A 288,358-nucleotide genomic window follows, 5' to 3' on the forward strand; every position below is an offset into this window, starting at 1 on the left:
TCTGGTCTTCATCAGCATAATCTTTTGTTCTGCTTGTTCTGCCATTATATATACATACATACACACATACACACGACAGTTTCTCAGTTGCTGTGAAAAAACGATCCTATTTTTTTAACTGATCCTTTGCTGTCCTTTGCAGAACTCAAGAAGTAAGTTTAGGATGTTTTGAGTATAATAAACAGGGGAAGGTAAGAATACCTACAGTGGCCACAGTGTGTTCAGGAATGAGAAGTTAGTGGGAGTTTTCAACTGATTTAAAAGCTGGTAACTACACTGAACCTCTGATATCAGTGCCAGTGCTGGGCTGTTACTCAAACATTTATCACTCACACTCATATCCATGTTCTTGCCATTTACAAAATCTTGCTTAAGATTTTGTAAGCAAAATGTAGAAGTACACTGTGTGCTGTTTCCTTCCGCGTTTTGCAGTTTTTGATCAAAACTGTTCTTGTGTTCCAAAGGACATGTGTATGTACATTACTTATACTAAACGCCACCCAGATGATATACATATACATATTATACACATATACAAATCCTACATACATACTTCTATGATGAATAGTAGTAGTACACTGTATCTACTACTTCAGTATAAAGTATTAAACATAATAGAATTGATCATCAACTTCAGGAGGTCTGGAGTGATGAGAGAGCTCTTGAATCTCCTTAGAAAGTCCAACAGCTGCTGTGATGTCTTCACCAGGGACACCCAGCTCAGCTTAAAGAGCTCTCTCTTCACTCCAGACCTCCTGAAGTTGACGATCAATTCTATTATGTTTAATACTTTATATTGAAGTAGTAGGTACAGTGTACTACTATTCATCATAGAAGTATGTATGTAGGATTTGTATATGTGTATCATATACCAGCACCCAGAAAACGCACTGGAACCCGACTAGTAGCCCTGAAGACCATCTTTAATTCACACCTACAGGATCCTTGGTTGGATCCTGAACTTATAGGGATAATGTCTATGTAGAGTTTATTGTGTTCTTCTCATGTCCATATGGGTTTCCTCCAGGTTCTCTGGTTTCCTCCCAACGCTCAACAACATGCTAGTAGGTGGATTGGTGACTTTAAATTTCCCCTAGGTGTGAATGAATGAGTGAAGGTGTTGTGCATGGTGGCCTGTGATGGACTGGTGTCCCACTCAGTGTGAATCTGTTCTGAGTTTTTACAGGATAGGCTCCGAATGAATGAATGAATGAATGAATGAATGAATGAATGGTGTTTGTGGTGGTTACTATTGGGAAGTCATGAGTTCAGGGTTAACAGGGCATTTGGGTAAGACTAGAGGTGTGCATCGGGACTGGAATCCCACAGGACACAACAAAGAAGTTACATGAGTGGAAGATTTTGCCTTCTATACTTTCATACTTTATACATGCTAAGGGCAGAAGAATGAAGCTCACAAGACAAAGACAATATTCATTTTACTAAGAGGAGGTACATTCTAAGAGGACGTGCGATAATTTTTTTTGCCTATCATCAGTGACTTGCTCCAGTAGCCCGCCCTAAACCATATTAACCTCAGTCATTGTTAACTGCACATGCTTTTCATTGTTTTTGAAAAACAAATTTCTCCATTGTTATGAAAAGAAAATCCTCCTGGAAAATCATACGGGTATTATAATGCTTAAAGGATCCCAGTTTGACTTGTTGCAACACTGCGTCCCAACTTGTCCCATGGACGATACTTATCACATGTTCAGCGTACATTTCTGATCTTCCTGGAATGTAACAAACCCCAAAAAATTAAATATAGACAGATAAATTATTATAAAGTATTACTGTGAGCTATAAACAGCATTTTATAGTTGGTAGCTGATTGCTTACTCAGTTACATTATATAGAAATCTTGCCAGAAAGTTCCAATTATTAATTCTAGCTGAGGAACTGTAGAAGTTCAGGATTTCTTCTGAAAATTGTTATTTGTTGTTATAATTTGTGATTGAAAAAAATTACTTCTTATTCCCAGCAGCCCTGGGTGTTTCATGCATATAATTTTCTTTCTTTTTTTTTTTTTTTTTTACAATTTATTAAAATTATTTTTTAATATTTTTATTTAAAAAAAATATATATTTTCGTATGTTCATACGTATAGACTCAAGGAACTGAAATTCAGTTGCTCTGTTCTTGTACTTGGCCATGAATCTACTCTGTATTTATTTTCATTTGCTGTAATGAGGAACTGCCAGCAGGCGGCGCACAATACAGCTGCAAGACTCATTAATACCACAGACGAAGAAAGAGGACCCGGAAGTGTTAATCAGATGATCGTTGGCCCCGCCCACTGTTTACTGTCAGCGTGTTATGATTGAATCTTTTTTTTTTAACAATTAAAAAAATAACATATTTATTTTCGTAACAAACGCTTTGGCAGCTTGACGAGCACATTTAACAGTTATTTAATTCGGATTAAATGACGGATTCGGATTAAGCAGTTTAAAGCAGTTTTAATGGCGTCTTCAGCGGTGAGATTTAACACTTCAACTTGCACTTAGACTTTCAGTCTGAGTTTCATGTTCCAGTGTTTAGACAGACTACATTAACATAGTGAAATGTTAAATACTTCCTTCCACAGAGCTGAATAAGTGTATAAAAAGATATTAGCCAGTAACTTGGTGACTACATGCTTAACTTTAGTTGTTGTAGAAAACTCATGTTATTTGTCTGAGTCGTAAACTCAACCGGAAGCTCTGAATAAGTCCTGCACATTAATACACATTTTCTATACAGTGGTTTAAAACAGTTTCCGGTTCTGTGCTTCAGAGAAAATCCCCTAAATCTCCATGAACGTTACTGTCCGTTACATGTCTATAAATGATTTACTTTAAACCAGTATTTTTTTTTCAACCTTTAAAAAAATTGGTATCTGCAATTCTTTACTGATGAAGTGACTGATTTGAATCTGTAAAACATATCTAAAAAAGAATCCAGGATTTTCACTGCAGTGTACCTCAGTAATAATGGTGGCAATAATATAGTAAACAAAGTTACCAGAGATACAGGATGTTTCAGACAAAGGTCCTTCATCAGATGTGCAACTAGTGGAACTAGTAGATATTGGTGGTGGAAGCATGGTGGTGGTAGCACAGTGGTTACGACATCGGATCAGAAGGTTATGAGTTCAAGTCCCAGCACCACTAAAGTGCCACTGCTGGGCCCCTGAGTAAGGCCCTTGAGCAGGGCCCTTAACCCTCAACTGCTTAGTTGCATAAATGTAAGTCGTTCTGGATAAGGGTGTCTGCCAAATGCCATAAATGTACATTCCAAATCAAAGATGTTCAAAATGGTTGGGGATGTTGTCAAAATATCATTCATTCCATGGGGTTGCAGAATTCAGAGAGTGTATAAGATGAGCTCTTTTTCCTTACAATTGCTCACTTCAAGGACTGCGTTCATCTCCTTCAGCTTTAGAAACACTTAGTTTGCACAGCTAATGAAGGACTTTGATCTGAAACATCCTGTTTCTCTGGAAACATTGTTTACACTGTGATTAATTTTTAATACATCCAGTCTATCTATATTGTGTACTGTTTTTCCTGGAAGTTTTTTTTTTTTTTTTTTTGGAAAAACCTATATTTTGTGATACATGTCTTGTAGCATAAAAATGCCATCAAGAATTGTTTGTATATATGTACATTCATGTCCTTTTTGGGGAAGATTGAGAAGGTATAATGGCCTGTCTCTCTCGTGTGTGTGTGTGTATGTGGTTGTGTGGTTGTGTGTGTGCGCGCATGTGTAGACGCTCGGTGAGTTCATGCGCTGTCTCAGTGAAATGGGTTTCACTGAGCATCAGATTCAGGCTGCAGTTCAGGCTGGCTGTTTCTCTGTACCAGAAGCAGCTGAATGGTAAGACTTCGTAAAAGTCTCTGAATAATATCACACTCTTTGCTTTATTACTATTTATACCAAAGCAGATAAACAGATTTAAAAATGTTTGAGGGAGATAAGAGGAAATAAAAATAAGTAAAAATGTTTCGTTTTGGAAAATTTCTGTGGTATAAGAGGAATAAAGCATTTTAAGATGACTGTCCTAGGAAAATAATCAACTTAGAAAGCACGAATCAAAATGTTTTAATCCCTAATGAATTAACACTTTAAGTTAATATCACAAAATATTCAATCTTTATAGTGTAGTAACATGTTAGTACAGATTTTTAAGCATGAATGGTTGTGGTGAGTGGAAATAAATCTGTGTTAATACTATATGTGCAATAACCACAGTCCCAGAGTGACTCAGCTAGGCAGAGAATGTACACTTTTAGAAATCTTGTTGGCTTAATCTTTTTGGTTTCAGTGTAAAATTTATGTTCTTACACTATATGGTCTGGTTGACATAAGTTGTTTACTCAGACTATATTTGAAAGTGATTGTCAGCAAACAAATTGGGTTAAAAAAAAAGCTTGAATCATACATTGTATGAAAAATGTATTTATTCATTCATCTTCAGTAAGTGCTTTATCCTAGTCAGTGTGGTGGTGGGTCTGGAGCCTATCCCAGGAACACTGGGTGTGAGACAGGAATACACCCTGGACGGGATGCCAGTGCATTGCAGGGTGCCATGTATACACACATTCACACACACATTCACACCTAGTGGCAATTTAGCAAAGCAAATCCACCTACCCGCTTTTTTTTGGGTTGTGAGAAGAAATTGGAGAACCTGGAAAAATATTTGATTTTAAATATTTTTTTTTATATTCAGCATAAATTGTTAGAACTCTCTGTTCTTGGTTGTTACGCCAGTTAAGCAGAACTGTTTTATGCGTAAGGAGATAATTCAGAAAAAGATAAAGCACAGGTTTATTTTCATTCCCCCAACTACCCCATTGGCCCATGCATTAATTTTGCCCTTTTTTATTTTAAAGTTTTCTATCAGAACAGTATCTTAAAGGATTGAACATTGTGTTTCTTTCTCCAACGCCGTGTGTGCAGGATTGTGCGGGCTGGCAGTCCGAGACACACACTAATGCCACGTTCCGGACCAGTTACAAGTGCTATTGCTGCATTTAACCCTCCTAAAGATGCTCAAGGAGCTCAGACGGAGGGAAAAGGTACAAACCTCACACTAATAAAGCTTTAGACTTTAAACCTCACACTAACAAACTTCACGCCAAGAAACCTTGCACTCAAAAATCTCAACCTAATGAACCTCAGACTAACCACCCTTGTGTTAATGAATCTCACACTAACAAACTTTACATTAACAAACCTCACACTAACAAACTTTACACTAACAAACCTCACACTAACAAACTTTACACTAACAAACTTTACATTAACAAACCTCACACTAACAAACTTTACACTAACAAACCTCACACTAACAAACTTTACACTAACAAACTTTACACTAACAAACCTCACACTAACAAACTTTACACTAACAAACCTCACATTAGTAAACCTCATGCTAATAAACCTCAAACTAATAAACATCACAATAATAAACCTCACACTAATAAACATCACAATAATAAACCTCACACTAATAAACCTCAAACTAATAAACATCACAATAATAAATCTCACACTAACAAATCTCACACTAACAAATCTCACACTAATAAACCTCACACTAATAAACCTCACACTAACAAACATCAAACTAACAAACCTCACACTAATAAACCTCACACTAATAAACCTCACAGTAGTAAACCTCACGCTAATAAACCTCACACTAACAAACCTCACACTAATAAACCTCAAACTAATAAACATCACAATAATAAACCTCACACTAACAAACCTCACACTAATAAACCTCACACTAATAAACCTCAAACTAATAAACATCACAATAATAAACCTCACACTAATAAACCTCACACTAATAAACCTCACACTAACAAACATCAAACTAACAAACCTCAGACTAATAAACCTCACACTAATAAACCTCACAGTAGTAAACCTCACGCTAATAAACCTCACACTAACAAACCTCACACTAATAAACCTCACACTAACAAACCTCACACTAATAAACCTCACACTAACAAACATCAAACTAACAAACCTCACACTAATAAACCTCACACTAATAAACCTCACAGTAGTAAACCTCACGCTAACAAACCTCACACTAATAAACCTCACACCAGTGAACCTCACACTAAAGAATCTCACACCAATAAACCGCACTCTGTGTGTGTGTGTTGAAGGTGCTGATTTGGTGCTGCATCATCCTGCAGCAGAAACCGAACCTGTAAAGTCTCGAATAAAGCAAAACAATGACTTTCTCGCTCAGGAGAGACAGAGAGCAGCAGAACATGCCCGGGCCGAGAAGAGACAAAACACACAGGTACACACGCTTTTTTTTATTTAAGCCATTATGGTATATACTACTATTAAGACCATTAGGGGTTTATGAAAACCTTTCTTCTTCTTTGGTGTGTGTTGACTAAATCAGTTCTGCAGTGGCCACAACAGCAGCAGCAGATCATTCATCAGGAATGTATCAGGATTGTGACCCAGCAGGACGCAACATAAAAGTTGCGTGAGTGGAAGGTCTTTACTCTCATGCGGGCACGAGCGAGCAGCCATATACGAAGCTTGTGGGGAAAAGGAAAGACCATTAACATGAGCGTGCAGTGCTCAATTTTGTTACACCCCTACCAGACATGATTAAAATGATCAGATCAGTATCAAGTTCATCAGAAAAAGAAAATCGGGTGGAAATTTACACCACATGGAGGGAGAGAAACATCAACATTACTCCCCATGTAAAATTAATGCCATCTGAAGAAAGCCTTAACAGAGATTACCTGATACCTGACTGGTTGCGTTTCCCTGTTTATTCGTCCTGGAGTTCACCTCTCACTTTAATTAACTAGAATATTGTTGTCAGCTGTGTGCCACTTTGTTTTGTTGGTTTGTTGGTTTAGAGACAGTCCCTCCCTCTGGCATGCCTCATGTAAATGTGTGTGTGTTCTCAGGAGCGAGAGTTAATCTTGAAAAGAATAGCAGAAGATCGCCGTGCTCAGCAGGAGAAACACACCATCACTCCAACTGTCAGTGAACGAGAGAAACCGAGTGAACGAGTGCAGAGCGGCGCAGACAGCAATTGCATTCTAATGGTAAGAATGCAAACACACACACACACACACACACACACACACACACACAGACAGACAGACATGATTTCATTAAGTGGTAAGATTTTATCACGCTGAATTATGGAGTTTATAAATCAAGATCTGTGATTAGAATGAGATATTTAATATTTAAGGAGTAAAAATAAATCTTACCGAGATGTGCAGTTGTAGGAAAATAATCGTCAACAGGGTGGTGTGAAGAAGCTACTGAAACCCAGAACGCATCCAGAAGTGGTTTCATTCCTCTCGCACCACAGCAATTTGCCAGTGACTACATTTTTATTTAATGTAGATTTTATCTATTTATGGTAACTTTTGTGGAACGTCCATGAAACAAGTTACTTCCTGTTATCGCTTACGTTATAGCAGCTGTCAAAGCTATAATCTCTTTTTTCTCTTTCTTGAAAGTACTAAGACAAAAAACGCACTTCATTATGTCACTGCGAAATCCCAAAGTTCTCCAAAGATAAACAACTTACAGTTGTTTTACCTCTTTACAGCTTAACCTCTGACTGCACTGACACTGGAGACTCTTTCCAAAATGCTAAATAAACTTTTAATCACCATGTTAACAATTAATTCAGTTTATGTGGGGCATCTGCCGTACAAGTCCCTGTGAAAGTTGTTACTATAGAAACGATAACGTATTAGGTCGAGCACATTAATATAAACCTTCCATTATAGACAATTAATCAACACCAATCAGAATTGAGAATTGAACAGTACTGTGGTATAATTCACACTATTCAGCCTGCACAATTGTTATAATTTTTTAATATTATTTCTGCTCTTTTTTAACTGTAAGTGCCAAAATTTCAGCATAATTTTTTCTTAGTTTTTGATTGTATTAACATTTAGTATTAATATTAGCTCTTATCTGTGTGTGTGTGTGTGTGTGTGTGTGTTGTAGATCCGTCTCCCCTCCGGCGAGTCTTTGCGTGTGTGTTTTCCAGCAGATGCTCCTCTCCGGGATGTCGTTGACCATGTCACTTCCCTCCAGCCGTCTCTTCCCTCATTCACACTTTTTCATGGTTTTCCTCGTCGGCGCTTCAGTGATGATGACATGTCACTGTCACTGCGCTGTCTCGGTTTAACACCGAACGCTGCACTCGTCCTTCAGGCCATCACTCCTCCTGATCCCTCCATCCCCGCTGCTGTCCATGATCCTGAGCCACCTCGCATTGACCCTCCTGCCCAGCAGGGGGCAGATGTTTTACCACAACCTGTAGCTCCACCCCAGTTTCAACAACTACGCTGGGAAGACATGGTGCATGCTGGGATTGCTGAACCTCGTCACCGCTGGGGTACAAACACACACACACACACACACACACACACACACATATATATATAAAATGCATGCACGTTTTTGTTTTTTCAGTGGTGCAGTGACATAAATTTGGGCGAATTCCTGGAACAATGGGAGCGTAATACAAAGCCTAGTGGACTGTTCTGCTGACTATTTCAAGCTTTGTCCACATGCATCCACACCTAGCCTTAAGTGAACTAACTAGGGTAGCTTGCTAATTAACCATTGGAAAGGTATTTGACAAGTGATAACCATGACTACGATAACCACGACTACCATCACTACTTCTACATTACTCTAGATAGGTTGAGTCGAGGTGTCTTGCTGACGTGTGCAACGTAATATAAATTGTTTGAAAAAATTTTTTTCTTCCCCCCAGTTGCCAACACTAGTTATTTGCAGTAGGGTTCAAAACATGATGCTATCATTATGGCAATGTTAATATGGCTTCCCTCACTCATGTGTTGTCACTGTTACACTGAATCCAGAGTGAAGCAATGGAAATGAAGTCCATCATGAGATCAGCCTGTTGTGCGTTGTGAGATGCTTTTCTGCTCACCATGGTTATAAAGAGTGGTTATTTGAATTACTTTTTAGACTTTGTGTCAGCTCCAACCAGAACTGCCACTCACTGTATATGTTTTTCAGTTTTTTTTCGCACCATTTTGTGTAAACTCTAGATTTTCTTATGTGTGAAAATCCCAGGAGATCAGCAGATTCTGAAATACACGAATCAGCCTTCATGGCACTAAAATCTATGCCACAGTCACAATCCCTGAAATCACATTTTTTCCCAGTTTGTCCTGATGTTTGATGTGTGCATGAACCAAAGCTCTTGACTTGTATCTGCTTGATTTTATGCATTGTGCTGCTGCCACATGTTTGACTGATTGGATAATTGCATGAATGTACAGGTGTTCCTAATAAAGTGGCTGGTGATTTTATATAGGAATGTGTCTGCAGGTCAAATCTTTTTTACTTTGCTTTGATTTACATTTTAATATTAGTTAAGGGAATTGTCATTAAGGACATTTCTTATTGACAGGCCGTGGACAGAGACTGGTGCCAGGAGAAGAAGGTGATGATGATGATGCTGGTGCTGATGAAGAACAGCCACTGGTAGATATTAATGGTACTGAACTTTTATACTGTAGAAGTGGTATTTGTTGGCCTGTGATAAATAGCTTCACTGTAGCTCAAGTCCATCTCTTAGTATAAATTTGTCTGTGTTTATCCCAGCTGTACCTCGCCTTCCTTTCTTTAATGAGCTCAGAGATCAGGATCAGCATTACTGGCCGAACCAGGGAAACAGACTCGGGTATACACACACACGCACGCATGCACACATCTTTTTACTGTTTGAAGAATATTTATACTGGCTTTATATTACTGGAACTATTTTAATCATATTACCTATAAATTTAACTGTAGTTTTACATTACGAGTCAATGATCAGTATTTAGGCACATAGCATATTATTAAGTGTGTGTGTGTGTGTGTGTGTGTGTAGTGATCCAGATGCCTCAGTAGATCCAGCAGAGGGCAGAGTTTTACCCGGTGAGGCAGCATTACAGCGTTTACAGAGAAATGATCAACAGCAACATCACCACACCGAGTCTCTGGCTCCCCACAAGAAACCCTGCAGTGTGCCCAAACTTGTTACCATGGCAACACGCGCTGCCATCTCCCTCACCAGCGGTCAGAAACATAGAGACATTATAAACACACGCATGCTCCTTGTTCTTTTTATTATTTTTACAGTGTGGTGAATTGTATCATCTGCTAAAATACACAGTAATGACAGTTTTGTCTTTCTGTCTCTCTCAGCTCCTTATATGCAGTTCGTCAGCAGTTTTTCATGTTTGACCCCAGAGCTGGCTGAGCGTCTGTTGGGTCACATGACCTCAGATCGCCTGCTGAACCCTCGAACTCTTCAGCTCTTCATTGGCTGCTCGCTTCGGAAGCTAACTTTAAACAGCTACCCATACACCACCAACACACTGCTGCAGCAACTCAGCACATTTACACACCTCACACACCTCAGCTTGGTCAACTCCCCACTAATCACTGGTACATCTGAGAGAGTGTGTGTGTGTGTGTGTGTTTGTGTGTGTACCTTAAAGTAAAAAAGTAAAACTTTCTGCCATTGTTGTAACACCCTCATTCTAATAGGGTATCATTTCTATGGCAACAACTTGCACAGGAATTTGTATTTAGGGCATTCCACATAATTTAATCGTCAGTGTGGCGAAGCTTTCACTAAAGAGACATTTATTTTAGCATTCATGGAAGGAGTCTCCAGTGTCAATGCTTTTAGTAACATTTAGTACGTTTTCTAGAATAGTGGATATGTATGCGATTTGAAACTGCTGAAGTTTGTTTAATCTGTTGCCAGCATTGTGCCACATCACACCTCATCCCTTCCACTATTTATGCTGGTACTGCACCATGCGCACATGGTGTGTAATTTATTTACCAGACATGCGCGATCATCAGGCTGAATAAACACAGGAAACAGACATCAGATATTTGCATATATATAAATTTTGCATATATATAAAATTAACAGCAAATATAAACCTGGCCACTAGGTTAACTCCGTGATAGTGTGTTGTTATGTAGCTGTAAAAGACGTTTGTTTTTATTTTGTCTCTGGCAGATTGTGGGCTGTCTGTGCTGTGTAAATTGGTGAAGCTGCAGTATCTGAATCTCTCGGCCTGCTCTAAACTTACTGACGGCTGTTTACACCACATGACACGTAAGTTATACTACATCTGTTATAGTCCTCCGACATAACCACATTCAGTCAGTATTAACATGCAGCATCAGCTCATTTAAAGTGTTCTCTTATCCAGCTCTAATGTGTGTGTGTGTGTGTGTGTGTGTGTGTGTGTGTGTGCACGTGTGGGTGTGTTTAGCTCTCAGATCCTTGTGTGTGTTGATTCTGGATCACACTAAAGTGAGTGATGCCGGTCTGCTGGTCTTCCTTCAGTCATCTCCTCCTGCACTTGTTCACCTGAGTTTAAACCAAACAGCTGTTACGGAGGAAACGCTAACTGCACTGCGTGTGTGTGTACCACAGCTGCGTCTGCTCAGCATCACACACACCAGGGTAACATACACACACTCACACACACACACATCCTGGCTACTCTCTTTTCTAGCTCTGGGGCTAACTGAGAATGAAAGCTTAAAAGACTGAGATTAATAAAGAAGGGAAAACATTAGTCTGTGACCAACCCAAATCTATAAAGACTGGAACAAATCAACTAGGTCAAATGTTAAAGACCTGACTAACCAAAAAGTTAAAGCATCTAAGACCTGTAACAAACCAGAAGGGAAACCCATAAAGACTGGGACCAACCAAGACTTAGAGATCCTTAAAAATGTAGAATGAATATTCTGGTTTTTTTAAATGCCTCATTAAACACATAACTGATATCGATTTTTATTATTATTGTGACATTTCTTCTTTGGTTGTGTTTCTCTCAGGTGTGTGACGTGTCTGCTCTGGCCAGTCTGCACGATCTACAGACTCTTCACCTTGACTTCACTCAGGTTAAAGAAGAATCCTTGCAGTGTCTTTCAGCGCACCGCAATCTATCATCACTCAGTCTTCACGGTGTTCCTGTCAGTAGCGGTGATCACACACTCGAGATCATCTCAGGTCAGTCCTCTCACTGTGTGTGTTAGTCTGTAACTTTTCCAGCACTTTCTATCAAGAGCAGATTTTAAACCATTCACACTGCAACTGATCACATATTTGTGTTAATATGTTTTTAGCATTCCCTGTATTAATGCATAAATGATTTTCCATTTATTTTTATTGCAGGGCTGAATCTGACTCAATTAACACTTCCTGGTCGTCACTCAGTGACTGATGCTGGACTTTTCTTCCTCTGCGCACACACTCTGCTGTCTGAACTCGACCTTAGCGACTATACACACATTACTGACCAGGGCATCACACACTTGGGAAAACTGCCTCGGTACGTGTAGAGTGTAATATATAAAGTACCATGCCCCTGATTTACTAAAATCCCAAATACAGAGGTGTTACAGTTTTTTGACCCCTTGCCATGGCAGTACTGGAGATACCTGAAAATACCGTAAAAGCTTTTCTGCCTTTTCCGCTAATGCAGTGGTCAGACAAAAGGAGAATAAAATTCACCAGGCAGAAAGTCAATCTACTGAAGGGAAAAGGATGCAAAATGTGAAAGACTTGCATTGCTTCTGGTATTGGTTACTTTCCCTTCATATTGACTTATTTCACATTATTATTTAGGTGAAATCTGACCTGTGAATTTGATTTAAAAAAAAAAGGAAACAGGGTTATGGTCTCTCGGGTCAGTAAAATCAGAGGGTATAAAGTGCTGTTTATTAGTTTTGCTGTTAGCACAGAGCCATCCCGGTTGTGTATGTTGACAAAGGAATAGTTGCATAAAATGAGGTTCTTGCTGTTTTGTGCAGTTTGTTTTTGATCGCCATTGGTAACAGTTGAGATATACTATATGGCTAAAAGTTTCTGGACACCTGACCATTACACCCATATGAGTACTTTTCCCGAAACTGTTGCCACACAATTTTATAGGATATTTGTATGCTGTGGCATTATAATTTCCCTTCACTGGAACTAAGAGGCCCAAACCTGTTCCAGCATGACAATGCCCCTGTGCATAAAGCGAGTTCCATGAAGACATGGTTTACCAATGTTGGGGTGGAAGAACTCGAGTGTCCTGCACAGAGCCCTGACCTCAACCCCACTGAACACCTTTGGGCTGAACTGGAACACCGACTGAACCCCAGACCTCCTCACCTAACAATCAGTGCCTGACCTCACTAATGCTCTTGTGGCTGAATGAACACAAATCCCCATAACCACGCTCCAAATTCTAGTGGAAAGCCTTCTCCTAGAAGAGTGGAGGTTATTACAACAGCAAAGGGGTGGAACAGCAAAAATCTGGAATGGGATGTTCTAAAAACACATAGGTGTACTGTTCAGGTTTCCACAAACTTTTGGCCATATAGTGTATTTAAGAGAATCTCAGAAGAGTGCAACTGATACTAAACCTAACCCTCCATGCATAATTGCACTTCTAATATAATGTGGATTAAGGGCTGTGAGTTGTGTTGATAAAATATACAAAATACATAAAAAAATATAAAAGATAAAAGTATATGTTCTGTTTATCGGTTGACAAATTTTCTTTTTGTCATCAGAGGTGTGAACTAGCTGAGACTATATTATATGAAACCAACATTCGTGCTAATATTAAGTTATTTTATGAAATGATTTGCTCCTCTTTTCGAAATATAATCATGATCAACCTTGTTATTATTAAAGCCTAATAAATAGCATAATAACAGACTTCGTCACATTTAATACATGCCCTCCAGGTATATTTATTTGCACACTCAGTCACCATTTGTGAAGTGACTTTCAGGTTTAGTTAATCACACTGCATCTGTAATATTAATATGAATAATTGTACAATATTAAATTTGCAGTGCCTGAACTCTATATATTTTCACTTTAGTTAGAAACACCCCGAACTACATATTCGTAAAGGCCAACGCACAAAACCGGATTTTACTATTTTGCTTATTTGAATGATGCAATCCTTTGCAGACTGTCTTAGTAAATAAGCTTTCTTTTTGCAGGTGTTATTAAGTTTGCATGTTTTTTTTTTTTTACACAGACCTTTAGTAAATCGGGGCCAACATGTTTATCAAATCTGTTTTGAACAGGAAGGTTATTGTGCGATACGCAGTTCTGGTGAGTTTTAGTCAGGTGTAAGATGCCTGAACATATTATGGTTTATGGATTAAGTCTATATGTGAATTGGTCCAGCAGATATGAACGATAGAAATGATGTACTTTTTAATCCCTATTTAAAGTACTCTCTCTGGCTGTCTGTCTCCAGGCTGAAGAAGCTTTCATTGAGTAACACTCCCCTCACTGATGCGGGCTTATCAGCTCTGTCCACTCTCACTCTGCTGATGGATGTGTGTCTAAACCGAACAGCCGTGACGAGCCGTGGAGTCACTGAGTTCATCACACGCCTGCCTTACCTACAGGTACACACACCTGCGCACACACACACATACATGTATATATATGAAATATGGCAATTTTAAAATTGTGAAATAAAATGTAAAAAATGAGTGATTTTCATTATTCTTGTGTTGAGAGTGTTTGTGTGTCTTTTTGTGTTTGTGTAGGTTCTTGGTTTGTCTTGCACGCAGGTGGGAGATTCGGTACTGAAAGCTTTAATTCGTTGCACTGAACTGATCAAACTGAACCTGAGCAATACGCGCATCACCGATCGGGGTAAAGCAAAAAAAATAAAATAAAATTATAGTTTATACATCATAGATTATAGATTGTAGATTACAGACTGTATATTACATGTAAAAGATAAATTACTGATTACAACTTTTGTGGATTACACACACACACACACACATATATATATTTCAGATTGTAGACTCTACGTTATAAATATACATTGTAGATGTAGTAATGTCAGATTAGAGATTACTGACTAATGATTTTACTTGCATTATAAAAGACTAAATCGAGTGTCAAGCTGTTTTTTTTTTTTAAACATAAATGATGCTGGCCAGAGCGACTTTTGTGCTGATATTAAAAAAGTGATTCACAGGATGCGTACACAGTAACCATAGCAATGCTACTACAGCTTTCTCCCTATTGATTGTACTAGCTATTTAACTGTCTTATCTGTCTAGATTTACCAACAGCAAAGATTTCATGTATTTTTAAATATTTACTCAGTTTAGCTCAGATGCCATAAAGCTCCTAATATTCGCTCGCTAACAAGACAAACTGTTCTCCCAGCACTCTGTCTTCCAAGATGTTTTTTTTTTTCCTTTTTTTTTTTCTTCCAATCTGCCACCTGATTGGTCAGCGGTTTTCTAAATTGCATAACTGTTTTTCAATTTGGAAGCTTTCTGTTGTGACGACAAAAAAAAATCTCTTTCAAAGCGCCACTTCCCATAAGTTTACTTGTAAAATGTGTGCTGTCAGTTGTGGAGGAAAAAAAACAAACACCTAATGTTAAAGCAGCTTAAAGTGTGTCTCGTATACTGTGTAATAAAACACCCTTCATCTTATTGTATCATTTCCAGGATTAAAGTTTCTTCACGGTATGAAACTGAGTCAGGTAAATCTGGACAGTACCGGTGTGACTGCAGGGGGCGTGGCCAACCTGATCTCCGCCTCTCCTCACCTGATCAACATCCGTGCCAATAACACGCGGCCGCTCCCTGCTGAACAACAAAGCGATGATGATGGTGGTACTGATGAAGATCGGCCATTACATTGAGACAGCACTGAACAGGCTATTATGCACACACACATTTCCTAGAGATTTTCATTACAAGCAAAGCCATTATTCAGTTGCTCTTTCTTGCTTCTGCAATTATCACATCTTAATCTTGTACTTAATAACATAGTAATAGTTTCAATAGTTTCAATCAAGATAGCTTTACAAATAAAAAACAAATAAATGCAATAATGTAATAATGCTTTTATTAATTAAACCAGTTAGCTTTGGTTAGCTTTGGTCTGGTTTTGGTTTTGGCTAGGAGGCTTTGGCTGAAAGTAAGGGTTTCATCACCCAAGAAATTCAAACCCAGGTTGATTTACCTTTTTTTTTTATAAATTTTTTGCATTAATAATGCTATTTTTGCAAAAGCAAATTAAAGAAAATAAACTGTAGGGGATAATGTAAGCAGTTGTACTGATAAAATACTGGAAACATACTTATTTGCAAATTTACCAAAAGTAGTTACATATAACATTTTACTAAATAAAGTGTGTAACTACAGCGTTTATCAATCAGACATTATTATTATTATTATTAGTAACAATATTATTATGTATAAGTTGTGCCATATCATTCAGAATTACAAAATTAGGTAAATCAGAACAATTTTCAAGAATCAGACCAAGAATCAGTGTTTTTATGCAGTACTAAATTATTTAAGACTGTTAAGCTTGACACTGCAAAATATAACTCAATAAAAATATATATTTTTAGATATTGTTTGTATTTTGTAATAGTTTTGTATGAGATCATTAAAAAGATAACAAGTTATTACAAATTGTAACTGTTGCTTACTGTACAGTACAAATGAATGATTTTTTTTTTTTTTAAATAACGGGCATATCTCCTGAGTGATGTAGCCATCTATTCATCTAGTTTTAATCCTGCTGGGAGTACAGACACTTTAGTAAATTGAGCCTCGAGCTCAATGAAAGCAAAAGAGGCAGATTTGCACTTAAGCAGAATTTTTGATTTGTAGCTCTTTCATGTCATGCTCATGAACAATAAACTAATGTGTTCCCCCAAATGCCCCAGTTTTCGTTTATGCAGACATTTTTGCAGCTTCTGAAGAACTGAGCAGTTAACGGAAGATCATTTGTTTCTCTGAAGAGGAAGACAAAAAGGATGTTGGCCATGTAAAGATTACCCAGCATAATACCACAGTAGGAGTGTTAATGAACATGTACAGCATGATATGTTTCATAACCACATGTTGTGGTCAGAAACTGACACTAATCAAGAGTAGAAGATGATTAACACACGCTGTGGATGGAAAAACAACTTTTAGTCTCTAACCGTACACTTAGAAGCTGCACCAACAAGTCAGATGAGTCTAATGTAGTGTAAACAGTGTTTGCTGGTTTTAATATATCTAATGAATGACATGTAATACTTTTTAACAATTTCTAGTTACATTTCTGCCACAGGACAGAAGACTGCGCTTTCTGGTTTCTCTGTAACATGACAAGCTGCACTTCTTTCTCTTATGAACTAAACGAGAGAGGCTAGCGAGGGAATGACTGTTAAGTGATAACAGGAACTAATCTGTCTTGCAGATGTTCCACTGTATTAAATGTAACTATAAATGTTGAAAAGTACTATGTGTCGTTACTTAATAAATGAAAAAAGATGTAATTATTGGCAAATGTGGTATAAAGAGGAATAAAATACTTCAGGACATGCTGCTACTGGAAAATAATCAACTTCACTGTGGTAACAGTAATTCCTTTGTAATTCCAGTTTTATTCATTTTATTATTCTTTGACAAAAATATTCAAATTTTTTTTGTTGGACGGTGACATCTGAAACTTCAAGGATGACACCATGAAAATATGAAATTAAAAAGTGGTTTTATTCAAACTAATCTGTAAGTGTTTGTGCACGGAGGTCTAAGTTTTGTGTCTGCCACTAACCTCACTGCAGGAATATTTCACATTGAGGCGTGCCCTAAAGGTGGGGAAGTCGGGGATGATACCATCATGACTGGGGATGATTGCAGGGGCATCCTAGAGAGCAAAAATGTTATCCAGTCTAACTAAAACTAGATCTGGAAATAAACATGTTGAAAATAACGTTTGAAAGCACAGAATTAAATTTTCTGTGATCTGAATTTTGCTGTACTGTAAAACCCACGCATGCTTCGATTTTCTTTTGTAAATAAAACCAGGACACCTCCTACCCCACCCCCCGCCCGAAAAAAAACCCCTGACATGACAGTTTATGATGGTCACAAAGAAATTTAATCCATTTACACTCTGCATAGAAGTGAACCTAATGGATAAAAAATATCAGTAGTGCAATTGTACCCATTATAAAAATATTTTTGGACCAGTTGAAAATTTGAAGGCACATGTGGCCAAGTAGGTCTCCTGAGAAGTGTGTCAAGTCTTAAATCTTTCAGTACAGTACTTACATTGTGGATGTTCCACTCATTGCACGATACACTACACTGATAACTATTTCTTCAGTACATAATGTCTTATAATGTAACTAGTCTCTGCTATAAAGAAGAAAAGCCTAATAAAAAAGTGCTAAATGTACAGTGTCACTTGTAAAAAAAAACTATTAAAAACTAAATAAAACTTAATAAATAGAACTTCACAGGTAGTGGTTAAGTGAAAACCATCCTCTGCTGAGTTAATGGAGCCAGAAGGCGGGCGTGATGGTGAGCAGTATTTGGCAAAACCACTGCAGAAACACAATGCCTGAAAAAGGAGAAAATCTGTTGGTGGATCTCAGGAAATAGCAAAAATAGATATTTTTAATGTAATGCACACTCAGAAAAAAGGTACCAAACTATTTTTCATTGTTGTTGTGGTGATATCATCAAGGGGCCTTGCTTTGTAGCTCTATCTATCTATCTATCTATCTAAATGTATGTATGTATATATGTTTCCCCCGGAAATGTGAATATAGTCTAACTGAAGCTATTTGCAGGGGACGGTTGCAACAGAAACGCAGGAGATCTCCTTGTCAGGAGATCGAATCCCAACGATGCCACAGACATCGGTGGCTGGGAGCCAAGGCCATGTGCAAAATTGGTCATGTTCTCTGGGGTGGAAGGGTTGGCATTACTCTGTCTCCACTGTCAGTTGAGCGTGTCGCCTTGTAACATCAGTCTGAAAAGATGCAGTTGGCTGGCATCACATGTCCGGATGGTTGCCGGATAGAAGAGAACTGGCTCATGGTGGGACTTGGCAGGTGACCAAATTGGAGGGTGGGGGTGGGAGGAGGGAATGTAAAGATGTACCCTTGATGGTGACACCCCAACAACAAAGAAAAGTGCACTTTGGTACCTTTATTTCTTAAAGTGTTTACAACTGAGCCTTACCATTTGTCCAAGCTTTGGATTTTGCAGCTGCATTAGGAAAAAAACAGTTTTGATTAAAACATATTCATAAAGTGACAAATGACTTTCTTTTCAGTTTCCTAAAAAAGAAACCTCTCAATTCTTGTCTCTAGGCTCTAACGATTCTGTGTATATAACCCTTCTCCAGTCTGACTCGTAGCATAAATACAACCAGGCTAATACTGTTTATTTTATATAATGCACATTTCTCAAGACAGTGTTTCTGTTGCAGATTTATGTTAGTATGTGAAAGTACGCCTCATTTCAGTATACGTGTAATCTAGAAAGGAATGATATTGGCATTGAAAATCCTCAATCCAACATTAAAAACCATTCTGATTCTAACCTTCGATGGTGAAGGTTGTCTCCATGCCGGCGTCGATGTGGTCTGACACATGGCAATGGATGAGCCATGTTCCTGGAGCTCCTGCTTGTAATTCAACAGTCTTAAAGGTTCCAGGGAACAAGGTATACACATCAGCTCTATGGGGCTGATCCGTCTGAAAGAGGGATACAGTAGATACATAAGTCAGCGTTAATGTCCGTGTCTATGTGTACATATCTACATGACTGAATAATCATGTACCTTGTATATGAAGCTCTGACTGTGAAAGTGTACTGTGTGCATATCTTCTTCATTCCCCAGTGCCATTAAATACCACTCAGTCCGATCTCCCTCCTGCATCTTCAAACCATGCAGGTTAGCATACAGCTTTCCATTAATACCTGATCAGCACATGGAGAAAGCATTACAGTGAAAAACAGGGCAGATCTTACTTTATGTATTATCAATATGATATTATATTTATTATTGTCTCAAAACCTACTCGATAGATTGCTTTAATGTTTATTATTTTTGACTATTAATGTTCCACAGATCTGCATTGGTGGAAATCGCACTGATAAGGCACTGATAACGTGTCCTTAAATATTCTCTGAAAAATACATCCAATTACATACACTTTCTTTGACCAATCACAAAATATAATGTATAGTTTTGTTCAATGTCAGTGAGTCAAGTTTATTTGTAAAGCTCTCTCGGATGGCTATGTGAAGATTAAAACTTCCAACAAAACCAATTAGCCTAAAGATTATCAGTAAGTGGTAGAGCAAGCATCATATTCTCTCTCTACCTAAAATTGCTAGCTCCTTATAATATTTAACGCAACTTAGTATTATTGGGTTTATAACTTTTTATGCTTACTATGCATCATGTTACTCTCCAGAAAATGGTGATCATTCGTGTCAAAAGTATTAGGGTCTTTGTTCAGGTAAATTTTTATATTTTCCTGCAGATACCACGATTCATTCTCATCAAACACCATGAAGAGCAGAGCAAATTCTTTATCCACGTCATTTCGCCGTCTGCTTTCATTCAGAGTCCCCTTACGACACACCACCAATGGCCCGACCAAGCCACTCGCCAAATCCTGCAACCGGAAACAGATACAATAGATTAATAGATTAGACATGTACAAAGTATAGAAGTGTAAGTGATATCATGTGAAAAGTAGGAGGAGAAAACAATGTTTAAAGGAGAGTTCTGAGTGCGCTAAAGATTCTTTACTGCCATGGAAAGTGCTACAATGCATGTATGTAGACACCTGACCCATGTGCATGTTGAAAATCCCATTCCAAAATCATGGGCATTAATATGGATTTAGTTCAGTTACTTTTGCTGCTCTAATAGCCTCCACTCTTCTGGAAAGGTTTCCAGTAGATTTTGGAAGTCACTGTGGGGATTTGTGTTCATTCAGCCACCAGAGCATTAGTGAGATTGGGCAGTGATTTATTAGTCAGCATTCCAGTTCATCCCAAAGTTGTTCAGTGGGGTTGAGGTCAGGGCTCTGTGCAGACCACTCAAGTTCTTCCACTCCAACCTTGGCAAACCATGTCTTTATGGACCTTGCTTTGTGCACGGGGCATTGTCATGCTGGAACAGAAAAGGGCTTTCCCCAAACTGTTGCCACAAAGCTGAAAGGACACAATTGTCTAGGATGTCTTTGTATGCTGTAGCATTAAATGTTCTGCTCACTGGAACAAAGGAGCCTAGCCTAAACCAGGATCAACAGCCACAGACCATTATTCAGTTATTCAGTCATCATTCACAGACCACTGAACAGTTCTTGAGATTGCAGTTTGGAACTTGGTAATGAGTGTTATAACCAAGGACATGCATTTTTTCCTTCTCCACTGGATATTCCTGTTCTGTCAGCTTGTGTAGTCCACCACCTCATGCCTGACCTGTTGTTGTTCCGAAATGCTTCCACTTCAGACTAACAGCACTTACAGTTGACCAGGGCAGCACTAGCAGGGCAAAAACATTGACGAACTCACTGGTTGGCATCCTATTACAGTGTCATGTTGAACGTCACTGAGCTCTTCAATACGACCCTTTCTACTGCCAGTGTTTGTCTATGGAGAGTGAATGGCTGTATGCTTGATTCTATGCACCTGTTAGCAACAGGTGTGGCTCAAATAGCCAAATGATCCCACTAATCAGCAGGTGTGTCCACATACTTTTGTTGTTCAAAGTATAAATATTTACGTGTGTATCCATGCGCCATACAAAAAAAATGTTACACAAAAAAAATGTATGGGCCAGCCTTGTTTTTAGAACATCAACACTGGGTAAAAGTTAGCAAAAAACTACAGGCATATGTAGATGTAGATGTATAAATCTGCTGTGAATATTAAATATAAAACCTGTCATAATTTGGATAACACTTTCTATATTATGAGGTACTAAATCTCAGTAAATGGTTTTATATTATATATATATATATATATATATATATATATATATATATATATATATATATATATATATATATATATATATATCCCCAAAGGTGTGCTAAATAACATTTTAGGTGCTAAATTACATAAGTGTGCTATTTTAAGACTCAATCCTCTCTGTGCAGACCCTTTTAGAAAATGAGCTTTCATGTTTTTATACACACACAAACCATAAATCAAAGGTGCTATCAATGTTGAATGCAAGTGTTTTACCTTCAGAAAGTTCACTGATGAGTAATAGGCATAGGTTTTGCAATTTGACTCAGTGGGTCCAGGACCTGAACTGATAGTCCAGTTATACGTTGTTGTGTTACCTAACACACACAAATAGAAGTACATTCTTTTTTCATGTATAACACATTGCCTGTACCTACAAGCACAGGTATCAGAGAATGTTATCAGAGCTGTAGTTGGCTGCACTATACCTGGAGAAACAGGTTGAGCATTACTGGTCTTCACTCCATGAGCGTGAACTGAATAGGGGATAGTGGCATTGTTCTTAAACACAACCTGGACCTTCTCACCAACTTGCACCCTGAGAATGGGACCTGTGCACAGAAAAATGTTATAATTTTATTTCTTGTTGTATGGTTTTAGGGAAGACTAGGGCATTGTCTAATAGTTGTCTATCAAGGAAGCTAGAAATTCCAAGTAGAAAATCATATAGCAAGAAATAAGAGGTTGTAAGTTACAGCAAAACTTCTCAAACTTTTTGCAGAAAAGGGAATCCTTTGACTGGACTCCCCTCTTATTACAGATTTATATGACAAACATAATCCAGCTATTCAGAAATTAGGCTCATTATTGAAATGTGTCAATATTATTTTAGCTATTTACTGGAGCATTAGAGCTTTTTATTCCTCAACTTTCAACTCACAGAACACATTTTTAATAAAATGGTCATTAGATTCAGATTGATATTATTTATAGACCTACATGTTTTTAGGTTATTGAGGTTTGGATTAAACCCATTCAACTCAAATGACCAGTCAAACACATACCAACTCACTAATAAATATAATAACATTCATAATGGTGGGCTGTGATTTCCATTGTAATAAAATAAACCAGAAAAAAAAATCACAGACTGCCTGGCTATGGCTCACAGACCCTACTTTACAAAACTTGGGATTGGAATAAGTGTTTTACCCAGAATGCCTAAATGCTCTTCATCAGAACCACTGACATCCTGTTCTGTGAAGGTCGCATCCTTGTATTTGCGGTAGACCACCTTTCTGTATACAGACCCAATAGATTTCTCTGATTTTGTGAGGTAAACACTTCCAGAGCTGAGAGACAAAAAAAAGAAAAAAGAGAAGAATGGCAAACTATAAAGTAACCATAAATTTACTATTAAATCTTTCAGGGGAAGCTGTTTTAATGTACAGCATAGCAAAGGTGCAAAAACTGTCAGGAGTTAGGACTGCGCACAACAGGCAATTGTTAATGTGAAACAATTTGATTGTCAATTTGAAACACTACATTAAACCACAGGATTATTCAATATATTTTTTAAATATGGCCTTCAGTTTATGGTTGACTTTCAGAACAGAAATTCCTGTATTTCCTGTGTGAAAGTGTTTCCACACTAGTGACCAACCTTTTGTTGAGCGTAGTGTTAAGTTTCTCCAACTCCCATGTTCGGTTTGGGGCATAATTCCACTCCATTTCTTCAGCAGCCAAGTAGAAATACACGTCGGGCTGAAAGGTCGTAACTTCTGAACCAGGGTTCTGACTCGATGTGCAGCGTTTGACAGTGTACAGCTGCCACATGCCACCACGGTAGTAGGAAGCTGTCAGACAGCTCAGCTCAAAAAGACCTGAAGAAAGAGCAGAAGTCATTCCTTTAACAGTGGAAGTAAAAGAAAATAAAAGAAAATTGCAATAAAAAAATTTGCATTAATAAATGTCATTATCCCCTTTTATGGCTGTCTGAGGAAGATGCTCTGTTATAAAGTCACCTTTACATAATGCTTACATTAGATAATATCATATAATATAACAAGATTTAAATCCAGAGTCAGAATGTACCCATTTAACCTTGCTAACTTTGCCTATTTATCCATTTTTAGTATTTTATTTTATTTTCATGGTCTGTAGTAATATTCATTAACAGTTTATTTAATTAATTAATTTGTTAATTCAATGGGTACTTCAGTTTCTACTAAAGGATTGATATAGTATTATTAAATGGTAAATGAGAATTTTATTGCTGCATCCACTTAATTTAATATCGACTAACTTTTAGTTGAATTTAAAATCCCTTCTTTATTCCTTTTGACCAGTTTAGGTAAGTTGGCTTTTAAATCGCTAGCTGTTTTATAGCTCTGATATCCATATTGTCAATGCCTAGCAAAAACAGTTTGGCAAGTAAAATCTGTTTGTTCTATCCCTAAATTGCGTCATGAGTTTCTAGACAAGACAAGACAAGACATGACAAGACAAGACAAAAGGGCAAAAATGTGTATGGTTAAAACTAGAACTCAACTGTCCAAGGAGAGAACAAATAAACTACATTGCTAGTGCAAAAAGAATTTAAATTAAGCAGCTAGACTCTTACTATAAACACATAAAAACAATAAAAAATGTGTGTCATGCTGTTAAATTTGACATAAAACCCTCCATTGTTCTTCATACTTTAACTCCATGCATTAGATAGTTCAGCTTACAGACCAATGGATACATGTACAAGCCACACACACACACACACACACACACACACACACACACACACACACACATATACACATACAAGCACTTAAGTGTTTTCTTACTGACACTTAATATTTATGTTTCATTTCATTCCAGTTTTATGTATTCATTTTGAATTGTACACTCATATTCTATTACCATCATTATCAGGTGTCATGGAGACGGTGACACTGGAGTGAGGGAAGAGAGTGAGTGTGTCACGTGTAGTGGTATCCAGCTGAAACGTGTTGCCCTGGAAGTAAACGCCAAAGAGATTCACTGAGCCCAACCCCAGCAAGTGCCACACAACATGGTCCCCCTCACACAAATCAAGGTCAGGAAGGTTTCCATACATGAAGCCATTCACCGCTGAGAGGGAACACACACACACACACACGGATTGAAGAGAGTGCTGTAAAATATCTGTATATTCACCTATGAGGTGTAATTAATAAGGTGCAGTTGTAGTTAGTGCTTACAGCTCATTTTATTGCTCTCCTGAAATCCTGAGTCTTCTGGGTCTGACTCATCACTACCAAACGCTTCAATATTCTTCTGCAGATACCAGCTTTTGTTTTCATCCATCACAGTGAAAAGAAGGAAAAACTCTTTCTGCACCTCCGACCCTATATGCTACACACAGACACACACACACACAAAATCAGACTATTGCCATAAACAAATGCATGAGTGTTACAACAACAAATACAATCCATGCTTGGATTTCGTGCTTGGTACCAAGTCAGACTAGAAAACTATAATAGGTATAGTGTATAGTAGGGTATAATCAGTAATTCTAGCTGTTTTGAAATTCACACGAATATTTAGTCTCTTTAGTCTTCCTCAAACCCTCTCTTTAGCATTCCTCCCCAAAACGTCCTTAGGACCCCAGGTGCACTTCCTAGGCTAAAACACCTGATTGGTTGTGCACTGTGAACTCACTGACCATAGCAATCCGCCATGTCTGATTCAACCAAAGTGAATGTTCTTTCTCACTACCCTGAATTTGAAAAGCATATCATCAGTGGAGATGGCTTTTAATTGCAAACTCAGGGCCAAGTTTATAAAGATGAGAGCAAAATCATCCTAAATATGGATGTATAATGAGTTAAGTTCCTGTGAACAGTTTAGAAAATGTTAAAGGTAGATACAATTAGAGAAAATATGATGACACAAATTTTTCACTGCGAGTGTTGGACCATTTTGGCCTCCATCAGAAAACAAACTGAAGATGAATCTTTCCCCCTTCATGACAGGAGTCATGTGACTGGAAACTCTGGCCTGGACTGGAGCGCAATTTTAACACAGTGTCTGTTGTCTGTTAAAGTATTTTTCTCATTAAAATCAATGCTGCAAATAATATTCACAAATAATATGACGTCTGTGTGAATGTAGATCAATGAGATTAATCAATGTGGATGGTACCACTTAAAAACCACGAAGAACGGTTTTGCTATGATGGCTTAGGACTACTAAGTAACTGCTATAACAGCTTTAGGACTGCAGTTGCCATGAACAGATTGGCACTCAAGTCTCCTTCAGTGAACAGTTGATAACTTCAACAAAATAGGCTTCATATGAAAACTATAATGAATTTCCTGTATAGACAAGTGCACTTTTTGACCATGTAGTACACAGTTATAGAAGGGAATTATTTATAATTGCACTATTCGTTGTCACCCAGATAAGGATGGGTTCCCCGTTGATTCTGGTTAAAAGCGCTATGCAAATAAAATTGAAGCCAATTTTCACTATCCAGTGCTACTCAGTAAAATTTTCATTGCTGAACTTTGGCTCTATCTCTGCTTCTCAAGTGTCACCTGATAGTGACTTGCTGTTTACTGGTATTTCACTAAAGCCACTTGTTGCCATTTTCTATTAAAAACAAGTTCTGTACAGATAAATGAGTGTGTGGGAGAGTACCTGTCGACCACTCTCATCCAGAACTCCTTTCCTGCACACCTGTAACGGTCCCACCAAACCAGAGCTGGTGTCAGGAACAGGATCTGTACCGGAGTAATACAAATATGACAGGCAGGGTGGGTCACTGGGCGAGGGGCCTTCTGTCACCCGCCAACGATATGGAAACGTCTGACCTGGCGCCACACTGGCCCCTGCTTTCTGAGAACCTGAGGAGGACAAAGTGTGTTTTTCAGCGATGTTTGTTCATCGTTACAAGTAGCAGAAATGGTCAAATATGGTAGTGTAGGTTGAGATATTGATATTGCAAAAAATGGAAAGTATATTAGTTTATAGGTTTGCATCCCCATTTCCAAACATGACATAAATATTTAAATAAATAAGTTGTATGCCCTGTCCTCTTTTATATGAAATGGCACTTTTACTCCTCTCAGTTGTAATATTTGGCCCTCTGTTGTCACTGCTTCCTGATATTTGTTCTAATTCATGCCTAACTGCATTGTCATACACTGCATTCTTTAAATCAAGTAAGGCTTTGTATGTCTTACCATCCTGATATATGACTCCTTCGTAAGCTTTGTCATATGACACGCCATGAGGTTGCATACTGAAGTTACGACGTGCCTTATTTCGAAATGTCACCTCAATGACATCACCAGGTTCTCCCCTAATGACAGGACCTGTGAGCACACACAATACACCTGTCGTGTGTTATATAGCTCACTACTGGAAAGTGAAAGCACAACCATCCTGTTACAGTTTAACAGAATAAATCCACTTATTAAACACCCTGAAAGTTCTACTGAAGCACATATTAATCTAATTAAATTATACTGGCATGGCCAAAGCAAAAATTAGCAACAGTCTTACAATATTTTAGGCAATACTTTATTGTATGATACTGACCACAGAGGAAAAATCACAAAATGTGATTCCTTATCAGGAATTATATTACGAATGATAATATTACAACAAAACAGAAATAAGGAAAAGGGTAGAATGTTAAATTAAAATATAAAATCATTAAAATATTAGTATTTTCAGCAATTGCTTCAAACTTGAATGCTTGGGATATACAGGACTGCAATTTAGTGGCATCCATGCTAGCAGAAAAATGGTAGAGTCCAGTCTTAGCCTCATACACTCTGCCCAAGGCTCATAGAATTTCACATGCTTCCTGTACACTTTTCTGACTCAACTGTGAACAAGATATAGTCACACTGTGTGTACGTGTATATATATATATATATATATATATATATATATATATATATATATATATATATATATATATATATATATATATATGTACATGTGTACACACACACACATGTATATATATATATGATACAGACAAAAAAACACTGCATATATTTACCCAGAATGCCTAGGTGTTTTTCTGAACCACTTTGCTCGATTTTGGAAGTAAAGGTGTCATCGTGGTACTCAGTGTATCTGACCTTCCAGTACTTTCCTCCCAGCTTTCCATCATCTGTACTGAAGAATTCTTCAGAGTCACTGCAAAGAGAGGAACAATAATCTGCATTTATACACATTTGTTCGAAAGTGTAACGTGTGTTTTTTAATGCTAAATACCTTTTCCAAAAACTGTGTTATTGATCAGGCTGGCTAGGCAGCATTCGGTGATCACGACAATGCTGTTCTGCCAGTAACAAGCAATCTTGCACTAAATGTTTATAAGGAATAATTGTGTTCCTGGTTCCTGCACTAGATACTAGCATATTATAATTATTATTATTAGTAGTAGTAGTAGTATTCTTACTATTTGTTTTTAAATTATTTTTTATTATTTTGCAGGTTAAATATTATTATTAATTTGAATATTATTAATAAATAGTACTAGTACTATTTGTTACTATTTATATATATTGTCATTACTATATATCATTGCTATTATTTACTATATATCATAATTGTTCCCTCCATTTGATGCACCTGAACTACATCCAGCTGCTATTTCTATTTCCACTGTCATGCAAATTACAGCTGAGCCTACCAGCTTAAAGTGTAATATTTGTATATTAGATTCAATATTTGAATATTAGAATGGTAGGTGTGGTGTCTGTGATGTGTGTGTTGAATGAATCATGTTGTGACCAAACACCAAGAAAAATTCCTAATACATGTAGAAGTATATGGTGAATAAAATGATTGTGATATTCTGTCACAGAATATGTTTTTGTATGTACAGTCACCTGTCTTTTTCATTTAGTGGTCTGTTGGTCAGTCTGTTTTTCCCTGAGGGGGCGTATTCCCAAAGTATCTCCTCTGCAGCAATGTAGTAACGCCTGACATGCCCAGCACTGGGCACTGTGGGTGCAGTATTTCCACATGAAGAGACCTCATAAAAGCCCTGCATACCTGCTGCTCATGACACATGGACACAAGGGAGAAAAAAAAACAGCATAAGACAGATAAGTGCTGGGAGTTTATGCAATCTGCATAATATAATGCAGAAACAGGTCAAGAGCTTCAGTTAAACTTCACATCAAGTATCAGAATGGGAAAAATGTGGTGTTGGTTTCTTTGACCATGGTATGGTTGCTGGGGCTGGGAGGGCTGGAGGGCTAATGTTTCAGAATCTGCTGATCTACTGGGATTTTCACACAACAACAGTCTTTAGAGTTTACACAGAATGGTGCAAAAACCCACACAAAAATCACACAGCGAGCGTTAGATCTGCAGTCTTATTGATGAGCAACATCAGAGGAGATTAGGTTGAGCTGTGGTAACTCAAATAACTACTCTTTACAACAGTGGTGAGCAGAAATGCATCAACGTGAACCTTGAAGTCAATAGGCTACAACAGCAGAACATCAGGTTTCACTCCTTTAGTTGCCAAGTTGCAAAATTTGGAACTGGAAGAAACCAGTCAGTTGGTAATTTACATTATTTAGTTTCAATGATTAGAAAAGGAGTTCTTTCTAGGGAATTTTCAGTGATTTATAAATGTACTCACAGAAAGTACCTGTTACCTGGCAATAAGCAAGAAAACTAGATTCTGAATGTGTCCCACCATGAAAACCTAGCTTTAGAAATGAATTATTTTAAAACATTTAAGCTTCTTTAGAAACCCTGATTAACTCCTTAAACTCAGAGGACTCACAGTCCTCATTCTTTTAACTGCATCCATTTCCTATCAGCAGTTATTGATAGGAATATGGTTTAAAAGGAATAACTGAAATGAATAACAAAAGTTCAGGGTTTAGGAATTAAATGGTTTTATATATCTCCAGAAAAAAGAACAGAAGGAGAGATTACCATGCATGTGATCATCAACTTGACACCCGAACAACCACTTCCCAGTTGTCATGGGATCCATTTTGGCAGTGACTGACGTGGCAGGAAATACACTGAGGACATCAGTACGGTGACCTTGGTTGAGCAGGGTGTGGCCATGGAAGTGAATGGAGTGAAGATCTATCTCATTCCCAATACCAAAAAGATGCCAGAACACAGGGCTTCTGAGACATACTTCCAGTGTTGGCAAGTTGCCATAAGCAAAACCGTTTATTGCTGGGGAAAAGAGAAAAACCATCAGAGAAGTGAAACTGAGGAACTGATAGTGATGCCATTATCTATCTACTATATAGTGAGATACATTTAATACAATACACACTATTATGCCATTAGATTATTATGTCCTGACTAAAAGAGGATTCTGTATTGAGATTATAAAATTGTACAGGCCCACCCAAAAACTCCCGGCCAAAATTATACAATTCCAGATAGTACAATGTTAAAAAAAAAATGTTGCCCTGGATGTCTGAAACAAAACAGCTTACAGTGCATCTGGTTTGAATGGTGAAACTCTGTATCTTCTCTCAGATGAGTAGCTTCAGGGCAGAATTTGTTAATGTTTTCTTCAAGATACCAACTAAGATTTTCATCCACTGCACTGAACATCAAGAAAAACTCATGAGGCATGCCCGATTGGTGAAGTCCAGTTGGGTCCAGAGCTCCTGAGAGTGAAAATACACACAACATATGCTGCTGTGCATGTTGCATATGAGCTTCTTTAATTTCTTAAAACATCCATTACCATAAATACATAATTACTTAAAATATAAATATTAACACTGTGTAATATTACCACATACAGATCAAAAATTATGGATATGTCAATATTATGAAAGTAATAATGTTACCCTTCTTGCAGATGAGCAGCACTCCAATGAGTCCTGCTGCTATGTCTTTCGGTGCGTTTACATGAGAGTGATACATTGATGTAAGACATTTAGAGTCAGACTCCGTAGGAGCAAACATTTCTGTCACCTTCCATCTGTATGTGTAGACTTGTCCTGTATCCACAGCATCATCACTCTTATTCCCACCAGATGTACCATCCGGATACCATGCACCTGTTAAACAGACAGTCATGTCACAACGTGAAGTGATAATCAAAGCTATCTGAGTTTTAACCAATGATCAGCATTTTACAGGAGTCTACCACCCTGAGGGTTATATCGCTAAACAAGCCTATATATATGTATGTGTGTGTGTGTGTGTGTGTGTATATATATATATATATATATATATATATATATATATATATATATATATATATATATATATATATATATATATACACACACACACACTTCTCTATTTCTATTTCTGACCACTGTTGCCTCCAGCTTCCTCGACCTTGTGTGTGCTGCTCTATATTCTGTATATTTATATTTCTTTATATTCATAGTAGCTGACTGAGTTACATACAACTACTTTAAAGTGAACGAAAGTAAAACAGAATAAAACCCATCCTACCTTCAGCGTCCTTCTTGTAGAGGATTCCATGTGGATGGATTGAATAAGGCCGAGATGCAAAGTTCTTCATGTGCACCTCAATGTCATCACCCACTTCTGCACGGATCACAGGTCCAAGGAATCCCAGCCATTCCGGTTTAGGCACCTCGATGGTGAAAGTCCTATCTGTGTACTGTTTATACACAGCTTTTTTATACACACTACCAATCCGGTTTGGACTATTGGACAGATAAGTAGAAGCATGCCTTATAGCAGAAATTATGAACAAACAGAGAAAGAAGTCACAAATGTCTTCCCTATTAGTAACCTACTTCCTTTGCCTACAAATATGAAAGAAAGTCACTGGAACACACGAGAAAACATATGGACTACTTACATGAAGATCCAGGTTATTTCATGTAAGTAGTCCATACGTTTTCTCGTGTGTGTATATATACACACATTTCCACAGGTTTACTCTTTATAATTCTTGATGTGTGAATGGGAAATGATATACACACTTTATGAGACCTGATTTGTGCATATGAAAAGTTTATAAATTAGTCCTCTGCACATGCTACTTTACAAAATTATGTTAGTAAGTGAAGAAAATGGGAAAATTCTAGTGTCATATATTCAAGGAATACACTACCCAAATCACCTACATAACCTGACTGGTGTTGCATATGACTTCTGACATCACAGTTCCAGTTAAATAGCAAGACTAAGTTGGGAAAGATCTTTTTTATTAGTATTTATACACGTATAGTTAATGTTACAATTTAGGAAGTGGTATGGCCTATCTTCCTCTGACAGGTCTGGACAAAAGTTTTAGCGTTAACTTTAAAAATGAATTATTACACGTTATATTTAATAAGAGTCTCACTTATGGGGTTCAGTCCCTCCACCTGCTCTTGTAGCTATCGAACAACCTAGTCGTTTGCTAGCTAGCAAAATAAGTTATAACTAGTTAACTGGTTAATGCTTGTGTCATGTTTTGAAGTAATACTCGACACAAACCACAAATGAATTCAGACATCACAGATCCATTTAAAAATTAAATGTATATCACTTTTATATTTAATGTAAACAGTATATTTAGTTTCAGAACTTTAGAAATGGTACGTCCCATTGTAGGGGTGTTTGAAAGTTTGAACATGTAATTTACATGTTTCTTTGACACTTCTGGACAAACTTTTTTCAATTGTTAACTATTAAAATTATTTATTTATACATTATATTTGATAAGGGGGTCATTTAAGGGGGTCAGTCCCCCCACATGCTTTTGTGCCTAGTTCATAGCAAATAACTTAGATTCAATTATTCAAGTAACACTCTAAACAAACAAATAAAAAATTCAGTTTCAACAAATTAATTCAGACATCGCGGTTCCATTTAATAAGCAAGACTAAGCTGTGAAAGGTTTATTTTTTTTATTGATTTAATAATTAATAACATTCAAATATTGTCAGAACATTAGGAATGGTATGACCCATTGTAGGGGTGTTTTTTAAAGTGTCATTATCCTATTTCTCGTCTGGACAAACATTTTTAGTGTCAACTATTAAAAATTATTTATTGACACGTTATATTTAATAAGGGGGTCATTTCTATCTAGCAGCCTAGTATTTAACTAGCTTGCAAAAGAAGTTATAACCAGTTAACTAGTTAACGTTATTGTAAAGCAAATATCATATATTCAAGTAACCCTGAAGAAACATAAAACATAAATTAACTCAGACGTCCTCCTTTTGGAAAACATTTGAAACTTAAAAAAAATATATGAATTTTTTTTAAAATAGACATTCAGTTAGTGTAAGACACTCAGTTAAGTGACTTGAGAAATGGTATGGTCCATCGTAGGGGTGCAGGAAGTGTAATTTAGATCTCTTCCTGACACTTGTGAACGAATTTTCACAGGGAAGTATCAATTATTAACCTTACTTCTTATATTTTGTATTTATTAACTTAACGCTTTGGATTTACTTTATTTTATGTCAGTTAAATGCTTATTTAGAGGAGTTTAGAGAAGTTAGACCCCCCCGGCTCCCGCACTGCAGTCGCGCCCCAGCGCATGCGTCAATTTACTACCGTATGTATAATAAATAATGTGTAATGGCTGATTATATAGGCTATTATTCTCTCATAAAACGATTAGACCATGTTTAACTTACTTGTCATGCTTGATAGCAACGTCAGTGATTAGATTCCTCTCACTGGGAGCGTAATTCCAGTATTGCTCTCGAATCCCGATGTAATAGGTCCTGGTGGCGGACTGGCTCAGCCCTAACACAGTCAGAACCGTGGAGCAAAAAGTCAAAACTCTTGCCATTTGTACAAGAACCGCTCTGTCTGTGGTGTCCCTGAGTTAAATACTCAAATACACTCAAACTGAAACCGAAAGCAAAGATATTCCCTTTAGATACTTCTAGGAATTTGGGTGGGACTAAAATTAAATTCCTCCGCGTCAAACACGGCTAAAGTAAAGGTTCCTGCTGCATCACTAATTTAAAGATTATCCCAAAGTATTACTGAGTCTTCTCTGTATGGATTTGCAAACCCGGAATGTAAACACAGAAAAGATAAGTAACAAAAGCAGCACTTGCATTTTGATTATATTATATTATTTTAATTATCTTATGCCAAGCCCCTCCCATTTTTCTAGTAATTGCACATACACTAACAACACAGAAGACAGAAATTAGATCAGAGATTATTTTTCTTTGAATAAATACTGGTTGATCATGGGCTTTTTAGGAGTCAGAACAGAAGCAGTTTGGCCATAGGTGAGCTTTATTGTATTTTAGTACTAAACATAATGTGGCTGTAGTGCTTTCTGTGATGGTACTGATTAAATGGCTTTCAAAATCTATTCAGTGCTTTTTTTTTTTTTTTTGTAGGTTTTCTTCTCAGTTATAGGCCATATATATGATGATCTCTGTGGTTAGTTAGACAACTTCCTTCTGTGACACATGATATGGTACTTCTAATACAAACACACCCACCCACACACACACACAAAAACAGTCCTATCTCTGAACATAAGGAAGTGGTTTATATCTTCCCCAATAGAAAGAAAGTTTTAGGTAGAGTCAACTTTATCATAATTGGGTAGAGTACGAGAACAGAGTAGAAGAAATGCAGTCCACTCCCCCCCCATCCCAGAGCCAGCACCCCTGGAGTAGGTGTGGTTAAGGGCCTTGCTCAAGAGCCCAACAGCAGCACCAGCAGTTTAACAGTGCTGGGGCTTAAACCCCCAACCTTCTGATCACAATCCCAGAGCCTTAACCATTCAGCCACCGTAAGAATATAAAAGATGGTTAACTTTTCCCCTTTTCCATGCAAAGAATGTGGTTATATGGAACATGCTTTTATTTTCAGTTCTGTTAAAGCGTTAAAACATTGAAGGCTGTGCCCTTGTTCACTGATGCGGGAGTCACATGGCATTGTGTGAGGCCTCTGTAAAAAAAAAAAACAACTGCGTGCTCAATGGACAGATACATTCACCTTATTTTTCTGAGCCTTTCAGCTTGTCCATCTTTGTGTTATCATGGAATCATATTATCATGTTATTAGTTTAACATGTTTTCATGAATCTATAATTTGTCTTCACTAAAGGAACTATGGATAAACAATGAATTGTCCAATTGAATGCACCCACTTCCTTGTTTCATGTTTAGCTGCAGTCATATGGCTTCAAGATCTTCAATAAATGTAAATCCAGCCAGGTAAGAGATACCATATGCACTTGCAGCTAGCTTTTTATAAACTTAAAGCATGACATAAATTATCCCCCTACTTTATTAGGATAAGTAAGACTGATTTTGCTTGACTAACTCACATGGAACAAGATTTGTTAGACTGTGTACTACTAAGTAGCCAGCTTAAAGGCAACCACTGAACATTAGCTTATAGACAGCTAGGCAGCTAAACATTACGTAAGAGAAATAACGGAAAATATTCAGTGAAGGATGGAAGTCACTAGAGAGTTCCTCAAAACTGGAGAACTAACAAGCTAAAATTGTTATTTTGCTAACAGTGTTGAATGTAACAAATAGCAAATACACGAAATGTTTGTTAATGGTATGAGGACATAAAATGCGGGTTTTTTAAATTAATAATTTACTTAGAATCTATCATTTGTATGTCCCTGGAGGACTAGTAGTTAGACCCCGGCCAGTGCCTAATGCCAGGAAGGGCATCTGGCGTGAAAACTGTGCCAAATCAAATACGTGGACCAGTGATCCACTGTGGCAACCCCTAACGGGAGCACCCGAAAGAGGAACAACAACGTAGAATCTATAATATATATAAAGTACTTTTCCTTTCCCATAATCTTCTAGAATTTTGGATGATGCGATTTCCTGTTGAGCATGATATTCCAAATATTTCAAAGATTGAATGTGTTCCCTTATCAAGCTTGAGTAAATGTTATGGGACACTAAAAGTTTCATTACTTATAATGGATGACTCATGGAAAGAGATGTTTCAAGCATGAGATGTTAAATGGATTCACGCATTAATTTAAAAAAAAGATTGCGAAGTATTTTTAATGAGTAAATTCTAAGGTAAAACATCATTAAAGTGGGCTGGGAAGGGCAGAATACTGTTTTAGGGTATATTAGTGTTTTAAGTAATTTATCTAAATCATGCACACAAATTGTTGTGAAAGACACTTTACCTGCACTGTAAAAAAAAATTACTGTAGATTTTACAGTAATTTACTGGCAACCTGGGTTGTAAAATAATGTGCTGTACAATTGATAGTAAACAACTGTAAAACATATTTACAGTAAAGTACTGTAATATCATACATAGTATAAAATAACACATAACCCAGTATGTTGCTGCGGGATACAGCTGAGCTGATGGGTCTTGCTCAAGGATCCAATCAAGGCAGTTTGGTGGTGCTGGGATTTGAACACGTGACCTTATCCACGACTCAAAGCCATACGCAATGAGCCACCTCAGCTGTGTGTTAAAAGCTTGTTTACTTCACATACATATTCAAACGTAATATCAGTGGCACACAAATGGCACCCCATGGAATCAGCCACCTTGCTTTTTTCACGCTAGCATTCTGGATACACACTTTTAAAAGAGGAAAAATACTAATCTAGGACCATCTACTACAATTAAGAGTACACCAAATGATGGACAGGTCTTCTGTCCGCTGTGACTGGGGTGCTTTGTTTGCTAATGAGGACCTCATGCTGGTCAGTCATAACATCTCGTTTTGAGACAAAATAATAATGTCATTTGTTGCTTTTTGTATCGCAATTCAATGATAAGCTAAATGCAAAACCTATTCTTGTGGTAAAACGTATACTAGCTGTTAGGCACTGCCATAGTTACATGTTTAGTACTGATCCAGAAAAGAGTTTGAGGTCTTACTTCAGATTGTATATACAGGTCATCCTGAAACAGAAAAAAGTCCACTTGCTTCATACAAATACTTTATTTCCAGTCATGGATGGTTCTGTTTCAGCTCATTATATGTATTCATTCTATACAGAAGTGCAATCAATGTCCATGGCTACAGCATTTATTTGAGTAATTTAGGATAGTCTGTTAGTGGCCAATTATGCCAAATTAACAACAAATTAACAAAGCCACTTAGTATTCCCTGATCAAAAAAGGTGCTTGATATAAAATACATGTTAAAAAAAATGCAGAAAAAAAGCAAACTATCCCAGATCGTACCCCTGCTCCACATTTACAGAGTCTCTCGGAGCCATCCATCATGTGATCTCTCAGCAAGCCATTGTGTACTCTTTTGCCTTTAAAAAATGTCTACAATAAGAGACAGAGATGACAGGCAACACATTTGTTCCCATTGGTGCACATTCTTCTTTCTTTTGACCTGCTTTGGCTGCCTGTCCCACTAAGTCACTCTATTTATTCATCTACAAATTGTACAGTCTGGGCCAGTGCAAAAACAGACATAAATCCTCATACCAGCATATACCTGTATCATTACAGCATTTTACATTTTGTTCTGATCCTCAATGAGTCTGAAAGAGTGTGTACAGTCCCCATGTTAGATAAACCACTCCTTCTTGTTTTCTTCAATGGTCTCTGTGAAATTGGGCTCCGCGCTGATGATGGCTGTATCAGCTGATTCAGAGCGTTCGGCCCCTTTGGACTCGTTGGTGTGGTACGTTCCCTTGTGGCGGAACATGTAGCGAATCAAGAACACCAGAGTGCACAGGATGGTGAAGATCACCACGGCAATGATGCCTAAATCGAGAAGGGAGAATTTTACAGAAAATTCCTTAGAGGACATGTAAAGGCTCTAACAATCCAAAACAAAAGACGTTTTAACACTTTTTACCTCCGATTATTGTCGAATTCCTGTTCAACCCATCTGGTACGACTCTCTCCTCATTGAAGGGGAAATCAGCACCTACAGGAAGCATTGTGTGCTATGAATGGTTATTGCTGGTTGTGAGATTAGAAGGGAGGGCTAAAATCTAATACCTTTCAACATCTCAGTAATGAAACTATTAGGGTTGAGCAATGCATTATATCACAAGGTCTCATTGATGGCATAATAAGAATAATGTGTGATGCATTAAGAATTCAGAAGAACAAACCGTTCATCAATCGGCCACTTAAGTAACTATTTGGAAGGCCTTTCTGACAGCCATGAGTTTCTGATTTAAAAGTCTGCTTACTTGCATTACTTCATCACTAACAACCAGTAGGTCAATACTGAGGTGTTTTCTCACAGCAACCTTTATGACAGCAATGCTTAATACTGTATCATTATTACTATTCCTTTTTTTTAACATAGGATGCTGTTGGCTTGTTCTTTACCTCCCTCCAGGTGCCAGGGGTCAGTGTTAGCGGACATTGGTGAGACAGTGAGGGGGGATGCACCGCAGTTGGACTCAACCAGTTTGCCCTGATGCGAGACGGACACAGCAAGCTGTGAACGAAGAGCCGTCTTCAGAGGAGCGATGCTGTTAAACTGCACTCGGGACAGACAGCCTACAAAGCCAGGAGTGTTATACTTTTCTATCAGCACTGGGTCGATGGGACCGGTTTCTGCAGGAAACATAGAAACATACAGAGGGGATCACAACTTTAGTGCTTATTGTACTTATAGTAAATATAATACAGAATTTTTGTACTCATAAATTTCAGTACTACCTGAAAAGTCAGCCTATTATTAGTTGTGTTTATAATGTAACTAATAAATCACACAATATTCTTACAAGGCCAGTGAGGCCCTGATAAGGACTTAGGTAGGAGTTGCAAAAAAGTGACCACCATATCTCATTTTCAATCAAATATCAGTTAAAAACACATACTAGTATATTATTAGCTATTTATTTATAGAATTTATAATAATTAAAATAACTAGTAATGTGTGTAGTACAATATTAGCCTGAACAATTTTTTATCAGAAGCCTGACAGAAGCCTGACTAGCCTTATCCTCTCTGCTTTAAAAAAAAAACAAAACAATAAAATAATGCTAACATCCCAACCTGAATATCCTCTTTCTTGGTTGTCTTATTCCATATTAAATTTCTCCATAAACTTTTGGACTATATTATAGAATTACCTGCTACCGTATACCGCTTTCTAAATGGAGAATGCAATAGATCAGGCCTAATGACTCTATAAAAACAATAAAAATCATACCGAGAAAACTAGAAGCATACGTGAAATACAGCTTATTATAGATCAATGTTTTTGTGCTCAAAAATGTCACAAACCATCTTTACCCACTCAACAATGTCTAAGATACATTTATTAATACAGCGGCCCACTATTTAATCTGTGTAATTGAACTACATTGTAGTTCTGCAGGACACAGTTAGAATTTCATTTCCCTCTTATTGATTCAGCTGACTCGAGAATGATGAATGTTTAATAGCTCTGCATCCCTGAGCTGCTCTCTCGGAGGTAATCGTGCCTATCAGGATCAAACTACATACACAGCAAAACGTTTAGTATCATCTCGCCCAGTTCCAGGAAATATACTGCCTATCCAAAAACCACTGCAGAATTCAGTGTCCTACATATATCAGATTCAGAGGCGGATGGATTGCTGGACTGGATTAGAGACATCGGGTTTTGTGTGAAATAAGACCCAAGTGAACATTACAGTGGTGGTCGGAGGCACTAAAAATAAAGCGTACTGTATAATGTTTGCTGGGAAATAATCTTTCTTTATTTGTCTTAGGCCTGTCTAATTAAAACATAACAGTAAAGTGATTCAGATCTGAATTTATTCCAACTATTTGCTTTGCGATTCAATGTGTATTAGCAATATTAGCCTGCCCAAATACTGCTCAAATCCACTTAAATCTACTTTTTTATTTTAATAACAAAGTAGTACATATAGTACATTCTAGCTTTATTTTAAAACTTGAACTTAGACAACTGCTTTTTGAATGGATGGATGGATGGATGGATGGATGGATGGATGGATGGAAGGTGTAGACTTTTTTGTGCCAAAAGCTAGAGTGTGATGAAGAGTCTGAGCTGGTCTATGACATGCATAAAAACGTCTCACCATTTCTGACCCAACACTCCTGACACAGTGGCAATCCATCCATCCATCCCTTCATCAATCCATCTTGGTCTGTGTGCATACATACTGTCCTATTTAATGGCTATCCTTACTGGCCTGTTCACTATTCCCCCATCCATACATACTGGCAGGTTCACTTTTCCTTCATCCATCCATCTTTCCATCCATCCATCATGTCCTACTCACTATTCCTATATTCATCCATCCTTACTGGCATGTTCTATGTGCTTCGATCCATCTCTCCATACTGGCACTATTCCTCCATAATTGCCTGCCTACCATCCCTCATTCAACCATCTTTCCCTAATCACCTGCTCACAATTCCTCCAACCTCCACCATTCACCAGCCTGCTCACTATCCCTCCACCCAACTTCCATCATTCAATAGTCTGCTCACTATTCCTCCATGCAATCTCCTCCATTCACTACCCTGTTCACTGTTCCTCCACCTAACCTCCTCCATTCACTTGTCTGCTCACTATTCCTCCACTCAACCTTCACCATTCACCAGTCTTTTCATTATTTCTCCATCCAACCTTCACCATTCACCACCTTGTTCACTATTCCTCCACCCAACCACTGTCATTCACCAATCTGTTCACTATTCCTCCACTTAAACATCCACTCACGATTTCTCCACCTAACCTCCACCATGGATCAGCCTGCTTCCAATTCGTCCACCCAACCTCCACCATTCACTACCCTGCTCACTATTCCTCCACCTAACTTCTGCCATTCACCTGCCTGCTCACTATCCCTCCACCTAACCTCCCTAGCTTTGGTCGCATTCTCGGTAAGAGCTCATCTTTGGATGACATTGCCTATAACAGTCAGGCATGAACTATTTTCAAAATTCATGTCAAAACATACTGTATCTATTTTCCCAAAGCAAAGAAGCATCCAATCCACTGTAGTGACCTGCTTATTTATATCCATGCATGTGTGTGGTTATTTCAGAAAAACCTAAAAGGAATTAATGGGTAAAATATTACAATATAAGGCATGTGTTATGTGTAATATTTCACCCAATAAATAAAATGGATAAATATTACTGCATTTGAGTATCTCTCTTTGCTGATGGAAATGCTGGGAGTTAAGCTGCTGATTGAGGCTGACCTCCATTCATCAACACTGTTGTGTGTGTGTGTGTGTGTGTGTGTGTGTGTGAGTGTGTGGAGAGGAGCAAAGTTAAAACTGAGACAAAGGCATTTGCAGTTCTGCACTACTATGGGTGAACATTTATGAGTTTTTCCGATCAAATGTACATCGCTCTTTATTAATAAGACGATTTATGTTGTTACTTCTTAACACATCAAGTATTGAGGCTAACAAAAAAGCTGTTTCACTCAAGCAAGAACTAATGCTTTTGTCTGAGAGCACAATGATTATTTTGTAATTATATTTTGGGTGAATGTACAGAGCTGACTAATCTGTAGTATATCTGTCTGAGTGTCACCAGGTCACCAGTGAAGGACAAACAAGTTTGCAAATCAGAAGGTTAATCATCATATCCTCCTGCTCCATTATCATGAAAAACAAAAAGATCATGTGGGAAAGAAGAAAATCGGAGAGAGGTTTAAATGGAAGGAGGCGAGAAGGAGATACAGTGCGATATAGATGGCATGTCCTTCCAGTAACCTTCTGACTGGCTTTAGTCTCCACTGCAAGTAACAAACAAACACAGAGACACACGCACACACACACACACACAGAGGGTCCCAGTACTGCAGAACAATCTTATACACCTGCAACACCAACTGCAAGTGCTCAGCCTCGAGCCTCAGACTCAGATGCACAAAGACCCAAAATCCAGATTTAGTTCTGGAATCAGCCATTAATAACAAAGAATATACAGCAATAAATGACATAAAGCAACACAATCATTTTCATAATTCATGACTATAATATAATTATAGCATGCAGCTACAGTATTAGTCCTGGTTGTTACACAGAATGAGAACATCAGTATTACCTGAAAAGCAGGCAGGATACAGTGTAAACTCTCTCTCCCTCTGTCTCTCTCTCTCTTTCTCTCTCTCTCTGTCCTATCTCCAAGAAATCTCCCTCCTTCCCTTCTCTCCTCCTTTATAGCAACTCTGTGAACCTCTTATCTCTCTGTGAGTGTGTGTATCCACAGCTTCCAATCAGAGTGAGCTAGAGGAAAACATGGATAATGCAAGTACCTACTGGATGGATCTGGAGTCTAACCTTGTCCTCCGATGATGCCAAAGAGGTGTAATGCAATCAAGAGGGACCATGACTAAGACCACATACACACACACACACACACACACTGAGCTGAAGCACAATCGCACAGCAGCAGATGACATCATCCAGCTGTCAAAGCTCTGAGATGGACCAGACAAATAGAATCAAAAGCAGAATCAATGAGGATCTACACCCTGTAATGCACTAGATGCAATGTTTTTATACTGAAATAATACAGATACGGATTATAAGACAGTTTTTAAGCATGAGTACCAGATGCTGCTGAATTACACTACATTTACATAAATAAATCTTGATTCTATCAGGAAACAATTATTTAACATTTCTTGGAAGGAGTCTTCAGTGTCAGCACTTAACAGTCAGGTGTAAAGATGTAAATGTATGTTTTCACACAGGAACATCTTCAGGACAGAAGGGTTTATGGTTTTCATGTTAGATGATCTTAGGAGATGATTTGGATCACTTTGGATCAGTTTTCAGGCATTCAGTTCAGAGATGGATGAAGGTACTATTTCCTTTAAAAACTTTTTTTTGGATATTTCTCCACAATTTGGTCACCTGCCAATTCCCACCCACCAGCCGGCTATCCCCATGACACAACAGTCACCAACCGAGGAACCGTGTGGCTATCACATGCTTCCCTTTTCAATTGCGTCACAGGGCAGTATAACACACTCGGATGAAAGTGCTATCTGCCCTCTTCCACATACGGACACCAATGTCCCCGTGATTGACGTAGGGAAGAGACTATGACAACTCTCTCTTTGGCATCATCAGGAATTGAACTTGTGACGATTCTTCCAATGATAGGGCGAATGCTATTCTGTTGCACCACAGAATTGTCAAGTCCAAAGACAGAAAAAGAAAAAACACAAAAGGACAAGCAGCTCCCTTCCCAATTATCTTTACAGACTCAGAGCACAATAGAGTATTACATTTTTGTCAGCAAACAATTTTATATTAATCAGGACACACACCGACATAGACACACACACACACACACACACACACACACACAGTCAGTGGACCAGAATAACTATAAATCTATTGATGACTTCTTCACTGCAGAGGGCTTAAATGAATCATCTACCTTATCACCTCTCTGTATGAGCGTGGAATGGGTGATGAGTCCTTTCCGCTCTCTGCATAAACTACAGCACATAAACTTTATGGAAAGGTCCAAGAGTTATAAATCACACACACTTTCCTTCCTGTGAGCTGCTACACAGGTTTTATGTGCATGGAATTTTATTAGTCCCATGAAATCATCTCCAGATTTTGTTTGCTAAAAGGCATCAATATCCTGCTAACCGGAATCTACAAGACCCTGAACAGGGTAAATAAATAAATAGATAGAGAAATATTTAATAAATAAATTAATTAATTAACAGAGTGTGAATCTACATGTAATTCATGTTAGAATTTGTAAAAAAAAAATAAAAAATGAGGGGACATGGTGTTATACCTGCAAGCTAGTTCCTGTTATCATGCTATAGTAGCAATAAACAGTCATTCCCTTACCAGCCTTCTTTCTTTTTCTTTTTGGACAAATGATGCCAAATGGATGTTATGAATTTTCTGTGACCCCTAGACTTGAACTACTGTAACATTTAAGCATTTTATTAAGCTAGTAACATACTAACATGTAAAATAAGTGACTAAAAAATGAATACTCCCTGCACTGCTCTACCAGTCTCGTGTGAGTGATCTGTTGTTATACTGTAGGCAAATAATCCACGCCGGGGTGGTGTGATGTGGCCCAACGCAGACCGGTTTATACTTGACCCATGATTTTGCATGTGTGTGTTCAAGTAGCGACAATGAGTGTGACAGTGAGCAGCTTTATTCACATACTTGCTACATATTTTATGTGTCTTATGTACACCTGGAAGATTTCAAAGCAACATTCACTAGATGGCATGCCAGAGCCAAAATATCCCAGTCCTTCAAGCGTTTAAGTTGAATTGTATAAAATGTTTAGGGATTTCATGCACAGAGATGTTAAACACAATGAGGAGCTCTATTTCTCTGTTTTAAAATGTTCTGATTGTCGTCGTCATGATTGTTGTCATGGGCTGGTCTCATATCAAAAACTCTGAAAGTATTTACTAATCTAGAAAATCCAGAAGACAGGTATGCAAAACAAAACCAAGTGGTGCTGCGACCCCTATTGAAACACTGAGTTAATATGACCAAAAAAAAAAAAAAAAAAAAACGCAGCTTTTCGTGTTACTGAGAAACTGCAAAATGCAAAACCTGTGCAAAACCTAAAATCAACTCTGACCTCAAAGTGTTTCAAAATGTTTCAGAGTGCTGACACTAGAGACTCCTTCCATCAATGTTAAATAAACGTCTCCTTACTGAAAACTTCACCATATCAATGATCTTTGTTTAATAACAACAGGTTTCTAAAATCTTATTATTAATATTTTTAGATTATGTGCAGTGTTCATCATACAAGACTCGTTGAAATACCTGTTACTATGGAAACAATAATATATTAGAACAGGTACACTAATATATATGTCACAGCTGCTGTTATAGAAAACTAATCAACACCTTCTCACCAATAAGATTCAAGAGTTCAACAGTGTTGTGGAATATTACTAATAAATAAAATAAAGGATTGCTAGTACCTTGTGATAAAATGAGCAGAAGTAAATATATTAAAAGGATAAAACAGTGGTATTTTGAGCTTACATTAAACAATTTCTCGAGTTTTTGGCAAAACACTTGATTACTGATTAAAATTATTGACAGATCTACAAATAAGTTGTAAGTTAAACTTTCCATGTAGAGTATAACAGCACTGAATGTCTTCGTGTAACATCAAGCATAGTTGGGAATGTGTTCATACATTGGCAATGTGTTAATATTACCACAAATACTTTGTATTAGGGCCCTAATTGTGCTAAATGTCATTTTATACTGCTCCTGTATTTTTATTTATTTATTTATTATTATTATATATATTTTTTTTACATTAATTACTGAACTTGTGCAGGTTAACAACCATCTGCCTCTTTTGCATTAAAAACTCTTTGGCTTTCCACATAGTGTTGGATTACACAGATATTTAAAAAAAAAAACATGAATCACTGTGTATAATATTTAGAATATACAATAATTTTCCCCTATTCTTCTGCAGGATGCCAATAATTCTGAAGTTGACTGTAATTAAATTTGCAATTATACCATTAATAATACCATTCTACAGCATGCACATAATAGGTCTCTGTTTGTAAGTGTTCTTTTTAAACATATATATTTTAATAGTTGTCTCAAAGACAAGTATCAATAAAATCCCCTTTTATTACTTGTATCAGTATAAATTTCATCCCTAAAGTAAATATTATAATATATATTATAATATGATTATGTTACATATTTTACACAACATTGAATTACTATATGCAATCCTGAACTCACATATGGATTTTGTATATAATGCTTCATATCATATCATGTGTAGGATAATGAATTAGGAAACAATAAATCTCATCACCAACAAAAGCATGAAGTGCTGAGGTATGAAAGCCAGCCCAAGTGGATATGAGCACACAGCAGTGTCCTAACATCATCTAGTGGCAAACATAATGTATTACAACAAGAAGTGATTAAATCTGGGCAAATATGAGATGTAGAGCCTTTTCAGATAAAATGCAAATTCCTTCGGCAAAAAGCACCTCATGATAAAAATGTCTCATATAATATCCGCTGCAAAAGAAAGATCTATACAAATGTGATAGCAAGTGGAAGATATCATGATAGGATAGTACATGTTTGTGTTTCAATGCCATTATTGTCCCACTGATATTACATTTACAAATACGTAATGTAAAAGTAAAATTGAAAACATTTTGAATAAAGATAGTTTCCTTCACAACAACCTGTGTGCATGTTTCAGTAAATGACTTAAAACAATAAAACTGCCTGTTCCACCAAACTACACTTTACCTTCAAATATAATCATTAAAATGCTTCATGAAGCATATGATTTTTGCATTAATGTGTAAATCATTAACATCTCATGTCTGAAATATCTTTTTCCATGAATCATCCTTTATAGATTATGAAAAAATAATGTAACATTTACTCAACCCTCTAAAACTGAGCACATTCCCTTCTATAAAATATTTGGAAAATGTCTAAATTATTGAAGACCATGGGAAAAAGAAAAGTTCTCTCTCTCTCTCTCTCTCTCTCTCTCTCTCTCTCTCTTTTTAATTTTTTTTTTAATTTTCAATGATATTGTGATATGGACTGATGAGTTTACTTTGAAACCCTGTACAATAAAGTTACCCAAATTATAGACTGAAAGTAAATTATTGAATGAAATAAAAAAAAGTAAATTATTAGAATTCTGAATGCTATGCTATATAAAATGTTAGATAAAAGAATGAATGCTAGATAAAAAAAAATCATTCTGTAACACAGTTGAGAGCAAATTTCTTTTGTAAAAAAAAAAAAAACAGTGAGAAATACATTTTTTGGAATGGTGAAATTAATATTTTTGTAGAATCTATGTTGAAAAAATAATTAAAAAAAAAAAAAAACATTTTAATTTTTAAGAATTATGGTTGGGGTTGAATGGACCAATTGTGGAATCACCCATTCCACAACTAGTCTATTAACTATTACACTGTAAATCTAAGAAGCTGATGGCATTAACCCAGTAACCCATCTACAATATTCACTACTAACAAGTACTATTATTTTATTAGTTATTAACACTAAATTGTACTCAGATGATCCTTATTATTTTTTTTCCCTAAGAAATCATTGAATGTGACATGAAACATATGTCTGAATATCCTGTTCATTCAACACTCATATAATTCTGATCCTAACTCAGTGGTAATTATTATCTTGCCTCAATTAAAGAGTCCTATGTGTTATCCGTTATCACCCTTCCCACTTTCTATCAATTAGGACCCATTATTTGGGGCTTATGTTAGTAAAGAATGACATCATCCTGCTGCAGAAATAAGTGATCGTGCAGAAAGAGTGATAGTGCTGAGGACGGGGCTTACCGAAGACTTTTCCTAGGAAGAGAGTCTTGACCAGGTTGAACTGAGTGTCTGAGGCTTCAGGCAGAGTGTAGCTGACCGAAGGATAGTGGTCCAGCTATGGGAAAGACACACACACACACACACACACACACACACACACACACACACACACACACACAAAGAAAATATGCTCAGAATATCTTTCTTTTATCTGAACAGTGATAACTGGACAATCTGAAAAATACTCCAGTCCAAAGTAAGCAATTTGTAAAATTAAAAATCGCACACACTTAAAAGAACTGAGGCTTTCTATTATAGCATAAAGACGAATGCAGATATTGGCATGGATATTTGACAAGAATACAACCTATCTTTACTGCTTAGACCACACTGCAAATAAAATATCATCATGACATCATCAGAAAATGAAAACACATTCAGCACATTAATAAAAGTTTTTGAAGGGACATGATCATGTTCTCAGAGAAAGTTTATTCACCTTTAATACATGGAGTGCAACAAGAAACAGAGAAAAGCACAATGTTACAGAGATTGTGGACCATACTCAGAATTCAGTGAAACACACACAGTGAGAATTTAATACTGAAACTGTGCACAACAGCATGGTGAAAAACAACCCTAAAATATTCATAAGTTTCCCCATGTAAATATTGATGTAACTTTTGGACTGTGTTCAAATGTGCCTGCTCATAAAATAGCTTAATAAAATATGTGTTATTATTATTATTTATTATAAATGTGTCTGACTCGCACAGATTCAGAGAGTTTGCTGTTAGGATCAGCTCTCAATCTCCACCTGGTGGAACTGTGCTTAAAGTACACTCTGACTGCACCGCTGTCCTTCACATTCGCTCGAGATTGATAACCGTGAAGCTGTTTATTCCACCAAAGTATGCTAGGTAAATTGTCCTCAGTGTTTCCTGAATTTGTAGCTCATCTCTAAGGACTCTGCTGATGAGGAGCTCGGAGTGGAAGATTCAGGACGTTTTAATGTGACAACATTAAATAGCTTTGAGCTTCTTTACCTTTATCAGAAGGAGTTAATGGCAGACTCTGAGAGAAACGCTGCTGTGAAAAGCTTCCCCAAGGCTCCAAACTCTCTGAGAGCCACATAGCCTGCTAATGAGCTGCAAATAAGCTCCAACTTGGCCTTGTGGAACATGAAGGACAGATTTTTTCAAAAAAATTGAATTACATTTAAAAATTGTATTAACTTTATTTATCCTCAAGGCGATGGATTAAGTGAGGAAGCCTGATTATTGTTAATGATTAATAATTAAGGTCTAAAAGCCCACAGGGGCAGATGGAAAGTGCAGGGATTTGACCTCGCAATCTTCTGGTGACTAATAGAGAGTTACGATTCGCCTCACTGAGGGAATTCCTCTGAGAATAAAGGATAAATTCAGGGGTAAAGCAAGCAATGAGCAGTGAGAGAGAGAAGTGAGAAAGTAAAAGTGGGTAAAGTGTTTAATGTTCTCAGGGCCGCTCATCTCTTTCATCAAGACTCAAATACAACAAGAAAGAGAACAGTTTCTCTACAGCGAGTTAAGAGATACTTTAAAAACAACTTGAACTAACAAGAAAATGACAACCCCAAGAGAATTTATTCTAAAAAAATTCATGTAAACTAGTTTAGATCAACACTGATTAAGATTTCATATTTATTGACATTAGCACAGACCATTACTGTATGTACTACTACTAAGTACAGAAAACAACACAGCTCAAGGACACACACACACACACTCTAATCCAGACTACACCTTTGATGCTGCTTCACACCTTGACCTCATCACCTCATCAGCTCTCACTGCTCTGCACTGCTTATCGATCGATACACACTCTCAGGAGATCAGTGTATTACAGTGAGTGCCAGAGACACTACATGTCCAACTGAAAATAAAACCTGAGTGTTAACGTCAAAGAATATTGGAAGGTGAGGGTGTGATGGTTGTGTGTGTGATGGCGGCTCTCACTTGGACGTGGATTTCTCTTTCTATTCTTGTGATGTTGACACTGTGTGGCTGTCCGTTGGCCAAATTGCGCTGATCCAGATCGACGGTGAAGGGCTCGAGCAGACCCCCGATGTTATAACGCAGCTGTAGGGAACCTGAGAGAGAGAGAGAGAGAGAGAGAGAGAGACTTTTTATTTGGAGAGGATTAAGTGTGAACTCTCTTCTCTTAATTCTTACAGTGCCACTTTGACACACACACACACATACACACACACTGCACTGACGTTAAAACCTCAGACTGAATTATTTCTGTATGCATGTGTGTGTTCAACTGTGTCTAAGTCGATACGAGTGAGTGTGACAGAAAGCCATTAAACATTTCTTAGCTGCATTGGTTAAACTGAGATGCTTTCTAAAAGCACTGCTTTGTTTTGCACACTAAAGTGATAAACTGCTAAGACACTCAGAGGAAATCATTACACAGAGGCATTCAATCTCAGGCCATTTAGTGAAAAGCCCAGAGTTGAAGAAAATATTTTTAAAATGTTGAGAACTAGTAAATTATTTAGTCTGTTTGAGGACCATACGTACCATTGCGTCGCAGCACCACAGCCATGTAGTCATGGATCCTTGAGCTGATGTACAGGAGGATGCTGGGAGTGCTGGACGTGCTAAAGCTGAAGGTCACAACCTCTCGGGTCAGGTTCATGTCTGTGTTCAGAGATTGGGCGAAATCCTTTCCATCCATGCTGGACACCGAGGACGTCACCTCTGGCATCAGGTTATAGCGGACCAGTGTTCCTGCCTCAAAGTAAGCTCCCACATCTGCAACACAAACACACAGCATGCTCTGTTAGAGACAAACTCAGTTCTATCTGGAACTTCCCCCCTCTTGTAACTGAGTGTGACTGCAGGCTGAGGATCATGGGAAATGGTTATTGTCTGCAACTTTAAGACTTACAGATGCAGGCATGACAAAATGGTTGCCATTATTTGTATGCTTCTTAGAAGCTGTAAACACAGTACTTTGTCTTATTGACTATTGAAGACAAGTACGAGAGTGGAAAATTGCTCATGTGGATTGTTTAGCTGAGTAATATATATATATATATATATATTTATTTATATATATATGCCTATTGCAGGAGCAGTAAAATCACAAATTATGCACAAGCTGTTGCATTTGAGGTAGAATGAAAAGGATCGTGGGAAATCATGTGAGATCATGAGAATTAAAGTAAAATGCTGCGTGTAGGTGACCTTTCCATATATAGAGCTATAAACTATAAAGCCAATCATTAATAAATAAAATTCTTTCTTTCTCTCTCTCTATCTCTCTTTCTATCTATCTATATCTATATATGTAAATATATATATATATATAAAATCTACTACACATACCACAATATCACAGAAACAAAAAAAAAACAAAAGAAATAAACAAGAACAAAGAAACCATGCATTAGAAAAATCAGAAATGACTGAGAATTCATTATTGACACTTATACACATGGTGGGATGAGTAAGTAAATACGTATGAAATGGAAATGTGTGTTTAGTCATTGCTGTTACAAGCTACTCATATGGGAATCAGGCTGGATAGAAGCATAGAGCTGAAAAATAAACCAAAGTAACTGATTTGCAATGGAAAGCAATGAATTGAAACTCAATAAACACAACTGTCTATGAGGCTCATTTAAGTTGTTCTTGTTCTTCTTTCGGCTGCTTCCATTAGGGATTGCCACAGCGGATCATTGGTTCTTTGTATTTGATTTGGCACAGTTTTTACGTCGAATGCCCTTCCTGATACAACCCTCCCCAATATTTATCCGGGCTTGGGACCAGCACTGAGAGCGCACTGCTGCATGCAACCCCAGGGGCTGGGGTTAGCTCCCTGGCCGGGAATCGAACCCGCGCTGCAGCTGTGAGAGCACTGTGGCCTAACCACTAGTCCTCCAGGGACCCACAAGAGGCTTATTTAAGTGTATGAAGTAATAACCATATTCAAGTAAGAGGTAGTGAGTGTAGTGTACAGGTTAAGTTTATCAGTTCATTCTACACACTTCCATACTCCATATCCTCTCTCTGACATACTGTATATTGCATATATTATAATATCTATGGAATAAACCCAAACTAGGCATGCTGTATTACAAAAATAATCAATAATAGGGTGGTGTAATGCTGCCTGATGTGAAGCACATCATGAAGTGTTTTATTCTTCTTATACCACAGCAATTTGTCAACAATGAATTTGTTTAAAAATAAAAGACAGACAAATCATACTTTTTATCTGTCTATACTTACATTTAATGTTGTGGAATATCTGTGAGACAAGTTAGATGTTCTGTTGTCCAGTTATCATTTATGCAATAACAGTTATAAACAGTTGTTCCTTTACCTGCCTCTATTTTTTTCTTTTTCATGAACTTAATAAGAGAAAAAAAAACCCAGCTTGTCATTTTAGCGAGAAACTAGAAAACTGTCCTAAAGACTTTCCAATGGTGGAAAACTTACTGTTCACTGTTCACTCCTTCAATAGATATTAAATAAATGTCACCTTGCAGAAAACTCCACCACATTAATGATTATACATTTCATTGTTAAATCCCTTCTTGGATTATGTGGCATGTCTGCCATACAAATCCTTGTGAATTAGCTGTTACTATAGAGATGATAACATATTAGACCAAGCTACCTGTGATTTGCCTTTAAGCTGAAACTACTGTCAGATCTAATCAACCTTCTGACCAGTCAGATCTGAGAAATCAGCTGCACTGTAGAAACTGATCAGAGCAAGAGTATTTATGATATAATAATGAAATTATATTGAATGCTAATCGCTCGCCTTTAGTGCAGAAGGGTCCGTCATAAGCCGTGTTGCTGCAGTCACACGAGTAGCCGTTGTATTTCTCTACACACTTCCCTCCGTTGCGGCAGTACATCCCGAAACTGGTGCAATGACCTGAACATCCGGGTTTAACTCCAGGAGTGACCTTTGCTCTTTCTTCCAGGTCTAGGGTCACGCCGTTCATCTTCAGGGAACGGATGCATCCGAGGAAGCCTCTCTGTCCTCCTGCTGCACCTACAGTATCAATGCAAAATAGAGATTTTTAATCTAAAAACTTCATTAGATTGCTGTATAAGATTCATCACATACAAAGCCTTAGGATAATCATCCTGTTTAATTAAATTAAAAGTCTAATGGTGAACATTAAAGAAGCTCAATGTTGAAATAGGAAATCTCTATATCTAAGAAAAACTTGAAATAAGACTCAAGTGATTTCATACCATAAATCCTGGAGAATGAGACTTAAATAACTTTAAAGCATTGTCCTCTATACAGTTTTCTGTCATTATAGGAAACAGCTACTTTATAACTGTTGACTTGACATGACCGGCCATGACACAGTCATCTTTAATAAATAATAAAGCAAAGACAGAGACATGAGGGGAATCAGATGCCAAGTGAGAGATGAAGCAGTTCTTTTTATGAAATTCTGTCACTCTTATCAGACTTTCATTAGAGACAGAAATTTTCACTTCACATTGTTTAACACACACTTCAATTAGCAGTTGACATGGCAGTAGATTAATTCCTCTGTGTGCTTTTATGTGTGTGTGTGTGTGTGGGTGGGTGTGGGAGACGCTTTGCTGTAGAATTCAGTCATTTAAGTGAGGAATAAAATCATTTCAGGCTGTGCTCAAGGACGAGGATGAAGTTACTGTTGCCAACATAAAGTTGATTCATTTCCTATAACAGCACGTCCTGAAGTGTTTTATTCCTCTTATACCACAAAAATTTGCTAACACCATTTTTTAAAAATCTCTTAATGACCAGCATATCATTTTTTTCATCCATTTATAATTACATTTAAGGTTGAGGGACATCCAAGAAACAAGTTATCACTTATGTTATAGCAGCTGTAAGTAGCTATTTCCTTGCTAGCCTCTTTGTTTCTTTCGCTTTAAGACAATAAATACCAAAAATGCAGTTTGTCATGTTACTGAGAAACCAGAGTCCACTGTCCTGAAGACTTTACAGTGGTGGAAAAATTAACATTACAGCCTTATCTTTGGGTGTTACAAAGCTACAAAGCACTGACACTGGAAACTCCTTCCACAAATGCAACAAACTAAACATCTTCTCACAGAATATATCACTATATCAACAATTACACTTTTATAATCCGTTAATGTGGTGCTTCTACCATAGGAGTCCATGAGAATTAGCTGTTACTATAGAAACATTAAAACAAATGCATTAATATGAACCTGTGATTTGTCTTGCAGCCAGAATTGCCGTTAACACTGCTATTGCAAAAAGTTAATCAACACCTTCTGACCAATCAGAATCCAGAATTCGATAGCTGTAATAAATGAGAATACTGGATACATGATACAAGCTTCACTTCTACAGGACCTCTTTTGGTCTGAACTGATTATTACCTGAATAAATCCAGCTCCTGCTCACCACTGCTGAATAATACCAGGTTATGGGAACTCTTTCTGCAGCTTTTCAGTGTTTTCTGGATTTGCACTTCTTTTAAATTACAATGCTAGCACTAATCATTTGAAAATTTGTACTCAATCCTTGACGTTCTTCTAGCACCAATCATTTTAACATTGGACTCTGTCATTGGTGTCTCTTTAGCTTGTCTTTCAAGCCCTACACTTTTTTTTTTTTTTTTTTACAGCTCTTTTACTTGATCTCAATCTCACACTTGCCTGATTACCAATGCTACCTTAATATAAATAACATTACGGAGTTCTGCAGACCATATCGATAGCATTACTCTGTGCTTTTTGCGCAGTATATCTGAAACTCTCTTGTCCTATCAGGGTACCATATGATTTATCTGTTTGTACCAGAATTTCACAGAAATGTTACCTACTGTCCTGACAAGTCCAAGATGCTAGTTTTCCTGGAGAGTGGCGTCAGCGTGCGAGAAGCACAACACATGCAGGAACAGAACAGAAAAATAAAAACCACCACAAAAATATGAATAAGAAACAAGCATGCTCTTGGGGTGTGGTGCTCTAGGAAAATAATCAATGATGATGTGGTGTGATGCGGCCCAATTTAAATCAGAGTTACTGTTACCACCACAGAGTTAATTATTTTCCTATAACAGCACATCTCAAAGTATTTAATTCTTCTTACACCACAGCAATTTGACAATTATTTGATTAAAAAAAATATGAATGAATGACTTATTGTATTGTACTTTTTAGCCATTTATAGTTGCATTTAATGTTATAGAATGTTCGTGAGTTCATGAGACATTTTTTCTCTCTGTTGAAATTAATAAGACAAAAAAAAAAAAAACGGAAAACGCAAAATTCTCTGTCACTGGAGACTCCTTCCCTGAATGTTAACTATGATTATATGTTTTTCTTTGTTAAATAATATCATGCATTTAATCAGTTTTTTATTATTAGTTTTAGATTATGTGATCTGTCCACCATACAAGTCCCTGTGAATGAGCTGTTAGTATTAGAAATGATAACATATTATAATGAGCGCATTAACATAAAACTGATTTGAATCACAGCTGGAAGTACTCTCAACATTAAACAACACATTCTGTCCAATCTGATCTGAGAATTCAAAAGTGCTGTGGTATAATGAAGAATAAACTCTTAATTAAAAATGTCTATTGATCAAAGACATGAACATGCTGATGTTAAATCAAAAGGCTTGCAATACAGGTCTATTTTAATTCTAATGCAAAATGAGTGATGCTATGTGTGAGAAAGAAACGTTACATTTTTCATAAAGTCACGAGATGAATGGTGAATACAGAATAAACCACTGAAAGTGCAGATGAAATAGAAAATGAGCTGCTTTATTAATGAATGACTATACTCCTGGGCAAAAAAATGGGCCAAGCCAAACATGGCAAAATATTAAGGTTTTAATGGTCTTAACAACAAATCATTGGTCATGACATTAGCAAGAATTACACAAATAGATAAAGGAACTTAGTATGGGGGAGCTTTTCCCTTTGATTTCTTTAAATGTTTAAGCCTTGTGGCCCTTGATGCGCTGCATCTGGTGTGGCAGATAACCACATAATGACTAATCTTTTAAGAGAAAAACATCTGAGAAGATATTTTTGGAAAATTTACTACACCCAGACACGTGTTAGTTTGAATTTTACATCAAACATTTTAATCATTATCATGATTTTACCTTTGCGTACAAGAAGACTATATAAGTGAATTTCCCTGTTTCTAGCTTTTCCCCAAACAGTTCACTGCAGCTAAAGTAAATGAGCAAATTTGTTTAATTCTTGCTCCTTTTCTGACCAATGATTTGTTCTTAAGACCATTAAAAGCTTAATATTTGCCAATTTGCGCTTGGTCCATTGTTTTCCCCAGTGATGTACATGTAAATGTGGCACAAACACTCAGTGGCTAGAGAGAAAATCCAGGCAGTGAATATCATAATATTTCCCAAAAGACACATTTACCAGATAACACAGGTCCAAAACTAATCTAGAGTTTATGTTACATCTCAGACATGAATTTCAGCAACTTTTGCATTAATGTAGTTTCTGAAGCTCATTACACAGAGAGTGCAGCATTTTTAATAATGACATTAACTTCCTGCCAGTGGACTCTGGGAAAAATTACATTTTCAGGTGCTTATAGACCAAAATGCTTGAAGACACAGTTGCATAAAAATGAGGCAGTGATACAGGAGCTAATCAGTGCTGGATATCTCACTGCGTTTAATGTTCGTAGCTATAAAAGTGAACTGTGAGTGAAGCAGTTATTTATGAATTTCATTATAATCAGTGAAACTCTAAAAGAGCTATAAAAGTCGCCCCCTCCACCATTTTTGTTTAGGGTTTTACAGCACTAACCTTCTAGAGATGAGAGAGTCTACTCCACTTGCTTAATGTGCTGAATGAACCGAGGAACAAAACAGCACAAGAAAAAGCCAAAGCCATTCATTTTCAAGGATAATTACCTTGTGCGAACTGGCGTTCATACATTCACGGCCATAATGGGACTTTGAAACTATTTTAATCTATTATTTTCAGCCCATTTTTCTCGGTTATGACTGCTTCAGTGAGCTAGAGAAACCAGCATTTAAATTAAGGTGGCAACCTTTCTACCAAGCAAACAGGTTTATTTTACTCCAGCGGTTGCTGTTTAATCTGAGCACTAATGCAAACAGCCCCTGTGGCCATATGAGCTGATATACATATACTGTACTGTATGTGTGTGTGTGTGTGTGTGTGTGTGTGAGCTTCTTACCCACATACAGCTGGCTGTAGAGCTCCAGGCGTGTGTGTCCCTGTGCAGGTGCAGCTCGAACCTGTCTGTATTGCTGATCCAGCTGAAGCACGGCCTCTTTGACGTTTCTCTCGGCACTGACTCGATGCCACTGGTCGTCGTTTAGTGGTGTTGATGAGTGAACATTCAGCTCCACTGGTCCGTTCCCCACATCGAAGGAGAAGGTAACGACATTGGGCGCTGGAGAGAAACAAGAAAACACACAGTCACAGTTTAATGAATAAAACTGAAAGAGGTGTAATAATGTTGCCCTAAAATAACTATTAGTCTTTTTTATATCACAGCACGGTTGAATGCTCAAATCTGATAGGTCAGCATTATTTTGTATATCAGCAAGTCTCAGAAAGTAGTTCCGGCTCTGACATGAATGATAGGTTAATATTAATGCACTTATTCTAATATGTTATTGTTTCTATAGGCATCTCGTACACAGGGACTTATTCGATGGAAGTAATCAAATGTCATGTGTTATTCCTTACTTATACCACAGCACTGTTGAAAGCCTGATTCTGATTGGTCAAGAGGTGTTGATTAATTTTGATTAATAGTAACTCTGACAATAGTGCCTAAAACTGGATTTTAAAAAATGTAAGTTTTTTACAGCTGCTTGTTATACATGTATATCATGTAATAATATACGCATATAAGACTGAGTTGACCTACGCACACATATTGAAGATCAACACTGAATTTGTGGACATTGGTACTGAGACCTCAGACAAAACTATGGAATTAAATGCTATCAGATAGTTTCACAAGATTTGCTGCTGTGGGGCGGAGTTTCCCTTAAAAAGAGGCGTGTCTTATTTACGCAAGATTTTGAGCTTGAATTTAAGACCATTTTTCTTGTGTGATATTAGCTCAAGTGAAGAGTAGTACTGATGATGTGATGATGGAATTTCACAAAAAACAGTATGGTAAAAGAAAAAAAACAAAACACAAAAAAAAAAAAGGACTGCCAATTTGAATTAAATGTATTCATATACCACTGTTAATTACATAAATACATTCAATCTTCAGTCGCATGCGTTTGTCTTAGCTGTGTGAATAGGCAAAATATATTATGCATATTATAGATGATTGACAAAGCAAGCTGAACCCACTTCCCAGTAAACTGCCATGAAAAAAAGCATCTAATGTATGATACTGACACAGGATACATCACACAATACAGCTACGGATATCTCCTGTTTCTAACCTCATCTGCTGAAATACGATGTCTCTACCGACTCTTGCACGAGGTTAAATACTGTTTGCTCTGTTTCAGTGTGTACTCGACTCTGGAGATCGGCTAATACGATTAACTCCGGGAGTGGAAGTTAGAGTTTAATTGAATGCCATCAGGATGGAAAGTGGTGCAGGAAATCTTTCAGTAATTGGTTGCTGTTCCAAAGTAATTGCTTATACACAGCTGCTTGTGTTCAAGAATCAGCAATGATGACTTGTCAAGAGCAATAGGAAGTATGCAAACTAAGAAGCCTTTTGCGTTCTTTTCCTCTCTAATATCAGACTTACTGTATCTCTTGACTAACGTTGACACCATTTCACCATGCACACATTCTATATGCTTATGCTATAGTATATAAAGTGAAATGTAATGTCTTTCTGGAAAGGGAAAAGTTAATCACTGTCTGAAGCACACGTGTTGTTGGTCATAACAGTCAGATAGCAGTTAAAAGGCCAAAGCTAAACTAGAGTGTCTCGTTGGAGATTTTATCATCATAGTCACTGAGAGTAACATGAGGAAGAAACAAAGTGACATGGAAAAGTGAATGTCTGCTGCAGTAAGCTGAAAAGCACCAAGCCTTTCTGCTCTCTCTCTAAAAAAAAAAAAAAGCCAATGTCGGCCCAGCTCATGCTTCACATTACAGATCCAGTGTCATGGTGTCTGTCCAGAATCAATCAAACCCTTGTTTCTTTCTCATTGTGATATGTTCTTGTGAAAACTTTCAGCAGCTGCATGTAGGGGGCGCTGGTTAGCCATTTGTAACTCTGCAAGAATAAATGTAACACGGTGTGTCTGAGCTCTGTGGGTCTGTGCAAACAGGGAGAACAGAAAGGGAGGTAAAGACGAAGCAGAGGACGAGCAGTCGATATGCAGAAGGTACTATATAAGTGAGATAAGTAAAGTGGTCAGTGTAGACTAAGTGTAGTGCACTTCATTCATCACATTAGGACTAGAAGAGTGTCAAAAATACAAACACAGCCCAAGACCCAAATTTGGATTTGATCGCTGATTCAGGATAAATCTAGAAGAGAACCATGAATCATGGAAATATAATCATCTATATACAGTATATTTCGATGAATCTAAATTAATCTGAGCTAGCAAGTAAACTAAGAACAAGAAACCCTGAAACATATGGGGGGCATGCTGTTATAGAAAAATAATAACCAAGGGGTAATGTGATGCTACCTGACATGAAGCAGTGTTACTGTTACAGTGTTGAAGTAGATTATTTTCCTAAAACATTCAGCATGTCCCTGAAGTGTTTTATTCCATTTATACTACAGTGATTTGCCAATGATTACAAAGTTTCGATAATAAATGAATGATACATGTACTTTTCTCTGTTTATATTTAAACAGAGAATTTTTAAGTTAAGTTATTTTAAGTTATAATTTACCTTAAAATAGGGCAATGTTCCTTTTTTTTACTTATTCAGTAATTAAGTTTAGACAGACAGACATGTAGCAAAATCATCTGTACAGTCATTGCATGCTCCACAACAATGAGACAGAGAAAGCTCAAATTTCATGCTTCTTTTCTTGATCACTTCATTACTGTTTTTCTTTATACGAAAGCTATTTTTGCACAATAGTCAGACTGGCGTCTATACCATTAGGGCGCCTGAATAAACAGGCTACGTCTTTCACTCACCAACCTCTCTCTTTTTTCTCTGTCTCGAATATAAAAGTGTTAAGCCTTCTGTCCTGAAAACTTACTGACTGTTACTGAAAAAGTGCCATCAGTGGAGACTCTTCTATAAATGTTGAACAAACATCTCATTATAGAAAACTTCATGATCAACAAATATATGTTTGTACATCTTTTAATCCTTTTATTATTAGGCTTTGATTTTTGTGAACGTCCACCATACAAGTCCCTGTGAATGAGTTGTTACTATAGAAACGATATGATGTATTTGAATGTGTGCATTAATACAGTATAAACCCAGGATTTGCCCTGTAGCCAACACTAGAAAGTGCTATGGTATAAGATTAATAAAGAATTTTAAAAAATATATATTATTGCAATGTCACTCTATATCTGGTCAATATAGATATTGGGGTTTGCACATATTCAAATTAGACCTGTGCTGAGAATGATTTATAAATATAGTCCTATTCAGAAAAAAGCATTAGGACAAGTGTCTTCTAACACAGGGGTTTTTCAACTCTAATTCTCAGTCCCCACTGTCCTGCAAGTATAAGTTTAACCATATTCAGCTCATTGGCTCATTATCAAACCTTTTATTAGTTGAAGCAGTTGAATCAGTGGCAGGGGAAACGTGAAACTGTAAAGGCAGTGTGGCTCAAGGACTGGAGTTCTGAGGTGACATTAATATACATTAGTCTAAAATGAAGGCAGTAAAATACAACCTTTGTATCTATGGGAACAATCCCATAATCCCACCCTTAATCTATGATTTTACAACAGATTATAATAGAATATGATTAATTCTTGATGTCATGCTTTGTCTGTGTGTGTGTGTGTGTGTGTGTGTGTGTGAAAGGAGGTTTTGAAAGAGAAACGAGAAGGCCTGCATTCACCTCTTCCATCCTCAACACTGATCCTTGCAAAATTGTAAATTAAATTTGCTGCCTTCACAGTCAGCCAAAGCTGAGATACGAAACACTCGTCCTAGTCACTGTTTTTGTTTCATTTTGGCTTTTCATCTTGGATTATGAATGGGAAAACAATGTGTGTGCCAGCACCCTGTCCCCTGGTAATGAACTCAAGCAACAAAACTCAAGCATTATCCAAAAAAATCGCAATTGAGGTCAGGAACACAGTAATCTCAGGTAGAGTAACAAAAATTCTGAACTCTAGGTTTGGCAAGACTCCACAAAGACACGTACTCTTGGAACCAGGAACTAAAATCAGGAAGTCCAAACCCAGTGATGTGCTTTTCAATATTTAGGAGAATAAGTGTATTAAAAACAAACAAACAAAAAAAAACATTATTTAGAATTTTTTTTTAAATGTTGAATATTTTAAGCACTGATGAGAAGGTAAACTAACAAATCATCTTTCATGCTAATACCATGGTCAGTATTATCATACTTTGTTATCGTCTTGTAGATTGCTAACTAGCCGAGCTGAGTCTCTGCCATAACTCGGATCGTACAGCTGAACTGCATTCTGGAAATTTGAGTCCAACCCTTACTGTCTTCACTACTGCTACTCTGGATTTCTCATTCATATGACATTGTCACTACAAATAGTAAGAAATGAAGCTCTTGCTCTTTTGTTTTTAGGAGCTAACAGCAAAATCTGACTGTTATCCATTACTTCTGAGATTCCTTCCAGTAAATGCCATTGTAACTGCACTAGCAATGTCACACACTTCATATTTGCAGAAAAGGATGTAAACATAAAAGCACAATGGAAACGAGTTAAAAATACTGGAATCCTTTTAAGTATGCTTAGTGAATATGACAGCTCTGGATTTATGGTTTCCAGTTCATGGATGACCACAATAAGATTCTCTAATTCAAGAAAACAAAATTGTCAAAAAACAGAGGAAAAAGCTCATTAAATTGAGCACAAGGCCTTTAAGCTACTACTGTGTAGTTGGAGTTAATAGCCTGTTTAGACTGCTCACCAGAGAGGTGAGAGAATGGGCGCTTTAAAATGGAAAGAAATGTTATACTTAGACATTCAATCTTATGGACCCAGTGAGAACTTCACACCTTTCCTTTCCAAAACACTCCAGCTGAGCAAAGCACAAACACTGTGGGTGGCTGATATGATCGAACTCAATCTCAGACTCATATCAGCCTTCCATACAATCATGATGTGAACTTCTCCACCACTGTAATACTTTTTTATCAGAAGCACTGCTTTATTTCACACTCTCAGGGGATTTCACTCTCGGTTTCGGACAGTAAGTTTAGAAAAAACTGAAAACATGAGGTCGGATTAAAAGAGAGGGTCGAAATCGATGAGCTGTAATGGAGAGCAAAAAATGCTGGAGCACTTCAATTTCACAACTGATCTCCTGGCTCCAGTGTGTGTCTCTCTCTCACACACACACACACACACACACACACACAAACTCCTAATCTCATACATAGGCCTAGAGTTGGTCCAGACTACTCATCATGCATAAAAGGGTCATGCTGGCTGTAAATTGGATTGCGTGTTGCGCTAGAGGTGGACCTCAAAGTGTTATGGATGAATATCCAGAGGCAAACCCTGATGTGTGTGGCAGCCTGGGAAAAAACTTCGCATGGTGAAATGTCGACAGCTTTCTCTTTTGCATGTATCTCAATCACAAGTAAAATTCTAGCATTTTGAAGCATTTAAAAATTCCTTTCCCAGTCCACTAAAAGACGCCAGTGCACTGACTGAGTAAAAACGCACCACTTTTTATTGATTTAATTTGCATTTAATGTAACCTAATAAATAAAATACAAAAATAATAAATATGACCATCAAAACTATGTCTATCTTTTTATCCGACTTTATTCACAGCCCACAGATGTTTTAGCAGTCGTGGTTGTTAAACCTCCTCCGTATCGACCTCGTGATCTTTGCAGAGTTTACAATGTTAATAAAAATTTTCATGTCGTTTGGGTGAAATATATTTGTGTTTATGTTTTCTTAAAGTTGAGATGTCGAAGTCTGTTATTGGCAGAAAAATTTTTTTTGAAAACCAAACATGGTTTTCATTTTTGGCCAGAATTCACACACACACACACAAGTAAGCTCATGTATCATTTATCACTACCAGACAGAGATCCCTCCAGTATTATTAGCATGTTTAGAAAAGGGTGTCATCATAAATATATTTATTGTGTAGTAGATGCTTTTATCTAGAGTAACATATGAGAAAGGCATAGAGGTATAGAGATAGGCTGTAGCTTTATGAAAGTCCTGAGACTTACCATTTACCATCACCTCTTAACCAATAGTTTATTGAAATGTTTGATGATATAGCATCAGATTACATTTGGTATTTTATGATGTAGCAGTGAAATATGTGTAGCACATTCAGAGTTTAATAAGGCTGGTTAAGGTTATTAATAATGATGAGGCAACATTTATGTATTTTAGTATAGTTTAGATAAATGGTGGAAGGATGAGTTTGAAAAATTACAGAGGACACAGGAAAGACAGTTCCACCCTGGAGACACACAACCTGGTGCTTGAGGTTAGTAGTGTGTGTGTGTGTGTGTGTGTGTGTGTTACAGAGTGAAATCGAGAGACTCACATTTCAGCTCCAGCCGGATGAAGTCTGTGTTGCCAAGGTTCTCCAGGAAGACACCATGAGGCGCAGAGGTCTTGAAGTAAAAGGAGATATCAGCACTCGTTTCAGCTCGGAAAGTGGAGAAGTGCAGGTAGGAGGTTGGCGTGTTGAAGGAAGCTGCATTCCAATAACTACCTGAAAAATATACATGAAAAATCAGGATGTTATTAAAGACTGCACTGTTTTTAATTATTATATGACTGCATTTTTAAACTTTTTATATGACTGCACTGCGAGTTCTTGATTATGACTGGACCGAAGGCATTGATTACTTTTCTCAGTAGTTCAGGCTGCAAGTCAAATCATAGGTCTATATTAACGCACTACAATGTTCTAATACGTTAATCGTTTTGTAGTAACAACTCATTTACAGGGACATGTATTGTGGACGCTCCACATAACCTAACGCTAATAATAAATGGATTAGAAAATGTTATTTACGAAAGACAAATGTATAATCATTGATATGGTGAAGTTTTCTTTTCGGAGATGGTTACATGTTTTTCTTTTTTAAATCTGCAATCCTCACAGGCATGATTTGTATACACATATAATTTGCAAAATCTGAATGGGGCACCAGTACGGATTACATGCATAAAACAGTATTAATCATAGAGGCTGTATTCTGGATTATTGTATAATATTATATGTCAGTAAGGGGAAGAAAGTTAGCATCATGAGCTCTGGTGTCCTTTACATACTACGAGTGAAGCCTAGTCAAAGCCACAGCTTCGTGATGAGGCAAAGTATCTGTGTGTCACTCCTATTCTTCCTTAGTACTGAACATATAGTGTGTGTGTTATGGTTACGCCAAAATCGGCACATGACTACATTTCCCACCAGCCACTGCACCTCACCGGATCATGTCACATGACTGTTTGCAACTGTATCACGTTTTGGTTAATGAGCATGAGTAGTCACGTCTTGCACGTCACTCATTGTCTAGCTTTTGTCTTTCGTTGTTGTTGTCATGTTACGTTGTCGTTATATTCTCTAGTCCATGTATGTCTTTCTGCCTTGAAATCCTAGCTCACGTTTTTATGTTTAAGTTTACATTTTTTCTCTATTAATCATGTTTCATTCAAGTACAAATCTGCACTTGCTTCCACCTCCTCGCCTGCATACCTGACAGTGTGTTTGTTAAAGAATAGTTATAGATTTTTTCTGGTCAGTCACATTTCAGCATGAGCACTGACCTTTAAGACTTGAGTAGGAAGAAAAAAAGCATGAAAAGCAAAACAAAAGAGAAGTGTGAAGAATATGGCTTCTTAGAGACTTTGCTAATGACAAGTCAATGCTTCTCACTTCCCTTACTTTCTCTAAAAAGGTCAACACATTGGGTGAGGTGCTAGCTTTCACAGGTTTGCAGTACTTGCTCATTATCCTTAAAGAACAAAGTCTCTGGCTACTAGATTGCTTTTGGCACAGCATGGCTCGTAAAACTTAAAAGTCTCAAAATTCCCAAAGCTTCCTAGTTAGAACAAATTCTCCAGTAACAACGAACATGCAACTATACATTCACAGAGGCTGACAGATAAAATACAAAATCTTTGGAAAAATCAGTAATATGAATTTTCATTAGTTGCAAACCTGTTATATTTTCTGGACACATGAAGAATCTGAGGTTTATTGTTATGGGCATTTATGAGTGACTGGGGTACAACTTATCCCTTGTTACCCTTGGAAAAATTAAACTTTATTTAAAAAAAATTATCATGTTCAACGATCTAAGAAAAAAGGCATTTAAAAAAGAAATTATGTTAACCCAGCTCAGGCAACAATATCTTATTTATTTATTTTTTACTTTTTATTTTTTAACAATGTTTCTTTCTTGACAGTGGTTGCATAGTGCCCTTAAATGAGCAAAAAGGTTGAGACTTGCAGGGTTGATTTTATTATTATTATTATTTTGGCATATACTATCAAATACAAAAAATCTGGTTAACTAGCATCAATGTTAAATTTATATTAATTATTTACTTCAGTCAATAATTTGGTAGCATAGTTGTACCACTTTTTTTTTTTTTTTTTTTTTAACTATGTTACATACATTCAAGCATAGACAATACAACATGTCCATTACACATGAGAATAGAGGTTCTGTTAAATGATCACCCTGTGTTTAATCAATCCAGTCTTGCTGAGGTCATGATACTGGAAATTAATTCATATGACACCTGGTATTACTGAAATCAATCATGAAGTACTTTCTCATTATTACAATAGAAATTAGACTCCGAATGCTGAGTAATTTCCTCCTACATAATTCTGACCAGCCTTCTACCAAGGCTGCAGGCAGCTAGAATTAAGGTTTCTGTTTATGTAGAAACTCGTGATGACCTTTCAGTTACATCATATTCATGCAGCAGTGAAAGACCTTTGATTATTGATTCCAGGCTCTAAAGCACTGAATGGTCTTGCCCAACAGTATCTTAGTGAACGTTTGGTCTATTATGTTTTGCCATGTCTGCTTTGATCAAAAGGTGCAGGTCATTTATTAGTACCTAGAACAATGAAGACTAAAGCAGGGGGCAGAGAACTTTTTTCTAGAGAAGCCAACCAGCTACAGAACATGCTTCCAATTAGTATTCCGGACTCTGACACAGTCACAACCTGTAAGTCTGAGTTAAAAACCCTTTTAGTCAGGCATTTTGTTAAAAATAACATTTTTCTTTAGTCTCCTTTGACTGGATGTGCTCTTGGCTTATTTAATGCTTTACTTGGCAGTGCTGAATGGAGGACAGCTGTAAGCACTTCTTTGTTGCTGATTATGCTACAGAAACAATGGCAATGGCCTTGCTATATACATAAATGTAGTTGCCAGATGTATTATGTATACAGATCGAGTAAATAATATACTAGAAATAATACAATGTACAAGTGGTTATGGCCTCAGCATGTTATGGTGCATATAATGAAGACCTTCAGCAGATGGATTTACTTACATCTCACAAAGCCTCTACATCCTACACTGCATTTCTTTTATAATTCCTGCTCGCTGCTAAAGTTAATAATGCAAGACAGGGATATTATATTCCTTTATTACTGTCAGGGTTATTGATCTCATTTAATTTACCAAACGGCTCATTGAAAGTGAGAATTCTTCTCAGGAAATATTGAGGGCCATATGTGTGCCTTCATTAAATATCATGAAGTCATCATTTGTTGGTTATCTTCAATTTCTCAGCCATCAATAGGAGTACATTAGCTCAAAATGACTTCAGCACAATAAATCTACAGCTATTAGAAACAATGTGTCATAAATTTCTCATATTTCTATATCAGTAGAGTAATAAATCTTTAGTGTCACCTTTGTATGGACAAATGAGCCGATATAAAACTCTAAGCTAATATTAATTGCCTTCTGTGGAACGTGACGGTGGGCATCAACTGTAACCAAAACACTGGTTAAGTAATTATGTTTAAGCAGATAATATGAGGGTGTTATTTCCATCAATCCTAACACACTTTTCCCTGAGCAGCAGCAGCCTATAGAGAGGAGCTGCTTTAACACTGCTGGAAATCATTAATCAGGTGGAAATCAAAATGTTGCCACATGCAATTTTTTCATTGTGTCATTGTTTTAATGTCTACATAAACAGCAGGCTCCCACAGTACTTTGAACTTTACACATTTAGCATAAATGAGTATCATTTGACATACTATTTACCGTAATATTTGGGATACATGCTGCTAAATTTTCCTTAGTGATAATCAGTACTGAAAAGTGGCTAGTACAAGTAGTGATGATACTAGCTTAACATTTTAGTGTGTGGCAGTAGCTGAACTATTTTCAAAATAATGTAGCTTTTCAAGTTTTTCTCTATTTTTTTCACCAAGTAGCAGACACCACAAATTAACAACATTAGTACTTTGTTGGTGCAAAGCCATTGATGGCAAGTATAGCTTCGAGACATCGACAGTATGAAAAAATTTGCTTTTCGCAGCATTGTGGTACACCTTTGGCACCTTCCTCCTGGCACATCGTCTTCAATTCCCCAATGTCCCAAATGTCCCCAAAAAAGTCTCTCTGATTGACTCGCAATTTCAAAATCCTCAAGAAATTTTTAATAGGACTAAAGTTTGGAGATTGGCTAGGCCATGCAAGTACCTTCATCTTCTTTTTTAGAAACCAGCACTGAGTTATTTTGACTGTACGGTTGTGGCCGTTGTCTTGTTAAAATGTTCAGCTTCTCCCCAGATTCAGTTTCGTGGCTGATGAGATTAAATTCTCCTTTAATATGTACATCGCTCCATTCATGTCTTCTTCGGTGATGTGTAATGCCCCAGTACTGTTTGCTGAGAAGAAGCCCCATTTCATGATGCTCCCATCTCTGGTCTTCACTGTAGGTATAGTGTTCTTGGGATCATAAATGCAAACTTTCTTTCTTCAAACGTGATGAGCTGAATTATTGCCAGAGTTCTATTTTTGTTAACCTTTAGTGACCCTATCAGAGACCAAGACCTAAGGCAGTGTGAGGCTGTGATAAGACCACCAGAGCCTGCTGAAGCATTTGACCTGAGGGAGCTACTCCTGAAAGAAGTTCAGGATGTGGTGAGGAGAGCAAGGTCCAGGTCAGCTCCAGAATCGAGCAGAACATGCTATAAGGTGTACAAGCACTGTCCCAAGCTATTACACTGGCTCTGGAGGATCCTTAAGGTCATCTGGAGGAAAGGCAAAACAGCACAGCAGTGGTGGTTTGTGGAAGGAGTGTGGATTCCTAAAGAGGAGGACTCAAAGAACATCAGCCAATTTAGAATCATCTCGTTGCTCAGTATCTTGAAGGCAAGATTTTCTTCAGCATCTTAGCTAAGAGACTGGCTGGTTTCTTCCTCAAGAATATATAGACACTTCAGTGCAGAAAGATGGCATGCCTGGGGCTTAGAGCACACAGGCATGGTCACACAGATCCTCAGAGAAGCTAAGGAGAACAGGGGGGATCTGGTGGTGCTGTGGTTAGACCTGGCCAATGCCCATGGCTCGATGCCCACAAGCTGGTGCAGGAAATGCTGGAGAGGCACCACCCCAGTAAGAGACCTTATCCTGGATTATTATAACAACTCAGAGTCTCAGCACGACGAACCAATCTGCACTGCCTGGCTGTTACATCAGCCTGCTCTCTTTGCCAGAGAAATGGGACCCTTGCATATCCTGAGCTGCTGTCCAAAGGCTTTGGGGGATGGCCGATAATGCCGGTGGCACGACCAAGTGCTCAACACCATTGCAGAGAGCACTGGAAGTGCCATCATCAAGTGCCAGAGGTCAAAACCCTCGAAGCAAACCATCAGCTTCATTAGAGCCAGAGAGAAGCCAAGAACAACACCTAAAGCAACAGCAGGGCTTCTCAATACAGCACAGGACTGGCAGCTGACAGTAGACTTGGCCAGGCAACTCAGATTTCCTCAGCAGGTCGTTTTGACCATTCTTAGACCTGACATCATTCTGGTGTCAGAGGAAATGAAGAAGATTGTCATGCTGGAGCTTACTGTGCCGTGGGAAGACTGTAAGGAGGAGCCCAATGAGTGGGAGAGGTACAAATATGAGGGTCTCATCAGCGACTGCTACCCGACAAGGCTGGAAGGCAAGGTGTTTACCTGTGGAGGTAGGGTGCAGACGCTTTGCAGGACAGTCCCTCTTTAGGGGTTACACTGCACTCGACATCCCAGGCGAGACGAGGAGGGGGGCCGTCTATAACAGCACAGAGAAAGCCTCCAGGTGGCTCTGGGTTAAGAAAGCGGATCCATGGAAGAGTGCTGCTAGGGGACAAGCTGAGAGGTAGTCTGATGTTCGAAAGACCTGAAAAACCCGAGAATCTCAGAAAACATCACTGATGATGTGCCCTAGCATAGCATCGGTAGATGTTTCATTACAATTTGTTCTAGCTGCTCTCAGATCATCCTGCAATTGTTTTCTAGTCACTGTTGGCTCCTCTCTTACCTTCCTTATTATTATTTAGAGAGTGCGATCTGAAATTTTATGTAGCACACCTGTCCAGGGACGATTAATTGTGGTCCTGTGAACTGCATATTTTCAAACCATATGCACTGACAGTGGTGTTTTGCATGAGAACATTTTTTGCATGATTTTTTTTATTTCTAGAACTTAAATTATTTTTATTTATTTCTAATGTAACTTAGAAAAACTTTTTTTTCCAGATAAATTACATAGAGACCCATTACTGAAGTTTGAAAACTTTCATTTCAGAATAATACCAAAATGTATGTTTTTTTGGTTAAAACAAAATCATCCAAAATTGACAAGCACACACAATGGCAATGACTTAATTATCTTGTTCCCTCCCATTACTAAGTAGGGATCATGACTTAATTACCTCATTCCCATGTCTTACTAAGTACGGGTTTCATAGATAATGTTACTGAAAGAGTAATAAGAAATTTGATGAAAACTGATTATGCACGCTCTCCAGCATGATTTCAGATAGCCGGAGTGTGTTCATGTTGTTAATTTCCCTCAAGCCAAGTCATAGGTGTGTTTTTTCCCCACAGGGAAAAAGTGAAGAAACAACAAGTTGATAACAGCAATGCTGCCTGATGCCCTTGTCAAACAGGTAACTGTAATCACATGCAGCTGCTCTAAATGATAAACGTGGTGCAATTAGCAAAAATAATGAGGCATGAAAATGCATCAGTGATAAGAGCAGAGGCGGAGAAGTAGACATGGAGCTTGTGCTCTCATTTCTGGTCTGAGGGTTGCTGCAGATAGCAAACTATACAGAATGCCAATCGGTGACATTGTTAATAAGTGAAATAAAGTATAAAACAGGCTTTTTTATCTTATTTATCTGTTGTTGAAGAAGTCTCATTAAAAAGAGCCCCCTATAAATACATGCTGCATATTAACACTGTATAAATGCAAAATTGTCTGACATTGCAGAAGGATTAGCTGATTGACAGCAAAGCAAAGTAAATTGCATTAATACAGTGTTTATCTGAAGCATGTCTTATGCAGAGGACTGTGTTCCCCCTAATCAGGGGGGAAAAAAAATCCATATTCAGCTTTTCACACACTCTTAAAGTTAGAGAAATGAACTCACGGTCTCCATGACAGTGCAGAGGTCCCACTGTGAGCTTGGCCTCTGATCCGGGTCGGTTTGTGTCCCCTACAGCTACCTCGCTCACAGGTAAGTGGTCTTTATATACCAGAAGCCCTGAATCCTCTCTCCTGCAAACAAATAGCCTTAATAACTGATCAAAGCCACCAGAAAAACACAGAACTGTTAAGCTGAGTATATATATATATATATATATATATATATATATATATATATATATATATATATATATATATATATATATCTATACACTGCATTCTTCAAGTTCTTTTTCCCCCACTGAATCTGTTTAACAACAAATCAAATTCAATATCATTGAAATCATTGCCACTTCTTGGTCCATGCTTATATTGACTAACATCAATATGTCTCTTATAAGAATGCAAATAGCCATGTGTGAAGCATCACATGTAGAATGAACATCCATTAAGCACCAGTAATGCTGTGACTGAATTTTGGTTAAATGATGTACATTTGTTGAGGATAAATAAAACCATAGATAGCTGCATGAGTGTGAGGGGTGGGAAAACATATGTGTGTGCTGTGTCAGAATCTTATTCAGTCGAAAGTAGAAGTACGGAGGCATAACTCTACCTAAGCGAAAGTCCAAAAAAAATTTACATTTAAACATAATCCAGTATTCAAGAGTAAAAGTGACCACAGGTTCATCATGTCATAAGAAAAACATTCTGCTAACTCACACAAACCAAGAATTTGGCTTGCTGGTTAGCTAATGTTTAATAATCCTTTCAAAATGGATGCTAAGACACATTAGCAATGAAAACAAAACTTAACTAGATAGCTAATTTAACTAACATACAAAAGTTAATCTGCTAGCTAATTTATCAAGGCCATTTACAAAACCTAATTAGCTAACTAATTTCACAAACTAGTGTAGAAAAAAGGCTAGCTAATTTAACAAAGTAATGTACAAAATTTAACCAGCTAGCTAATTTAACTCTACATTATTTCCTTTGCTTCACTTTGATGCACATTTTAAACCCAATATTTCATGGGAGGCAAATGAGACACCTCATTTACAAAATATACAAAAATAGAAAAAAAAGGCTGTGGCATTTGGTGTTTGTGATTTGTATTTGTGAACAAGTAGGCTAAAATGAATGGCTTTTGAAGGCTAAAATGAATTTGTACATTTCTACATTTTCATTTTAACCTTCAGAATACTTGTTACAAATAACAAAAGTATCAGTAATACTCAATTATTGTACTCAAATAGATTTTCTCTTGGAAATGTATTTGAGTACAATAATTGAGTATTGCTAATACTTGAGTAAAGCAGACATTTTGTAAAATAGTTTTTTTTACAAAAAAACCTTTTAATTTTGTAAAAAACCTAAAACTGCTGCTGTAATCATAAAGACTATTCTTATTCACAATTTGCTTAGACTGAACATCCTTTCACACACTTGCTCAGCTTTACTCTTCCACACCTGTACTGTATATGGTAATGATTTATAATCCCTTTTATAACTATCTAGTTTCACCCACAAGAGGTTCCTTTTCAAGTCTGTTTTTTTTTTCTCTTCTCTCACCACTGTCACCTCTGGCTTGCTCATTAGGGATCTAAATCTACACCTAGCTTTCCAGCCTTATGTCCTTATTTATCATCATTTGTTCCCTTTACGCTTGACTCTCTGTGGTCTTTAATATAAGAACTTAAATACATTAAAACTGTCCTGTTCATCCTGCTATCTTAGTGCACTACAGTTGATCCAAGACATTATTTCAGCTGTGCTTTAGATTTCTTTGATTAACAAGATCTTAAATCATGCAAATCAATAACCTTTCCATTTGTGTGTTGTAAATTATTCTTTTTACTTCTTCCTCGTAAGGTAGAATACGTACAAATGGAATATGTAATGAATAAACCACTTAGGAGAGTGCTGATATAGGAAAATGATCAATGGCAGGGAGGCGTGATGGAGTGCAACGTGAAGCGGAGTTATTGTTACCACCCTGAAGTTGATTATTTTCCAAGTGTTTTGTTTCTCTGATACCATAGCAATTTGCCAATGATTACAATTTTTGCATGACATACCACATTTTTATCCATTTATAGTTATGTTTATTGTTTTGGAACATCCAAGAATCAAAATTTTCTTAAAGGCTTAACAGAAATAATCAAAGCAAACCACAATAATAGAAAAGAAATTTACTGAAAAAAAAAAAAAAAAAACTAGGCTACTCTTCGACTGCCTCCTTATTTTGGTGAAACTACATGAGTGTAAGCTGAATTTAAATTATAGGAATATACACACACTGAACGAGGTCATGATTTCATGATCTCCAGTGAAAATATGCAGAAAGTCACAGCATGTGTGCTGCCCAAACAAACACGTTATTAAGTTCAGGAAGACCATATTACAGCATTGTGTGTGGCTTTTTACATTCCATGGGTCCAATCTACTCACACTCCTGCTGAGTCCCAGCTGGTGGGCTCTCACAAGTGAAATCTCAGTAGAGCACTCTCTCTCTCAAGCGTACATGCCTGCTATAATACTGATACACACTTTTATTTCATGTTATCATCATAATTTTGACAAAGTGAGAAATAAAATTGTTTATTCAGTGGTTCATTAGTGGTGTGTGTAAAATAAAAAGTCACTTTAGTGGCTGTTTCATTCCCTGCATACCTTATTTACACTTTCACCTGTACACATACACACACACACACACACACACCTGCTATCTGTAGGATCCACAAGAACAAGGAAGGAAATTTGGGACTCTATTACAATCAATGGAACTCATTTATCAAGCTGGATACAAACAAATTTATTCATAAATCATTCTCAGGAGCATTTACACAAGAAATTTGGTATTCATGAAAATCCAGTTAGTTCAGAAAAGCTTCGAGAGCTCCTGAGTTTGTGTGAATTTATGTATAAGGATTATATGTTTACGTTGTCAAGTGCAAATCACTTATTTATTTCAACTACACACACAAATTTAACGAAAATTTTTGAATCGCTGCTGTTTCATGTTAACGACTTGAAAGAAAGTAATCCAAAACAAATAAAACTTACTAATCATTTAGGACAAAAGAAATGGCACCCTATAAAATGAGGAAGAGTTAATCTTTGCTTATGGTAGCAGATGCTCTGTAATGGCTGAGCTGCATTAGTGAAAGATTTAGCACATGCCATGTATAGGAGGTGCTCTTTTGCTGTTCAATCATCATTTTGAAATTTTCAGCACTGTGGACTTTGCCTTTCATAGCGTTTTGTGTGCATCATTAATGTAAATCAACTGTGCAGTGAACATGCTTTGTACATACTGAAGAAAAGAACCAAAAGTTACCGAAACCATTGAAAACCAGGCATGAAGTTTTTGTTTGATTTGTCATACAAAAGCTTTATTAGATTTATAAATTATCCCCATTATTGTGTATATTGCTAACAACTGAATGTAACTGAGATCATATATTGCTATAAAATCTAAGTAGATAATCTGTTTAAGCAGTAAATCACCACTCACCACTGTTTCTGATCTGCGTCACAGTTGCAGTGGTGTTTGGGGTTGATGCAGTTGTGCTCGATGCCACAGGAACATTTCTGGACCCCTGGCCCTGAGCCACCCCAATAGAAGTGTTTCTCATTACCTCTGCCAACCCACCATGTGTACGGAGTCCCATCTGTAATACACACACAATACTAATAAAGACATTTTGCAAAAACAAAAAAATTCATGCTAGTAGGCATTTCTATCTATCTTATGGTGGAGCTTAATATATTAGTATAATATATAAAGATGCTACAGTCAGTGGGACAAGCACTAAACAGTTATCAGAACAGGAAGTGTAATCATTCAGAAGGCATAATTTATCACAGTCAATAAATATTCAATTATTATCCATCCTGCACACCCTGCAGCAAATGAAACAAGATTAATGGGATTTTCATGCACAACAATCTGTAGAGTTTACACAGAATGATGTGAGATACAAAAAACATTCAGTAAATGGCAGTTCTCTAGGTGGACACGGCTTGTTAGAGCTTAGAGGAGAATGGCCAGACTTGTTCAAGTTGACAGGAAGTCTACAGTAACTCAAAAACCACTCTTTGCAACCACGGTGAGCAGAAAAGCATCTCAGACTGCACAATGCTTCAAACCTTTAGGCAGATAGGCTGCAACAGCAGAAGGCCACGTGGGTTTCATTCTTGTTCCAATCAAAAATAGGAATTCGAGGTTACAGTTTGCACAGGATCATCAAAACTGTGCAGTTGAAGATTGGAAAATATCAGATAGGAAAAAATCCAACTGTGAGACCTTTAGACTGGGACTAGTAATCCCATACTCTATCTCCTGTGGGAACTCCAGTGTAGAAGAGAGACTACCCCTATGAAGAGGTTTTGTACCCAAGTCCTTAATGTGTGTGGATGTAAGGCAGACAATCGTTCCATCACACATGCTAACTCGGGCTAAATTCTTGCCAACATTCCATTTTCCAAAAAACATTTTCCAAAGTTTCCAAAGGTCTTGTCCTTCTAAGACCATCCGTAATGTACCAGCTGCCTGACTGGCACTGCACCTGGCCTGCAAGATGGCCTCACTTTGACATTTTGGGTTGAGTTTGACCAGGTTATGTGGGTGGTCTAGTCACCACTTGCCTGAGGGTTCCACCCCCAGACATAGCTCCAGTATTTTTTGTACCTTTCATGGGGGTCTTTAGAATTACTCTTTGTCTGATCTCTACCCTCAGATCTATTCATCAAGGCTTGTCCTGCTAGGGGGCATTAAGCTCTTGGTGACATAGCCTTGAGGTTAATGGAAGTACACAGACCCCTTCACCAGATTTGATACCAAGCCTTGATCCATAAAGAGGTATATACAGTATAAACACACAGAGGTCTGTGTTCCTGATGGAGGGAGTGCTGAGGTGTCCATGCTTCTGTGCATCAATGAGGATTGGCCTCATTACACTCCAGGATCAATTCCTGTTTCCCCTCTTTTCAATGTGAGTTCACATTGTGCCAATCAATCTTCATCATCTGGGTATTTTTATTAGAATAAATTGAAAGAGAAAGTAAAAGACCGGAGCCAGGTTTTCCTTCTAGAACAGAATTGTAGATCGAAACTCATCTCCCCATCATTGCAACTTATTATGGATCTGTTAAATGACAACAAAGGCCACACTCAGGGAAAAGTATGTCAGCTGATCAATCTCAAATTATATGACCCAAAGAGTCTTAAAATGATTAACTGTACATAATTCAAGGATGTGTGACTATCTATGGCTGGGATAATTGATCTGTGGACTGGTCTTAATTAAAACAGGTATTCAGGGGCCTCTGCTGAAGAACTGCCAAGTTGTGAGGAAGTAAAAACAGTCGAGGCCACTACCTTGAAGTTACCCGCCAGTTTATGTGTTTATGTGTTCTAGCCTGAAATCACTTCTTCCATTCTCTCCTTTATCATTGCAGGCTAATGAGCCTGTAAGAAGAAACTCCCTTAACAATATCTCTATTGATCCACAGTGCGATCTGATGCAGCTTGACTTCTACTTTAATTTGACCACACAGACTGATTTACACACCAGTAGCTCACACTGGTCTCCACTTTCATGACTCAATCACACTGAGTTAATTGGAATTTCAGTGACAGCCAAAATGGCAGCTTCTTTGCCCCGTAGTTCTGTCTCCTCCATTTCCAGCATTTATTAGAACCCCCCTTATTTCCAAGAAATCTTCTTTTCTGCTTTTGATGTGGAAGAATGAAGCCAAGAGAATAAATGAATGAAGAAAATACCATGTATAATATAATTAATATTAATTTAAATTAATAAAATATAAATGACCACAATCACCCCTGTGATAAAATGAAAGTCTATAAAAGGGATGTAACCAAAACCAATTATTTGGTTACAATTATTCTGAATGGACAGATTCTATTTATTCTATTTCTATTTATGGACAGTTTTCTATTTATTCTATTTAAGAAAGCTTGCTGAAAAGGTTCACAGGGCATCTGATGGAGACTATCCCACAGGATGCAACAAAAAAGTTATTTTTTACTTTAATCTGGGCATTAGAGAGCGATTCGATATAAAGCTCATGAGACAAACAAAGGCCAAGTGCAATAAACTTGTGGCACAGCATGATGCATTCACAGCATCCTTAGTAACTGCCTGGTCAGGGCCACAGTGGTTTAAATTGGACGATTAGTTTATTTAATTTGTTACAAAATATTGCAGACACAAACCAAATTCATAACTTTGTTAATAATACTGGATTAAAAACCCGTCCTGCACACACCACTAGTTGAGACATGTTATGGCTGAGGTTGAGGAGAAAAAAAAAATCAGTTGATGCCCACTTTGGGGTAAAATCCACCTACAGAGACAGCTATCGATAGTGGCACTGTATTACATCCTTAAACTATAATCTGCTAGATTCTCTTCATCCATTAAAATGCTATAAATTTCTTTTTTGGCTCCATATGATGTGACTCATCTCATCAAGAGATCTCAGGTTTCCATTTGCACGTCTGTCTCTCCTTTGGAGTTCACTCTGTATCACACTGCTGGAAATTGCTCTCCCTGAACAGCCACCTGCAGGGAAACATAACATGGTGGAATGGTGTTGAAACACCCGGCCCTGAAGACGAGCTCAGACACAAACACAGAGATCGATCAGGGCAGCGATGTCCTTCAGTATGTGGACTCGCCTCTTTGTTGCCATGCTGCTGTCATGGCATTCAGCTTTTTTTTTCCCTCCAACTGCACTGTTGAGAAAAGATATTTCATCTTCCCCAGGGCTACCTTCAATACCTGATCCTGATCAAGAATAGTCATTCTACCTAAGGGCATGTTTTGGGAGGTGGGAGGAAACTGGACGACCTGGAGGAAACCCACATTGACGTGGGGAAAACATGCAACACTCTGCATAGAGAACAAACCAAACTCAGGAGCAAATCAGCAAATCAGCTAACCATCCTGTGTGTCCAACAGGATGAAAATTAATTTAAGCATATGATTGTTAATCCAATTAAATTTAACCCTTTCATGCACAAATTATTTATATGCATGTCCATATTCTTTTATATTTTCTCTTTTATTTACTGAAAATTGCATGGTATATGAATTTTGATTCTGTCTAGATATGACTTATATAAAAAAAGTTTATTAATTGTCCATGAGTAAAAAAAAAAAAAAGCCTTAAATAGTATGTCTGAAATAATACAAAAAATGAATCTCCCAATATCCAAAATTTTTAACATTCAGGTCCAAAATAAGTAATGTTAATGAATCAGACATTTAAAAAAAAATATGCAAAATTTACAGTTTAGGACTGTTGCGTGACACAAAGAGGTTCTTCCCCAAAACAACACTCTAAAAACATAAAAACATACTAGTTTTTTTTTTTTTAATTATTTTTTTTATTTTATGTAGACTGTTAGTAAAGATTGACAATCACAAATAGTCTAGAGACTTACAGAAGTTTAAGTTAATTTACAGTAATGCTCTCAAATGATTTCCATATATATATTTTGCTAAGCGTGGACACTGCATGAAAAGGTTAAGAAATAACTCAGCACTTGGTGATACAATCTGCAGTCAAATAGGATGGGAGAATGGCAGAATGTGGTTTTATTTTCCTCAATACCTCCACGAAGACATCCTGTCTAAACCCCACTCCCTCGTGCTTTCTGTAATTGTGTCCTCAGGCTTATTAGCATAAGCACAAGCCTGCTAGTTAATAATCCTTCGTGTGTATTCAAACACCACACCTCCGACCTCCACTGATCCAAAGTACCTCAGTAATCCGTCATCCGTGTGATGATAATTACCCCAGACCCTTAATGATGTCCCACATTTTTCATAACCTGAAACAATTCAGCAACTGAAAATGAAGATTAATTGACCAGTGTTAATTGCATTTGCTCTGCGAATAGGACATAAACGTGTTTCTTGCCTTCTTTGTATTCTTTTACCGTGCACCAACATGCTTCTTGACAATCTACATTCAGACTCGCTGCCTCTCTCAGCTGAGAGGCAACAAAAACAAATGTGAGGATGGAAAGACAGACAGAGAGAGGGAAAGAGAGAGAGACAGAGATGTGACAGAGTGGCATAGAGAGTAAAAAAAGAGTGTGAAAGAGACTGAATTTGTATGAAACATAACACATTCTCCCTACTCAGGCAAAAATCAGAAGCAGGGGCCATAAGGCAGGGCACAAGTACATGTGCTCTGGGGGAGAGAAAGCAGTTTATGTACAAAAGTCCTTTATTTGTATTTGTTCCAATGGTAAAGTAGCCTCTTTATTCATGTGTTAGACTGCAACTCGCACGCTTAGAGTTTGCTTACAAACCTACTGGCCGTTTGTAAAGTTATTTGTAATAAATATTTTGAGGGAAATGATATAAGCTGTTAGCTGACAGCTAACATTACTCCACCAGGCAGCAGTCAGCTGTGATATCTTGGAACTATACTGACAAATTATTACCTCAAGCACATCTCAAACAGTTTTGTTTACAGAAACCACTACAACTATTAAACTGCTGCCTCGGATAAAAAGATACGGACTCAGAAGCTAGAAGAAGCGCAAGACATTGAAGCAGATGCTTTCATAGACAAAATACAGACAAAAGAGAGACAAATGCAGGAGAAGAAAAAAAAAATCAAAGTACAAGTGAAGCTCTGGAGATTTGAGTGCAATTCATTCCGATTGCAAATTCTGATTTAGTTGTTGACATGCCGGTCAGTACCTAACAGAACTCTTTTGGAAGAAGTTTTAGAATAAATGACAGAATGCAGAGAAGTTTTTAGGGCCAATTGCTTTTGGACCATTAAGTGTTTCATGTTCCAAACGTTTTGAACAAAGCTCACTAAAATGCAGCTAGATTGGCCACATCATCCATTGTCATTTTCCATCCATTAACATGCTCCGCAATTTAGGTGATGAAAGACAGGGAGACATGCTTTAAAAGATTTATTTATGTCTAAAAATCTCTGAAGTATATTCTGGTCTGAGTGGGGAAGCACGAATGGCGGGGCTGCAAAGTGTTCAGCCATGATGATACCTGATTCATTGCTCTTCCTAGATGAGTTGGATCACTTAACATCATATATGTTTCACAGAAATAATCAATAAGCATGATCTATGTTACTTCCAAACAAACCCTGGAGCAAGACCAGCATCTCAAATTTGAATCTTGCCAAGATGGCTGTTTATCCACTTAAATTCCATTGCATTACCTCTTAAAAAGAAAGCATGTCATTTTTATATTAGCACATCCATATGCAAGGAAATAAAACACTTCTGGGTGTTCTGTTGTAGGAAAATAATCAACAATTGTGGAAAACAATCAATAACATTATGGTGTGTTGCAGTACCACCCCCAAAAACAGTGTTTTATTCCTTTTATACCACAGCATTTTGTTAATGATTATGATTTTTATTAATTGAAGAATGACACATCATGTTTTTAAAATTCACTCATAGTTACGTTTAATGTTTTGGAACCTCCATGAAGCAAGGTAGTTCCTTTTATCACTTATGTTATAGCAGCTATAAACAGTTGTTTTCTCTCTGACTCTCTCAAAGTTAATAAGATAAAAAAAAAAACACAGCTCGTCACGTTACTGAGAATTCGCAAAAAAAAAGAAAAAGAAAAAAAATGCGCCACCGTACAGCTGACTGTTACAAAGCAGTGACACTGGAGACTCCTTCCAAACGTGCTAAATAAATATCTCGTATCAAGTCGTATCAACAATTACACTTTAAAAAAATTAAATTCAAATTTTAATATGGAGCATCCACCATGCAATCCCTGTGTAAGTTACAATAGTGATGATAATGAAAGTGTGTTATATTTTATATATTATAATATAAACCTTAATGCCAGAACTACTGTTAGAACTGCTGTTATAGAAAAATAAATCAACACTCGGCCAATCAGAATCGAGCATTCAACAGCGCCGTGGATCTTCATTATCATGCCACTGTGCACATTCTCCCTGTGCAGATCTTGCCATGTGGTGAATCATTTTCTTTTGATAAATTCACAGAGCAGAGTAGCACCTCTAGGGTCCTAAAGGTAATGGGGCAGACCTGGGGAAGTTTCTGAAAAATATTCAGAAATGTGAGAACCAGGATCTTTTTTATGACATTTTATGACAGACTACACACTCCTAAACTACAGCGAGAAGACATTTTCATCCTCCAGAGGATATAAAACCATCTCCAGAAGTTGTTATAAACTACATTCCTGCTGCAGAGACGGTTTGAAATGACTCTATGGCCTTTTTTTCAACTGAATCTGAAAGCCAGAGAGTGCACAAGACCTTGAATAATCATTTTGCAAACATTTCGGTGTAAGAGAAAGCAGGTGACCGCTAGTTCTTTTATCCCTTTTCAGAGAGTTTCCTGAATCTCCTGGGAGGAGGTTCACCTTTACGTCTCATGTCAGTAAATAGGATTCTCTTCAAGTGGTCTCTGAAGGTGACACTGTAAAAGAAAGGGGTGAGAATAGAGAAAGCATTTGGGGATTATCCCAGCTGTAGAGAGTAGCAGGGAGTCACAGAGTGAAAAGATTAGCCTTTAGACTTGCTGGAGAAAAGCTACATGCTGTTCAGAACTGCAGGGATCTCGATTTCTGTCTAAAAGCATCTCGGAAAAGAAAGGGGCGTGACAGTTTTTTTCACTGCAGGATAAAATGGAGGATGGCTTGGATAAGCCACACACATCTGACAATAAAACATGTCCTTGTGCTTCTCACTGACAGCACTTCTTTCCAGCTATTTCTAATAACTCCCTGATGGAGGAAAATGAAGTGGCAGGTCTTATTGTGATTAAGTGACGAGTCCGGGTTTTTTAGTACAGCACTTCATCTGTGGCTGGACTTCAAACACAACACTTTCTCTCTGTTAAAGTTAGAGTTCATGTCCAATCTCCTTCTACAATTGAAATGGATTTTTTTCTCTTTCAAGGCACAAAGTGAATGGTTGAGAATTACTGAATAAAATCTGCATTTATTATGGTCACCCTATCCACAAAATTCAATATTCAATACTAAGTCAATAACTAATGGAATTCTGTAGTTCCTATTTTGGGATTTGTTCATCAGGCAAAGCAGGCAGAAAGGATTAAATGTGCAATCAACCTGCGGCCTCGTAATCACAGTCGTACCGATATTCAGTATAACAGCATGATTGCGAGTGTGATATTGCTTTTATAGAACAGTTTTATAAATATGAAAACAATAGAGTGAGCGATATTTTGGACACAATATGGTCAAATAATTTGATTATTTTTGCTCTGGGAACAGAAATAGATCCCAGAGAAGCCACATTCACTTATAGCCCATTGGCTAGCTGACTAACTAGCTCACAATGATTTGTACATTTCCATTAAAGGTATGTCCAGTGAAATTGGCTTCCCTACTTCCTTTTCATCTTCATCTGATGAGCTTTAATTTTTTAAGTCAGAAGTTATATTCATGAATAATGTATCATTTGCCATGTCTGCTGATGAAGTCGCTAACTCTATTGTAGTAATGATTTCAGTGGGACACTTGGAATGCTGCTCGTCCAATCAAATTAGTGGACCAGAACTAACTGTTGTATAAAAGGGAAATAAACAATTGACTATCCAGATATCTAGATAGAATGTCCAATCATCCATATATTCAAAAACACAAACAAAACAAAATGTGGATATGTGACATCTGTGTCAACTATTAAAGCAAATCCAAGAATCGTAGTCAGAGCGTATGACGTGAATCAAAACATTGCAGGCGACATCAAACGTAGATAATCCCAAAAGACAAAAGTCAAAAGACAGGCAAAAGTAAATAAATAAATAAATAAATAAAAAAGCTGGAATAACATGGAAAGAAGAAAACAGGGGTCGGATTTAATGTGAAGATTAACAGGGTATACATAGACAAACTAATCAAGGACACGGAACAGGTGAACACAATAGGGTAACCAACCAATGAGAAGATGGGGCTGAGACAGGACTAGAACTCTGTGGCTGGGGATAGAGAAGTCCTAATTGACCTTCTCAGCCTGTTGCCTCTGTGATGCACACCAGGAAAAGCAAGAAAATAAAATTAAAACTTTGATACAGTAAAAGCGAAGTGAAGGATCCTGTAAAGAAGCTCTGTAACTGTAAAAAGCTGTACTAAAAGCATTTATAATACATTTTTCATAGGTCACAGATTTATGTAGAATGTCAGGCTAAAAGCATTTTGGCTGAACTTTTGAAACTTTTCCTGCTGTCATATCATTTAACTGAAAGGAGTAGGAGAATGTCAGATCACTAGGAGGCGAAGCTAATTGCCAATAACAAGTTTCCACTTTTACAGTGGCATAGAAAGATGCGGCTAACAAGGAAGTTGCGGCAGACAGAGAGAAAAAGCAGAATTTTACAACAAAAGCCCTAGTGTATGTCAGTGGATGGGGCGGCTTGGTGTATAAAATAAGCTGTGTTGGTTGAACTGATTTTTAACTGCGATGTGTGGAAATGTTTAGTGTATGAGCTTACTTTAGACTGTTATATAAAGGTTACGAAATTAACATAAGGGTGTCCAGTTCATGGCCATGTTATATGGCCTTTAATAACAAAATATATACAGCTGTAGTGAAAGACATTTACATTTATTTGTCTTTTAGGCATTTCTAGATCTGACCATCAGTATAGTATGAAAGCTGGTCAGTTACAAAGCACTGGCACTAGAGACTTTTTCCAAATACACTAATGTCTCCTCACAGAAAACCTCACCATACCACTGATTTGCATTTTTTTATCTGTTTATGAGGCACATCGACCATACAAGTCCATGTGTAAACATAAAACAATAAAGTATTAGACGTAGCACATTAATATAAACCTTGCAACATGAACTAACGTCAGAGCTGCTGTTATGGAAAATTAATCAACACACTCAGAATCAGAAATGAGAATTTAACAGTGTTGTGCTATAATGGATTATTTCATGTTATTTAGTCAGTGGAACAAGACCATAATTTAATATAAATATCGTCTTATATTCTTTTTAGATACAATACAGTGGTTTCTATTCACTATAGTCCAATATTTGGAAGAAATACTGTGGGGGAAAAGGAACAGTAAATGTATGTGAGGCTTTTCTTGGCCCTTTCTCTGTCAGATGAGCACTTCACAAACTTCACACACAACAAAACATTCACAAACAGCTTCTTCTCATCCAGCGGAAAAAAAAAAAGTGGAAAAGAAATCGACATGCCTGAGGACAGAACGGTTTCTGTTTTTATAGCCTCCTCACAAAAATCCACAACCTCAACCCCTTTCATATGCGGATGGAAAAAAAATATAGAAATAAAAGAGACAGGAACTCTTAAAATATGTTTTTTTTAAAAGAATGTTTGGGCATATAAAGATATGTTCATATACAAACTGTAGGTCTACAGTAAAAGCATGCCTATGCGTTTTTCTTCTTCTAAAGAATTATGGGTTTAAACTCATTACAAAGCAGACGGACGTAGGAAGACATTCATTTCTTCTCATCTGAATAGCACACAAAAATCCAACCCTGATCTTCTGGCACTGAAAAATATGCAATCAAGAATTATTATGTGAATGGAGAAAATTGACAGTATAGAAACCATATGAATCACTGCAGCACGAGATTTGAATAACAACTTTTCAATTTAATTAGTGTGCCTGCATGAGCGTCTAAGCCGGAATCAAACCCTGAATGCCTTTTACATTTGCAAATTCACCAAAGTTAACTCACATACCTTAAAGCCATGGTTCTCAAAACTGCAAAGTTTTGTTTTCATAAATCTATATTGAATTGGCAATGGTTTTTAGGGGTCCTTTTTAGGGGTTAAAAGGGTCCCTGACTGTAAAAAGTCTAAGAACCCCTGCCTTAAAGTAATTAAAAAAGCAGAAAAGTCATTAATTATCTGTTCTATGTTCATATTTTCTAATACAAAACAAGTCAGTACTAAATACTAATAATATAATTTACAGATCATAACCTAGAGGTTACAAAGCGCTGTACTTTGTGATTACAGTGAAAATCCGTTACATCAGCCTACATTTAGGGGACACATATGAAAAGTCCATTTTGCAGTGGCCATGTAATCAAGCTAAAGTTACAGTATGTGCACCTGCTGCATTCTGAACAGCCAAAATATTTTATCTCTCAAATACTCATCTCATACTTAACCAACCTGCAGCTACTTCATACTAGGAAAATGCACAACATGTTTAATTATATGAGCAACATAAATGGTTGCCACGGCATCACACCACAATTTAAAAGTGCTTATGAATTACATTTATGCCACAGCAGTATAGAATTCTTAATTCTGACTGGTTAGTGTTTATACTAATGTGCTCGTTCTAATATGTTATGGTTTCTGAAGTAACAACTTACACATGGACGTTCCACATAAACAGATTTAAAAGAGTTAAATCTGAATTCTTCACTCTCTCTCAGTCCATTTTGTCTGTATATTATATCTCTTTTTGGTAGCCATATCTGATCAACCAGATGATAAACATAGATAGCATGGAAGGAATAACACACAACATGAAAATAATTAACGACAGGGTGGTGTGATGTGGCCCGACGTGAAGCTGAGTTACTGTTACCACCCCAAAGTTGATTATTTTCCAATAAGAGCATGTGTATTAATCCTCTTATACCACAACAATTTAAAGAATGACGTACTTTTTACCCATTTGTAGTAAAAACATACTTTTTACCCATTTGTTGTGGAACATCTGCGAAATAGCTTATTCCCTGTTATCACTTATAAGAGCTCTAAACAGTCATTTACTTAGCAGTCTCTCTTTTTTTGTCTCTCTCTTGAAGTAATTAACACAAAAAACAAAGATTTACAGCTTGTCACGTGACCAAGAAACCAGGAAGCGCAAAGTCCTTTATCCTGAAGACTTTCCTGTAGTGGAAAACTTACTAACCATTACAAAATGCTGACACTGGAGACTCTTTCCATAAAGATTTAATAAAAGTCTCACCATAAAACATAAAAACTTCATCAACCAAATTACACATTTTTATTTGTTTAATAACAACACATTTTAATTCATGTATTATTAGGAGTAGATTGTGGGTTGTGGAGTGTTCGACCTGTAAATGAGCTGTTACTGGAAACAGTAATGTATTAGAAATATCCTTTATTTCATGGCTGGAACTACTGCCATAGCTGTGGTGTTATAGAAAATTAATTCACACCTGATTTAAGAATTCAACAGTGCCTCTGACCAATCAAAATCAAGCATTCAGTAACACTGTGATACAAAAATGTAAAGTCATGAGCAGTGTTATAGTACCACAAATACACAACCTTTGCCAATCTACACTTTCTGGGAGAGCGAGTAAAAAAAACAAAAAAAAAAAGATATATTTCCTTCTTACCTTACTTCTTCCACTTCCTCTGGGCTCAGAGGAAAGATAGGAAGAAATAGTAAAGCATTTAATGACACCAAATACCAGCTTACTGATGCTAAAAGACACGGAATGAAGTAAACCAACCATTTTGTTTAACAAGGACAATGAAAGGATTCAAGCTGTTCTGCGCAAAGAGAGAGTTCAGTGTAAAACAAAATAAACGCAGCCAACACACAAAATTGAAATGAACACAAATCATGTCACTATTAAACCTGAGCTGGAAAGAGAACTGGATTAAAATCATCCGCTTTATGGGTATTAATCTGTTTTGTCTGATTCCTGCAGCCCACCTGCTTCATGCTTTGACAGGTTGATGAGGAAGTATTGACACCTCTGTGTGAGACATGCTAATTTGCTGGAACAGCTTTAAATCAAGACCAGTGTGTGAAGGACAATAGATCAAAACACACGCATTTGCTGAGGCTTCAAGTAGAGTAATTGGACATGAATTCATCTCGCAATGGAAGTATGTTGGATATAAAGCAAGAATCCAAGGCCACAACCAGCAATTGTTTTATGGTATACAGGAGATGTCGCATGGCTGAACTTCTGTTCCATCCATTTTGCTGCTTTTTCGCTTCTACATTGGTACTGCACTTTTTAAATTTTTTCCCCTCTGCTTTTTTCTTTTGTTGTTGTCCTTCATGCCAGTGGGCTGATGTTTGGCAGGAAGAGAGCTGTGGCTCCTGCCTCACAACACACATTACAGGTGGCAGATGGATTTGACAAATGAGTTCTCTCTGGTACAGGGAGGGAGGCCAAGCAATTGTGTGTCCAAGCTAAATGAAAAAGACAGTATCACAGTACCACACTACACACACCAAGCCAAATCCCTGAGGCGCTACATTCATCACAGCTCCACTTCGAACAAATGTAAGAAGAATTGGGGAGGGGGGGGAGGGCAAATATATATATGGCTTTCAAATGACTGCTAGATTTCAGGCTGCTCATCATGGAGCTTTGCCCAACAGGAAGCTGTTGCACAAAATAGGACCTTGCCTAACATGTGGCTTCTGCCCAAACAGGAGCTTTTTCCTATTATGGTGCTTTGCCTAGCAGAAGGTTTCTCCCCAAACAGGAGCTTCTGTCCAACAAGGATCTTTGGCCAACCAGGGGCTAATGACCATCATGGGGCTTTTTTCTCTTTGTCATATTTTAAAGAATGTGAGACAGAAAGAGACACAAATATGACACACAAGGTGGGCTTCTATATGTCCACCTGTAGCACTGTAATCTTTAGAAAAACACATCTAAGATTCTTTTCTATCAAGTGTAGCGTCTCTTGTTCTCCACTGCTGACCTTATAAGGGACATGAAACCATTAACAAGGGCCAGAAGTCCACTACCACTACTAAACTCTAAACAACATGAATTACTATCATGGCCAGAATTCCACGCTGGTTCTACACTTTTTTCTAGAAAGAAATGCTTTTCTGCTCACCATGGTTCTAAAGAGTAGTTATTGATGTTACTGTAGCATTTCTGTCAGCTTGAACCAGTCTAGCCATTCCTCTCTGACCTCTCTCATAAACATGGAGCTCCCCAGCACCCCAGCATCAAGGAAAAGTATTTCTCAATTTCTGAGAGTGTAGATGGTTTATGTTGGTTCATGCTGGTATGGTACTGGTTTGATTGGTCAATCAGCATGGCCAGTATAAGCAGCAAGCACACCACAGTATCTTGACTAGGCTACTGCTAGTCACCTTAGCCTACAGGTTCTCAACCCTAGTCCTGGACTACCCCAGATCCTGCACATCTTAGCGTTCTCCCTGCATTAACACGCCCCCTTCAGGTCTGTAAGAGCTGTAAAATCGATGAGTTGGGAGCAGGGAAAACACTAAAATGTGCAGGATAGAGGGTGCTCCAGGAGCTGTGATTGGCCCTCCATACAAATGCTTCAGATTCATCATAGAAATCTGATAAGGGATTGTTTATAGTTGCTACATTTTGTCACGGCATGCTAAAGATAACCATTACAGCATCATTACAAGGAAGTTGTTCGAGGCTAATCTAGATTAACTTCATCAATACAAACCTCTTAGCCAATGCACTTTTAAGTGTGTCCTTTGCTTCATAAATGTACAGCTGACTGAATATTGACACATTTCAAGGAAAAGCTCTACTGGTATATAGACGCACAGATTTGAAATCTGCAAATGTTTCACCAGATACAAATGTTCTATAGCCAATGAACTGGTACAAAATGATCCATTCCTTTCTTAGATTTGAGCATATGTGAGATGGTAATAATCTCGGACTCAAGCTGTTTTCAAATTGCGATACATATTTCAAACAGTTAAAGTAAAGGTTCTTCTCAGCAGGACTTTGCTTCTTGGCAACAGTCAGAGTGGGTTTTTGTCATTGAGGAGGAGACGTGAACTTGAATAAATGTTCATTTTGCACTCGCCCTGCTGTCTGATCCTCTCAATACAGATGGCATTACTGTCAGAGAGATTAACATGGACAGTTTTTCTATTAGTCGATGGTGCAGGGTGCAAAAGCTTCTGTGACATTGGTTTCACTTGGAAATGTGCAGTTTTGTGCAGAAAATAGCTTTTTGAAATGTGTCACATTTAAGCTAAAAGCTAAACGCTTATCAGAGCAGAGAGAACATAAAAAAGATCCATGAGCTACAGTGGCTGCTTATGTGTGTTGTTCATTATTTCAGCATGTTCTGATGTCCAGCAGCTTTTCCTCATGCTGACACTTGTAGTCGAAGGTTTTTCAGTAAACTTTCAAGCTACTCATAAATACCCTGATTTTCACCTCTTCTCCCACTATTTCATTACAAGTCTCCTGTTAAAACAATGGTTTGTTTTCCACATCTATTTTCATGCTTTGCCTGTCTGAGGGCTTTGCCCAGCAAGATGCTTCTGCCCAAAACAGGAGCTTCTGTCCATCAGGGAGATTAGCCCAACATGGGCTTTGCCCAGAATGAGACTTCTGCCCAACCAGGGACTTCCATCCATCATGGAGATTCTCCCAGGCAGGAGCTTCTGCCAAACCAGGGGCTTCTGTCCAATATGGGGCTTTACACTGAGATACTACTAAAACTAAATTATTAAGTATGCAAATACATGAATGAATAGATAGATAGATAGACACTTATCTTCAGCACTCCAGCTGATAATTTTGTATGTGTTTTTATAGAAAAAAATGTTTTTTGTGCTCAAGATGAAAACCTCTCCTTCGATTGACTTTTGATCTTCTGAGATATTCGCTTTTAAAAATGATGTCTCTCACGCGCTTGCCTGAAATGGCATCTTTATCGATCAAACTAAACAAAGTTTACACTGTCAATAAAAATATTTCCAAGCACAATGGATTCTCAAACCAGAAATACTTTAAACACAGCTGTAGAGAATCCCGATGGTGTCAGTGGAACAGAATAACTGCTGCAGTACGAGCAGATTTCCTAGTGTCACAAACACACAGCCAGGTCAGCCTATACTTTCTGACAAAGAGAAAATCCAAATTAAATTTCCATCTGCTGAGTTTTCTCTGCTTTATGTGTGCCAAGTTAATGAAATGTTCCCAAGCAGCGATTAACAATTTGCGCCGATTCACACATGGCTCATTATGTCATCCGGGTACAAGTAGTGTTTAGAAATGAGATGAAGGGTAATTTGGGCTATTAAGCACTGTATTAATGCACATTAAGACAAATCACAGGCTTATATCAGTGCACTTGTTCTAATATGTTATCCTTTCTATAGTAGCACCACAGGATGCTCCATATAAATGCTTTAAAAACATACATAATCTTTGATATGGTAAAGTGTTCTGTGAGGAGATTTTAGAAGGAGTCTCCAGTTCCAGAACTGTAATAACAGAGGTAAAGCTTTAACTTTACGTTTTAACTTGTTTCACAGACATTCCACAGCATTAAATGAAGCTATAAACTGATAAAATGCATGACAGTGTTCTTTAATTAATACAAAAATTGTAATTGTTGGCAAATTGCTGTGGTCTAAGAGGAATAAAACACTTATGGGAAAATAATCATGTTGGGTGGGTTTCACATCATCACCTTACACCATCATTGCTTATTTTCCTATAACAGCACACACCCAAAGTGTTACTTAACTCTGTTGAATATGTTCTCAAACAACAGCTCTGAAATGAATACGGTCCAAATCATGAGCTGCGAGGATACCGATCTTGATGTCCATGATTTGCTATATACATATATATATATATATATATATATATATATATATATATATATATATATATATATATATATATATATATTCAATTCAATTTATTTTTATTTGTATAGCGCTTTTTTACAAAGGTCATTGTCTCAAAGCAGCTTTACACAAACAAAAGTAAAGTGAAGTGTGTGTGTGTGACGTCTCTGATGAGCAAGCAGGGCGACGGTGGCAAGGAAAAACTCCCTGAGATGGTGATAGGAAGAAACCTTGAGAGGAACCAGACTCAACAGAGAACCCATCCTCATATGGGTTTACACTGTAGTGCGTGTGTGTGTGTGCAATGTGTGTTGGTGTAGTCCATGGAATATAGCTGATATATATATAAAAGCAACAACTGATATTGATGCCTGGAGTAAGTGCTAATACTCAGCAATGCTACACATGCTAGTCACAAATCAATCCAAGAAGATGAAGTGTCGCTCTATTGCAGTTCTGAATAACTGTTTAAAAAAAAACAAAACACCAGCACATGCATGAAGGCAGGTCTTTTACATTCAAAGCAAGCTTCCATCACTGATGTGCTAGCACACACAAGCAGAGCTGACCATGTTGATAAAGAAACAGCTTTTGTTGTTGATAATGAAGCAGCTTGTGTTGTGCTGAACCATCTGGAGCACATGTGCCAAACTCCAGCCACAAAGCACCATCAACATTGCTGTCCTCCTGGGCATTCATCACACGAGAGCAAGAAAGCGAGACTTCAAACCACATGTTTGAAATCCATCCAACTGTGACAAATACAATTTCATCCTCTGAATAATGTGATAATTATGAATAACACTTCACTTAAAAACAAACATTTAACCAATAAACATTTATTAAACGTCTGTCACAATATCTACTTTAAGCAGTGAAAATGAACGGTACAAAGCCAATAAAAAAATTATAATTTATAATTATACTTTAGGTCACATGGAGGAAAGGCACCATGGTGAGTTTTGCCAAAAACAAAAAAAAAAGACTGCCATTTTCATTCCTCTGAAAGGTTACTTTTGACACATGACCATACAGACTCACATTACATGTCTGTGGATGGTATCTTACAATCCAGTCTGACCTAGCTTAAGCAATTTTGCTGAGAAGAATGGCAAAAAAAATATCCGGATGCAGATGTGCAAAGCTGATAGAGACATATTCCAGGTGTTGCAGCTAAATTATTGACTTGGTTGGGGGTGGTGGGGAAGAGGGGTGGGTGAATACTTATGCAAACAAACCTTTTATGCTTTTTTTGTTTAATTAACCTTTGTGTCACAATAAAATGTTAGAACTTGTGCATAAAATGGTATCACAATTGATTTTAGTTCCAAGTTGTAACACTACAAAATGTGGAAAAAGGCAATACTTATGCAAGGCGATGCATGTCAAAGGCTCTGTTCTTTTCTAAGAAGTGATGCGGCTTGTAAGAAGTGATGTGTAAAAGTATGCACAAGGCATATTTCAGGCTGAAGACTGGATGTGTATTCTGTTTTTTTCCCCACGCTGGATCATTAACTTTGCGCCAGAGGCACAATTGTACACTTAAATAACCATAGAAATGTCTCATTAAGGCAATATTTTTTAAAAAAATCAAGCAGTATCCATGCAAATATACAATTTCCATGTATAACAGCTGCTATTTTATTCGCAATCATACCATAGTGTGAGCTCTAACTAGCTTGTTAGCATGATCTGGGTCGCAACCTCTACAGCACGTCTTCTTAAACATTTTAAAAGATCTACAGTCTGCCATATTTCAGCCCTTAATATAAAGTACATAATTAACATTAGGAGGTCGAGGATAAATTTGTTGTTCCTCTTGGGATCTTGTGTTTCTAATTAAACTGACGTCACTGCCACCAGGCAGCACGGGAGAAAATCATATTTACAGAACAGACTCTGCTTCTGCTTCTGAAGCTGGCTTCAGAGATAAAGTGGGAGATCTGCTTGCTCTACAACAAACACTGTATAGACTTAGAAAAAATTCACGGAACGTTACACGTGTGTAATATGATCTAGGGAGCAATATCTGGGTATTAGCAAATGTAAGATTGTAGGTATTGAGCAAACTTACTGAAAGTAAAATTGCATTTTTTGTGGTTTTTTTTTTTGTACTGACTTTTGAAATTCATATTGATGAGCCCACATTGGGCTCCAGTACTGTTAGTCAAGAACAGGAACCTGAGACTGCAGTGGGCACAGACAGATAGATAGATAGATAGATAGATAGATAGATCAGAGACCTGCTTCAGCTACAAAACCATGAATTTCATGTTGCTGAATCTCACACAAATCTGTAGGAAAGCTAACGAGTGAGACTAGCGCTAGACGTGCTGACCTCACCATCACACCTCCTCCCAACGGAACCCTAATAGAGCATCCTAAATAGAACGTCCTGCTGCCATGGGACACACACTGACACACTCTCCCTCTCTGTACCTGGAGTGTTGAGTAGGCGTGATGAGCGGCAAGTGTAGGTGATGTGCTGCTCGCAGTGATCTGCGCCGTCTGTAATGGCGCTGATCTGCTCCATGGTGGCGCTGTAGTTCAGCTGCAGCACGGTGCGTCTGTCCCTGCTCGAACCTGATACGGCTGTCTGAGCCGGCAGGTTGTTCACCACTGTCGTCCACACCTTGTCCTCTGGAAATACAGCATGAGTGTTGCGTTACAGTAATGTCTTAAATGCTCAATGAAATCTCCAGTGAAATCACATTTGTTTTGAGTTTAAAAAAAAAAAAACAAATAAAGAAAAGTCATAAAAAGCTAACATGGAAGTGCTAACATGGTTCTATAAAATCTTTCTCATCTGTTGAAATGTTTGAGGCAGTGATCAAAATGTTGAGCAAGATCAAAATGTGATAAAATGCATTGTGACAAACAATTATTACAAGAATCGACAGTATTTTACCTTGTGTACACAACTTACATTTTACTTTTCGTGTGTGTGCTGGTTAAAATGCATCTCAGTGAGTGATGGTCTATTTTAAAAAAAGCTTCTAATAACTAAATAGAAATACTTTCTTTTGGTTTTGTATTAGAATGTTTTTTTGAAGTGAAATGGGTTGATTTTGGCAGATCTGGCAACCCTTTTAGCTGCATCAAATTCACAAAAACACTGCCGTGATTTGATTAATCAAATCAAATCAAAATCACAAACTAAGTGCATGACAAAATATCCTAAATCCCAGACACACATTACAATTTAATGACACACAATATAAAATAGGGTGTGCTGGATCAAGTGCTATTTTGTAAGCTGCTGAATAGTGAAGGTGAAAGCCATACTGTTAAATGAAACCAAATTTACAGTGATTGATGTAATGATAATTACCACTAGGACTATTCATGCAGTAATATATCGGTAATATCCTAGACTCCTATTAGAAGTTTATTTTAATCTTCTAATTCATATATCATCATATTAGTTTTTTTAATTTTATTTTTCAATTTTAAATTGATTCTTGCTTTTATGTTACATCATACAAAAAATTTTGGTGGATGTATGCAAGGTCTGCATAATAGTGCCATGTCCAAGTCACAGAACAGAGATATGTCAATTAATAGACAAACATGATCAGCGACTTCAGATTGCTGAATCCCAAAAAGGGGTCACCCTGGCAAAAAAAAAAAAAAAAGCCTAGACGATATTAAAAAATAAAAAAGAAGAAACCATCTCAGACACTCCTCAGACACTTCACTTCTCAGACTCAGAAAAATCTAGCAATCACAGAGGCAGGAACTACCCACCTTTCATTTGCATAATCTTAATATGGAGCACAGAAAAGTGACTGAAGCAGCTACCTAACTCAACTCTGAATACACGCAACTTTCCCCTGTGTAAATATTGACATATCTATTGGACAACTCTAAATACAGCCCTAAATGTGATCACAAGGGGTCAGCGAAGATGTATTCGAGACACATGCCAGAAATGTACAGCTGTCCATGGAGCAGATCACCCAAGACAGTTGTTAATAACAAGTCTGGATGAGTCTGAACCAGATCCTGAGATCACTGCAGTGCTCCAGGGCCAGGTTATCGAAGTCTAAGCATCTGTTTGGGTTGTTAACATATGGTGCGTTTCTTTCAAGGACTCTGTAGTGTGCTATTTGGGTTCAGCGTGTAGCTAATAATCCTCAGTGGATTTCCCAATGAGCACTGAAAACTGTTATTCTTTAATCTGTTGTCAAAAGCTACAATAAATTGTATTCTGCTGATACATATTCATCAAAAAGGCATCATTTGACACTAAATCAGTGTTTAGCATTTTGAGAAATCCTTGTACTAATTTTAAAATCTGTCATAAAATCCTGTTCACAGTTATGACAGCAAATACATTCTATACACTCCAAACACACAGTGTTAATTCCTATCAATAATTTATTAGTGAAAGTTCAGACTTTTCTGCATAAATGACCTGTCATGTTGCAAAAGACTCTGAAGGGTCCTAGAGGTCCGCTGCCATCAGGATCGATCCAGTAGACATCTGAATATTTCCCCAGGTGCTTATAAGCCTCGCATGACTGTTCATACAAAGCTAGAAGGAAAGAGACATGACAAGTGAATACACAGCATTTCAGCGATTTTATTTTATTTTTTTTTAAATGTATTATCCCTTCTAAATAATGAAAACTTTATTCCAGGCAGATCGAAGTGGTCATGAGATGTGTTATGTGTTATGTAATAGATCCCCCACTGTGGATGTAAGTACAAAATCACAAAGACGCTCTGGTTAAATGTGAAATAATTTAACTTTAGTGTGGGTGGTAATGTACAGACGTGGTCTTTCATGTAGACTCCAAATCAATAGATTAAAAAAATAAAACTCTAAGGTTTTGTGCCAGTCTGTGCTGCAAAGGTCATTCCATCTGTAAACATCAGTAAAGCTAAAAGAGGAAATGTAGCTGAAGCCTCCTGCTCTACCAAGTGCTCCATGTCGCTGTGTTTATAAATGTGTTTCAGAGCGCCGTTTCAAAGAAAGGCAGCTTTGTTTAATAAAAGGAGAGACGGAATGACATCTGGAAAACAAAGGACAGGCAGACTGTCTCGCTGATGAACAGAATCCCTTTATTTATATGTCCATTAAAAAAAAAAATAATCATTATTGTAAGGCTGTGCTTTGAATGCTCAAATCTGATTGGTCAGAAGGTATAGATCAATTTTCGATCACAGCAGCGTTATCATTTTTATCGTATGGTACTAACATGTATGGTGGACGCTCCACAAAAACAAATTTTAAGAAAAGTATGTATTTTTCTTTCTTGTTTGATTGTAAAATCATATATTAAATTCCTTGTATGAGCCATGAAGCATAACAATAAAGTGTATAGAAATCCTGCTAGAAGGTATGACCAAAGACAAAGCTTTATTCTGTTTCAGTTGTATTTAAATACTGTATAATTTATCATGCTTGTTATCACGTTTTGACTATAGTACACGGCCCGCATTTATATATTCAAAATATTCTCCTTTGTCATCAACAAAGAGCTGAAAATCAGGCTTCCATTTTTAAAATTTATAATGCTATCACTATATTTCCGGCAAGTAACACTAGCTATATTTACTGAATGCGTTTCTGTTCATCATATAAATATTGGTTACGTTTAATATTGTGAGATCATTGAACTTACTAAATAATAGAAGAAATTGCTGGTAAGGATTAGCTGTCTCCATCTGACACCAATATCATGTTTAGAATATAAAGATTGACCTTATCTTGACCATGAAGATTGGACTCTTGACAACTTGGCTTTGTTACTGTACTTAAGTACCATTTTGCAAGATTTGTACTTCACTCAAGTATTACTGAAATTAAATACTTGTAGTCTATTAAGCAAAATTTCCAAGAAAAAAAAAAACATGCTTTGTACTCCTTACATTCTTATTTTAACCTCAAATATCATGAGATTTTTACTTTTTTTTCTAGTTGTTTTTTCTTAAGATGTTGTCTTTTGCTGGAGTAACTGAATCATACAGCATGAGGTATCTTGTTTGCCTCTTATGTAAAAATGAAATATCTGCCTTTAAAATTCATCATCAATGGTAAAGACTATGTTGAGTCAAGTTAAATTTAAATTTGATACATTAGCAAGCTAAGTTCTATAATGTTAGGTAGGTAAATTAGCTAGCTGGATATGTTTTTCACATGAATTGGTTAAATTAGCTAGTTAAGTTTTGTAAATTAGCTTGTTAAACTAGCTAGCTAATTAAATGTTGTAATTTAGTTAGTTAAATTAGCTAGCTAGTTAAGTTTTGGACATTGGTTGATTAAATTAGCTAGTTAAGTTTTGTAAATTAGCTTATTAAACTAGCTAGCTAAGTTCTGTAATTTTAGGTAGGTAAATTAGCTAGCTAGTTAAGTTTTAGACATGAGTTGGTTAAATTAAGCTTGTTGAGTTTTGTAAATTAGTATGTTAAACTAGCTAGCTAATTAAGTGTTGCAATTTAGTTAGTTAAATTAGCTAGCTAGATAAGGGTTGGACATTAATTTGTTAAATTAGCTATTTTTGCTACAATTTGTAAATTAGGCCATTAAATTAGCTAGCTGATTATGTTTTGTAAATTAGTTTGTTATATTAGCTAACTAGTTAAATGTTGTACATTCGTTAGTTAAATTAGCTAGCTCGTTATGTTTTGTTATTTAGCTAGCTGAATTAGCTAGTTAGTTAAGTTTTGTATATTAACTTGTTAACATAGCTAGCTAATTAATTTTTGCTGATGTGCCTTAGCATTCATTTCAAAAAGCTGAATTTTAAGTTTGTCTGAGTTAGCGGAATATGACTGATGACTGACTGCTTAGGAAACTAGCTAGTCATGCAGGATTGGGCATGATGAACATGTGGTCCTTTCTTTTCATCAAATTATGTTTTATGCTTGAATACTTGAGCATGTTTAAATGTAGATAGTTTTGACTTACACTCAAGTAGAATTTTGTCTCCATACATCTACTGTTAGTTTTGACCCAGTAAACATACATTTACTTAAGCACAATTCCTCTGTACTTTTTCCATCACTGCTCATTGCTCATCACTATATACAGTGTTTTATGTAAATGAAGGTTACACATGATAAAAAAAGACCTTCCACTACCCTATTATTCATAGACTATAATCCTACTGCTCATAATAATAACCTAATTACAACTTCTACAATGTAGGTCAATCAAGAGTTCTTACATAACAGCCTAGACCAGTACTTATGCTGATTATTGCTCGTCTGTGTCAGGAAGTCAATTAAAACAACAAAGAATTATGTGCTTTGAGAATTATTACTCAGAAATACAACGATTATAGAGGAGCCACAAAGGTACAATACGGCTTGGAAGGAATTGTAAAGGAAATGAAGTGTATTTCAAATGAAGGTGTACGTACATGTGTGACACGTGGCTCCGGTGTATCCAGTGCCATCACAGGAGCAGCTGAAAATGTCCCAGGTCTGAGTGCACCTTCCTCCATGCTCACAGTGATTAGGCAAGCACCTGAAAAACATGACAGAGCACAGGAACAGTGGGTTAAATCAGTCTCACATCAAACATAACTGCCCTGAGGTAACAGAGGCAAATTAGCCTCCATCTAGGCGGGACTGACGATTTTTGATATGAATGGTTAGCTCAGATCCAAGGCAAAAGAAAAAGGAGAAATAAAAGAAGCTTATTATTATACAATTTAAGTGGCATAATTTGGTGCATCAGGCAGGAGATTAGCTTTTACTTACGTGCAAAAAAAAAAAAAATGTAGATTTTTTTTTTTTTAGTTTAGCCTCATTGCCTAGGTACAGTGCATAGTTTTACCAACACATATGAAATATATAGTTTACTTTTATTGCAATATTAGTGATTAAGGTCTGTATTCAGAGTTGAGTTAAGCATGCATAGTTAGAATTTAATACCAAAAAGGCTCACATCAATATTCAGACCTCAGACGTAAATACAGACTTCTGAGTTATGCTTCTGAGAGAGCCGGGTGAGAGTTACACGAGTTAAGCGAGCGGGGTGGAGTTTGCAGAGGCATGTCTCAGTGATGTTTGATTCTGATCTTGGACTTGAAGTCCTTTTTACTTGAGCAATATTGGCTTGAGTGAGGACCAAGCCACTGTTGAAAAATTTGATGTAACCACATTGTATAATGCTGAAATGTATGTTTTGGGCTGTAAATGCACCTGATAGAACTATGGAATTCCATCCAAGGCCAATACTAAATACTTACATCGATCAGCCATAACATTAAAACCACTGACAGGTGACGTGAATAACACTGTTTATCTTGTTACGGTGGCACCTGACAAGGGGCGGGATATATTAGGCAGCAAGTGAACAGTCTGTTCTCAGAGTTGATGTGTTGGAAGCAGGAAAAATGGGCAAGAGGAAGGATCTGAGTGACTTTGACAAGGGCTAAATTGTGATTGCTAGACGACTGGGTCAGAGCATCTCAAAAACGGCAGGTCTTGCCGGGTGTTCCCACTATGCAGTGGTTAGTACCTACCAAAAAAAGTCCAAGGAAGGACAACCAGTGGTCTTGCAACAGGGTCATGGGCGCCGAAGGGGAGCGAAGGCTAACTCGTCTGGACCAATCCCACAGAAGAGCTACAGTAGCACAAATTGCTGAATAGGTTAATGCTGGCTATAATAAAAAGGTGTCAGAACACTCAGTGCATCGCAGCTTGCTTCATATGGGGCTGCGTAGCCCCAGACAGAGTACCCATGCTGACTCATTTCCACCCCTGAAATCGCCTACAATGGACACGTGAGCATCAGAACTGGATCATGGAGCAATCGAAGAAGGTGGCTTGGTCTGATGAGTCACGTTTTCTTTTACATCATGTGGACAGCTGGGTGCATGTGTGTTGCTTACCTGGGGAAGAGATGGCACCAATGTCCTGCTGGGAAACCTTGGATCCTGGCATTCATGTGGATGTTACTTTGACACGTACCACCTACCTAAACATTGCTGCAGACCAAGTACACCCCTTCATGGCAATGGTATTCCCTAATAGCAGTGGCCTCTTTCAGCAGGATAATGCACCTTGCCACACTGCAAAAATTGTTTAGGAATGGTTTGAAGAACATGACAAAGAGTTCAAGGTGTTGACTTGGCCTCCACATTCCCCAGATCTCAATCCGATCAAGCATCTGTGGGATGTGATGGACAAACAAGTCCAATCCATGGAGGCCCCACCTCGCAACTTACAGGACTTACAGGATCTGCTGCTAACATCTTGGTGCCAGATACCACAGCACAACTTCAGAGGTCTTGTGGAGTCCATGGGGTCTCCTCATTGGGTCAGAGCTGTTTTGGTGGCACAAGGGGGACCTACACAATATTAGGCAGGTTGTTTTTAAAGTTATGGCTGATGACTTAAGTTGCTGACTCTGAATAAAGCTCTAAATGTAGCCTCTCTGAAATTTGGTAAGAGTGTAATTTTATTACATTTATTCATCCTTTTTTTTTATCCAAATTGACTTACAAAAAAGCAGAATATAATGTTGTTAATATTGGAATTTGAATTACTGGTCACTGCTGTGTCATGCCAATTTATCTCCTCTTTTTATTATGCAAAAAAACCCACCTTTCTATTTCCATTTGCGAATCTTGAAAAGGAACACAAAATAAGTGAAAGGAAAAAGATGTTTAAGCTATTCACATCTCTACAAACGTAATCTTTCCAAGCGAAGTCCTAATTAAAGAATTAAAGTTTAATAACAATTAATGGCTTTGCTGCTTTTCCCCTTGATTTAATTAGTCATCTTCAAAGATGCTTCAAATTAGAAGTCTCAGAAGTAAAACACAGTGACACATGGCCACATTAGCAGATTTCCGAGGTCTCTCTTTCCTTTTCCGAGTCAAACTCATTAGTAGAGCAGAATGCAGTGTGGTGCAAATACGCCAACACTGAATTAGCGAGAAAGTAATGGGGGAAAAAAACAATAGAGGCCCCATTAACTCAGACCATCTCTTTACAGTTATTACAAAATATCTTACAAAAGTCTGTAATAAAAGTAAGGAATAAAACATAACAGGACATCTTGTTATAAGAAAATGATCAATGATATCATGGTGAAATCAGCCTGACATGCAGCTGACCATAATAACTGAATTAGTTTCCAATAATACCACATCCTGAAGTGTTTAATTCCTATTATACCACAGTAATTTGCCAGCAATTACAATTTTTCATTTGTTAATTAACGTCAGGCTTTTTATCTTTTTATAATGGATCAGTCTTTCTTTTCTTCTCTCTTGAATTTAATAAGACCAAAAAACACAGCTTCTCACATTACCAAGGCATGGGAATGTGGAAGATCCTCTGTCCTGAAGACTTTCCCACGCTGGAAAACGTACTAACCGTTACACAGTGCCGACAATTCAGACTCCGTCCTTAAATGTTAAATAAACGTCTCCTTACAGAAAACTTCACCATATCAACGATGATGTTAAATAACACTTTTAGTGAATTATTAGTCTTAGATAATGTGGAATGTTCTCCATACAAGGAATTTGAATGCATCTGAATTACAGGCAGTTAGTGATGCTGTTATAGAACACTTATCAACACCTTCTGACCAATCAGATTTGAGAATTCAAAAGTGCTATGGCATAAATAAGATTTATAAAAGGGATTTTTCACATTCACTGGAGGGGTTAAGCCAAGCCATTGATTTTTAGATTTGAAAGAATAAAATCTATGCATATTTCTTATTTATTTGTACATGCATACTTCTTTTAATTATTTATTTATTTATGTATTTAGCATTTTAGTACAATCTTTAAAAGACATCTGGGCTGAATAACACATGGTTAGAGCCCAGTGCTTTCTCTGAATTCCTCATGGCTGGTGCTGATGGGGCGTGGAAATAAAATAAAAAAACATACTCGCCAGAGAATTAGGCCAAGCTGGAGAGAACTCATCAATGCACAAATGCAAATTCCATCACCCAGGGGACAGGTTCCCAACCCTGGTCCTGGAGTACCCCCTGTCCTGCACAGTTTAGTGTTTTCCCTGCTCCTAACACCAGGTTCAACTAATCGGACTACTCCAGGACCTTAGAGTTATGAACCTGTGACCCAGAGGATTCCAAAGATCTGCACCTAGCTCTCAATAAAGCGCCATGTGAGGGTTTCAAAAGCTATGCACATTATTTTGTGTTGTGTTGTGCTCGGGTACAGCCATATCAATCTTAGCAGCATCACAGCTGAGCAAGTCTGTTCTCAGCCACTGAGCAGATTTTCATCTCTATTTTCTCTTTGACTGAAGGTGTTTGAGAATGCAGGACCAGAGAGCTGGTCTTGTCTGCTTTGCCTGTTTACTCCTGCACTTAGTGTAATGGAAAGTGACAGTTATATAAAGCAGCTATTAGGGACAATAGAAGGAGGATAATGTTCGGTTTAAAATACTGTCAACTAATCATGCTAAGGAGATGCACACACACACACACACACACACACACACACACATTTTATTCTTTTGTAACACTGTTGTAATAACAAGCTAGTTAGGATGACTCATGGTACATCAGGATACGCATGTGTGTACAATCTGAAAAAATCAAAAGCACATGAACAACAAAAAAACAGTAAATTTGGCCTTGTATTCCTGTGATGGATCTGATCCCAAAACTTGCTTGGTAAAGCGAACTGTGAACTGATGAAGAAAAACACAAAAGCAATTATGTAGAATTGGGCAAGTTTTCTCTATCTGAGTCGCAAAAAATGAGTTCACTTCTCAGCTGACTGAGTGGTGTTATTCTAATCTGTCTGAAAAATGATGAGATTTCAAGCTCCATTATTAGAGTACACACTTAGCTAAGGAGTCGATGTTTACAGTGGGCTGAGCTAAGGAGTGACAGAGTGTTTTTGCTATAATTCAATATGCACACAGACCAGCAAGTAATGAAGTGCTGATGCAAAATCACTAATCAATAACCACATTCTGATGAGCTGCAAGTGTCCAGTAATATAAAATCCTTAGTGCACTACTCGATAATTCATTTGGCCTAGAGTGAAATTGTCAATAAAATGATATTTAAGAAAACTTTTGGTTCTTGTCAATGAAGCACGGACTGAAATATACACTATATGGTGAGAAGTTTGTGGACACCTGACTATCACACTTGTATTTGCTTGTGGAACATCCCATTCCTGATTTAGTCTCCGTTTGCTGTTATAATAACCTCCACTCTCCAGATCTCACATTGTGCACAGTGGCATTGTCATGCTGGAACAGGTTTGGGCTTGTTAGTTCCAGGGAAGGGAAATCATAATGCTACATCATACAAAGACATCCTATTCTGTGCTTCCAACTTTGTGGCAACAGATTGGGGAAGAACCGCATATGAGTGTGATGATGAGATGTCCACAAACCTCTGGCCATATAGTGTAAGTAATACAACTTTAAAGCTTCATTACGTCTCTGAGGACACTAGCAAAGCCAATCATGGGCGTCGGTGAGATCATGCATGCAGAAGGGGGCTGATAGTGCTTTTCTCTGAGTGTGTTATGCCGCCCCGTGATGCAGCATGAGCAGCAGTTCGAAAAGATGTGGTTGGCTGGCTGACACAAGCTTCATTACTTCTCTGAGGACACTAGCAAAGCCATGAATGCGAATACATTATTTGGGTTGAAGATATAGGGTTGTAAACAGATACAAATACAGATATGAATAGAAGATGCATATTGTTTTGTTTTTTTAACTTCACAGGGCATCTGGTTGAGACATCATGCATTTACACCATTCATTCATTCATCCTTAGTAAGTGCCTGATCAGGGTCATGGTGGTTTAAATTAGGCTACAAACAAAAACATATGTGCACAAGCAGAATTTAAATAGTCCCACACTCTTTTTTAAAAAAAAACAAAAACAAACAACAACAACACTTTCTAGTTTAGGCCACGTCCACTTCAGTCCTGTCAGAAATATAATAATTATGAGGAGAGAACAATGTCATAATTACAACTCAGTCACGGTGGCCACCGATATGAATGTGACTCCTACAGCAGATGCTAAGATTTTAGTGGTAATTTTGCTTGTTAACTGTTCAGTTCAGGAGTAGTTTGTACAGTTTTGTACAATTGCTTTACTGTACAGTTTTAGTTTGTATGCAATTTGTAAACAACTTTTTACACAGATTTGTGCACCAATGATCTACTCATGCCATTGAGTTTTGTCCGACCAAAATCATTTGAACACACACCACGTCATAATCATGACGTCTGAACTTGTATGTATGAACTTAAACTAAGGAGAACTTAGGAACTTGAAGGTAGCATATAATCTGAATACAGATAAAGATAGTGAACCGCATAGTGAGTTCCTGTGAACTGCTAAAAAAATGCAAATTCAACACTTGGAATCACCTCCAGACCTTTGATTTCCTTAATTTGTCATGAAATAAGGAGGAAACAGGCCACACCTGCCCATGAAACTGCTTATCAGTCAATTTTCCAATTACTTTTGAGCCTGTGAAAATGGCAATACTATGTAATAAAAATTGCTATAATTCCTAAATGGTTAATGTAATATTTTTTTAAACCCCTTGAATTAAAGCTGAGAGTCTACACTTCAGTCACATCTTGATTGTTTCATTTCACATCCACTGTGGTGGTGTACAGAGGCAAAATTATGAAAATTGTGTCACTGTCCAAATAAGTATGGACTTGACTGTGCATATATAATACACACACACACACACACACACACACACACATACGTATATATCTTCAAGCCATCACATCCTGGGTCTCATTAACATACAACCGTGTGTTTACTTGTTCCAGAGTAGCACTGGTCAAGGTGATTTACGTCATTGATCATCTTTTTTTATCAGTGTGCTAAATTTATGCTACCTCACTGCTTGTGCATGAGTGAGAAAGAACTGCAGCACATAAACACATGTTAAGGTTCTGTGGCAGAAAATGCATGGCTAAGCAATCATTATTAGCATAAAGACAGAGAACTGGTGCTCGTATTCTTTAAATTGAATAAACCGTGTTGATGTTGTGCTCCTAAGCAGGAGACGTGACAAGATGGACAATTACTTCTCATGTTCTCTTTAAATGTTGTGTTGAAAGTCTTGTTCTACAACACAGACCATTCCTACAATGGTTTAATATATATTAAATATATAATCTATAAGTTTTTACCTAGAACCTAGGTAGAACTTGTAAGCTAAACCTATATTAGCAGATCCCCAGGCTTGGTCACCATGGGCAGTATTCAAAAGTTTAAATTGTATAAAATAGTTATTATGTATTTGATATTGTGGTTACATCAAACTGTCAGACTGTAGTGCTGGACTTAATATTGCTTCTTGTCTTTTCCATTTTCCACACCTTCCTGGTTCTGTCTCTTTTGTGAACTGGTATTTCATATTATTTTGACTAAACCAGAACATACATTTTAAGGAGTAGCCCAGAGCATGGAGGTACATTTAGTGTTCAGACCTGTCTATGATGGTACACATGTCCAAGCTGACATTCTCAAAAGCTCCCAGCATGCCCCGCTCCACTGCCGTCAGGTCGGCCAGATGATCGTCCACCCGGAGGAGCTGCATGCAGCCCTGAAACGAGCGCTGTGATGGAGACGCCTGGGTCTGCAGGAAATAACCTGTGCATAGTGAGAACAGGAAACAGAAATGCTTCAATCTTATTGCAGGTCATTTAAAACTGATTTTCTAAAGCTGACAATCCATAGTTAAATCTCTGACATAATTATAATTACCACTGAGATTAGGTATTCTGTATTGCATCGCCAAAATGTTGGCTGTTCACCTTTTTTTTTTAAATTTTAGTGAGAAATGCCTTCTGCTATATTCTACACTTATACAAAATATGTTGTAAGACACTATAAAGTTATAATGGAATTCCATTATCAACCACTGAACATTTAGGAGTGGCTTCAGGAATACATCTGACCATTTATTAATTATACAAACTATCACCATATCACAAATCATAAAACCCAGTCAGACATCTGATAAAGTACCTCAACTAAAAGTTCATATAGAGCAATTTCTTGAAAGTGAAACCCAACATCATGTCAGTTCTGAGCTACAGGTCTTGGGTTGAAGTTTTGATTAAACTAAATCCTTCCCTAATTCATTAGAGACCTGTGTCCACATGGAGACTGTGTACTGATGAGAATAGTAAAGCACGGATGAACCTCTAAACCCAACAAGCTGCTCAAGCTTGAATAAGACATGAACACAAATCTTCCACAAGCCTTCTGAGACTCTGTCGACATCCTCCTGATATTAATAGGCAAATTACTGTGTCTGGAGAAATTACCATTTGTTTTCGCTGATATAAGAAATAACAGTTGGTAGGAAAAACAACAAGGTTCTGAAAGTTATCTGGACCATCTGTTGGCTGTCTCTGACACTTTTCTGATTGTCTGTCTGAGCAGAGGAAAGTAAAGAGACAGCACGGTGAGTGAAAAAAGTTCCCCCTAGTGCAAGCTTGACAAGAAATGAAAGAGAAATAAAGCCCACATCTGGTGAGGAACACAAGAAGGAGAGGAGTATAGCATCTGCCAGAATACGCGTCTATATGAAAAAAGTGTCAGGGGAATTCAGGAAATAAATAAAGACAGGCCATATTTGGATAATTGGTTTAGTGCAGCCTGACTTTGTCACAATGTGGTAATTTTATAGCATTATGTAGGAGAACAATTACCAATTTATAACCCTTACAGCAATAACAAGTATGTATTGATGTCAGTACTGAGAACCATGGGAGTTTAAAGGGAGCTAGAGAATAATAGTGGTTACATTAATGAATATCCATGTGCTCAATGTATAATTCATGACCAGCAGAATGACCAGAATCAGGTATCCTCTGGGACACACCATATTGTTAAACCTTTATCCTTATCAGTAATATCAGCACAGATGTTTTTATACAGTCCCCTCCAAAATATTGGAACGGCAAGGCCAATTCTTTTGTTTTTGCTATACACTGAAGAGATTTGAGTTTGAGATCATAAGATGAATATGAGATGATAGATCAAAATTTCATTTCCTGATATTTACATCCCGATGTATTAAACAACTTAGAACATGGCACTTTTTGTTTGAACCCACCAATTTGTTCATGTGCTATTAAAAAACAATGGAACATGTGACTGACAGGTGTTTCTTGTTGCCCAGGTTTGCCCTGATAGATTGATTGTTCAAACAATTAATAGTTCTGAATGTCTACTCGGTTTGAGCCCTAGGTTTCAAATGTGAAGACTGCATTTGTTGTTAAAAAGGATAAACCAACATAAAGACAAGAGAGCTGTCTATGGGAGAAAAGCAATCCATTGTGAAGCTGATAAAGGAGAGAAAATCTATCAGAGCCATTCCACAAGCAATGGGCATAGCCAATACAACAATTTGGAAAGTCCTGAAAAAGAAAGAAACCACTGGTGTACTAACAACCCGAAATCTAACAGGTTGGCCAAGGAAAACAACAGCAGTTGATGACAGAAACATTGTGAGAGCTGTAAAGAAAAAAACAAAAACAACAGTAAGTTCCATCACCAACAGCCTCCACAGGGCAGGGATGAAAGTATCACAATCCACCATTTGAAGAAGACTTCAAGAGCAGAAATATAGCAGCCATACCACAAGATGCAAACCATTCATCAGCAGTAAAAATCAGAAGGTTTGATATGAACTCCCAAAGAAATACAGAGAAGATCCAGAAAAGTTCTCGAACCAAGATTAACCTCTACCAAAGTGTGGAGAAAGAAACGACCTACTCATGATCCAAACCATACGAGCTCACTGGTCAAGCACAGTGGAGGCAGTGTCATGGCTTGGGTTTGCAAGGCTTCTTCTGGAACGGGCTCACTAATATTTATCGATGATGTATCTCATGATGGTAGCAGAAGAATGAGTTCAGGAGTCTGCAAAAACATTCTGTCTGCCAATTTACAGAGAAATGCATCCAATCTAGTTGGGAGGAACTTCATCATGAAGGAAGACAATGACCTAAAAAGCACTGTCAAGGACTTAATCAGTGGAAAAAGTGGAAGGTTTTAGACTGGCCAATTCAATCACCAGACCTTAACCCAAATGAGCAGCATTTCACCTCCTCTCCTGAAGAGGAGCAGGAAGGCAGAAGCCCCCAAAACTAACACAAAATGAAAGAAGCTGTGGTACAAGCATGCAAAACCATCACAAAAGAAGAATGCAACAGATTGGTGATGCAGTTATTGCTAACAAGGGATATGCAACCAAATATTAAGTGTTGTTTACTGTAAGACTATCTGTTCCAATACTTTCACAGATATGCAGGCAGAACATACATTTTTTAGCCTCCATTCTCTCTTGTCTTTGTGCTCCATCAACTTTTCTTTTTTCAGCATCTTTTTAGGATTTGGAGTCAATTTTCCACTGTACATTGGATTGGACAGGGCCCAGGTTTGATGCGATTAAATCTCATTTACTCTTGCCCATGTCGCTGAAGTTGCACCCTAGCTTCTTTCTGGTGAAAATGACACACCAGAAGCCTCCATATTTATCTGCAGCCTGAGTGTGGAGTGTATTTTTTGTGCAGAACAATATCCCAAAGTACTACACATATCTGTTTAGTACTGTATATACTATATGTTCAGAAAATAATAGTTTCTGTTTATTAAGTACGTTCAGAATAAATTCCCACAGAGATTCAAATTTTATTTATTAGGGAAAAGACAACCGTGATACATTTATCTACAAGCTGTGACTAGAAATGATTTTATTTTGTCTAAATAAAACAAATCTTAGTTCACCTCTAGTGTCAGGGAAAACTCTTTCCACTCTCAGAAAAGGAAAAATCGGTTGTAAACAAATTAGAGAGGCAGACATACCGGCCCTCAGGTGAAATAACAGTGATGGATGGAGGAATATTGATTGATAATTATGACTGGCTGATCCATCAGGAGTGTGTGCTGATGGAGAAGTTTCTGCCATTTTTCCAGGCTGTAGCTCTCATTTAGGTTTTCTGAAAATGATCAAGGCTGATGAAGCTCAGCTGCTCTGTTATTTAGCATTGACTAGGAGTTCTGCAGAAGGTGGGAGACACTGAGGGCCACATGTAGGTATGTGAGGAGATGCAAAACAAAACACAGCTTAATGTGGCTGCAAAATTCACAAAAAATATTACTAAATTGCAGTGTAAAAGCAACAGTCTGGAGATTGAAACTTTGAATCCTGAAGATGCCAGTCATCTGTGGCCAAGATAGTAAAACTGGCTGTGCTCTCTGGGTGGGAGGGATAACATAATCCGTCCCCTGTCAATCACAGTGACACTAGTTAATCGAGGGCATCTGTGAGCTCATATATGTAGAAGGAGGTAGATAGCACTTTTTATACTGCCCCATGATGCAGCATTTTGACAATATGTCAGCGGTTGGCTGACTTCATACGTCTTGGAGGAAGCATGTGATAGCCTTCGCCCTTGCTGATTGGTAGCTGTCATATGACAGGGGAGACCTGACTGGTGGGCTAAAATGAAAAAAGTAGTAGTGGAAAAAGGTCAACATTAGGGTCATCAGAAAGCTTGAAATAAAAGCTTAGTAATGAAATTAATTAAATGAAGTTCGTAGTAAAAGCACTCTCATTTCAGAACATGAAAAAGTTGTGGAGGGCATTAATATGGCTGATATGACATTTGATTACTAATTGGTTATAATGAAAATTTGGCTGATGATAAGTCTCATTAAAACAAGGTTAAATAAACTTTAATACATTTTTCTTGTGGTCAGCTGTATCTTCTTTAACATCTAGAAAAACAGCAATGCCCCCAAAACCTTAGTTAATGTGTTTTTTTTTTGTTTTTTTTTGTTTTTTTTAGAAAAAATCTATGTGTTCATTGCATATGGCCAGGGTTGCCAGATCTGAATTTAAAAAAAAATCAGCCAGTGGGCAATCCCTAAGTAGTTTCCCTAAAGAGATCTTTCACCAAGGCCCCAAAATGAAAAAAAAAAAAAAAAAAACATTTTGTCATAATTAAAAAAAGTAGTTTTTAGTGGTAAAAATACACACTTGGAAACACTGCCTTTAAAGCACCAAACAAGAGAATAAGACGCATATTTAAACCTGGGTTTGGGAGGCGGAGAAAACACACGCAAAATCAGCCATGGCTAATTGCCCTTTATTACACTGAAAAGAATATGTAATCAACCACACTTCATTTTGGCTTTTTTTGCTGACCTCCCATGATCCTCACTCAAATGCATATGTATGAGCACGCTCTTCATGTTTCCACATGCACGGAGCTTAAATTGCCAGTTAAGGCTCGTACACTTGTTTTGTACATAATGCAAGAATGCAGAATAATTATGTCTGAAATGAACACAAACAGCTTAGTACACTTAGCCCTGATGCTTTATTTGGTGATGGACTGTTAACTTCACTTTCCTAAGTGCCTGTTTACTTTCTTCTTTCTAATCTTTTGTCCTTTCTGATGGGGGTAAGCATGGATCCATCAGTGGAAATCCAACCTAATATCACCCAACATTCTCAGAAAAGACCTCTAATACTCCCTAAGACAAGGTAGGACAAGGGATTAACTCACACCATTATTGCTGTGGTTGTGTAGTTGTACTCACCTCCAAAGTGGTACGTTCCTCCAGTGGTGATCTGAATGGGTGTGTTGGTTCTCACAGCCGAAGCCTCGTCTCCATCGATGGTCAGCATGGTGAAGTTTTCTTTGGCCAAGAAACGAACATCATGCCATTCTCCATCATTCAACCCTGAACCTGTAATGATAAGAACAATGAGGGAGATATGATGACTCTATCAGCTGATTATTTAATGCCTCCATGTTCATACCACATAAGTACAGTATGTGATAACCCCTGATGCACTACACATATTTTGGCCATATTTATGTTGCTTAATTGTCACTAACACAGTTTACGTTCATAGTTTTAAAAGAGTATTATTCTTTCTTTTGCACACATTATTTAATCACATATTAATATTAAATATTGATAGGCAAGGATTTCAGGGTGGATTTTTGCTTTAATCCAGGTACATTGCTTTATTAAGCTCTGTGTGTTGGAGCTTGTTGCCACACAAGTCTCAGACACACAGAAGACCATCAGCCATGTCAATAGGTTGATGAGCAGCAAATTACAAGATGGCCTTAGAATCTTGTTTACGACTGACTGCAGATCTGAAGGATTCAAAAGGCAGGTTAATAGCCTCAGTATAAGCGCTGATTTCATGGCTGCAATCGATAAATCACAAGAATGTGTTATTTACTCCTGAGTGCAGCAAGCAGAACACAATAACAACCAGCATGGGGCTTGTTTGACAGAATGAGCTTTTTTTTTTTTACTGTTAATTGTACAAATGATGAAAGGACATTAACTTACTATTTTGCTATTGCCTTCTTTCTCCCTGCTCTCTCTCTCTCTCTCTCTCTCTCTCTCTCTCCAGTACACTTGACTTGTGACAGCACTTGGCACACTGTTACAGTGCAGAATTGTGTCTGATATTGGTAGTGATATACAGGATTGTTCAGTCGCTCCTCATCACAGCTCTGTGTGTTGAGCTATAAGACATTCAGCTGGACACATTCGGCTGTCCGATCTCTGGAGTAAAGGACAGGTGAAATGAACTGACTGCCATTGAGAGTACATATTGCAAGACGCCACTGCGAGCCCATTCTACAGGAAATGAATGATAATGCACACTCTGAGAGCGAAGAGCATGAAGATTATGAGATTAAAATGTAATCTACGGGTGACATTGAGGTTGCGGGTGAACGTGTAACGAGCTAGCTTTAGCAATCATGGACATAAAAAAATAGGGAGCGATATTACTTTACACACTGAGAGCTGAAATCATTAATGGAGGATCATGGGAAGTGTAGAGGGGAACGCCGAGTTATTTTGGCTTTCTGTGAAGGTCATAACTATGAACACATTCATATTGTGTTATAATGCATTGAAAAGGCAAAATTTATGAAAATATATTACACTTCATAGCTAGCTTTATTATGCATTATGAATTGTTATACAACAATTTGTTCCATCCAGCAATTTGATTGGTTGAGCGGTGTTCCAAGAGTGCTTATATTTCCTATAACCGCAATGGGATACTTCATTACTCGTATCACTCCGCTCTTCTGTGTTCGCCATGTAAAATTCCACTTTCTAGTTTAAAAATGGTTACTACAGTAGTGTTAGCAACTTAGCAACATCATCATCGGACATGGCAAATGATAATTTTCAGGAATATAACTTTTGAATAAATATGAAAGCTCATTAGATGAAGATGAAAAGGAAGAAGGGATGACAATTTTACTGGAAGCACCTTTAACAGGAATGTACAAATCCTTGTGAGCTAGCTAGCCAGCTACCCGGTGTGCTATAAAGTGAATTTGATCTATTTCGGCTAGCGGAGCAAAAATAAACAGAACATTTACTTAAATATACTACAGTGCTGTTGAATTCTCAAATCTGTTTGGTCGGAAAGTGTTGATTAAATTTCTATAACAGCAGCTCTGACAATAGCTCCAGCTCCATGGCAAATCACAGGTTTATATTAATGCACTTGTTCTAATATGTTATTGTTTCTATAGCAACAGCTAATTCACATGGACTTGTATAGTGGACAATTTAGATAATCTAAGCCTAGCTGTAATTTAAAAACAATTTAAAAAAAAACCCAAAAAACTATATACTGTAGCTCTTGCTCTGTATGGAGACGTTTAAGATCTATGAAAGAAGACTTCAGTCAGTGACAGTGCTTTAATGTAAAAGCTGTTCCTTGAAGTTTTCTGTCGGAAGGAAAGGGTTCAGGATGGAGGAGTTCGTGCTTTGAGGATTTTCACTCTGCATTTTTATTATTAGCCTACTGGCTTCAAGAGAGAAAGGGAGAGAAAAATGAGTATGGCTGGTGAAGGAAGGACTGTTTACAGCTCTGATAATGAAAGTGACAATAGGAACTAACTTGTTTGGTGGATGTTCCTCAACATACAATGCAACTATAAACTGATAAAAGTATGAGGTGTCGTTGTTTAATTAATTAAGAATTGTAACTGTTGGCAAATTGGTGTGGTGTAAGAGGGAGTAAAAAACTTCAGGAAATAATAAACTTCACCATTAGTGATTGTTTTTACACCAATAATCCTAATTCAAGTCCATAATAATTCAAGTCCATAATCATGCCGTGTCTCTACCGAAGAGGAAGCATGGAAAACAGAAATGCCGTCTTTGCCATTAGCCACCTCTTTCATTCAAACCACACCATCAACAGCCACTTGTCCCTTCGTGTAATGATTGCACAAGGTTTGCTTAGTTTACTGACTTCTAGTTCCTCCTCCAAAGGCATTTTGAAAAATCAATGATCAAGAAAGTAATTCCACCTCGGACAAGTTCATTATACCAGCAAGTGTATTTCACGTGTGCATTCTCAATCACTACTGATGGATGTGTCAGTGAATAGGGCTTTAATAAATTATCCCCAATACACACAGAATCCACGGGGCCAAGTGTAATGACTTGACATGATGGCCAAGGATGGGCTGTGAAACTACTCTACAGCTTGAGCTAAAAAGAAATAAGCCCCAGCCCCTATTTAATATCATTCTGTTTAATTTTATTTAAGACCATTGGTGGTGCTGCTGTTCTTTTCACAAACGTGAAAAAGAATCCACGTTAAGGCATGTGTTAACAGCAAATAAGACAGTGTAGATGTAAAAAGAATAGCCTTTAATGTATTTTTCCTTAAAAAAGAGTGAGAGCTTAGCCTCGATAGCCCAATTATACCAGCTGGCTACTATTCTGTGATAACTTCCCACTTCACAGATTAATTAAAAAGAGGTGAACTGTGTTAACACTGAGTGGGCAACTTGAACTCTGACATATTAACCAGGGCTAATCACTTATCCATCCGCTTAATTAGACCTGCTTTCTCCAGACGACCTTTAACTCTTCTGGTCCTTAAACACACAACAGGAAGAAATGATTTAAAGGACATTGAAAGGACATTTTCCCAGAAGCAAATCCTCACAAGGTTTTGAAAAGGAGTAATAAAAGTAGTGAGACCATGGGAGGCCATTTTTCATCTAGGTACAGCTAGAATTTGACTTTTAGAGGAGAACAGGAGGTTTCAAATGCAGTAATGGTATCAAAAACAATTTGTTTTTCCTGTTGTCCTGCTTCTTGGGAATCTGCAGACACCAAGCTGTGATTAATGAGCATCCAGTGATTAAAATGATTTAAGAAACCAGGAAAACACATTTTCTGCTTTTTTATAAATACAATTTTGGGACATCAAATAAATCTGTAGAACACACAGAAATTCTCATTCCTTTTAAGATGAATAGCATACCATTTTCCGATACTGTATACCAGCTCTTCTGGAATAATATTTAATACATCTAGTGCGAGAAAGTTTTCTGTGGAGCGTGGAAACTAACGAAAAGTATTTGATTATGAATTTTGTGTGTTTAAATGATATACACATCACATTAAATAAATTTCCTTTGCTTCTTGTTGTATTTAGTAAATTTACATTTTTGCTGATGCTTCTTTCTTTGTTTTGAACTTACTAGAGGTAAGCTTTGCCTTTAAAACAATATAATTCAAAATTACAGGTTATGATTTTGAGATTTTAAAATATCACAACCCTAAATACATATCTCAAAAATTCAAATATCAAAAATACAGATTTTAGGTGACGCAATCAGGATAAAATCTAATTCTTAAATGTATCTTTGTTATTTAGAGATTTACTGAAATTTTTATGTGGATTTATTAGTTCATCAGATTATATGTAAGGAAATTCACATCTTTCTACTTCAATAATGCTTCATCAGCCATTACAGGACTGGATATAATCATATTTAAATTCATATAATAAACCTTTACAATGATCCATCAAAATCCTAATAGCAGTGTGAACAGGCTCTTTATCTCTTGACCTTGTTCAGTTTTTGCTGAATCCGTATATTAAGGCCAAGTTTGCAGGCTCCAGACGAGACTCTGGGTGTTTATGAGGCATAGAGAATGAATATATGGCAGAAAATAAAAGTGTGATGCATGTGAAGATGCATTATAGCACTATAGGACAAAGGAGATTTCAAAAGCACAAAAGGTTATTTGTCTTCAGAGAAGGCCAAGTTGGGGTGTGTTACTCCAGGCTGTAATAAAAACACTGGATTGTCAGGCTGTGTTCAAGTGATCCTGGTATAATATGAGTTGTGTTTAGAACCATTAAATCCGACCACTTTCATATTTGTGTCTTAATTTTATAATGTGTTTTAGAAATCTGATGATGAAAATCATCAGGTCATGAAAAATGGTCAGATTTTGTTTACTGATGAGCAGAGATGAGCAGCTGTGAAACCAAGATTGTGAGGTTTCGAGATAATGGTGGGCCTTGAGCCTGAAGACCATTTCTGCTTCCAGTCACCTCGACAATCTAGACTAGCTTTTAAAGCTAATGCAGCCATATGAAAGAGAATCAAGCTTGATTTATTTTTTGACTAATTACATTTGACCGAGTGAGAAGGACATCTACCTGTTCATTCTTGCAATTATCCAATCAGATCATGCCAGTCCAGGTCAAGAGCCTTAGTTAATGTTCACATCATACATCGGAATAAAGAAAGACATCTGATTTCATGACTGTAGCATGATTGTTGGTGGAGGGGAATGGCTGGGTTTGAGATGACAGGAAGGCTATGGTAACACAAATAATAATCACTCTTTACAACCGTGGTGAGTAGAAAAGCATCTCATCTCACACAGCTCATCAAACCTTGAAGTGGATAGCCTTCAAGAGCAGAAGACCACATCAAGTTCCACTCCTGTCAGCCAAGAACATCATTGGTCCGCTGTTTATTCTTTCCGCCATATGCAATATAAAAGTACTTCCTGTACTGCACTCTTCTCTCCTGATGGTGTGTGTCATGAGTTTGCATCATTTCCCAGAGTCTCTCTGTACCAGATTTACACAAGAAAACAAATACATCATGGCTGTGTTTCTGTGCTGAAGGTGACAAATATTATCTGTTATGCTCTCAGTGAAGCTTTATCCAGCGCTTTTAGGAGATAGGAGGAAATCGGAGAACCCAGAGAAAACCCACACAGACACAGGGAGAACATGTGAAACTCCACATAGACAGTAAACTGACCTCAGGATCGAACCCAGGACCCTGAAACTGTAAAATGTAAATGCTGCATGCTCATGCTGATTCATGTAAATTAATTTATTATGAAGTGAGGATTTTAATCATAGTTAAACAACATTTTTTCTTGAAGGTAAAAAAAGGTACTTTGATATATAATAATATTTTATTTAAACTGTCACTTCAGTTTAAATAGCTCAGTGGAATAAAGGCTTCATATTTGAACTTCTGCAGAAAACGTAAACTTATTAAAATAACAAAAAAAAAAAACATTACAGTAGAGGTTATGACTCTAGGCTAGACTTGACTAAACTCTGATTATGAAGCTGTATGGTTTCAAGAAATTGCCTGGGATATGAGGTTTCTCAGATCACTTCAGGGAACCAAATATTTAGTGCCAAAGCACCAAGTCGAGTCAAATTCATAAAAGCCGGAGGCCTTTATTTATTTAGAGAAGGGAAAACAGTTTTGGATAAAGCACTGGGAAAAGCAATAGGCAGATCTCATTATCTTTCCCCACAAAACTTCACATGCCTTGAAGGCATCAGTCCCTGACTGGCAACAGAAAGTGCACCGCCAAGTGCATTTTGTAAGAAGAAAACAAAATGCATCAAGCGTAACAAAGTCGAGGGTTTTCTTTTTCATGCTATTGCATTAATACAATGGAACAAAGCCATCAGCGATCAGTGTGATTAGTCAACCTGTCACACTTCACAGTTATTGCTCTGCAGAGACAGATTTCAGGGGAAAATGTCAGTCGCCCTGTCAGTTTAGTTTTGTAATTGAATATCCAGCAAAGCCCTCAGTTCTTACTTCTTATTAGTTTCGCTCAAAGGGGAAAAAAGAAACATGCAAATATGTACTGTAATGCAAACATTAAATGAAACAAAACATCAACACATTATTAAAACACGAAGGGAATATATTTTCAATTCAACATCCTGAAATTATAGTTTCAGTAATACCACCAGGCACATACACACACACGCACACACACACACTTACAGCACTGTATTTAATCCCTGCGGATCAAGCCAATGGCATCACTAAGTCAAGAATTGACACTGGGCCTCATTTATGAAGCTGGATATACAAATTCGTATCCTACAAAAGCTCCTGACTTTGTGCAAATTTAAATATAAACAGACTTTGTGAACCTTGACTGACAGGCTTCAAAACTGGTTACTGAAATTTTATACATGGATTACGTTTACGTTTTGATGTTTAAGTTTAAATCTCTCACTTTTTTCCAACTGCAAACATGAATTGAACAAATTTTGAGATACTCAGTCATTTCATATTAATGACATATTAATGAGCAAAACAAATCCCAGTGCGAAAGAAAATCCAATAAGACTAGCCATTCAGTAAGGACAAAAGAAATGGCACTCTATATAAGTCATCAGTGTGTATCTATGGTAGCTGACTCGCTGCAGTGGCTGAGCTGCACTGGAGGTTTTAGCACTATTTTGCCATTTAGTTGTCATTTTGCCATTTTCAGCTCTGTGAGCTTTGCCTTTTATGGAGTTTTGTGGGCATCATTAAATGTAGATCAGCTGTTCCATAATGAATATGCTTGGTAATTTACAGGTGATTGGTATTTATCAACATACGCACGTGAGCATGAAGGAAATCGGTGTTACCGAAATGTATGGCGGAAACTTTTTGTTCACTTTCGGTCTACAAAAACTTTTACACACAACTCAAAAACTGATGCATGAGGCCCAGTATATGTGGATTAAAATCTTGCAGAATTTTGAAAATGAATGAATTTGCGACTTACAATTATATATAATGCTTTCAAAAAGGCCTCCTCTGTTAGGAGCAAACTCTTACTGAGGCTTGCCATGAATAAATCTACTTTCAATATTCTATTGATAGAAAAGTCTGGTTGCGGTTTTTTTGGATTTCACACCATTTAATTGATATGCGTGTATGAGCTCAGTAGAAGTGAGTAGCGTAATGTATAATGCTAAAAGATTAGCTAGATCAGTTAAATAATAAGTGGAGAAAAATTAATTTCCCATGTGACTGAAAGCATGAGAGTAAACTTACCAGCTTCAGATCAAATCTCCTTCTCACAGCACCTGATACTTGCACACACTTCTATTAGATCATGATTCACTCACTTAAGAGGCTTCAAATTACTATGCAACAAAATCAGTGATACTGTTAATACCAACCTGTGACATAACACAAGTCAGGATCAAGTTCTTCTTTTTAAGAAGTGATAAAGGAGTCCACACAGGGCATTTAGACTTGAGGTTAACAAAGTTAACTGGGTACAGCCCTATTCAGATTGGATTAGTTTTACACAGGGAGGTGGGTTAATGCAATTATAACTGGTGTATCTCTAGGAATTTAATCCCATCCAAATCTGTCATGTTAGTAATTTCTGCATGCACGAATCTGGAAAGATTACGCCGTATTTTACTGTCTATAAAAATGACCAGTAGAAGTAACCCCAGGTAATACATATGTTGGTAAAGATTCAATTACATCCTGAAAAAATTGGTTTTGCACTTATTCTTCAGTGTAAAGACACACCAGGATGGGCAAACTCTTTTTCTGCCAAAACCAAAATTCAGAGATTAAAATCCACAATAATAAGACTTTTCCAGTGGGTTTTAGATAAGTTCCTTCAATAGGTATAGCCTACATACATGTTAAGGTCATGTGACCCACTAATGATCAAAAACAGCTTACCCTACAACACACAAGCTCTACAACAAGTGATCATAGTAAAGGTCAAATCAAACGGTTTGTATTAAAATGAGGTGTGTGTGGTACATTGTGAAGACGATCCCATCTCTGTGTGGAGATTATCCTGTACGAATTGATCATAATTACTGCATACATCCTCTGGCAACATTACTTAACAGACACATGTCTGGAAATCTTATTCTGTCTGAATATTGCTTTAGAAGTGACAACAGAGTCCATACAGAGCATTTAGCCTTGAGCTTAACAAGGTTAACTGTGTAAGAGGATCCAAATTTAATGGTGTGTTATGAATGCGTGAGACTGATTTTGGGTATTAGATAGGAAAAATAATGTTGTAATAAGCTACACTTTTCCACATGAAAGCATGGTGACGCAGCCCAAAACTGTGTTGTAACAGAGGCACATCTGTACCTGACATCATGTCTACACGTGAGTTCTTCTGCTGCGTGATGCTGATGTGCGCAGCGACTTTGCCGTCTTTCAGCGTGAGCTCCAGCATGCCGTCAGCCAGCGCGCTGAACAGGAGCAGGCCGTTAGAGTTCCACGTGCGAAACTGAAAGCTCACAGACACCATGTTGTGCTCCCTTCTACCTGGCAGCTGCAGGAAACTCGTGCCGTTGAAGGAAACCGGGAAGGTGTGAGATTCCACACAGGAGAATGTCAAATTACGCTACATTTGGAGCAGAAAATTAGAAAAGCATTATTACAGTAGTTGCAATACTAAAATACTTCTGATGAGGTCTATTTATACGAATGGAGAACCTTGTCCCCTTAGTATTTCTTCTAAAAGAAAAACTGCAAACATCAAAATCTAATCAAGCTTTATGGTGTAATTCCCAAATGTAATGCTCGTAATGCATATTTAAAACTACAGCAACGCATTCGAATCGTTCCGAGGACTAAACGTTTAGAATGACTAGTGAGCAAATCAATGTATGAAATGGCTCTATTATATGAGTTCACTGTGCTGTGGGATCTCTCATGTGGAACGCAGGTTTACAGATCACTCTCTGAAATTGCGGCTACAGCATCATAATGTGGTGTGAATTCCTGAAGCTCAGCACACACAAAAAAAGAAAAACAGGGCAGGGAGGCAAAGTCGAGTGCCTTCGTTCATACCAGCTCTATAATTTTCTAAATGGCCATTTCGGGACCTTAAATGCACTTCAGCTCTGTTTTTATATAGAGCCTAATCAATCTCGTCCTAACAAAATAGACAAATGCATTCAGCTGTTGTGAGCACTTCATAAACATGTTGGCACCACTAATGACTACATCCAACACCTTGTGTTTTGATGAATTTTAATGCAATGTGCCAACATGAATAATTAGTCCAACTGATTTTGAAAGAAGCTTGTCAAAATGCCAGCGGAAAAAGAACAGACTTTTTTCACCCCTCATATTATGCAGGCACTGGTTTTGTTCATTAAAAAGTTTTAATGTGTGTTTTTGCCAATATTTCAGGCATGTCTAATAGTTTTGTCATAATCCACAGCCTAGAGCTAATCAAGGACAGTCAAATTCATGCCAAGCTCATTTAAATCTCATATTTCAAATTGTCTAACTTTAACACAATAACGCTGTCAATGAGGAAAAAATATGGGTTTGAGAAAAAGTACGGGTTTGGAATTATCCAAACAGCCAATCATGTGGCAGCAGTGCATGCATAAGACCAATGCAGATAGAGATCAAGAGCGTCAGATAATGTTCACATCAGACATCAGAATACAGTAAGGCAATGGTAACTCAAATAGCCACTCTTTACAACCGTCCTGAGCAGAAAAGCAACTCCGAATGCTGAATCTTGAGGCACATGGGCTATAGCAGCAGAAGACCACAGGAGTTCTTGACTGTCAGGACTCTCAAGATTCAGCATTCTGAGTTGCTTTTCTGCTCAGCACGGTTGTAAAGAGTGGTATTGGAGTCATCATAGCCTTACAGTCAGCTTAAACCAGTCTCGCTATTGTCCTCTGATCTCTCTTGAACTATCACTTCCATGGTCTTGTCACTGAGATCACATTTTTCCCATTCTGATGTTTAATATGAATATTATCTGAAATTCTTGGCCTGTCTCTGCATGATTTTATGCATTGTGCTGCTGCACCATTATTGGCTAAATGGATAATTACACAATGCGTTCCTAATAAAGTTGACTGTGAGTGTAAAAATGAGAATTTAACTCACAAAGCTGGACGTGTCCACTTTCTTTCTTCTAGCCAGGTCTGTGATGTTTTCACCGTTATAGTTGATGCTCTCCATGCAGCCTTTAAAATTTCTCCGGTCTCCTGAGATGGGTTTGCCTGAGTATGGCATCCCTCCAAAACTCAACTGCAAAGTGGAAATAAAACCTCTCAGAAGAATCTCTAATAAAAGATCCCGGCCCAGTGTTTTTAACCACATGTGTGAGCTCAAACACCTGGATAATACCACTGCATTTACAGTTTGACAGACATTTCTGCAAGTCACTAGCTACAGAAGCTTTAACACTGAGCTAACACTGCTCCACTGGTTTCTGAAAGAAATATCAAAAAAGTGTGTTGTTCAAACAAACCCTGCCATTCACTGACATTTTGACAAACTGCAACTCCAAAGCTGAAAGTCCAAACAATGGACCTCATTTATCAACTTGGATACAGACAAATTTATTCAAAAATTGCACACAAGTGCATTTACACAAGAAATGTAGTATTCATGGAAGAAATCCATAAATTCAGACAAATAAGACTAGCTGTTCAATTACTTACAAAAGTTATAGCACCCTATAAAAGGAGAAAGAGTTTGTGTTTTGTCTACAGTAGCTGACACGCTGCTGTGGCTAAGCTGCATTATTGGCAGAGTTATCATATGTCCCATTTAAAAGGCAGTCTTTCACAGATTAGTCATCATTAAGTCAGTATCACTAAATGTCAATCAGCTGTGTCCTGTCTGTTCTTAAATTCTTGGTGATTAGCAATTTATCAACCTATGTATTTGAGTATAAAGTAATTACCAGGATTGCAGATTTTTTTTTTTGTTTGCTTTATAAAAACATTTGCAGGCTGATAAATAGTTGTTTGGTCCAACTGGAATGGCATTAATAATGTAACAATGCTCATATTGTCATAAGTGGCCCATTTGCCTCAATCTTGGAATGACGCATAAAGCTATAATGAAATGACTGGCATCATGACATGGATTTATTATTAGCCTGTGCCACCTTAAGCAATTTCTCAAAGCGAATAGACTTTTTCAATCATTCCCATTAACTGGAAGCCGTGTATTAAGTATGACATTCCACAACATATTCAGTTATGGGCTTAAGTTATACAATTCATGGCCATGGTTTTAATAATTTGTGGCCATGAGATACTTTACTTGTGGCATGAAAATATTAAATCATGGCTTAATATGTTATCTTGTGGCCTCAGTATATTACTTCATGGCCACGCCTTACTAAAAAAATAGCCATCATGTCACCTCAGTGTCTCTGCAGTCTATTACAGTAAGTGTCTTAGCTTTTCCTCCAAAGGCCACCAGGTAAACATCTCAGAGAGATTTTTGCATGCAAATTAACAATTAAAAATGATGCTTTTAAATTGACAGCATTCACCTAAACCATCCCAATTGTGTCTACCATTGAAGTATTTGTAGTGTCAGAGCTTTGCTCAGTAGAATATATGAGCATTCAAAACATTGCTTGCATATTTCATAGCTGAAAATCAATTTCCTATACATAACATTAGTCAGCACATTAAAATGCATTAATGCTGTGTGACACAATAATCCTGTCACACATTCTTAACGTGGATTAATACCATGGCCTTGGCACATGCTAAGAGGGGAAATACAATTTCTCGCAGCATCCCCCCTACAAAAACCATAAGGATGAGGGTCTGAATGCACGCTGAGTATGACAGCATGTCCTGGACTGACACCGTAGCTTTTTATCACCTCTGAGCCTCTGAGTGTGAACTGAATTCACATATCCTCAGTGGATTAAGAAATAATTGCTTTGGAACATAAATATTCATCCCACTTGAACTTTTCAACGTTTTATAGTGTTACAACCTGGAACTGAAATGGACTTAATTATGTTTATAAGTCAGGAATCTACACAAAATAGCCCATGATATTGAAATAGGTGAGAAATCAATATAGTCTGCAAAATTATTCACAAATATAAAAAGAAATATCATGATTGCTTAAGTATTCACGTGTTGCTGCAAAACAACCTTCCCCACAGTGAAGTATGGGTGTGGTAGCATCATGTTGTGGGAATGCTTTTCATCAACAGTGACTGGGAAACTATCTTGACAGTGGCTCAAAAACAAAAACCTTAATGTGTTAGAATGCCCCAGTTAAATCCCAGATCTCAATCCGATCCAGAATCTGTGGCAAGAATTGAAAATTGCGGTTCACTAACGGTCTCCATCCAGGCTGGCAGAACTAATATCAGGATTCAGATGTGCAAAGCTGATAGAGACATGTCCTAGAAGCCTTGCAGCTCTAATTGCAGCTTAAGGTGGTTCTACCAAGTATTGACCTAGATGAGTGTAAGCAACAAATGCCTGATATTGTTTAGACAATACAATATTCTGTGTTAGACATATTGTGTAAATGAAAGAGAAAAACTGCAAATCAAGTCCATTTCAATTCCAGATTGTAACAACACAAATGTTAGAAAAGGGGGTGAATACTTATGCAAAGAACTGTATTTAGAGAAAGTTTAATTAGCCTAAAGAAGCAAGTTATCTATACTTCTGTCTCCCAATCAAATGTAATATTTTATAAAACCTCTACTTGTTCTGACAGTACTAGTTCAAGCAAAGTTGTCCAGGTAATAAATTGCAAAGTATAAAGTTACTATTTTCATATACTCAGTAATTAAAGTAAATGCTTCCTTTTCCTTATTGCATCTAAAATAAAATAAAAAGTGACTCAAAATGCTATATTTAATGTTCATTAAAAAGCATTAACTCTTGCCTCATAGTCGAGGTCGAGGTGGTCGAACTCTCCGTTGGTGCGAAAGTGCTGCGTGTTCTGATCCAGGGTGAAGTTAACGTTTCTCCTGTAGCGCTCAATCACCACCCAGTGCCAGTGATGATCATCCAGCAGGCTGCCGCTGCTGACCGACGTGTGACCCAGGATGGAGCCATACTGGTTGCTGCCTTTTTTCAGAATAATATAGACACAGTACTCACATTAAGGAAGGACGAGCACTGGATGTGCCCGGAGTTGGATTATAAATATATATATATATATATATATATATATATATATATATATATATATATATATAGAGCTTGTATCAACAGTAATGCTGAGAAGTCCAGACCCAATTCTGGATTTGGAAGATTTAAATTTTGTAGTATGATCATAAGTGATAATGAGTAAAAACACATACCTAGGTTTATCTGGAGCAGCAGTCTTCCTCTTCTCAGCTCCAGCGTGATGTAATCACCCTCCTGACCCTCGCCATGCAGGATCACCCCATCACTCTCACCCGTCTTAAACTTCAGCGCTATCACGTCCTTCAGGATCTTCATCTTCTTCATCTTAAAACGGTAGGAGATCACACCCTGGCCATCAAAGTTAATCACATCAGCCCCTGAGGAACCAAAATGAGAGAGATTAGGGGGGAGGGAGGAGAGAGAAGCAAAAGAGGAGGTTTAGAGATGTAGAGATGGCTGAAGCCATGAGGTACTAAGACCCCAAGTAAAAAGCGGTAGTTTGGGGAAGAAATAAAGCACAGAGACGTGTGTCTCAAAGTGTTTAGACAAATCAGAACTCTTTGGAACAATATAGACTGGTCAGACAAAACAGCATAATATGGGACTGCTTCTCTCGAAATGATGCTGGGACATTGCATATCACTGAAGGAAACATAAATGGAGCAAAGTACTCTGACAGATTAGAGGACAATTTTTATCCCATCGGCCTTGAAACTGAATTGAGGAACTGAAACTTTGGAGAATTGAAGATACATACCATAGACATCTCAAAGCTATAATTGTCAACAATGGCTTTGCAACAAAGTGCTAATGCTGGTAGTTTGTGGTGTCTGAATACATTTTTCCCTATCATAAGTCAAAAGACATTATGTCTGTAAATTTGAAGTGGATATATGCGCTGGAAGTATAAAAACATAATGAAGGCTCTCAGGGTTCACCTGCAAAAACGTCTCCAGAAGAACTATCAGATTCTCCAAGATCCTTAGAAAAACTTACCAGCCAATTTCCTTATAAAACTGCACAAAGTGTACCTGAGACTACTGTTGTATTTTGAAAAAGCAATTGGTTGCTTTTAACTCTTTATAGTAGCTTTTTCGTGTAGAAAATTTTTTAGTTCATTATTTTTGAAGGCATTTTTTGCTTTACAGCAGTTTTGCTTTACATGAAAGATACATTGCACCACCAAAGATTAATTTATGCCTGTGTTAATTGAAAAATTTCACGATTAGTTTGGCTATACTTAATAAGAGAGGGAATTTGTTTAACTTGCAAAAAAACAAAAACCAACAAAAACATCCAGAACATCAAGTCTATATAAGAAATAATGAGTTGAAAGGCAGTGAGTGTGAGTGAACTCACAGTATGAGCAGCCATAGATCTCTATCCTCAGGCCTATTCGTCCCTCTTCACTCCAGTCCAGTGGGATAAAGCATAGAAATCGGGCCACAATGGTGTGCTGAAGATTGTGGCGCACGACGCTCTCTGTGTTTGAGTTTCCTGTAAATGTCTGCAGATAAAGAGGCAAAAACATCTGTTTTATTATACTCATTTACATATAAATTGCTGATAGTGTTCTTATCCAAAAGGCAGACATGATAATAGGTGGGGAAACTCTTTCCTTCTCATTTTCTTTAAAAGCAGTCAGCTATTATAGTTTTTATCAGTTATTACAGGAGTTCATTCCTTCCTCCCACAGCCTCCAGACAAAAAGTTTGAAACCAAAGGCAACAATGACTTAATTTTTTTGCAATTAATTCTCGCACAAGCCCTGGACCTTAGACATTCAGCGAGTGTGTAATTAATTGGTCAAAAGTGAAGCCACTCTATCTAGCATTTGTTTATTTATTCTAGCATCTATCTAGTCTGGCATGTGGTTTAATCAAGCATCTTCACCTTCACATGGCTGAAGACTCCTTCATTAGCAGAGGAACCTGGATTTAGACAGAAAGCCAGCTGTAACTATTACAAGCCACATAATTATTGTTTTTTTTTCTTGGCTATTAAGTTTATTTTGGCCATGACAGTGCCAACAAAACTCTCTAGGGCAATGTAGAGTGAATTAACAGCCAGCAAACAAAGCCCAGCAGCCTTCAAAACACACTTTTGGTTCCCGTTATGAGAACATGGTTAATATATAAAATGAGTAAGACTCAGCTAAAGTACAACATTATAGTGCAGGATCAATCTTGCAATCATTCACACAAAAACTCTTTCTCGTGTCATCCTGTTTTACTTTACGAAAAGCCGATCCAAAAGAGAACAAGCAAATCAGCAGCCAATCAAAGTAATCAGTCTCCTTTATCCTCATGTACTGTACAATCAACAATTATACACATACACCCAGGTGTATCACCAAGAAACGGACAAATATATCTGCATACTCAGAGTACATACATATTGATTTTGTTTACTTCATTATACAAAAATCTTGTTTTTATGGATTAGCTGTAAAGATAGAAGCAAGAATCAATCACCTTTACAACAACCTCCTGTGAATCATTAGCTCAATCTAATTTGGGGTAACGCGCAACATGATGCTACCAGCACCATGCTTCGGGTATTCTCAGGGTGATGAGCAGTGTTGGGTTTCTGCCAAATGTAGCAATTTGTGCCAAGGCCAAAAGTTTTTGGTTTCATCAGAGCACAGAACATTTTTCTACATGTTTGCTGAATGTCTGTGTACATTCATGACATATATTCCTTAGCAACACAACCACTGAGGAAAAGTGGAAAAAGTTATTAGCACATTTAAAGGGATAAAGCATTTCTAAATCTGAATTAAATGAGACATAGAATTATCCAGGACATTTCACTTGAAATGTTGATACTGTATATGGATCTGATAAAACCGGGACTAACGAAAAGCACTACTTCTGTATATATCACAGATACTGACTCTTTTAAGTCAACGATATATATCACAGCTCAGAAAACTCTAGATGATTTACACACTGTTGAAGCCTGTCACGTTCTGCCAGTCAGTGTTATATTGTAGAGACTTTTTTCTTATGTTAAATCAACAAAAGGCAGAACAGGCATCTTTCTGCCAGGAGAATGAAAAGAAAATGTGATCCAGTATTTAAGAGACTATTATCTTCTGACGGAGAGAGTTTGGCACCTTCCTCCACCTTCTAGTCACCCAGGGGGGCTTTTTCTTTCAGATGAAGACCGGCCTCTATGTGAGACAGCAACAGAAGGAGATATAGAGAGATAATGAGAGAGGAGTCAGTGAGAGATGGAGGGAGAGAGAGCTCTGCAGTGAATAGAAGTGAAACTCTGAGTGTGAGGGTGAGGAAGTAGATGTACTATAGGTACACCGTGCTGTATAGGTGAAGAAAGGATACCAACAAAAAAGAACAGGTTGAAAGCCTAAAACACTTTTTCTAGTGTGCACTAGTGTCTATCAACTCTGTACCTACAATGATGATGTGTCTCCAACACAAAGACAAATAATGAAGTGCAGGAATGAAAATGACAAATGAAAGTATATATGCATACCATTGAGGAAGAAAGGAAGGAGAACGGAAGCCACACATCATTTTGTCCTTCAGAAACACTTATAAGTTGAAAGGCAAGAAAATCACTAGATGAAGAAATGTTTCCATGTGAAATTAAATTTATTTGCTGTGGTAATATGATTTCAAAATGAATCATGTCCTATTTGGAGTGCATGGAAGTGTTAAATCCTCAGAGAATGTGACAGAAAATGAAAAACGTCATGTGTTGTAGGAAGCAAGGAGTCGTTTTAAACACAGGACAGAGAAGATATTAGCATTAACAATGCAATGGCAAGTTTGTTAAACATATGTAGGTATAAAATAGTTTTTTGGATATCATACCCAAGTGGATGGATTTTTTATTTTTTTTTTTGCAAAAATGTCTAATTTTTCTAGTTATAGGTGAAAATGAGAAGAATAATTCCAGCTAATTGACACCTTTTCTGTGATGATTTCACTCTTTTAAACACTCACTCCTCATAATCAGCAAGATTATGAGGAGTGAAAGTAGCTACTATAAATTGCTTCATTTGTTATCACCATTTTATGCAATTTTTTTGAGAAATTGCAAGTCTCCAGTGAACACACTAATGCAACTGTAGACATATCTGATACCTGCTGATAGCTGATGACTTATCTTATATCTGATATTGTCTGGTAGAAAGATTAGTGTGCGGGAGCACTTCCGATCAATCTTATATGAATACATTACAGAATGGACATGAAGATAAAAGTGGAGAGAGAGAGAGCGAGAGAGAGAGAGACCATGCACAGCGAAAGGAGTATGTTACTACTATTTTTGCCACAGTTGACCTGTTGTTGCCTTTGTTTTTTTCAACTTATATAAGTGTGGGTGCTGTGAATGCAAAGTAATTCATTTGATTACTAGAAGTTTATGAAATCAGAATTTCAACCTCTTATATAGTTGGACAATAGTAATAGACAATGGTCAGTGCCCAAATTGTTTGGGATTGGAACATCTTCAACAAGCACTCACAGAGCTTTGCCTTAATTGCAGCATAATGCTAATATATGATGCATGAATATAACAGGCTATGTAAATACTGTTGACTACTCATCATCCTTCCTCTGGCGCAGTGTCTTCACAGAAGTGAATAGTAGACATGGCTACAGGGCCCTCTAGAAAGATAAAAGTGTGCTATCCTTTGTTGCATTGTTGCGGCAGGGACCATAAAGAGCAGAAGGTTTGGCTGCTTGTTGTCTACCATCACAAGATTTTACAGACCAAATGTTGCTTCATTGCAGCCCACTAGCTCTGTGCTGAGTCTCAATGACTCTCAGCCTTAGTAAAGAGTAGTACCAGAATGTTGAGTGAATCCCGCCTGGTAATGTGCAGTAAGCGAATGCAGGATACAAGGATTCAACATGTGCAAGGATCACAATCGGTGTCCATAGCAGGGGTCAAAATACAGATAGGCAACATTAAACAAGGGTAATAAATACTCATACAAAGTCATACAAAACTCAGAAACTTGGTTTGGACTTAAAGTAACAATCAAAGCCTAATAAGACTTCACAAATATAGTATAACACAACAGGGTATAGACTATAAGACAACAGGGTATAAACTGAATCAAGGAACATGGAACAGGTGAACACAATAGGACAACAAACCACTGAAAGGACAAGGGCAGAGACAGGACCAAAACAGAAGCAAACACACATGGCATTGTAAACAAAAGCATGTTTCTACTGGACTGTAACAAAATATCATATCATGATACTTGAAAATATATCTGTGATACACAATATGAATCACAATATCCTGGTTTGGTAACAAACTGCCAGCCAAACAGCAGTGCTGCTTTTGAAATAAAAAAAAAATAAAAAAAAGAGCTTGATGGTGCTTTTATAATATCTAGAAAAATAAATTACTTAAAATTGAAAAAAAAGAGAAATTAAATTATAGTAATTGTATTAAATAATAATAATAATAATAATAATAATAATAATAATATTAAAGATTCAGTACAAAATTTTAACATCAAATGAAATTTCTATAAATAGAGTTTTTACCTGCCATATATCAGAAAAGTGCATATTGTCATACTGACCAACCCTAGTGGACTGCAGAATTGCAATAGCTTGTGCAGTGTAATGACCTGCAGAGTATCAAATTCCACCCAAACATTTCAAAAGGTAACACAAACCTAAACAAACCACAACCCTGGGGTTTTGGCATGTCACTTTGGTTTCAGTTTTATTACATATATAGCTAGGTATACAGGATAACAATTTGTAATCACAAAAGGATAGAAAGCACAAAATGGATTGGTGTGTACTTAGTAATAAATGATTTGGGCCAGTAAATAAGCAATGGAACTCGAAAGTCATAAATCCTCAACATCGGCACCCGATGTCACATCCAAGCACAAATCAAAAGCTAACAGATCCAACTAGAGCTCCATTTATCATCCACCACACCATCGGCACTGACATTGTGGAATTACGGCAGCGGCCAACATGCATTGTGTTTGACGGTGTGAAATTCATAGGCACTGTTCATCACAGCAGCAAAGCACAAAATAAAACTCAAAATGAATTATGACGATTTGTCATTTTTGTGATAAATGACACAAAATTGGGATGTTGCACAAACCTGCACATAGTCTTGAAGATCATATAAAACAGGAATCTAGATAATAAGAAAACCTAAAAATAAAAAATATACAGTATGTGCTACTAAGGCAAAAAAGCAAAACAAAGAAAAAAACAATTCATAATTGACATTTGGACATACAAAACTTAATAAAATCAAAATATAATTAGATGTATTACTAGACTCTAAATATTGACAGGTGATCATCTAATGCTCTATTAATCCTATTAGTTTTTTTTTTCCCCCCCAAAACTTTATTACCTATGTAATCAACAGTTCTTAGAAGGGAAGTCAGATGTTTGGACACATCTGTCTATCAGAAATAAATGTGTATTGATGTTTCTTAAAGATATACTATCTAAAACTGAGTGCAGAAGTTACCCAGATGTTTCCATCCTGATGGTAGGGTTTCCAGTTCCTGCCCGTGTCGCTGTAGAGCAGTCGGTAGCGTGTGGTCCAGTCCGAGCTGCTGTATCGACCCTGAGTGGCGATGGCAGTCACCTGCTTCCTGCTGCCCAGGTCCACCTGCAGCCATGGGTAATGATCAGTGTCGAGAGGAGACCATCCTCCAGCACCTACACACCCGGAAAGAGCAATATATTCACACAGTAAACTCAGAAAACATATAAAGTCCAACTATAATCTAGTCATTAAATATTAGGATCAAGCTGAATCCTGTGTGATTTAGCATAGCTGTAGTGTGTATTTGTATATTCTCTATTATGGATTTTGAGAATTGCATATAAATCCTCTTTTTGGTAGATATAAAATGTTTCTAATTTCACAAACCTTTCATAAATCTTTGGTGAATCACCTGCTAATGCAAATGCGATGGATTTTTCTATGGATTCTGTTTTTTTTCTTATCAAAAGCCAAAGGTGCAAAAAAAAAAAAAAAAAAAAGAATTCATTTCATAGAACATACAAATGAAACAGTCTCAGTATCCAGGCCTGAATATCATGCTTATCTTTAACAAGTAATATATCAGTCAAGTCAGTGATAAGTAGTGTGAAATACTCAGTGCAAGCCAGTGCAGATGATTTATGATCTTGGTAAGTCAGGTTTGTAAAAAGAAAATACATCTGGATTTTTAGGAACGTTCTGTTCTACTCATAAGGAGAACCCATGTTAACCATCTGTTCAGTGCCTCAAGCTTGTGTGCCTCCAAATGTTTTTTTCCTCTCATTTCACTTGCAAAGCCTACAAATTATTCTCTGTGTCTCACACTTTAGGTGAGGAACAAGTCTAGATCTGAAGTGATACTGGATGAAGAAGTGAGATATGAAGCCATAACGCAATGACAGTTACAGATACTGATACAAATACAAATAATAAGATAATTTTCTGCTCATTTTGAAGTGACGCTCTACAGAAATATAATTAAATACAGTATTTAGATGACCTCAGAATTATTTAATAATTATTCAACTGCATAATTGTTAAGTACCTTTCATTCAGCAATCTAAATTAGCACTAGTATTTATTTCATTTACAAGAGCTCCTAATATGTTAAACAGGGTACACTTGTGTTCATTTTAAATCCATTTGTGTCCAAATGTATGCTTGCACAATAAATATCTCTGAGAGGTCTCACAGCTAAAATGGCAGATCAGATCAGTCCTGCTGCCATGAGCTGCAGATAAACCTTTGAGATGAAGGAAAAAAGATGGAAAAGGGTAGTAAAACATTGGCAAAGCTTTGCACCTTCTTAGGAGCATTGTGAAATCCATTATAACAAAGGCACACTACCAAGATCAGGCCAAACTGAGTGCTTGGGTAAGAAATGCAATTGTCAGAGAAGTGTTCAAGAGGCCAGCATGATGGTGGTAGCATCATGCCCTGGTGTTGCTTTTCAGCAGGAGAAACTGGAAAGCTTGTTGTCATCACCGGCAACATGGATGGAGCCAAACACAAGCAAACTGTCAGACATGCTGTATGCATTTAGGGAGAAAAATATATGTTCCAACAGGACAATGAGCCAAAGCACAGTGAAAGAAATACAAAGGAATGCCTTGAAAAAAGAAGGTTTGTGTATCGGAACAGCCAAGTCAAAGCCCAGAGTTAAATCTATTTAAAATCCAATCCAATTTGAAAATTTGTTGCATGACCTGAAAATTGCTGCCTATCAATATTCGCCTGGTAATTTGACAGAGTTGGAGAATACAGTATTTGCATTGGGGAATGGAAGAAAATAGCAAAATGAAAATGTGCTAATCTCATAGAGACACATCTGAGACAACTCAAATCTGTAATTGCTGAAAAGGGATATTCCACACTGAGGGGGTGAATACTTATCCATTAAAATAGTCGTCAGATTTTAAATTTTTTTTTCATTTAATTCTGAAGATATCTAAACACGGTAATTAATTTCATTTCTGTAGTGAGTCATTGATATTGTAAAAGAGCAAAAAGAAAGATAATCAAGTGGGGGGGAATCTTTGATCTTGTGTTCATTTTATATTTTTTCCAAACTTCAAAAGTATTCAAAGTGTACAGCAAAAAGTCCACCATACTTGTTCACACAGTGGAAATCACCTCCTATATTTTGGTGACCTTGTAAGGGTTGTCAAAAGCCTTGGGATCATTCTGGTCCCCAAACAAACACAATACAGCAAACAGAACAAATAGCAAGGTGCAGAGTTTTTGACTTAGAGCTGAACATTAATAAATAATTATACGAAAACGTTGCTCTTCCAACAGGCTTACAGTTAAGCCTGGGGTTTCTGCGCTCAGGAACAGTACTGCATCTTTTTTTTTATTGCACTGCATCTTTTTTCTATCTTTAATCTTATTTTTCTACTTCCTTAAATAATATTATATTTATTACTGCTTTTTTTAATTTACACTTTAACCTACTTTGTATATCTATTTCATATTAACTTGTAGTTTAATTTTTTTTCTCTCGTTTTAATATTTGTTCATTTGTTTTATACCCATTTGTTTTTAACACCTTGAATTGACTTGTTTAGGAAATTAGCTATATAATTAACTTTGCCTTGACTTACCTTGCCCTTGCAATACAAAGAAACCAGTAATATACAGATATTAGAAGTCACTGAGTATTAAAATTTCTACATCTCCTCTGTACTGTTCACTGGTGAGGGCAGAAACCTATAGCTGGCATACAGGCGTCTGGATTCCTTCATTAGCCATGACGGTCTTTTATGCTTCTGCTTTCCTTATTGTCGCTAATGGTGATGTCATCTGCTCTGGATTTGCCGGGGTGCCATTATAAATACCCAGAGCACAGATGATAATGTGTGACTGAGAGTGTGAAACAGCTGCTAGGAGGCTACCATCAAGACTATTTTCACCACAGTAATGAGAATCCAAAGTCTGATAAGATGGAAGGGTAGAAAAAAAGGGCTCTGGCACCATTACAGGTGCAGGAGGAAGGAAGATGTCACAGTGAGGAAAGGAATCATGTCCTTACCAAATTTAGACCCCATAGAAGAGTGAAAGGCTGATGAAGACACTCACTCTTGGTCCAGAAGTGAGTGTACAGCAGTGTGATGGTGTGCATTGTGTCACTGAGTTCCTGCTGATGGAGGCAGAGCCTCAGGCCATGTCTTATTGATTATTCAGGGCCATATTTAGTTGATTATTCATGAAAATTCCACTGACTCACACTAACAAAGGGTTAAACATGAGAATTTGCCTTACATTCACCTGTTATAGATACCAATGCTGAAAACTATTTTTTTTAAAAATTATTTATGAAGAAATGAATTAAATTCTTTTCATACAGCAATATTTGATTACTTTTTCAGGACTTTCCATGTTGTCCAAAGCCAAGTAATCATAACTGTAACCTTTTGTTGAGGTGCTAGACAATGGGCTGTGTAGTTTGTCTATATGCACACCAAATGTCCCCATAATGACGGTGTCGGTTTTGATCTTGTGTGGACATTTGGCTGGTCCATATGAAGAAAATAGCATTTTCTTCCCCCAGCTTTCCTTTTGGTTACTGATGTTACGGTCATGGTTAAGATTAAGGTAACACACAAGTCAATGAAATACCCCACAAAGACCGAAATTGAAATGTGTGTGTGTGTTTAAGGTGTCTCACCTCCTCTCCTGTTCAGTTTGGCGTATTCAGGAGCGTAGCCGGTGGTGAACACAGACGAGCTGCTGAAGGCACTATGGGAAAGGGGTGTAGCCAGCGCATCATCACATTTCTCTAAAGAAAACACAAAGATGTAGAAATTACAGTCACACACATTTAGCAATACACTCCAAAACAAGAGATTAGCTTCAGCTTTGCCCTTAAGCTATACTGAAACATTCCTGCATCATCAAATACTGTAAAATTTCAGTGAGGATGCAGAAAAATTGAATGCGAAAATGGTACATGACAATAAAGTAAAAAAATAATAAATAAATAATAAGCCACAGTTCACTGGTACTATGCAAAACAGCTAAACACCTAAAATGGCTAAATCCTGGCTAATGTGGACATGGCTAACTCTCAAAAATATTAGCCTTAAGGCTATAATACTTTTTCAGGATAAAGCCTTACTTGATAGCATGGTAAGCACGCACATACACACACACACACACACATATACAGACACACAGACACAGAGAGAGGCATTTAAAGGTATATTCATAAATATTTAGAATCATCACTGCTAGCTAAGATAAGCTAACTAGACAGGCTTTTTTGAGAGGATTTTACATCATATTTATGTGTTCATAATTTTCTTGGCTAAAACTAGCCATTCTGAGCTAATCTGAAAGGATTTTTGAAAGGATTTTAAAGTCATATTCATGTTTACCATAGTCATTGCTAATGCTAGTCAGCTAGCTATTATGACCTAATCTGACAGGGTTTCTTTCAGTCATATTCTTAAATGCTTAACTGTTAATTCTAGCAAGCTACATAAGATAAGATAAGATAAGATAAGATAAGATAACTGGACAGATTTTCTGACAGTTTTTTGTTTGTTTGTTTGTTTGTGATATCCACTTAGATGGCTAATACAAGCTAACTTGACAAATATATTTGGTGGAAAAAAAAACTGACAATACACAAATGCTGAGCTTACAAAAACCAGTGCAGGAGGTTGGTGTATATTAATGTAGCTCGAAGTGTAGAGACAGCATGAAACCCACAGGAGGAAATATATTCAGCTCATTTACTGGATTCATCATTAAAACACCTCTACATCTTCCACTACGTCACTTCCACTCACTGTAGATGTAGGAGATACTGTAAATTTCTTTTCAGAGGGCGGAAGAGGGAGACGAAGAGGCAAACAGATGGAAAGAGGGAGAGTGTGTGTGTGTGTGTGTGTGAGTGAAAGAGAGAGAAAGAGAAAGAAAGAGAGAGAGAGATGACCTGCCAAAGAAGATTACACTGGTTCCTAATGAGTATCTGTCATGTTCCAGTATGATTGTGGTTACTCTGTACCAGTCCTAAGGCAAATCATTCTCTCATTCAGAAATATCTAGTATCTTGAAAAGTCAGCTGTGTTAATCAAGATCTTATGTTGCGTTCATGACCACGTGGGAAGTGGGAACTGGAAAATGTCCGACTTTCCAGTAGGAACTTCCTGTTTGAACAGCTCTCCAACCCGTAACTTCTACACTGAATATTTCTGAGAGCTCTGACTTCTCCTAGTTGAGATTTTATGACGTCACTTCAACATGGCAGCTCTCACACTGAAAACTAAGAGAAAGAATTAATGGCATGATTTAAGTTTTTTTTTTTTTTTTTTTTTTTTTTCAAGCAGTCTTTTTCTTCTGTTTATATTGGAAATTGCTAAATACTGGGTGATACTTTGATCATTGAAATGTTAATTCGTTTCCTGTAACATTTGTGATCAAACTGCTCTTTCATGTAGTTTTTGGTGTGATTGACTGTCATCCATTTTAGAAATAATTTAAGCACTCACCAAACAACTCTTTAATTCCAGTTTTTGTAGACAGCTTACACTGAGTATTCATTTTATTTCCTGAGTTCACGTGAATGCTCTATTGAGGTTCTGATTTGGAAAAAAGTTTCCAGTTGTAATGAACGCAGCATTAAACATGAAGCACAAGCCATATTGTCCAATCAAAGTTTAAATTATACCAAAAAAAGGCTGTGTTTTTTGGTTTGAACAAAAGGGTTACACTTTTCAGTTTCCCATGTTCAGTATTCAGAGGAAACATGGCACGGAGCCAGTACAACCTCAAAAAATAAATAAATAAAACAATTTAGAAATCACAAATGCAGCTGACTATCTGCACTAAAGATTAAAGTTATTCATGAAAGCCAGTGTTTTTCGAGGTGCAAAGATCAACTCGTTATTGTCTGAAGGGTGCAGGTGCGTCTCTAGTGTGGAGCTTTTTGTGAGCAAAAGAAGTTAATTACATTTTGCACTTGAGGTACAACAAGTACAACATTCTCTCTCTCCCTCCCTCTCTCTTGTTCTCTCTCTCTCTCTCTTTCTCTCTCTCCATCTTGTTATATTTAATATCTAGTTGTCACATTAACATGTTTTTGTCCTTCACCTCGCCTGAGTGTTTATTCAATCCTCCTCTAATATTCACTGCCATTTTACATTCTGCCAACACTGATGCTTTGAAAAATCCAATTACACTCATTTTATGCAGAAAATTAATTTCCCTAATGCACTGAACACTAATTATGAAAGACATTCTTACAGACTCTTACAAACTCAGTATTATATCTGAATAGAAACAGCAGACTCTAACGGCACTTAAATTGAGTAACTTTTATGCCGATTCTGAAACAGCACATTTCCCAAAAATCCAACAAACACATTTCCAGGCACTGTTAAAAGGCTGTTATGAATTCGGAGACCATATTTAAGTGTTTTGAAGTGTTAAAGCTAGAGACTGTTTCCAAAAGAAAAGAACATCTCCTGTAATCTAATACTTAAGTGCTATTATCAGTGAGTGACGGACCTCCATCTTGGTCGCAGTGAGAACTGCGCTATTTTCATCCCCTCATTTCCACCTGTCTCTACTCATCTTTTTCATGTTCCTCACTCGCTCACAGCAAGATGAAGGTGTGAATTTAAATCATAATCAGTTTTCCACTAGCTTCTCTGTCTTTTTGAGACATGTCTCTGTGTATTACAGGCTATGATACTGGCTGTTACAGTATTCCTGCCCTTTAATGTCACTCCATGCTTTCTTAGACTTAAACGTTTACCATGATATACACCAGTACATATCTGATTCCTTAACATTATATAAGAACGACCATACTGTCATGTACAGATTGTAAGATTAAAGAGAAAAGTCATTTGGTGGAATTTGTAAACTCATATTCAGCTTGAGTTAATTGCATAATTAAGCCTTTGTGTGTTTAAGAGGCTAACAGTTGTCATTTTGGCATGAGCCAATTGGTGATAAAAAAAAAAGAAAGAAAAACAATGGCTGTGGCTAATGCAACAAAACATGGTTTATTACAGCTCATTATTTTTTGGCAGCAATCGCAGCTAGAAATGTGATTGTACATAAACAACTTTGTCAAAAGATTAGGAGTGCATGGATCAAGTGTATTAGGAGTGCATGGATCAAGTGTATTAGGAGTGCATGGATCAAAAAAGCTACACGATTAATATTAACAACTAATAGATACTATTTCAAATATTGTCTGTGATGTCATCTACTATTTCAGTTATTAACTTGTTACACAGTCAATTTTTTTAAATATTTTTATACTGTACTGTATATAGTTCTGAAAATAAGAGTAAGTAAGAGTAAGATATTCCTTTATTTGTCCCGCAGTGGGGAAATTGCATATGACAGACTTTCCTGAACAGAAATATGCATGAGACAGGACTTATGCGTGGATAAGGTTAGAGAATACAGCGAGATTAACACTTGCTTTAATTACAACTACATTCCTAGGAATTTGCATTTATATGAATATTTTATGATGTTCTTGGATTAGAAGTATACAGCTCTCATAGACAGACTTCTAGATTTACAAAGGCTTACATTAGTATTCACCCCCCTTAAACTTTTCCACATTTTTTAGTACTAAAACCTGGAACTGAAATGTAATTGTAATTGGCATTTTATGTCATGAATATGGGGCTAACCATAACAGGAAGTCATTCACCAAAAAGTCAGTGACCAGGTAAAGCAGGAATTAGTAAGAGAAGCAACTGAGAGGCATGTAGTTTTTCTTTTCCACATTCTAATTTTCCACACTGTGGCATTTAAGATTACTGTCTATTAGTTATTATTTTTTATAAAGAGGTTATCTGCTAGGTTACAGTGATCAAGAATGAAAAAAGGGCATGCACTGTAACATGGTCTAATTAAAAAAACGTATTGTGGAGTTTAAACCCTAATGGATGTGTTGACATTTACAGCTGCATTGTAAACAGCAATTTTCAACAAATGTGTTGAATTTCTTTTGCTACATAACTGTAGTCTTTCAACGAGAAGCAGAAGCTAAAAAGAAAACAAATCGTATTGTGATAAGTATCATTAAAAAAGTATCATTTGAACAATCACAAGCTCTTTTGGGTAAAGGACCACTGCTGCATCATTTTGATTTTATTTAACAGTTTAAAAAATGCAAACAAGCAAATACACTCATTAAAATAGCCTTAATACAGGAATGGAGCATGTGGGGTCTATTGATGAAATGGTTACCTGCCAATAAGATGCATTTTGCAACAGGTAAAATTAAGCTAAATGGGAACCCCACTAGGAGCAGGAGTTCAGAAATTCAGTCTTATAAATAAGAAAAAGAATAGCTCCATGACAGAAAAAGCTAACTAGTTAGCATGTGTGTTTTGATATAATTTATTGACTGGATATTCACTTTAGCTCTGGATGTTCTTCAGAAGGATGAAGCATTCAGTCACAGCAGTAATGATGTGTCTCACCAAACCATAGTCTTGAGAAATATTATATCTATGCAGCTGCTGACTGAACTGAGAACAGTGGAGGAAGTAATGACATCATCCATCACACACACACACACACACACACGAACACATTATGATCAGTTCAGACAATTCAATGCATCAACTGCAACTGACACATCACTGCACTCAGAGGACCCTATTGCGGATCCTCCTTTATTTCCACGACTGGGTCTCAGGAGCAGAAACATTAGATGATCAATTAGAGAGTTTTCAGTTGGAGGGCTTAATTACATCTCACGTTCCTCACCACCATCTGGCGGCTCTTTCAGCTCCTGCACTCCTCAGGCACAAACTGATTGATGCCCAACATGATGGAGATCCCCTGTCAATAGCTCTTTCCCACAATGCACCACAGCTTTGCACTGAGGATGTCAGCAGACGCGTTCAGCAGCCTGGAGTTTTCCCCAGCGCATATTTATTGGGAGTGAATTTATATGTGCTGGATTTGAAGATTAAATGAATCCTGTGGGATATCAGCCATGTCATCAAACACATAGGCAGCTGCTGTTTAGACATTAATGATGGAATAACATTTCCTAGACTGACCTATGCGACTGAAAATGGCTACAGGATCAAGCTATCACGTTTTAACACTAAGTTCATGTGAGAAAAGCCATTTGTATAACTTTATAGTGCGTCACATTTACTCTGATCTTTATAAATGTAACCTGAAATAAACACCTATTATTAAGAATGTGCTGCTTAGAATAAGCACTAATTCCAATTTCAGGAATTACACATTTACAGTATAATGTTGAACAGAACTTCCATATCGGGTTCAAACACTACATTTGCTTCCTGATGGGTGAAGCTCTATTTTGGGTAGAAGCTCCTGGTTAAGCAAAAACTCTGGTTGGGTGTAGGCCCATTGTGGGTGAAAGCCACTTGTTGGGCAGAATCCCCACTTTGGGCATTAGTCTTTTGATAGTCAAAGTTTGACGTTGAGCAGAACCTCTGGACTTAATCAAGCCCCATGTTGGGCAGAACCTCCTGACTGGATAAAGCCCCATGTTGGGCAGAACCTCCTGACTGGATAAAGCCCCATGTTGGGCAGAACCTCCTTGTTGGGAAAAAGCTTCCTAAGGGGAAAAGACACTAGTTAAGCAACAGCCCCATGATGGGCAGAATACCCATGTTGGGCAGAAGCCTCTACGTAGACAAAGCTCATGGTTAGGCAAAGCCCCATGTTGAGCAAAAACCTCTGGCCAAACAGAAGCTGCTGTTCGGGTAGAAGGCCCAACTAACCCTGCTGTGTTCTCTGAGCAAGAACCCAGGTATCCGGTACCAGTCTAATGAGTGTAAATTGGAACCAGTGTAATTGAAGAGGGCTCTGAGAGCACAGCAGACCCAAGGGAAGTTTTGCACTTGTATTGGTCTTTTTCTCCACATCCCTTGGCATGGTTGCACAAGTGAGACTTAAAGTAAAAGCTTTAACCAAAATAGTGGCTTTTCAGCTCACTAAGCATTTCTCACTGGCAGAAAGAGAAAGAGAGAGAGAGACAAAATAAAACACATAAATGCATGTCTACACTGACTTTTAGTCTACAGGACATTTTTAACAGTACATTTCTTGGCCCTAAGACGCATGTCACAAACAACAGTTATGCTTTCATAACAAGCTTTTCAGTCTGCACTGACTCTGTTAGACAAGCCAAAGATACACACCCACGCACCCGCCTGCATTTGTTTTACACGTTGTCTTTATATTCTTTTCACTTGCACACATAAGTGAAGCATAAACTCCATAAAAATGGATTAAAATCCCACACTTTTACTTTGTATATGCTGTGAACTTTATTAAAATCACAAACTACAATGATACCGTGACTGTGCATTCTGTAGTTACATAACGACGTGTTTGTACAATAGTGATACTCGCTCTTAAATCACAGTATATTACCAAAACTGTCACTGATGTCTTCCAGTCAGGTTACCTGTCTATCTAGACTCGTCTCATGGCAGTTGATAAACAGGAGCCTTGTGGTCACTTTTCTATCATTGTCCACTCTTACACTGGTGCCGAAATGATAATTCTGTCAGTTTTATTACAATGTTGCCTTGTTGGTACAAGTCCTACAAAAATCATTATTGTTCTTTATTTTATATATATATATTTTTTTCTTTTTTTCCATCAAACATACAAACTGACATTTCAATGGATTAGTCACCTCTAAAAATCTGTGCTTTCTAACATTCAAATAGCTTACAAGTGATCTCAGAAGTACAAATTTAGCTGTTACATGTAAAGGTTAATGTGGCATGCAATATAAATGCCAATTTGTGAGCAAAGTAAGATAATCATATTAGGAAGAACATCATTATGCAACCAGATCTCCTGATTCTTCTTCCTTTGCACAAGAAAAGGGTTTCCAGCAGTACCTGGTGCAAGGATGGGATATTTGAGCTCTCTTCAGCTGTGACGGTGAATATATGATGGCATGGCTGAGTGAGACAACCTCGAAAAAGAAGTTTCAGCTGAAGAGAAGAAAGCCAATAAGCAGGAGCCTATAAAGGCGTGGGTGTTTCCCAGCCAGAGACATAGGTCCAGATTCTTGTGTTTTTATGGCTTTGCCATATGTTGATAGTAAGGCATTTAAAAGAAAGACCTTAGCCAGATGCTGGATAAATTGTGTTCAAAGAAAGAAGACAAAATTGTGTACTTTAATGTCTTAGAAGAGTCAGAGTGGAGTCAAGATCAAAGTTTTAGGATTTTATGCACAATTGTTCAAGTGTTCAGGCAATGGCTAAATTACAGAATGTTGCTACTAGTACCCAAGTGAATACTCTCAGAGCACTATCAAGGGAGCAAGCGTGGTCATTAAAAATGGGCCATGATTCAGGCACACACACAGGTATTCACAAGTTTGAAGCAGTGAAGAGACATCCACACATCCAGAGAAACCGTTGCATGTGAGAGCACTTCATATCTGCGAGCACTGAGCACTCAGGCACACGTTAATTAAAGTAAACATGCCATGTGCTAAGGTAAATAAATAATTTGTCATTTTCATTCAAGTTAAATTGAAATTGCACGTTTTTACAGGGTTTATTTACTTCCAGCTTTGATAGCAATTTGCTGTCATTATTATAGTTTTTTTTAATAATAATTCTCATTATTATATTTGCTCATTTGTGGAAATAAATTCTTGGTAAATACTAGGCTAAATAAATAAATAAATAAATAAACAACCTCTCTTCCCTGAGTTTAATAGTTTGTCACAGTTATTTTACACACACTTACCTAAACAAGATCATTCTATTACAAAAACATTCTTATGCTGTGTTATAGTAGTAGTGGGAAAAACATTATTCTTACATTATTCTCGTAAATTATTATTATTATTATTATTATTATTATTGCTTTTTATTGATTTATTGATTTTCAGCAATTAGCCAGTGGCTGTTGAGATGTCCATTTCCTGACCGAAGGTTTCACCTAGCACCTTGTGTATGTGTGTGGTTCCCATCTGTGCTATCTTCTGCACTCCTGGCTGTGTATTTTCCCAGTAGCTCCTGCTGGTTCTTGTCGAATTATTTCCTGATGGTTCCAAGAGCCCCGACCACCACAAGCACAACTTCGGTCTTGGCTACCCATATCCTTGGTTGGAATGAAAATCCGCACCCACACTGGCCCATTCCGGATAAGATTGGACACTCCTGGACTAGTGCAAATAGCTGGATACCTTGCTGTGCCGGTTCATGTAGTCAGTAGGAGCCAGCGTTGTGCAACCAGCGACAGCTAATCGACTTCTCAGCCTTATTGCACATTCTGCATTAGCTAGCCACCTGCCTGCTTCTTCTTCTCCTTTTTCTTCTTCTTCTTCTTATTATTGTGATATTCTTGTATTCTTGTTCAATCAGCAAATCAATCAACTCTCACTCTATCGGCTAAAAAAATCGGGTAATATAAAATGGTGAATTTTGTTGAAAGTGCACTGGGTCTTACTGTTAACCAGCATGTTCCTTATTGAGTTTTCTGACTCACTCTAATTTAAAGTACATATTAGACCCCACAGTGGATTTAGCTCACTGACTAATGGAAAAAATAACTACTTATCTCTTATCCGTGTTCTTAGGACCTACTAATCAGACAGCACTGGCATATTGAGTTTTTTCACCACCACAATTTAAAACCAAGGCCTATTAAACCAAGCACTCATGCAGAGGTTCCTAGCAAATGGCATTTCCTCTCGGTAAACAGATAAAGGTTATTCTGGTGAATAGAAATAGAGAGATAGAGAGAGAGAGAAAGTGCCTGGTGTTAAGTGACCAGATGAGAGAGATGAGCACTGGTAGATCTTCAGGGTTGTATATATATATATATTATTAACTAATTATTGCTGCTGTGGTTTTGAGTATATTCATTCTGAAGGCTATGATTTCTCAACAAGCTTCAAGAAAGTTTCTGGTGGTGACATTTGTGTCAAAAGCAAGTCAGCACTCATGAATTCACATCCAAGACAAAATAAATAGTGAAAAGGCAGATAAAATGGGACAATTTTGCATAATGAAGGTTTAATCTGTTGACTTCCCAGTTGCCACCACACAGATTAGCTCCTGGTATTTCAGTGCCAGGGTCAGAGTCCACTTCCTGGGGATGGAGAGGAAGAATAGACTTGCCACCAAAGACCAGTATAAAGGGATGATACTGTGTGTGTTTGAATTTGTCAAAAAAGGAAATGGGCAAAATAAAGAAGTCAGTCCCACAGGGTCATTCTTTTTCTTCCTTGGATAATGGGCATTTCCTCTGTTTTGTGCGAGTGTTTAAAAAAACGCGCACAGCCTTTTAAAGCCTGCTCCACTCAATTTCAAAGGGAGAACTCATATAACATGAGAACTCAGTTAGTTTTGTTTTTCCCTAAGTATATTCGTTGTAGAGGTAGGTGGAGGCATCTTTCAGTGGAAGCTTTAAAATTAGATTCCCTCATTTTTCATATTTAAGGGAAAACAGAATTTAAAATGCTAGAACTTTACTTATAGTTGAGATTAATGCAAAAGAGGAAATTTCTGTTCAGTAAAGCCTGTATATATAATAGAAACATGCCTTTTTTGACCATGTGAAGTGTTTTCCTAGGCTGCAACACAAAGTAAGATGGCGTTCATTTGACTAGGTCATGGTATTTGTGATGATGTGGATACTAACCTTGAAATCAAATATCATTTTTAGCAAATAATTTTGGTGGATAATGACTGAGATTCAGATGTTAGATTTAAAACTGTACCTTTTTTTTAGAATCATTATCTGATCTTAATCTTAACCTGATCTTGATTTTGCTACATCATAAAATGTGACTTACTGGAAATATAACAAAAATAATAAACCGTATAGTCAAGTAGCATTAACTAATTGTGACTAATCTGAGATTAGCATTTATAACAACAGCTTTCTTTTTTTCTGTCTTTCGGGAGCTTTACCAAAATCACTCTTCAAGTGAATATCTCATTAAAATGATATTAAATAATGCACAATCAGCCAAAATGCGATTATACTAAGCCTCTGGGCAGCATTCCTCATCCACAACACCTTTAAGAATTAGTGCCCTTTATCTCACAAATGCTGAAAATAATAATTAAAAAAAGCTTTCATGAATGCATTTTAAATAAGAGCTCATGGATTAAAGTCACAGTGTTGAATCTGCAGGGACTTTATGCTGTAATTTATTATGTTAATACATATACACTCACCGGCCATTTTATTCCTATTTTATTAGGAACACATGTACACCTGCGAATGTAATTAACCAATAATGTGACAGCAGAGCAATGCATAAAATCATGCAGATATATGTCAAGAGCTTAAGTTAATATTCACAATGTTGGTGCTAGAAGCGCTGATTTAAGTATTTCAGAAACTGCTAATCTTCTAGGATTTTCACTTACAGCAGTCTAAAAAAAAACAGTGTGATAAACATCCAGTGAGTGGCAGTTCTTCAGGCGGAAACACCTTGTTGAGATAGTGAAGTCAAAGGAGAATGGCTAGGCTGTATTGAACTGACAGGAAGTCGAAAGTAACTCAAATAACTGCTCTTTACAACTGTGTTGAGCAGAAAAGCATCTCAGAACGCACAACATTGTCAAACCTTGAGGCGAATAGGCTACAGCAGCAGAAGACCACACTGGGGTTCCAGGCTTACCGAAACTGGACAGTTGAAGATTGGAAAAAAGACCAGGTGACAGATTTCTAATCTTCAACTGAGAATGAGTTCAATGGAAACCTCATGTATCACATGTTTTTGTGTATGTGTTACTTAAGTGCTCATTTTCTTTCATCATGTTTAACTCTAAATCCCAGTGTTGGGGGTCTAGATAACAGTGAGGTTATATATATATATATATATATATATATATATATATATATATATATATATATATAGGAATTACTTGTTATAGAAAGAGAGGAACAGACAATATTTAACACCCCAATCAAAAGAACAGCAGGAGAGGACAAAGAACAACAAGTACAGCCAGCTCTGCTTTGAAAAGTTCACAGAGCATCTGGTTGAGACTAAAGGTGTGCATCGGGATTGGGATCTTGCAGAATGCGACCAAAAAAGCTTTGTTTTTACTTTCATAGTCTAAATATCTACACCAAATCATTCTTATATTAATATAAGAATAGTCTCATATACAGTGCTTATAAACAATAAGTAAGAGATTACCTTTTATGGCACAGGAGCCATCACAGATAACATCCCCGTACTAAGATGGTGAGGTCAAACTGTACGTCATCTTTGTCATAATCTTCAGGGGAAGGCAGGTCTGACATTTTAAAGGTGTTAATTCACTTTATAGTGGAGGAAGAAAGAGGGATAAAGAGGGTGGGAGAGCACTCAGGTTTTAGCAAATGGATTATGCAGAGTCACACTGAGGAACTCATTCACATTCAATCAAGGAAGACATATGATCAATAGATCTGGGAGCTCTCTCTCTCTCTCTCTCTCTCTCGGCTGATTTATGAATTCAGGCGGGTTTCTACTCTGTGGCAGGCGAAGTGTCATATAAGAAATGTGCTGCCCTTCCCTGGACAAATGCTGCAGGGTAAGCAGTTGTCCCGTTAGTCTTCAAATGAGCTCTATTTCATCTTCTTTCTGCTGCCTCTTCCACTCATTCGCCTGCATCTGAAACTGTGTGCTGCACCAGGAACTGGCTATGAGGAAATGTTAAGAAGTGTTCACTTTTTCATACATAAGGAAGGATTTTCTCCCCAGGTAGCAAACTGACATTAAAATCAGTCATTCCACTGGGCCAATGTTGGGTGCTAACATTACGTTGTCTATTGGGCCAATGTTGGGTCACCTGACCTGACATCGGCCATTCCTTTGGGCCTACATCAATTTGGCTATTGGATCTTCTATCATTGTATCTCCTTCTGCTTTTTTTTGGTTCTGTCTAGGACTAAAAACATATAATGGCCATCATACTTGTGGTTAAAAAAAACTTATCACTATGCCTGAATTCTGGCAAACAGCCAAAGCTGAAAAATCTGGATTTTTAAGAAAATATTTCACCTAAACTATGGTTTTTATGTACTTTCTAACCTTACCTAGGCTATCTTCCTGGAAATACAATGTTGGATATGGAGCCAATTTAGCAAACATGTTTAAAATAAATAAATAAATAAATAAATAAATAAATAAGGCAAACTTTTTGCTAGCTAAGTGTGATTTCCTTATGCAGAGAACGTCAGGCTTTAATACAGATCATAGCAAATGAAGAGTAAATATTATCCATAAGTTATGGATCAGTTATGCAGACAATGGTTGAATGCAGTCAATAGCGTGAAATAAGGCCAAAGGGTAATCCAAAAACAACGCAAGGGAGTAATACACCACAACGTAGTCAGCAATAAAAAAACCTCAGAACTTAGACGCACACTAAAAATGGCAAGACTTTGCAACATAATTTCTGTTCATACCACAACGCTCTTGAATGCTTGACTCTGATTGGTCAGAAAGTGTTACTTAATTTTATATACCAGTAGCTCTGACAGTAGTATCGACTTCAAGGTTTATATTAATGCACTCGTTCTAATACATTATTGTTTCTATAGTAACATCTTACACATGGACCTGTATAGCAGATGCTGCACATACATCAGTTATATATTGTTGATATGGTAATATTTTCTGTGAGGAGACAGTTACTTCACATTTTTGGAAGGAGTCTCCAGTGTCAGTGCTTTGTAATTGTAAAAAAAAAAATGCAATCATTGGTAAATTGCTGTAGTATAAGAGGAATAAAACATTTAAGAATGTTCTGTTGGAAAATAATCATTTAGAAATAAATATAATCTTCAATAATAGATATTAGAAGGGTAACAGTAACTCCCCTTTGTGACTGACAGCATGCCAGGCTTCCTTGCCCAAAGTCACTAATGCTCTTGTGGCGGAGCACAAATCCCCAACCAAAATCTCCTGCAAAACCTTTGCAGAAAAGTGATACGTTATTATAACAGCAAGAGGGGGCTACATCTGTAATGGGATGTTCAACATGCACATATGGGTATGATTGGTCAGGTGTCCACATACTTTTGGCCGTATAGTTTATTCGTTACGTAATGTAAACAAAAGCTACAGATCTGGAGACATGGTATCGATGTATTGCCTTGATAAAAGAACTTTTAATACACTGAGAGAAATCAGACATGACTGTGCTTCAAACCCAGCACTGTGAACTTCAAGAGAAATTCAGATGCATCAATGCAGATCAAACTTAACCAGTTACATCTGATCCCTATTATTTCATTTCATCATACAGCAAAGCTCACACTCCAATGTACTAATCTGCCCTGAAATCATTACAGTGCAACTTAAAGAGACTGAACAGATTAGGGGACAATATAAGCTTCAGACTTTTAAACCTGTACCTAAGTGAAAGAAGTAAGAATAGAAAATTATACCCTTGTTTCAGCACTTCAAAGCCTTTGATAAGAGTGCACAGCTTATATACACTTTGATGTCTTGCTTACATCCTTCACATACACTGAGCTCCAGGTTCCCATAAAGTCTGTTTTTTACTTTTCAAAGACATAAAAGACATAAAGAAACTGTGTAAGGCTCTGCAGCATCTGAGACTGACAGTCTGAGGCTACTTTTAAGGTAAACTTCTGGTTTACACATTTATAAGGCATAAAAGCATAAAAGTAACAGATCTCTGTAGGTGTTACTGTTTAATAGTGTCACATTCTAAGTCAAGTACTTAGACATAATGACCCAAAAAGGAATTGTTGTTTCACTGTAAACTATACAGGAATAGTATACACACACACACACACACACACACACAGATACTGGCCACTTTACCAGGAACACCTTTAACCTAGCTCATTCATATAATTAACCAATCAGCCAATTACGTGATGGCAAACCGGTGCATACAATCACACAGATAAAGGTCAAGAGCTTCAGTTTGCTCTCTAGAGTTGACACAGAATGATATGAAAGAAAAAACGTCCATAGTGAGCGAGAGTTCTGTGGGTGGAAATTCCTTATTGATGAGAGAGATCAGAGGAGAATAGCCAGACTGGTTCAAACTTACAAGAAGGCTATGAAAACTCAAATAGCCACTCTTTATAACCATGGTGAGCGGAAAAGCATCTCAGAATGCACAACACATTGAACCTTAAGGAGGATGGGGTCCAACAGCAGAAGACCCTGTCAGGTCCTGTCAGCCAAGAACAGCAACCTCAGGCTACATTTGGTAACAAGCTGTTGAAGATTGGAAAAAGTCCAGCAAAGTTTTTTTTTTCCTTTTTTTTAATTAAATAATATGAACCCTACCACTCTGCCTGCGGAAACGCTGGAACACGCCAGCACTTTCAGCATGGTGTGTGAATTCTGGCTTTGACATTTCCTCAACCTCAGCTACATCGCTCGAGTTCATCACTGATTCTCAACTAGACATGTGCACAGTATTATTTTCTTTTTTTTAACCTGGTTGGACAGATTGCTGCTGTTGTTGTTGTTTTTCCTAATGAATTTACTTGCTTTTTTTTCTTGCTTGCTTTTATTTCCCAAAATACAAACAAAACAGTAGCCTAATTTAAACCATTGTGACGCTGAATAGGCAGTTAATAAGGATGCATTAAAGGTGCAATAGTTAATTTTTTTATATACCTTACTTGTACAAATAATCTGGAAGATATGTAGAACATGATGAAAAATGCATTAAGCCATAGCCTTAGCAAAAGTGTATCAATTTGCTGAGAAAACCCATTTGGAAAACTGTTTTCCAGTCTGGAATGCTTGTCTGTGTTCGAAGGTTTTAGCAAACTCTACAGGCCTCCATAGAGCTTCGTGAACTTCGTGAACATGGTTGGGAATTGTTCATATGTCAAACAGCATAATTGTTAAACCTAATCTTTAAAAAAAAAAAGGCTAATCTTACCTAATGTACCTTTAAATGCATTGTGAGATTTGTATCTGTTTAGAAAACATTATATATAATACCCAAATTTCATATGTTTTAGCAGTTTATAGATTTTATGTTGTGGAACGTCTGTGAAACAAGTTGGTTCCTGTTATCACATTGTAATTCACCCTAAAAGGAACTGTTAGTTATATTTCATATCTAGAATTCCCAAATTTCCTTCAAAATTAGAATTTTCTTTGGCCTTTAACTAATCCCACACGCCGAAACTGAGCAATATGAATAATGTAATCCCAGCACAAACATTATACTGCCCAAACCAGCTCCACTGAGTCTGTGATTTAGCTAATAAACTATCGCACTCTAAAAAATATGGCATTTTTAGGCATTATTAAAATCTCACCCTGTAATGTCCTGTGGATCATAATGCAGTGCAGGCACCAGGCAAGCAGACGGTCACAAGATTGGCTTCTCATTAGGTACAGACGAGACAGATACATATTTCAGAGAGCACCAAGACATTTGGGAATTTTTAACGATGATGGTGGATGTTTTCATGATGTTCATAAGGAATTTTCTCTCTCTTTCTGTCTGAGTGCCAGTGCGTTTGGAATTCAAGTCAGGTTGTAGTGTGTCTGTAGCTGATGCCAAGATGCCAAGAAGCCCCAGCTGCCTAGATGGACTGATTTTCCAGCACAAATGGACCACTCATTGGATCTTCCCACTAATGTGACACCGCGTGCTCCTCGTATATCTTCAGCTCAGCCTCTTTCTGATGTTTGACAGGACGCTAGCTCATTCTGCCCAGTTTTCTAAAGCTGCCTGATGATAATATTGGACAACAGGTAAAAAGAGCTTTTTTAACATTAATGCTGAAAAGAATCTGTAGAAAAGAAAAGAAACGTCTAATCTTGGCAGATGTAATGTCTCCCAGATTCCACAAGCATGACTGAACTTCATGTGACATGATTTCTATTACACACCCGAATTTATCCACCAATTAAACACAGCCCTCAATTACCCAATTTTCCTCTTATTTGTATAATTAGATCTAATCAGTCAGATGAAGCAAGATGTTTCTCCTAATCCTATTTGAGAGGATGTTTACAATTTGTTGTGCATTAAATGTAGAAGTAATCTAATTAAATATTAAAGGGAAACATAAGGAAATATCACAGTGAGTAGTGACTGTTGAATTCCTGATTCTGATTGGTCAGAAGATATTGATTAAGTTTCTATAGAGGTAGTTCTGACAATAGTGCTGGCTACAAGGCAAACCGCAGGTTTATGTTAATGCACTTGTTATTAATACTATTAGTAACAACCGGTGTTGTGGACTAGAGTCACATGACTTGGAGTCGACTCGGACTCGAGTCACAAATTTGCTGACTTTCATCTCGACTTGACATAATCAAAGAAGGCTTGGGACTCGACTTTGACTTTGACATCAATGACTTGTGACTTCACTTGGACTCGAGCTCTTTGACTTGGAAAAACTTGATACATTTTCAAAACAATGATACATTTAACAGTTTGCAGTGAAACAACTCTTTTTTTCCCCCAACAAACAATTTATTTCAGCAAATCAGCATCAGTCTTCACTTCCAAGGTTCAACCAGTCAGACAGCCAATCAGACAGTCTTTGTGGTAGCCATGCTCCCAAAGATCGTAGCCTGCGCCTACAAAGATTATGTTGTTGCAACAATGGGGGGTTGCAAAATGTATAATATCAGAAGCAAAAGCAAATCCCAAGGCAAAGCCAAATTGAACTGATATAAGTAGGTCCCCTTAGTGAAATTCCAAATACCCGTACATTTCCATCGAGTTATAAAGTTTGTCTAGAAAGTTTTGAACACCAATTTTAAAAAGTCTTCATGATTTGTGTAAATTTACTATACTAATTATTACTCTGGCCCTAAATTTGGTACACTAAACAAGAGCACATTATGACTTGTTTAGGACTCGAAATGTAAATTAAGGACTTGTAACTTGACTTGGACTTATCAGTCTTGACTTGGGACTTGACTTTTGCCTATATTGACTTGGCACTTGTCTGTCTTGACTTGGAACTTGCCTATATTGACTTGGCACTTGCCTGTCTTGACTTGGGACTTCACTGTCTTGCTTTGGTACTTGACTTGGTACTTGCCTGTCATGACTTGGGACTTAACTTGGGACTTGCCTATCTTGACTGGGATTTGCCTGTCTTGATTTGGGACTTGACTTGGGACTTCAATGTCTTGCTTTGGTACTTGACTTGGTACTTGCCTGTCTTGATTTGGTACTTGACTTGGGACTTGTCTGTCTTGACTTGGGACTTGACTTAGGACTTGCTTGTCTTGACTTGGGACTTGCCTGTCTTGACTTGTGACTTGGCTTGGTATTTGACTTGGTACTTGAATGCCAAGACCTGAGACTTACTTGTGACTTGCAAAACAACGACTTGTTGCCAAGTCTGGTGACTTGCATATTGTTGATTTGTATGGTGGACACTCCATAAAAAAGACAGGCTGGTGAGGAAACAAATTATTATAGCTGCTGTAAAGTAAGTGATAACTAACTAGTTTGTTTCGTGATTAAAAAGTATGATGCATTGTTCTGTAACAAATAAAAAATTTAATCATTGTCAAAGTGATGCGGTGTAAGAGAAATAAAACGCATGCTGGACGTGCTGTTATTGGAATATATTCAACTTCAGGATGCGTCCCATGTCAACTCCGCTTCATTACACCACCCCTTCATTGAATATGTTCTTATTGCAGCACCCCAAGGTGTTTTATTGCTTACTTATAAAATCATGTTTTGGTTAATTGTCCCAAACCAACAAACATTACCTGGAAAAAAAGAATAAATGAACAAAACACTGACTATTAGCATATTTATCTGCAACATTCTGTTCTGCTTGAGATTTTCCTCAGGAAGGAATAAAAATCCTATTATTTTTCGAGAGCTATCATCTTGTTCTTTGGTAAGCTCCTTAAAACAAAACAAAAACAACACCTTCTTCTCTCTCCAAGTAAACATGAAAGCCTGCATATTTCAAACCCCACAGAGTCTGTGCTTCTGGTAAACATGATTACGCTTACAGCATGCCTTCCTTTTCTCATTTTTTACTAAGCAAATTTTTGTGAAGATATTTTTTTTTCTTGCCAAAGCAAGCTCCTAACTGCTGCCATATTTATTTAGGCGACACACTGCAGAGGCCTTCAGGAGTAATTCCTTGTGTGGTTTAAGAAGGGTATTCAAGCTTAAAATTAAATCTGCGCTCCTCACTCCTCAGTCCTGACTGTCTGTGGTGACAGATGGGTTTGCTAAACCTCTGCAGTTGGTAAATGCTTTTAAGGAAGTATTTATCCTGCACTCAGTACTGATTTCTCATGAATATTTATATGTAATATCTATACAATTGCTATAAAATACCTACAGTATTTCTTTTTTTCTGTCTCTATTATTTCAATATAAATAGTAAATGTGGAAATAGAGAAGGAAAGTTTCCTCCCATGCTCCAGAACATGGTGTAAATAAAGACACAGAGGGAATGGGACAGACACTAATGTTACTGTTTCAGATTTATAAATGCTATTTATTTTAATACTTTTATTTCACCTTGTTACTTTCAGAGCAAATAGTGCAAATAGACTCTGTAATGTAATGTAATGTAATCAATCAATCAATCAATCAATCAAATCAATGAAGGTCACCAGTTATTATGAGAAAAAGTCAAATTATAAAGAGAAAAATATCACATTATTAAGAGAAAATATTGTTTTGTGACAAGAACAATATCACATTTAATATGAGAAAATGTGTTATTACTAGAAAAATATAGAGATTTAACATGAAAAACTTCACGTTATAACAACACAAACATGTTATTGCGAGAAAAACATCACGTTATAAAGAGAAAATGACAAATGGAGCAGTCACATATTACTTCATGTATGGCTTAAAGCACAAAGAGATTTTCTTCATTAATATGAAAAAAAACATTGCATTATTATGTCAAATTATCATGTTATTACAAGAATATATTGTGTTGTTATTATAAGAAAATTGTGCTATTACGAGAAAAAAAAATTGTGCTATTACGAGCATTATTAAGAGGAAAAAAATCACATCATTTCAAGAAAAACACATTATAATAAGAAAATGACAATGTTGACAGAATTATGCAGATTTTACTTCATGCTTCGATTAAACACAATGAGATGTTAATGTCAGTGGTCAGTGTAGACAGTATTGTCAGTCGTACATTACAAAGGATTCTCAAATACAGCGATTACGGACATTGAGAATAAATGCTGGAATTTCATAATATACAACTGAAAATGAAATATTTTCATGTAATAATTTTCTCATTACACAATATTTTCTCGCAATAACGCAGTCATTTTTTTCTTGTGACAAAACAACATTTTCTCTGAATAACGTCACATAATTGTCAATATTTTCTCATGATAACACAATAGATGAGGTATAACAAGATTCTTATCTTGTGTGGCAGCACACAGCTTCCGTCATTGTGAAGTCAGCAGAAAATACGAGTTAAGAAAGTCTCGGAAGCAGAGTGGACACTGTCTCAAGCTAACTTTAGAGAAAATATCATGTGATATGTGTTGAATACGTGAGTTACACGTGATCACATGTAAGAAACATGAATACAAATGTGTGAAAGTGTAAAAAAATCATGTGTGAAAATAAAAACATATGAAAAAAGTACAAAATTGAATGTGACTTTTCTGTAAAGGTGCTGAAATATCTTCTGGCTCTGACAATTAGGAACAGAGTCTGAAAAAGTCAGGATGGAAGGACAGGTGCATCATGGTCCATGAGTGATGTGTGTGTGGGGTTGAAGTGTGAAATGTTGCAGTCATCTGCTTTTTTCTTACCCCTTGGCTACCACAGGTATGATCAGGAAGAGATGATAAATAGCTTTGAGTTGACAGTTTAAACATGTAATCAGTTTCCTGCCCCAGTTCCTGTCTCATGAGACCCTGCACCTGTTATGGGTCAGTGAGAGGAGGATAATCATCTAAGGAAAGAGGAGCTTTTGTGTGTGTGTGTGTGTGTGTGTGTGTCCTCTTTTCCTGTTTGTATGAATATGAATAGATAGGAGTGATGGTAGTGTAAAAAAGGAGTGAGGAAGAGACTGGAAGAGTGACAGTGCAGAGAAGAGAGGAAGAAAGCTGAGAGATAGAGTGCAGATAAATACCCTGACACTCCCTCACCTCTGATTTATAGCTCATTAGCTCACAGGAATTAAACTTGCATTTCTCTGGCAACACACATAAATTATAAGCCTTTCTATAACAATGAAGGTTGTCTCATTTCACTTCTAAAGGTGTTCCCTTTTATTCAAGTCGTAAAACATGATTACTTTCAGTCTTAAAGGAACGCCACGCATGCTTTGTCCCTTTTACTATATGATTAATCATGTACATGCACAAAAGCGCAACACCGACAGTCAGGAATTTGTAAAGCCATTTTTTTTTGTTGTGGTTGTTGTTTTGAGTAATCAGAAGTAGATTTTCCAATTATCTAAGGGGTAAAAGACTCAGGGGTGTGCTGATACAGGAAATGAATCAATGACAGTGGTGTGTGATGTGGACCGAAGTGAAGCAGAGTTACTGTTACCACTATAAAGTTAATTATTTTCCAATAACAGCACATCCCAGAGTGTTTTATTCCTTTTATACCACATCAATTTGTCCACGCTTACAATTTTTAATTTATTACTGAACAACACGTTGTGCGTTTCATCCATTTATAGTTACATTTAGTGTTGTGGGACGTCCATGAGACAATTTAGTTCAAATTTATGTTACAATCTTCTCTCATTCATCTTCAGCATCATTTTCTTTCCTCTTTCTTGAAGCTTCCTTCCATGAATATTCAGCAAACATCTCCTTACAATTTGCCAATGATAAGAATTATTAAACGATAGCATGTTATACATTTTACCCGGCTAATGTTGTGGAACGTCTGTGAAACAAGCTACTTCCTGTTATCACTTTTGTTCCAGCAGCTATAAACAGTCATTCCCTCATCAGCCTCTCTTTCAAAGTGTATGAATGCAGATTGTTGTGTTACAGAGAAACTGCAGACCCCTCCCTTCTGAAGACTCCATGTTGGAAAATTTAAAAGAACAGCTTTACCATTGACAGTCTTATTTCTTCCGCTCTTTGCTGCGTGTGTCTTATCAGGTTCAAACAGTCACTTGGCAGTTCAGTGTCAAAGGCTCTGGCTCGGCTTTGGAGTGAGACCAGATGTTCTCTTGTGTATATGAGTGGGTCGTGATTAATCCAAGGCTCTCTCGCATTGAGTGACAATGCGAGGCAGCATATGATACAAATTGATAAATATTCCCAATTTATGACTAGAGTAGTGACGCTGTAATTGATGAGAAAAACATAAATCAACAACAAATACTGAACTAACATTAAATGCTTAAAATATTTATTTATACAAGCAACCTTAACACGTGAACCAAAGCCATGCGCCAGAAGGAGCATCGATAGTCACACACTTTTTCCCCATTAAACACACACTCATACTTTAGAATCAGCAGAAAAGGCACACACACACTATAATGGCTTATACACTCAGAAAATTCAGGTCAGGAGCTTCAGTTACTGCTTATATCAAACATTATAATAAGGCAAAAAATGTGATCTCAGTGACTGTGACTGTGGCATGGTTGTTGGTGCAAGATAAGCTGGTTTTCAGAAACTGCTGATCTCCTGGGATTTCCCCCACACAAAAATGCAGAAAACAAAAACATACAGGTGGACAATGCCTTGTTGATGACAGAGGTTAGAGGAGAATGCTCAGACTGGTTCGAGCTGACAGGAAGGATAGGGTAACTCAAATAAGCACTGTTTACAACCGTGATGAGCAGAAAAGCATCTCAGAACACACAACACGTCAAAACTTGAGATGGATTGGCTACAAAAGCAGAAGATCACATTGGGCTCCACTCCTGTCAGCCAAGAACAGGACTCTGAGGCTACAGTTGGACATTTTTCGATGAGCCCACTATAGCCTCGGATTCCTGTTCTTGGCTAACAGGAGTGGAACCCAATGTGATCTTCGGCTGCTATTGAACAGTAATTAAAGAACATAATGCTCCATTGTCACATAGAATAGATTTAAGTTTGAAATGCGTTATTGCCCTACTCCCAGCACTAGCACCACACTGATTTATCTTATATTTGTATTAATCTGAATTTCTACTTTCTTTACTACAATACATGCTGTAAGAGAAATTGCCAAATATCCTCCATTCCACATACACACACAGTTCCATGTACTAGAACTGCACCACAATTGCCTCCTCGCCTCTCACTGTGTGTGTGTCTCAAAATGGCCACACAAGATCCATTTCACTGCTCATAAAAACAGTTTGGACGCCATTAATAAGGAGTGAGACAGAGGGGAAATACAATGCAGGCAACTTTGCAATGCAACAGCTCACGGGTCATAAATTTCAGCACCAAGGGGTCAGATATGACTCCCACATCAGCCCCTGCTGAGGAAAACACTGAACTATGAGGATTAATCACAGATATATTGCAAATGCCTCTGGCAGGCCAAACAGAGCCTCTCAGATCACCAGGGCTTAAAGTGCTGCTGAAACCCAAACACGGGGAATGAGAGCTTTTAAAAAATTCATATAGCTATAACTACATTTGCGTGAGTCATTAGAACATAATAACGTATTTCATTTTGATTAATTAGACGTGTTTAACTGTGCTGTCAAATCGGTCAACTTGCTTATTATGAGGCATCTATATCTGAGGTTTGAGGTTATTTTCAGATGTTTTTGTGTGCTAGAAATGATTGTATTTAGGTTTTTTTTTTTTAATTATTATTATTATTATAATTATTACCCAGCCATCACCACTGATTTTGCATGAGCCACCAAACATTTTGGCAAGTAGGATGCAAATCAGGTTTTCACTCTTTTTAAAATATTAGCATGTCAAATGTGTACAAGCCAACAATCTTGACATGTATATATTAAACACAAACAAACAAACAAACAGAATATTGTGATCAAAAATTAGTTAACTGCATACTTCATCAATGGGGGCTTGGGGAAATTTTTCTCCAAACCCAACATCCAAAGAATGAAACATAGGAGAGTATTAGGTAAAGTATCGGTCTACTATACTCTCCGGTTTTACAATATATAAATGTTCTGGCACATTGGAAGGTCTACAGTGTAACATAAAAGCTAATATTGTGGCTAACATTAGAATTAAACATGACTGACATTAGATCAATTAGCATATGCTTAATAAAATGAAATTTCCATAAACGGGGACTGAAGGTTGGCTAGGAGACTTGGTTGCACCAAAAGGGTATTTTAATGTTGAAATTTCAGGACAAAAAATATCTTGTTTAGGAGCAAGTCAGGTTCAAAAATTGAAATCTTTTGTTAGATCTTAGAGAACATACTGAGAAAAATAAAAAACACTTACGATCATGTACGTTTTAATAGGCTTCAAATGTCTTTCTCTTCTGAGTGTGCTACCATTTATTAGTTATTTAATGAGATTAAGAGATTGTTATATAAGAAAAAGACAGATTGAACAAATCTATCTAAATGCTTGGCCATATAGAATGATTGGTTTAAAATCCATGTTCTAAATGTCTCAGAATTTATCATGTCTATTTGAAGTTTAGGTCTTGTTGACCTGTAAATATAAATTTAATTTTTTTTTTTAAAAAAAAGAGTTTTGCTAGCTGGAATGTCAAAACTTTTATGTTCCAGATCTGAAAACAGCTCTAATAATAATAATACTAAGGACATGATATAATTTTTTTTTTTTTGCTTGCCTTCATTTTTTAACTGTACAGTAAAGTTATTGCTGCTCAAGAAAGACATGAACAGCATCCACTGGTGGCCGAGCCAGGTATAAGCAACGATAAACAAAACTCTCTATACCAGTGGTGAGCTGAAACCCAGTGGAACCTACACTTCTCATAAACACACAACCTCGCACAACCTCACAGCACTACACAGATGTCCCTAATCTCTCATCTGCACTGTCCGAATGGTTATAATCTAGTGCGTGTTTGGCCTGCAGGTCAGCTGAAATGAAACCAAAGACCTTTAAAATCAATTACCCACTGTTCAGGGCCTTTCCTTAACTCCTACTATGGACATGGCAGCTAGTCCAAGAGCACACACTCCCTGTCACTCACTGCTTCACCCAGCAGGGTCCAAATTGAATAACCAGGGACCCTTTGACTTATTGATTAGCCTTTCCATCTGGCTCCATTATTATTCTCAGACACACAGGCACAATCTGACGCCATGCCAGCGGCGTATTTCAGGCAAAAAGTCTAACACTGACAAGGTAAAAAGGAAAATTGGCTTATTCACTTACTTTGCAAATCCATGAATGTGCTTCATTCTGCTAAACATTCAGCCATAGAGACAGGAAGTAAAGGTTATATGAAATTGCTATTATTTTAGTGTGTTGTAGTGTAAATAGTGTGTTAGAGTATAAATATGTGCCCTCCTTAATCCTGAAATGGAAGAAATACTTGTTGTCTTTTTTAGGTTATCATTAATTGTGTTTTTTTTAAATGGTAAATCACGAGTAAGGAAAAATTGATCCCACAAGACATACCTCATTTCATTGCTATCACTTCACTCTGCTGCCGCTTTACACTCAGTCCTTTTACACAATATTTAAGCAATATCGCACAAACAAGAGTGATATGATACTGAATACCGGCATGGCTGTGATTATAACAGCCGTGCCGACATTCAGTACAACAGTGAGATATTGCTTTTATACAACAGGTCTATTAATAAGAAATTAATAGCAGTTAACTGATATTTCAGACACAATATGGCAAAATATTTGGTTTATTTTTGTCCATCATCTTCCCAAAGCAGCTGGATAGTTTTGCGTGTTGCCATGCCAACGCACCTACTCACTACAGCGTGTAGTAAGTGCAGTAACGGTTTCAACATAACAAACTGTTGCTAGAATTGGAATTTTATGTTTTATGTAGAGAACACAGACAAGCGGAGTGATACAAACAGTGAAAAGTACCAGTGCTGGTATACTAAATATCAGCACTCTTGGAATGCCACTTGTCCAATCAAATTAGTGAACCACAAACGAACTGTTGTATAATGAACAATCCTGCACACAAATCACTTTCCACGTTCATGTACATGATCAAAATTTACTGCAACACAATAGAGTTTCTGGTTTCTGTAGTGTTTACTGTATAGACTGTTTAAGTTTATAGTTCACTGTAGAGTCTATTGTATGCATTTATAGTATTTATTAACTTTGTAATATCACTGTGTTGCTTTGTCTGATGTTGTTTCATGTTCATTACATCCATCCGGGATGAGAGGAATGACAGCAAAGCCTACTCGAACTTGAACCTGTAATATTTCTTTGTTTTTGTCAATTCTGCATGCAAGAGCCCCCAAGGCAACAACAAGGTCTCTTTAAATGCATTCGAAGTTCACTGCCTCTTTCTGATATTACATATTGTTCCATTACCTCTGAATACCTAACATAATTCCTTTTATTTCTCTGACGCCTTTCTCACACTCAAGATGTTCTCACTGATGGCTTCAGTGTTTTCTGTCTGGTATTTATGCATAAAACAGCTCATGCTCAACAGCTGTGATATTTCCAAACCACTGTACACTCTGTTCAAGTAGAAGCATGAAATTGCAAGCCTTGGACCTGCTACTATAACAGTATGCAGTAAAAAAAAAATAAATAAAATGCATACCGGTGGGCGTAACATGGAATTAAGCATCATTATGACAGCTCTTTTATAAAAATCTCTGTACGTATGTACCTGATTTGAGACAGATCCTAGATAACTACTAAAGCGTCTCTTCTATCCAGGGAGAGAGGGAGAAGTGCACTCTGAGAGTGCAATGAGAGGCGGAGTAGTTTTATTAGGATCATATAACATGCTCTGGCAGATTAATGTCTACAGCGTTCAAACCAACATCACGCAGCAGTGAACTCAGGAATCTCTGACAACTGGGCCTTGCCCCCCAAAAAAGAAACATGGCAGATAACAATAAAAATACATTTAGAATCTTTAATCTTTGTAATTGCCAAACATTTGACCATCCTCCAAAACCTCTTTGACTAGTTTCTTTGAAATGGAAATGTGCTTTACTGGAAAGAATATCATTATTTTTTATAAATCGAGCAAGGTTTTCATTCTTAATATTTAATAAATATATACCTCTGGATTGGAGTCTGCCTTCTATCTGGACTGATTTATGATGATGTTACAGAAAATTTAAATGTCACACAATTCAGACACCATTTATTTGTTCGTTTTTCAAGAATATCATAAGGGATACAAAATCATACACCCTGCTGGAGAACATTTCATAGTTCTGTTTGTTTTCTGTGACCACAACAAGGAACTATTAACTATTAATGTGGAAATGGAGTTATTAATAGATAAAAATGCAACTCACGACTTACAGGATAGTAAGTTAAATAAACTTTTATGGAAATTAGAAGGTAATTAGAAGGTAATAAATAATCAGTGGTTAAATTTGGATCTTCAGAATTATACATTTATTTCAGCCTTCATAATGAAACAGTTCACAGTTGAAGCTTCTGCCAATCAGAGCTATTCCTTTATAAGGCCACGAATTGATTGAGGCAACAAAAATAAAGGTGAAAGGTGACAATAAAAATAAAAGAGTGGATAAATGTTAGGTTTTTATGGTAAATGTCAATGAAAGGTGTGACACTCTGGCAAGACTCGGTTCCTTGGTTACAGTAGTTAGGGTTGTCCCTCTGCACACTTCATTACGACTTGGTCTTAATAAATCTGCTATAAGAGCAACTAAGGCTTTAGTCAAGACTTGATCCAAGACCAGGACAAGCTGAGATTGAGTCAAGATCAAGTCTTAAGTGGATTGAGGCCAAGTCAAGATTAAGTGCAAATGAAAGTAAGACTGAGTCAAGATCGAGGCTGAAAAACAAGCCGTTACTTCAACTAGTTAGCTGACAGTCCATAAATAAATCGAACTGAGATTTCTGCCTTGCAGAGACTCTGTGACATTTTCTTTTTTTTTGGGGGGGGGGGGGAGATTTCTTCTTTTGCCATTTTGTGCTTTTCTTCCTTTTGGTTGTTTCTTCATTTTAGTTGCCCTTTTTTTGGAATTTTGATGTTGCCCTTTGTCTTTCATTATGCCATCTCATAATGAAACCACAAAAATGGACTGGGACATTCCAAGTTCTGCTCCCCCTAAGCTACTGCTAAAAAAAAATAAACATGAGTCAGCTTCCAAAAGTTATTTTGAGTTCAAATTCAGATTTAAGATTCGTTTTAAAGAAAGCATCACCATGCGCCTCTTAACAGCTCTTTTTACAGTCCGTGTAGCACATCCTGGAGATAAACAACCACTTTTCAGCATCTGAGATTTCACCCCACTAAGTCATCTAAGCTCCGCTTTATCAAAAAGCCTCGTCAGCAGGGAACCACACCTGAGTGCTGCTGCTGCCTGTCAGCTACAGGAGAGACGGAGAGAGCGATGGGGTAGGATGTGTGATCTGCTTTGTCATCACATGAGAAATGGGGTTGTGTGAAGATGGAGTGCGCTATACTGTAACATGCAGCACTGCAGGGATTTTAGGAAAATTAGGAGAGGTAACTTGACTCTACGAGGAGTCAAGTAACATGCTAAACAGAGCCCAAGCTGTGCCAGCAGTCCCTGGAAAAATGTATGAATAAATCTTCATTTGATTCATGAAACTTTTGTTATGTGTGGTGAGTAATTTACAGTCAGATTTGGCCATATGCAGTTTTAATGAGTAGCTTAGCAAAAAAAAAAATTATCGAAGAAAAACATATTGTTGAAACTCTTTCTGTTAGGGGTGTTTATTTAACATTTTTGGAAGGAGTCTCCAGTGTCAGTGATTTTTAAAAGTCACAGCTGTTTTCCACCACAGGCAAGTCTTCAGAGCTTAGGACTTTTTTTTCTTCATTTTTTTAGAGAAAATGAAAAAAAAAAGAGAAGTTAGTCAGGGAATGAATGTTTACAGCTACTATAATAATATTTGATAATAGGAACTAGCAGATGTCCCATAGCATTAAATTGAGGTATACATAGAAAAAAGGCACCACGTCTTTCTTTAATAAATAATAATGTGTAATAATTTGCTAATAGTTTTATTGCTTTTATACCACACTAGGTTGTAGAGAATACAACACTTCAGGGCATGCTGTTATTATGGAAAATACAGTGGTTGTATCAGTGACTGCTTTCCACTTCATGTGTTATTCCTTACTTAACTCCTTTACTCAGCTCTGTTGAGTTGCTATCACAAATGTTTCAAACATAATTAAAATGATGCTAATAAGGGAAGCCTAATGAGCATTACACAATTTCAGCTTTGTTTCAGTTGTACCATGCCACACATCCAGATCCCCAGATTACCCACACACAGCAGAACAACAGCAGAAGTGTGTTTAAGACTCCATTTATCAAATGTACACTACAGCCCGTGCAGGCAAAACAGTGGAAAACACACCGAGACTCCTGGGTTTTACACCACTTACTTAAGTGCTGACAATTAACCTCGCCGGCACAAATGCACCACACACGCAGTAAGCAAGTCCAACGTGACATTGCTGTAAGCTGACCAATTTCTGCCCTCAGATCAATAGGAGAGGAGTGAGCCAGAGTTGACACACAACTGAAGCTAGTTACTAGTTTTTCCCTAACAAAAAAAATAAATCCAAGTATATCAGAATGATTAAATGTTTGGGCAGAGTGTTATCACATGCAATTTAAACTAGAATGCAATTTGATAGGTAATAGGTGACCATAAAATTCCCGAAACTAATTAACCCTACAAAGCTGTCCATATCATATTTGATACAAACATATTTGTTGGGCTCTCATTTCATTATCTATGCAACTGTGATCACCTATAATGTGTTGCATAGTCGTCAGCAGGTGTTTTGTGCCCTCTAGTGGATTTTCAGTGAAATATGATTGCATTATGCTTTTTTATGCATCTCCTGGTTTTCCTGCAAAAGATTTGAGAAATTCGTGGTCAGATTAAAATCTCTTCAGAAAACTTGCTGAGAGTTCCAAAGCACTGACACTGGAGACTCCTTCCATAAATGTTAAATAATATCCTTACAAAAATTCATTATATCAACGATGATTTGCTTTTCTTGTGAATGACTTGTTACTATAGAAACGATAATATATTAATATAAGTGCATTAATATAAAGCTGCTGTTATAGAAAATTAATCAATACCTTCTGACCAACCAGAATTGAGAATTCGGTACTGCGCTGCAGTATGACTGTGATCACCTATGAAGGTCCGATTTTCTAGAATGTTCAATTATAGTTAATTCAATAAACCAAATAGAGTGAAATCACCTAAAACCCCAATCCACCATAATTCTCAGTGAGCATTCTTGCACATCCTCTGAGACTGTGGATTATGTTCACCGGCTTCTACTTCTGATTAATTACGCTAGCGTGTGGCAATGCAATTTCTGTGTGTGTGTTAATCAGCATGGAGGTGAGAGACTGAGGTTTAATGTTACTCAGCTATTCAATCAATCAACTGAAACCATCAGCAGGCAAGACTCAAATGCAAAATTGTGAGCTCTGTATTAGACACATCTCAGAAACTTTGTTTCTGAGGTTCAAAGAAAAAACTTAAAATATGTCAATCAAAGAACTTAGAACTAGTTGTGGGATTCTGCCAGCTACAGCAGGGATAATCAAACTCATTTTAAGAACTCAAAACTCTCCAATCACACACTGATTTTAGTTACTGGTGGCAAATTAGCGCCCCTTTTATCAAAGAACCATTGAAGTGCAGTTTGATGCATTCATTGCTGTTATCAGCAGTTAACTGCACTAATAACCCAACCTAAAAATAGTGATGTATCTGTTTTTGATTTGAAAGTCTGTAATTAAAAGTTTAAAGTCTGTAATTAAAGTCTTATTAGGGACTTACATCAGTAGAAGACATAAAATATGATTAGAACAAACATCTCTACCCAAACTAAATCAAACTGCATAATAAATACAGAGTCATTACATAAACTGCAACATGAAATAAAGAATTTTGGGCAGTCCTCTATTCCTGCTGTGTTCAGAAACTAAATATGCAATGACATAGGCATAATGAGTTGCAAAAATAAATTAGATTGGGGAAAAGCATTTTTATATTCCCAGTGTGATGTTCCTGTGATTAAAGATGAGTCAAAGACAAGCCATTGGAAGCGTTTACATTTTTCATCCTGTCATTGCTGTCAAAAAGTTTCCAGGAAAAAAACCTGAGACAGCAGTTACTGCCTGTGAAATATAACTTCATTACAAACCCCAGTATACTATGCATTAGTAAACAGATACAAAATTCTCACTGGAAGAAAGTTAAAGCACTGCTGCTTTGTGCAAGGGACCACTTATCAGAATAGAGCCAGATTTTGTCCATTTTTGTCCATAATCATAACCTGGAAAATAGGCAAAGATCAAGCCAGGAAACACTATACACAGAACAGGGAACTGCAACTAAAAAAAAAAATTCAAGGAGGGCTTAATGACTTAAGGGCATTAAGGACTTAATGATACAAAAGCACAATAAGACATCACAACAAACAATAAGACAACAACGTATACATAAACAAACTAATCCAGGAATAACACAGAATAGGTGAGCACAATCAGGTAACGAAGCAAACCAAAACATGAGCACATGGCATTCATTCATTCATTGCTATGGGAACAACTACGCAAATGAGAAACCATGACCGGGTTACGACAGAGCTTTTTATTTTCTTATATTTGATGTGTACATGTATGCCACTATGACTAACATTATTAATAGTAGCTCCTCTATACATGCTAGTATGACTTTTGCTGTATGCAATGTGTAAATTAACACAGGCGGTCCACACTACACAAACTCGGGAATTTTGTCCCCGCGAGTCCACAATTCCTTATTATTACAACACAGAACTCACACAAGATTTAACCTGGTGCAGCCTGCTGATAGTAAGACTGTCACGAACAGCAACACTCGTTACACATGTACCCCTACACTGCTGACAGGGATGAGTGACAGTGAGATTTGACTGACAGCTGGGTTCTTAACCCTTCCCTTTCTGATTTCAGAAAAGGAACATTTTAAAAACTGTAATAAGTGCCATGCGTAGTTGAACTGACAACTAAATATTTTACAGTTACAAAATTTTACATATTACGAAGTTACATATTCATATTAGGGGTTACATCGAATGATCAACTACTATATTCATTAATTGGCTTTGTGAGGATGTTAAGTAGTCATAGAGATGGGAAAAAAAATAGAGATGGAAAATATTTCAGACTAATTCAGCCAATTCTACAGTCAACATGTGGCATAGTGAGTTGCACATCATATCCAATCCCACTCAGCTAGTTTAGAGTCAGATCAGCGGTGCACAGCAGCTCAAAGAGGATGATCCTGACTTGTTTTCGGAAGAGTTGAACATGGTGGAAAAACCTCCCAGACTGTACTATCCATTCATCATTAAGCTATGAAGAGCTTTTGTGCCATGTTGCGCACTTTCAGTTTCATAATCAATCATTTCAGCTGAGCCATGGACTCTTCCACACTAGTGGAAATTTATTTTTAAAAATTTTACATTCTTAATCAATGTAATATCATATACATTTCCTTATTTTGCACATTTTTGCCTAAATAAGCACTGAAGCTGGGAATTTCATTTATAGCCTGTTTATGGCTGTTAGTTGAAGTACGTGTTCAGGTTTTTTTTATCTCTGGACTCTGTTTTCTACTAACTGAATTGTGCCAATTCCTAACCAGGATTATTTATCAAACACAAACTATATAATTGAATGGCAAGGAATTAAAATCAAACACTAGTCTAAGGTTTGTTTGCTACACAGGATGATAGAGAGAGAGACATGTGGCTCGGACTCTGAACGACACTCTGGAGAGAGAGAAGATTAGATGAATAAGAGAACAGAAGCTGAGGAGAGGACTGAAGGACAGCAAAATGATGAGGAAGAGGAAGTCTGCCAAATGTCAGGGATGGACACAGGAAGCAAGGGGAACATGTCAATCAGTGGTCCATGTCGGTATTAATTTATCAGAAAGAGCATTATTTTCTTTCCAATCCCAATCAAAGGAAGGAAGGCGGTACACTGTGCCACTAACAATGGTGTTGCAATGTGTTTCATGGATAAATTGGTACTTTACCATTGTTTTGTCTTGTCCTTACGTGTCCTGTCTCATGTCCCAAAATGTCTACTCTAAAACAAAAATAAACACCAAATTCCAGATGGTAAATTTGGTATGGGTAACAAGCAGCTTGCCAAATTGCAAATTATTAGGGTTTGAGGAAAACCCTCCATACAATGGCTACATAACATATCCATATCTCCAAACAATGGCTAAATAACAGTGTTATTTATATCAAATACTATGTCACAGTGAACCACAATGAACCATAAACCACTGTCTGACCTGGTATACAGGAGGAACAGGCCATAGCCACAGCTTATTGCAACAAGATATTGCAAAAATAACATCTAGATAGTCTGGCATTCTGGGAAAAAATGCTGTAAAAAGCTGCAACAGTCACCGTTATGTGATTTGCAGTTAAACCGAAACCTTCCAATGAAAAGTCCACTCAAGCATTTACACACATCATACTGTATATTAGGAAAACCTTGCAGTAAAAAGCTCAACAATATATGTGAATTGATCAAAAATAGGAATAGCGGTCAAATGTGCATTAATAGTAATTGTTTGAAAGTCTGTATGTACGTAGATGATTGCTGTTCACAAATCACATCAATTTTAGCTGTGAAAATGTACACTGAAGACTGAAATATGGCTAAATTCTGTTGTTTCATATTTATTTTGTATATTCACTATTTAAAAAAATTCCGATGTTTCTGAAAAAATTGGATTTTTTGGGTTTCATTTACACATTGTTAAAATCTGGCCTGGTCATGTACACTATATCCTCCATTTTTGGTCATATCTGACACAATTGCACTCCCTGATGAACCTCTCAAACACCCAGGACTCTTTCTAAAAATACCCAGATGTGGACAACAGCAAGGGACACAAAAACAGGTCAATGAGTTCTCTTTGAAAGTGTGCATTACCCCAAGGAGGGGACAAGCAAGAAAGCACTCTATACTTTGCAAATTAGCCAGTAGGCTAATGGACAGCTAGCCCTCCAACCACCTCAGTAAGTGATGTAAATCCATTAGTGGCTCTTAGACAGGCTATCCATGGATAGAAGAAGAGTGTGAGAGTGCTCCACTATGCAAGTCGCTCATCTACCACAACCACACCGGGATTTTTAAATAACATAGTGAAGTCTAAGTGAGTATCATCACAGTGATCTGAGAGCTAGCTTAAGTGGCTTGAGGTTAATATCATTCAGCATGACTTCTTGAGGACTATACCATTGGAAATGGCTTATTTCTTGCCCTTGTATTGCCATGACATGTAGCAAAAGGACAATGCTCTGATATTAGCAGTATATCTTATATCAGTGCACAAAATGCCCTGCGGAAACATTTGCCATTTTAAGACAGAACAAGTTTTTCCTCAGGCTACAGATAGTGAGAGTCATTCTGAGATAAAAATCGCTTCTTTCTCGGCTCAAGAAACAAACACTGGCTGACATTCAGCATGGTGGATTTAAACATGGGGACTGACATTCAAAGAGCAGAACAACACATAGAAACATCTTGGGCTTGTCTGTGTGGAGGAGCCACACTTCAGATGATATTATGTGATACGAAAAAGGAAGGGCGCACTGTTAAAGCCACTCACAGAGACGAGAAATCGGCCTTTAAATAAACAGTCCGTGCTTTTATTTTATTACAATTGATGGCTCAGACATAGGGGCATGTGATGCAATCCCAGCCATTAAACAACTGTTAATCTACATTAAGCTCTCATTTACATTTCTATACATTTTAAATTCCACTGAAATATTAATTACCTCTTTTGAGTACCAATTACTTTCTTTAAAAATATGTTGCTATTTGTCAGATATGTTCCATTCAGTCACGTTTATAGAGTTATTATGGAGCCTAGTGGTCAAAAATGGGAATTGCAACAAGCGGGAATGGAGGCTCACTGGGACAGGAATCACGCTGCCCCATGCACAATCTATGAACATTTTCAGTGGGGGAGGAGCAACAGACAGAGCAGTTAATAACAGGGTTGCCAGAGTCACATTTTTTACGCTAAATTGGCCTAGTTTAAAAGTACTCCGCCACTGGAGATAACTTGTTTTATAACAAATAATTAAGAATTAAATTAAGCAAGAATTAAATCTAAAAAATTCATTAGCTATCCCAACAGGCAAGTCAAAGCTCCAATACGCTTACCCAATCTCATGTAATACTTGCCTGGAAGTCCAATTACCTAGGCTAAAAAGACATGCAACTAATGTTTCATATGTGGTTTTCTAACAGGGCTTGCAATTTCTCAGTCATTTTCCACACATTAGAATAATTTAAGAAAACCAGCCAGTACATTTTTTTTATTAAAACAGAACAGCAAATGAAGAGCGAGTGTATCATTGTATGTTTTTAATCTGCTTTTTTGCACTTTTTGAAGACCTACTAATCCACCACTTATCCACTTTGTCATGATTGTGTCTTTGTTCTATCTAATAGCTTTTAACCATATTTAGCCGTGATTAAAGTGACTGTATCTATATAAATAAATGATAATCACAAAGCAGTGCTAAATATTATACTGGAAGATGAGTTTTCGTTTAGAAGAAATACAGGAAGACTTCAGTTATGAGGGTCCACTATCAAGTACTGTATATAATTTATTGCAACAAAGGAAAATATACATCAGTATAATGTATACAATTCAATCATGTGAATTTTATTTAGCGTTAATTTACATTACGTAAGAAATAAAAAACAATAGGGCTGTTTTTGGAAAATAATCAATGAGTTACTTCTCCCACCACAAAGATGATTCTTTCCCAAAAACAACGTGTTGAAATGTTTTATTTCTTTTACCACAGACATAAAACTATAAAACAAAACTAAACTATTTGTATTAATTAATGAACAATATGTCATTGTTTTTATCCATTTATAGTTATGTTTAATGTTTTGGAACCGAGAAACCCCAAAACCCTCTGTCCTGAAGACTTTCCTGTGTCCTGCTTTACCCCAGATTGTTACAAAGCACTGACACTGGAGACTCCTTCCAAAAATGCTAAATAGATAGAAATAACAGAAGACATCACCATACCAACCAAGTCTTTATTTAAGTTGTTACTATAGAAACTCTAACGTATTAAAATGAGTGTATAAGAATATAAACCTTGCAGCCACAACTACAGTCAGATCTACTGTTATAGAAGTTAATCGACAACTTCTGACCAATCAGAATGGAGCATTCAACAGCGCTATGGTAAAACTCGAAATAAAGTCATTCAGAGATAACCATATTTGGTAATGTTGTTGATAATATGCTGAAACCTACCAGCATTTCCAAGGATTTTTCCTGCCAGAACATATAGGAGAGTAAAAATAGGTTACAGGATAAATACAGACTACATGATGATGTTTCAGGTTGTCCATCACAGGATTATGAATTTACTTCAAATAAATCACAGTGTCTCTGACGAGCCAAAATCCCCTTCTGCTCTGAAGTGACTGAATTGTTCAGCAGGTGCAGAGGGATTAGTAGACTGTCCTGCTTTTTTTCCAGACCATCACGTCAAAGCAGTACGAGACAAGTACTGATTAAACCTGCTCTGGAACTGTAGAGTGTCTCTTAAAATTCAGGAAAAGCAACTTCAAAAATGAAACATAGACAATGAATAAAATCTATACAGGATATTACTCGCATGGTTGATAATCCAAAGTGAGTTTATATTGGATGATCATGTAGTGTTTTAGGAATAAGGGAATAAGTTATAGTGATAGGGAAATCACATTTTAAGTGTTCACAAGTTCAACTGGAATTCAATTCAGTCTGCTTACACAGCTCTCCTGGAATGAACAAGGAGAAGTAATGTAACGGTTGCTGCATAGCCCAACTAAGACAAATGCTGTTGTTTCATTCTCTTCATGCATTCAATTTGTTTTGTTAAACCAGCTGAATACCCAATTTACTCCATATGATTAGCTAAATTAATCTGAGCGGTTTAGATCTAAAGCAAGGACTTTAAAAAAGGTTCAAAGAGGTTTCTCATTGAAAGTCAAACCAATTATCCTGTCCAGTTTAATGTCACTGGCACACTGTAATAAGAAAACATTTGAAATCTGGTGTATATCTGGTTTGAAATAATCTGGAATATGTCATGCAAATATTGTAATAATATCACTTTAGTCTATTTTATTCGGCTAATCTGAGGCTTGTAAGGAACCAAAGAACCAGAAATCCAACATACCTTTTACCAGAAATGTACAATATCAAATTTATGAAAAAATATACAAAGATTCAGAGTAACGATCCATCATATCCACTAAAATTATAGGACGATGCAACATGACTGCTAACTAGCACAGCTTTGATTCATGTCTTTCTCAAAATCACCAGCCAATATACTGTATTTCTGAAAGCAGCTCTGCCTCACAGACAGAAAATCTATTGTTTAGCAACCTGTAATTGAAAAAAATGAAGCAAGTAATTCCACTGCCTTTTCATTTCTCCAACAAAATATGTTGCCTACCAGCAAGCAGTACTTATCAATACTTACACTTAGTTCCTGCTATCACATTATAACAGCAATAAAAAGTCATTCATTCCCTGGCCAGCCTCTCTTTTTCTGGCTCTTGATGTGAATAACAAAAAACAAAGCAGTCCATTATGCTACCAAGAAACCACAAAGCCAACCATTCTGAAGACTTTCCAATGCAGGAAACTAACAGCTTTAACGCTGACACTGGAGACTCCTTGAAAAACTGTTTAATGAACATCTATTGTTCTATCAGATTTAAAACCCTGATGCTTGCCTACGAAGCAAAAAACGGACCAGCACCCACCTACCTTAAAGCAATTATCACACCCTTCTCCGCACCATAGTCCCTCCAATCCTCTAGCACTGCTCGACTGGTCCCACCATCTCTCAGGGTACGAGGAAGGCATGCATCAAGGCTCTTCTCTGTTCTGGTGCCTAGGTGGTGGAATGAACTTCTTCTAGATGTCTGAACAATCGACTACTAAATACCTCTATGTAAATATCTCTTTATGGAGTACTTAAATTAGCACTCTGTTATTAAAAAAAATAAAACAAACTTGTACTGGGTTGTGTGTTTTTCATACTATACTACCTCTCCAACAGGGTTTTTTTAGATTGATAGTACTCTTAGTCCGTGACCTAGTGAACCAGTATCAGGATGTATGTATTGATAGAGACTTTGAAGCACTTCTGTAAGTTGCAATGGATAAGGATGTGTGCCAAATGCCATAAATGTGAATATAAATCTACTCACAGAAACTTTACTATATCAACAATTACATACGTTTATTAAATCCATTTATGTGGAGTGTCCACCATAGCAAGTCCCTATGTAAGATGTTCCAATAGAAGCATTAGAAGTGCATTAATTTAAACTTGTGATTTGCCTTGCAGCCAGAACTAGTCTCAGTGCTGGTGTTATATGAAATTAATTAACACCTTGTGATCGGAATCGAGAACTCAACAGCACTGTTGTATAAAAAAAGTTTGTGCACCTTACAGAGCTAGCTAGCTTTCTGGGCAGTTTAACAATAAACAAACATACTAGTTTTTAAGAAAGTTTCTAGCTATCACTAACAAGTTTAACGAACAAAAATTGCAAGTGGTAAAATAATTTTTTGCTTGTGAGGTGACTATATAAAGTGAAATGCTCACCACCATTGTGACCATAAGCAACTGACAATAAAGTTCTGGCAGTGTCAGAGATTTCTGATTAAAGGATTATAGGAGGAAGGCACAGGATGATGTGAAACTCATTGGACAGCTACAAATATGGTAGCAGCAATGACAAAACGATAATGAAACTGACTAGTGAACAGGGGCAAAAATCCTTATTGCCTCAAGCTGACTCTGAAGAACTTATACTTAATAATGTGTTTATAATGTTCAGGCTGATTGGCTGATCAGGCTGATTGATGACAATAGCAGAACATAGTCATTTCCTTCAATCGCAAGTCTATCATTAGAGGATCGTCATCATATAGTCGGAAATTAAGAATATGTTATTGCTAGTCTATTATACAATTTGTGCATTGTTACAAGTAAGAAATTATATTAAAAGACACTGATCATTAAATGTAACTTTTAGGATCAGACTTCTGTTCTAATAAAAAATAACTATTTCTGTTTCCTCCGTGCAGCTCTACCTCAGCACTACACAGCGATTGTTAACAAGCAATTCCAAAGTCATTTCTAAACATCAGCCACTTTCATCAACCACCGTTTTTACCATACAACTGATTGAAAGGTGTATTTTCCAGTGTGACTGGCTTCATCTGCATCCTCTGAAAAAAAAACATTATAAGATTTATAAATCTGTATCCCAGATGTATGTTCAGGAGACCAAGATTCTCTCCAGATCCTGCCACAGTGTATTTCCTGTCCAACATTTTGCTGAGAGTGTGTAGTTTCAGACGAGTGTGTATAGTTTCAGTGATGTAGCTTTGCAAGAGATAATTGGATAATAATAATAGGATAATAAGCAAACAGCAAAAACAAATCAAATAGGCTAATATATATATATATATATATATATATATATATATATATATATATATATATATATATATATATATATATATATATATAAAGACAGTTGTTCCCCCAGTACCCAGTAGGTCTGATTGCATGCACAGCACCTTCTCATACACTGGACATGAAGAAGCACTCTTGCTGAAACAAGCCCTAAAGGAATCAACTTACGGGTGGATGGAGAAGCAGCGTGAGCACTGATGCTGATGCTGATGCTGAAGGTCCAGAGAAGCGGAGTGCATCCCAAGCGCACCATCCTGATCTTCCTCTCCATCCTCCGACACACTCCTACAGCCCTTCTCTCTCCCTCTTTCTCTCCCTCTCTCTCCCACACACACACACACACGCACACACACACACAAACACGCGCGGAGTTCTATCTGGTGCTCACCGATGCAGAAAGCAGCAGAGACTCCACTTGGAATTTTACACCAAAGAAAAAATGTGCAGCGGTTTAGCGCATCGAGAGCTCAAGCCATGTCGGGATGAAGTGTCAGCTTTCTGCTGGCTCCTGAACTTCCATCGCCTCTCATCTCCTCACAGCTGCAGTGTTCTAAGTACAGCATCCCCCCCTCGCTTCTCATCTGCGTTGGTACCGTCCAGAAAACAGTTAAAGCAACACCCTGTTGTTGTTTTTTTTACGCACAGAGGATCCACATTTTTATTTTGTTTCATTCAAACATTTCACATGTGATTATGTGAGTAATATGTGATGTGAAAACCATGCAAAAGTGCATTTCAGCTTGTTTTACCCTGAAATGGCACACGTGAACTTAATGTGTGAAAAATCAGGTGAAGCATATTTGATTACAAGTTAAAAAAAAAAGAAGAAGAAGGAGAAAATCACATCTGACAAAAAACATCACAGGCCCTACATGTGGAAAAAATGAACTTGTGCAAATAAATAGATGAATCTTGTGAGAGCACAACTGGAAAAATTAAACTACAGACCTACATGTGGGAAAATTCATGTGTGAAAATAAATAACGTGTGAAAAATCATGTGTGGAATATAAAATAAAAATAAAAAAAAAAACATGAAATGTCCACTATGTGTGAAAAAGGGTCTAAAAATCACATGTGTTAATTTCACATGAGAATAATGAGAATTGTGTGACTTTTCTGTGACGGAGAACAAAAATGTAGATCTCTTACTCAAAATATATCACATGGAAAAAAAATCAGGCACTATATTTGTAAAATGTAAATGTAAAAAAATTATGTGAAATATCTAAAAGCCATAAGTGAATCGTGTGATTTTGTGAAATATTGTGAAACTGCTGTTTACTGGATGTTTTTTGTTTTTCGCACCATTCTGTGTAAACTCTAGAGACTGCTTTGTGTAAAAAACTGCGGGAGATCAAAATTTTTTCCGAAACATCTTGCAAAAGAATCACGTGATCACATGCGGGATTATACGAGTCATTTGTCATTTATACGACACACGTCATGTGACATCGTGGACAAGCACGTGAAGATGTTGTGCCCTGAAATTGCACATGTTGAACTAAAGAATATCCACGTGGCATCATGTGAATAATACGTGACTATAAGAATAATACATGAATAATATGTGGAAAGATTAAAAAGGGTAAATAAATGAATCGTGTGAAATAATCACATATGGAAAAATAAAAAAGACATGCAGAGGTATTTTTACCTGTTGGATTTTCTCAAAAGAAAATGCATTCTGACTATTTCCATTTCTCACATAAACGCTAGCTACACGTGCCTCATAATCACGCCCTTGTGCATATTAAAGATCTTTTTTTTTCAATCTCTTATACAAAATAGCAAACTAGCAAAATGGTAGTGAAGCTTAAACACTTGTGCAATTGTAACATATTATTTCTAGGTTATCATTATTCTAGATTGATTTGTAATAATCACCGGTCATTTATATATATATATATATATATATATATATATATAGAGAGAGAGAGAGAGAGAGACTATATATATATATATATATATATATATATATATATATATATAGAGAGAGAGAGAGAGAGAGAGACTATATATATATATATATATATATATATATATATATATATATATATATATAGAGAGAGAGAGAGAGAGAGAGAGAGAGACTATATATATATATATATAGAGAGAGAGAGAGAGAGAGACTATATATATATATATATAGAGAGAGAGAGAGAGAGAGAGAGACTATATATATATATATATATATAGAGAGAGAGAGAGAGAGACTATATATATATATATAGAGAGAGAGAGAGAGAGAGAGAGACTATATATATGTACGGTTAGTCGGATCACATCTGCTGATGTGTAATGATTAGTGAGAATTAAAATAAATCCCACTGCTCATAAATATAGCAATGATAGTGACTGGCTGCTTTCCAACACCCTCATTTTCTTTACGAGAGGAGCACATAACACATATTATACAACAGTTAGTTCTTGTTCACGAAACTGATTGGTCGAGCAGCATTCCAAGAGTGCTTCTATTTCCTGTAACCGCACTGGGATGTTTCAGTGCATGCATCACTCCACTCGTCTGCGTTCGCTACGTAAAATTCCACCTCCTAGTTCGAAACGGTTATTACAGTAGAGTTAGCGACATCATCATCAGCGCACGTGGCAAACGATACATTTTTCAAGAATATAACTTTTGACTTAAACTATGAAAGCTCATCAGATGAAGATGAAAAGGAAGATGTGAAGCCAATTTCACTAATGCATGTTTAACAAGAATGTACAAATCATTGTGAGCTAGCTAGCCAGCTAGTTAAATGAGTGTGGCTTCTTTGAGATCTTTGCTTATTTCCATTCACAAAGCAAATATAAACAAATTATTTGGCCATGAAATGTCAATTACTCTATTTTTTTTGTTTGTTTCTTTAGAGAACTGTTGTATAAAAACAATATCATATTTCGCAATTGCGTGGTTATACTGAATATCGGTATAGCTACCGCACTTGGCTTGAATCACAGCCGTGCCGATATTCAGTATAGCCATAAATGAAATTTAGTTTGTCCTTCCTTTGTCATTTACATACCTGAAAAGATGTCCCCAAAAGTTATTAACAGTGCTTAAACAATATTTTCTACACTTGTTATGCATGCCGAGTGATCTTGAACTCTGCTCTCGGCTGCATGGAAATGAGATCAATTTAAATAAAAGCCCTGTTTTATTCTCAGGGCAGCTCTGAAGCTATAAACATCACATTTTGTGGAGAGAAAAGTGCTGATGTCATTCATTTCTAAATGCTGAACAGATTCACTTTTTGACCTACCAACTGTCTGATTTTCCTGTAAGGAAGAATTTATGTTTATTACTGATGGGTGTATAGCCATTCTTTCTTTATGGAGAGGTTATTATTATTTGGAAGTGGAAGTGAGAATTTCCAAAAATTCTCAGTTCAAACTGTTCAGTTGAGGTTTGGAAAAAGACCAGATGATGTATTTCCAATCTTTAACTGAAGAGTTTCAGTGAGTTTCTGCCCAGTGTATCTGAAGGAGTGGACCCTGATGTAGGCCAGTGCCTCAGAGATCGATGTGTTGTGCTTTCTATATTGCTTTTCTGCTCACCATGGTTGTAAAGAGTAGTGAAGGTTTCTTTCTTTCATTTTTTTCTTTAAGTATTGATTATTCAATGAATTATGAAAGAATTATTGATAGTCTTTCTTTTCCTTTTTTAAAATTCTTTACTTATTGATTCTTTCTTTTTCTTTTTTCTTTGTATTGTCTTTTCTTTCTTTTTTCTTTCTTTAATTTTTAATTATTGAATTATTTAATTAATTATGAAAGAATTATTGATTGCCTTTTGTCTTTTTTTTTAATTATTTACTTATTAATTCTTTCTTTTTATTTTTATTTCTTTGCATTCTATTGTCTTTTCTTTCTTTTTTCTTTCTTTAATTTTTGATTATTAAATTATTGAATTAATTTTGAAAGAATTATTGATTTTCTTTCTTTCTTTCTTTCTTTAATTACTGCTTATTGAATTATTGAATTAATTATGAAAGAATTATTGATCTCCTGTCTTTCTTTTTTCATTCCATTTAATAAAATTATTAAATTATTGGTTTCATTCTTTCATGAATAATTATTTATTGATTGATTTTTTAAATTATTTATTTTGTTGTTTATTTATTTGCTTGTTTGCACGAGCAAAAGACAGTTCACTTGCATTTGCATGCATATTTTCATATTAATTATACATATCACTTTTTTTAAACTTACTTATTTTTATCTCCGCACATGCCTCCAGCCAGCTATGAATCTAAATCAATGGATTAATGCTAAGATTAATCTCTTACTTTAATTTCGTTCCATACAAGCACATGCATAAAAAAACACTGGCATCACAAGGAGGGAAACTGAGTCAACTCAATGTCTCCACTCACCGCTGAGAAGAAAAGAATTTCTCACTCCAGTTTGTTTCAATGCCTATTTGAGACATTCATTAAACTAGACATAGGAGCTGGATGAATACTATTTGGCATGAATCCTACACACTGAGGAGGAAATAAGCAGCTCCTTCTTTTATCCAGAACAGGATGAAGGCAAAAATAAACACAGCAGTGTTCTGAAAACAGGAATGAACTGTATGTGTGTGTGTGAGAGAGAGAGAGAGAGAGAGAGAGAAAGAGAGAGAGCAATTAAACCCGATCACAGAACTTCTTCAAGCAAAGAGCTTCACTGTCGCTAAATGTCCCTTATCTCCAATGAAATTCATAAATGGGAGCAGCAGGCAGCTCTGCTTGTACACGTATGTGTGTGTGTGTGTGTGTGTGTGTGTTGCTTTGGTGAACATGTCTGGATTGTGCTCTCGCAGTGTGCAGTAAAGCAGTTTTCACTACTTTTTTACATTAATACATTTACAGTAATACCTTTACCTTAAAACAGTGTTATTATCTCATTGCCCAATTGTTTACAGTACAAGCCTATAATATAATAAATCAGTATTTTGCTGTAAAAATAAATAATGCATTTTTTTTACAGTGTGAGAATCATTCAAGAAACAACAACAAACATCTAACACAAACCTGGGAAGATTTCTAACAAGTAATAATAGTGATCCATATAAATGAGGATATAATTAAAGCTATGACAACTAGCCCAACCCCAAATTCTAATCCTACCCATTCTCTGTGCTTAGCGTCCATTCATATGATTTATTAGATAAAGCTGGAAAACACTGCATTCAGCTTTCATAGCCTTGGACTGGTCCGATATAAAAATCCTAGTATATCAACCTGAACATTTGGTCTGGTCCAAAGTGCACTGGAGGTGATTACATGGCCTGCTCGTGTCCTTGAGCGGAGGCCGCGTGACAGATGGAACTTGATAAACTCGGGTATGTGCAGGAAGGCTGTTTTAGTGAGTGATATTCCATTGTTCTTCCTAAAAAAAAGGTTCTCCTAGCCTGGGATTATTACAAGACTTCTTAAGAGCATAGAGTAAATTAAACGCTTTATCAGATATATAAAGTGTCAGTAGGAGAAGCTTCACAGCTCTTACAAGTCAGAAGCAGAAACAGGAGAACTTCACAGTGTTTAATTTGTGTGTCATAACAGTGACATCTTATTAAAGATATGCAGAACGAACAGGAGCGAATATCTTCGGCTAAAACTGAGTTATACTGTATGATTTTCAGACTGATTTTGTTGCCACAGGCGAAATAATTTTAAAAGACATTGCAACCTGGCAATTTTGAATTAACATCTAAGAGTATAACCACTGCTAAGCCACTAACAGGAGGACAGTATAGGATTACATGAAACTCATAGGACAGCTAAAAATACAGTAGTGGCATTAGCAAAATGTAAACAAAACATGCTAATTGACTGGAAAAATATCCTTATTCTCTCAAGCTCACTTTGTAGAATGTGTCGGATTGTGCTAGCCCATTTCCTGGATGAGCCAGAAACACGCTTATTCATTTTTCTTTCATTTGTATCGTATAATCTGATACAATGAACACATTTTAAAGCACTGTCTATGATAATCTTACAAGGCTGCTGTACACCATCTTGACGCATATAATTGCACTGAAGGCTCACACAGAGGCGGAGCTAGAGGGTGGATTTGAGGTTTAACCCCACCCCCAACACCCCCAACACTCCCAACGCCCCCCAAGGCTCCCACTGCCACCAACTAAAATCTTAACAGTTACATAAGCTGATAATTGTGCTTCGAATCTTGATGAACCCTTACTACTGGAAATAAACTATGTAATTTTCTACATACAAAAATGGTTGCTTTATTGGAGTTGACAGGAATCGATTTTGCATTTATACCACTGTAATTTAATTGTAATGAAGAAGGACTCTTATTACCAAGTCAACTCAATTTTATTTATATAGCACATTTAAAAACAACAGAGTTGATTAAAGTGCTTCACAATTATGAAATTGAAAATTAATAAAATGACAAACACCATCAAGACACATACAGACGTTAACAACATTATAAACCCTAAAAAAACTGCCTATACAAAGTACGATCAGTAACAGAACAAATATCATCAGTAACAGAAACACATTCAATTCAATTCAAAGTATAAAGATATGTTTTCAGCTGAAACTTAAAAATCTCCACTGATGGGGCCAAATGGATATAAAGAGGGAGATCATTCCATAATTTAGACCTCAGAAGCCTAGAGGAAATATAAAGGCTTAGGAGATGTGAAAACTGAACCAGCAGCCAGTGAAGAAATGATAACACAGGAGTAAAACAATATACTCCTTTTTTTTTTCTTCTGCCAGTCAGTAGCCTGGCTGCAGCATTCTGCCCAAGCCTTAGGCGGGACAGTTGCCGCTGACAGAGTCCTGGATAGAGAGAGTTGCAATTGTCCAATCTAGATGTAATAAAAGCATGAATAATTAACTCTAAATTTTTAAAACTAAGCAAAGCTTTTAGCTTAGAAATCATCCCAAGCTGGTAGAAGCTGCCTTTAACAACAGAATTTATCTGTCTATCAAAGCTAAGAGTTGAGTCAATTATAAAACCAAGATTTCTCACACTGTCTTTCACAGTTATTTCTAAAGGAGTGAGAATACTGGTTATCTTCTCTGTGTGTTTTGGGGGAACAAATATAATAATCTCTGACTTTCTTTCGAAAGTAAAGTAAACGTAGATTGTGTAAGCAGATTGTATCAGTGCATCTTCTAGGTAAGTACTCCATTTATACACACACACACACACACTTTACTGTATCACTTTATTGTTCTTTTGTCTGTATTCACAGATTGATTTTCCTTTTATCAGTTACATTCAGCACTTGAAGCCATCTGCCCTCTATCTCCAGATCTTTCTTTCACTATGTTTATGGTGAGTTTTGTCTTGCTTGATAAAAGTATAGCTATATCGATGAACTATACACCAGTCACTTCCATCTTGTCTCATGTGCTCCAACATTTTTGCAGATGTATTTTTTTTTACGTATGCTATAGTTTTTTAAAGAAATTACAACCTCTATTCTTACTTCTGTTGCATGAGTTTCTTTTTCATTTCGTGTACAAGTTGAATTAAGAAACTTGTTTACAGTAAGTCTAAGTAACTTGTGTTTTGTCTGTTTTTATTGCCATGTAGTAATTTGTTGGTTTTCAATTGCCATTTATTTATTCATTTTTTTTGTTACTTTCACAGCTGCCAGTATTTCAGGGAAAAAATGTTATATTCTTAAGTGAAAACTCCTAAAATAAAACAGAAAAAAAATGTACCTTTTGTTTTTGTTGTTTTCCCCCTTGATTTAAATTTGGTAGTTAAATGATTTAAAAAAAATAAAAACTAAATAGAAATAAAGACTCACTATAACTAGAGAATCTAGGTGGAATAATTGGGCAAAGCAGTTGATATTACAAAAGATATGATGCAATCAACTTAGCATTTAATTTCAAATTCTAAGTTAAACATACTCTAGTTTCCATTACGTAACTTTTTTTTAAGGCAACAGGTTTCCACAAATTTGTTTAAGTAAATTCACATTATCCGGACTTACAGTGCACATCCATAAATATGCAGTAAATATGCAATAATGATGTTTACTTCCTGTTGTATCAATGGCATTAGAATCAGTAGCAGCTATCAAGTTAAAAAGATACAAAGTTCATCCAAAGAATAAAGCTAACCAAGTATTTTTTTTCATGATGAAGACTTTGTGACTAAACAAATGAAGCAGTGACGTGAAGCGTAGCCTGTTTACTTTAAGGCAAATACTGTATGTACCAGTGAAGATGTTAAAAGAAGTCAGTTTTACAAAGCCTAATACTATCATTCTGAAAGTGAAAATTCCTGAAGTGAAATTGATATCTTATTTACAAATACAGTATATCAACCCCAAGTAAAGTTTTAGCATTTGTAAGCTTTTTGTTTAACCCCAAAAGGGAAAAGGGGGAAAATTGCATTTAAAAATTCACTACAGTTCCAGTGAAAGATGTTCTGCCTATGTCTGCATTTATAACCTAATCTACTTACAAACAAACAACATTACTGCCAGATTTTAAAAGAATCATAACTTTACACTTTAATTATCAGCATCATCCACATCAGGCTCTGTCTCAGCACCTGAGGTGAAAGTCACTCATGGCATTTAAACACGATGAGAGCCTCATTGTCACTCTTCATTCAACTGATCATCAGTGGGGAAATAATCACAGGTTCATTCAGTCAGTTCTGTTCTGTTGAATAAAATTCTTGAATAATTGCCGTTTGTAAAGTCATTTAAACATTTTCAAACTTTTACCATTGTCATCCGTATAGAGCATGTAAGTGCTCTTCTCTGTTTTGATGATGATGATGTGACGGCACAGACAAACTGAACTGATTAGGATTATGGGTATTTGGCTGCAGCAACTAAATTATCCAAAAACTTGATCAAATTGTGAGAAAATCACATTTAGCTAGAAAGGTTTTAGTCATTGTTAGGCAGTTGTCACTGTGTTTTTGTTGTTTTTTTTATGCTCTTAACCAACATGATCTTTGCAGGGCAAGGTTAGAAAACAGCCAAATTAAAAACATTCTCAGTGTGTTTTGTAGGTTGTAGGTTATGGAAGTTTCATGCAGAAGAGGTTTACTTGGTGAATTTTATTTATTTATTTATTTATTTAGTTAGTTAGTTATGTCAAAAATTCCAGTTTCTTCTAAACAAACTTAATCTCACACAAATTATAGTAATCAATTAAGGGAAATTACTAAAACTAAAACATGACAAATGAACTAAAATGAACCACAAAAACTTGTTCCTTGGTCAAATCATTCAACATTGAATTATATGAGTAGGGGCAGTGGTAGCTCAGTGGCTGGAGGCAACTGACCAGACGGTCAAGAGTTCAAGCCCCAGTACTGCCAAGCTGCAACTGCAGTTTCTTCTCATCTTCTTTGGGAGGACCCTCCATTGACATAATTATTAATACAGCTAATTAATGCTTTGTCTAACTCCAGGATTTCCAGCCCGACTACAACTCAAAAACCTCAAACAAGACCTGAAACTAACCCAAAAGGTTCAGGCATCGGGGAAAAAATCAAGCTCACTGTGATACACACAGACTTTTGATTTGCAAAAATCTTTTTGTCATCACCTTACTGGCAGACAAGCTTTGGCCAAACCCTAATTCTTCATCATTTTTGGCTGTTTTCTGGAATTCAGCCACAGTGTCACATTGCTGACACATTTAGGCACTAACTGCATTGACAGATACGAGAATGCATGAGCCAAGGGTTAGTGCTGAGTAAACAAATTAAATTAGTAGTACTATATTTGTTGCATCCAATGTAGTGAGATCAAGTATAGCCTGTTTACCTTTGGGCAAATATACCTGATTAAAATTAGTTGTGTTTCATTTTAGTATTCTTATATGATTCTCATTTCCCAATGCCCCAAACCACACATTCAGACCTCATAGGTGAAATAAAGTTGTTCTGCCACTGTTATAGTCACTGAACCAACATTCTATTCTAGATGATAACACTTGTTTTATTTTTTAACATTTCTATTAGTACATAATAATGTAAATAATCCTTACAGGTCCTATAAAAAAGTTACTGTCATCATATCATACATCATGTTTAATAGATAACGGTTACAATAGACTAATATGATTTACAGTGGATTAAGTCAATATACAGTACTGTGCAATAGTCTTAGGAACCCTATTTTTTTAAAATACAAATTTTGTCTTAAATGTTTGTTGTATGACTTGTGCATTATTGAGTCAATAGAAATTAGATTTCAAACATTACTTTTTCCAACAAAAATTAAATGTTACAGGAAAATGTTTGTATGGCAGTAAAGAAAGCAACATATTACATAATACAACACTTTTTTAGACAAAAATCATAATGAAGTCTGTCCAGTTTTATCCGCAAAAACAGAAACAGGTATGATGGTTAGAGTCTCCGGAAGAACTGTGGCAGATTCTCCAAGATGCTCAGAAAAACTTACCAGCGAATTTCCTTATAAAACTGCACAAAGTATACCAGAGATGACTGAGGCATTTTTAATCAGGGTTGTTACACTTAAAATTGACTTTTTTTTTTAGTCTAATTACTGTTTACTGCTTTTAATAGTGGATTTTTTATGTACAAATGTTTAATTTCATTAATTTTGTAGGCATCTTTGGTATACAGGATTTGTGCTTAAGACTTTTGCACAGTACTGTACATACATTAAAGGAAATATGACATTATCATGAAAGGCAAATTGCATACATAGGCAAACATTCTAGTGAATTAATTTAGTTTACAGTTTCTAATTGTAGAATACCAAAGAACTAATGCAAAAATAATTCTTATGCATACAAATAAAAAGTCAGATAGTTATATCAGATTGTTATAATAATATTCATCAGATCTGTCATTTCTTTAGAATATATTAGTGCACATAGAATATATTAGAGCAAATAGTATACAAAGTCACTACATTTCAGTAAACAACTTTTTGACTGCTGCCACACAAACTTTAATCTAGTCCAAATTGAACAGAATGACATGCATCGCACTTTCTCTTCTTCCTTTCTTCTCCATCTTGTCCTGTTTTCGGTTGCAGTGAAGCGCTACACCTTGTGAGAAATAAACTTCGCTTTATAGGATATCGAAAATGCTCTACCTGTCATCATAAATCTCAACAGTGCATGTCATATTATTACTTTTGTTACCGACATTAAAGGTATTGGTAGTTGAGTAACATACCGTCTTTAATAGTAGCAAATGAAGGTCATTTCCTCATTGCAGTTTCTGTTCTCCAAAATGTAACTTCCAGCTTTTAGGGCTCCACAATGGAAAGGTCTGATAGGGCATGAGGGCACCGAGGTCAGATTCCCCAGAGGTTCCTGGTTCACCCAGAACCATAGGCCGTCCATGAAGCGCAAGCCTATCCATAGACTGGGTGTTTGATTAGTCGTGGTCATTGTATTGGTCATTGTCTTGGCTATAAGCAGGTCTTTCTCTGTGACCAGGCTTATCAGGTCAGTGTAGTACACCCTGCAGTACTTCAGTGCCTCTTCCCAGTTCATCATCTCCTGCACCACAATTATCTGAGGATCCCATGTGTAGCAGACGAATGGCAGAATCTTTGAACATTCTTCAACATCAAATGCAGATCTGTACATATACACACAAAGGTTATGGTCCGAGCTCTTCGGTTCACCCAATTTCCAAGCAGTAAATTCTAAATCGCTTCCATCGGACCAGTTAGCAAAGACATTCTCCCAAAGGCTCCTTCTAAGGCCGATCCAGCTTCGTTCAGTAACATAATCTGCTATATCCATATCAAAATTATTTAGCTCCTCCAGTGAGTTAACGGTCGACAGGTCTACATAATAGTTTCTGCAGTATGTCTGAGCATCAGTCCAAGTCACAGCCATGTCCACAAAAATATATTTTCTAATGAACAGACAACTAGCTGCTCCTGTTAGAGCCGCAAAGAGGAGGACAATGTGAACAGCCTTCATCTTTTGATGTGATGTGTTTGAGCTCTGTTCTGAACAACCCTGGCATGAAATCACTCATATAAGCAGTAGACAAAAAAAAACAAAACAAAATGCAAAACCAAGATGAACAACTTTGAATAATCGTATCAGGAAATGACCCATGCAAATATTTGCATTTACATTACAATACACAGCATTTGGCACTCAACCTTATATGCTACAAATGTTGAATTCTGAGAGGAGCTAGTACAATGAGTTAGAACAGCAAGAAAAAAGTATGTGATTTTTTTTTATTTTTTTTTTTAAATTTAGTGCTCATTTAAGTGCTTAGTGAAAAGTCTTTGTTTGGCTCAGACAGTCAGGAGAAGTTCATTCCACCATCTGATACCAGGGCATTGAAGAGTCTTGATGCAAACAGTACACAAGTGCAAAATGCACATCCTTGTGATTTGTGATTCCCTTCAATAAACTTCACTATATCCATGACGATATGCTATATACTGTCTGTGCAGTACTGTGCAAAAGTCTTAGGCACATGCAAAGAAATGCTGTAGAGAAAAGATGCCTTCAAAAATAATAAAATGTTTCTTCATTTAAAAATATACTACAAAGAGCATTTAAACAGTAATAAATGAAACAAAGTCAATATTTGGTGTGAGGACCCTTTGCTTTAAAAAAAAAACAGTCTCAGGTACAGTGTGCAGTTTTATAAGGAAATGAGCTGTAAGTGTTACTGAGCATCTTGCAGAAGCAGCCACAGTTCTTCTGGAGACTCTGACTGTCGCACTTGCTTCTTATTTTCGCAGCAAAACCCAGCAGTCTTCATTATGTTTTTGCCTGAAAAAGGGGTTTCTTATGTAATATTCTGCTTTCTTTACTGACATATAAACATTTTTCTGTAAAATTTTTATACTATATTTTTATATTTTTTTTTTTTGCTGGAAAACTAATGTTTGAAAATCCGTGTATATATATATATATATATATATATATATATATATATATATATATATATATATATATATATATATATATACATGTACTGACTGTGTTGTTCAAGGAAATATATATATACACAAGTCCTTGTGATTTTTCTGTAAAGTTCATACTCACATCTGTTCCTAACATGAGCACATGTGCAAAGTTTACTGGAAGGCATTATTTCCTGAAGGAAGCAGTTTCTACATTTTCTTGAGCAACACAGTCAGTGTTTAGTGTAAAGGTCTACAGGTGTGTAATTCTAACAGCATGCGTTTGTGCAATGTCATGATCATTAAAGAAAACACGCACATACACAATCTTATATATTCAATATCTGTTACAGCTGTACATGTGGCTAAAAAACTGAAGTAGTGAGGTGAGGTGAAGTGCAGCCTGTTTGCCTTTAAGCAAATATACCTCAGAGACATTATTTGCATGCCCTAGTATCATTCTTCTTTCTGTCTTAATTCCCAGTGTCCAAACTGCCCAATTAGTTTCACCATAGTTACTGAATGAGCCATGAAGTATCAACCAACTTGCTTCATGGACATTCCACAACCGTATACAGAACTATAAATGTTTAAAAATGTGACGTATTGTTTTATGAACCAATTAACAATTCTAATCATTGGTAAATTGCTCTGGTGAAGGAAGAATAAACCACTTTGGGATGTGCTGTTCATTTAAAAAAAATCAAATTAAGGGTGGTGACAGTAACTCCTTGTTATGATGGCCACATCACAACACCCTGTCGTTGATTATTTTCCCTTAACACCACAGCTCGGTGTATTTTATTCCATAGTTTTATAGAATGAAATATTATTAGTCTGTTTGACTGGTCACTTGAATTGATGAGTTTAATCCAAACCACAATAATGAAAAAATAAGTAAGCCTATAAAGAGTCTACGTCTACCTAAAAATAAATTTAATAGCTATATTGTATGTTATATGAGTGGAACATTTAGAAATTAAAAAGCTCTATGGCTCGAATAAATAGGCAAAATATTATTGCACAATTGTACACATTTAAATATTAAATATTGTACACATTTAATATACACATTTTTACAAAAGTGCAGTTACAACAGAAATTTTGCTGGTTATGACAGAGCTCTTCAAACTGAACACAAATATAATTTCAGATTGTTCATATCATGTAGGAATTTGACGAAACACAACTTTGACTTCTTTTGAATTCATGTGTTTAATCACTTGATAGTGCTGACACATTGAAATAGTTCCTCTGACCTAAAAAATGATTTCTTGCTGATTTTTCACTTGTACTTAGCATCTGATACTTTTCATTGAAGTGCGGAACAATAATCTGCCAAAATTCCAGTTGCACTGCTACCGTTTTTACATTATTACAATATCCTGAGACCTTTCACCAGGTTCATCACCGATGAACTGCACCAAGATTTGCACAGAAGTCTAAATGTGAATGCAGAAAATGAATCTTACGTAATATGTGGAACATGTTGCATGCTTAAAGCATTTTGTCAACCAGCTGGACATAATGGTCTACAGTTCCCAACATTCTTGAATGTCTTCTTTGCAATTCTTTCCTCCCTCATTAGAACTGCCTTTCATTGATGACCTGTTAGCATATGCTTGCAGCTTTGTGAGTCCTTCTAAATGTAATGACACCCTTTAGCTTGGCTGTTCTATTCACAAATAAAAACAATAGTCTTTGGTTTATCCGAGGTTCATTCCTAGCATGTGCCGTGTGATTTACATGCCCTGTTATGTCTGGAAAACATGTATTTACTTGCATTGTGGGCATCATTGAAATTAAGGTTTGAAAACAGAAAATTTGGAAATTTGGAAATTTTAAAATTTCAGGAAAACAGCACATGAAAATTTCAAGGTGATTTTTGAGCTCAGGAGCCCAAAGTCCGTAAGATATAGCCAAAACACTTCAGGTAGTAAGATATTTGTTGTCCAGTGTTATTTATATTATGTTCATAAAATCTAAATAATCAGAGAGATTGTGATTTAAAGGAGTCCTTAGATGAAAATTGTTTGAGAGCCACTAATAGAAGTCACGTGATGGAAGAAAGAATTTTAAAAGATTTTTGATCCATGGATCAGTTTCCCAAGTGGAGCCTGGTTCACTATGAACCATGGACCATCCATGAAGTGCAAGCCTGTCCAAACACTGGGAGTCTGACTGGTCATACTTGATTAAAAATCTTTCTGGAAACACAAATTTATTTTTAAGAGATTACTGACACAGCAAGCACACTATTTTTATTTGCAAATACTTTTTTAATTAATAGTGGTATACAACAATACCTGTGAATATAACAGATAATAGATATATAACATACATTTGTTGGATTATATATATATATATATATATATATATATGTATATATATATATATATATATATATATATATATATATATATATATATATATATATATTAAAAAAAAAAAAAGAAACGGTCATTACCACAGTGAAAGAGCAAAATCGTTTTTACTGGTACTACTAACATGTTTATATGAGACTATTGTAATAAAATGTTATACATGATATCTAACTGACAACAATAGGATAAATAGTAAATGATTTCAGTCAATTTATTCAGTTCTGGCTGCTACCACACAAAACTTAATCTAGCCAAAATGTAACAGACAGACATGCATCACATAGGCCTATGTCTTCTTCTTTGTTGTTCCATCTGGTCCCATTTTTTTGATTGCAGCGACCTTGTGAGAAATAAACTTCACTTAATAGGATGTCAATATTGTCAGTATAGGATGTTCATATAGGATATCACCATAAATACCAATAGCGTGCGTCATATTTTCATATTTTAATACTAACATACAGTAATACTAAGGCACCTGATATTGATAGTTGAGTAACTTACCCTTTTTAGTAGTTGCAAAGGAAGTTCAGTTCCTCATTGCAGTCTCTGTTTTCCCAACCATCATCTCCAGCTTTTAGGGCTCCACAGTGGAAAGGTCTGATGGGGCATGAGGGCAGCAAGGTCAGGTTCTCCAGATGATTCTGGTTCACCCAGAACCATGAGCCATCCATGAAGTGCAAGCCAGTCCAAACACTGCGAGTCTGACTGGTCATGCTCGTCGATATGGCCACACTCAGATCTTTGTCGCTGGTCACACTTACCAGGTCAGTGTAGTATGTTCTGCAGTACTGCAGTGCCTCTTCCCAGTTCATCATCATCTCTACCAAGACCATCTGAGGCACCCATTTGTAGCAGAAGAACTTCAGAGGTTGTTTACAGTCATAATCAGCCAGCTCCATATTGTTTATAGTCACACAGTGATAAGAGCGCAGGTTATTAGGCTCTCCAAATTTCCACACAGGAAATCCTAAAGCGCTTCCATCAGACCACTCAGTATAGATCAAGTTAAACGAACTCTTACTAAGGCCGACCCAACATTCCGCTGAAAGATAATCTGCTACATCATTTTTGAACTTTTCATACTCCCATGGTGTGTTAATTGTCGACAGGTCTTCATAATATGTCTTGCAGTATTCCCGAGCTTGAGTCCAGGACAACGGTCTGTTCACAAAAATGTTTTTTCTCACTAACTGACAAGTGGCTGCTCCTGCTAAAGCCACAAAGAGGAGGACAGCATGAACAGCCTTCATCTCTCGATGTGATGCATTTGAGCACTATTCTGAACAGACCTCTTAAATAAATTCACTCATAGAAGCAGTAAACAAATAAATTCAAACCAAGATGCACAACTTTGAATAATCTTCCGAGGAAACGAGCAATGCAAACATCGCTGGGATTTGGTTCTCTTAACAATCTTAACAATCAAGCTTCCAGGCTTCAACCTTATTTCTGCTAATGGTCCCTTCTCCATTTTACCAATGTACCATAAATGAGAGAAAAAAACTAAAATAAAACAATTGTGTCTCTCAAGTCTGTTTGGGCATTAAGCATGACAAAATCGCCATTATTCAGAGTATAAAATGAAACCCTAGATATAGCGTGTTGAAAGAGGTGAGATGAGGTGAAGTGAGGCGTAGTCTATCTAGGCAAAAATTGTGTCATCAATTTGCTTATTGCCCAAAACATTGCGCTTTTAGGTGAAATAAAATTGCTATCTACATCTCAAACACCACACACAAGACTAAAGACTACAACTTGCGCATTGGAAAACAGGGATACAATTTTTCTTCTTTTTTTCTCAGCTTTTGCTACGGTAATGGAATAATTTACTACAACCTAGTAAACAATATGGATATAACACTACCAGGATAAAATGGGACGACTGTAACGTACAGTGTGGTGCAAAAGACTGAGACTATATTGAAAATCTGGTATTAACTGGAAAACAAAGAAGGGCGATTTCTGCAGGAGCGATTTCTGTCATATTTCTAGGTCACTATTTAAAGTGAAGCAAATTTGTTCATTCCTCTGTAGGTCAGATTTTCCTTGAGTCTCATCCCTTTCATGGAAGCACATGCTCAGACGACACTCTGATGGATTTGATCTAACGTGGATCGTCAGGATGTAATCAACATATCAGATACAATTCTGAAATTTATGTGAATATTTCTAAGATTCTACTTTTTACTTATATTGCAAATAATTACATTTTCTAATGAAAACAGATAGAGGCATTGAAAAAAAGAAAAAAAAATAGAAGCATTTTCTGTAGTGCTCTCAGACTTTTTTTTGATCCCACTGTATGACAAAATGCATCATGCATCAGATATGGAAATTAGGACAATATTTGAAATCTCTCTATGATAATTGAGGTATCTAGCCTAATTTTAATGATAATTAATGAGATAGATAGCTTGCTCGTGAGTAGGCTGGTATTGACATGGCCAATTTGCAAGTATGACCTGACCTTAAACTTCCAGGATCCCTCAGTTGGTCAGAACTAAATATCTTCCATATTAATTTCCCAGTAATTAGTAAATAGTGTCCTTCAACAGGAAGAACTAAATAAAAAGTCAAGAGTTATACAGAGAATTCCACTAATTATATGATTGTAAACACTGGGTGCCCTGAGGGGCCATGCAAAGCACAATAATTATATACAGCTGCCAAGAAGGCACTTGTACAGTCTGAGGGCAGGAGCTCTAGTCTTTCTCTGAGATTTATTTGTGGAAGTCCCTGCTGCCTAGGCGTGTTTGTTCTGCTTGTTCTAAGCCTCAATAAAATGCCCTAACACTTACAGTCATTGGCTAATTTTTAATAGGAACATCTGTACATCTACTCATTCATGCAATTATCTAATAAGCCAATCAGGTGGCAGCAGCGCAGTGCATACACTCATATACATACAGTCATGCAGATGCAGGCCAAGAGCCTCAGTTAATGTTCAGATCAAACATCAGGATGGGAAAAAAATTTGATCTCTGTGACTTTGACTATGGCATGTGGGCACAAACTCACCCAAACTGGATGGCTGAAGATTGGAAAAACTTATTTTTCACTTTTTTTTTTTTTCCAGTCTTCACCTGTCCAGTTTCGGTGAGCCTGTGCCCAGTGTTTTTATGTGTTGCACTGTTGCCACATGGTTGATTGGATAATTGCATGGAATGCAGGTGTTCCTATTAATGTGGCTAGTCAGTGTACATTGTACCACTATTGCATCCTTTTGTGATAGGTAGACTGTGTGGTTTCATATAACTGCACGGTCGCAGATTTTAAGGGTTTATATTTAAGATATAATCTTCAACACATGAGACAAATATGTTCCTGATACCATTTATATTATAGCCATGATAAACAGTTCTTCCCTCTCAAACTTCTCTCTCTTTCTCTCTCTCTCTCTTTCTCTCTCTCTCTCTCTCTCTCTCTCTCTATCTGTCAAAAAAAATGCAGCTTGTCGAGAAACCAAGTGTAAATTCCACTATCCTGAAGACTTTCTGATGCTGGGAAACTTTGCAAAGTACCATAACTGTTCAAAGTACTGACATTCAAGACTCCGTAAATTATAAATAAATATTTCTTTTAAAAAAAAAACTTCACCACATCAATGACTATTCATTTTTCTTTGTTAAACAACATTTTTTTCAAATTTATTATTATTCCATTTATTATTAGTCTTAGATTATGCGGAGTGTCCGCTGGACCAAACGTATCAGAATTAATATAGAATAAACCTATCATTCATGTTACAGCCAGAACTACTGCCTGAGTCATGCAATAATAAAAAATATATATATATAATAAATGCACACCTTCTGACCAATCAGATTCAAGAATTCAACCGTGGTATATATGCTGTGGTATAAATATTAATGTATTTTTGTAGTATTGTATGTAGTGCATGTAACTACCTATATGCACTAAGAATCCTAAAAATAACCCTAACCTTAACATTGAGTAGTATATAGATTTTATAAAAAGCACTTTATATTGTCAGGACTATATTGCTGGTTTCGACAACGTAGGTTAGCCCTGTTTATTGCAGGTTTTGCTGCATAGACAGGACAATTTTATTCCTGGCAATTCACAAAAATAAACACAATTATTTACACCTAGGTACAATTTTCTCTCTCTCTCCCTCTCTCTATCTGTCGAGCTACACATGCTACTCCTGAGATTCCAGTGATCCTGACCCCTTCTGCTCTCCGGATCTGCCTGATCCATCCTGATGCCCTACATCTGGTTGGAGTTCTCATCGGTTCGAGATCGCTCGCTGCTGATGGGGGTGGCCCAACATGGATGGCCTGAAGATCACTGGGATTACTGGGGATGGTGCTGTTTGGGGGCCGTGGACATGGCTTGGGGATCTTATATGGGGAGCTGTACTGTGATGGCTTGGGACTGTGATTGCTGTGGTGGCTTTGGGGGCTGCGGTTGCCGCAAGCAGTTTTGCACTCAGATCTCCGTCAGTGGAAAGTGGATATTTTCAGCAAACCGGACTTCATGTGAAAACTGTAATGAATTTCCTGGTTGCACAATTGCACTATTTGTCCATATAGTACACAGTTATAGAAGGGATTTATTTATAATCGCACTATCTGTTATCACCCAGATGAGGATGGGTTCTCTTTTGAGCCTGGTTCCTCTCAAGGTTTCTTCATATCATCTCAGGGAGTTTTTCCTTGCCACCGTTGCCTCTGGCTTGCTCATTAGGGATAAATTCACATATTTACAATTTATTTTGATTTCATTTAATTTGAATGTATTTATTTCTGTAAAGCTGATATACTGATGACTGATATATTATAAATATATGATGGCATGCTCTGTGCTGACCTCGTGATATCTTTTGTTCTTCCTCTCTTCTGATAAACATGTTCAGAGTACATACACTCCATGAAACACGTCAACCACCACTTCTGTTTTCTGCTCATTCCTTTGTCTCTGCAGATATTGCACCCTTTGTTCTGTATAAATACTTCCTGTCTGCTTCAATAAACTTTGAAGAGCTTTGCTACTCAAACACTGACTTTGTGTGTTTCTTTGGCACTCTCTTCCCCGACTGGTACAGAGGTTGTGACAGCAGCGCGAACACAGACTTCTTCCTGATTCTAACTGAACCCAGGAAAATCTATCAGTGACAATGTCCATTGTTAAAAGCACTATACAATTTAGTGTAGCATGGTTTTGTGAGGTGGCAGGAAGAAACCCACACAGATACAGTGAGAACATGCAAAACTCCGCACAGACAGTAACCTGAGCTCAGGATCAAACCCTTGTGCAAACCCTTCTTCTTGACATGCTTGCATGCTTGCTTGGTATAGCACACAATTTGTAATGTGTAATTTTCTTTGTCTTTCTCCATCTTCTTTTTCTATGTCGGGGGTGTATAACTCAGAAGTTACTCCATTTTGGCAACTGAAACATGCCTTTATTGTGTTTGTTGTCATCTCTCATCCTTTCCTCATGCTTGCTGCATTCCTAGCACTTTAAAAACAAGATATTTTTGAATATTTAATATTGATGTGATTGAATAATTGAATAGTGTGTGTATTTTTAAGTCTGCCCTCTTTATTATAGTAATATCATCCACAGTATGCCCCAAACAATTGCGGTTTAGAGTTTTATTCACCGCAGAGCTTCACAATGACTTCAAGGGTTGTTAAAAATGGTAATACATGCCAAAATGGGAGTACTGGCACTTATTTTTTCCACTTCAGACACTTCAGTGACCCCAATTGTTGTAATTTTATAACTAGATTATTTAGTTAGTTTTTAGATGATCACCATATCAGTAGATTTGATTATTTTATTCCACCAACAGCTGAGGTTTAAAAACATAATTCTGGGCACTGGGAAGTAAGAAACAAATAAGGACAGACAAATAACGTCAATGAGGTGTATTTGGTTAAAGGCAAACATGCCTTACCTCACTGCACCTGTTTTTCAGCCAAGTGTATAAATTTAACAAGTTTAAAAGAATAGTAGCAGTAAACAGGGCTGAACTCATTTTTTGGAGCTCCTACCCCTCAAATTGTGTGTATGTGCAAGTCTACAGGTCCATATACAGCATCATATTTAATATTTCAATAGCCTAATTAGTGCCCTGTTCTTTAGGAGTTGCTGTATTTTTTTATTACACCTATTAAGGCCATTCAGGATAAAGAACCTCCTTGTCTTTATCCTGAATGGCTTTAATAGATTTGTGTAATACAGTGATATTTGTGTATATATTGTGCAGTGGGAAGCGTTGCCACCTCACAGCTCCAGGGAGCACGGTTCGATCCTGAGCTCAGGGTTCTGTCTATGCCATGTCTCTGTGGGATGAGTAACTTAATTGAGTGAGTACGCTACTGAGTACTTATTGTGTCATGCATGAAATATCATATATTTATTTAATTTTTTGAAGCATATTTCTCATAGTTCAAAGCCTTATGCAATGTAATAAGCATATATTCACCGTCTAACATAAAGAAAACTGCTGACCAGTAACAACAAGGTGTCAAATCTTTTCAGGATTTTCAAAATGCATTCTGAGCTGAGAGCTTTTGGCAAAATATAAAATAATAGACTATTTTTAATTTATTTAATATATTTTATAAAAAGTGGAGACTTTAACTACATAGACCGTGAAAAAAATAATAATAAAGGAATAAAACCAGAATCAGAATCATTTTTATTCGCCATATTCATTTGTATGTATTAGGAATTTTTTGGTGTTTGGTCACAAAACAATAAATTCAACACAGCTTACAACACGCACATCACAGACAACACAACAGAAACTGGTAGAATCAGTCGTAATTTATATGACAGTGAAGGTAGAACTAGCAGCTGAATGCAGTTCAGAGTGCATTAAAAGGAATGGTACAATTGTGATATATAATAAATAATAAGAGCATTGATATATAATAATGACAATATATAATAAAGAGCAATTGCTATTAGTATTAATAATAATAATAATAATAATAAGAAGAAGAAGAAGAAGAAGAAGAAGAAGAGCATGAGGAATAACAGAAATTGCAAGTTAATAAGGAGTTGTTATTATTATTATTATTATTATTATTATATTGTTATTAATTAATACCAGAAATTGCCAGTGGAAATAAGCTTTTTGGATGGCGTGCAGTTTTGGTTATCAGGGAGCGGAATCACCTTCCTGATGTTAGTTTCTGGAATAGGTAATTAGCAGGCTGGGATGTGTCAGCGATGATTTTTCCTGCTTGCATCTTTGTCCTGGAGATGTACAGGTCTGATGACAGATTGCAGCTGATGATTGTCTCAGTGGTCTTGATAGTGGTCTTGATAGCTTCCTCTTTTCTCTGGAGGAGGCTGCACCAAACCATGTAGTGATGACAGATGTAAGAATGCTTCCTATAGTGGCAGTATAGAATCGCATCGGTATAGCATGGAGTAGATTGAACTTTGCCAATTTTATTTAGTGTTAAGATCTCCGATTTGAGATCCCGTGAGCAAATAGAAATGAACAATAGATAAAAAGTGTACGGTAGGTAGAATTGTATGCTGCAGGCAATAAATACTTCTGAATATGTGTTATGTCCTCATTAGTCATGTGTCATTCAAAAATGAATCGGTTGTTTGAGTCGACTCCCAATGTTCATCTAAGAAACATCAACTTTCATCTTTTTTGTCACTTGCAGTGTAAAATGCTTTGACTGAAACTTCTTTTCAACATCTGAACTGTTCGTTAGTGTGTGTTTGACTCTCTGCTGTGTGTATGAAGTGGCATACATGGAATTGAATCTTCTTAATGAAGCAGACACAATAATGATTGTAAAGGTACAATAATGTAAATATAAAAATGTAAAGTCATTATTTCACAGAACAATTTCAGCTAGTTAGGAAAAGAAGAACAGCGACTGGTCAAAATATCACACACACACACACACACACACACACACACAAACAAAGGCCACGAGCCATTTGACAAAGAGTCGGTTCTTATTGGTGAGTTGAACCAAATGATCTGACTCACTGCAAAGAGCCGAACTGAAACGTTGACGTCGCACGAGGCGCTGTGAGAAAGTAGCAGCGCTTGCCTTGTCTACGTCAGCAGCGCTGTCGTAATGACGTCACACAGATGCCGGAAGTCATCCAGTTGGAGGTATTTTTTTTTCAATATCTCACGTTCTGTCTAGTTTTTAAGCAATTTATCGTGATTTGTGGTTTGCAAGCGCCGTCTAAAATATACACTGCATTCCTAATTTGCACGGTGTATTTTTCTGAACCGTTTCCACGCGTCTCCTGCGGTGTAAAAACTACATGTCCCATGAACACCCGCTCTCCAGCCAGTGGCTAATGCTCGTTATTTCGCAATTATTAGTATTCTTTAGTAATATTCGCTAAGTTTGGATGAAAATGTGAAAAGTTTGATCCGATAAGACAGCGAGATATCGGTATTTTTATGTTACTAGCTAGCTAGCTAGCCAAATAAGCAGGGTTAGATACACGTAAGTGCCCGGATGTGACGGCGGTCTCCTATTAGTTCCGACCAAACCCGGATATGTAGTTCCCCAAAATATACTACAAATAAACGGGTGAGAGCTTTAACTTCTAAAAATATATCAACATTTAAGGACACAGAGTTTAATCCAGGGACATTGCTGCTCATGAAATAAAACCAAGTCGAGTAATTGTACACCTTGCTGTCAGTCTCAGTCAGCACTTGGTCTGATTAAGTCAAGACACTTCTTGTCAAAAAGGTCTCAAAGTATTTAAAGTAATTGAGTTATGTTTATTTAAAAAAAAAAACAGGTTCATTTTAGGAATGTGGAGGAAGTGAGGAAGTGTTTATTTTGTATGGTAAAAAATGTTTTTTCTTTTCAGGCGGTGAACTGCAGCTGAAATCAGGGACATGGATGAAGAGTTCACTCCTTTAGACTGCCTTCTGTCCACAGGTACACACACAAAAACACACAGTCTGACCCTGCACTCCTGCAGTCCACAACATGAGTTCACTTTTTTATGATTTCTGGTCAGACCTGACAGTGAGACTGAAATCACTCTGGTCAAAAAATCCTACAGGATTCCAATAAGAAACTTGTTCAGGATTCTAATTATTAATTTCTATCATACTTTGGAACTATTCCTGTAAGATTCCTATAGACATAAATATCCTGTAGGACCATGTTTACAGGATCTTTTAAGTTCAGGTCTATATGGGAATTCAATGTGATATTTTTAAGAATCCTGATGGTGAAAAAAACAGCACATCTTGTGCTAATATTCAGTTGTCAGTGCTAATATTCGATTGCCTAAAATTGTTTATTAATATGTTTATTATAATGTTATAGCTCTAATGTAAGCAATAACAGGAACTAATTTGCCTTATGGACATTACACAACTGTAATTGTAACTATAAATGGATAAAAAAGTATGACATGTTGTATATTAAGAAATTAGAAATTGTTATTGTTGGAAAGTTTGTGTCATATAACAGGAATAAAACCTGTTTGGGTTGTGCTGTTATAGGAAAATAATCAACTTCAGGGTGGTAACGGCTCACACCACTGTGTCGTCGATTATTTTCCTATAACAGCATGCTCGCAAGTGTTTTCTTCCTTAAATGGTCATGACTGAGTAGCATCAAACAACATCAATGATTGTTTAATATGCATTTGTTTAACTAGAAAGAACTCACTGTATGCACGTTCAACGGAAACCCAGAAAGCTTATGGTTGTGATATCATTAATGCGTCCTGCATTATTCTTAAACTAAAAGCTTTGAATTGTTGGGCAGAGATGGTTGAGATGTGATGAGGGGTGGGAGTGGATAGTTAAATCATTAAATACTTGTAAAAATTCTACCTCTACTATCTCAGTAAACTGTTCAATTAAATATAAATCTGCATTTATTGCATATAAAACAAAAGGTAGTTCCTGAAATTACCCCTCAAGTGTATAATATGGAACATACAGATGGTGCTTCATGCCAGGGTTTTAACCAGCAGGTGATTATTTCTCTTTAAAAGCCAAAGAACGCTTGCACTTCTTTGGAAGGTAGTAGGAATGTAGTCCTGCTGTAATGTCAAATGTCAAATGTTCTGAGATCCAAAAATATATAAACATGGTTACCTGCAGTGTAGATTACTCATTTATTCATCTTCAGTAAGTGTACTCTTCTGGATCTGGAGCCTATCCCAGCACAAATACACTCTGGATGAGATGTCAGTTCACACACATACACACATTTACATCTACATGCATGTCTTTGGATTGCGAGAACTGGAGAACCCAGAGGATCACGTGGAGAACATGTGAAACCTCATCCAGACGGTAGCCCAAGCTCAGGATCGGATGCCTCGATGCGACAACACTACCTGCCGCACCAGCGTGTTGCCCTCAGCGTAGGTTAATTACAGCAAAATGCTGATGAAATGGTGATGAAATATTGATCCCTGGAGCAGCTTTTAATCCTACAAAGTCTCAGTGATTAGCTGAACACTGAATCAGTTTAGTATTTCATATTAATGATGTTGATAAATATAAATAATCCACTTCATTATCACTGGGGTTTATTTAGGAAAGTGATTAGAATAGAAATTTGTATTGCATGTCCTTTGTATTCCAGAGTTTTGCCTAGAATGGTGTGAAAAAAAAACATACATCCAAGAAGAGGAATTTGAGGCTACAGAGCACAGGCTCATTAAAACTGGACAGTTGAAGATTGGAAAAAGTTTGCCTGTGTTTGTTTTTTTTTTGTTGTTTTTTTGTTTTTTCAGTTTTGTGCAGTTTCAGTGAGCCTGTGCCCTCTGTAGTCTCCGGAACCTGATGTGGTCTGTAGCCCATCCACCTCAAGGTTCAACATGTTGTGCTTCATTAGATGCTTTTCTGTTCAACACGGTTGCAAAGAGTAGCTATTACCGTAGCCTTCCTGTCAGCTCGAACTACTCTGACCATTCCATTCTGACCTCTGACATCAACAAGGCATTTTCACCCTCACTGGCTCTTCGCTATATGTTTTGTTTTTGTGCCATTTTGGGTAAACTTTAGAGATTTCTGTGTATGAAAATCCCAGAAGATCAGCAGTTTCTGAAATACTCAAACCAGCTCACCTGGCACCAACAACCATGCCACAGTTAAAGTCGCTGAGATCACATTTATTCCACAGTTCCTACTCTGTGCACTTTTATATGATAATCATTTATATGTATACCGTATGAAATTGAACATAAGCACGTTATCTGTAGTATTTCCATTTCATAACTTTCATCACTCATAATGTTAATGCTATAATACATGTAATGTAATGCATTTTATATATATATATATATATATATATATATATATATATATATATATATATATATGCAATTCATGTTATTTTCTTTTCCAAAAGGAACCCAGAAGATTTGCCTGGTTATCCTGAATCAGCCGCTGGAGTCTCGCTTCTTCCATGTGCTCTGGAATAAAGGTATTGATTTTGTGATAATTAGACACTGGCATTTGATTTGCTCCATGTAAGGCTTTTTAGCACCTTTGGTAAATGGCAAAGGCAGCAGTGTAGAATTTTCTGAAAGGTCATGCAGTCCTGATTAGGGATATAGAGGTGCAAAACCCACAATAAAGACGCTTGATCTTACCCAGGAACCATCAGTTATGGGTCTCAACCCCACTCTGGGCAATTTACTGCCATGTCATTGTTTATTTGTCTATAGGGCCATACACTGTATATTGTAATCATTGAACTTTATAAGAGAGTGCTGTTTAATTCTCAAATCTGATTGGTCAGAAGGTGTGGATTCATTTTCTATAACAGAAGCTCTGAAAGTAGTTCCAGCTGCAAGGTTGATATTAGTGCACTCGTTCTAGAAAGTGTTTTGTTTATGCTCCACATAAACAGTTATTTAGCATGTCATTTAACATTTAAGGAAGGAGTCTCCAGTGTCAGCAATTTGTTTTCCGTAACCGGAGTCTTATGGACAGAGAAATGTTTGGTCAAAATACATTATACTTTTAACCAATTAATGAATCTATGTTGTAAATACTACTATAAACTCATTTACAGCAGTGAAGTGATATTTTATTTAGTGTTAAGGGGCCATGTTGGCATGATGTCACGTGCTGAACTTGGGGTTGAGGACATCTTCCTTACAAGTTTCTTTAGTTTTTCGTAGTTGAAGGCCAAGTTATTAGCTTTAGTTGAATGCAGCATAATTTCAAGAAAGTAAAAAATGAGAGCAGAGTGAAGGAATGACTACTTATAGCTGCTATAGTGTAAGTGATAACAGGAAGTAACTTTCCTTGCGGAACATTAAACGTAACTATAAATGAATAGAAATTATTATGTTTATTAATAAGTCAAAAATGGTCATTGTTGGCAAATTGCTGTGTTTTATTCCCCTTATACCACCTCGGGAAGTGCTCTGTTTTGGAAAAGAGTCAACAATAGTCATCACACCACCCACGTCTTCTCAGTCCTGAATTCATCTCTCATTTGTGAAAACCTTTTCCTGTACCTCAGAAGTCTGTGTGTTCATGAGGACACCTTTGTGGCTGCAGCTGAGAGCAAACCAATTTTTTTCTTCTTAGAGTTTTGTTTTGAAGCCAGAATCTATTTGAGATGTTAAAAATGTTTTGTTTGGCCTGAGATGGAGAACTCGGAACTATTTTCCTTTGTTCACATCCTCTTCCTCCACCTCAGAAATACAGCAAGATTGTCTTCTCTATTTCAATATGGCTCCTCTGTGATTATAACTGCTTTTTGGGCTTACAGTTTTGTTCTGAAACCGTCAGATTTTGCTCGCACTTATAACATTAAGGGTCCCTTAACTAACATTATAGTACACAAGGTTAACAAGCTATTAATAAATCATAAGTGACATTAACACAGCAACTAACACTTGTATTGGCAGCACCTTAAAAAATATGTTTGTGGTCGTAAACTGACAAAATTCAGAAGTGAAGTTGAAAAGCAAGTCCCATTATTTACATCTGGAGACCAGAGTTCAGTAATGCTGTAATTTTATTTTTGCTAATTTATGTGGATTTATTTTTAGCCATGGGCTGTTGAGCAGTCAGCGTATTTTTTTAAATTAATACATCTGCTATCTTTTTTTTTTTTTTTTTTTTTTACACTCCAGAGCTCTGTATTCTAGTTGGCCAGATGATGTTGAATCATTTTCTAGGTAGATGCAAGGCAGATCACAGGTTTATATTAGTGCACTTATTCTGATACGCTATCGTTCCTATAGTAACATTTATATTAAGCATTTTTGGAAGGAGTCTCCAGTGTTAGCATTTTGTTGCAGTTGAATGTATAGCTGTTACTTTAGGTTTTCAGACATGGGAAAGTTTTCATGCGGAGGGCTTTGTGTTTCTCTTATGAACTTTTACCTATTAATTAACTATTAACTACTTTATTAACTACTTATTAATTATTAAAGGAGAAAAAAGAGAGGCTGGCGAGGGAAAGACTGTTTATAGCTGCTGATACTAGGAACTAGCTTTTTTCTTGGACATCCCATAACATAAAATTTTAAACATTAGTTATTATTGGATAAAGAGTGGGAGGTGTCATTCTTTAATAAATAAAAAAATGTTAGTTTTGGCAAATTTCCGTGGTGTAAGAGGAATAAAAGACTTTGGGATTTATTGGACAGTAATCAAATTATGTTTTTTTAGACATTCCACCACACTGAGAAAAATGTTTTTATGCCTCTCTTGTTACTCCTTGTTAATATTACTTAAACTTTATTAATGAAGTTCAACTTTTCTTTATAAAAACTTGTGCCTCAGAAAAGCTGTGTGTTTTAGCGATGACTCCTCTGTGGAAGTGAAGGCAGGTGTGATGGGTGTGTGAAGCTGAGAGCAGAGTGCAGTTCTCCAGATGGTTGTCTTGAAGGGACCAGAGCAAGGTTCTCCACCTCTCTCCAAAGATCCTGGAAATTAAGTCCTGTGAGGATTCATCACCACTTCTGTCTGCTCCTAGGGAGCCAATGATCAAAGCAGAGTCGTTCCCTGTGACTCATGTTGAGTTTAGTTTTTCTTCTCAGTGCTTGTCTGGTGGGAATTAGTGCTTATATAATGACAGATGAAGCACAGTGGCTGCCAAGTTTACACTTTAAGGACACGTAAGCATATGTATGTGTCTCTCAGCAACAAAGAAAGTTTTGGAACTGAGTTTTCTAGAGTTGACAAAAATATGCAGCAGCTTAAATTTAGAAAAATAACAAAGTAGAAGAGGTTATCTAGCAGTAATGAGATTGCTTGACCTTTCTCCTGTGATCATGTGCTCATGAGATGACCGTGATAAATATTATAACTGTAATAATATGATTGAAAACATGCTAGCTGTAGCATTATGATTTTCAGCACCTTGCTATGACGATATGGGAGACACCTCCAGAGAAAACTATTTTTTTTATTTTTTTTTGGCTTTTTCAGCTAAAGCAGCAGTGAGACCAAAAGCGAAAACAATTTACCTGGAAGAATAGGCAATTCACTGAAGGGGAAAGGTCACAGGACATAGACACATTTGTTTCTGCTAGCTTTTGCCTTTGCTTCATGCTGACTTAGTCTAAGTAAACTCTGACTCGAGTATTTGCAAACCTCAGAAATCAAGAAGGCGGGAGAATGGACTCTTTGGTTGAAGGCATGAGACAGAATATCGTTGTCTCAAATATTGTGATACTAAATACCGGCAAGACGAATTTTGCTGATCTGAGCTGTATCATGATATTTCCATTTAATAATCATTATATTCTCTACCTCTACTTACACACTAGGTGGCAGCACCAGAGAGAGAACATAACTGTCTTGACGCATGCTTACTTAATAGCTCAAAAAGTTAAGCTAATCAGAAAGAACACCTGTCAAACACAAGGCCGCAGCTTCGTTTCATTTGGCCCAAATAAACTTGGAAAAAATAATACCAAAATGGCCCTTAACACACAACTGCTCAGCACACTATCAGGATTCACAACATGTATGTAACGTAGCCATCTGAACGTAGTTACCTTAAACCGCTGTATATATGTGCACTCTGGTTTCTACCACGGCTGGCTTGACCATCGTCAGAAACACAGTCAACGCCTGTGTGCTGTGCTTGATGTAAGTCGCACTCGCGTCTAAAACAATTGAGATCTACTGCCAAACAATCTTTCCATATTAAATAACATTGCCATGAAATACATTTATGACACTGAATAAGATTTACATAATCTCTTAAAAATGTTAATAAAAGGGGAAAATTGGACCTTAAATAAATCCTTACATTATAAAATTTCTTATTTGATTTGTGCCAACATCATCTCGTGAAGCCTGTATCGAGATAACGTTAACTTTACTCCCAAATGATCAGTTAGTCTACGTGCTATCAAAGAAAACAAGTCTGGCTGAATGTAAATGGAAGGAATTGAAATGGGCTAACACTATGCAAAAAAGCAGAATGTGAAAATTTGTTTAAAAGAATGCAGTATTGTGCAATGTTCAATAATAAAAGCACAGGTAAGGATGTTCTGAGTATCACAATTTCATATTTTCTTTCAGTATGCAAACTTTTTTTGTGCCTTTAGCAGGTATATTCTACCTTTAAAAATAATTCATGCTATATAATTGTACCTTAAAGCCCACTACTAATTAAAGCTAATTAAAGATACACCCCATGCAACTTCCCGACACATGCTTGGGGTTACAATGATGACACCTCTGTGGTGGTTAATATTGTTAAAACTAGAAGAATTTTTAATATACTGAACATTACAACACTCCCTTTCCCTTTGATAGTGGTTAGAAAGACAACACGTCTAACTCACGCAATATACAGAGGCAAGTTTTGCTGAGAATAAATTGTAGACTGGCTTTGCTATAAAATCCACCCCAGGCTACTCTCTCAACTCTCACACTGTCTCTTGTCAGTATTTAATAAATACCTAGCCTTGATCATTCCTTTAGTTTGCTCTTTGTCTTCTTGGCCTCTGATGATTTAAACAGCAGCAGGTTTCACTTTCACAACCAGTGTGTGTTAAATTAGAGGGAGCAAAACCTGCCACTAATTTGACCACATAAAACACATTCCTGCATAGCGAAGCTAAAGAGACATAGAGTAAGCACATTAGGATAGAGTAAACACATGAGTAGCTTTAATTTGCTAGAAGCTCCAGTGTACTAGCCCAGTCCCATGTTTTAGTGGCCCAGAAACTTTATTGCCGAGGCTAAAAAGTTGTAGCTAACATAATCTAATAACGTATTTCCAGCTAGTTAAGTGTATTAATACATACTATGGGAAATGTACAAGTATACAATATAAATTCACAAAAAAAGTCACCAATTTATTGGCGAACATTGTTGGCTGTGAAGTGTGGCATTCAATTCTTGTTTTAGCTTGGCTAGTGTCTTTATTTTCTAGAGTTATATGACACAGCTCTGTTTTGCTCAGTCACTGTTTCCACATAGCTGCATGTTCCTGATTCTGAAAAGACTGTCTATAGTCTGTGCACTCTAATTAGTCTGCCAAGTTAAACTCGTTCTACCTTCAGCCAGATGAGTGTAGTGCAGCAGGCGGTGGGATTTGTAAGCAAGAGCTTATAGTTAGAGCATCGAACTGCATTACGTTTAAACATACATCCCAAATTAAAACATATGTTTTGCAAAAGTCTCCAGGAAGTAGGATTTTCTTTCAGTTGTCCACCACTGGTTTATAAAGGTTGTCCATGCTGCAGTGAGCTGAGATAACTGGACTTCTGCTGAGTACATCATCTTAGAAACTGAGGCTTTTTTCAAACACATTTTATCCCCCATTTTATCCCCAATTTGGTCTTGCCGATTCCCACCCACTAGCTAACTCTCCACTATCACACAACATCTACCCACCAGGGAGGGTGGGGCACGGACATGCTTCTTCAGAGACACGTGATGCCAACCTCTGCAACTTTTCATCTCAAGGCAGCGTAACACACTCGAATACGCTATCTGCCCTCTTCTGCATGCATGAGCTCACAGATGGCTGCGATTGGCTAGTGTCGCTCTGACAGGGGAGATAGAGTATGCCATCCCTCCCACTGAGAGCACGGCCAGTTTTGCTGTCTTGGCTCTCGGCCACGGATGGCTGTGGCATCATCAGGTTATGGCGAACGCTTTTCTTTTACGCCATTCGGGAGCCATTTTGTCACTTATTGTCAACTCACTGGTTGCCATCGCTGAAAATTGCAAATGTTTTCTTGGTCTTTCCTGGTGTGTTTTGTGTTTCACTGACTTCTCCTTTAAACCTAAACTTCATGTGTTGAAATAAAAAGAGATTCCACATGAGATTAAATGATCACCCAACATTGTGAAGCTATTAAATGATCTTTAATAGTAAACATGATAAGAGATGATGTGTGGTGGGAACAGGTCATAAGTTATCACAATATTTTCTAAATAAAAAAAAAAATCCAGAGCTCCATCTGTAATCCTTATAAATGTGTGATATTGGAAGATTGGTTGTGTGTCAGAACTGAGATTTGCTTCTACCCATTCTAACCCTTATCCAAATTTCATTAGCTTGTTTTTACCTTCTCTGACTTTCTGAATATAAGTCTACCTTGAACTGAAAGGAGACAGGACCTACAATACGTCTATAAGTGTGACGAAGACGCTATGAACTGAACTTAATTCACAATAATAATTAGTGCCTCTGTGTGGAGCACAAGAAGACCCTTAATGTATCTATCTGGAAATCCTGCATATAGTATGCTTTCTTGATGAAATGAAATTACAGTAGAAAATAAGTTTTTTTTTTTTTTTTTTTTTTTGTAGTAGCCCCACAGACAAGTGGGCTCAGAAGACCTTTTCAGAATCTGGAATACAATGGTAACTTAGAAAAGAATAATGATTGCACAAGAATTGATGTACTTGGTTGTGTCTGTATTAATGCACTTAACTAGGTAACTAGCTCACCATACTTTCTTCACTACCATTGTTTAGCCTCTGTTACGTTTCTGAGCAACCAAAACCCAGTTAGTACTAGCTAGTGGATTTATGGTTTGTGCACACCTGAGATGTCTTTAAACATCAGGCAGGGAAATCACCAAAAAGCTGCTGGAATGAAGCTTTATGGTATGTGTGTTGTTCCAGCTGTGATCCGAGCATGTGCAGACGGCGGGGCCAACCATCTTTACCGACTGACAGAGGACCAAAAGGAAAGGTAAGAACAGCTACTTCACTTTTTCTCCTTCTTAACTTTTCATGCTCTCACAGACACCCTTTAAATTGGTACCACTTATCTTTTATTTGTCCCTTCATTTGATCAGAAACAAGCCAAAATCTCAGCTCTCTAAAAAGGGATGAGTCCATAGGCATTTCTGAGTATTGTGTATTTTTTATATCACAGCTCTTGAATTCTCAATTCTGACTGGTCAGAAGGTGACGATTAACCATCTTTACAAATCGAAACAAATCACAAGTTTATATTAATGCACTCATTCTAATATACCCAAGGAGCTTATATAAATTGTATTAATTTTGAATAGTAGTTTTGCCAGAAATGCCTATACTTTTTCAAAAATGCAATATTATCGAGAACATAAATTTGCAGAAATTCTTTAACAAAAGAATACAACTGAGGCACAAACTAGGACTGGGAAAGAATCAAAAACTAAAAAAACAAAGGGCTAGGCTAACGCAAGGCAAGGCCAGGCCAGGCCAGGCAAACTAGAAAACGAAAGCTATTCACAGTGCAAACAGTAACCGAAATCTAACATGCAAGCCAACACAGACACAGACATCAGCATAATGGACCAACAAACAAAGAGGGAAAACACAGAACTTAAACAGGGTGACTAATAGGGAAATGCAAAACAGGTGTGCAAAATCAGGAAAGGAAATGGAGCAGACAACAGAAGAAGAGATTCAAAAAGTGAGTGAGTGTGCACTCTGGTGGTCTGGGGAGGAATTGTTCATGGTGGACGTGACAGCCAACCATGAATTATAACCATGAAGGTTCATTTTGCAGATTGACATTTGATCTTTTGATCTACGAAATCTGCAAATCGGCGCAAAACATGACAAACTTGCCACAAGCTAAAGAGGTCATGTCACTTAACATATTTTAATACTTTTAAAAAATTGTCTGTTTTGTACATGTTCTTGAATTAGAGAACATAAGACAGCATTAAAGACAACTAAAACACCATGAGGGACTTAACGATCTGTTAAACAGATTAGCATTTGGTTTGTTAATAAAGATGTCTCAATGGATGTTAAAAAAAGTTTTTCACTGTGTGGTCCTCCACCATCCATCAAATCACTTGTACCTGTCAAAGTGATGCCTCTGTCATCAGTAGAAGTTCCTGGGAGCTGTCATAACTGTGCCGTCGTCTCTTCTCTTCATATTTAATGTATGCAGTCACCGCTGTCAAGGGGAACTCGTCAGACTGCGATCGAGTTTGATGTGATTGTATTGGGCTGAAGAGTAAACAAAACCTCCTGTGAGTTGGGATGTGCTGGTTGAAAGAAGAAGGGGTTCTTTAAAAAAAAAAAAAAAAAAAAAAGACCCCTGGCTAAATTGCCCTTTCTCAAGGAAAGCGTAATCAAAGACGGGAGAGATCAGGCAGGTCTCTTGAACGCTCACTGCAGGGCTGATTGTAATTGTAAATCAGGCTACTCACTCGTCATTTTTGCTCTTGTTGATTTGTTTTGTTCATCAGAAAGTTTTAACAGCATTTCTCAGGACATGGTAACCTCGTCCTGTCATGTTAAGGGCAGCTGTAGTGATTAGAACCATATCAAGAGTTGAGTTATGCGTGTTTAATGAGGATTTCATTCCAGAATTGCACACATATGTATTCAGAACAGACTTATTCGCTATTCAGATGTTACGTGAAAGTTACGCCTGTAGGATGGAGTTTCTTTAACAGTGCAGGTCGTGGACTGAACTGGGACCTGTTAGTATCTGTGAATGTAATTAACTCAGTGACCTTTCATTGTTTGATTAGCTTTAGACGAATGAATTTAACTGGAGCAGGAGCTGTGAACATTGTATTACTGCAGGCTGATAACAGTAGGACTGATAAAAGAATCTGCGTTTGTATCTCTAGTGTCTCCGGATTCCTTTTGTAAGTACAGAGGTTTGAGCTCTTTTTAGGTTGATTAACTGAACAGGGAAGCTGGAACTGAAATCCTGCACAATGCGTAAATTACATTAAATTATAAAATGCAGTGCTTTTGTTGTGTATCCTTCTGTGTGCAAGCTGATTGATGTTCAACCCCGAGGAATAAACAAAGCATTATTGATCTAATATAATGATTCAAATTCTCTGAGCCAGATGTTCAGATTAAGAGCTTGTCCATAACTGAGCCAGATGTTCAGATTAGGAGCTTGTCCATAACTGAACGTGATTTGTATTTGGTTGGAGTTTGCTTTTAGGAGTTTGAAGAAGAAGAAGGCTTTATTTGTCACGTATACATGACAGTACAATGAAATTCTTGTCTTTTGCATATCCCAGCTTGTTAGGAAACTGGGGTCAGTGTGCGAGGTCAGCCATGATACAGCGCCCCTGGAGCAGAGAGGGTTAAGGGCCTTGCTTAAACATTGGCAGCTTAGCGGTGTTGGTAGCTAGCATAAGCTAGTAAAATAAAATAGCTAGTTATGTGCATTAACACAGACACACTTAGATCATCTGACTTGACAGCTATCGCAGAAGAAGACTCCTGAAACTATTGTCAATTGTCCCAAGCTTATCAGGTACCCGGGCTACTAATTTGCCTACTGTTGTGTCGAACGTGGAGTAGGAACAGGACTAGACCTGTTTTCCCCAAAATTCAAGCAAAATTAAATTAGTTTTTGTCTCCTGGATAAGGTATAACTAATGTTTTGCAGTTTTTTACAAAGAATTTCTTTTAACTAGCCCATTTAAAGTCAAAACAAATAAGCTTTACATGACAATTTAAGTGTAGCTTGAAAGTAGTTTTGTGGATAGTCTGTGTCCTTCAGCTCGTTCCATGTGTGTGTAGGAAAAAACAATGACCAAGCTGAAGTCTCTAATTTTCTCTCTTTGTGCTGTACCAAAGTGCATGAGACACGACAGGTGTTTTGGTCTTGAGCTGATTTCAGTCCCAAACTCTCGCACTGGCTGCATTCTGTAATCGTAATTTGGGCTGTGCCAGTCAAAATTGAGCTTATTTACAGCGGTCCGAGTTTTCCCATTACTCTTATCACTTTAAGTGACACTTTAATTTGAATGGGAGAAAGGCATGTTCGGGTTCCAATTGGAGTTTTGTCGCCAAAATGTTTCATGTGTAAGGGAGATGTCAGGAAGAAAGGTCTCTATTGACTCCACTTTAAAGTGGCTGCTGACTTTTTTGGGCTGGAGCTTATTTATGGATTCTCAAGGGCGATACACAGAGGCGGCGCTTTTTACATCTATCTAACAATACCATTCTGGATCAGTCGCAGGGACCCAGAGGGAAATCAGAGTGAATTACAAGATGAAATAGAGTTTACTTATTTAAAATAAATCAGTCTGTTATTAGAACATATTGGATTTTAGGCTAGGTAAAAACACATTCTCTGCATACTGAAAAGATTTTTCTCTAAGATCTCCAAACATGCATTTAAGATCAAATCCGACCCATAATGAGTAAATATTTGTATGTATCAGTGTGTATCAGGTATAAAATCTCACAGAATTGAATCAGTACTCCTGTGACTCATTCTCAATTCGATCTCGATCAGCGCTGCTGTTATAAAATTGCTTGTGTCTGAGTCTAGGTGATTGCCAGGACCTGCATGGTCTTTGTAATGTCATAACTTCCTTTCAGATCAAAAATATAAAGGATGATGGTCTAAAGTTTATGTTTTTAAAAAGTCTTCTCTTGTCTTTCCCCCACCTCTCTCTCTGTCTCTCTGTCTCTCTCTCTGTCAGTTTTCTCCCAGATTATATAAGCGGCGATTTTGATTCAATTACGCCTGAGGTCAAAAATTTCTACTCAGAAAAGGTATTTTTCTTTTCGTGCCCTGTTCATCTCTCTGTCTCTCTCTCTCTCTCTGTTTCACACACACTTTCAAATACATTTATCATTCATTCTTCATTGGTATAACTTATATTAATTTTATAATTGTACTGAATTGTCTTTGATGTAATAGCTATTATATAATTCTAATGAATGAACTGTTTGTGGTATAATTCTAATGGATGCACTGTTTTCGTTTGATGCAATTTCTTTGAAGTAATTTCTATAAATTCTATAATTTTACTGAATGCATTGTTTTCTTTTATTTAAATTTAAAATTGCACTGTTTTATGAAATTAATTTCTTTGAAATAATTTATAATATGTAATTTGTAATATGTAATTTCAATTCATTCTATAATTTTACTGAATACGCTGCGTTCTTTGATATAATTTCTCTGATGTATTAATTACATAAATGTACTGGATGCACTGTTTATTTTTATCCTGTTCTGGTCCCACTGCACTGATTAGAAATTTAGCTTTCACAGTGAAGGCTGACATTTTATTCACTGCCGAACCTCACACTCATACAGTTTTATTGTGGGAATTAAAAACAAGTGCAGTTCAGTTCCAAGGAAACATGGCACCTTTGCCACTGGCACACTGCTTAAATCATTTGTTAGAATAATGGGCGTGCAAAGGCTCTCCTCTCCTGAATGTCAGAAGCAAGGTTTTGTAAACCCTGCTACGATTGAGCAGTCACCTGGATCGGTGCCTGTAGACGCATCTATTCAAGCAGAACAGAGAACGGTGACACTCGATGTTCCCCGCAGTCCTTCCTGACAATGTAGAAGAGCCTGAAACGAGAGACGTAATTTATACACAGAGCATAAAACCACACTGATCACGATTTGTACTTTGGTTGTTCTGATATAAACACCAGCAACCAGAAAGAGACTTTCAGACTGAACTGATTTTAATTAATTTTGATTTAATTAATGATTTGTTACACATAACTATCCTCAAGGATATTCAGGTTTCTTTAAGAAGTTGGTTTAAACTGATTTTTTCCCTCTCTTTCTCTCTTTTCCTTGAATCCGCGGTGTCTCAGAAGTGCAGGCTGATTGAAACCGCTGATCAGGACCTGACAGACTTCACTAAGTGCTTGGTCCTCATGCTGGAGGAGATCAAGAAGAGACAAGTGCAGGTATGTCTCCCTCTCATCTAGCTGAGCTTCGCCATCCTCAGCCCTCTACACACACTTTGAAAATCTCACCAGGCTGCAGAAGCAGGTTCATTTTCATCCCTAGTGTATACTGGGGAAAAAAGGCATAGAGCCAGGGTGCATCATTCACTCTCTAATATGGCCTTCCATCCTGCAGAACATCAGAGAGCTCGAGAACATGAAATACTTCAGCAACATGAAATAAACATGACAGCATTTTCATACATGGAGAGATAGAGGGTGTGTTTGCACCACTGCTTTCCTCATATCTCTGTGTGTCTGTGCTGTCAGATTAACAGTAACGTGAATTCACATCCTGCTCATGCTGTCAATATGTGTGTGTGTGCCTGTGTGTGTGTGTGGCTCTGACTTTGACAGCTTATCTAAAGGACGTCATCCTGCTGACCATCACACTCTCACTGTGGTGTTTCCCCAGTGTATCAGACCTAAAACATACATACACACACACTTGTGTAACTTTCCCTGTTTTTTTTCTCTTTCCTTCTTCTAGCCTTACAAGATTTTTTGACCTGCTGTGTGAGAGAGTGTGAGGCCCAAAACAAATACATATTTTCATTTTGTGTCTTCTTATTACTGCTGTTTTTTCGTATGTCTATATTTCTCAGTTCCCTCCTCATCTGGTTAGAGTTTCTTGGCATGCTTTTAGGAGGATTGTTAAAACAACTAATTTAAAAGGCCTTTGTATGTTGTCTGACGCACACACAAATAGGCTAATTAGGCATAATAATAAATGGATTTTTCAAAAGGTATTGGTATTCAACAAAGACAAAAACGTTTAAGCTTTCTGTAAGAAGGCTTGTACTTAACACTGATAGAAGTAGGCTTTGTAATAGTCAGATGCAACAGTGTTCATTTACGTTTTTGCAGTGCGAGGACAGGTGAGTTGGTGCTTTGCCTTATTGCCTTATTATTAATTTCAAGAGAATGGAAATGGAAAGTTTTTTACTATGTGCAAACCACTGGGCATAGACCCTTTCTGTGCAGTGGGGAAAGATTGACTGTTTGCCACTGGGAGCACATAAACTAGTTCTTAATGGTGCAGAACATCTCCGATCTTCATGCAAATTTACCCACAGTGGGATCTAGATTTAGTGCAAAGGAGTTTGGGCAGCCTGCCTTAGGAACCATCACTAAGGCCAGACAAGTCAGAGATTTGCAGGCAATACATGGACATCAGAGTTCAAATATGTCATGCTGTGGCCAAACCCAGCATTCATACCAAACATATCGATAGCACATAGATAGAAATCTCAGTAAATCTACAAACTTATCTCCTGTTGCAGAGGAGAATGTGTCCAGACCAGCCAACTAGGGCTCTCAAGGGTTACATGGAAGTGACCAGCAGCTGGCAGGTAGCTGACCAGTTATTTGTGTGCTTTGGGGAGGACCTTAGATTGACCTGCTGTTTAGAGACAGTTTAGCCCACTGGGTAAAGGAAGCATACTTGAACGCAGGTCCAGAGGCATCTTTTTTTGTTAAATGATTGGGAGATTGAAGGTTTGAATCCCATTGATTCGACTGCCATCTGTTGCTGGGAGCCGGGAGTCTAGTCTTTACTGTCTCTTCTTTTTAGCTGTTGTACTATGCCCACCTCCTGAGAAGCAATCAGAGGAGTGTGGAGGTCACTGTCTACCTTTGGCAAATTACTTAGACTGAATGTTCCTTCATTGCAACCCATATGCTCTGTGGTGTGTTCAAGTAATCCTCAAGTTCAGTGGAATACGGTATTAAGAATCGAACAATTCTAATCCAGAAAAGAGTACATTATCAGCACCTTGAGTAATTCTCACCCTCAGTAGAGAGCTGTATCAGAATGTTGAGCAATTCTGACCAGTATAGTATCAAGGCTTAACATTTTGAGTGATTTTCATTCTCAGTAAAGTATCATATGGCACTATTCGAGTGCTGCCCGTTGTCTGGCCAGGTGTGCCATCGGGATGTTTTGAACCTTTTTGTGTTACATAGCTATTAGTTTGGAAGGAAGGGTGGTTTCAGAGTGGCCAGAAATAAAAGGAAGTACAGTGGAAGGCCACTTACATACTTACAAGAATGGCCAGAGGATAAGCCAGCAGTAGCAGGGAACTTTTATAGACTACCCACATGAGGTCAAGTTCATGAGGTGACAACTTTGCTGTTGATATTTAGCTAGGAACCAGGCAAACAGGAAAACTCAACTATTTCTGAAGCTCCCCCTCCACTCCATCATTGTGCAAAATGTGGCTAAATTTCTTTTTATTAAAGTATAGCATTGTTGTATTTAGAAGCTTCTTCAGCTTTCATGCTCAGGTTGAATTTGTTGCAGTCATTGAAGAAGGTCAGAAAGAAAATCAGTCGCAGCGAAACCCAGAGGCCTCACATCACAATTTGTAATTCAGATTTGGAGTCATTTCCCTAAATGTCAATGTAATTACCCCACCACTGTAATGCGTACAATTTATGTGTCAGGTTCTCATAATAGTTCGCTCTGGGGGTGAGCTTTTAGAGAGATTGGAACACAAGAGCATCAGTCACAAGGGTCGGCTTGGATGAAATAATCACAGTGCTTCTGCCAAGTTGATCATTTTCCTCTCCTCACCTCACAATCACACATACACACAGAGCTTTAGAATGAAAAGGGCATCAGTGCTTCATGCCCTACAGGACAGGACTACTGGATTAACAAGAAAGCATCCATTAATGACCCATTGGTTCTTCTTTTTTGGCAGGTGGACACCATTGTCACGCTAGGAGGCTTAGGAGGGCGATTTGATCAGATCATGGCTACAGTGGAGACACTTTTTCACATACAGAAGATGTCAGAGATCCCAGTGGTGGTCATCCAGGATTCCTCTCTGGCCTGTCTGCTCCGAGAGGTAATCACTTCCATCTTTGTAACATACTTGTAGCTTAGTGATCTGGCTAAAGTGGAGTTTAGCAAGAGCACTTTTTCAGCTGTGGAGGATTTCTCACTGCCGCCAGAGTCATCACCAGAAGTCATCCAATCTTGACGGTGTATGAAGTCTGAATTGCATTCTCGATCAGCCTGAGGTAGCGACATTACGGCATTGAACATAACTTGCATGAATTCAACTTCAGCAACTTGCATAAACTCCTACCATTTTTACCTCAACCCCTATCCTCAGAGGGTAGCTGGAAGAGGGAATATTAAGCGAGAAGACACACCATGTTAGCTACTATCAAGCTGCTACTGTAGATCTAGACACACCCCTGTGGGCGGGACATATACGTTCTAGAGAGCATTTAATTGGATGAATAGTACAATAGTACAAGATAAAATGGAATCGTTTTCCAAGAAGTGATAAGCAATAAAAATTAAAACGAGAATATCTCGAGAACTGTTTTTTTTTGTGTGTGTGTTTTTTTTTTTTTTGAGATACTATCATATTATTATATTGATACGAATCAACTATGAAATATATGAGCCAGTGATAACATTTTGTACCGGAATATTTTCATCCTGATTAGTAGTTTCTTGTTGCAATTCAAAAATGTATTGACACCAAATTAAAAACTAACTTCAAATTGCCTGTAGGTATTTATTTATTTGTACTAGCGTGCTTCATTTTTCTTGTTCTTTTCCACTTTTCACATACTTTTATCATCAAACGTACTTCTTCATCAGTTCACAGACAAGGATGAATCATCTTTGTAGTTTAGGTCTTGTATAAAAGGTGGTAATTAGAGTTAAACCATAGGATATCTTGATAGTTTCTCAGGGTCTTTGTGTGCGTGTGATCGTGTGCACATTTAGCTTTTCTGCTAATTGGAATCAGCACACTGCTGAACTTTAATGTTATTCTAAGAACAACAGCACTTTGGGTTGTGTTAAACAGCAGGAGTGTTCAGGTCAGCAACACTGCATTGCTGATTAAATCGCACATTGATGAACGCTTCTTCTAGACAGACACAAAGTTAAAAGGTATCACTTTTAACAAATTTGCTGTAGTGGAAGAATTATTGGTGATTATATGGTGTATATATTCTATTGCCTTAACTTGATGTTTGGCATTAAATAATTATATCAGTTAAAATAATGTGTGATCCTGTGGCACAGATTATAAATGTAATAAATTAATTATTATTCAGAATTTAATTTAGCTAAACTTAACCATGTGTTGTAGCTTGAATGTGGGATTAGCGCTGTGAAGAGCTGAACCACAGCATAGTTTGGTGTGTGTGTGTGTGTGTTTTTCCTTCTCCACCCGATGAGCTGAATCGGGTGTGTGTCTGAGCATTAAATTGTGCTGGACTCTGGACCTACAGGACCACAGATGGTTAAATTATAGCTGAAGCAGTAGAGATTTTCCTCACTGGGGTGTGTGTTTGTGTGTGTGTGTGTGTTTTTCTCTCTCAGGGCAGGAAGCACCAGCTGTATGTGAACACAGGTTTGGAGGGTGAGTGGTGCGGTTTGATCCCAGTGGGTGGCTCCTGCGTCACCAGCACCTCGGGGCTCAAATGGAACTTGGGTGAGTATTTTATACAAACACACACACACACACACATATTTTATTCCTCTTAGACCACAATTTGCCAACACTAACACTAACATTTTATTGATTAATCTTTCATTTTTAAAGATTTTTATTTAATTTTTAAAAAGTATTTTTACTTATTAAAAGTAACTCCTATTATTACACAGTATACAAAACATAATGATTGAAATCACATTTACAGAATTCTGAAAAAGCCTACATGGTGGGTATGAGTCTTTATGCAATCCATGTGCATTGCTTAGCACTGAATTTTGACAATACTACTCTGACACTAATGTTGACACCCCTAATTCAGGCTTCTGCTTTTGATCCTCTGTTAACCTAGAATAATCTCGCCAAATGCTTTCATAAAAATATTGTGGAGGTTGGTCCTGTGACTCAACCATGTGCAGGAGGCAAATCAACATCCTCTGATCCACTTACAAAATCCCACACAGCAAAAGTCATCAACAATAAGTGATCTGTGCTTTGGTTACTTTGAGGCAATTCATAGTTTGTGCTCAAGGCAGCCAAATTTTACTTGATCTTTAAGGTTAAAAACAGATCAAATTTGATTTCTTGTTTAATCATTTAAATGTAGATCTAATAATTATATGCAATTTATGCCTAACATGAAAGACCTGGAAGTCTGAGTGCTGAAATCTGTTTTAAAACCAACAGATCAAATGCAGTCCTGGGAAAAGTGGAAACCTGTCAGTCCTGGGAAAAGTAGAAACCATTATAATTATAGCACTTTCCAAAAATTAGTGCTACTAAGACAGAACTGCGTGAAAGGGGCTTTAAAGTGAAGAGACAGAACAAATTCCCCTTGCTTTCTCTTTGCATCAATGAAACATTCTTTCTAAGCTTTTAGATAGCACTTTTTTTAATTTTGCAGCGGACACAAGGCCTAAACGCACATTATACTTTGATTTGAACTTTGTAGAGCCATTTATAACATAACAAGTCTGCGTTCTGTTGTCAGGTGTAAAGATAAAGGCATCCGCAGCAGCAGCCACTTCACCTTCAGATGTTGCAGATTCATTTCTGAGTAATACAGAGAGAACACTTAAGCTGTGCTGGTCAAGGTTCCTGTCAGAAGTTTGAATTGTGTAACTGCTGAAAAGCTCATTGTGTGTGAGATGGCAATGAAAGCGAAAGCCACATAGAGGTTGTAGGTGGTGCATTAAGAAGTCGTTTAGTAAATTTTCACTATGGCGTCTGGCGATTTAACAATTTGGCCTCTCATTTTCTCTAACAGAAGCAGGAATGGGACGACTTGCTGTTTTATTTCTGTGAGACGTCAAGGCCAAATATTAAAGGCTGTTACTAAAGGGAATTTTTGACAAGGAGAACACAGAATGTCTAATAAGACTTTGACCAAAACGTCAGAGGGAAATAAAAAGAGAAACAGTTTAGGCCCTTAGTCCAAAGCTGTGATACTTTGACCAAACCGTTGGTAGTTTGTTAGACGTGTTCTTAAATGATTAGGCTATGAGACGAATGTGTTCTCAATTCAAAACACAACTCATGTCAAGTCATCAAGTCGCCATCCGGCTTTCAGTTCACATTGAAGCCAATCCCAAAAAGAGGCACTGATACACTGATTCCAGGCGTTGAAAACTAAGTCGACGCCAAATCTTTGGAGTCAGTACCGCACATTGAAAATGATTCGCCTCACACATAAACCCAAGGCAAGCAAAATGAATTTAGCATCTGAGTCTTTCATTTAGCAACACAGTGTGGTGGATATTTATTTTACCTTTATACTGAAATGAAAATATTAGATAAAATTGAAATGCAGAAAAGACAAAGTTGCAAAAAGTGAGTAGAACCCTTAAAACATGGACAGAATGTAACGTGGCAGGTGCCTTCTCAGGCAGATCCGCGGCCACCTGCACAGGCTTTTATAGCGCGGCGATCTCAAGAAGGTAATCAGCGTAAACGTGCAGCACCTGGCTGCGCCTCTTTATAAGCCCTCTGATTGCCTCACTCCGCGTGTGGACATAGATCTGTGCCAGTTAACAGAGCAGCGCCACGCTACTCTGATCGGTGATTTTGAGTTGTGTTTTTCCGCCGCGCTGCGGCGCTTTGAGTTCAGCCTTTGGATCGGAGCGTCCCGATCCAGTTTCACAAGCACTGCAACACTCACAAATAGAATTAGCTCAGTGGGTAACGTTACGGCTTGGGGTTGACAATCTCTTCGGTTCGTGTCCCGCTTTAGGCAGCCGCATTTTTGGCGGAGTCTTTTGATCCGTCTCCGCACTTGGCTCCTCGAATACTATATATTGTCCTCTCGGGCAAGCAGGGCCTGCGCGACACTTTTTGAACATCTTATCGCCTAGCCCCATAACAGTATGTCCGCACCAACACCGGAACCAGGGGATTTAGGACGGATAGCGGAGATTGTGGCCGGTCAGGCCACTGCTCTGGGGAAGCATGAGCAAGCTCTGCCGGCACTGTTTTCAGAAATTCGGGGTGTGTCTGTGCGGGTTGCACAGATTCAGTCCATGTTGCAGCCCCAACCCACTTCCCCAGTGGATACAGATCAAGAATCGACCCGTGGGTCGACCTCCCAACCCCAACCCCAGCCCATGACTCAGTCTCCCTCTACCCCTGCTGAGACAAGGTTGCCCGCTCCCCAGCCCTATGCTGGATATGCAGGGAAATGTAATTCTTTTATAATGCAGTGCTCACTGGTGTTCGAAATGCAGCCCTCCCAGTTCCCATCTGAAAGGGCGAAGATCGCCTTTATGATTTCTCTCTTAACTGGAAGAGCGCTAGCATGGGCCACAGCAGTGTGGCAGAATAGATTAGCTGACCACCCCACTCTGGATTCATTTGTGTCAGCACTAAGGAGCACCTTTGACCATCCACTCACGAGGGGAGGCATGACATCATCCCTTCTGCAGCTCCGTCAAGGTAGCCGCTCAATGGCTGATTATGCCATGGAGTTCAGGACTCTCGCGGCGAGCTCAGGTTGGAATACCCAAGCTCTCCTAGCTGTATATGTGCAAGGCCTCTCTGAGGAGTTAAAGGATGAACTGACTACTCATGACCCTCCTGATGATCTAGAAGCATTATATGATTTGTCAATCAGAATTGATAACCGCCTCCGTGAACGACGCAGGGAACGCCGTTCAGCCACAGGGAACATGCTGGCTAAAAAGTACAGACAGGCTTCCATAGGCCTCTCCCGTGGGCCCGAGTCTGACGACTCTTCGGTAGAGCCTATGCAATTGGGCGCCGCTGGCTTGCCTCCTCACGAGAGGGAAGCTCGTAGAAGTGAGTATAGGTGTTTGTATTGTGGGCAGATGGGTCACTGGTGTTCACGTTGTCCCCGCCTGATGCCAAAAGGCCAGGGCCATCCCAGGAAGAGGGACCTGTGATGGCCCCAGACACTGTTCCTCACTCGTCTGGCCTCTTCATTCCCGTTGTCATTGACTGGGGAGAAGGAAACCAGTCTGCAGGCCTTTGTTGACTCAGGGGCGGCTGGCAATTTCATGGATGAGACTCTAGTCAAGAGACTAGGGCTCCCAGTAGACCCACTTCCCCATCCCATACCCGTCTTTGCACTTGACGGGCGGCCATTAGGCTCGGGACCCATAACCACCCAAACATCACCGGTCACTCTACAGTTAGGCCACCACACAGAACGACTGACCTTCTATGTGACTCGGGTACCTGAGTTGCTCCTAGTGCTCGGGTTCCCTTGGCTTCAAGCACATAACCCCCGCATTGACTGGTCTACCAGGTCCATTTCTGTTTGGGGCTCTAGGTGTTCCCAGAGCTGCCTCAAAGGAACACACACTCTACCTCCAACTACTGTGGAGCCAGTCGATTTATCCCACGTGCCCCAAGATTATTGGGACCTCCAGGAGGTCTTCTCCAAACAAAAGGCCCAGACACTGCCACCCCATAGGTCCTTTGATTGTGCGATCAACCTACTCCCAGGAGCTGCTCCACCTAGGGGCAGGTTATTCTCCTTGTCACCCCCAGAACACCAAGCCATGGAGGACTATATTAAAGAAGCCCTGTCCTTGGGGTTTATCCGCCCATCCACCTCCCCTGCAGGGGCGGGGTTCTTTTTTGTCAAGAAAAAAGAAGGGGAACTGCGGCCTTGCATTGATTACTGCGGCCTTAATGCCGTGACGCAGAAGGATAGGTACCCACTGCCGTTGATGAATTCTGCATTTGAGTCCTTGCAGAAGGCGAAAGTTTTCTCAAAACTGGATCTACGAAGCGCCTACAATCTGATCCGCATCAGGGCAGGGGATGAGTGGAAGACCGCGTTCATCACGCCATCTGGGCACTAAGTATTGAGTATTTGGTGATGCCCTTTGGCCTGATGAACGCCCCCGCGGTCTTGCAGCGGTTCATTAATGAGGCCCTCCGGGAGGCCCTGAACCATTACGCCTTCGTCTATCTAGACGACATTTTGATTTTTAGTAGCTCGCTGGAGGAACATGTACGCCGGATCCTTCAGCTCCTCCTCCAGAACCATCTATATGTCAAGCTAGAGAAGTCCCAGTTTCATGTAACCACTATCTCCTTCTTGGGCTTTGTTGTGTCCCAAGGGAGACTTAGTATGGACCCAGACAAGGTAAAGGCAGTCACACAGTGGCCACAACCCACCTCAGTCTGGCTGGTACAACGCTTCCTGGGGTTCGCAAAGTTTTTTCGAAGCTTTATTCGGGACTTTAGCACCCTGGCTTCCCCCCTTAGCGTGCTGACCAAGAAGACCCAGGCTGGGTTCAAGTGGAATAGAGAGGCACAGCAAGCCTTTGAAACCCTGAAAAGGAAATTGACGACAGCCCCTGTGCTGCACATGCCTGATCCTGAGGCTCAGTTCATAGTGGAAGTCGATGCCTCAGATATAAGAGTGGGTGCCATCCTCTCCCAGCGTTCAGGGCCAGACCAGAAATTACATCCGTGCGCATACTTCTCCCACCGTCTAACCCCGTCAGAGAGGAATTATGATGTTGGGAACCATGAACTCCTGGCTGTAAAACTGGCATTGCAGGAGTGGAGGCACTGGCTGGAGGGTGCCAAGCACCAGTTCCTTATTTGGACGGACCACAAGAATCTGGCCTACATTCAGGAGGCCAAGCGTCTGAACCCTCGGCAAGCCAGGTGGTCCTTGTTCTTTACACGTTTTAACTTTGTCTTGTCTTATAGGCCAGGGTCCAAAAATCTTAAACCGGATGCACTCTCTAGGCAATGGGATATACCCTCACGGGAACCCAGCCATGAGCCTGTAATTTCCCCTCCCCGAATAGTGGCTCCCTTGCACTGGGGCCTGGAGGAAGCCATCCGCACGGCGCTCTGTCAGGAGCCGGACCCGGGTGGAGGTCCCCCAGGAAAACTGTATGTACCATTGACCATACGGCCTCAGGCCCTGTCTTGGGGTCATACATCTCCATTTGCAGGGCACCCTGGGGTCACCAGAACCCTGGAGTTTTTGCGCCGGCGCTTCTGGTGGCCCAATATGGAAAAGGACGTCCGGGCCTATGTGGCTGCCTGTCAGGTCTGTGCGCAGAACAAGGAGCCACATACTCGCCCATCTGGTTTGCCTCATCCCCTCCCCATACCCTCTCGCCCATGGTCCCACCTTTCACTGGACTTCGTTACTGGTCTGCCATTGTCCCAGGGGATGGCAGTTACACTGGTCATCGTGGATCGGTTCTCAAAGGCCTGTAAATTCATTCCCTTACCCAGAGTCCCTTCAGCAAAGGAGATGGCCAAGCTCCTACTGCAACACGTGGTCCGGGTCCATGGCTTTCCGACTGACTTGGTCTCCGACCGGGGACCACAGTTTACCAGCCGATTCTGGAAAGCCTTCTGCCGTCTCTTGGGGGCTACAGTTAGTTAGTTTCAGGAACAGGAGGTGGGGGTTCCCGCAGCGGAACACATGGTGTGCCGGTGCTGCAGAATCTGGCAGAAAGCCAAATTATCCCTGCAAGCTGCTGCCCAGAGAAGTACCCGTGCTGCCAGTTTGAAAAGGCGTCTGGGCCCAACCTTTCGTCCAGGACAGCGGGTGTGGCTGGCGACCAAAGACCTTCCATTGCGACTAGAGTCCAAGAAATTGGCCCCACGGTATATTGGGCCTTTTAAGATCCTTAGGAGAATCAATCCGGTGGCATACCGCCTAGCACTCCCCCGCACTATGAGAATCAACCCTACCTTCCATGTCTCACATCTAAAACCGTTCCTGTGCAGCCCCCTGGTGACTTCCACCCACCCATCCCCACCTCCTCCTCGTATTATTGATGGGGCCCCAGCCTTTACTGTGAGGTGTATCCTGGACTCACGCCGCCATCAGGGGGGCACTCAGTACTTCGTGGACTGGGAAGGTTACGGTCCAGAGGAACGCTCCTGGGTGCCAGCTCGGCACATCCTGGACCCGGAGCTCATCAGGGAATTCCGCAGGAACCAGGCAGCTGGTATGGGAACGTCAGGAGCCGTTCCTAGAGGGGGGGGGGGGGTAATGTAACGTGGCAGGTGCCTTCTCAGGCAGATCCGCAGCCACCTGCACAAGCTTTTATAGCGCGGCGATCTCAAGAAGGTAATCAGCGTAAACGTGCAGCACCTGGCTGCGCCTCTTTATAAGCCCTCTGATTGCCTCACTCCGCGTGCGGACATAGATCTGTGCCAGGTAACAGAGCAGCGCCACGCTACTCTGATTGGTGATTTTGATATGTAAAAAAGAAGAGAAGAAAAGAAATAAAATAAAATATTTATGTTTAGAAAGAAAAGGAAAGGGAGAGAAATTATTGAGGGAAAGAAAGAAAAGGGAGCTCAGGATTAAAGAGGAAGTAGGCACAAAACTAAAAGAGGAGGACAGACTGAGAGTCCTCACTCCCAAATAAAGATTCAGCCATCTTAAGTTAGAGATTTTGTCTCATTTGGTGCCTTTAATTCGGCCAGAAGGAGGGCCAGTTTTGAGTTGTGTTTTTCCGCCGCACTGCGGCGCTTTGAGTTCAGCCGTTGGATCGGAGTGTCCCGATCCAGTTTCACAAGCACTGCAACACTCACAAATAGAATTAGCTCAGTGGGTAACATTACGGCTTGGGGTTGACAATCTCTTCGGTTCGTGTCCCACTTTAGGCAGCCGCATTTTTGGCGGAGTCTTTTGATCCGTCTCCGCACTTGGCTCCTCTCATACTATATATTGTCCTCTCGGGCAAGCAGGGCCTGCGCGACACTGTTTGAACATCTTATCGCCTAGCCCCATAACACAGAATACCGTCACCTTGCATTAGTGTCTCTTTTGATTGACACTTGATAATATACTGATGCTGTGCAGAATATCTGATGAATATCAGTGTATCAGTGTTGTATTGCAGTTAGTGACCTGTTATCTAATTCACCTCTAACTCTCCTTCTTTCACCTTCCAGCATTTTCTCTGAGTGTTTTTTTTTTTTTAATTCCACACATTTCATGTTACTATACATTTCTTTTGGCAAGTCAATTAGGGTGTCTAATTTGTTCACATCCGAGGTCATTTAAAACAATCGACTGGAGACAGAATTATTTCTGCTTTAATTCATTATATCAGAATTCCAGTGGGTTGAAGGTTTACATACACCAAGATGACTGTCTCTTTAAACAGTTTGGAAGTTTCCTGAAAGTTGATGTAATGATTTTTAGAAGCTTCTGCTGGACCAATTGTCATAATTAATTATGTTAATTAGGAGTGCGACTGCGGTTGTATTTACAGCCAGTGCACTAAATTTGCTCTTGATTTTATGGGAAAAACCTAAGCAACTTAGCCAAGACCTCAAGAAAAGAAAACGCCTAAGGGGCAATTTCTAAACAACTGAATGTACCATGTACAAACAATTGTACGGAAATCTAAAAATCTTGGCATGGTTCAGCAAGGAGACACAAATTCAACTAAAAGTTTCAACTAAACCCCAAGACTACAAACAAAGGAACTGGTGAAGGTGTTGAACACACGCTCTCATCCGCTAACATGACAACATGCCTTTTCTTTTATTGCTCATATGAAGCCAGACTGTAAAAAAATTCAGTTTTAGTAAATTTCAGTCTTGGTATATTGTAATGAATATGAGAGCTGAATGAAGTTCAGACCATAACATTGGACAGTGGCAGGTCTAGTGTTTTATTTTGGGATGCTGATGATGTCTCAACACCAGGACACATTTCCTCTGTGTGTGTTCTGTCCCTTTCATCACCTAACACAACCTCACACTGTTGTCCATCTCACTTCAGTCTTATATTCCTCTCTGCCTTAGAGTTCAAATAAAAAAGCCATTTTTCACACGTGAGCTCACTGAAGTCCCCCGAATCCTCGACCAGACTTCAGCAAACAAATGCACATTCTCTTCAAAGTCATCTTTGATTTTCTTAGTGTGAACTTATTTGTTCTGAACTTGCACCTTAAAGACGAGAGTGTCTGATTTTGTTTATTTTCATCTGTATCCTGTTATTATCAGGTTCACTCTGTCTCTCAGTTCTGCTCAACAAAGTTTTAATTATCTCCAGACTTTCAGAAGTTCATCGTGTTCACTTTTAATGTTCACACAACACACAGACGTCAGTGATGGATTTTCCAGAGGAGAACTGATATGATGCTGATTTGACTTAAGAACACGAATGAAAACCTATCCCCACACCCAACCTTAACCTCATACCCCACTTGTCCAATTCATACCCCATATCCACTTGTTCCATGTTCCCTGATACCACCACTGCATTGGTGGAAATGATCTGTTTCATATTACAGTGCATGATATTGGTCTTTGTTGTTTATTGACATTTATATGTCATTATTATAAGAATTAATAGGCATTTATTTGGCACTTTGCTAAGTTACCATTTTTAATGGAATGACCACAGAACAAGTTAGTTCCTGTGTTATAGCGGTTATAAACAGTCGCTCTCTCACCACTCATTTTTGTCACTTGAATTTAATAATTAAAAAAAAAACATGCAAAGTCTGAACTCCTCTGTCCTGAAGACTTTCCTGTGACAGAAAACTTTTTTTTTTTTAACCTTATAATAGCTTTACCTCAGACTGTCAAAGTGCTGACATTAGACTTCTTCCATAAAAGTTAAATAAAGTTAAAATAAAGCACCTGTGATTTAGAGGTTACTATAAAACCAATACAGAGCTACTGTTATAGGAAATTAACCAACACCTTCTGACCAATCAGATTTGAGATTTGAGAATTCAACAGCACTTTGTTATGAGTTATTACTTCCTTAATTTTTGAGAAATTCTTCAATGACCTCTAACACAATGCATTTAAACAATGGAGTGTCTGTGCTCAGTTTTTCACAGACAATGTAAAATTGCAGGATAATAAACACTGCTATTTTATATGAAATCATCTTTTACAGATAACCATGTGCTGGAGTTTGGGAAGCTCATCAGCACATCCAACACGTATGAAGAGCTTGATGCCAAAGAGAAGAGAAAACCTGTGACCATCAGCACAGACAGACCTCTTCTATGGACTATGGGTATTAAAACAGAGTAAATAAATAATTAGGAAGTGGACATATACCAATCAGCCATAACATTAAAACCACTGACAGGTGAATAACATTCATTATCTCGTTACAAAAGTTGATGTGTTGGAAGCAGGAAAAATGGGCAAGTGTAGGGATCGTGCTGCGTATGGGGCTGCGTGATAGCAGACTGGTCAGAGTCCCCATGCTGACCCCTGTCCACTGCCGAAATCGCCTACAATTGGTACGTGAGCATCAGTACTGGACCATGGAGCAATGGAAGAAGGTGGCCTGGTCCGATGAATCACCATTTTTTTTTTTTTTTTTTAACATCATGTGGACAGCCGAGTGCGTGTCACTTACCTGGGGCACCAGGATGCACTATGGGAAGAAGGCAAGCAGGCAGAGGCAGTGTGATGCTCTGGGCAATGTTCTGCTGGGAAACCTTGGGTCCTGGCATTCATGTGGATGTTACTTTGACACGTACCACCCACCTAAACATTGTTGCAGACCAAGTATGCTCCTTAATGGCAATGGTATTCCTTAATAGCAGTGGCCTCTTTCAGCAGGATAATGCGCCCTGCCACACTGCAAAAATTGTTCAGGAATGGTTTGAGGAACATGACAAAGAGTTCAAGGTGTTGACTTGGCTTCCAAATTCCGCAGACCTCAATCCGATCGAGCATCTGTGGGATGTGCTGGACAGACAAGTCTGGTCCATGGAGGCACCACAACTTACAGGACTTAAACGATCTACTTAAAGGAACATCTTGGTGCCAGATACCACAGCACACCTTCAGAAGTCTTGTAGAATCCATGCCTCGATGGGTCAGAGCTGTTTTGGTGGCACAATATTTTAATGTTATGTTTAAATGTTATGGCTGATTGATGTATATGTGCCTTACGATAACCACAAACCTTGTTAATAAAAGACAATTCACTTTTTCCACTGATTTATTAAAACAAACAAACAAAAAAAAAATCACAAAACAGATCATTCAATCTACAAATTCAGTCCCAGTCCATCATCCAATGCTGTTCCATGCTTCCAAAGAAGTTCAAAATGGAGTTGATTCAACCCCCACTGAAAAAGAGGAAAGCAAAAATCAGGTTGACTGATCAGAGTCATGACGCACAACACTTCCACAAGACAGACATTGGAGCAAGATTATACCACAAAAAAAAAAAAAAAATCACCACGCTGCCATGTTAACGCCTTTGCCTTTCTTTGCCTCAGTCAGCTGCAGCTGTGCCACATTTGCTGCTACACACACTAGGACCGGGCAATATGATCATATAATCAATATTATGATAAATTGTATCACAATATACTTTTCAGCAATATCACAATATCATCAGTTTTTTTGTGTAACAGTTACTGAATTGAAGCAGCTAACTGATGGTTAACATTTTGTGCTAAATCTTCAGTGTTAAATAATGAAGGATCATCTAATTGCACCGCTGTTTTGCTGGCAGCTTTTGAACAAACCTATTGTAACACTTTTTTTTTTTTTAAATGTAGAAATGTCTTGTATAACGATATGATTTTTTTCCTACACATAACCCGACCCTATGTTCACACTAGCAAGCAACAAGTTGTTTGTAGTTGGTGTCATGTAGTTGGGCATGCAGCACCTACTATCTCTGTCACTTGTAGGTGTGTACTGTCCAACCTCTTTTGAAACCACAGTTAAAAAAGTAAATGGGAACTAACTGCATGTAGGAACAGTGGGGAACTGAAGAAAAGTCAGACCACATGCACCATAGGATTGGTCTGAGGCATTACTCAGATTGCTCATTTGCATAGACTTGAGAAAAAAAATCGAGAAAATTTAAGTGTCACTTGTTGCAGGAGACTGCGAGTTCAAATCCCAAAGGGCTTAAACCTTATAAACGTTATGGCTAAATGGCAGACGTTGGCACCTTTGTTACCTGATCTGCGCACAAGTGGATCAGATAGCACCAGTCCTTCCAATTCAATCTGCTGCACACATTTTTTTTAAATCGTACACTATTTGGCCAGAAGTTTGCAGACAACTGACCATCACACCCATATGTGGTTCTTCCCCAAACTTTGTTGCCACAAAATTGTAGGCACACAACTGTCTAGGATGTCTTTGTATGCTGTAGCTTTACCATTTCTCTTCACTGGAAGTAAGAGGCCCAATCCTGTTCCAGCATGACAATGCCCCTGCACAAAGCAAGCTCCAGGAAGATATGGTGTGTGAAGGTTGGAGTGGAAGAACTTGAGTGTTCTGCACAGAACCCTGACCTCAGCCCTACTGAACACCTTTGGGCTGAACTGGAACACCGACTGCACCCCAGACCTCCTCACCTAACAATCAGTGCCTGACCTCACTAATGCTCTTGTGGCTGAATGAACACAAATCCCCATAACCACGCTCCAAAATCTAGTGGAAAGACTTTGCAGAAGAGTAGATTATTATAACAGCAAAAAGGGAACTAAATCTGGAATGGGATGTTCAACAATCACATATGGGTGTGATGGTCAGGTGTCCACAAACTTACACCTTATATAGTGTAATCCATATAGTGTATCTTCTATCATTTTAACTTGAGCACTGGAACATTACCTGATTACCTGTTTTGATCAAAAGTATTTTCATGTGTATTGTTGTGTACCTAATAAACTGCTGAGTATTTTAATGCACAAAAATTAAAATAAATATAAATTCTGTGTGAAACAAGAATTCTGAAGCAGGTCTGTTATATAATTAAAGGATAACTTACACGATGATGTTGTTGATGGGGATGTGGATGAGTTTGACGAAGAATCCGATAAAGCCCATGATGGCGAACCCAATCGCTGTGGCCATTGCAATCTTCTGAAATTCTACAACATAGAAAAATGTAACTCGTGATTAACACATGCTTTGTGATCCATTTCCAGTTTGAGGAGTTCTCCTCCTCCTACTTAAGAAGACATAACATTGGGACTAGTTTCTAAATAGAGCTAGAGCTAGAAAGTGGTTTAAAAGACTGAGTAATGAAACTTTTTCAATACCACAACATGCATTATGCCTATAGATGAGAAATTATGCAAGCTATTTCTGGTATTCATGTGTGCTCCTTGTCCACCAAGGGTTGTCGTTAAAGGTGAAAGATTATTTAGCAAACTGGTGAATTGTCTTGGGAGGAAACCCTCGTTGACAAGTGTGAACGTGTGGAACTCCACACAGCCAGTAATCCGAGCTCAGGATCGATGGCAGAAACAGCCCCTTGCTGCCTTCGTTTAATCAGTACCTGAAAACTTCAGCTCTTGCTGTTCAACTGCATGGACGCTGCAGATATTATACATATACTAGACTTAATAAACCATGATCTTGTGTGTGGTGACAGACTGACCTTTTCTGTCTGGTTTTGTGCATCTTTTCACGAGCCTGATGGAGTCCTTGATGAACTGGCGGCCGGGTTCGACAAACTGCATGACCTGATCCATGTTGGCTTCGGGCTGAGGAGGAGGAAATGTACACACATCAGTGTTTTAATCCATCTTTCCAAAGCAGAGAAAGAGAGAGACAAAAAGAAAGAGTGAGGGGGCAGACAGACAGATATCGAGAGAGGGACAGACAGAGAGAGGGACAGACAGAGAGAGGGACAGACAGAGAGAGGGACAGACAGAGAGAGGGACAGATGGGGGGGGGGGTTGGGGGGACAGGCACAGAAAGAGAGAGACAGACAGAGAGAAAGAGAGAGGGGGGCTGACAGAGGGACAAAGAGAAACAGACAGAGAAGGGGGGGGGGGGCAGACAAACAGATAGAGGGACAGGCACAGAAAGAGACAGACAGAAAGAGTGAAAGAGAGAGGGGGGCAGAGAGAGAGAGAGAGGCAGGCAGGCAGGCAGACAGAGGGACAGGCACAGAAAGAGGCAGACAGAAGGGGGACAGACAGACACAGAAGTCTGTCTATTTAGAAGAGAGAGTAAACAGGGATTTAGCTGCAGAATGCTATGTACAGTGCAATAACTAAAGCTGAGCTCAAGTACTCAAGTAACAAACCCATTTATCTAGTTGTTCCAGAGTATTTGCTAAGATGCTAGCTATGTTGCTAATGCTACTTACGTAGCCAATGTTGTAGTTAGACATAATGTTTCAAACATACTTTACAAAAATATATTCTTATAAGTATGTTACATTTTTAAAAAATGTAAGGAGAACTTACCTGTGTGTGTAAATACGGATAACGAAGCGGTGTTACAGCTGCACTTTGCAGATTTCAGGGTAAAGCCACGTAGATTTACACACACTCACTAACTGAGAAAGCTGACGTAGCCTACACGTGCGCATGCGCAGAGCCTCCTCCCCGCTCCAAAAACTCCAATTGGCTGACATAAAAACGTCATACGAACTACTGACCAATCGGAGTGTAGAAGGCGGGATTGTTCAATCTTACCATTCCACCATTCTGTTCATTTCACTCGGCTCACCAATAAGAGTCGACTCCCAATTGGGCTCACATTGACATTTTTTTAATTATTGTTTTTTGAAAAAGTAACATTACTTTGCCTTAAAATACTATTTAAATAATTTTAAAATTAGTAATTAGGCTTTAACAAATGTGTACTGATATATAGTTATACAGTAGGCGTCCCAGCTCTCACGACTCACCTAAAAGAGCCGATTCGTTCATGAACGACACATCTGTTGTGGAAGCCTGTATATTAAACTGTTATGATTTATAATATCATGAAGACAAGGGATCATGACAGATTTATTAACTTAAATTGCATTTCATTTTTTCCCTCAAGAACACATGGTGACAGTTTAATCGACCGGATTCAGGAAAAAAAGATTCAGCATTTTTACATTTCAATACTAATCGTACCGGTTTAGCGAACAATGCTTCATCTGTGGCTGTCACCTGGAAAAGTTCTCTTCTATGACAGATTGTATTGCATAATTATGTCCAATTACAATAATTACGGAATAAAACATGATAGTCTCTGCCGTTATAAAAATAATCAATGATGTAGCGGTGTGATGTGCCCCAACTTGAAGTGGACTTATTGTTATCAGCCCGAAGTTGTTTATTTTCCTATAATGGCGCAATCCAAAGCTTCTCTTACACCACAACTCTTTGATGACATTTACAATTTTCTATTTATTAAACAAGAAACAAGTTAGTTTCTGTTATCACTTACGTTATAGCAGCTATCAACATTTGTCATTCCCTCATCAGCCTCTCTTTTTCTCTCTCTTGAAGTTTATAAAAAGCTTTTCACATTACAGAGAATCTGAAAGTCCTCATTTCTGTAGACTTTCCCATCGTAGAAGCCTTACAGACTGTTACTTTGTAACAGTAACAGTTCACTAACTTCACTAATTCACTTAACTTAACTTTAGCTAACTTTAGTTAGTTAGCATCTGCTAGACAGATAGAATGTATCCAATGTATTCATTGGACAGATGTTGTTAGCTAGCTAGCTAATATGCGTTAGCAAAACACTAAATTGTAATGAGCTAATTTTAGCTAAGTTGGCTATTGGTGGTGAAGTAGCTAACTTGAATTTTCGATAACTGTAGTTATGCAATTGTTATGTATATGCTCACATGTTATTGTAAATATAATTGAATATTAAATATTGTTATATGTTTGTAATAGTCAGCCTTTCGGTGTGTGTTTGGTAGCTAACGTTAGCTTAATGCTGCAGGGCTAGTTAAGGGGAGGTGTGTTTGGTAGCTAACGTTAGCTTAATGCTGCAGGGTTAGTTAAGGGGAGGTGTGTGGTAGCTAACGTTAGCTTAATGCTGCAGGGCTAGTTAAGGGGAGGTGTGTTTGGTAGCTAACGTTAGCTTAATGCTGCAGGGCTAGTTAAGGGGAGGTGTGTTTGGTAGCTAACGTTAGCTTAATGCTGCAGGGTTAGTTAAGGTGAGGTGTGTTTGGTAGCTAACGTTAGCTTAATGCTGCAGGGCTAGTTAAGGGGAGGTGTGTGTTTTGATGCCGCTCTGTGCAGCAGGTGGCGGTAATGAACCCTGTAGCGTTCCGCCTTTAAAGAAGAAGAGCAACAAGTGGCTCTTGATGGTCGGGACGGTGATGGTTAATTCTTTGGGAACCTTGTTTGGTTTCAGTTTCTAACTGTACTACACAGTGAAGGTTCTCATTCTCAGTGTAAACAAGTTGAACTTTCTTTCTGTTATCGGGGATTAAACATGGCGATAGCGAACGTAGCTACAGAGTATGTGTTCACAGACTTCTTACTGAAAGAGCCGAGCACAGAGGGGAAGTATAAGGGCGCGCGCCTGGACCTGGCTCTGGACAAGCTGGTTCTGTGTATTGCAGTCGGAATGCCGCTGTTGCTCATCTCTCTGGCCTTCGCTCAGGAGGTCTCAGTCGGTAAATTACACACATTTTGCACAACTTTTCCTCACACGCTACACGTTTTCACACTTCTGTACTCCCCTGCTTGTTTTTCAACACACAATTCCAGTCTGAAGTTAGTTAAAGACTTGGCAACAGTGACACATACAGTAGTAATGCCATTCACACACCCTAAACCTATTTACATTTACTAAACCTGTTAATTATCCTGACACGAACCTCTTCACAGAGAATATCCTTTACAGTATAAACACATGTGAAAAAAACCCTCAGTAATAATTTCTAATATTGTAAAAATCTTGTGGTTTCTGTATTCATGTGTGGTGAAGCTCTGTGTATTTAACATTTGTTCAAAATAACACCATAATCATGTGTAATTCTGGATTTTACCATGTTTTAAGGGAAAAGTCCACCCTCAAACGTATTAAATGTGTTTACGTTGAAAAATTTGTGATGTGCCCAGTGATTCTGGTGCTTTTTTTTTGCTCGATGTGGTATTTTTGTTATTCATGTGAGAAGTTAGGGGTTGTGCCTTGCTGACATCATCAGGGGACATTGTTAGCAACGACGTTTACAATGACGTTTAATAGGAAACAGAAATTCAACATGAGGGATAACGGACAGTTTTTGCAGTTAGTATCAAAAAATGAGAGTTTTTTCCTTAACCAATCACAGTTTTCCATTAATATTCAACGTGATATTAATGAGAACTCTAACACAGAAGTAGAGGAGACATTGGAGCAAAGTCCCAGAATGCATTGCAGCAGTAAGACGGCTAGTCAGCGATCTATGAGATGACGTAAAAGACTACAGCGCCGCTGCGTTGTTCTTTTTACATAGAGCTCAAACGAGGGTTGAATCCCACTGGCAGCATTATGAGCAGGTAGTCAAACGGTATTGTGGGTAATGTAAGGAAATCGTCGGATGTCTCGATTAAAGACGTTGAGTCACAGTTTAGTCGTTTTAATCCTCTGATTAGTGCAAAGTACATAGTCTGAAGTACAGACTGTAAATCAGTTACGTCTGTGTATTGTTTTGTCGATTAACAGTTACATCCTCAGTGGCATTGCACAGTTGGACTACTGTTAGAAATCTCTTCTGATGTCATTTTACTTTCTTTTGTGTGTGTGTGTGTGTGTTTGAGTGTGTGTGATTTTTTTTTTTGTTTTTTTTTTTTTTTGTTTTTGGTGACCACCTGTTAGATGTTATTAACTGATATAAGCTGAAACAGTAACAGCAATACTATTGTCCCAATCAGACGTATAATTCTATGCACTTGATAAATTATACAATTCAGTTCAGCACAATTTCACATCTGCCTCCTTTCACCTACCTCTAGAGTCCCAAACCGCATGCAAACTCTCCTGATATTTTAATTGCAAATGAGTCACAAATTGTTCACCAATTTCAAAGCTCTGCTAGGGGCGGTTAGTAGGGGAAGAAACGACAACACGCAGTGCTTTTATATATAAAAAAAAAAAAAAAAAAAAAAAAAGACATTTGATATTTCAGGAAAGTGTTTTATAACACGATTTATTACAGTGTTGATTTTATAGTTGAGAGATGTAACCCAGTCACATAAACATGTGGCTGAAATTAGCCTCAGCATCATGTTTCTTCTTTCTCAGGTACTCAGATCAGCTGTTTCTCTCCCATGAACTTCTCCTGGCGGCAGGCCGCGTTTGTGGACGCCTACTGCTGGGCAGATGTACAGAAACAGGACACGGGGGGACTTCCACTCTCAATGCATAAGGTACTCGATTAACACAGCTTGCTCAAGCACATGTCCCTGTATGTCTCTTTTTTTTCTCTCCCTCTCTCTCTCTCTCTCCCTCTCTCTCTCTCTCTCTCTCACTCACACACACACACACACACACACACACACACAGACTCAGGTTAAGGTCATTTCCCCTTTTAAAGAAATCAGTAGGGGCTGATGGTTTTTGAAATAGGAGAAGCCCAAGTGTCTGTTATTCAAGTAAATATCTGGGTGTGTGTTCATATGTAAGAGATTCAAATGACTTTTCCAAAATCAGGTCAACAAAATTAGCTTTAACATAACTTTATTCTTCTTATTTATTTACTATATTTACCAGTTAGAGTGATCTAATAACAAGCTGTATTAGTTGTGTAAAAGTGTTATGGATTTGGGTACTGAACACTCCTGCAGCACTCTGCGAGTCTGACTGGTGCTGATTCGGTGGTGTTTACGCTTGAGATGCCAGTCATGTTCATTACCGTTTCAGTGATTGGCAGTTGGTTACAAGGTTCCGCCCCTTCGATAGATCTCACTATTATTATCAAGGAGAAGCCGTGCACAACAGCGCAATATTATAATTTAATTGAATTTCACCAAGAGTGTTGATTAACAGACACATTTCTACATTCAATATAGAAATATTTAGTTGCTGCATTTTTATGAAATTTTAGAGTTTTACCATGTAGCCTTAAAGCAATCTGATAGAAATACACACGAGGGCTATCAAGTTTAAAGAAGTTTAAAGAAGTTTAAAGAGTTTCACAAAAAGTATAACAAAAACATGATATTAAGTAGGTAATAAATCACAACACCCCAAAGTAGATTATTTTCCAATAACAGCAAGCATTTTATTTCATTTATACCACAGCAATTTGGCAGTAATTACATTTTTTTTTTACTTATTAAAGAAAGACACTTTTTATCCAATTATAGTTACAGTTAGAGTTGTGGAACGTGCACGAAATAATCATTATCAATTATGTTGTAGCAGCACCAGACTCCCCTTTTTCATCTCTCTCTTGAAGTTATTAGGCACCATAAAGTTCTCCATTCTGAAGACTTTCCTGTGCTGAAAATTAAAATTTACACCCTTACCTCTGACTGACAAACTTACAAAGCACCAACACTGGAGACTCCTTCCAAAAGTGATAAATAAACAAACGTCTCCTTACAAAACAGAAAACATTCCCATATCAGCAATGAGATGTTTTTCTTTTTTAAATAAATAACACATTTTTTATCTGTTTATATGTATAATTAAAAAATATATGAAAATAAGTCATTATTTAAACCGTTTTTCCTTACTCAATGCCCAGATGTTTAGGATGTGGCTTTTGGAGACTTAAAATATAACATGGAATTTGAAGAAAATGAAGAAAAACAATGTGGATTTTGCACCTTAGGAAATATATAGCTTCTTTAGCCCTTAATTAATGAAATCTCTTTCCCTCTCTTTTTCTCTCTCTTCCTCTTGCCTGAAGTTTTTCCCCTACATCCTCTTATTCGTAGCCATGCTGGTGTACCTCCCAGCCTTGTTTTGGCGATTCACGGTGACTCCTGGTCTCTCCTCTGATCTGACCTTCATCATGGACGAGCTGGACCGCTCTTACAACAGCGCTATCAAACTGGCCAAACGTCTCCATGGCAAATCCACACACCCCGACACGCACAGGTATACACATTCTTCATCTCACACAAGTACACTTTACACACCAGCACACACTAAATAGTGCACTAAAACTGCTAATTTCAGGTTGAGCGCGTGCCTGCAGTGTACTGAGTTCTAGAGAAATCTACCTGAATGTTTTCACGGTTTCAGGAAGGATTAAGAGCTCCGATTATTCATTTCAATTGGTTTGTATTGCAGCTGAAGTGCAGTCTTTTATGAGACGGAGCAGTACAGGGCAGGCAAATGACAGACAGTGGTTACCATTAACAAACAGAAATTTGGAGAGAGATTTACTGCCAGTCAAAAACAGATATTTGCTTGATATTTGAGTGACACTTATTATTGGCGCATGATGCAACTTGAAAGGCAGGGCTGAAAGATTCATACACTCCACAGTAGCAGATAATGAGAGGAAGACAGATGTGCTATGCAGTGAACTAGTTTTGTTTTTTTTAAATGGAAAGGCACCAGAACAAACCAATAATAGCCAAGAGTAGGCAGTTCTTTAACTTATGCAACCCAGATTGAGCAAACACAACGAATTTCTTTAAGCACCAAGAAAGCAGGCCAAAGAAATCTAGATAGTACGGTGAGCGTATGTTAGCGTAACGGCACTGGAGCCAGAAACCGTGCTGAAGAAAACAAACGCGTCTTTTTTTAATTTTTTTTTATTTTATTTTTTTTTAAAAAAAAGGGCACGCCTTACGAGAAAAGAAGTAAGCGCAAGAAAGAGATTTTTCCTGGTCGGTGATCTTATGGCCATCAAAACTGTCGAAAAACCAGAGTTTTAAGCAACTTTAAGCAAAAATAGCTGGTCCTCGTTACAACTTACCAAATCAGGAATATTTTTCTAACGCTGCTATTCCTCAGCTACACACAGAATGCTGAGAGACGTGCAGTAGAAACCAAAACCGTGAAACACAAAACATTTGTTTTAAAAATGTCAAATAGAAATGTAAAACCAACTCAGCTAATGTATTCAATATTTAAACATATTTACTCACTCACCTGTCAATCATCTTTCTATTTATTGCACTTTTTAATACATTAGTAGGTGGTGTTCTTTTTAACATTGTTTAAATAAAATATTTCTGCTTGATTGTTTTCATTATAGAAATAATTGTTTGGATTTTGTTGCGAAGTGAGCTTGAATAAAATTTGTTTAAAAAGGTACTTTGGCCTAAGGTGTATCTATTATTCTTCTCTTTGAGGTAGAGGTGTCTTTGTAGAGCTATATTTTCATCAATAGGGAAATTAGTTTGGTTGCGAAAAACTTGCAAAAAAAAAAAAATACAACATGGCTGATAAAATCCTAATATGATATTTTTGCCAGATCACTCACCCCTATTTGTGTGTGTTGTCTTCTACAGCTCTATGCCAGACCTGACAGACAAGTGTTTTAAGTACCCGTTGGTGGAACAGTATCTGAAGACCAAACGTCTCTCCTGCGGCCTGCTGCTGCGCTACATGCTGTGCCGAGGCTTCACCTTCTTGGCTCTGGTCCTGGCCTGTGTCTACCTGTGTTACTACATCCGTCTGTCTGTAACAGACGAGTTTCAGTGTAATATCCGCTCAGGTGTGCTGTTTAACGACTCGTCCGTGCCTGGAGCCCTGCAGTGCAAGTTAGTAGCTGTGGGTGTGTTCCAGCTCCTCAGCTGCATCAACCTTGTTGTGTACTTTCTGCTGGCACCCACATGTGTGTACGCCATGTTGGTTCCCCTGAGGATCTCATCTGGTTTCCTGAAACCTTACGAGATGCTGCCCACGCTTGGGATGATGGAGTTTGGACCCAGAGCTTGGGATGATCTGTCGATGTACCTGCTGTTTCTGGAAGAGAACCTGAGTGAACTGAAAAGCTACAAGTGCGTGAAGGTGTGTAATGGTTGTGTTTGTTCATGCATGTAAGATAATAGATTGTTCATGATAGATTGTCTTGTGAATAATTCTTTACTGATCATTTTTGGCCTTTTACATTTATCCATAAAAGGTGTTTTTTTTTTTAGGCTAGGGCTGTCAGGTGCCTTTTAAAAAATTAGAATTTGATAAGCTAGAGCTGTCACATTCTTTTAAAAAGTTCCAATTTCATAGGCTAGAGTTGTTTGGTTCCTTGAAAAATTACAATTTTATAGCCTAAAGCTATGAGATTCCTTTAGAAACAAACATCGGGGTTCGTCAGGCATTAATTTATTTGCTCTGACATTGCTCGACATTTGTTCCGACAGCCCTAATTTTATTATGTTGAAAAAATTCTTTAGGAATAAAGAATTTATAGTAACTTTATGGCACTGTGAATCATAATCAAATGTAATTTTAGGTCCCTAGAGATTCCCACCCCATCAACTAATACAGGTGTGTGTGTGTGTGTGTGTGTGTGTGTTTTCCATGTGTAGGTATTAGAGCTCCTGAAGGAGTCTGGAGAGGTGCAGTTTGACACCCTGGTCCTGCTGCAGGCCCTGGGTCAGGTTAAAACAGACATAGTGGATGGGAGACAGCCGAAGAACTCACAGACAGACCTGGAGAAGACTGAGGGAAACTGTGTAGAGATGAAAGGTGAAGAATAAAGTGGGCGTGGCTCTTATTTTGACACGTTCCAGGTGTTTCATCACAAGATGAGATCATTTTGAAGCGCACAGGCCACAGAGCTTAAACCTCGAATTGACATGAAGTCAAAATCTAGTTTGTTCAGCACAGTGATGCATCCAGTCTGTCCCGTTTGCCCTGTTCCCCGTTTGCCCTGATCCCTGTTTAACCCTGAGCTCTATTTAACCCTGATCTCTATTTAACCCTGATCTCTATTCAACCCTGATCTTTATTTAACCCTGATCTCTATTTAACCCTGATCTCTATTTAACTCTGATCTCTATTTAACCCTGATCTCTATTTAACCCTGATCTCTGTTTAAACCTGATCTCTATTTAACCCTGATCTCTATTTAACTCTGATCTCTGTTTAAACCTGATCCCCATTTATCCTGATATCTGTTTAACCCAGATCTCTATTTAACCCTGATCTCTGTTTAAACCTGATCCCCATTTATCCTGATCTCTATTTAACCCTGATCTCTGTTTAAACCTGGTCCCCATTTATCCTGATCTCTATTTAACCCTGATCTCTGTTTAAACCTGATCCCCATTTATCCTGATCTCTATTTAACCCTGATCTCTGTTTAAACCTGATCCCCATTTATCCTGATCTCTGTTTAACCCTGATCTCTATTTAAACCTGATCCCCATTTATCCTGATCTCTATTTAACCCTGATCTCTGTTTAAACCTGATCTCTGTTTAAACCTGATCCCCATTTACCCTGATCCTTTTTTATGATTGTGTGTCTTGTGTGTTGACGTGTGTGTGTACATGCTTGTATGCATACTTGTGTGTTTTTGTCTGTGCACGTGGTTGTTTGTTTGCATATGTTTGTATATATTCATGGCTCCACATGTTCTAGTGTTTGTGTGTTGTCGATTCTGCAGAAGCCTCTCCTCTGCTGACTGAGGACAGAGTCGGAATGTCTCGAGATGACACAGCTGTGCGCCAGAGAGTCACATGATGTGCCACAGAGTCACATGATGCTCCAGCGTCACATGATGGCAGTGTGGGTAAATGCAAATGTGATGCCTGATGAGACTTCATGCATTGTGGTCTGGGAGACAGACACTGAATGTGGTATGTGTGTGTGTATGTGCTTGTGTGTGGAGTTCAGAAATGCAATTTGTTCAAAAGATTTGTATGAACTGATATCATGATCGCTGTTATATGCCATGTTTACCTCATTTTTTGTAAACAGTGATAATATGCTAAGGTATGAATGAGGTGTGTATATATATGGTACGTATGTTTATAGTACATGACGGTACACCAGTTATCTTATCTGGAACTGCGGAACTGACATACGGAATAGCTCCTACACAGGTTACTTGGGGATGTAGACAAGTTTTGAGTTATTTACACACTATAGAATTTCATTTAATACTGTTTTTTTTTTCCAAATCATGTTAAACAGAATTTCACAGCATCAGAAATGTAGATTAACTATATAGACCTCAGTATACGATTACCGAACAACCCAATATCACGGTTTTCAGTAACTCAAGTGTCTCACCCTACCTCCACTTAAAAAAAATAACTTATTTTTTCATTATATGTATAAGTCAACTAGTGTGTTTTGACAGATTTTAGTGTCAGTGTTTTCTATAACTTGAATATTCTCTGTGGTACGTTATTATTGTTTGGGAGTTTTCTCTAATGTTAGCATGCTAGTTTTGTTTTTCAGGGAAAATCCTTTAAAGCTGTCTGGCTAGCTAATATTTTTAGGATGTTCTTCATTTTCTAATTTTGTGGTTAAAAATAAACTGAAGCTTAGGTGCATATTGGTAGTGAGCAAAGTGCTAGGCTGCTGTTGGGAAAGTGTAATGCAAGTGATGGGGATATTTCAGAGATCAAACTCCCATCATGTTGAGAAAATTAATAGTATTCTGTGCAAAAGTTCATGTTGTAAAAATGTAATATATGAATTTTCAGCATAGAGTGTACGGTATCTCTGTAAACATCATCATGAGACGCATCCAAGTATTGCAGTCTTATTTTAAAGACAATTATAAATGCCAAAAAAAATCATGTCTTTTTTTCGTTTTTTGTTAAATGGTATATGTGGCAAAAATAATGTTCTTGTGATGTCATTATCCATATTGGTATAGAATAAAATAATGGTGTTCATGCTATTATTATTTCAGATCATTATGCTCTACTGTTAAACATGTAACATGTCAGACTCCTACTATACCCTGATACTCTTTGTTGTCTGTTCAGACAGTCAGTTTTTGGAATATCTGACTAAAATTGATCTGATGAGGACTTAATCTTCTTGGTTTTATTAATTGCGGTTCTGTATAACAGATAGCACAAGCACTTAAAGCTACTATAAACCGATATGAGGTAATTTTCTTAATTTTCTATGATCATGAAGCTTCTGGGTTTTATTTTAGTCGTTTGCTTTGTAATTCTAGTAATCTGTAGTCATATTTGATGTCTAGTTTCATGTCTGACGGTACTGACAGGATTTCAGTAATGAGAACTGGACAATGTTTGAATTTATTTTGCTTAGTTTATTTAGTTTGCTGCCTATTGTGGACGGTTTTGGTTTTATGTTATTTTTATGAATGCTTCTGCATGCATGCATGTGCATTTGTTTAAAAAAGATGCAGGATTCATCTTTATTGTTAGTAATAAAATTTGTTGATTTTCACACTGCTGTGGATTTTGCATTTTTCACACTGACTGAGGATGCTTAAAGCTACTTTAAAATGGATAGTTTTGGTTCTAAAATGTGACTGGCTGAACTGTTATAAAATCCTTGATCCAGTGCACACCTCTTACTGCATCACAGAATAGAATTCTCTATTAATGCTCTGCGTTTTAAACGAATAAAATCATTACACTACTGCCTAATAGATGCTACAAATTTTGAAAAAGTTGTGCTGCTCACACTACAGTAAGGCTGTAGTCACGACTGCCATTGTCACGTACAAGGCCAAGAGCAAGTCAAGACTGAGTCTTAAAGGGGTCGAGGCCAAATTAAGCTAGAGTCCAAAAGAAAGTGAGACTGAGTAAAGATCGAGACTGAAAATCATTAAATCCTTTTTGAGGCCAAGCCTTTACTTCAACTAGTTGGCTACAGTCGTGCATGTTTTCTAAAAGAACTCCTTGGACAACATTGTGCCTATGAAAAGAAAAGACAACACAAACATTTTTTAAAACTCATAAATAATTTCAAGACAAATCCTAGTCAATACGGAAAACGTCCCAAGAATGGGCTCGAGCCCTACAGCCCTACACTACACCACTTTTATCACATTTGTGGCTATAGCAGTGTGCTTACTACATGGGTACTCACAGACAAACCTCACACACTGCACATCTTACACCTGGAGTGATCCCTCACAAAAATAAACCAGAGAGCTGTCTATTATGTCTATCATGTCTATCTGCACTAAACAAAAAAACAGAAATAAGAGACTTGGGGAGATGTAGCCATGATGTAGTTGTAGATGTAGTGAGGATTGTCTGTTCTGCAAAGAGAATTGGAGGTACAGTGAAAAGAAATGTAGCTACTTACATACTGTATATATACTTATATACTGTAATTCTGCCAGGAATCATGTCATATTATTATTTTTCATATTATTTTTGCTGTTCCTAACAACCATTTGGATTTGACATGCCATATAATTTCCTCTAGAAGCATTATTATTGTGCTAACATTTTGTTTTCATCCTCCCACACAAATAGATGGATGATAAACTGGATTCAGGGATCTGCTGCGCATGAAAGCAAATGGATTTTATGTATTTCATGTATACTGCTTGAAATTTTTTAAACGCTAACCACTCTTCACAACTATGGTGAACGTAAAAGCATCTCAGAACGCATCAAACAGCAGAAGACCTGATCGGGTTCGACGCCTGTCAGTAAAGAACAGGAATGTGAGACTACAGTGGGAAGCTCGCCAAACCTGGACAATTCAAGATTGCTAAAATGTTGCCTGGTCTTTTTCCTGCCACTCAGTAGATGTTTTTTTTTTTTTTTAAGGACAATTGTGTATAAACTCTTACAGTGTTCCCAGCACACATCTGGAGCGTCTCTGTTACACACTTTAAAGTGTAGAATTGGGGAATGATCTGCGACTGGTAATTCTGGATTAAATAATATTAGATTTGGGGAATTGGGGTTGGCGTTAGATCAGAGAGCATGAAAAGGGGAATCAGGATTTCATGAACAGAAATAAACATTCGCTTATCGCTAACAACAAACACATTTGCATTCTGTAATTACATTTTCAGCTCACCAAAGGAGTCAATATTAACAGAACAAAAGACCTACAGCCCTAGAGAGTTGGATTGAGGTCAAGCTGCTTCACAGGTGATAATTCTGATATAAAAAAGTGCATAAAGCGAGGCTTTCTGTCGTCTTTATCACCTTGGAAACGCAGGTTTGTACGAGCTGGTCTGGCACAGGTTGATAGCGCTTCTGTTAAATGTTTACGCCTTTATAAGGTCAGGGTGATGGTGTAAAGCTAATTTGACTTTCAGATGAAAGTCAGGAGGGGGTCTGATGTAGAGTTTACACACTTCAGATCAACCTTTAACACAGCAGAAACAAAACGAACGCTCACCAGTTATTCTGAGCATGCTTAGATCCTGCAATTACATTTCAAAACAGAAATATTATATTTATATAAATATAAAAGTATTCAATATTTACCACACCTACTCTACCTACAGAGATAACACTCTTTATGTAAGTGATTTCGTACTATGTATCCCGTTATAGTTACATTTAGCTACCGCTGTGGAACTACTAGCCTACTAGACAAGTTAGTCATTGTTATCACTTACGTTATAGCATCTGTAAACAGCAATTCCCTCACCAGCCTCTCTTTTTTCCTCTCTCTTGGAAGTTAATAATAAAAATAAAATGTAATCGTACACCCTACCTAGTGTACTATATGCAGGGCATGCCAGTAAAAAACGATGAATGTAATGAGTTAAAAGTACATCTCCACCATTACCTGTGTAAGATATTGAGTAAGTAATCCCCATTAAAACTGCTTATCCAAGCTAGGCTAATGATAGCAGTGTTTTCATTCTCTTTCTGTTTTATTCTAATCTGTTTCTGTTTCATTCTTTTTTTTTCTGCTCTAATGCATACATTGCGAGACACTCTGCTGATAGTAAAGCAATTAAACTGTGCTTGTTATTCCCAAATCTTAAGCCGTCATAGGAGTTTATCATGGAAACAAATATGACTGTAATGATGAAAAATGATTAACCATGCAGCCCTTTTCTCTGCCAACTGAGTATCACTGACAAAGTGTCTTTCGTAATAGTTCTTCCCTGGACAGTCACTGTCATAGTGTGGGTTGTGACAGCGAAGGTCAAAAACTCCTCAGTACCTTGCGAAGCTGAGGATAAGCTGAACTTTACATGACAGACAGAGAGAGAGAGAGAGAGAGCTAATACAGTAATTTCTGGTGTCTGAGATAGTCGTCCTTGTGGCTCTGTTCTTGGAGGGGGCAAAAAAAAAAAAAAAAGAAGTAGTTCTCAGAAGCTACAGTGAAGAAAAGTTTGGTCCTCCCAGTCAAGGATGCAGGACATTTTTAAGAGCTCAGGACAAAATGTCTAGACATGATAAATGGCTATTTATTGGCTTGTCGTTTGGACTGCGAGACAGAGAAGAATGTAAGAGGAGGGAAAAGACTGAAGTGAGATAACCAAGAGTGTGAGGACAAACACACAGAGGAAAAGTATCCCAATACTGATTAAGACATCATCAAAGTCCAAATATAAAACACTAGAAAACAGTGAATACTGAAGCTATCAAGTAATCCTCTAAATTTTCCTCTTAAAATATCAACTTCCCAGACCACATATTTGTATACTGAGATATATATAAAATTAAAAATTAAATACAACTGCTTCACTACAAAGAAAAGGAAAGTGAAATCGTTGTGATTGACACACACCATGCTGGAGTCAATAACTACTGAAGAAAGTACTTTATCCAAAAGAATTGATCTTTTGTAAATTGTGTGCTTGTGCATGTGTGGGAGAGTCGTTTGCAATTCACACACTTCATCAAAAAAGTTTTGATGCAGATGGACTGATGTAGCGATCTCACCTTATTTCAAGGTGCTGCGAGAGGACACCTAGAGAGTGGGAATGAGAAATGAGAGGAGGTGAGGCTTTTCCATGTGAAATACTCTACAACTAGGGGTGTAACAATACACTCTGGTCACAATTCAATTCACGACACTGGCTTCATGAGTCAAAATTATAATGAAGAAAACTTACGGCTGAAAAGACTCCTTTTTTTTTTACATCTGAATCATAATCAATGCAAAACACTGTGCATTTTTGTCTGTATAAAACTATAAAATAAATAAAAAACCGCTACGGTTTAATTTTGAAAACAGAATGTACTACATGTTCACAATATCTTAAAAATAAGTAAATAAATTTATAAATTCTCCCCAAAAATTTGATTGAATGAACAAAGTCTCTGACCCGGGGAAAATGATCAATTTAAACATAATGAGCTCCGCAGCACCGCCTAAGGCATCATTTTAATGGAAATTAGAGCTCCAAAGTCAGCTAAAATGCCCGACTTCTGTAACCTCTTTCTTAGGCACCGTAGATCACATGGGGCTGATGTCATTCAAAAGCTACTGAAGTGGAGCTATTTTTAACTGTAATAATGTGGTCGTATAACCATAAAAGTTCTAATGCGTGACAGTGGTTGTGACCTATCAGTCAAGCTGGTTGTAGCTGTGACCTATCGGTGAAGCTGTCGATCAATTCACAAGTGCAGATGATTAATGGTGCAGGCTTTCCACAAAAGCATGCAATCATGTAACCACCATGTGCTATATATATATATATATATATATATATATATATTAACTCTATGGGATGCACAGATTGGGACCACTAGTGTTCAAAGAGTGCAATTGCATTAGATGCATAATTAATAGAATGCTGAGTTCCTCAATGTGAATCGCACATTTCCACGATGCACATTGTTAAATTTTTGCATCTTCACGATGCATCATTACACTCCTAACTGCAACTGACGAGACACATTTTAAAACTTCGGTTACTACTTTATTTTTATGACACTCATTAATCCATGTGAACTTTGTCCATGTTAGCGTCAAAGTAATGTTATTACTTTTTTTTTTACTTTTTCAGAGCTGTTGAATCATGGCCACTTTAAGTTGACCAGTTTTGCATAATATCATTCAGTCCTTCCACATTAATGTCATCTCACCTTGCAGTAAGAAAGGAAGATCAGAGCAAGACACTTCTGACTGAAAGGAAGATCAGAACAAAACATATGGAAGACTCAGTCAGTCTAACACTGTACACTTTACAACAAGACCTCAGTCATCTGACACCGGACGTGTCTCAGCTGCATTTCCATTCACACTCCTGGCATGAGAAAGAGCAACAGCGCACTTTGATTTTATTCACTTTTGGCTAAATCCAGCATACAATTATTAGTTAGGTGAATTTCCATGTTTTGAGAGAGAGATGATCTGTGTAATTTGAAGGCTTTTTAGAGCCACTGGTTAAAAAATAAAAAATAATAGATTTCCTTAATAAATTTGCAATATTTCGTGCGTAAAGTCAAAATATTTTGAGAAGAAAGTCGTAATATTTTGAGGCATAACTCATTACAAGAAAAAGTTGCAATTCTCGAAATATTGTAACTTTTCTCGTAATATGACTTATTTCTCCAAATATTATGAATTTATTATCAAAATATCAGGACTTTTGCTCATTATATTCTGACCTTTTCCCTCAAAATACAATTACAATTACGTTACAATTTTTTTCAGACATGACCACTTTTTTTTCAATATATTGTGCCTTTTTTTCTTGAAATAATGCAGCTTCCATCTTGTAATGTCAGGTATTTTGACTTTTTCTACACATTTTATGACTTTTTCTTGAAATATTACAACTTCATTCTCAAAATCTTATATTTTGATTTTTTAAACAGTAGCCCTAAAACGCCATCATAGTTTAATGTTAAGTAATTCATGAAATAAGCCTAGTTTGAGAGCTACCTAGTTGCTGGGAGAGTTAGCACATGATGCCCTTAGGAGGCATCAGATATTTAGAGACCAGATTGATTTTTTCAGAGGATGAAAGCTTGCTTATAAGCCGTTTTTGTTTGTTGCTACCTAGTACCTGGTTGTGCCTGCAGGAACTCCAAATCATAGAGTCCCTCACCATCAACCACGCTTCCTGTTGAATGTACTCTCTGGTTGCTCTTTAGTTTCTGTATAAATGTCCCTCAGTTTGTAACTCTTAATACTATAATAGAATATAATCACAAGATGAGGTAATCTGCTCCCGACTCCACCACAGCTACATACTGTAAGTGTTTGCCAAACTTTTATGAAGAGGGCGCTAATACCACGGTCTGGATGTAAAGTGCCCAAAAACCAGAAGAAGAGGAAGCAGAAGAACTCACACTGCTAAATCTAATTTACTCTCAAGCCTTCATTACTAAGTCTGTTTTGTCCAAAGTGATCTGCCAAGTGTAATTACAAAACCGTCCCCTCTAAAAACATCACATGAGACAGGTGAATACTGAATAAATGGTGTATTTGTGTTTATTTCAGTTCTCCATCGTGGAGTAAAATGAGGATCAAAGCGTACACACACTTTGCTATACAGCTACAGATTGCACAATCATAGCATCTTTGTAGATTATGGATTTCAATGGATTTCTGTGTGTGAGTCAAAGAAAAATAGAAAAAGAAAGCCTAACACAAAGGCAGCACATGTGAGCTCGAGTTTGACACACCTCTAACACAACCTCTGTGGATTGAAACACTTAGTAAAATGCAATTGAATGAGCTCTTGAAGCAGTGCGTTCAGTGTGAACTGACTTTATCATCTGACGTGAAGCAGAGGGGTCTGGTTTATACTTGACACTAGATTTTGCATGTGAATGCAGAAGCAGTGGCAGCTCAAGCAGCATTGTTCACACACACGCAATCTTATGTACAGCCAGAGGATTTAAAACCAACTTTCACTAGATGGCACGCCAGCGCCAAAACATCCCTGTCCGTCAGGTTTCCAAGTGGAACTGTAAAATGTTTCGCAATTTCATGCACAGCAATGTTTATCACACTGACAGCTCTGTTTCTCTTAAAACTTTCTGCCGTTGTCTTGATTGGCGTCATGAGCTGTGATTGGCGTCATTGAAAACTCTGACCTTACATTCTAACATATTTACTGATCTAGAAAATCCAGAAGATGGGTACACAAAACAGACCTTTTGGTGGGTTTGAAAGTGATATTAGAGGTTTTTAGAATTCAAACACTAACTGTAATAGGTAAACTTGTTAGTAGTAGTACTCAATAACAATCTAGAATAGATTAGTACTCTGTAATGGTCTAGAATAGTCCATTTTTATTGCTGAACTATGCTAGTGCTGCAGGTCAGGATAGTAAAAAAGACTAAAATAACACGCACCTTATTAATCGCAATCTCAGCAACATATTGGTTATATTTACATTTATAATTTGAAGAATAAATTTGAAGATAAAACAAAAAAGAAGTTTTACATATAGGGTTGGGAAACTCACAAACGACTGCATGAGGGGTGGCCACGCCTAGTTTGGGAACTCCTGAGCTACAGCATGTCTTGTAGGCCATAATTCTTTTTTTTTTAACATTTGCATGGTAGTTATATGAACTGTGGTTGGTTTCATTTTTGTCAACTCATATCCAAAGCAACAGCAAAGTTAACCTCTCAGCTGTTTACTAAACAAATGATTCACTTCCTGCATCACTGTGATCAGATGAGCTGCAGTTTTTTGCCATCCCTTACTGTACAAATGAACTTAAAAATTAGTGCTCCAGCACATTATAAACCTGAACTGAATCACCGAACCATCTGCCCGTGTGTCTGTTTTAAACCCACGCTGAACTCAGCCTGGAACCCATTCAGCACAGTAAGCATATATTTAAACTGCTTTTAAATCAGATTTTAGGAAACAGTTCCTGCTTGAGTGAGGAAACTGGTGTTCTGCAGAATTGCAGCACATCTGTTATTTTCTCATGTGGATGAAGCAGCAGGGTGTAATGTTTTTAGGATGCTCATTACTTTCATCCCTCTTTAATACATTACAGAGAGCACAGGCAGCCATGAATAAGAAGAACAACGAGGAAGAGAGCATCATCAGCTTCCTCCGTCCAGCAGTAGCCGAGAGCTGAGTGATCAATATAGCAACCTTTCTGAAGCTGCGGTGCACTGAGCAGAAAAAGCTACTCTGAAAGAAAATGCTGGAAGGTGAGAGCAGGAGAGTTACGGGTGATGGAAACACATCAGTCTGCATCTCAGAGTCAGAAATGAAGCGGAGGCTGGACTCAGCCGATCCCCTGCGATCACTTTCTCCAACTGAAACACAGCCACTCTTCCAGAACTGTTTCCCACAGGGTATACACATACACACACACACACACACACACACACAGCTATCACTGTGCCCATTCGCTTGAATATTATTTCATTTATTGTTGCCTCTGTCTTCATTCGCACAACCATGCTGGGTTTTAATTATTATGAAATTCATATTGTATATGAATTATTATGAATTCATATACATTTCTCCATGCATGCCTATTCATTATTTAAATAAATAAATAAATAAATAAATGGAGTCTTTTTTTAATAAGCACACACAACAGCACACAACAATAGGAGACAGAAAAGAAAACATATTTAAGCTAGAAAACTAAGCAATACTAAATGCATCATCACATTAAATAAATAAGGAATAAAACATTCTGGGGTGTGCTGTGATAGGAAAATAATCAGTGATGAGGTGGTGCGATGAATCATGTGAGTTACCTTTACCACCCAGAAGTTGATTCTTTTCCAATAACAGTATCGACCGAAGTAATTTCTTCCTCTTCTACCACAGCAATTTGCCAACAATTATTTATAATTTTTTTTATTTATGAAAGGACCACACCACATCATTATTTTTATCCTTTCATAGTTGTTGTGGAAGTTGATTCCTGTTTTTCGCTTATGTTATAGCAGCTATAAAGATTCCCACACTTTCTCTTGAAGTTAATAAGAAACAAGAAACCACAAAACGCAAAGTACACTCTGGAAAACCTCCTGTTACAATCTGCTGACACTGGAGACTCCTTTCATAAATGTGGAAAAAATAAGACTCTATACAGAAAGCTACACCATATCAACAATTATACATTTTTCTTTGTTAAATAAAGAAAGATAAAAAAAAATCTGTTCATTATTAGCATTAGATAAATGATAATGTGTCAGAAGGAGTGCTTTAAAAGAATCCTGTGATTTGTCTTGCAGCTGGAACTACTGTCCAAAACACCTTCTGACCAATAAGATTGAAGAATTCTGGTATAAATACTTATAAACGCACAAAGCTAGGTTCCGGTGTATTACACTGTTGTTATTGTAGTGTAATAAGAGATCCCAGTGCAACGATCCTGCTAAAGTTTAATCCAGATGTGTGTGATCAGAGCAGTTTGTTCCAGGCATGTGTGATTACATTTAATCTGAGAGCATAATGGCTGTTCTGCAGTTAGATTTCACTGAAATGACAATCAGCTATGCAATCTCTCTGTGTTTGCAACCATAAAGCTGCAAAGGAAACGCTGATGAACTGTTTCATACGAATGAGTCCGAATCATCTCTGTAAGAGCACACACACGCACACACACACACTGAATAAGAGCAGAACTGGAAAAAGGAAGGACTCGTATCATAGCCCATGTGTGTCAAGGGGTTATGGCTCCTTGAGCTCTCAATCTCACATGAAATAAATAACTTTCCCCTCAGGACCAGTGTCCTTTACTAGAGCACAGACAAGAGGAAAGTAAAAGAAATAAGAAAGGTGAGATGACATATCCTCCATGATTGCTACGTCCACCTGAGGTGAAATAACACACATTAGGTTTTGTCCTTCAGAAGCCTCTGAGGTAATAAACAGCTAAACTCTGACAGCAGGGTAGTGACAGCTAATCCCTTCAGTCTGAACACAGTTGAATCGCAATAATAAGAAAAATACAAACCCAAAGTTCTATAAATATGTAGTATTTCATAAATTGTGATAAAAAGGGAAAGCAATCCTGGTGATAAAATTGTACACACACCTACCTGCTGAATTCTCAATTCTGACTGGTCCAGATAATCTAAAGCTATTAATTGCTTTAAAAAAAAAAAAGAAGAAGTTTTCTGTAAAGAGATTTATTTTAACATTTATGGAAGGAGTCTCCAGTGCTAGTGCTTTGTAACAGTTTCCCTAGTGGGAAAGTCTTCAACACATCTTTCTCTCTTCTCTGCAAAACGGCAAGCTGCGTTTTTTTTCTCGAGAAAGAGAGCGAAAACCAGCAGTGAGGGAAGAAATGTTTAGAGCTATTAAAATAAGTGATAAATAGAAACAAACTTGTTTCATGTAAATTCCATAGCCTTAAAGGTAATGATAAATGGACAATAAGCACAATATGTCATTTGTTAGTAAATGTAAAATTGTAAGTATTGTGATATAAGAGGAATAAAATGTGCTGTTCTTGGAAAATAATCAACCTTTGCGTACTGTACTTTTTTTTTTTCACACTAGCACTTCTCAGCTCCTACTTCTTGGTTTATGTATGCCTAGCCACAGAATTAAAGGGACCAGTGAGCTAATCATGAGAGTATTTTTTTGGCTACACACACAAACTAGGTGGCTGTTAAGTTGACAGCATATAGAAAGCGTGATTATGTGATTTTAATTGATTTCTATGGAGTTTATGCTTAAAAAAAGACAACAAAACGCTAAGCCCAACATAATGCTATGGCTTGAATTTTATACACATTGCTCCTCATTCATCAGTCTTTGAATAATGTTGTGTGTGAATGTTTGCGTAAACCAAACCAAATGAAAAATTTATGCCGAATTTACAAAAGTTTCATAAACGTTGATTTTCTTCATATTCGCGTGTGTATGTTGATAAATAGCAATCATCTGTAAAGTACTGGGTACGTGCATGCCACAGCGGATTTGCGTCCGGTGACACAAACTCCATTAAAAAACCAAGTTCACAGAGCGGAAAGCACAAAATGGTTACTAAACAGCCAAAAAAGAAGAATTTCTCGGAGGCAGAAGTTGAAGTACCTTTGACTCACATCTACGAGAATAAAAAAAAAAATATATTATTTAGCAGTGTATCCAGTGTCACAGCACCTGAAAATGCCAAAGTATGAGAGAAATTACTGAGGTGAATTCGGTGTCTTCCATCGAGTGCAATACAAGCAAGGTCAAAAGAAAATGATTTGACACAAAAAAGTATTCCCACTAATTGATAGTCGGGTTTCTCTGCTAGCAGGGGAGGCTAAACCATAACAAAGCTTTTTAAATTGAACAGATGCTGTGACAAACAGAAGCGGCTTATAAGCCAGCTTTCATCCTCTGAAAAAAATCAATCTGGTCTCTAAATATCTGATGCCTCCTAAGGGCATCATGCGCTAACTCTCCCAGCAATATTCCACCTCAGCTTATGGCTACAGACGAGCCTATCCTCATTTTATATGGCAGCATTTCATTTTAATTGAACATTTAATTACATTTTTTTTTGTGTGTGTGTATTTCAAATTTAATTTGTGTGTGTATTTGAAAGACATAAGCAATTTGAACTTCACAGTGTAATCCGTATATAAAAATGCAGTATCTCTTGTTGTCTTGCAAACTATAAGATCCAAAGCAGATCGAGGTTTATATTAATTAGTCTTCTTAGTTTTTTACTTGACTACTCTTATTTCTCTGGGTCCCGGGAGCACTAGTGGTTAGGCCTCGGTGCTCTTGCCGCCACGGCCCGGCTTCCATTCCCAGCCAGGGAACCAACCCAACAGTGCACTCCCAGTGCCGGTCCCAAGCCCGGATAAAATTGGAGAGGGATTAAAAGGAAGGGCATCTGGTGTAAAAACTGTGCCAAATCAAATATGTGGAACAATGAGCTGCTGTGGTGACCCCTAACGGGAACAGCCGAAAGAAGAAGAAGAACAACAACAACTCTCATTTCCCTCTGAAGTTTTTGATGAAAGTCTTATTAGACTTTCCCTAAGAAATTCCCCAAGACTCTATCATCTTAAACGCTTTTCTCCTGACGACTCCCTTTAGTAACAGCCTTTAATATTTGGCCTTGACGTCTCACAGAAATAAAACAGCAAGTCGTCCCATTCCTGCTTCTGTTAGAGAGAATGAGGGGCAGAATTGTTAAATCGCCAGACGCCATAGTGAAAATTTACTAAACGACTTCTTATTGCACCACCTACAACCTCTATGTGGCTTTCGCCTTCATTGCCATCTCACACACAATGAGCTTTTCAGCAGTTACACAATTCAAACCTCTGACAGGAATCTTGACCAGCACAGCTTAAGTGTTCTCTCTGTATTACTCAGAAATGAATCTGCAACATCTGAAGGTGAAGTGGCTGCTACTGAAGATGCCTTTATCTTTACACCTGACAAGAACGCAGACTTGTTATGTTATAAATGGCTCTACAAAGTTCATATCAAAGTATAATGTGCGTTTAGGCCTTGTGTCCGCTGCAAAATAAAAAAAAAGTGCTATCTAAAAGCTTGGAAAGAATGTTTCATTCACACAAATAGAAATCAGAGGGAATTTGTTCTATCTCTGTAATAGCAATTTACTTCACGTCTTCACTCTAAAGCCCCAAACCTTTTTTTTTTCCAGGAAAATCACCAAACTGTTCTGGACCCTGGTGCTGCAGGCTGACAGGTGTGTCTCTGTGGTTTACTTAAACACCTAGCCTACCTGACTGATATCATTATTTTATCTCAAATAAGGAAAGAAATTTCTGAGATAAGGAAAGAAAATACTTTATAAAACCCATTTGATCACCAATATGTCATCCAGTACAGCAAACTGTCAAATCATCACAGTGTGAATTTTTTCTTTCAAATTTTTGCTAATTATGTAATGTAATTAGTAAAAACTGTGAGGTTTAATCAGTAATACGGTGTCACTCACCTGAACACTCATGCTTTTTACACAACCAAGAGTGTTATTCTTCACAGAATAACATTAAACCGACTTTAACTGTGTGTTGATCCCAGTTAGCACAAAGCTAAATGTGCATACGATCACACACGCATTCGCACACAAAGAGTGGGAGAAGCCGGCAAGATATTCTGAGATTTGAAGGTAAATTTGAGTTGTATAATTTACCTACATGTCGTCTTTGTAAAGTCAAAATGAACAAAAAACTACATTATCAGGTTCTGGATTCGTATAACAAACCCAAGATACTTTATCACATCATCATCATAAAGGGTTCTTGTGGAATGTTGGCATTTTTCTTTCTTCGTTTCACAAAAGAAATGATATTCATTGATATAAGGATGTTTGCATGTGTGTGTCTGATCAAACTTTTATCAAACTTTTATCAAAATGGATATGAATAATTTTTTAAATTTTTTGTAAATCGTTCATAAGAGCATTTAGACATGCAATTTGATATTCATGAAAATCTGAGTTTTGTGTAATCATGAGTTTGTATATCTTCACGTATAAGGCGGCTCACTAAAGTAAACCTTGATAGTTGTATATGAGTTATAATTTTATATACAGATTACATTGTGAAGCTTAAATCACCTTTTCAAGTTTTGTTCAACCACCTTTTCAATGCTTTGTTAAACTCAGTCATTCCAGGTTAATTACTACAATCCAAAACACATCCATACATAAAGACAAATAAGACAAATTTATTAAGACAAAAGAAATGCCACCCTGCAAAAGGAGAGCAAGCTAGACTGTGCATTTTGGGAAGCGACTCATTGGCGGAGCTGCATTATTGGAAGGTTTAGCACACTCAGTGCTCAGAAGGTAATTTTTCACTGTTCTCTCTGTGAGCTTTTGTAGAGTTTTGTGGGTGTCACTATGCCAGGCAGCAGAGACGGTGGTAGACGGTGGCAGCAGAGACGGTGGCCTTTATTGTAACGGATAGACAAACCCATATCGACAATCAAAAGGTAGATTCCAAAAAAAAAAAAAAAAAAAAAAGGCTTGGGTCGGGTGATCAACAAAAAGACTTTCAAGGACAAAAACCAGAAAAAACATAACAAGCTCAAAACCAGATACAAAATACATAGGTTTTGTGTTGCCGTGAGGCAACATATGTGAGGTATGTGTCCTTGATTGAGTCCAGGTGTGTGTGACCTAGCATCTGGATCAGCCATGTTGTGATGTTGTGCTGGATTCTGGGAGTCCATAGCCGAATCCGGCATCGACATAACACACTGAATGTAAATTGGCTTTGCCATAAACACACTTTGCACTTTACAGGTAACTGGCATTCATCATCATACACAAGTAAATACAAAAAAAAAAATTGCATAACCGAAATAAATCTGGCAGGAATTCAGTTTGGCCTACAGAAACATTTACACACAACCTTACTCAAAGTCCCAGTGTGAAGTGAGGAGAGTAAAAAATACAGAAGTACAGAAGCACAGTGATTATTACACCCAGTTGACCCGTGTGGCTGATGCTCTTGTGCTCGTATCTCTCCAACAAATCAATGTGACACAGAGACGCTTTAAAATGCAGCGCATGTAATCAGCACATCGCACCCACACACCTGCAGCACCGCTTAAATAGCAAGCCATTATCAGAGTGCTGACACATAAATTGTAGACATTACGGTGAAGTACGGTGAACTCGTGGGTTTCACTGCAGCCGGGTTTGCAGTTACAGCAACGAATTTAACCTGACAGTAAGAAATGAAGAGATGTCTAAAGATGATAGGAGATAGGTGTTTATCTTTGTTGCATAGACAAAATTATGTTTTTACATTCACACGCACACAGCAGGAAAAAAAGAGGATGTATGGCTTGAGGAAGGAAGAAGAAAATATCAGGAACTTTACAAAAAGACAAGAAAAACAGAAAATGTATATGTTTGTGTGTGTGTGTGTGTGTGTGTGTGTGTGTGTGTGTTTAGGCCTGACTCTGACACTGGTGAAACCCTAGAGGAAGACCGTGATTGTCAGCAGATTGACGTCCTTCAGACAAGTTGTCAAAGTCCAGAGCAACACACACACACACACACACACACACACACACACTTTGACAGCTTGGGCAGGATGTGAATTCACACTGATGTTAAACTTATATATATGAGGAAGGCAGCAGTGCAAACACACCCTTTATCTCCCCGTGGATGAAAAATTTGCCTTTTCTCACATTTAACACATTTATTTCATGTTGCTTAAATATTTCATGTTCTTGTGCTCTCTGAAATCAGATGTTCTGCAGGCTGGAAGTCCATATTATACGGTGAATTATGCATACTGAATCTATGAATCTATGCCTTTTTCCCAGCATGCACTAGGGATGAAGATGAACCTGCTTCTGCAGCCTGGTAAGATTTTGAAAGTGTGTGTAGAGGGCTGTGGATGGAGAAGCTCAGCTAGATGAAAGGGAGACATACCTCTCATAAACATTTGACAAAGTTTATTAAACTCCACCAAAGTACAAATCGTGATCAGTGTGGTTTTATGCTCTGTGTATAAATGACGTCTCTCATTTCAGGCTTTTCTGCATTGTCAGGAAGGACTGCGGGGAACATCGAGTCTCACCGTTCTCTGTTCTGCCTGAATAGATGCGTCTACACGTACCGATCCAGGTGACTGCTCAATCGCAGCAGGGTTTTACAAAACCTGGCTACTGCATGCCAGCTGAGGAATGAATTCATATTTAGATATGCAAGTATGTGATTGTTGCTTTAAGCAGAATGCTGTTCATGGCTGATGTGCTGTTTTTCTTTGGATATAGCAATAACTGATGGATATACCCATTTCAATGGATATTCCCATTTTCAAATTTGGCAGTGGAAAAACTTTGCATTATTAAGCCTGCAGTTCCAAACAGTGCACCGTGATCGGTACATGGCCTCCTCCATTCTGAGTGGATGCCAAACAGTAGAAGTGGTGCATAGTATTTCAGAAACTGTCACTTAATCATTGAAGGTATGATCTACCATCTATCAATTTTTCCATCATCAAAACTGGACAGTTGAAAACTGGAAAAATATCAGGTGATGTTTTTCCAATCAGTCCATTTTTGGAGAGTCTCTGCCCACTGTAGCCTCATATTCCTGTCTTTGGCTGACAGGAGTGGAACCCGATGTGTACTTCCACTGTTGCCTCAAGGATCAACATATTGTGCATTCTGAGATGCTTTTCTGTGCACCACTGTTGTAAAGAGTGGTTATACAGTGACTTACCCTAGCCTTTCTGTCAGCTTAAACCAGTCTGGTCATTCTCCTCTGAAATCTCCTTTCAACAAGTGCTCACTTTTTTGTTTTTTTTTTGTTTTTTCACACCATCACAAATATTCAACCCAGGATGTCTGGCACCAACAACCACACCATGGTCAAAGTAACTGAGATAACATTTTCCCCCATTCTGATGTTTGATGTGAACATTAACTGAAGACCTGTATCTGCATGATTTTACGCATTGCTCTACTGCCACCTGATTGGCTGATTGGATAGTTGCATGAATGAGCAGGTGTACAGGTGAACGTATTTTGTCTTTCTAATTAACTGATTTATAAACCCGATTTCAATCTGTAAATCACCCAGTAAATCATCTGCTACTGATTGTAAAAGTGGTATGTAAAGAATCGTCCGTTTTAAGCTTCTTTTTTAGTATCGCTTTTCCTAGCTGATTCCAAACTGGATGAGAAACCATAAATAACCTTCACATGAGTCAATTCAGCAACCACTTTCAAGTGGAGATAAATGAGACCTTTCCTCTTGACACCTCACCTGCAAATGAAACATCTTTCTGCATTTGGTTACAACACTCCAGGGGGAGCTTGAACACGTCTTTCTTCCCTCCAAATTAAAGTGTCACTTAAGGTTAACAGCAATGTGAAGGCAGAAAGCTCTATAAACAAACTCAATGTAGGGTGTCGTAAATGAAGACGTTTTAAGAGTTCGAGACTAAAATGAGCTTGACAGAGACTGAAACACCTGTCGTGTCTAATGCATGATGCATTTTGTCAATGCATCAGAAAAGCCTGCTTCCGCTCACTTGGTGTTTTTTCTTGCTCACCTGTTGGTACAAGATGGAGGACAGAACTATCTAGAAAATCAAGCTACACTCATGCGTGACGAATCATAAATGCATAACTTGTTTGCTTTGACTTTAAATGGGCTAGTTAATTGGAATTCTCTCAACAATTCAAGAGGCAAGAATTAACGACTGTCCGTGACATAAAATAGGATTTACATAGGGTTAGAAAATGGGAAAGTATTAAAAGCAAAAGTATAAAATATTTTTGAACAATTTAAAGAAGGGTGGCAGCAACAGTCTAACAAAGTGCAGATATGTGCAATTGTTTTGTGCAATGTAATGCTGTGCAACATTAAGCTGAGGTAGTTGTATGAAATTGCCCACATATATAATAAATATTTATAAATACGGGATAAAATGGTTACTGAAGATGTGAAATGATAAAATGGTTACTGAAGATGTAGGAATGTAGGTGATATGGGTGTTGGGAAAGCGAGGTAGTATTAGGTATTTTTCTGGGTATCCATCTAAATATGAAGCCCAATTTATGCATGAAGCAGGTGTTTTAAAGCAAGCTTTAAACCTTAAAAACCTCTCTACTTACAGAAGGAATCATAGATAGCATCTTTCATGCAGATTCCTTAATTTATAGGCCCTATTTTTATCATCCCACAGTAATACAGTGTTTACAGCTCCTGCTGGAATAACTCTCTAAACTAATCAAACACTGAAAGGTCACTGAGTTAATTACATTCATGGCACTGTGAGAAACTAACAGGACACAGTTCAGTCCAAGAGCTGGCGGCGTTGAAATCTTCCATCATATTTGTATTTAATCAGTACAGCTGACTGTAAGTGGGTAGGACTAGAGGTCATATAGCCTTGAGAAAATCCATTAAAACTCTCAGCTGAAAATAACAGCACACAAAACAAACCAACAGCTCTGTATACAAGCAAAAACAATGCTTTACAAGTGCAATCAACTCTGTTCAAGAGACGTTTAGACCTGATTTTTCTTGTCTTTGAGTGTGCGTTCCTTGAGAAAAGGGCAATTTAACCAGAAGTAAAGTTAGCTTTTGTCTAAAAGAGCAAGTTCTCCTTTCCATCACTCTCCAGGGAGGTTTTGTTTACTATTTAGACCCACTCAGCCTGACGAGTTCCCCATGACAGCACTGACTGTGCACATTAAATGTTAAAAAATGACATGAAGGCACAGTTATGACAGCTCCCAGGAACAACTACTGATGACAGAGGCATCATAGGGCTGCAACCTTGACAGGTACAAGTGATGTGATGGATGGAGAGTGAATGAGTACACATATTGAAAAGCATGCTGTTTTTCTGCACATCCTTTGAGGCGTCTTCTTGTTATTGTTGTGAGCTGAACGCTACAAAGAACTCTAATATGCTTAACAGATCATTAGATCCCTCATGAATGTATCTCACACTGTTTGATTCCATTAAAGCCTGTCTTTTGTTATTTATTAGAAGAACACAGCTGTTTGGTGTTGCATGTGGTTTCAAAATTAGACAATTGATAGCTCCAATTTTTTAAGGGGGAGCACGGTGGAGCAGCGAGTAGCGTTTCTGTCTCACAGCTCTAGTTCGAGCCTGAAATCGGGTTATTGAGTGGGTTTTCTCATGATTCTCCAGTTTCTTCCCATCTTCCAAAAACATGCCAGTAGATACACTAAATCACCCCTAGGTGTGAATATGTTGGTGCATCCAAGGGCACCTATTTTTCGTGAAGCTCTCAGTGCACACACTCGAGCCACAGAAGTGACCTAATTACAGTTCTCCAGTCCTATGAATGTCAGGTTTTATATAGCAATAACCAGAACAGCTCTTTCCCGAGCACCACGGAAAGTAATGTGACAATATGAATCAATCTCGTTACCATGTTTCCACACCTGACGCGTACCATGATGCATTTTGTTTGAAGTGAATCGTAGACCATCATTTTCAAGAAGACCAGGGATCTGTGCTTTGGACAAAAACAGCATTCACAATTCACCAATCATACTGAACTCAAACAGCCCCGAGTCCAGAAAAAAGTGTGAAAACACCTAAGATTGATGGAAATGAAGGAAAATTCACATTAGAAAGCCAGATAGAGTGAAGGAAGGGAAGGACAAGCAAATATGAGTTCTGACACATGGCTAGTTTTCTGACATCAATCTAACACTTTCGTAAGGATTACAGATGAAGCATTGGGTTGGTAAGAAAATTGCAAGAGTGTATGATTGACAGTGCATTTCAGTGTCTGAATACAGTGTAGAGATGCGTTCATAAATAATGGAACAAGAAATCTCTTCTATTGTGTCTGGGAATTAGATATGGAAATGTAATAAAAATAAAGTCTGGAAACACAGGAGTACAGAAAAAGTTCTTACTAACTAACTAAAAAACTGTCAACCCTAAAAGCTGAATAAAAGCTAGCACTCCTATATAAAGATCAGATCTGAAGAAACGGCCCCCTGCTGCCTCTCAGAACGAGAAACAGGACGGGATCCAGATCTGTGGCAAACACCTGCTGAGGAATTAGACTCATCTGAATACAGACACCTCATTAAAGTTGGCAGTCTACTTATCATCATAGTGATGTTAGGAACAATGTGTGTGTGGTACTAAAAGGTGTTAAGTGAGTACACTCTTTAAAAAAAGAGGTCTAATGCTTAGCATTTAATACTTCTAAATCTTGGCAAAGTCATCTAGGAAGTAGATTAGGAACGCTTGTAGACCTGCTCATTCAAGCTATTATCCAATCAGCCAATCATGTGACAGGAACACAATGCATAAAATCATGCAGATACAGGTTCATCGTTAATGTTCACGTCAAACATCAGAATGGGGAAAAATGTGAGTTCAGTGACTTTGATCACAGTTTGGTAGTTGGTGCCAGATGAGTTAGTATGAGTATTTCGGAGACTCGTAGGACATTCATGCCCAACAGTTTCTAGAACTTACACAGAATTTACACAAAACAAAAAGCATCCAGTTCTACAGGTAGAAACACTGTGTGTTTGATAGAAGTCAGAGGAGAATGGCCAGACTGGTTAGAGCTCACAGGAAGGCAATGGTAACTCAAAGAACCACTCTTTGCCACCGTGCTGAGCAGAAAAGCATCTCAGAACACACAACATATCAAACTTTGAGGTTACAACAGAAGAAGACCACATCAAGTTCCACTCCTGTCAGCCAAGAACAGGACACAGGCTCACCGAAACTGGACAATTATAGATTGAATGCAGTGTATGTGCGGGTGTACAGGTGTTGGTAATAAAGTGGACAGTGAGTGTATAATCCCAACTAAGTCCATTTTAGTTCCTGTAGTTGTAACCCTATACAAGACTACAGGAATAGTATCTAATATTTGCAAAGTCTACGAATCTAGGCAGTTCGGAGAGGAGGAACTAAACCAAAAATGAGTCATAGAGAAATGCTGCTCTTAAAATAACCTGATTTGATCATTGGGTGTTAGGGAGCAGTGCGCGACAGTGACGAATCCTCACAGGGGTTAATTTCCAGGCTTTTCCGAGAGAGGTGGAGCACCTTGCTCTGATCCCTCCTGGCTAGCCATCTGGAGAAGTGCACTCTGCTCCCAGCTTCACACACCTGTCACACCTACCTTCACTTCCACAAGGGAGTCCTCACAAAAAAGCAAGTTTTTACTAAGAATAGCTGAAATAATAACAGTGGTTTTCCTGTGGAAAAAGGGAGAAAAAAAGCACCATTATTCTCTTTATAGAGCCATCACAAAACAAGAAAGAAGTTTTCACAAACTTGATGGAAGTACTTCTGAGTCTTCTACCAAAGAAAACGGTTCAACATCTCACCGAGCTTCTTGTTTCAGAGCAAAACTGTAAGTTGAAGAAAAACACTCACGCTCAATGCTTCAGCCACAGAGGAGCCTTCTTAGCCACACACACACACACACACACAGCCTTTCTGCTGAGTCCTTTACAAGAGACTAAAGAAAAATCCCAAAGGGTTTGACAATGAAATGTTCTCTGCAAGACTTAGCTGCAGAGCAAAACTGTGAGTGAAGACAAAACTGCTATACTCACACCCAATTCTCAAAAGACTCAGCTGAAGATTGGGCTCTGCCTTAAAGGGCTGAAAACGCCAACATAAAGTTGTTTTCTGGAAGCTTCCACAAGAGAACAATAAGAAATTTTTACTGAGTAAAATTTGTCTGGCTCTACGCTGTCTTAGCTATGTTTTAAGGTGACTAACAGAAATCCTCAAAAGATGAACAAGGTATCATTATCATAATTTCATACCATTTTTTTTTCACCTTGAATGAAACGGCAACAATTTGTGCTGTACCAACACTGGAGATTGTACAGTATAACCTAGTAGCAAAGTATTATAAAATTTAATATAAAGATAAAGGCTATGATTAAAACATTAAGTAAAAGTCTCACTTCTGTATTTGTATAAATTAAGATTATTAAATTAAGAATGATTTCAATGATGTCTTTTGGGTAGAGCATGGAGATATAAATTAGAAATGAATTCCTCTGATGGTGACCATCAGTTAGCAACTGTTGGGGCTCTTAAGCCTGTTTTTCACTGTGTGATTCCAGCGGTCTTTTACGATTATTACTTTTCAAATAACATGTTCATGTCAGATTCAACGATGAAGATACAGTAGCTACTACAGTCTGCCATACTGGGTGTGCAGCGAAAGCATAAAAATACTTTCACGTTGTCATAATACTAAGTAAACTCTATGAACAGAGTGTTTGTGTGCTAATTAGCTGACTATACATCTGGAAGCTGTAATTCATCCTCTGTTTCTTTCTACGTCTTTTACGTTTCTTTATACCTTTTTGTCCTGTCATGTTATAACTGTAATGAGATGTTATAGAGACATTCTGTCTGCTGCTGCAATTCAACAAACTGCTCATCTTTTAAATTGTTGAGCTGTTGTTACTGTCTCTATGGAGTTTCTCATGTTCTCTTCATGTCTGCATGGGTTTCCTCAGGGTTCTCCTATTACCTTCCACCTCCCGGAAACATGTCAGTTCATGAACTGGTTTCAAGTTATGTATGCCAAGGTTGTATGCCCACAACCTTCAACAAATCAGCAATATACATTCAGTGACCACTTATCGAACATCTGCTCATCCGTGCAGTTATCCATCCATCATGTGGCAGCAGCACAATGCATAAAATTACGCAGATACACATTCATATTTGTGTTATTATTTTTCATCACTTTATTATGTAATACTGTGTTGTATGAATTTCATTTCTTTCACAAGTGATCATTGTTTGTCCTTGGTTTGTGCAGATTCAGTAGAGCTTTATTTAAAAAAAGCACACTGCAGGATAGGATATAGTTATGGAATAAAGACCCTGGACATTATTTTCCATTACTTTGAGTATTACCGAGGATGTTATGAAGGTCTTATTACAGACTGACCTATTCCTCTACTCTATTTTGCTGGGATTTGTTGTACAAATGGCTTGAAAATTAAACCGAGTAAAGGTAATGCATCAGCTCCTAGTGATCTGATGAGTATATTGATCACAGCTCCAGGCTCAGAAATTTCATTATCATCCTCTTTCTTTGGAGTTCCTTAACAATGACTACAGCGAACTGCACCCACAATCCTCTGTCCGTTTGTAACACACATGTAGCTATTTTAATTTGCTAGCAGTGACTAGCAGCTAGTTAGCTAACTGATATCAATATGGACAACATGGAGAAAAGTCAATTGAATTTTATTTTTGTAGTGCTTTTAACAATGGACATTGTCAAAAAACAGTTTCACAGAAACTCAAATGTAGATTTAGATCCCTTGTTAATCATTAGCAAGCCAGACGTGACAGTGGAAAGGAAAAACTCCCTGAGAGTTACAACAAACCATACTCCTCTTCTGGGAGACACCGGATAGTGGGATTAAAAATCACTAGTCTTCTACAAATGTATGGTGTAAAGTCAAACAGTAATAAGTGTATTAAAGGATGTTCAGTAAGAGCATTGTGAATAAGAGTCCTGGGATGAGCACAGGACAGTCTTTATGATTACATGATTTATGATTAGGTGTGCATATATTGAGGATTTTAAAACAGCTTTGAATGCGGCTCAGCCAATCAGATTTCAGAACCAAAAAAAAAAAAGAATGTCGCAAATACATCACTGTCTTTAAAGTCAAGAAAGATGGTGAAGAGGTTTTGCTTTTCCTGGTTAAACATGAAGAGACATTAAACAGTGCTTTGTTCCAGATCTGAGATTGTGTTGTGCTTTAATTGAAATATGTTAAAAGAACCATTGGCTCTGAGCAGGTTGCAGTGGAGGAAATGTATCTTCACTGTACTGCTTTTTATTAGTTATTGGCATGTAGAAAGAGATGTTATGTGCAGTGGGAGAAATTGGCTAGACAGTTTCTTTTAACAAAGTGGTGTTTCACTTTTTACCATTTATTCCCTTTTAATCACCTATTTTTCATTCTTTCACTTTCAATATTTCACATCATGAAGCTTCTTCTCACACAAAGGAAACCTGGTTGAAAGGAAGTCTCATACAGTGATCTTCCTCTCTCTCTCTCTCTCTCTCTCTCTATCTATCTTTTTCTAGTGCTTTATTGGCTCTGATTTTATTGGCTCTGATCAAACCTGTCAGGTTTGATCCTGTGCAACTCTTACCCACAATCCACTGCTTCACAGGTCAAGACACAAACCCAACAGTCTGTCCCTACAAAGGTACGAATATCTAATATTTCTGACCTTTTGACATTTGGCTGGTTTCAAAGAGAAAAAAAAAAAGATTTGCTTTTGGTTACTTAGGTTGAGGTTAGAGTTAGATTTAGGTGTAAGCATAGCATTAATTAGCTGTAAATGGACAGTCTTAACAAGGATAGCAAGACAAACATGTGTGTGTGTGTGTGTGTGTGTGTGTGTGTGAGAGAGAGAGAGAAAGAGAGAGAGAGAGAGAGGGAGATGCTTTGCGATGGTCTGGTGGTCTTGCATTCCTGGGAGAGGCCCCAAAACAACCATGACAAGGGTAAAGCAATTGTTAAAGACAAATGAATGTTTCATCCTAGTGTCCTTCATTTATGTTAAACAGAAAAGCAGAGGGAAGAAATTTCATGTCAGACTCAATCAAGGTGTCTTCTTAAATGCTCACTCTGCACCGTTTAATGGTTTAACGAACCTGCTGGCTTGGAAAGCACAATATTATCAATTACATTTCTGAGCATTCAGCGTTGACTTCTTATTTCAGAGTAATCTGTTACATTTTCCATAACAAATCGATCAGAATCACAGCATGCTTCATCCACACACACACTGAGACGCAGCAGAATTAATGAAATACTGTCAGCAATGATCCGGAAGACGCTGCGCCTCACAGTCATGCCAAGTAGACTTTGAGAAAACAAACAACAATAATAAATTAGCATACTAGAGGGAAAATCAGCATCTGGTCATTATAATTTTAAATACTCATCAGATGAGCATCATAACAATTTAACATTTAAGCAATTAATCTTAAAAATTACAACTTTTTCTGGCTACTAGTTTAAAACCTACTGTCATGAATTTCTCCTCTAAGCCACTTGTGCTTGTTCTTAGTTCTCTGTGTTCTTTTCTTTATTGTGTTTCCATGTGCTTGTGTTTTGGTTTTGGTCCTGTCTCCACCACTGTCATATCATTGATTTCGTCCCTGACTGTACTCATGTGTTTTGTATTACTCCATTGTATGTATCGTTGCAAAGTCTTGCCAACTTTAGCATGCATTTCTAAGCCTTGTTTCCCATATTCTAGTTTCTCTTGGTTTTGACCTGTGTGTTAATTTGACTTATTTTTGCCTAAGATCACCTCTGACAATGACTCCTGGATTGCCAACGATAAATAACACATGTGGGACCTCCTACTAAATCTGTTCTGCATCACACGGCAATTGCGATTTAGAAAGCCGCTCTAAAATGCTGGAAAAGGTCACAGATCTGTCAAAATCTCAGGACTATATAGAGGAAATGTAATTAGACATGAAGAGATAAATGAAGGTGTAATAATGAAGGTCTTATTAAATAAATGTCAGTACAAGTAAATGGTGTGAAAAGTGTTTTAATGAAAAGATGCCTGTTGGAGTTGATGCTGCTTCACTCAGGGTCCCTGTTTCGATCCTGAGCTCTCGTTACGGTGTGTGTGGAGTTTCACATTGTTCCTGTGTGCGAAACGTGCTGGTAGACTGGAAGCAAAAAAATTGCCCCTATGTGTGAATGTGTGTGTGCATGGTGTCATGCAATGGACTGGCATCTGAGATAAATTCCTGCCTCACACACAACGTTCCTGAGATCCACCACAACTCTGACCAAGATAATAACTGTTCAGAATTGGATATTCAGCGATGCCTGGGATTAATAAAGATAACATTGTCATAACACATGGTCTGGGTAAAGACAGTGGTTATTTTGTTTAATATCACCCCAGGAAAGTTGACATCATGTTAAGGTATTCAGGTTTCTATTTCCATTCTAGCCCAGGATCTCATGGGAAAAAGGCTTAGAAACGAACAGCAGGAATAAAGCAGGATTAAGAAGATTATGTCAATCCAGTCCAATCTGACAGCTTCGGCTACCATCTGATGAATGTTTCCAAATTTCAGCTTGGACATTCAGGATTACTTTTTTGGCATAATCCATGGAAGATAATTTTGTCAATCCAGTATATAGGAAAAAGTTTTGAAGATGTTCTCACTTTAAGTGAAATATAACTGCGTGTTAGTTTAATGGGCTGTTTTTACTGTTTTTATTGAGCACAAAACTCACACAGTATGACTGAGCGCTGTTCCTTCTTCCTGCTGTGTGCTGTTTATATACTAACACATGAATGCTGTGCCCTCCTGCTTACTGTTTATTATTTGGTTTGTAATGAGCTTCACTCTGGCAGATTAATCCACATCTAATTTTAGTGTGTCTCTTCTCTGCATAAAGCTTTATCTCTACATGTAGCTTCCATGCAATAGTATCCAGATGACCACGCAGATGAGTGCTTGGTCAGCTTATCCTTCAAACCATGGGAATGTTTTCTTTTTTATTTCAGGAGAGCACATCAAATTTACCAAAACATTGGCATTATTTTTTAATTCAAAAACTCAAAAGCAAGTTATATGTGTGATAAAATAGCCTACATCCCATACATGCATTATGATTTCCCACTCAACTTAAATATCTATGTAATGAGACTCTGAATAAGAAGAACTTTTGCTTAAATATTGATATATTTACAGCCTATTGCTAGTTTTGGCTACACAGTCACTGACAAGAACTACATTACCAATCAGCCATAGCACATCACATGACCTAGTCACAATCCTCACATATTTCTCACACACAAGATCCAATTTCTTTTTCTTGTTTCATTGTCAAGGTTTTGTCATGTTTCACCTTAGTTGTGCTTAGTTTCATGTATCTATTGTACCAAGTTTATCTCTTGCTCTTGTTTTTTGTTTGTTAATGATCTGTTCTTCCACTTGGTTTCTTTATTTGTTTTTAAATTAAAAAATACCTGCACTTATATCCGCCTCCCAATCCAATTAGCCTAGTACAATTGTGGGATAAAGTGCTTTTTTTGTTACATCCACAATTGATTTTGCTTATTGGACAAAATCCTACAGTAAAGAACACCAAACATGTGAGCTCCAAACTCTGATGTACCAATGGTTCTATCAGTAGCTTCCTGAATCCAATAAGACACTAAGAGCAAGGCTGGAGGCAGCATGAGTCAAGGTTACTGTGACCTTTGATCTGAGGAAATTCAGGAAAGTATGGAAATGCTATGGAGTAATGTTTTAGCCACCAACTCAGTGGAAAGAACCTTCCTTATGGGGGCCTTTATCAGATTGGTGGTGCCAGTGGCCTCTTGCCCTCTATAGCAGCTGTCTATCCCATTGCAATTTCTCACTGTCAGAGAATCTGCAGTGCTGAACTCTCCTCTTCTTCATTCTTTAACTGAGCAATTTCACATCCAGGATTGCCCTAAAATGTTTAGCAAGAGCAGGGTTGCTGGGTTATCGACCTACAAGTGTCTCAAAACAAAAACTAAACAATATGGTATTTAGAGGTTTGTAATTAATATGAGGAAACCCAAGATTTCTGAAAATGTTGGGTTTTTCTTTTTCTTACTGTAGTCCTTTCCTTTATTGTGGATTTTGTCTTTCAGTGAGGGTGCAAAATGCAATCCAGGCATCTTCACTGAAGCACAGACACTGAGTCATGTGTACAAGCAGAGCTGCCTGCTGCTCCTCTTAATGAATTTCACTGGAGATAAGGGACGATTAGAGACAGTACAGTTCATCACTTTATGAAGCTCTGTAATCAGGTGTAATTGCTCCCACATGCACAGTTAATGCCTGATTGGTGAGCTATGTTCATTCTCAGGCCTCCATCCTGTTCTGGCTGAAGGATGGAGCTGCTTTTTTCTCTTCCTTGGTGTACAGGATACAAACATCAACAACAGATCTAAGGCAATGGCCTTAGTATTTTCACATCTTTAATAGCCACTGAAACAAACTGAAGTAATATATGTCAGTTCGTCTATTTTGTTTCCTTGTGACCCCATTCATGATTTTCATACGTGTTATGTGAGTAAAAGACACGTCAGGGTGTGCTGTAATAGAAAATTAATCAGTGACAGGGTGGAGTGATGTGGCCCAGTGTGAACCAGATAATTTTCCTATAACAGAATTTTTCATTTAACATGGACACCACATGAGTATGCACATATACAAAAATGAGTATGTACACACACACACACACACTTTGAAATGGAATTGTATTTGCATGTGTCGAAGGATGATGCAATAGTAATAAATGTGTAAGTGTGCAAGTGTGCAAGTATTAAAAGGTCTATGTGTGCAGGTGTGATAGTATTCAAGTATATAAGTGTGCAGGAATGTAAATGTGCATGAAATATGCAAGTGTGTAAGTACGCATACTGAAACATTTTACTGAGGTAGGGCCAGGGGCGCTCATTGTCACATTCGACACTGTAGTCTGGTGGCTTATCCAGACATACACTGATAGCTATAGCTATACACTGAAAAAAAGTGATTCAGTGATTCAGTAAATATGATGAAAACAAATCTTTATTAGAATTGCTTAATTGCTTTAAGCTCTGTACTAAAGTCATTCATGTAAATATAGTACAGAGCTTAAAGCAATTAAGCAATTCTAATAAAGATTTGTTTTCATCATCTTTACTAACTTACTTTACTGGGTTAAATTTACTATTATTTTGTGCTCACAAAACTAAAAAAAAAAAAGAAGTAATATTAAGTGGTCAAGTTTTTAAACTCGATTTGCATACATGGTCACAGAACTTTAAATTGCTTGAATTTTGAGTGTTATGGATGGGTTATTTTCAATATTTCTTGTTTTGTGTCAGCTTTTAAGGCCTTAGGCTATTGTATTATGCAATGTTTTGAAAGATCTAGTGTTTCGGGGAAGTTTTCTTAGTTCACCCTCTTTGTGTTTCTCAGTCAGATGTATGGTGTGCACACACAAGCATCTTGTGTTCTGTCAGTCCAGTCCTTATGGAAGCTGATATGACATATGATATGAAATGTAAATAAAATTTGGATATAGCATGCAGTTTTGGGATAGATGAGCGAAGAGGAGACCTTCAAGATTTGTACTTTGAAGGCATTAATACAAACATAAGGAGTAAAAAGGTTTTTTTTTTCCCTTGGAAATGTAATTAAGCAAAAGTACAAGTGTTCATGTTCATGAACACTGAGATAAAGTACACATACCCCGAAATAAAGTATAGTAACAAAGTACACAAGTATGTTCCACCCCTTCATGTAAGTGTGTAGAATGCAAATGTTCAAGAATGATAACATGCAAGTAAGAGTATACGCAAGACGCAAGACTCATTGCATCACATGTCGTGAGTCAGAATCAGATTTATGTATGACTCTGAATACAGACCCTATCCTACCTACCCCCACTTACACACTAACACACACTTGCACTGCATTAATTATACTGTATGTTATAACCTATGTTTACCTAAATTCTGACTGCATGCATTCATATTGTCTGCACAGATTTGAAGCTTTTCTTAACAGTAATTGATTCCTGAGTGGCTCTGGCATGCATGGCAGAATTCCTTCAGTTATTCAATAAGGCTGGGTTTCAGTCTTGTTGGGTGTGTAGGGGTCTGCGTTGAGTTTTGAGTGATATAGAAACAGAAACAGCTGATTTACACTGTTCAACTCGATGTCAGCAGTCCTGCCTTATAAAGTACCTCATATCTATCAGCTCAAAGATGACAGAGAAAGATAGAAGAAGAGACCTGGACAGGGGTTACAGTTTTCATTATTATTGTTTTGTCAATGTAAGTTAAGTTTAGATGGTGGAAGATGCTGTTGCTATTTTTTTTTCTTTACTCTAGATCTGCTTTGTCTCATTTAATTGTCACACAACTTTATCATATTGCATCTAAAAATGGTAGAAGCATGTAAAGATACTAAAACATGTCTTTGGACCATCTGTGCTTTGTCTGAACCAAACAACCCTCTTGTGTTGTTAATGACTATGCAACATCTCATAAGGTAGATTTATTTGTGTTAAAGAATGACACATCCTAACCATCTGTGCTAAATAAAACCATCATTTAAATCTTAGCATAAATGTACATGAACAAAACTGTGTCTTTTACTTCAAGGCGATTTTTCCAGCTTGGGATTTTCATTTCTGTTTCATTTCCAAAGGTATGTGCACTTTCTATCTCTGTGTGTGATCTCTTGCCAATGTCATAGAAATATTAAATAAAAATACAATGTAATTTTATTTTGCTAGTAATATTGATGGAATAGCCAAAGCCATTAGCTAAAGCCATCTGACTATTTTTATCACTAGTGTGAAATGCTCACTATGAAAATATAAAACAGTACAGACATTTAAAACACAGGAATGAATATTTATTATTGGGCAAAATCACATGAATCTGGTGTAGAATTACACCAACAGAATTTAATTGATTATTTTGATATTTGATAAAAGTGCAACATGAATGAAACATTTGAGTGCAGATGAAATGATTGGAGTTCATGAGGATGTGTGGTGGCATGAGACAGCTGTGCAAACTCAGCAGCTTTCGTATTAAGAGCAATTCAGGAGTCTTAGTCAGAAGTGAAATTATGGGTAAGAGCACAGACAGGCAGCAACACACTAGAATAATACATAATTATAAACAGTAACACAGACATGGGTCAGAACACAGAACAAATACTAGAAAACACAAGGCTCAGAAATGCACAGATGCACAAATACAATCGTCAAGACTTGACAACTAAACACAGAAACAGCAGGATATAATAGACAAACTAATTAAGGGATAACACATAAAAGGTGAACAACATGTGATAACAAACCAATGATAGGACAGCTCAGTGACATGACTAGATCCCAAACATGGCAAAAAAGATCAACAAAAGTAACATGACAAAAGAAACAAAAGCACATGACATGAATCCAGAACTGAACATCTTTACCATGCCACATACTGGGAGGGGGGAATTTGTGATATACAGTGCATATTTCTACATATTTGTACAAATTCACAGATGCAGAGACACCTGTAAAAATTCAAACAGAAGTGCAACTTTACACTGAAGGGTATGTTTCTCAAAACTGTCAAAATAGTTTTGATATAAAAAGAATGCCTGGCCTTCATACATTTCTACAGCTGGCTGAAGTACAGAAGTGTCAATAGGGACTAGACCAGAAAGAGATAGAGAAAAGGTGAGAGACTAGAAGATATTTGTGTGGTAAATTTCACTTTTCAAGTATAGATAATATTAAATATAATGCTGAACATCCAAAACAACCTTGTCAATCACAGACACACTTAAATATCCCAACCTTCCAACCTTCGGGATCAAGACAGATTCCACATAGCACCTAATCCATTGCATGAATAAAGTTATATGCTGTATATACAATATAGTGATCCTTTGTGGATCAAGACCTTGTTGTGCTGAAGGGGTGTAGCTCAGTGAGCAGCCTTTGTGACCAGATATGTGGGGAGAGGTCATACAAAGAGTTATCCTTGAGAGCCCCATGAATGGTACAAAAAAGACTCTTTATAACCTGCCTTTTAGGGTTAGCAGAACCCACCCTTGGAGCCAGGTCTGAGGGTGGTGTCTGTAGGTGAATGTCTGGTGACCAGGCCACCCAAGTAACCCAGTTGGGCTCAACCTGAAATAGTGACATTGAGCCATCTTGTTGGCTTACCGCCTGCATGATGAAGGGGGTCAAGCACCTTACAAGGATGCCCCCTATTTGGCTCCTACTAGAGCATCCTGCTGGGTGGTGAACACAGATCAGAGCCAGAACACACTGGAAAGATTAAATCTCACAGTTGGCTTCCTAACAAGGAGGAGCTGGATTCTTTGTTTAGACATAGAAAAGTCTGGGCTAATGTTTTCAGACTGTTGCCACTGCAATCCCCACCAGTGGAAGGAAAATGAGTTAATGCCTCAGGTCAGTGTTGTTATCATGATTTATTTAACTTTATCTATTAACATACTATGGACTGGCCTCCCATCCAGGGTGTATTCTCAACTTGCACCCAGAGTTCTTGGTACAGGCCCCAGATCCATGCAACCCTGACCAGGATAAAGTGCTTAATAAAGGTGAATGAATTAACAAACTTCATCAACACCAACTTTAGCAGTGTAAATGTATGTATCGTTGCATCCACGTCACTGTTTCGGAGTCTTGTAGCCATTTAGATACAGTAGATACAGCACTTATCAGGCTTTTCCCTTTGTGGAAGAAATGAAGAGTATGATCAATATGAAGAGGATAACTGGTCCATATGGAACGCAGATAGTTTATTTTGAAAAGATCACAGACAGCAAAGAAAACATTTTAATATTTCTCTAAGGATTATATGCGAGCATTAATATGCCCTAAATGCTGCAGTCCTCCTCCAAGTCTGCATTTTGGTTATGTGATGTTACACCTGGATCCTTCACATTTCAGTGAATAATCCCTCCACTGTTGAACTTCTGAACTCTTTATGAATCGAAAAGCCTTAGAGTCTAAACCACAAATGGAAAGATTAATTCAGCTAATCATATGGAGTAAATTGGCTATTCAGATGGCTTAACAAAACAAATTGAATGTACAGACAGGGTGTAATAACAGCATTAGTCTTAGTGGAAACGCACTCCAGCGATGGTTACACAGTTTCTCGCTGTTCATTCCAAATGAGACAGTTTATAGTGTTAGCCTGTTTTTAAAGTATTTTATTGGGAACAAGCTTTGACCAGGCACACTAGCTTTGAGATTAAGGTGACTTTAAGGATGTGATGAATCGAGAACTCTGGAAGCTGACCATCTACCGAGGTTGTATTGAGGTTTGATTAGGCTTTTCCTCAATCGTCTGAGATCCTCTATAATTCCTGGGCAATTTTCTTCAGTATTAGCGAAAACATTCCTGTACTGGAAGGGTGGCCTAAAAAATAAAGACATCTGCTAATCCCTCTACACTCACTGAACAATTCAGTCACTTCAGAGCAGAAGGGGATTTTGGCTCATCAGTGACACTGTGGTTTATTGGAAATAAATTCTAATGCTGTGATGGACAAGCTGAAACATATAGTCTTCTTTCGTCTTGAAACCTATATTTACACTGCTGTATGTGCTGATCCTCTGTCAGGAAAACAAAAAACTGATTGGAAATGAAAAAAGTGAATGGAAATTCTTAATGCTAAAGCATACCAAAGACATTCTAGACAATTGTATGCTTCCAATTTTGTGGCAACTCTTTGGAGAAGATAAAATTGTTTTTGTCTTTGTGATGGATCAAATTCATTCAGAGTACAGTTTAATACAGAGATAATATTACACTCCATCAAAGCTTAAGACATTAAAAAAGAAAAAAAAAAGCAAAACACTGTTCCACTCTTCAGGAAGATTTTCAGTGCTGCTGCTGGATTACTGCTTTCTGATTATTTTTCAGTGATTTTAGGTGCAGTGAAATCAATTAATCAATTACGGCAGTTTCTTCTAACAGTAGAACCTTTTAAGCAGGGAGAAAAAGGAATGCTTTCACTTTGACACCATCACAGACAATTTTAGAAATGATGGACATAATGGCAGCTTCAGAAAATCTGAAAAAGAAAGCAGGGTGAAAGCCATGATAGTTTAACATTCCTCTTGCCCCATTTACAGTGGCAGCGATTTGTGGCTTAAAAGGTAAAAAATAATGCAGTTTTATGCAATTTCATCACAAAACTACTGGGTCACATAATTTAAGCTAGTCACGGCATTCCTGTTGAAGATTTGAGAAATCTTCCAGAAATAGTCTTTTATCTTTAGACTATTTTGAATTCAGAGTGAAGTGTCACTGTGTATTGATTTTCTAAAATGGTTCTGTCAACAGACTGTAATAAGAAATGAAGGATCTCCAGCAGGAAACAACCAAACATCAATGTGCTTAGTTGAGCTAGTGTAGAGTATGTGACACTCGCAAACAGTGTCACAAATAATCAATAACAGTATATTTATTCTTCAGTTCTGGTGCTCTGCAATCCTGAAAAGTATCTCTAGAGCTGCTGTGGTCATCCAGTCTGAAGTGATTTACCTGCTACAAATCAAGGAGCTCTGGGAGTAATAAAATAAAAGCACTAGCTATTTGTTTAGAGGCTGTTTGCTCCTCTCAGTGACTGACACTCCTTCCACTCTCTTAGCGAACATAATATCACCTCCATACACAGACAAGGGACTTTTCCTTGTGCTGTGCTACTCTTTGAATGTCAGTCTCAAAGTTTAACTCCTCCATCCTGATTGACAGCCAGCCTTCATTTCTGGAGCTGAGAAGGAAACCATCGTTCATGTTCTAAACTTAAACTCTTAAATTCAGAACAACTTTCACTATCTACAGCCTGAGGGAAAATTGTCTTCTTGGTCTGTCTTAAAATGGCAAATATTTCCGCGAGGTATTTTGTGCACTGATAACAGATATAATGCTAATATCAGAGTGTTGTTCTCTTGCTCCATATGGTGGAAAAAATTAAGTAATTTACAATGCCCTCATAAAGACATGCTAAGCTACCTCTCAAAGCCTTCTCTTAGAGCTGTTGAGAAGAAAACACAGACGTTGCGACTTGCAGGGATGTCAAACAGTGCCATATATGGCTTAAAAGTGTAGATAATACGCCCTGAAATGCCAGAACAGTTTCGACTTTGGATCACATGACATACATGGAATCAGATTACTGATCACTTACTGTAGGGATGTATTCAGAGTTGAGTTAAGCATGCATAGTGAGGAGTTAATACCAAAATTTTGGTATTCAAACCTTAGACAACTATAGATTTAAGTACTATTCAGACAGTTGCGCTGGAGATTTGCACACAGGGCGGAGTTTCCTGAGAACAGAGGTGTATCTAAATTACGAGCAATTCTGACCTTGGACTTTCTTGCGCAATATCAGCTAAAATGTGGAGCAGTAGTAAGTCCAATGCCACTATTTGACAATTTTATGTAACCACAATGTGTCACAATATGTCATGGTGGTCTAGATACTATTGAAAACCCAATCTTGTACACCTCTAATCAAGACAAATCTGGCAACCACAGTGGTGTGAATGACACACAATTTAATCTGTGTTAATGTGAATGAGCCACACAGTAGATCAACTTAAGTGTGTGTGTGTAAACCAACTCTGAATACAAGGAACTTTCCTCATGTAAATATTAACTTAATTTTTGGATTCACAAACAGTATAACTTGAGATTAGGGTAATGATTTGTAATTTATCAAGATGCTTGGTACTCCAATAAGGCCTACCCTTAAGACTTTGGCTTTCTTTTTGGTTTTAAAGTATAGATCCTTGGTGGATTACAGAGGTGGACAGATGGGCATGGGAGAGGTAGGGTATAGAAAGACAAAAACCAGTTCGTTTTCTTGTCACACAGTCCGACATGCTTAGCACATCAGTCTGCCTCACAGTGCTGTGTCTTGGACTGTTTAGAAAGAAAATCTCAAGTAGTGTTTCTGATGAATTCATTCAGACATGGCCCACTGATTGACAGATGTTCCCCTTGTATCCTGCCTCCCTGTCTGATATCTGGCAGCCTCTCTCCTCCTCGTGTTTTGCTGTCCTTCAATCTTCTTTTTTGGCTTCTGTTCTCTTGCTTGTCTGTTATTTCTGGCTCTCCTCCTACTCTATCTTCCGCTTCAGTCTCTCCCTCAGGGTCTGGTCCAGCTGTCTCTCTCCATCCTGTGTAGCAAGGTATGCTTAGACTATTTGTACTAGCATGTGGATGTTTTTGATAGAGTCTACAAAGCATGGCAGTTTGTTGCTCTGATAAGGACATCTGCCAAATCCTGTAAATGTAAATATACGCCTTAAAAATCCCCCATGGCCAACTTTCTCACCAGCTGGGGAGATCTGTGTTATCATTAACAACTCAAGACAACTGTCCTGTGCAGATGGTCAACCACAGTTAGAATGGACTTTTACTTTTCTGGCTTATTTGCATATTACACATTGCAACAAACTTAATCTTACAAATTCAATCCAGTGTTAATAAATAAACTCTTGCATGCTTGGGTATACACTGCACCCCCGTGTGGATCTGACCCACATGTGGCTCATTAGCTGTTATGAATTACTGTTGAAATCCTCAACAGGTGAGTCCCTTGTGAATGTATAACCCAATATGATTTATAAATGTCAAAGCAACTACTTATTACTGTTTAATGTGTTGTTTTTCTTCTGAAATCCAGGTTGCACAGTTAGTGGTGTGACAGGAAAATGTTCAGGACACTGTCATTTAAATCATCATGACTGTTAGCAGTGTAGGTGTATATGCATTTTTTAAAAATTTGATTCATATGCTAACAAGAAGCTCGGACAGACACAGCGACGGACTGACTGATGGAAAAAACATAGTATTGTATATTTTGTATATTATAATTTTGAAAGAATATATTGTGGGCAGGTGCAAACAAAAATCATGCAGGTGGAATGAAAAAAAAAAAAGTCAAATCAAGACCATTTATGAACTCGAGTGATGTAGCTGAGGTTGAGGAACTGTCAGAGCAGTACTTTATTTTCACTGAAGGCACTTCTACTTCTTTTTGTTTCCAGTTTAGGCCACACCCACTTAAGTTATAAATCCAAATACACAGACACAGAGACAGATATTTGAACACTAAATATGCAGATACAGGTATTTCTACTGAACAAATGGAGTGGTGACTCTATTAATGTTTGAAACATGCTTTGGCTTCTTTGTACTGTGTTAACTGCAGTCAAACTAGTCTCAGCCTCTGCACATCTTGGCATACAGCTTGCAGCTGAGTAGATGATGTTAATTTTAATGTATCTGGAAGCTTTTTGATATGGGATATTTGTACTCAGTAGGGTTACAGATTTTATGTTTTAATGTTCTGTGGCACACTAGATGCCTTTACAAACTCATGAGGACATTTAGTTTATTAAAACGACTTCCCTCATTGCTTTATATACGCTTACGATGAAGACGACAACAACAACAACAACAACAACAATAATAATAATAATAATAATAATAATAATAATAACAACGGGAAAACCTGGCAGCGCTTGGCATACAGTAGATCCTCCTGTGAGAGGCTGAAGTTAAAATTAGCATGGAAACATGCTTTACGAGATGTGATATAATATGCTCTCTAAATCAGAGCTCATCTTTTTTTTTTATCTCACAAACTAGCTGAGTTAATGAGCGCTGAAGTAGTTCACAGTGATAGTTGTGTGATAGATGTGTGATAGTTGAGGCAATTATACAAAACTGTAAAATAAAATCAGCGCATGTTTATGATATGAAATGATTCACAGCAACTCAAAGCATGATAAGAGAGAGTTACCAGAGATGACACACAAGCAAGTTTAGTTAACTAGCCATAGCTAATTGATATTCCTCCACCTACCTTTTTTGTGGCGAGTACTCATATTTCTGTCATTATGGGCACATTCATCCCCATAAAGCAGTAAAAACATGGCCACACACACACACACACACACACACACACACACAAAACTGCTCTGGTCTGGCAGTAAATATGCTGTTGGAGAACATAATCACTTCCTGACTCCACACTGACAGAGCATGTGCGATCGTTAATAAGAGGGGAATTATGCAAATCTCTAATGGAAACAGCACATGCTTGTGATGGGAAATGATTCCCAAGCATCTCAAAACATGATATGAGAATGATTGTGCATGCACACATACTAACCAAGCTCATTTATTTATCATCCTATATGCATTTATAATGATCTCAAGAAGCCCATCGATTGCTCCATTCTGTCACATCTACCCAGGACATTACACCTGCACACCAGCAGAGGTTCCCCTCCCCTGAATACTAATTTCTTTCTTCTACACTCATCATAATCATCGTTTCTGTTTACAGACTATATAAAGGCAGGTGAAAAAAAGCAATCACGAAGTCTTGCCAACATGTCCATAATGAGGCCTTATATCTAATGAATGATGTTTCTGTGTTCTTGACCATTGTTGCAACTACTCTTTGGATTTGTCTGAATTGATAATGAATTGCTGTGTTTGCTGTGTGGCAGACACATTTATTAAAAATCAACCTAGAACTAATAAAGAACCGAGAAAGGTAGCCATCCAAGTGACTGAGGGTTAAGTATTTTGCTACCCAAAGTGTTCAACGCTGGCTACCTGGTGGTCTAACTGAGAGCTTTAACCACAGAGCAAACACCACGTGTTTCATTAATTTGTTTTTCCTCTATCTGCTTTTAATTTTTACTCCAATAATTATTTTTAAATAAATAAAGTTGATACAATCTACCTGCTTTGTCAGTATTAACAGTTGGTTACAAAATTACAGCCCAGCTTCAATAACATTTTAATAAACAACCTGCCCAGACATTTGTATATATTTCAGTATTTTTGCAATTAACGTCTTTTTCTGTAGGAATTTTGTAGGAAATCTGGATGTCCTTCTGGTGTGTTGCCCAGTGGTGTGTAATCTGTTTGCTCTGTCCCAGTCCACATTGAGGTTTCAGCTTTAGAGTACACACTAGCGTGTAGCACTTAAGAGAGTCGTGTAAAACCCAGGAGTCTCCTCAGGCTTGCTGCTGTTGTAGTGAAGATGGAGGAGACACTGAGACACAGATGGCCAACAGGACACGTGGTTGTGGTGCAAAGGGAATGGTACATCAACAAGTTTTATTGCTAGCCTGCAAGCACACACTCACAGATCAACGGACCCATATTGTTAACACACTTCCGGTGTGGTGTTCACTCTTTGCTTGAGGGTTGGGTTGAAGATCCGAAAATTGGGGTGAATCTAGAACTAACATTATTATCTAACGTTCTTATTAACAAACTAACAAAAGGTAAATGATTTGATGGAATATATATATAATTAGATGCTAGCTCATCAACTCATGTTTTGATAGCCTTTATCTACAAACAAGTATAACAGACTGTACGTACAAACAGGCAATAGATCAGGGGTCATCAACAGGAGGATTGCAGTCGGGATGTGGGCCCTGCAAAGTTTTTAGTGGACCAAGTACAGGAAAAAATATTGTAGGATAGCTGATAAAATTAGGAAAAAACTGGCCACATTTCAATTACTTTTTTCAACGACAGTTTTCTAATCATGAACCAGCAGCAGATCCTCTACCACGGTTTATCCAATCACATGCATTTATGAAAACTAATAATCTGAAGGCAGCTCATCAGACCTGGGACTAGCTACAGGGCTATAGCTATTATGTCAGGAAAGCAAGAGTATTTCATTTTATTTAGACTATTTGGTCTGATTAGCATACTGATAACATGGCTTGTTTAAAAAATGTTGAAGAGAAAAAGAGAATATTGACACAAAAGACAATTGGACACAGAAGTATGGTGTGTCAATGGCGCTAGTCAAACCTGGTAACATGAAGCACCACTGTGAAACGAAACATAAAACGGTCTTATTTATAAAGATAATGATTAATGTTTAAGCATTAAAAAGTTGTAAACATACAGTCATGTTAGGTGTCTATCTCGACTCTTGTACATGAATCTTTAGTTTAATACTGCTGCTATAGATAATCTTTTCTTTGCTAAACCTGCTACAGTGTCTGTCGTCTCTCATGCTTTCATTTTTGGTACACAGCTTTAGTCTTACAAGCTAGTCTTCTAGTTGTCACTAGAGAGTCTGGTACTTTTCGTTAATAAACACAGCCAAGATCCACCTAGTCTCAGAGGACAAGACTATTTGTGTCCACCTTTGCCTCAGAGATCACAGGAAGTAGACTTTCCCAGCTGTCTATTTTCATCCTCCTGTTTCTGCCTGCACAGAAAACACATTGGTAGCTACCAGGCTACTTTTAAAGCTGTCTGTTTCTCCTGTAACTTATTCCTCAGAGATGCCAGCTCTAGCTTTTACTAAGACAGGAATGTAAGTCCCTCATCCCAAGTACAGCATTTTGGAATTCATTTAATTTGATTCAATTCTATTTCTATAGAGCTTTATGTAGATTTATGTAGAATTATATCCTTAATGAACAAGCCAGAGGCTAGAGACTTAAAATCCACCCTTTCCTGTGTAATCCTAGATAGTGTGACTATATTCATTATACTATACATTGTATATTTATTAGGCTCGTCTTATCCTCATATCACATCTGCCTTAATTTAGTGTTTGGTTTCGGTGAGGTTATCTAGAATAGAATTTTCTGGAATATAATATAAATTAGAATATAACCAGCCTGGGCATTTCTTCAGTCTGCTCTAATATGTTGGAAGCAACCTGTGTGGAGCATCAGACAAACAAGGGTGCCTGTTTGTGTGCATGTATCCTGTGTACACTGCTTCATGGGAAAATGTCACTAATTTGGAACTGAGCCAAGTGCATTGTTAGAGCTGATTGGGTGTTTGAGTGGTTTGAGCTGTACAAAAATTAGACAGGCTTTAGAAAATTGGATTGTGCTATTATTTTCTGATTCATATGCATCTGATACATAAAAAGGAATTGATTCAAGCAAGGCAGTGTTTATGCCTATGGGCCTGTTTACATATGGCTGTAGCAGTTTATGACATCGAAAGGAGAACATAGGTATAGCTTTCAGCTTTGTGCCCTTTTATTTTGGATGACAGCTCAAACAGAACTCTTGTGCTCCTACTCCACATCCCTAGAACACACACACAGGGAAGAACACACGGGGTGGTATATAGGGATCAGCATAATTATGCCCAGGTGAAACTACTCATTAATTACCCCCACACTCATCGCCCTAAATCCCTCCCCCCATTACAGCCTTCACTAAAACCATTGGCTCCTCCAGGTTCTCCAGTTTTCTCCCATCTCCCAAAAAAAGTAGAGTGCCCTGCGATTGCCTGGCACCTCATCCAGAGTGTATTCATACTCACTGTTTCCAGGATAGACTCTGGATCCACTACAATGCAGACCAGGAGTCACTAGTTTCATCACTACTTTGGAATATCAATTCAATCCTGCCCCTTACTCTTCTATTAATAATCACACAAAATCCTGCTTTCCTTCTTAATCTTTGTAATGTGCTTGCGTTTTGATTGCACCACCCAAACGTCATCTCCTTCATACAAAGGTCTCTTTTAAAGTGTTTAACAGAACTAAGTCAAGGTGACTGGACTTGTCGAAGAAACTTAAAGATGTGTCTCCACTCATTTCTTCTGATGAAATCTTTAACTACAAACTAGGCACATTCTATAATCCTGCTATCTATGAACTCAACTTTTCAATGATAACACATTTTTTTCCCCTGGAGGTCTTAAAGGTATCTCCATGTGCATTTTTCTGTCTGCACAACAACCTTTTGCTTAATGGGATATCTTGAGATATTTTTCCCCTAGCTAATTTCTTATACGGATGAGAAAAGTGTTAGTGAATGTCACTATGTGGTGCAGGTGACTCTGGGTCGAAGCCTGTCTGTGTAAACCCAGTCCACCTATTAAGGTGCTAATGAAAGGTGATGGAGCTTCTGCTTAGCACAGTGCACACTGTAATTACAGACTGACTCTAATAATAGGACATATGGCCTCTTGCCAAGCACATTTGGTAACTGCATTTTAAACATCTACAACTCTAGTTGTTGAACCAGAGCTGGTGAAGAGCTGGCGAATAAATTTAATCTGTCTGTTTGTAATCATATGTACATACAATTACTTATCAGTGCTTTATGCACAGAGATCAGAAGATGTGCAGGAGGTTTATTTACAAAATCCAAGACAGAATCCAAAATCATAGGTGAAACTACAGAAATTCACATACAGGACTTGATGTCAGCCACATCACACCACCCAGTCGTTCAGTATTTTCCTTTAACAGCAGTTTTACTCCTTACTTATTATTGAAACACCTTTGGCATTAGATGCTATGTACTGAGACAAAAATAGATTTGTTCTGTCGATTCTGTCTTTAGCAGCCATCAGCGGGTTCCAGACAGTTTATTAATACATCTTTGTTCTCATCAGTGTCTCGTTAGAAATGCTATGTATACATACATGGAGGCTTTGTTAATCCGGAATCTGTCCTATACTATATTTATTATTTATTCTGACCATTTTCTGATCATTTATAAGGTTAAATCTTCATCTCCATGAAGACGCTTATGGTGCATCTCTGTCTGTCGCTACTGGAAGTATTGATGTCTGTGTGTGGTCAGGCCATTACACTAAAGCTTCAGTCCCACTGAGCCTGACAGATGTGTCCTGACTTTCATCTGCTAGGCTCGTAGACAGGAGACTGAGCCCCACTGTTTGCCTTTTAACGCTTTCAGTGATGTGCCCTTCACTAATGCAGCTGACAGACAAATGAACTTTACACAGCAGTGCTTACATAACCAGCCAAACAGCATGTAGTGCTTTAATATCAATCGTGCATGTGAAACTCTTTATTTAGTAATATGCAGGGTGCACATGAATCCGACTCGGCTAATCTGATTTAATCCTCAGCTCAGGTTACTGTCTGTATAGAGTTTCTCCTTTTCTCCCTGTGTCTGTGTGGATTTCCTGGGGGTTCCCCAGTTTCCTCCCATCTTCTAGGTGGATTGTTGTCTCTAAATTGCTGCTAAGTGTGAATATGTGTGTGCATTGTGCCTGGTTTGGTGTACCATCAAGGGAGTATTCCAACTTTCAGGGAGTTTTCCCAGGTGTAAGAAATTACACTCTAAGCAGACTCCACTCCAAGGTAGGTGTTAGAACAAGCTCATCCCCAAAAAGGCTTATCATAGGGAAACAATATGTGGATAAAACCATCTGAAGTGACATTCAATCAATTATAGCATGGGAGCGGTAGTGGGACATCAAGAACCATCCCTGAACAAAGGGGTACGTGACCGTAATTATCAATCAGAAAGACATCTGTCTAGACAATCGTATAACCCAACCATTTGGGGGGTCACACCTGTAATGACATCAATAATGTGAGAACGGAAAGTGATCACTTCAATTGTTATCCTTAGAATGAGACTTCATTTACATTACAGGAAAAATTGGATTGAAATACAGTCTAAAATGTCTGAGCTGATATCGTTCGAGGTTCATTTTGACTCTGATGAACCCGAAGTGCTTCATGTACTTTGTCACTGCTACACTGCACTAAAGTTATTCTTCATTGTGATCTTCGTGTCCTCATCATTTTTTCTTACACAGGATAGGCTCAGGATTCACCGTGACCCTGACCAAGATAAACCGCTTATTGAAGATGAGTGAATGAATGAGTGCATGTGTGCATTACTGGTATATACTTACCAGAAAACATTAACATAAGCAACTTCATGCAGGGATAAATAATAAAAAAGCATTATGTTTTAAGCCATATAGGAAGCTAAAATCCAGTTTCCTCGTATAAAAACACTGAGCTTCTTGCAGGTTAAACAACACAGACCTTCATCACATAATACAGTTTAAAGCTTTATGTAACCAACTGAAAGTGATACTCCAGTGATAATGATTGTCTGGTGTTTAAATAAAGACGTGTTGTAGTGCCACCTTTAGCATATCTGTCAGCATATATCAAGCTGCTTTTGGAAGCCATGAGACTTCTGCAGTTCTATGTTTATGAACACATAAAAAAATATTGGCAGCTTACTTGCATCTTAGATCAATCAATGCTCAAGAGAGAGAGAGAGAGAGTGGGAGACACACAGAGAGAGAGAGAGAGAGAGAGAATTCACCATCCCACATTTCATATACAGTATACACAGCTATACGTAGGCTTGCACACATAAATATTATGAACACATATACACTCATATGTATTTCCTCTATAGACTATTATAATTTCAAATGATTGATTTCTTGCATCAAGTATTCTCAATATGATTCATATCTTCAAGTTGCATCATATATTATCTGTGGAACTAAATCAGCTAATATTCTTTGATTTGGTTTTTCTCAACCCAATTACTTGTGCTATTGGAGTTTCACTTCTGTGCCTGCTCTCTTGACAGAACTCTCAAATCATAACATACCCTGAGGGTTTGTTTCAGTTCAGTGAAATACTGGATGAGGAGAGAAACTTTGGAGAATGTGTCTGAAGATGCAGCTATTATAACAATGAAAGCGTACATTCAGTAATGCTTTGGTGCTAATCTGAATCTCTGGTCTTAACGGGAGCTGTATTGTGTTTCAAGGAAGCTCAGGAATCAACTTTACCATATGATGTGCCATTTGCTCTGAGAGCAGATGTGAATTTAATGAAGATTACAGTGTAACAGCTACTGTAACTGTCATTCGAAATAAACCTCACCTTCCTCTGACGTGTATCAAAGAAACCTAAATGGTCTATGCGCTAATGTTTTCATTGTCTTTTTGACTATATAGTGTACATTTATAGAAGGGAAATGATTTATAATCACACGATCTGGTATCACCCAGATAAGGATGGGTTCCCTTTTGAGTCTGGTTCCTCTCAAGGTTTCTACCTCATATCGTCTTAGGGAACTTTTCCTTGCCACTGTCATATCTGGCTTGCTTATTAGGGATACATTTATAAATTTAAATTTTATATCCAGAGTTTATGTATTTCTGTAAAGATGTTTTGTGCCAATGTCCATTGTTAAAAGCGCTATACAAATAAAACTGAATTGAATTGAATTCTCACCTACATCCACTTTATTAGAAACATCTGTACGCATACAACTAACAAATCAGCCAATTGGGGTAGAAGGTCTGGAGCTTCAGTTATTGTTCACATCAAACATCAGAAGGAGGAAAAATGTGATTTCAGTGACTGTGACATTGTTGTTATTGGTGCCAGACAGGCTGGATTGAGGATTTCTGAAACAGCTGCTGTCTTGTGATTTTCACATACACCAGTCTCTCATTTCGCACAGAATGGTGTTGCAGGTGGAGACGCTTTCTTGATGAGAGAGGTCAGAGGAGAATGGCTAACCTCTCTTTACAACCATGTTTAGGAGGAAAGCATCTCAGAATGCACAACACGTTGGTTACTGCACAACCTTGAGACTATATAAACTCTATTTACTGAGGATGCACTGAATTTAGCCACCGAAAATGTTCTGCCCAAAATGGTAAATAAATGACACTTTCAATATTAGGAAAGTGATTGCAGATCAACAGTGAAAAATGTCTGCCCTGTAGAAACATTTCACGGTTTATACGAGGAACATTAGACAAGAGATTTGTAAAAGAAATGTTCTTGCAAGGAGAAATATGTCAATTCTGATTGGTGAAGACTCACATTATGCACTATTTCTGTGCGTTGGAAGTAAAGAGGCTAAAATTCAGGCAGATGACATCCTGGTTTGCTTTCCAAATTCTGTGTATTGCAGTTTGGCTTGGGCTGGAACATCTGTTAGTGAGCTGTGAGCTTTCAATTTCCACACCGAGTTAATGGTTATTTATTCTGGTGATAAGAAAAAATATTGCTGTTAAAATTGAGAAACACAAAAATGTAAAAATCATCTGCAGCAGAGTGTAAAAGGTTATATCTGTTATGGCATCATTATGATATGAATATGAACCCATAATTGGTGTAGCAATTTGGTTCATTTAAATTCAATGTGAATGAACCCAATCATTTATAAACCCATCATAACAAAAGCCAGGTTTAAGATTCACCTCAGGTTGGTTTTTCCCCTCACACCTTATTTTAGGAGCCCTATTTTTTAGTCATTTTTGGAAATTATTAAGAAATAGGGCTCCTAAAATAAGGTTTAAATATTATATTACAGTTTTATAAGAATTAAGTCGCTACTCTGGGCACCCACATACAGCAGTACATTTTATAACGTGCGCCGACCCCCCATTTGACACTAAGCTTTGAGAGCTATTTTTTACTTTTAAGCCTCATTGTTAGTACTGGAAATAACCTTAAAATGTTTCTTTGCAAAGCCCAGAATTCTGTATTAGGATTATTACGATGCCAAAGCCCTGGGTGAGCGTTGTATATAGAGGGCTGTGTGATGTTGCAGGCATTAATCTGTCAGCAAGCATTATATGATCCTAATAAAACTATTTTCACTGCACCCTCAGAGTGGACTTCCTCTGCTCTCTCTGGATAGAAGAGACACTTTAGCTGTTATCTACGACCAGCCGGTCTGTCACATATCAAGTACACTAAAGTGATCCTTATGCAAGTGCAATCATGATAGTTTCTCAGTTTTGGGTCAGCTCGTGGATTGCTCCCTATTATATACAGTAATTTATTGGGACCATACTGTTATAGCAGAGGGTCTATGGGTTGTAATTTCATACTCCTACCTGAACACAGTTGACAAGGGGCCTCAAATAACTGATCTGTTGAAAGCAGAGCAGATCAGAGATGGATTTGTGCTTGTAGAGCAGGTAGAATACACTGATTTAACCATGGTTCTTGTCTCTGCTATCAGGGTTGTTTCTGCCTCTGGCCATTTTTGTTAAGCTGAGTGGGGCAGTGGCCTGGAAGTCCTCTGTTTAGTTGTAGAACCACTGTTTCGTACTTAACCGTTCTTTCTGCTTCCTTATTTTCTGGTTCACCAGGATGCTTTCTTTGAGAGACCAGTGGAGACTGCATTAAAGTCTCAATGAGGGTTTGTAACACATCCTGATAGTGCACCTTCTAGTCAATAATGGTGAAGACTAGGTGTGTAAATGAATACAAATACATTATTTAGAAGGGTAATATGTTTTAAACAGACACTAATAGATAAAGATATGAATAGAAAGCATGCCAGAAAGGTTCTGATGCAGCTGGGACTAGTGTCAGATACAGTTTGAGATGGGAAAAGCAAAGACCATGTTCATTAACATTAACAGCTTTCATTAATTCATCATTAATTACTCCATGGTCCAGATCGAGGCGTTTAAATTAGACTACTGGTTTATTTATATTTTGGGAAATAGAACCAATCAATATTGTGGGCAGTTACAAACAAAAATGATAACTGTATGAGGGAAAAAAAAATTGTAGTTGAGAACAGTTATGAACTGGAGTGATGTAGCTGAGGTTGAGGAACTTTAAGTGTCAGAATTCACAGACATGGCTTTAGCTTTTGGCAGGAAGCCTATAGGAAGATGCAGTAGTCTTTATGTCTCCTCTCTCATGGAAATGTGGCTATTGCTGATATCTTATTATGCAAGATAAGCCTCCTGGATGACTCTCAGTTGAAAGTAAACACACACAAGCACACAAACATGCACCCTCTCTCTCTCTTTCTCTCTCACACACACACACACATATACACACACACATGCACTGAAAGGTAATGGTATATTCTTTTTTAAAGATGCTGTAGTGAGGGCTTCGCTCACACTCACTATAGCTGAGAAGTTCAACTATGGTACAGGTCACACCTCCTGGGCTTAGTATGCATCAACACATACACTCCACACTCTCTTTCTGCATTTATTTCTGTCTCACCCACAGTACACCCTCAAGCCACACATTCACATTATAACATAATGTAATTCAGGAAACCTTAATTTTCCGAGCACATTCATGGGTTTAGATTATAGGTACGATGCAGTCTATACATATAATCCACATTCTAACAAGTAGCCTTAGAATGTATAATTGAGTAAAACCCTTCCTGAGGGGAAAAATGGTAAACAATTTCCTAAGCATTTTTCTTCTGTGCTGTTAACCTTTTTGTCTCAATCATGCCACTGGCTCAGCTGTGAGTCTGAGAATTATTTATAATGTAGCAAGATGAAAAGGCTAATCAATAAGTTAAAAGAGCTCTCCATTATTGATTTTTGTGCCCTGCTGGGAGAAGCAGTGAATGACTGGGAGTGTGTGCATTCGCCGTGGAAAGCCTGAACTTAGTGGATTAGGACTCTCAGTGTAAATGAATTGGTCAGGAATTTGGTGAAGGATTAGCCTGAACAACAGGTGACTGACTTGTCAAGGTCTTTGGTCATTTCACCTGGCATGCAGGCTTTGATAAGACTCCGACCAAACATATCTGTATTGTATCTGAGAGCCAAATACAGCTTAAACATTATGTTCAGTCCACTATTTAGTAGCAGTCTGATGTTCTATTGACTGATCTCTTTGGAACACACAGCAGTACATCAGTAACATTTATTTAAAAATGCACAGATTATTTCAACATGCTCTCACACTTGCTATGTAAGGAATAAAACACAAAGGATTGTGCTGTTATAGGAAAATTAGCAACAACCTTGTGGTGTGATGCAGCTTGGCGTGAAGCAGTCCTCCACTTATCTACTACATTTTTCAGATTGTGACACAGCGCATTGTAGTAAATTATTATTAAACAATATTAATCAACACCTGCTGACCAATCAGAAGTGAATATTCAACAATACTGAATATAATTTGTAACCAATTACACAATTCAACTTGGATATCTTAGTCATTAGCAATATATACAATGTTTACTGCAACAGAGACCTCTGTGTAAATAAGAGATGGAGGGAATGGAGCAGCACCTAACTTCAGCTTTTTTTCTTTCAGTCGCAGACATGAGAGAGCACTTGTGGGTTGAAGGGAGTTGTGTGTCTTTGACAGGGTCAGACTCCTGTGAGTTAAAGCTCAGCAACGGACTGGCAATTCTATAAAAGGCAGAAAATAAGTATAGTCAGCTTTTTTCAGGTGACTGCCATTTTTATCCTCTTCACAATGAACCACACGCTATAAATGGGAAGCTGAACAACTTCCAGCTATTTTTTTTTATATTGGTGCTGTCAAAGGTGCTAAAGTGCCAGTATTCCAAGAACAGCAATACATCCGGCCCAACCCTGGCCCAACGGACAAAATAACGCTGGCCTAATGCTGGCACCCAACATTGGCCCAATGTCAGCCAAAGCTTGGGTTTTGTCTGTTGGGCCAATGTAGGATTGGCAATGTGGGTTTAAAAGTGGCTCAAAATCTGCCAGTCCAGGTGGCCCAATGTGCCCCAGTGGGTCTTTAGCATAAAGCTTGGTGTTACAATCTTAAAAAATGTAGTAAATAAATTAAACCAAGCACACAAAGACTCATGTTGGAAAAGGAGTTTGGCATTGGTGCACTTTTAGGTAAAAATTTACAGTGAGTTTTTAAATGAATGGAAAATATTAGTTTGAAAACCTCCTTCGAGTTCCTATCAGTTATGATGGCTTGTACACAAACAATATGCTGATATGTGTTTAATATGTGACTGTATTTCCATTGGACCAGAGTGATGACCAGATATGTGTCCTAGAAATGTCCAGGCTTGGGACCAGAGTGGACCATTGCACGCAACCCCAGTGGCTGGGGTTGGTTCCCTGACCAGGAATCAAACGCAGGCTGTAGTGGAGAGAGTGCTATGGCCTAACCACTAGTCCTCCAGAGACCAGATATAACCAAATTTTTGAAATGCAAAAATAAAGAGAAACCTACAAACCCTCCTGTATGCCACTAGCTGGCTATCATAAGTTCTCTTGCTAAACAACTTTGCAACTGGGTAAAAATGCAAATTCCACAATGAGGATAAATCAGCTGAACCATTCAACAGGTTCCCAGCAAATAAATGCTTTACTTGTTTAGCTGAGACTGCATAAGCTCTGAATCCTTTCTCCACTTTTCTATTTTGTTTACTCTCTCTCTCTCTCTCTCTCTCTCTGTGCAGAGAACAGCTGAATAAAACCTAAAACCTCAGATTTGTACATTTCATACTAAGCTGCTGGATCAATTTAACATATTACACTCCAGGGTCTAATAAATGAAATGAAATAGTTGAAATTGCATGCTGTTGTGTTTTAATGACTCACGCTTAGTTTTGGTGCTTGTTTTCAGCACTACGTAAATGTGTGGTGAGCTGAGAGATACTGTTGGTCCATGCAAATATTTTTTTTGCAATATATCTGTGATTGTGCCTCATTGTTTCCCTGAGCAGTGGCTGATACAGAAGCTATCGTTTGACCCCTTGGTGCAGGAAATGTAGGAGCTGTTGCATTGCAAAGTTTTCTGTCTGGTTTATGTTTTGTTCCCTATTGTCTCTCTTCTTATTAATGGCATCCATGAAAGATCCAAGCCATTTTTATGAGCACTGAAATGTATCTTGTATGGCCCTTGTGAGACAAGCCGATTATGCTGTGGTGCTAGTCTACAGAACTGTGTATGCGTGTGATGGGAATATATTACATTTGCTCATGTAGCATTCAGTGCAGCAAAGAAAGTAGAATTCTTGAATGTCAGATAAATAACACAATATAAATCAGCCTGTAGGGAAATAGGACAATGCTATCTCTTATCCTCCTAGCGGAAGTGACTGGAGAAGTGCTAGTGAGGAAGAAGAAATATATATATATATATATATATATATATATATATATATATATATATATATATATTTTCTGTCCATTCGCAAATCGATCATTATGC

General features: G+C 37.7%; 7 protein-coding genes and 2 long non-coding RNA genes across 11 annotated transcripts; 4 read left to right on the forward strand and 5 right to left on the reverse strand.

Annotated features, from left to right (window-relative positions):
- Window positions 1-2,264: 2,264 nt before the first annotated feature.
- On the forward strand, window positions 2,265-17,111 carry si:ch73-173p19.1 (uncharacterized). The gene is made up of 17 exons (XM_026937952.3): window positions 2,265-2,480; window positions 3,755-3,861; window positions 4,948-5,066; window positions 6,180-6,319; window positions 6,954-7,094; window positions 8,023-8,416; window positions 9,467-9,553; window positions 9,661-9,739; window positions 9,932-10,119; window positions 10,249-10,491; window positions 11,081-11,179; window positions 11,340-11,533; window positions 11,914-12,088; window positions 12,254-12,410; window positions 14,346-14,499; window positions 14,644-14,752; window positions 15,571-17,111. Exons 1-17 carry the CDS (start codon window positions 2,466-2,468, stop codon window positions 15,765-15,767), a joined length of 2,598 nt encoding a protein of 865 aa, XP_026793753.1. The 5' UTR covers window positions 2,265-2,465; the 3' UTR covers window positions 15,768-17,111.
- A 446-nt stretch (window positions 17,112-17,557) lies between these two features.
- Window positions 17,558-33,661, reverse strand: LOC113541141 (ferroxidase HEPHL1). The gene is made up of 20 exons (XM_026937950.3): window positions 33,471-33,661; window positions 31,318-31,535; window positions 30,699-30,911; window positions 30,336-30,512; window positions 29,812-30,066; window positions 28,746-28,914; window positions 27,908-28,047; window positions 27,078-27,209; window positions 26,533-26,738; window positions 25,089-25,242; window positions 24,769-24,978; window positions 23,519-23,738; window positions 23,068-23,207; window positions 22,344-22,466; window positions 22,132-22,232; window positions 20,324-20,549; window positions 19,706-19,845; window positions 19,466-19,619; window positions 19,102-19,128; window positions 17,558-18,475 (listed from the first exon to the last, which is right to left on the reverse strand). Exons 1-20 carry the CDS (start codon window positions 33,626-33,628, stop codon window positions 18,408-18,410), a joined length of 3,231 nt encoding a protein of 1,076 aa, XP_026793751.3. The 5' UTR covers window positions 33,629-33,661; the 3' UTR covers window positions 17,558-18,407.
- A 2,799-nt stretch (window positions 33,662-36,460) lies between these two features.
- Window positions 36,461-172,265, reverse strand: LOC113541144 (contactin-associated protein-like 2). The gene is made up of 24 exons (XM_034298225.2): window positions 171,915-172,265; window positions 132,764-132,874; window positions 129,076-129,269; window positions 123,937-124,084; window positions 122,751-122,954; window positions 122,330-122,514; window positions 119,552-119,695; window positions 117,779-118,037; window positions 109,107-109,256; window positions 103,973-104,135; window positions 96,907-97,013; window positions 93,954-94,073; window positions 91,976-92,176; window positions 73,415-73,571; window positions 69,899-70,026; window positions 62,808-62,978; window positions 56,329-56,547; window positions 51,908-52,144; window positions 49,651-49,884; window positions 49,081-49,214; window positions 47,105-47,198; window positions 38,116-38,346; window positions 37,631-37,702; window positions 36,461-37,536 (listed from the first exon to the last, which is right to left on the reverse strand). Exons 1-24 carry the CDS (start codon window positions 172,015-172,017, stop codon window positions 37,337-37,339), a joined length of 3,966 nt encoding a protein of 1,321 aa, XP_034154116.2. The 5' UTR covers window positions 172,018-172,265; the 3' UTR covers window positions 36,461-37,336.
- Window positions 172,266-178,407: 6,142 nt separating this feature from the next.
- LOC113541248 (uncharacterized) lies at window positions 178,408-179,419 on the forward strand. Its single transcript, XR_003404160.3, has 3 exons — window positions 178,408-178,894; window positions 178,991-179,053; window positions 179,372-179,419. It is a non-coding gene; the product is annotated as an uncharacterized LOC113541248 (long non-coding RNA).
- Window positions 179,420-181,676: 2,257 nt separating this feature from the next.
- Window positions 181,677-183,676, reverse strand: LOC128317214 (uncharacterized). The gene is made up of 2 exons (XR_008300763.1): window positions 182,912-183,676; window positions 181,677-182,781 (listed from the first exon to the last, which is right to left on the reverse strand). It is a non-coding gene; the product is annotated as an uncharacterized LOC128317214 (long non-coding RNA).
- Window positions 183,677-187,094: 3,418 nt separating this feature from the next.
- On the reverse strand, window positions 187,095-190,558 carry LOC113541101 (C-type mannose receptor 2-like). Its single transcript, XM_026937893.3, has 2 exons — window positions 187,511-190,558; window positions 187,095-187,346 (listed from the first exon to the last, which is right to left on the reverse strand). The coding sequence occupies exon 1, from the start codon at window positions 188,257-188,259 to the stop codon at window positions 187,516-187,518; it is 744 nt and encodes a 247-aa protein (XP_026793694.1). The 5' UTR covers window positions 188,260-190,558; the 3' UTR covers window positions 187,095-187,346; window positions 187,511-187,515.
- A 4,945-nt stretch (window positions 190,559-195,503) lies between these two features.
- Window positions 195,504-226,810, forward strand: tpk1 (thiamin pyrophosphokinase 1). Of its 3 annotated transcripts, none has more exons than XM_026937807.3 (9): window positions 195,504-195,567; window positions 195,857-195,927; window positions 198,370-198,444; window positions 205,086-205,155; window positions 208,874-208,946; window positions 210,015-210,110; window positions 212,855-213,001; window positions 214,504-214,615; window positions 223,989-226,810. In XM_026937807.3, exons 2-9 carry the CDS (start codon window positions 195,885-195,887, stop codon window positions 224,126-224,128), a joined length of 756 nt encoding a protein of 251 aa, XP_026793608.3. In that variant the 5' UTR covers window positions 195,504-195,567; window positions 195,857-195,884; the 3' UTR covers window positions 224,129-226,810. The 3 variants fall into 3 exon arrangements, with proteins under 3 accessions (XP_026793608.3, XP_026793606.3, XP_026793607.3); XM_026937805.3 differs by lacking the exon at window positions 195,504-195,567 and adding an exon at window positions 195,608-195,732; XM_026937806.3 differs by lacking the exon at window positions 195,504-195,567 and adding an exon at window positions 195,662-195,749.
- Window positions 225,036-228,443, reverse strand: sec61g (SEC61 translocon subunit gamma). The gene is made up of 4 exons (XM_026937817.3): window positions 228,283-228,443; window positions 227,466-227,571; window positions 226,851-226,953; window positions 225,036-225,183 (listed from the first exon to the last, which is right to left on the reverse strand). The coding sequence occupies exons 2-4, from the start codon at window positions 227,557-227,559 to the stop codon at window positions 225,174-225,176; spliced, it is 207 nt and encodes a 68-aa protein (XP_026793618.1). The 5' UTR covers window positions 227,560-227,571; window positions 228,283-228,443; the 3' UTR covers window positions 225,036-225,173.
- A 1,299-nt stretch (window positions 228,444-229,742) lies between these two features.
- On the forward strand, window positions 229,743-239,109 carry panx1a (pannexin 1a). Its single transcript, XM_026937826.3, has 6 exons — window positions 229,743-230,453; window positions 232,067-232,191; window positions 233,679-233,869; window positions 235,237-235,738; window positions 236,257-236,416; window positions 237,338-239,109. The coding sequence occupies exons 1-6, from the start codon at window positions 230,270-230,272 to the stop codon at window positions 237,412-237,414; spliced, it is 1,239 nt and encodes a 412-aa protein (XP_026793627.3). The 5' UTR covers window positions 229,743-230,269; the 3' UTR covers window positions 237,415-239,109.
- The last annotated feature ends 49,249 nt before the right edge of the window (window positions 239,110-288,358 follow it).

The sequence above is a fragment of the Pangasianodon hypophthalmus genome, chromosome 22, assembly GCF_027358585.1.
Source record: "Pangasianodon hypophthalmus isolate fPanHyp1 chromosome 22, fPanHyp1.pri, whole genome shotgun sequence".
Taxonomy (NCBI): Eukaryota; Metazoa; Chordata; class Actinopteri; order Siluriformes; family Pangasiidae; genus Pangasianodon; species Pangasianodon hypophthalmus.

What these genes read in the sequence shown, in the direction of transcription:
- si:ch73-173p19.1 (XM_026937952.3), top strand. An exon ending in GCCACTGGTAGATATTAATG is followed by an intron (nt 9,554 to 9,660) that starts GTACTGAACTTT and finishes TGTTTATCCCAG; the next exon opens with CTGTACCTCGCCTTCCTTTC. An exon ending in CACTTGGGAAAACTGCCTCG is followed by an intron (nt 12,411 to 14,345) that starts GTACGTGTAGAG and finishes GTCTGTCTCCAG; the next exon opens with GCTGAAGAAGCTTTCATTGA.
- LOC113541141 (XM_026937950.3), bottom strand. Translation starts at nt 33,628, where the DNA reads ATGGCAAGAGTTTTGACTTTTTGCTCCACGGTTCTGACTGTGTTAGGG. An exon ending in CCATTCAAACCAGATGCACT is followed by an intron (nt 30,067 to 30,335) that starts GTAAGCTGTTTT and finishes TCTTTTCCCCAG; the next exon opens with CAATAAACGGTTTTGCTTAT. An exon ending in AAAACACCTAGGCATTCTGG is followed by an intron (nt 27,210 to 27,907) that starts GTAAATATATGC and finishes GTGTGCTCACAG; the next exon opens with GTCCTGTCATTAGGGGAGAA.
- LOC113541144 (XM_034298225.2), bottom strand. Translation starts at nt 172,017, where the DNA reads ATGGAGAGGAAGATCAGGATGGTGCGCTTGGGATGCACTCCGCTTCTC. An exon ending in CGCTGCTTCTCCATCCACCC is followed by an intron (nt 132,875 to 171,914) that starts GTAAGTTGATTC and finishes TGTTTTCTTTAG; the next exon opens with AGAAATGTGATGATGCGCTG. An exon ending in TCTGCACTGTCATGGAGACC is followed by an intron (nt 62,979 to 69,898) that starts GTGAGTTCATTT and finishes TATATTTTTCAG; the next exon opens with GTAGTTATTGGAATGCAGCT.
- LOC113541101 (XM_026937893.3), bottom strand. Translation starts at nt 188,259, where the DNA reads ATGAAGGCTGTTCATGCTGTCCTCCTCTTTGTGGCTTTAGCAGGAGCA.
- tpk1 (XM_026937807.3), top strand. Translation starts at nt 195,885, where the DNA reads ATGGATGAAGAGTTCACTCCTTTAGACTGCCTTCTGTCCACAG. An exon ending in CCATGTGCTCTGGAATAAAG is followed by an intron (nt 198,445 to 205,085) that starts GTATTGATTTTG and finishes GTGTTGTTCCAG; the next exon opens with CTGTGATCCGAGCATGTGCA. An exon ending in AAAATTTCTACTCAGAAAAG is followed by an intron (nt 208,947 to 210,014) that starts GTATTTTTCTTT and finishes GCGGTGTCTCAG; the next exon opens with AAGTGCAGGCTGATTGAAAC.
- sec61g (XM_026937817.3), bottom strand. Translation starts at nt 227,559, where the DNA reads ATGGATCAGGTCATGCAGTTTGTCGAACCCGGCCGCCAGTTCATCAAG. An exon ending in CACAAAACCAGACAGAAAAG is followed by an intron (nt 226,954 to 227,465) that starts GTCAGTCTGTCA and finishes TCTATGTTGTAG; the next exon opens with AATTTCAGAAGATTGCAATG.
- panx1a (XM_026937826.3), top strand. Translation starts at nt 230,270, where the DNA reads ATGGCGATAGCGAACGTAGCTACAGAGTATGTGTTCACAGACTTCTTA. An exon ending in TTCCACTCTCAATGCATAAG is followed by an intron (nt 232,192 to 233,678) that starts GTACTCGATTAA and finishes TCTTGCCTGAAG; the next exon opens with TTTTTCCCCTACATCCTCTT. An exon ending in AAAGCTACAAGTGCGTGAAG is followed by an intron (nt 235,739 to 236,256) that starts GTGTGTAATGGT and finishes TTCCATGTGTAG; the next exon opens with GTATTAGAGCTCCTGAAGGA.